General features: G+C 35.6%; 2 protein-coding genes and 1 long non-coding RNA gene across 4 annotated transcripts; 2 read left to right on the forward strand and 1 right to left on the reverse strand.

The window, feature by feature from the left end:
• The first annotated feature begins 84,834 nt into the window (after window positions 1-84,834).
• Window positions 84,835-87,708, forward strand: FIBIN (fin bud initiation factor homolog). The gene has a single exon (XM_074275535.1). It carries the CDS (start codon window positions 85,823-85,825, stop codon window positions 86,450-86,452), a length of 630 nt encoding a protein of 209 aa, XP_074131636.1. The 5' UTR covers window positions 84,835-85,822; the 3' UTR covers window positions 86,453-87,708.
• A 16,868-nt stretch (window positions 87,709-104,576) lies between these two features.
• Window positions 104,577-211,658, forward strand: BBOX1 (gamma-butyrobetaine hydroxylase 1). Of its 2 annotated transcripts, XM_074275536.1 has the most exons (9): window positions 104,577-105,078; window positions 132,863-133,108; window positions 147,770-148,014; window positions 149,604-149,718; window positions 178,015-178,213; window positions 192,867-192,972; window positions 202,226-202,422; window positions 209,439-209,605; window positions 211,071-211,658. In XM_074275536.1, the coding sequence occupies exons 3-9, from the start codon at window positions 147,793-147,795 to the stop codon at window positions 211,229-211,231; spliced, it is 1,167 nt and encodes a 388-aa protein (XP_074131637.1). In that variant the 5' UTR covers window positions 104,577-105,078; window positions 132,863-133,108; window positions 147,770-147,792; the 3' UTR covers window positions 211,232-211,658. The 2 variants fall into 2 exon arrangements, with proteins under 2 accessions (XP_074131637.1, XP_074131638.1); XM_074275537.1 differs by lacking the exon at window positions 132,863-133,108.
• LOC141547139 (uncharacterized) lies at window positions 135,718-243,302 on the reverse strand. The gene is made up of 3 exons (XR_012483520.1): window positions 242,863-243,302; window positions 155,011-155,071; window positions 135,718-136,367 (listed from the first exon to the last, which is right to left on the reverse strand). It is a non-coding gene; the product is annotated as an uncharacterized LOC141547139 (long non-coding RNA).
• Between the last annotated feature and the right edge of the window lie 15,276 nt (window positions 243,303-258,578).

Consider the following 258,578-nt stretch of genomic DNA (forward strand, 5'->3'; position numbering starts at 1 on the left):
GAGTCCATGTCCAAGGAATGGATTATGCTTATCTGTTGATGTGTTGCTTCCTCCACGAGAATGCAAACTTCTTGAAGGCAGAAGTGACTAATTTTTATTTGCATCCACATATGTGGGCTTAGAATAAGCATGTAATAAATGTTTGGTGAATTGAATTAGTAAATAAATCATAGGAAGTAGCCTGAGGCTTAACACAGAAGTTAAATTAATTGCCATGGGACATTTAATTTAAGGCAAAGTGGGGAAAAATTAAAAGCAGATCCAGTGAAGAGCAGCTAAGTACAATCATAGAAAAGAAAAAAAGAAATGAGAATGAATCTTCAAACTAAGAATCCTGGCCGAGACTTAGAGGAAATAACTCAAAAATTGTTTTGACTTTTAACTATTGCATTTGGCTTATTTACATATAAATAGCATCAGACAAATTTAATTTATGGCGTTCAACAGCTGAGATGCTATTTGTCCAAATGATAAATTGGTGGCTAAACTTGGTAGCCCAAAATGATGGTAAAATAACCATTTAGATCAAATTCAAGGGCTTTTAAAAATGTTTGCCTCTACTACTTGATACAATTCACTGCAGCACTGATTGAAATTCCCCATTTGGAATGGCAGTGGTATTACAGGATAAACGGAGAAAACAAATAGCTTGGATTCAAGTCCTGCCTAGTATAGTGGAAAGATACCAAAGGTTTGGGTTCAAGTCTTGACTCTAATACTTAGCACCATATCCTTAACTTATCTCAGCCTGCTTTCATTATATCTATAAAAGGGGCATAATAAGAATATTTATGTTGACGTTGTTGGGAAGAAAGTATATAATAAATTGTAACTATCTGTAGAAATTGTATTATTAATATAGCTTCACACATGAATTAAACTGTATTATTTAGCCTGAGCTAAATAATATCTATTATTTATTTAGATTTATAGATATGTGATATCTATAATTTTCTATCCAGTAATAAAACAAATTCCTAGAAACCATAACTGAGGACTCAAAGTGAGAAAAAAAAGTTTATGATGACTCATATCTATCATCTTTATATTGGAAGAGATCACAAAAACCAACCTTAGTTTTCCAATGAAATTCAATGGCTTTCTATTATCTCCAGAATCAAAAAGAAACAAAATGTGAACAAAATAAGCATTTAAAACTTTTCATAGGCCAACCTCTTCCTTTCTTTCTAGGTTTCTTATACTTTATCTTCGGCCATATATTCTATCATCCAGAGACCTTTGTGCTGATCCTCTCATACAACATTCCATTTCCCGTGAAGGAAAAAAATAGATTAACCTACTTTACCTTATGCAAGTGGCATTAAAACTATATTGAAACTTAAATTGCCTCAGGAAACTGAAGGTCCCAACCAATGATACCATTGTTTGGTCAAGGGTAAAGAAAGAGATAAAAGATCTAGCTTCCAACTGATTCTCCTGCTGATGGACCATGATGGGCAACATTAAAAGTAAGAGAGTCACACTTATATGAATGAATGAGCATAGTTCTTAACATATTCTGCTTAAATAGCTTTCCCTAGCTATGACTAAATATATCTCTTTATTAACTTTAGAATGACTGTGAATGTCTAATTTTGCCCATTTTGCTCCAAAATTGGACTTAAAATACAAGTTATAATCACAGAAAACTATGATGGAAATATTTGACTGAAGTGTAAGGTAAATGAAGTAAAGGGAAGATAAGGTTGGATTAGCCTCAGTACTTCTGGTGACTTTTGCAGAGCTGATAGTTGTTTTCTGTGAAGTATCCCTCGGCCCTCGAAAATTATGGCCATTTAGCAAGGAAAATCAAAGGGAGAAATTGTCCATGTGTGTCTTATTCTCTCCTCTCTCTCCAGCAATCTCCCCCAGTCTCTGTCTCTCCCTCAATTCAACATTCAATAGCTCAGCCCCAAACATAGTCCATTCCCCTTGAAGTTGCTATAATTGTTAAAAATGACTGTTTTTACATCAAGCCTCAATGAATGGCTTTCTGACTTCCCATCCTCTACTGCTTCTTCTGCCCTCTAGGACCAAGGAGAACAAACTGATCTATCTGTCAAATGAAAACCTTTCAGAGAACCCTGTCTGTTCCCAGTCTTCACTTCTCACCATAAATCCTCAGGTTTTTTAAAGAATCTTTAGAGTCATGATCTTGAGACCATTTGCCATATTATCTGTCCTTCCCAGAACAATCTTCAGTATCCCAATATCCTTCCCAAAAGGTGGTGCCCAAACCTACATAAAACATATACCTAACATCACTTGAAAAGGGAGAAGCTGGATCCTAGGATCAATTTAGAAGGAACCTTAGAGGCAATCAATTCTAGCTTCCTCATTTTACAGATGAAGAAACCAAGGCAGAGAGTGGTTAAGGAACTCATTCTGGATCCCACCACTATTAAGAGACCGAGACAGAATTTGAATCCAGATCTTTCTGTCCAATGGACTTCACCAGGTTCTACAATTGCATGCCCTGACTTTCTTAAAGGAGCTAAAACCTAGGGATGAATTTAGTTACAGATTATCTCATCTCAGCAAGAAGGATCTTATCCTTTAAATTCAGTGCTATAAAGAGACATTCAGAAAGCTGAAAAGAGGAATTAAAATTCAAAGGCTCCATGTAAATATTAGCCAGCTGGTGTATAGAATGCAACATTCATAAGCGAAGGCCTTCCAGGGAAGAGTGAGGATTCCTTGATGCTGTGCTTTTGACCAGGTGTGCCTGATGGGTCAGTGCCCACAGACAGATGCCAGGCCTTATGTAACACAGTGCTTCTGTAACCTCCTCAGGAAGTCCTGTTTCCAGACGCCTGGTGTGTGACTGTGTGACTACCTCCTTTATGCAGGGTAAATAAAAAAGAAAAAAAAGTCTTAGAGCAAATTTTTTCCTCTAAGCCTGAATTTGTTAAATTTTTTCCCTCACCACACAGCAAAGGACAAATCACCCTTATTCACCAGTATGCTTTAGACCAGCAGAAATAGCAAGACTCATCCAGCGTCGCAAAGGCAGGATCCAATTCTCGTACCTAATAAAATACATGCATTGAATATCCAGAGAGAAAATTGGAAGGAACATCTTAATGATTAGAGCCCTCAGTAGCCACTGTCTGACCGCCAGCACATTCTCCTGGGGCTAGGGTGTAAGGACACTACTGGCTTAGCAGTCAATAGCATGCCCACATGACTTACAGTAATCAGTAAATCCATTGATACAAGGACATGTCCACATCATACCCTAGACACAAGGAGGAATAGTTGTGAGAATGATGGATTCAACCCTCCCCCCCCCCAAAAAAAAAAAAAAACGGATTTGAATCCTTCTTCAGTCACTTCTCAGCTATGGAATCCCTCAGAATCTCTGTTTCCTCCTATGTGAAAGGGGAATAATAACAGCACAGGGTCATACAAAACAGTAAAGTCCTTTGTATACTTTAAAGTGCTATGTTATTCTCATTATGATTATCATTATTCTAGGCAATTACCATGAAGCTTTGAAGAAAGTGACTCCTTGGGGAAAGTCTGGGATTGGGATCGTTTTAGGTCTGGACAATTCCTTTTCGATTGTCTCCTCTCACTAATGCTCAACAGCAGTGTCTATAATTATCTGCTGTCTTTATGCTATTCCTTTTGGCAGTAAACACTTAGCACATCGCTACTGTAACCTGCCAAGACACATGCCCTGCTTGGATTTACTGCCTGGATAAAGCAAGGATAATTTTCCAGTCATGGCTCATTTCCATCTTCCTCCACCAAAGTCCTGCTCTGATGCTTTATCATGGTGTCCAGGTGACTCCAGGTTCACAGTGGCTGTGCCAGCAGAACCTAACTTCTGACAGGTTCTATCTACCAGGCTGGAAAAGCTCTGAGCCCTGGTCTGGCTCTGGATCAGAAGGCTCTCTTGTTGTCCAGGGATAGGCTTGGCTAGCTTGGCTGTGAGAGGCCCCTCAAGAAAAGTCTGGCCCTCAGTGGATGAGTCTTTGCCCATAGCAGTTCATGAAACTGTCTGCTCAGACATGGAGAAGTCGCAATCTGAGACAGCAGAGGTAATAGTGTTGAAATTACAGATCATTAAAAATATTTCCACAAGTGAAAGCAAATGTATCAAAGGCCTTTTCTTCCATCTTCACTGCTGATACCTCTGAGAGTTTTCCATATTCAAATGTGGAAGGTAGATCAAGCCTTTTAAACAGACTAATGGAAATAATAAGCCTTCCCAAGGACAAGGGAGAGAACAAGATGGTGAAAAGTCATTTGACTTTGGAAGTCCATTGCAGAGTTCTCATCACTCATAAAATGCATTTTTCCCCTTTGTTCTGTTTTGAGTAAAAGAAGTTGACATTAACTTAGGGCCAGCTCTGAGCAAAATCATGTGGTTAAATCTAATATTACCCTTTACAATTCCAGAGAGTGTCAGTATGTTACAATAGAAAGAGTAGGCTTGAGAGATCATTGGAGTTGTGGTCCTGACACTTAGTAACTGTTTGACCATAGGGAAATCATTTTAGGTTTCAACTTTTTCATCAGTAAGATGGGGATAATGATAACTGCACCTGACTTCCTCAAAAAAAGAGAAAAAAATATCATGGGCCTTTCCAGCTAGGGGTAAGAGATATATTCTTAACCAAACAATTTTAAAAGATTAAAAAGATAATTTTGATTATATAAAACAAAAAGTTATTATTGTTCAGTTATTTCAATCATATCCAACTTTTGGGACCTCATTTAGCATTCTCTTGGCAAAGATATTGGAGTGGTTTGCCATTTCCTTCTCCAACTTATTTCATAGATGAAGAAATTGAAGTATGTTGGGTTAAATGATTTACCTAATATCACACAGCTATTAAGCATCTGAGACTAGATTTGAACTTGTTCCTGATTCTAGGTCTGATGCTTTACCCACTGTGCCACCTGGCTATGCTATGAAATAGAAAAATTGGTGCCTGAGCAAGAGTAATGGATTTAGGATAAAAAGGGAAGTGATAAAATGGGGCAAGGAGAGAAATGAAGGTCATTTTTGGGGTAAGTATTTGGTGTCCAAGATATGTAGACGACTAAAAGAAAAATATGTCCAAAAACAATTCCCTGTAAATAATAAAAGGGTTGCTATCCTCAAGGAACCTACAGTGTAATAAAAGAAATTAGGCATCTATCAACAGATCCAATGGAGAAATCAATATAATAAAAATTGATTGGCGAGTGAAAAAGAGAAGCACAGGCTAAGAGCTATGAAGTTTTAGAGATGAGGGGGATGACTTCTAAAAGGGGAGCATTAGGAAGCTGCTCCTGCCAAAGGTACTATGTGAACTCTGTCCCATGCTATGAACATTTCCCCAATTACCACCATTATCTCCATATTTACAAGTGTTGAATCTTATTCTACTGAGACTTTATTTTCCCCCTTCTGATAAACCAATTTTTTCATTTAAGCCCTCCCTGTTCTTTCTCTTTTCTGCCTTGTCATTCCTTCTTTTTTCTTCCTTTTCTTCAGGTGTAGTAAAGATATCATCACTGGGGATTCTCTGGGCAAGATTACTTTATCAGGATGTCATAGAGAACATTCTTGATCAGACTCACATTGCACTAAAAGTGTCTAAGGCCTTTCTACTTCTGAAACTTCATGAAATTGTTATTTTATGAGCTATAGTCTTTGTAGAAGAATAAGAGGCCATTTTACTCTACTCTGCATGTGGAGACCAAGACAAAAGTTACAATCCAAAGTTCCCAAAGAAAATTTTGGGTGGGAGCAAAGCAAAAACTTTGATCCAGTTTCACTGATTTTCTTGTTTTTTCTCTCACAATGTTATCTCTACAGGCATTTTCATTGATGGTCCTGTACAGCTGTATATCCCTCTTCAGTTTCATATTCTGACTTCTCTGGCTTCCTTCAAATATTAGCGAAAATGTTATCTTTTGCAAGAAACCTTTTCCAGTCTTCCCAGTCTTAGTACTTTCCTCTGAGATCATGTCCAAGGTATCTTATATATTTCTTGTTTACACATAGTTATTGGCAGATTGTCTCCCTCCACCACCTCCATTTTAGATTATGGGTCTTTTTGTACCTCTTTGTATTCCCTGTGCACACAGGGGGTACTTAATAAGTGCTTGTTGATTTGACTTGATTACGGAACAGCTTCCAAGATTGGATCTGTATTGTCTTGAATTAGCAACAAAATCCAACCACACAAAATCCAACTATATCACCTCTTATCGAGATGATAGCAAAAGGGTGATCTGATATCATCCTTATTGGTACCCCCAAATCAAATTAAAGCAACATTACTAATTAACATTTGAAATGTAATTAATATTTTCTTACAAAAAATGTTTTTCAAGGAATAGGAATCGTAGTTCAAAATATAGTTGTTGGTTTTTAACTGGAAGGAACCTTTGCCATAATTAAATCTAACCAGAAGTTACAGCAAGACCACAGAGGTAAAATGAAGAGCCAAGATTTAAATCCAGCCCTCCAAATCCAAAATCTCGGGCTCTTTCCACTACCCCATGAATCTCCTGTGGTTGAATGACATTTTTTATTGGGCTTCAATTTAGTTTAAAACTATACAAATTCAACAAACAGCATGGAAAGAGGAACAAGTAATAAATTTGGACACTGAATATGGACTCAAATTTTTTTCTATGTAATATTTTTTATCTAAAGGAAATCACAATCTATTTGTCCTTTTATTCTCTACACTGGTAAAATAAGAGAGCTATAATACATCACCTCTGAGGGTGCTTTCAGTTCCAAATCTATGATTCTATTCAATGCCTTGTAGGGCTTTTTCCTTGAAAGTTTAATCATTTCCCTGAATTTGAAGTCAGGGAACTTGAGTTTAAACCCTGTCTCTGCTCCATAGCTGTGTGACTTTAAGTTAATGCCTTTTAAAGGCCCATTTTCTGAACTATGAATGAAGGTGTTTGATGACAGTCTCTCCAAAGTTTCCTCCAGCTCTACACCTGTTATTCTAAATATTAATAGGAGCGAAATTTGAATGAGAATGTGTAGAATCAAGCAAAAATTATCCAAAATGATCTGTTCTACCCATCATGGTTTTTAAAGAATATAAGCTCTAAGGAAATGTGGAGGAAACAACAATAAAGAAATCTTTCATAATCTCCATGTCCTTGTTTTTATTTGGTTAATCATGGCTACTCTTGATCTGCCCAAATATCCTTCAAAACCAATGAGGCATTTTCTATTAAAGTCACTTAAGGTAAAATAGGCTGTTTTCTTCATCAGGAAACCAAGTTTGGGGGGGGGGGGAATAAGCAAGTAGTGGAAATGTTTCTACAACCCAATTTCATGGACTTAGCAATGAAATGCATTCAAGAGAGTTCTTCAGGCAGAAAAAATATCTCAGCCGGGCCAGAGAAACCAAAGAAAATTTCTTTGGCCAAAGATAGCACAATGGGGAAAAAACTATTGGAAGAGAAGGGACTGGGATTTTCAAGCTCAGTAATCAATTTAATATTTTCTTTTTTACTCTAGTATTTTGACAGAAATGGATAAGGCTACAAAACTTACTAAATGCAAAGCCCACCATTATTTCCAATTAAATATTTAAGTGCCTATAAAACAACACCTGTTGGAGGCAATCAGACAATTCTGGTAGCTCTTCCCCATATGCTTAACATTTTATTTCCCATTTTCTTTTCTATTCATACATGGTTCCTCCATATCTGTCAAGTGCTTTCTCTTCATCTTCACCTTTCAGAATCAGTGCTTCTTTCAAAGATTAACTTAGATAACATTTTCTACAAGAGGTTTTTTCAAATTTCCATCCCCATCTGCAATCTTTATCATTCTTTTACTGCTGAAATTGTCTCACATGACTTTGAATTTACTTATATGTATTTATTCCCTATAGTACAATCTAAGTTCTTTGAGAACAGAGATTATTTTCATTTTTATCTTTGCAGTTTCAAGAATCTATTATCTTATCATCTTGTTCATAGTAGGTCCTTAATAAATATTGTATAGCTCATCATCCAAGCAATAATACTCTCCTCTTATATACAAAATGTTTCAAAATCATAATTTTGGTTTCTTGTCAGAATTTCCTCTGGAAATTTCTGAATATAATTCAATTTGGTTTCCATAGATATTGAAAAAACCCCTGTTTCCAAGTAAACACCCACAGATATATGAATACATATAAAACATGTACATATTCATATGTGTCTAGCTACACATATACCAGGAATAAGAATTCTTTTTTTTTTAAATTTTACTTTTATTTTACTCTCTATACTAACAGAAAATTCAAAGGTTCCATAAATCTAACTGTCTCTCCTCTTTGGAGGAAAGACTCCCTTTAATTAGGAACCCACACAAACATGTGTGTTCATACCATCACGCTGTGGTTTAGACATCCCTTGTAAGGCAGACAAATTTCAGGCTCTTCCCTTCATCCTAGCTTTGGACTCTCAAAATAACTCATGGTAACAATAGAATAAAAAGTCAAGAATTGTGCTCTTCTATAATGTGACTAAAACCTTTTACTGATCCAACAGCTTCAGGGCCACATCTGTAATTCTCTTCTATACGTAGCTTCTACCCTCTTCCCTTTGACCTACCCTTGCTCTTCAGCTATCTGTTTTTTTTTTCAGCTGTCTAAAAGTCTGAATGATAATTCTATCACATGTCTGATAGACAAAGAGGTAACCTTAACCCACAACCAATAATAACCTAAGCAAACCAAAACATTACCAAATTCTGAGAATCAACTGCTCATCCTCAAGGATGAAGGTCAAACACCTGCCTTCTGGGGCATTGTGGCCACAACACTACCAAGGGTGGCCCAAACCAGATTAAAATGTAATTAGGAAATATTAAACAAAATAAACTAAAACACAATAAACATGATTTTTTAAGGATAAGTAAATCCTTATGTTTGGTTTAGTATGCTTTGAGTTTGACCCTATTTCCAAAAGAGATGTTTTGAATCTCTTCATGTCATGAGATTCTTAGGGAGATGTACCTCCAAATAATCTCCTCAAGTTCATCAGAGAATTCGTCCACTTAGCCCCTTACATTTGAATTGCGTGTGCTAAATGCATCAAAAAAGGATCTGGGTAGAGATGAGGTCTGTGGTTCTTTCCAACTCATTATATTTTAGTCTATCTGCTAATAATTATCTTCTTGTGCTCTTTTCATCATCATAGAGATATGGTCACAATCAGCTGCTATTCAGTTTTAAATGGTAGAGCAAGTTTTGCCTCAGGGAACAGGCCCAAAATGGGACTTTGAAAACTGAGCAGGAATCTACTTGGTCATGGAGAAAGAGGGCCTCCAAGGTGGCAGATGTCAACTACATAGGGATTCAGAGATCACGTTCATGCGTTGGAGTTGCATTCAAAGGAAAATAGGTAGCCAATGCAGATGGAGGAACAGATGTGTAATATGTTCCATTTGGCCCCGATTCTCAAGTAAATAAGCCATCGAGCACTGTTCCAGATGAAGCTCCTGGGTGGTCTATAAAGGTAGGACCAAATATAGCCTGCTTCACCAGTCCAAGTTGGAAGCCACAAATGTGCAATTGATGTTTGGAGTATCTATAGTAAACACTGTACTCTGCATTTCTTTCCTTGCTGCCCCAACTTATGGCCAAAGGCTTAAATTCTAATTGTTAATAGGAGAAAATAAGCACTGGAAAATATTAGATAATAAATCAGAGTCTAAGCAATACCAAAGCAAGGCTTTTCTCCAACTAGCATGTGCTCTAGTTACCCATCACTGCTTCCTAAGGAGCAATGTGGAATAATGGACAGAGCACAAGACTTGGCATTGAGAAGAATTAAGGTCAAATCTTGCTGAAGTCCTTACTAATATGGAACCATGGCCAACTCTCTGAATTTCAGCTTCTTCTTCTATAAGTGGAGATATAGAACTTTACCTCATAGGGTCCCTGAGAGTATCAAATAGTATACACACACACACACACACACACACACACACACACACACACACACACACACACAGAGAGAGATACGTATATATGTATATATATACATATATATACACATATATGTGTGTGTGCACAATAAAAATCAGCTCTTATTACTTCCCAATAAATCTAGCTCTGACTTTCTTGAGTATTGAAAAGAATAGAACACTAGACTGGGAGTAAGGAGGTAAAAGGTCTAACTCTGATACCTAGTTACAAGACCCTGAAAGAGCAATTTTCATTCTTCAAGCCTCAGTTTCCTTATTAGAGAAAATATTAAATGATATATTAATAGTTTACTTAATAATATAATATATAATGCTATATTATACATACTATGTGCATAATATATATTAGATGCAATATATTGTTATTTATACTAATACACTATAATCTTACTATCTATAATATACCATTTACATATAACACGTAATATTATATTATATAATTACATTATATAATAGGGAATATTATATGATGATGTATTTATTACAATTAACAATATAATATTTATATCATACATTATACATAATATATGGTAATATGTTTTACTGTAATACTATAAAATTATATACTATGCTATATAATATTAGATAATATTACTACATATAATATAATGCATATTATATATAATATATCATATATCATACATATCATATATCATATTATATATAGTGTATCTTATTGTATGTGCTATTATGTGTCATGTTGTCATATAGGTGTTACATTATACATGTTATTGTGTATCATGTTATTTTATAGTATATATAATATTATATTTTATGTATATATAGTATATAGTATAAATAATAGTATATATCATATATACTATATGTTATATGTAATAATATTTATAGTAATATAATATAATATATAACATTATAATATAATATATTTTATATATCTATAGTAATATAAAATTTTATATAATAATAATATAAAGTAAAGCCTAAGTAAAAAAGTAAAGTATAAAGTAAAGTAAAAACTAAGACAACTTTCAGCTTTGTATCTCCTTATCTATCCTTCTGTCTACATATTTCCCTTCACTGGGTATTCCTTTTTTCTGACATACATGATCTTCTCTTCTCTCTTTTCTTTCTTTATTGAAGAGTATTTTTAAACATCTGATCAGGGTTAGACACCAGAAAAAAAAAAAGCCCTGATTTTTCATCCAAAGGTTGTTTTGCTGTAGAGTCATTTCAATCATATCTAATTTTTCATGACTCCATTTGGAGTTTTCTTGGCAAAGATACTGAAGTGGTTGGCTATTTCCTTTTCCAGATCATTTTACAAATGAGGAAATGTAGGAAAACAGAGTTAAGTGACTTGACTAGGGTCACATAACTAGTATGTGTGTAGGGCCAATCAAGTCCTGTTTCCATTATTTCTCAACAATATAGTCTTGAGCAAGTTATATAACTTTTCTGGGTCTTAATTTCCTTATCTGTAAAATGAAGGAACTGATAAAATCCATTCAGCTCAATATTTATGATCCCATGGCATTTCCCTTCTCTGTGCCTTAGTTTCCTCTTCTGTAAAATGATAATATTCAAGCTGATAACCTCTGAAGTGTCTTCCAACAATTCAATAGTCCTAAAACAAAAGGGGCCATGTTAAATGACCCATTGGAAAAGCATTTCAATTCCAAACTAAAATGAGAATAAAGACCACCTCTGGGACATATGGAAAGAGAAATTCCATCCTACTGAAATTACTTGGATGATACAAGCACATTGTGTGGGACAGTATTGCCTAATGACTGTGATCTGACTTGGTGATTCTGTTGAGTTCTTTGAAACAATCACATACTGTCTTTTTTATGGAAAAAATAAAAGCACCATAATTGAATATGCAATGGGGTTTAAGCGAGACACATTAGCAATTCTTTTATGAAGCCAGTCCAGAAATTACTTCATCCTGCTTGTTCATGCATGTGAGTTCAATTTGAATTGACTGGATTTGGACCCCTTGGTCCATCTCCTTCTGAAGGTTTCTTACCAAGAGTCTGGAATAATGGAGCAAAAACCCTTATGAAGTGGTTTTGCAGACTTTGATAAATGTATGGCCTTCCCAGCAATTGCTTAACAATTTATATAAATTCCTTTTGGGGGTTGGTCTGTTTTTCCCCTTGCAAAAAAAACATAATTCTTTTCAAAATTTTTCTGGTTATTATAGACACAAGTTAATAATATTAATAGTGAATGTTGATGCCATGTCTTACAAGGCATTTTGTATACATTCTGGGATTGACCCTTCAAAAGAGATACATCAATACAGCACATAATAGATGAAGAAATACTCAGGCCAAAGGATTCACAGCTACATCTTCTTGATCTAGAGAGCAATCTAGGTCTAGATATAGAGTCCAGAACTCTTCACGGTGCTGTTACCTAATTTGTACCTGGATAAGAATTGTTTCTGGTTTGGGGTACTTTTTTTTTTTTTTTTTGGTTGGTTGATTTGTTTATTTTTTTCCTTTAACTTCTCTGACAAATGATCATTCACCCTTGGGACCTTTAGTCATGGGTAACCATCAGCCCCTGAATTACATAGTTCATTTCACTCTGAGACATCCTTGAAATGGGAACAAATTTTTCTTCATATCCCACCTAAATCTAGCTCTTCAACTTCCTCCAAGAATTCCTATTTCTGCCTTTCATGGAAAGCAGATCAAGTTAATTCCCCTCCATTAAATCTTAGCTAAATTGGAGACTTAGCCATCTGCTAGCAAAGTACAATATACCTCCAGCCCTTTCTTTGCTACCAAAAGGACCCTAGTTCTTGGCCTGAAGCATCCTGGAAAGGGAACAGTGCTTGGCCTGATAGCAGAAGGAATACGGACACCCGGGATTTTGTCTTTGGTTCATAGATTAACTTCAGAATTTTTAGGCTCAAAATGAAGTGATTGTTTTGGCTACGAACCTGAAAAGAAAATGCTAACAATTCAACAAGGCTTTCAAGTTTCTGAGCTTCCTTGTTTCACTTAACAAGTCAGTAAATATGTTCTAGGAAACAAAAACCAAAAACATTTGTTATTATTATTCACCAAGAACTCTACTAGTCACAGGTGTACAACATCAGTGAATATCTTTCAAGGGACTGAATTGTCTTGTGTTCCCATTGGACATCCATCATCTATCATCTATCTCCCCTTCTCAGAAGGGGAACGTGCCAATTTCACAGCTGTGGTGAACTAAGGCTGGACTCCCACCATGATCCCATAACCACTACATGGCTATGAGTCAGGATGTCCCCCAGACCGATAGAACTCCATCCTGTGCAATCAGTTTCCATTAACTTAGTAAGATTTCTAAAGTTAGATAGACTACCAAGGTCTCTAAGCCAACAGAGGCACTTCTGAGAAGTTAAAAGTAAATTTGGGGAACAATTCACAGATTTTTTTCATTGACTTACATTATCATTTTCCAATGAGGGGAAATGGCTTCATTTCAAGAAAATACACCTTTCCTACTAATATTATAATCAAGTTAGCATGCAGTATTTATGACTTTTTAATCTTCATTTTTAGATCAATATCTATCTTTCATCCTCACTTATGATTGCCCCAAAATGTACTTTTCTTTCTCTTCTATTCTTTCTCAAGGATCTCCTGACTTCCTAAGAATTTAATTGTCATCTTTTTGTACATGATTTCCAGATCTATAAATTTAGTTTTAGTCCCTCTCCTGAGCTCGAGATTTATATTACCAACTGTCTCTTAGACATTCCCAAATAGATGTTCCACAAGAATCTCAAAATCAAAACAGAACTCATCATGTTTACCTTCCCAAACCAAATTTATACTTCCACTAAACCTCATTATTTCTATCATGGGGTCACTGAAGGAAGTACCCACCTCAATAAAATAATGGGCAAATTATTATAGTAACTTATGTTTACATAATGTTTAAGCTTTGCAAACTGCAATTATTATTGGATTTAATCCTCATAATCATCCTGTGATATAGGTGTCATTTTTGTCTCTATTTTACAGATAAAGAAACAGACTTAGAGATATTGAGAGACTTGCCTATGATCATACAGCTACTAACCAAAATTTCATGCTATGTCTAGTGCAGATCAAAGTTTGTGTGAAATACTTAGCAATGTAGCAAAGAGCCACGGCACAGTAGCTGTGTGACTTTGGGCGAGAACTTCACCTTCTTTGTGTCTCGATTTCGTCAGCCACAAAACACAGATAATTATATTTACACCCTAAAATAAAATTTACATCCATCCCATTTTGAATTGACCTATACAGATACAGATTTATCTCCTTTTACCCAGAGGGCTCTTCATATTATAGGAACTAATGTACAGGAAAGCATTTTATAATTAATTGTATCATGGGAAGATGATGTTATTACTACAAAAATGCAGAATCTCTATCCCATCAAACAAAAAATCTGCAAGTCTTATTTGCCTAACACAGAGTTAACATTGTAAAAGTACAACTGTGTGTTCTGCCTGTATGTTTCCATAGTCAGTCATTAGGAGCACTTAAACTGACTCTATATTGGAATCCCATCATTACAATGTGACATTAAATTATAATCAAATAAAATTGATAATTATTACATAGATCCAAAAGTTGACACTGATATGTAAATACCATTGGCAATTGCTTTAAGGGATGTCTTATATATGTATATGTATGTATACATGTATATATGTATGCATATGTATATATACATAAATAGAAATATAATGTAAAATATGTATCAATTGTCTCCTCAATAAAAATGTAAATTAAACAGATATTCTCTATCAATATCACTACTACCACACCCCTAAACATTCCTGGTAATCAAAGTGTCATGAGTTTCATACTTTTGAAGATCTGGAGCTTAAAATATTTAATCAAGCTGGGGTCAGCTAGGTGGCACAGTGCATAGAGCCCCAGCCCTGAATTCAGGAGGAGCCGAGTTCAAATCTGGTCTCAGACACTTAACACTTCCTAGCTGTGTGACCCTGGGCAAGTCACTTAACCCCAGCCTCAGGGGAAAAAATTAATCAAGTTGTCTCCCACCACTTCTTAGTACTTAGTGAGTTTAGTATAGCTAGCTGCTAAGTAGCAAAGCAAGATCCAACAAAGTTAACATAGTCTTTTTCTAAGTACATCAGAGGATGAAAGATGTGATCTAGATGGCTATATTCACACTTGTGCTATGCATTAAATTACTGCTTAGCTTTGGAATTCTGAACTTTTCCAACTCTCAAAGCTAATTTGTTTAAATAGAAAATACTTGATATTCCAACATTTTCGATGGAAAGTCTTTCTAAACTATATGAGCAATACACAAATGCAAGTTACTATTTTTATTAAAATTATAATCTATGTCTATGAATCTTTTTATTTGCCTGAGTGTTCCTATAATTATAAAATCATACATTTCTGCTTTTTCCTTAGGATTCTTGGTTCACCACATTTAAATCCTCCAATGTATAGACTCTCCTTCCATGCTGATCTTACTCCTCTCCACTTCCACCAGTTTAAAAGGGATTTAACTATGGTGAATCTATGTTTTAAGGTCAACTAAAACAATAACTTTTGTCTTAGGATATATTGATGAAAAAGATGTGGGGATTTTGACAGCCACATATCTGGGGACCTTGGCAATGAGTTACAGATTATTACCAATTTATTTCTCTCTTTCCTCATGGCTTTCATGTGTATTTTCAATTCATCCCTCACTCTAATGCAACGTTCCTGCTCTCCACTATCACCAGTTAGAGTTAAACTTCTGCTGCTTCACTCCATACTTCACATTGATCCAGCTGATGCCTACCTTCTTTCAGCTTCTTCATCCCCATTCCTTTCCACTCCAAACCCTTTCCACAGGATGCTAACAGAACCATCATGTCATTTTAAGCAGTTCTGTGATGATTTTCAAGTGTGAATCACCATGAAAATGAATACTTGGAAAGAGTAAGAGGAAGTTTGACCCATTTAATAGGCAAACACATTTTATAATATAAATTAAAAAGTTAAGAATGTATTAAAAATCAGTTGTTTGCTCAGTGCAATTACCACTTTATTATGTATTATCTTACCCACTGTCAAAAATATGATCTTGAAAATATTGTCTTAAGTTAATGAATTTCCCATTTGCTAATATAATGAGCAAGGTATTCCTTAAAGCAATTGCCAGAGGTGAATGGACATCACTGTCAACTTCTAGATGGGATTTATGTAATAATTATAGACTTAATATTATTTGATGTTTGATTATTATTTAATGTTCGATTATAATGATAGGATTCCTATAAGGAGCCATTTAGACTAAATAGTTTAACACCTCAAGAAACATGTAAACAAAACAGACAATTGAACTTGTCTACTGCTGATTCTATGAAAAAGCCTTTTTGATGGGATGAACTCAACTGAGTTGCTTTAGTTAAAGTTAAACCCTCCCATCAGTTTGAGTTCCGGACAAAGGGACTCCTCCTACCCCAAATCTGTCCAGTGTAGAGTCAATAAGGAACTCTGAGAACTTTTCCATCACATCTGGCTCTGATTAGAACTGTCCCCCCCTACATCTGGTGCCAATTACCTATTTTCAAACAAACCCATTTTTCAGCTGTATAATCTTGCCACCTGAATTTCAATTTTGAACATGTTACCTTCCCTCAATATCAGCTGAACTTCTTCCATATGAAGACATACCTCCACCTGTTTATATTTCCAGTGTGTATATATGCTTTTGGTTTCCTGCTTGTTGAATCAAATAACAATAAATCTTGTGATCATACTCTTTCTTGAGTACCAATTTTTTCAGATATGGCAAACCCAGGTGTTTGCTTCAACCAGAGCCTGAGAGGTCAAATAAAGCAATGTAATTCAAACTAAAAGTCCGGTGTGTATAGATATAGCTTTTCCTTACAGAAAAAAGATGCCCTGTATAAGCTGAATACTTTTTCTCCAAACTGTGGTTATAACTGTTCCAAAGAGTTGGCTGTTTCTTGTCAGAAATCCAAAACAATTCATCTTGTTCTAAATTTGGAGTTGGATTTTAATTCCACATAACACTTTCCTTCATTATAAATGTTACACCAACAAAGAAGCAATCTGGAGAGGTGGAGTGGTTATCAAAGTGGTTATTTCAAGAAGAAAAAAATAGAATAATAAAGCAAATACTTCTTTATTGCTCTTTTTTCAGATTTTTGTTTTGTTTTGGATGGGATGTATGATTTCATTTGGGTAAGGAATGCCCAGGGAGGAAACTCCTGCCAATGAAGACAAGCAAATGGTCTACATTTTGTGCTCTCTGAGACTTACCTGAGGCACTGAGAGCTTAAATCAATTACCCAGAGTTAAAGGAAGCCTAACCATTTGAACCAGGATTTAAACTCAGCTCATCCTGTCTCTGAGGCTGGTTTTTTTAAATTCCCTCTGCCATGTTGCTCTGCATTTTTTGATATTTAATACTTCAAGAGATGCACAATTTTGTCTAAGTGGTAAACTTCTTTGATTGGCAGAAAGCACCTTCTCAAGACCACACTTTCCTTGTTTGTTTCAGGAACTGCTGTGGCTAAGAAAACCCATAGCACTGTGGCCAGCTTCTGGGTAATGTGCCTTTCTGCTAGCCAGATTGGTCCTGTCTCAATGGTTCACTGTTCATTGCCTTTCTGGGTTGGAAGAGCCACCAGGACAGGAATTCTTCTGGCATAGCTTATGAGTACCCAGAAGACCCTTTGCCATGAAGGGGCAACAGAGAAAAAGCTTTATTAGAAGAGTAGATATTAATCAACAAGTAGATAATAACAAAATCCTTAATATTTTTGTAAAAGAAAAATATTACAAAAAGCTTTATATTTTCAACTATCTTGCTATTTGAAAAGAGCAATTCTGCTGCAAGAATGGACACAGTATCTTAGCTTTAAAAATTTTATTATATTATAAATATATTTAAATATAAAAATGCTTTATCTTAAATTTAAATATAAAATAATTTATTAAGTACCAGGCACCGTGTTAAATACTGGAGATATAAAAACAAAAATGAAGCAGTCCTTGACTTCAAGGAGCTTACAAAGAGAAAAAAAAAACATAACCATGTGGACAACATATAGAAAAAAAAATTAGGAAGAGGAAATAGGAGAGGAGAAGGAAGCATTACCCCATGAAGACTCACTTTAAATGTATCCTTACACAGATGAATATCCATATAGGTCTCCAGCTCCCATTTACAGATGGTAAGCTCCCTGAAGACAAGAACTATGTCATTATGTCCTGAGACGTCAGAACAAAGCCTTACACAAAGTAGATCTTTAGTAGTTGTTTTTGAGAGAATAATTATAAAATATTGCTTTAATTGCTTATTCCTTGAGTGTACCACTAAAAGTGACTCACCAAATTACAAACTTAGAACCAAAAAGAAGAGGAGTAGCTTGGGGAATGTCATAGTTTCCTGGGTCTGGAGTCAAGAAGATCCGAGCTTGAATCCAGTCAAACACTTTCTGTGTGACCTTGGACAAATCACTTGCCTAGATTCTTTGACTGTGAAACTGGGATAATAATAATAATAATAATAATAATAATAATAATAATAATAATAATAATAATAATAATAATAATAATAGAAATTCATAGTGCTAGGGTGAGAATCAAATGAATAATACACATGTAAAGTGCTTTGGAAATCTTAAAAAATCTATAATAGATATTTGTTCTATAGAGGTCAACTATATAGCAACTCACCAGAGCCCTTATTTTTCAAATAAGGAAATTGAAGATTAAGCAGCCAGGGAAGAGTCATTCAAGTGGAAAGGAAAGAGCCAACATTCAAACCCAGATTCTCTAATCCCAAATTTGGTCATATTTCCATTTTTGCTCCCCAGCCATAGACTATTAATGCTATAAAGGACCTCAGAGATCTCCTAGTCTGACTTCTTGTTTTCCAGAGAAGGAAATTGAGGCTTGAGAATCTTAGCCACACTCTGTGTCCACCCGTCATGTTCACATTTTTACCAGTAAGCTCAAAAACAAAACAAAAAAGAAAAAATATTTTTTAAAGAAAGAAAAAGCAGTAATAAAAACCATTATGTTTTCAACAAACTTGAAAAAAAAAGTAATTCTGCTGGAAAAGGGGACACAGGCTCCTAACCTCGAAAATTTTTTATGAAACTATTTTCCACCCAATGATTGATTTCTTAGAATTTTTATGATTCCAAAACAAATACTTCCAGCCATGTCTGCAGAATCACTTTGCTGCTAAAAACCGCTAAGCTCCCATCCAGCAAAAGCCCAATCCTGCTCTTACGAGATCCTGAGGCATCTAAGGGTATCTCAAAAGGGGGCCATGAAACAAAATTAATTTTGACTCACTTTAAAGGAAAACAAGTAACTTTCCAGCCTTATCTTGCATCAACTTCCCTTCAAGTATTTTAACATCTAGCCAAACTAGCTACTCCTCTGAACTTTACATTCCACCTCTGGTCATTCCCCAAAAGACACTCCCTCCTGCCTCTCACCAATAACTGCAATGTTCTCTGACTTCATCTGCATCATTTCAAGGTTTCACATTCTCCATAAAGCCTTCTCTGATTTGATCTCTTTACTCAATTCTTATGTATTTTATTTATCTATCTTAGGTTATCTATGTACATAAGATCTGACAGACTTAAAGCTATAAATTACCTAAGAGTTCAATGAGTCCAGTCCTCTCATGTTCAAAAAAATTTTTAATAATGTTTTATTTTTCCAAATTTACACAAAGATAGTTTTCAGTATTAGCCTTTGCAAAACGTTATGTTCCAAATTGGTCCTTTTCTCCTCCTCTCTTCCCCCTGCCCCTCTTCCCAAGAGATTAGGCAATCTGATATAAGTTAAACATGTGTGATACTTCTAAAGATATTTCCATATTATTATGCTGCACAAAAAAAAAAGAGAATCAGATCACAAGGGGAAAAACACAAGAAAATGAAAAAAAAAACAATCAAATAAACAATAACAACAGAATGGAAATACTATGTTTTGATCCACAGTTAGTCTCCGTAGCTTTTTTTCTGGATGTGGATGATACTCTCCATCACTAATCTATTGGAATTGCCTTGAATTACTGCGTTGTTGAAAAGAGCCAAGTCCATCACAATTCAGTGCCATGTAACCTTGTTACTTTGTACAATGTTCTCTTGGTTCTGCTCACTTTGCTTAGAATCAGTTTATATAAGTTTTTCCAGGCTTTTCTGAAATCAGCCTGCTCATTATTTCTTATAGAACAATAATATTCTTCTATATATTATATTCATAGTATTCAGCCTTTCCCTAACTGATGGGATCCTCTCAATTTCCAGTTCCTTGCCACTACAAAAAGAATGAGAGGTAAAGAACACTAAGTGGAAGACTCAGGAACTTACCTGCACATTTTAGGCTTTAAGACAACTTCTGGAATCCTCGGGCTAACTGTGCAACCTGACTGAGAATTCTTGTCACAAGTGATCATGAAGTCTCCATACTTAAAGACCTTTGATGAAGGGGAGCCTTCCACCTCCCAAGGCAACAAATTTCTCTCTGAAGTAGCTCCAATGATTAGGGAGTTACTCCTTATATCAATCCTTGGTCTTTCCCTCTGGCTTCTGTACCCATTTCTTCTAGCTCTACTCTCAAGGGTGAAGGATAACTACCTGAATCATCAGCAAAATTTCTTTCACCATTATATTTATTACATGTAGAAATTCTATACCTCAGATAAGCAATCAATATCCTGTCACCTGTAAAATCAAGTTAAAACAATCTGCTGGTGGATTGATCTACTTGACACCTAACTGATGTGACCAAGTTTTTGTTTGTTTTGTTTGAAAGAAACTGAGTAAAATCATTGATGGATCACCTTATAACTGTGATTTACTATCTCTGAAATCTTGACCCATTTCACAATTTGGTCTCATAGAGTTATATCATAGAATCCACATTTAAAAAGACACCAGATGGTGCTCCAACCATCATCTAAAATATGAATTCCCACCTTAGCCAAATCAATTTTCTGCTTGAATGCCATTCACAATGGGGAACCAACTACAACCAAGGCTGCCCTTTCAATTAGTTCTTAGGAAGTGAGTTTTTATGTTGAGTAGAAATAGTCTTCCTGTACTTTTCTACACGTTGGTTCCATTTTTTCCCTGCAATGTATCTTCATTTGACTCTCCAGCCCCATCTATTCTCCAGACAGATATCATCACATAAGCAAAATAACTATGGAGATGCTATAGTAATCTGGGTGTATTTTAAAGGCAATGAAGCAAAGTAGATAGAGTTTTGGACTTGGAGCTATGAAGATCTGAGTTCAGATTCTGCTTCTGGCCATGTTGCATAAGCCCAACTTGACAGGCTACTCTCCAGGACTTATCTACTAAATACTAATGAGGCCATGAGCTATTCTTTTGGAGGAGGATCTCCACAAAGGAGAAAAGAGACACTTCCCACATTTGCCTATTTTTATACCAAGAATTTCCAATAGGATTTCTCCCGTGAGAAGAATGAGATTTATAAGGCCTGAAGGGATTCTCTAGAAAGGAACAAAGTGCTGGTGAATAGAATCTTCGGCTCATAAGGCCTTCATCATTCTTAATAAGATGAATCCAAAATCAGCTTGCATTAACAGATTTTCAAAAGTAACCAGTGTTGATCTCATGTTCCCTTTGGTTTCCTGAGACTCTGATTCTTTATAACCTCCCGGGCAGTGAAGCAATCAATCTTAACTCCCTCCAAACTTATTTAGTGCTAGCAAAAATAAGGCACACTGCTGGTAATTTCCAATTGCATTTCCAAGACTTTGGCCATGCTTTGGGGTGCTTGTTCTTTCACAGATGCAGTCATCTACTACTGTAATGAAGAAATTAGTACAAATTCACAATTTCCTTTATATCTAGGAAGTAAGATTCAAAGTTAGATGGTCAATTGGGTTGAATTATTTTTCCTTAAGGGATAAAAAGCCTAAGTTCAAATTTTAAAGATAATGTTCTCTTAATGGAAAGATATAATGACTCAATTATTTTTTCCCCTGGGTGATAGAAGGGAGAATGGGAGTAAAGGGGGAAGTACTGGGAGATGATATTTAAGAGATAAGAGATGAGAAGAAGAAGCTCACTGCAACTGATTTCTATTTTTTCAATAAAGTATGAGGCAAAGTTCTCAGATCAGAGAAGAAGATGAGAACTGAGAAAGAGAAAGATGGTATGGGAGATTAAAGAGAAAATTTTGGTTGGGATTATTTGCTCTGGGGAAAATGACAGGGAATTAGCATTGTTCAGGCATTTCAGGCATTTCCAACTTCTTGTGACCCCATTTGGAGTTTTCTTGGCAGAGACACTGGAGTGGTTTGCAATTTCATTCTCCAGTTCATTTCACAGATGAGGAAACTGAGGCAAACAGGTTTAAGTGACTTGCCTGGGACCACACATCTAATAATAATGAGACCAGATCTAAATTCAGGAAGATTAATCTTCCTGATTTCAATATCTACTGCACCACAAGAATTATCCTCTGAAGAAAGATTATTTGCACATTTTGTCAGTCTTGCACTACTCTGCTGTGCTATAGGAAAGTTATGTGGAAGATTAATCACATGGAAAGAGCAATGGTCTTAGAGTCAGAAAATATTTCTATTCCTGCCTTTGACAATTATTACTCATGTGACCTTGACAATTACTTCCTCCCCTCCAAATCTCGGTTTCCTCATCTGTAAAATTGGGAACAATAATACTTCCACTACCCACATCAACAGAGTTGTTTGAAGGAACTTTAAAAACCATAAAGGATATAAATGTGAGTTATTATCATAATTACTAATTGCAAATATGAGACACATGTATATTTAGTAATCATTTATTTATAATATCGTGTTGTATATATACACTACATATATATATTATTTCTGTAATCTCTGCATGATGATAGATTGATAGCATACTATATATATGTATATATATATAATTTACTGTAATTTCTGCATGGTGATAGATGTTATCTCTTCTACATTATAACTTTCCCCATCATGGTTTCACTATTGCAGATGATCATGAAAAATTAAATGGGAATTTGGGGTAAGTTTTGCAGAAGCCATATATAACACATGAACGTCAACAGATGATACAAGGTTAGAAACTCAGAAAGACATAAAATATATGTAGAGTATGATATAATATCAACATATCTTATCTTTTAATAATATGACAATTCAGACTTCTCTCTGGTGTGAGGGGAGGACCAAAAGTTCTTTGTGGATTTTCCAGACCACAAGGGAACCTTCCCCCAAATCTCTGCAATGTAGAAGGGATAATAATATATGAATATATGCAGCCATGTATATTCCTGTACAAATATATTTGTGTATGTATACACATATATGTGTACTGCACAAGCATATAGATACACACACATATATATATATGCCTATGTACATGTATATATTATACATGTATGTCTATTTTAGACCCAATGAGAAAACTCTTTACCAGTGCAATTGGGTGATCATTTGACAATTTCTGGTCTTAGAACACTTTCTGAGGGCTTTGAAAAACTTGCATATATGACAGAGTCAGTTTATATGAACAGTGAAACCTGAACCCAATGTCTCCATCCACTATGCCATGCTATTAATAACAATAATATTGCTGTTATATATAACAATAATTATATTAATATGATAAAAATAGTAAAATAAATACTAAATAATTTTACTAATTGGTGTTAAAGGCATGTGGTGAATAATTGGATGTGTTACTCATTTCATTGTAATTAGGAACTCAAGAGGACACATATCTTGACCCACAGACATGAATAATGCAGAATTTCAGGTTCCGGGAGAGGTCCAACGAGGATGCTATTTGAGAATAAAAGATTCCTTCCTTGGACCCCTCAAATTTCAAGTCATGATGTGACTCATTGCCTATATAGAAGGTCAACTTTTTATTCAACAGTGATTAAAATCTAATAGGGAGAAGTTCTCTTTCCTTATTATGTCATACAAAAAGATCTGAACTAGGCAGATGATATCATTCTGCCCAGGATACCATCTATTTTGTTGACTGGTCTGGAATAATCCATTCGAAGGCGGCACACCCTCTGCACTGGGAGCAAACCTCAGTTGCAAAAAAGAGACCACTTCCTGGGAAAGCAAATGACCTGAAACAGGACTTTTCTCCAAGGCCTTACATTCTCTTAGTGGAAAAGACATTATCTAACAAATCAGAGCTTGTTTCCTGCTTTGGGGCAAGAAAGGAAGCCAGTGTTAAAAAACCAAGGGGTTGGAGATCAAAGAAAAATGAGTGGAGCAACTCTCTGGCAAAATTTCTTGGGGAACTTGGCTTTGTGACAGTGAAAATACACTACAGATATATAAATTATTCAGGTTGGGAAGGCCTTGGTCTCAGCCCTCCATGCTGGAGTCATGTGGGAAGGATCGTCTAGACATCTGAGATTAACTTCTTGCTTTCAAAACTCCCCGATTTGAAAACAACATCTGCATGGGCCCTCGTGTCAAATTGTGTAAGGTCAGTTAGAGATTCCTAAGCAGCTTCACAAGCCATAGACTTTTCAACCATGGAGCAACAATGAGTTCCTCTTTGGTGACACAGTTTTAAAAGCCTTTTTACAGATTGGAAGCATCCCATTATTGGAAGGCAAGATTAAAAAAAAATTTAAAAACAAACTGTGAAAATAAAATTTGATCAGATCATTTGGATTGATCATATGCAACTTAATCTGTACAGCTCAGTTAGAAAGTACATTCCTCTCTGTGTGCCACAGTTCAGTTTCGGCTCTTTTCCTTTGGCCACAATTTACAATTAATGGACAAAAAAACTAAATTTAATGAACTAGATTACACTTCCATATTATGGCTTTTTTTAATGGAAATATGGCTATTGTGATGAATGGGGCTGAAACCAATAAGATTCAATTTCATTGTCAATCAAAAAATCTTCTACACATGTCCAGGATCAGAAAACTTCCCTAATTACCAAATCATGTGAAAAAGGCCTGAGGAATTTACTTGACCACATGCTCAATGTAAAATAGCCATAGTATGTGGCTGGTGGAAATAAAAAACAAACAAACAAACAAATTAATAAATAAAATAATTTTGATGACAGGATAAGGCTGAACCAAGAGCAAGTGATTCCTATAGTACTTTACCCCGATCAGATTATACTTTAAATAACAAGCCCAATGCTGTTCACTCTTATATAGAAATCACAAAAAAAAAAGATGGTTAAGAAGGCAAGAAACTCACCAGCACCAAGTTTCAGAAGATGCAATTTAGAAAATGAAGGTAGGAGGGCTGAAGCTATGACTTGATCTTCTTATCCTTGTTTAACTATTAAGTTCATAGAGCTGGAAGCAATCATAAAAATCATATGTTCATTTTAAAGATGAAGAAACTGGCCCAGAGAGGTTAAATAAAATATAAACATTGAAAGTGAAAAAACAAACAAACAAACAAACAAAACAAGGCCAATCCTGAGACACATTCTAAAAGGACATTAAAAGAAGCACTATCAAGACCATGAGAAGACCTACCCACATTTCTTAGTGAATTGTTGAAGCAGTATGAATATACTGATGGGAAAAACAGGATTTAACAAAGCAAGGCCAGTTCCTTCATTAGAAGGATATCTAAATATCTATATAATATCTATATTACATAAATTATTAAATAAATAATATCCAAAGTATTGCCAAACCATTAACTCATTTATTGACCTGTAGCATCTCCTTGTCAATAAATGTTATCAGTTTATTTATTAAAATTCAATCATGACAGAAGTTTTTAGGTTAAATTAATAACATGCATTCTTTTGTATTCTAGGGACCAGAATGAGGACTGATAATTGGAAGTTACAGGTAAGCAGATTTTAATATTATATTATAAAGAATTTCTTAGAACTAACCAGAAAATGGTTCACTAATGTGAAGGAAAATGATAATTCTCTTATTCTATCCCTGAAAAAAACTCATGAAGAAAATATGTGACTATCTGCCAGAGCTACCCAAGCTTTTGGCCTGGGGTCTGCAAACTTTTTTTAATTTTGATAACTTCATTTCAATATAATTGGCTTCTTTTGTAACCCTCCTATTTTATTTTATTTATTTAAAAATACTATTCTGAGAAGGACTATATGGATTATCAAAGAGAAAGGTTTAGAAACTCTGAAGTGACAAAAAGGTAAGACTAGACAACTTCAGAAGTCCCTTGCAACTTGACATTTTCAGAACACTTATTAATAAATAGATATTTCTGTTTTAATGATTCAGAAATTTTCTCTCCCCTTTGTCAAGCAGCACATCTCTGATGCTACCTTGGGCAAGACCTCCCTGAACCTTCATGGCCTGTATGGCTCATTCTAGCCTTAAATCTATCTTTGAATGATCTAAATAGAATACCCAACTGTTTAGTGTTATGTAATACAGCCATAGAATGTGAATGTAATGGAAAGCCTCCTGGGAAAAATGACTAACAATTCAGTAGTGACATTATTTGATTTTTCTAATAAAAGATGCATGTTGGAAAGAAAAGTAAAAGTATGTATAAGATAAAATTAAATTAACAGAAAAAGAAATATCAAAGCACTCTAATATCTTTCCCAAGAAAACCCCAAATAGGATCAAGAAGAGTCAGATATAACTGGAAAAAATGAACAAGAAGAAATAGTTCACACTTCAGTTTTAGTTTCTGCTGTACTGCAAACAAGCTGTGTGCTCTTAGATACATTTCTTTCCCGCTCTGAGATGCTATAGTTTCCTCATATAGTAAAATGAGAAGATTGAATAAATGATTTTTATTTCCTTTACAACAAGAAAATTTTATGAATTTTCATAATATTTCATAGCACTGAGCTGACACAGGCTCCTTTGGAAATGTATTTATAGTAAGAGCCATTAATAGAGCTAAGCATATACTGAAAGAAGTAATCAATTGTTCATCCAAAAAAAAATTTAACTCCAGATATATACCTATCTTCTTCCCTCCTCTTTCACCTCTTCCCCTCTTTAAACCTTTTTTTCTTCTTTTCAATTTCTCTTATATTGTATTACTCTCTCTATATATGTATACACAGTATATATACATGTGACATTAGAAAATGTGTATTTATATGCTTTTATTAAGTACCTACTGTGTCCAAACATGTCCAAACAGTTATTTTGCTGTACAAGAGGAATCTGAATTTGAAACAGTGTACAATTAACCTGTGAAGGAAATAAAAAATGCAGGGGAACAGAAATAGAGGCTCATCTCCCCCCCCCCAAATAGTTCTCCTTTCTTGTTTTTACAATTATTTTCTCAATAAAAGCCTCATTTTTCAAATATATAGAGAACTGAATCAAATTATAAGAATACATATCATTCCACATTTGATAATTGGTCAATGGACATGATCAAGCAGTTTTCATGAAGAAATTAAAGTTCTCTATGATCGCATGAAAAAATGTTTTAAATTGCTGATTATAAAAATGCTTGTTGAAATAATCTTACTCCTATTAGAGTGGCAAATATAACAAAAAGAGAAAATGATAAATGTTAGAGGAGGTAGGGGAAAATTTTGATGCTAATTAATTGTTGGCAGAGTTGTGAACTAATCCAACCATTTTGGAGAACAATTTGGAACTATGCCCAAAGAGTAGCAAAACTGGGCATAGATAGCCTTTGAAAATCCAACAATACCAGCATTATTAGGTTGTTATCTTAAAGATATTATAAAAAGGGGAAAAGGACCCAAATATACAAAAATAATAATAGCAGCTCTTTCTGTGGTGGCAAAGAATTGGAAATTAAGAGGATGCCCATCAATTAGAGAATGCTTGAACAAGTTGCTGTTTGTGAATGTAATGGATTGATATTGTTCTATAATAAATGATCAGGCAGGTTTCAGAAAAGCCTGGAAAGACTTGCATGAACTGATGCTCAGTGATGTGAGCAGAACCAGGAGAATAATGTATAGTGTAATCACAACATTATGTAATGATATGTAATGCAAATCTTCTAACTATGAAAGATTGAGTTCTCAGCAATATAATGATCCAATACAATCCCAAAAGCTTTGTAATGGAAAATGCTACTCACATACAGAAAAAGATCTAGGGTGTCTGAAAGCAAGTCAAAATACTATTTTTAATTTTTTTTAAATTCTTGGTGGTTTTTTCCCTTTTCTTGTAGTTTTTCCTTTTTTGTTCTAATTGTTCTTTCACATCATAATTAATATATGGCAACATGTTTAACCTATGACCCATCAGATTGCTTGCTGTCTTGGAAAGGGTTGGGGATGGAGAAAAATTTGGAACTGAAAATCTTATAAAATGAATGTTGAAAATTAACTGTACATATAATTGGGGTAACAATTATTATTTCAAAAATCCTGCGAGGTAAGAAGAAAAATGATTGCCATGTTACAGTTGAGGAAATTGAGGAAAACAGTGTGTATGTATCTAGTCCAAGGTCACTGTTGACATAGTACCTAGGCTAGGAAATATCTGAGGCTGAATTTGAAATTCAGTTTTCCTTACTTCACATTCAGCATTCTATCCACTCAGCCTCCGAACTTCCGCAGCCGAACCAGATGGTTTTTTAAAGTTCTTTCCAACTATGAGATTCTCAATTTTTTTTTGCTTTGTTTTGCTTTTAGTGAAAAGGTCCAGCTTTTTGCTACCAAAAATAAAACTATTTCCATTAGAACCATCTTCAAAAAATGGCCAGACCTTTTAGTTTCAGCGCTCAGTGTCACAGATTACACTGTGGCTAATGAATGCATAGGAGCTCAGACAATTTTTCCTTTGTGAATCTCAGGTGTAATACACTCCAGAGTTTTCCAAAAAACCAAATGATTTCTGACATAAGTAATTTAAATGAAGCTTTCCCATAATTGCCACATGAAAACATCTGGATTTGTTCAAACTTAAAGTGGAAGAATTTGGTTTTATTGCATAGTATATCATCTATATCACAAGACAGCCTGGGGTTTTATTTTCATCCATAAGTCTCTCTTTGGAGACACTTTTAACAACAGCTTTCCTGTCCCAGGAAACGAAAATATGGGGGAAAGTAGATGAAAAAAACAGAATCAGATGTTTAGGATCTCCTCAGATTAAATGATTATCTAAAATTTTCATAGCAAATGGCTATTCCATATTCATGATATTAATTTTGCATAGGCCATTATGCTGCATGTAGTAGAATCTTACCTTGGTTGATTTACTACAAAGCAAAAATAATTATATGACTGAATCTCTACCAAAATGTTTATTGTTAACCTATAGTAATGTGCTTATCATAGTATCTGACACTACTAGGTATTAAATGTTTATTGATTGATTTATAGCATGGATATATGTATTGTTTGTATTGCATGTGTCTGATCTTAATGGAGAATATATTCTTTTGAAGAAGCAATTCAATTTTTCCACTTCCAACATGATTTTTAAAAAATATAAATGTTGGGGAAGCCAGATAGAGCAGTGCAGTTTATAGAGCACCAAGCCTAGAGTCAAGAAGATCTGAATTCAAATCTGGCCTAAGACACTTAACTAGTTCTGAGCAAGGCACTTAATTTCTATTTTCCTTTATTTTTCACCTATAAAATGGGGCCACACTGGAAAAAGAAGTAGAAAATCACACCAGTAAGTTTGCTAAAAAATTCCCTGGATTTTCATGAGGTCATAAAGACCTCATTGCACACAACTTGCCATCTGGGGGAGGGGGTGAAGGGAAGGAAGGGAAAAATTGGAACAAAAGGTTTTGCAATTGTCAATGCTGAAAAATTACCCATGCATAGATCTTGTAAATAAAAAGCTATAATAAAAAAAGGAAAAAAAAGAGTTGGACACAACTGGATGACTGAATAACAATAACATATGAGTAAGAGAGTTATGGAAATTGAAGGAAGAGATTATATCCTTTTTGTGTCATTGACCCCATTGAGAGTTGGGTCGAAACTATCAAAAGACTCCTTCTCAAAATTGAATTATCAGAAATATATTTCATTGCCTAAATTCACAATTGAAACAAAAAACAAACCTATATTTTAGTTAGAAACTAATGAAAGCAAAAATGTAATTTTTCCACCCAAGTTCACAGATCTCCTGAAATCCATCCATCAACCTATTGAAAGACCAGCTTAAGAATTCCTGTCCTGGGACCTTGTGAATAATCTAGTCCAACTCTGTGCCCGGTATAAATGAGGCCCAGCACTAATGGAGACTTTTATCATTAAGCAGAGAACTTCCTCTTTTAAAAGTCTGTTCCCCAAAGGGAAGAAAAAGGAAAGTTTAGGATGAGTTCATGATCATGTTCAAGTCCAGCTTCCCTCCATCACCTTGCACCAGTAAAAAATAGACTAAAAATAAGTCACGCTTCATTGTCAAAAGGGGGGGAAAGGAAAGAAATCATCATAAAGAAAATCTTAAGCAAAAATCAACAGACAGAAATGAGTTTTTTAAAAAAGGACACAAACAGTAGGTACTTAAGGGTGTAGTCAATGGGGAAACAGTGAGATGAAATCTCTGGAAGACAAAAATATACATCAATTAGATCATAGGCCAAGTGATTGGAATAACCAAAAAACATGCACAGTAATATAGAAGCTCTAAAAATAATTAAGGAGAAAAATAGGAAGGGAAGTTAGATCTTTTAATGAAGAATATGGAAAGATATTTTTAAAACATTGGAAGGTTAGACCTAAAAGTCTTTCAAAGTGATGGAGGCATGGGATTGCTAAGGGCAGAAAGAAATTAACCTGGAGGTTCAATAGGAAGGAATAATTAATGCCCCAATATCGCAAATTGTCAACAAGGCCAAGAAATCCAAAGGAGCTTCTGAAAATTACTATCATTTTTAAGGGTGACAAGGTAGTACAGTATTTAGAACACCAAGTCTACAGTTAAGAAGACTCATCTTCTGAATTCAAATATGACTCAGATATTAGCTGGGTGACTTTGGGCAAAACACTTCACCCTGTTTGTCTCCATTTCCTCATCTATAAAATGAATTGGAGAAGGAAATGGCAAACCACTCCAGTATCTTTTTCAAGAAATGGGGTCATAAAGAATCAAGACGTGATAACCAACTGGACAATAAGAACAAAGGAGATGAAACAACAGGATTTGAACACAGGGCCTTGGTTTCCAAGTCTGTATGCCTTTTCTACTACACTATATTCCTTCAGTCACTATCCAAAAAAACATAGTAAGTCCTGAAGATTCTTGTAAGGTTCAAAGTCAAGAGCCACCTTGTTAATATTATATATGTGGATATTCATAATACAAATTGGGCCACTTGCTCGTAGGTCAATCCCTCATCAAAATTATTGATGGGGTAGGCCCTTGTGGAAAAAAACAAACAGCTTTCTTTTAACACGTAAAAAATGTGTCATTTAAAAAATGTTTTTACTGAATTGAAAAATGAATTTTTAAAAACTTAGCTGTTAAAATAAGCTCAATTTTCACTCATTAATGAAAACTTTTTTTCAAAATGCTTTAAAAACAAGTTGGTTTTATAATTTTCATCTGTTAACTAGCTCAACAAAGATAGTTTTGAAAAGTTAAATTTAGTGTCTGAAAACAATCTTTACTTTATAAAATTGTTTTAAAGTAATTCAATTATAGGTTACATTCTAAATCAAACTTTCTCTGGATTGTACAGGTCTTAACCATCAATCTATATAGGAATACTCACAGATGAGCTCATTTCTGCATGTGAGCAGTAACTTGCACACGTACTTACAGGGCTTTCCCATAAAAGATCTATCAAAAGAACAGATGATCCAAATTATTTCTTCCTTTTGGCTCAGTTCTACTTTCCCCTAGCTGTACAGCAATGTGTTGAATATACCTTAAAGGAGCAACTAGTTCCCTGTTCTGCCTGAAGCAACAGCTTTAACCACATCAGTGGATCCCTAGCTGATTATTTCTTTGGCTGTTTAATCCAGAAGAACTACTTTTGAAACATGTCATGTTAGCTATTGGTCTACCTGATCAGTCTTGAGCTCCTATAAGCATGTTTGGGTCTTGCTGGTATTTCCTGATTTCTTTGTGCTTTGTGTATGTATGTGTGTATATGTATATGTGTGTATGTATATGTATATATATACATATACATACACACATGTATGTATATGTATACATATACATACACACATACATATATATACATATACATACACACATACATACACACACATACATATATATATATATACATATACACACTTATCAGGAGGCAATAAAGAACTGATCTGGAATTATAACCAAGACTGACATCATCACCTATGGCAATGTGGGAAAGTGATTTAACTTTCCTGTACTTCAATTTCTTCATTTGTAGAATTGGACTGTTATAGAGCTTCAGATCTAGATGAATATTCCTAAATTTTAATTTTTCTTATTTTCATTTGTATATATGTAAATATTTATGAATATAAGCCTATTTGTAATATCTTAAGTTTATGGGTTTATACCTAAAAGCAGACCAAAGTTTATCAGTCATCATCCCCTTCCCATCCTAGAAATTCTAAAACCCTAGTAGTCATTATTCAAATTCTGTTTTCCATCTCTCACTGAGTGATCTTTTATTTTCAATCCCCTCAACCCAATCCCTGTGGTTCTCACTGGTGCTTTTTTTTAAATCTAACCCCATACCTCAGCATAAAAAGGTTTAAAACATAAGAGGCACTTAAATGTTTATAGGCTATATGAATGCCCCACTTCTCATACAAATGACAACATGCAAGAAAATAAGGACTGAATATAACAACTCTATTACTGAGAAAGAAAAAAAATACTGTTTAGAGGATGTTTTGTTAGTTGTGTCAGTTGTATCATATTTTGAGGCGGTAATGTATGTAATTTAGATTTGGGCTTTACACCATGCCCACAATATGACCAGCCAACCTGATCTATTTTACTGGGCAAAGAATTGAACTAGATTATCCCCAAAGTTCCTTGGAAAAAGAATTCTTAACTTGGATCCCCAGATCCCCAGTGGATCAATAGATAGATTTCAGGAGATCTGTGAACTTGTGTGGGAAAAATTCATCAATTTCTAATTAATATTTATTCCATTTCAACTACTTCTTCCATGAAGCCTTCCCCAATATTTTCTATAAGAAGTGATCTTTCTTACCTGGAAATTACCCAAATATTCTGTCTAATAATTCACATGGTATATTTCCCATTCTCCCATATCCCTACCCTTCTATTACCAATAAGTTCATGAGGATAGACACTGTATTTAAAATTTTTCAGAAAAAAATTCCTAAGTAGAAGATATCCTTTGGTCATACCATGATTTTTACCATACAGAGTAGTTTTAGAGACTGTATAAAATAACTTGGTAGAAAGTTGGTAAAAAGAACTAAAAAAAAGAACTAAAACTAAAAAAGAACTAATTTGTAGGCAAATTATTTTTATATCAAGTTTTAATAGTAAGAGGCAGAGGAATTTTGTCCCATAAAATATTCAAACCTGTGCAATAGTAAATTGTGTTCCATGTAATATATGATAATTAATAGGATTCTCTCCAACACTATCATGGTTAAAAGAATCTTAATATCTAGAATACACTGAAATGCCATCAGGAAGAGCCACACCATTATGCTAGTCTGAATGTTAGCTGATCAGTTGAATCCTTAGGCGTAAAAGCATAGTTGAGATCTTTTACGAGAGCAAACAGTCGAGGAATCAGGCAACTAGAAGTCTCTCCAGTGATTTGGATGCAGTTGATTCTACAGAAAGAACATTAAAGAGGAAGGGACCTCAGAAGAAATGTAGCTAAAGAAAAGGGGAAAGTGAGCTATGGGGGGGGGGGAATAATCTGCCTGAAGTCACACAAATAACAAGCAAAAAAAAAACCCATAAATCAACCCCTAAACTCCTTTCTCCAAATCCACTGTATTTACTGCTATACGGGAAAGCTTCTCACGTCTAATGTACAATTTATCGCCTTCCCACTGGTGAGAATAGCATCAGTCTTTTAAAGGTGGAAATCTTCCAGACAGCTAAACAAAAGTGAAAGTATCTATGAGGGTAGGCGGTGGAAAATGTGAAGAACATCTCATATTTTTTGAATGATGAGAATGATTTTAAGGGGTTTCATTTGAAATAAACTTAACAGATGAAAATCCCACTCAGCATGTAAATATATATTACCCATCCTTGGACACTTCATTCTATTTGATGTCATTCTCTCAGTTCAAAAGTATTTAGCAAAATAAGATTTTTTTTGACAGATGTCTACTTTTCTAATAGGACCTGGCACTAAAAAAGCCATCGTGCTTATGGAATATTCATTATTGGCAATTTGGGGTACGTTTTCTAGCCACAAAAATTCTCCTTTGATTATAGTGTCTCTCAGATTGGTTGTAATGATTGTTCTTGGATCCTCTGAATTTGGTGGAGTTGGAGCCAAGGCATAACAGCATTCTGGTAGAAACACACTAGCAACAAAGTGGTACAGTGAGCAAGTCCAGGATGGAGATGGGCCATGGGATAATGGGCACAAAAAAATACAGTCATATGGATTTTGATTCATCTTATGATAACATTTTCTTTATTTAGTAGTTGTTTTTTTTCTTTTCAAAATATAATATGGATGTCTTTTGTTTTTATATCAGTGCTTAGGTATTCTTGCATATCCCCATTCTAGCTTTGTAACCTGGCTAAGTCACTTACAGAAGGCAGTTTTTCATGTCAATTCTCAAAGAGAATTAAGGCAAACCAGTTGCTGGGATCAATTATAGAGGAGAGAGAAAGAGTGTATATCTGTGTGTTTGTGTTTGTATATCCATTGGGAGCTCCATACATAGAAAAAAATTACATGTCTGGGCCAAGGCTAAGGGAAGAACCTTTAAAGACGAAATCTAGCAAAAATGATTATTAAAACTGCAACCCTTCTAAATTCCATACCTATAATTTTAAAGACATTTATGGAATTGAGAATTAGGGAGAAGTACTGTGCACAGGAAGCCAGGCATACAGTATGTGTAATTCTGATCTTTTGAGACTAAATTTAAGCCTACCTCGGTGGTCGAATCTCTCCAAAATGTGGCTTCATTGGATAGAGATCCCTTCATAACTAATGGTAAAGCAGAATGACCATATACTCATATTACTTCCAGACAGTTAAACGCTTAAATGAGATACTTTCATATGGTTAAAAAATTGCTCTTTTATTGGCTTGCTTCAGAAAAAAACTGAAACAAAAGCTAGCCAAGTTTAATAGAAATACAGCAGCACAGACTTTGTTGAGGCCCAGTTTCTTAAGTTTGTATGGTCTGTCCTGGCACGCAGTTGAAATGTAGCAGAAAAATTGAAGACTTTTAGTCCAGAGTACGATTTGGACTCCATAAAAAGTCCTGTGTAAATAGAGGAAATATCCAACTATGTTAAAATATTCTTGCAATGAGGGAGATGTAACGTGTGAATTTAGTGACAGTAGCAAAGGTCTAACTTCAGGCAACCTCAATCCTAGAGAATAAAGAATATCATTTTATAAATAAGTAAAAATGATGCTATTATAACATTGTTTTAATTATAATTATTATATTTATAGAAAATTTTGACTTTGTAAAATGCTTTCCTCAAAACAACCCTGCAAGATAGATGGTGCAAGCACTTTTAGTCCCATTTTGTAGATAATAGTAACAACTAGAATTTACATAGTGGTTTTTGGGATTGCAAAGTGCTATCGAGACTTGACAAAGTCAAGTGACTAATTTGTGATTTCACAGGTAATGTTAATAGCAAAATTCAAACTCATCATTCTAGATTCAAAATATAGTGCTTTATCTCTTAAAGACACTTTGACCATGATCACCCTGTCTTATTTCCCCAATGACTATAGGAGAAAATTATATATTATCTTACCTCCCTTAGGACCTCAGTCACTCTTATTTATCAAGAAGGTCTATAGAGATTTGTCCATCTGTTCCCAACACATACTACATTAGAAATAGATAACTAGGGCCAGAATGTCTGGAGGAAGACTATTAAAAGCAGGAATAGGGATTACAGAGTTGACAAATTAGACCCAGATCTGAGAGAGCAGGAAGACAAACTAAAAAACTGCACTAATAAGTACAACAATGGCTATTTAGGACAATGACCTTGAGCCATCATAAAAAGCAAGTTCTGCCTTCTTTAGACTTAGCAGTAAGACAAGAATTCCATCCTAATACACAAAAGCATGGGGAAGTATGTTATGGGAGTTAATGAAGTTCTTGGGTAGTGGGAATACAGGGGAATTTACTTCCAGTTGGAAATATCAATTGGTTTTTAACAAGATCCCAGTACCATCTTTGGAAAAAGTTCATAGAGTCATAGAATCCTAGATTTGAAAGATACCTCAGATATTTTCTTCTTAAACATAGATATAAAGAATAACCCTCCCTACTTTTTTTTTTACAAGTGAGTCTGAATTCATCTCCTCAAACTAGTTCCAGAGGCAGTTTCCCTAAAATCAAGCAAAATATATCAAACCTCTCTTCCACAAGACACTGACATAGTGGCCAAAGTATTAGATTTAGGATCAGATAATCCTAGGGTTAAATTCTGCCTAAGACACTTAAAAAGATGATTTACAAGTTACTTAATTTTTCTAATTAAAACTCAATTTCCCTTGGAGTCATTCATCTATAAAATTAAGGTTTATATTGGAGTACAAATTTGGGGTGAATCCACCTCATTAGTCTGGAGTCAATATCAGAAGAGAGAAAGTGCTTTGCCAACTCTAAAATATGATATAACTGTCAGTTATTATTATGTTTCCTAATATTATTATGATTATCATCATTAACCTGGAGAGTATACATAGCACAACTGAGAAAAGAAAAGTCAAGTTGAAGCCACATGGAAATTAGTTCAGGGAACTTAGAAGGTTTCGCTTTACTCTTGGCCTGGAGAATAAAAGACACAATGCCTTTATTCAAAAATCCATGAAATGGAAACTCGCTACACTCCCATCTCATCCAATCAGCAGACTCATAATTAAGTTTTTAAAACAAGGTTGTTTTTACATTATGATCCTAGACACGTCAATAAAGTCAAAAAGGAAGAGCATAAATAGCTCATCAAACAAATTGGAAGCCCTTGGGGGCTGGTGGTGGAATTTGGTGGTGGAAGAACTCCAAGAATCATTTTTTCATTCCTCACACCCTTCATTCACCATGTCAGTGGAGAAAGGGGAATAGCAAGAAATAAGACATCCAACTAGAGAAGAGAGACATACTGAAGACTAGCAGATGGTCACCTACGAAAGGAGATGTTATATCTGATAGCAATAGACATGGATATAAAAGGCTTGACCCCCAACTTTTCTTCAGGAGCAGTTTCAAGGAGTGTGATCCCTTCCACCAGAAAAGATTGTCTATTATGGACTCTGCAAAGACATCCAACAATGAAACCCAGGGGATGTACTCATATGTTGGTACTTCATGGGGGAGAAAAGGGCTTCTAGTAATCAGGAATTGAGTCATCATTTTCTTATATATTGTGTGTATCTTTGATTTAATTTTGAGCCCATTCTCCCAAAGGCCCTTGTGTGTTAGAAGAAAAATATCTTAGAACTGGATAATTATACTTCTTATTCTAAATTTTCAGTAAATAATCTGTTCCAAAAGCTAATTAAGTCTAACGGGGTGATTGTCAAAAGGGATATAGTGGCGAGAGCTTATGAGAAGCAATACAAACAGTGGCCCTTGGTAATGGCAGTTGGAGTTGGAGAACTTAAAGAAATTATATTTGAAAGGTTGGCAGCTAGGTAGCATAGTGGACAGAGCTTTGGACTTGGAATTAAAAAGATTCATCTTCCTGAGTTCAAATCTGGCCTCATGTGCTTACTAGCTGTGTCCCCCTGGGCAAGACAGTTAACTCTGTTTGCCTCAGTTTCTTACATGTAAAAGCTACTGAAGAAGGAAATAACAAACTACTCCAGTACATTTGCCAAGAAAACTCCAAATTCAGTCAGAAAGAATCAGACATTATTGGACTTATTCTCCACGGCCTAGGAAGACAAAATAAAATAAAAAAAAAAGATTGAACAGAGTATAAAAAGGCAGACTTAAACTTCATGTAAAGGAAAACCTTCTAATGATTTGGGCAACATAAAAATACAGTTCAGGAGGCAGTGGTCCTGCCCATCAGTCCCAGCAAAGGTCCAATGATCAGATGTTGGTATGCTCTAGAGGGGATATTTTTATCGAGTAAATGTTGAAATAAAAGGCCATGGAGGTCTGTTCTAAACTATATTTGGTTATTTTCAATCCTATTACTGAGCAGAAGGAAGGGAAAGGCAAATAAATGATGACTTTCATATAGTGATGAATATATGTGATAAATATCAGTTATATATACACTATTCAATCTTGTAAAATCACTTCCCAGATAAGTGATATATGTAGATTTCTAAATGATTGTGCATTTGGTATCTACATTGATGTACAGATATTAATTTCCAAACAATCATAGGGCATACACACTCTCCTATGCACATCACCAGTTGGCTATTCTTATTTCTGTTGGATACTGATAACCATCTTACTTTTCCCTTTTGTTTTGTATGGGCTTTCCTCGTCAAGGAACAGGATGAGTTTATCTTCAGTGACACATTCATTCTACCATACAGCCCACTACAGAGGGAGTGGGAGTTGCCTAACACAAATCCAATATTGTGTAAGTCTCCTGACACTTGAATGGTGATAATAAGACAGGGAGAAAGTAAGCAAGATAAAGTTGTTTGGCTTTACACTTGAGAAAAGATGGGAAAATCAATATTGTATTTACAATATAGAAATGGGCATCTTTCCCAGAAATGGGAAGTCAATGATTTCTGCTTTGTGGATGAAAATACTTGACATTTCTCAGGGATTTCTAAGCAGAGAGGATAAACAAAGTCTATAGCCCTGTCAGGTGAGGATTCTGGGTTGGTGGTATATTGTAAGGCAAGGTGAAACAATCCTCTCTAGCTAATGGGCCTGGGGTGGTACTAAGATTTCACTTGAAAGGGACAAAGGGATATAGGAACCTCTGTCTGTCTGTCTGTCTGTTTCTCCTCTCCCTCATTCCTCTTTCTCTCTTCCTCACCACCTGTCTTTCTCACACACACCCTTAGCTAAAAACATGCAACCTTCTTCTGACCTCTTATTTTCTCTCCTCCCTTATCTCTCCACATCTCATTCTCCCCTCTCTCCTATAATTCCTATAATTCATGTTAATCAAGTATTTTATTTTCCTGCTCTAGCATTTTCTCTTTTCCTCTGTCTTTCCCACACTCCTCCTCATTCATAAGTCTGATTCAATTCATCCTGTTGATGGTCTAGTACATTAAACTCTTTGCTGTTCCTTTAACATAACCTGCGAAAAGTCTGTATGTGAGAGAGAGAGAGAGACCGAGACACAGAGAAATGGACAGGTGGATAGGCAGACAGATGAACAGATAGATGACAAATAGGCAAACAGATGAGTTGATAGGTGAATAGACAAGTAGATGGGTGAATGGGTAGATAAAGGTATGAATAACTAGATTGATTGATAGATTAGAAAGGCAGAATAATGGGCAAGTAGCTGGAAGGATGAATAGATAGATGATTAAATGGATAGACAGATGGATGATGGGTGAGTAGATGGATGGATAGATGGATGGATCAATGGATAGATAGACAGATGGATGGATATGTTGCCTGCCATAGAATATATATTCCTTAAGAGCAGGGACTTTTTTTTTCATTTTTGTCTATATTCTAGGTACATTGCCTGACACACTAAGGTGTTTAAAGAATATTTGTTGATTGAGTTTTCTATCCTCTCCATTCTTCATCCTCTGCCCTCTCTTTCTTTCTCTATCTCTTCTTCCTGTCTCTCTCCCTTCCTTCCCTTCACTACTTCAGATCAGATGAAGACCAACTGAATGACCTTGGACAAGGTCTTTACCACCAGGCTCCTCAATTTCATTTGTTGACAAGACTTCTAGGGTTTCTTCCAGCTAAAATTTTATAATATGTAGATGGAAATCCTGAAGTGAAATAAGATCAGTGTTTGTGGCACACATAAAAAATGTGTACATATACATATATATATATATTTTTTTTTTTTTTGATGGTCAACTGAAAGACTAGCTTAAATGTACTAAAGTATTCCCTTTTACAATGTTTCAAAAATCTATATTTCTAGGTAGGAATGGATCTCATGCATGCTCTGAAAATCCTTATCCCAACTCCAGTATTTATTATAAGTAGAGCTTCCAAAGTGTTATAAGAGATAACCCTGAGGGACCTTTGATGCTATTGTCTCAGCCCTCACTAGTGTGCTCTTAACCTCAAGTGGAAATAGCATTAAGGAAGAGACATTATTACCTGCTTTGCCACTGAGCCATGAGGATCATGGTACCAGCATCTGATTTTTTGAAGAAAACCTTCCTCATGTTTTATCTCCCCCAACTGAATGTGAGCTCCTTGAGAAGAGGGATTAACTGTTCAGCTTTGAACATAGTCCAGTGTGTCATGGATACTTTTTCCATTCATCCAGTATTATCAGTTAGGAGTCAATTTACTCAATCAGCCTTAAGTAACCTTTGAAAAGGGTATTTACTAAGTGAGCACAATAAGAGCAGTCTGGTACAAAACATTCTCTCTCCTTGTGCACATCCTCCTACAAATATATACAGACCTAGGGCAGAGTGGACTCAGATAGAGAGAGTACAAGTGACAAAGACAAAGGTGCTGGAAATCCTTTTCTGTTATGAGCATTTCCACGTGATTGGACACTGATGGGAAGATGGAAAAGTGCACGTTCTGTTCCTTCACAGCTAAAAAGTCCTCCTCTATTCAAATAATAGGACTGTCCTATTCTGCCTAGTGATGTGGATTCTCTTTCACAATATGCTAAAAAGATTACATTTGCTCAAATTTGCAGATTAGGGCAGGGAGAAAGAAGGGAGGAAGGAAAGGAAAGGAAAGGAAAGGAAAAAAAGGAAAGGAAAGGAAGGAAAGGAAAGGAAAGGAAAAGGAAAGGGAAAGGAAAGGAAAGGAAAGGAAAGGAAAGGAAAGGAAAGGAGAAAGGAAAGGAAAGGAAAGGAAAGGAAAGGAAAGGAAAGGAAAGGAAAGGAAAGGAAAGGAAAGGAAAGGAAAGGAAAGGAAAGGAAAGGAAAGAAGGAAAGGAAAGGAAAGGAAAGGAAAGGAAAGGAAAGGAAAGGAAAGGAAAGGAAAGGAAAGGAAAGGAAAGGAAAGGAAAGGAAAGGAAAGGAAGGAAAGGAAAGGAAAGGAAAGAAGGAAAGGAAAGGAAAGGAAAGGAAAGGAAAGGAAAGGAAAGGAAAGGAAAGGAAAGGAAAGGAAAGGAAAGGAAAGGAAAGGAAAGGAAAGGAAAGGAAAGGAAAGGAAAGGAAAGGAAAGGAAAGGAAAGGAAAGGAAAGGAAAGGAAAGGAAAGGAAAGGAAAGGAAAGGAAAGGAAAGGAAAGGAAAGGAAAGGAAAGGAAAGGAAAGGAAAGGAAAGGAAAGGAAAGGAAAGGAAAGGAAAGGAAAGGAAAGGAAGACAGAGGCAAAGGAAAGGAAAGGGAAAGGAAAGGAAAAGGGAAGGGAAGGGGGAAAGGAAAGGGGAGAAAGGAAGGGGAAAGGGAGAGGGAAAGGGGAAAGTGAGAGGGGAAAGAGGGTGGAAGAGAGGGAAGGGGAGAAAAGGAAAGGGAAGAAAGGGAAGGGGGAGAAAGGGAAAAAGGAAAGGAAACAGGAAAGGAAAGGAAGAAGGAGGGGAGGAGGAAGAAGAAGATTTATTAAGCATCTGCTGTCTTCCAGACACTATTCTAAGCACTTTGAACATATAAGGTGTTTGATCTACAACAACCCTGAGAGGGAAATGCTATTATGATCCCCATTTTCACAGCTGAGGAAAATGAGGCAGACCATGGTTAAGTGACTTGCCAAGGTCCTACAACTAGTAAGAGTCCAAGGCCAGATTTTAACTCTCTGAAGGTGAGTCTCTCTAGTTCTGAGAAAACCTTTCTATCCACTAGGGCCTTCTCTCTCTCTCTCTCTCTCTCTCTCTCTCTCTCTCTCTCTCTCTCTCTCTCTCTCTCTCTCTCTCTCTCTCTCTCAATATATTAATTTTCTATTTATATGGAACCTTTTTTTGTCCTGACTTTTGATTTCATTATTGTTAGGAATGACTCAATGAGGAAATGCCCTTCACTAATGCAGGACTTCAACTATTCTGCATCTGAGAATTTGGAAAAAGTCATCTGAGGCAGGGACAAGCTCCATGACTGACTCAAGATCAGGCAGCCAGACTGCATCCCAGGTCAAAGATTGAAATCAAACAACTAGATTCAAAGTTGACCATCCCCTATATACCTTGCTGTCTCTGTGGGGTTTAAAAAATACAACTCTAATTGTATTGAAATGTGGGAAACAAATGTTTGCTGATCCATTTTACAGATGAGGTAACTGAGTCTCAGTGAAGAGAAGGAACTGCCTTTCCATAGGTAGTAAATGGCAGATATAATGCCCAAACATAGATCTTTTGGCCCCTGGCCTAGTTCCCTTTCCAGCACAGCACTAGTTCTGGATATAGGAAACATAAGATCAGATCTATTTTAAGGGCTTCATGGCAACAAAACGTAATTCACTGCAAAGGGCTGTTAAAGAAATACTTATTGTTCCAATCCCCATGGATTGGTCAGATGTCATGTAATCCATGTCATTTTGAACTTATGGAAACTTGGTCTTGTTCACATTGTGCTTCTGGCCTGGAAGCCAAACTCCCTTCTCTTTGGAGAGAAGAATGGACTATTATTTATGACCTAGCAATGTAGCAAATGCCATTAATACTGCAGTGCTGACAGAGAAAGTATTTTCCCAGTGTGTCCCTCCTGCTCACTCTATCTTGGAAGTCTTGTTTCATAAATGGATAAAAGAAGGTCCTGGCTTTTCCCAACAGTGCAGGGCACCTAAGCTAGAGGGACATTAGAAAAATGTATCCCCGAGACTTATCCTTAACTGTTGGAAAGAACTATAAACTGGTTTTCAATGAGCCTCATTTTCTGACCTGGGCTGAAGCTGATGGGAGTACATCAGTCAAAAGGCATGCTTTCAACGCTTACTCAGAGTGCTATACTAATTTACTGAGGCCTGGATTATAAGGGAGAAATGAATGCTGCAATCATATATTTGTGCTGAAGAAAAAATAAGATCATATGCAACTAGAAAAACAAAAGAGCACAGAAAAATAGAAGCCAGGATCAGGGGACAATTTGTGAGGTATAGACATATACTAAAGAAATTAAGAAAAAGGAGGAATCAACAGCAGGATGGAGAAATCTAAGAAGTTCTAAAAGGAGGCAACAGCACATTTTAGGAGACCTTTGAGGTATAACAAAAGTATCAGAGCACTAAATGTGGATCCTTCAGAAGAACAAAAGGAAAAAGGAAAGAAGGGAGAGGCAAAGAAGGCAGGCAGGCAGGCAGGCAAGGAGGGAAGGAGGGAAGGAAGGAGAGAGAGAAGAAAGGAAAGAAGGAAGGAAGGAAGGAAGGAAGGAAGGAAGGAAGGAAGGAAGGAAGGAAGGAAGGAAGGAAGGAAGGAAGGAAGGAAGGAAGGAAGGAAGGAAGGAAGGAAGGAAGGAAGGAAGGAAGGAAGGAAAGGGAAGGAAAGGGAAGGAAAGGGAAGGAGGGGGGAAAGGAAAGAGAAAAGGGGAGGGGAAAGGGGATAAAAGAAAGGAGAGAAAAAAGGAAAAGGGAGAGGGGAAAAAAGGGGAGGAGAAAGGACAGAAAGAAAAAAATGGGAGATAAAGTGAAAGGAAAGAAAGAAAGAACAGGAAGGAAGGGGGAGAAAGGGAGAGGGAAGAAAGAATATTTCTAAATTAACAATAATTAGCTAAAATGGGAAGTTACTGCAATGATAATCCAATTAAAACAAGGTTTAGAAAGTTGACCAAGACTAAGACAGATTAAGTGATTTGCCTTGTATACACTCAATAGAGTCAGAGACAGAATCTGAATCTAAATCTTAACTCCAAGTCTAGCAATCTAGCTACTGCATCATTCTCCTTTTATGCAAATGAAATCATAAAACAACCCCTACTTACAACCTAGTAAGAACATTAAGATGTACACACATCGGAACACAACCTAAGCTAGATAATGACTATACATCTGGGAAATTTCCCCGCAAAGTTGTAGGGGATCTCTTCTAGTTGGGAAAATGGTAATAATTGAACTGGACTTTGAAGAAAAGAAAGGACATCGCTATTGATCCAATTAATTTATTTGGTAAACATTTATTACATACACACAGTGTGATGAGCCTTTCAAAGACCCACATGATGCCTTTTTTTGAAGTTATGATAATATATTTATTTTTTAGGCAACGAGGAGCCACTAAAAACTTTTATATTTTGAAGGCAGCACTAACCACTTGGCAATTAAAAGCTTAAGGGGAAAAGCCAGGAATGAGGGAGGTTTTTGAGACTGAACAACAGGGAGGATGATTGCAACATCAACAGAAATTAATGAGAATAATGGCATTTACCCAGCACTTTACATTCACAAATGCTTTACCATTCTAACTTCATTTGATCTACACAACAATTCTGAGAACTAAGTGCTATTATTTTCCTCATGAGGAAAGTGAGATTGAGAAAGGTTACATGATTTGGCCTGGATCACCCAACTACTAAGTATCTGGGGAAGAATTTGATTAGGTTGGCCTAATTCACTACACTATTTTGCTGCCTAGAAGTGGGTATAGCTCGGATCTCCGTTGAATTCGGAACACGTAAGCAGAGATAAATCCAGCAGGCAGCTAGAGATGTGGGATTGGAGCTTAAGGGAGGGGCTGCAGTTACAAATTGGCAGCTGTCTGAGTACATCTGATAATTGATACAGTATGGTTATAAGACAATTCCCATTGAACTTGAAATTAATAAACCCCGTCCCTAGGATCTATAGTCCTGGTTTCACTGGTTTACTATAAACTTTAGAAAAAGCACTTGGCTCAATTTTGTCATTTATAAAACGAGAAGAAAAATTAGATGATTTGAAAATATCTTTTCAGTTTTTCTTTTTCTATTCTATGAGTGTATTATCTTGAAAATCAAAGAAAAATAGATGAAGTTCCATTTCCATCTCTAACAATTCCAAGTCGCATCTATTTAGAGGGAATGCTAATGTTGCAGTGCCATAATTTTCAAGTGGATTATATGTAGGGGAGCTCAGTCAGAATCTGTAGGGAATTTTTGGTGCAAAAGCATGAAAGGAAATTATTTCTGCTTTCCTTTTTTGTGACACCCAGAATTTCCTTTCCTGACCAAATATTGACAGTACAAGCAGAAAAGAAAACTAAACACAGGAAGCATTTATTAAGCTTTAGATACTATGCTAGCCACTCAGGATGCTAAGATAAAGGCTATAAGTGTCTGTCTTCAAGGAGCTTACATTCTATTAGAAAATTAAAATATTAAAAAGTAACTCAGACAATAAAGCACATTAATATTTTATACAAATCACACTTGGAGATATGGGAGGGGAGGTAAGTACAGATTTCAACATAGAGCATCTCTTTAGGAGAGAAAATAAATAAAAGAAAAGTTAGGTACCTTCTCTCCATCATATGTTATCATCACTTTACCCATCCCAGGTGTTGTTCTATCCCTTCTTTAAACCTCTTCTTTCAGTTTCTTATTATTGCTCAGTCTTTTAAGTCTTATCCCACCTTTCATGAGCTCACAGATGGCACAAGCACATCTTGTATCTCTCACTATCTCCCAAAGTTTATCCAAGCTAATGCTCATTGCTTCCATGACTCTGTCTAAATACCAGATCCTCTGTCATCCCCTTTTCCTTTTGCCTTCAATCTTTCCCAGCATCAAGGTCTTTTCCAATAAGTCCTGTTTTCTCATTATGTGACCAAAGTAATTTACGCTTCAGTTTCATAAAGAGTAGTTAACAAAGCTAACAACCAAAACCAAGGACAGTGAACTGCAATTTTCTGGCCACTTATCTAATTCTGATTCTATTTTTGTATTATTGAAGTTTTTACATTAATGATAACTTCCAAAGAAAATAGTTTTGGGACACAAGAATTATAGAAAGGAAAGTTCCTATCTTCCTCCCTTTCTCCTTCTGTCCTCTGTCTTTCTAATTTCTTTCTCCCTCTCTCTTTTTTTCCGGTTCTTCTCTGCCCCAGCTAAGAGATCAATCCTTTCTGGAATTTGTGATGGCCTTTAGTTGCCTAGCTCTAGCTCTGCTCTGTATTATTGTTAATTTTCCTTAGTGACCTTCACTCATACTGGTTTGCTTTTAATAAGTTGCGTACAAACTCACGGCACAGTTTATATTCATTTTCAGTTACCATTTCTTGCTTCCATATTATATTCACAAGATATTCTTTTTTAATCTGAATCGATTGACATATACATATATATATATATATGTATGTATGTATGAAGAGAGAGAGAGAGAGAGAGAGAGAGAGAGAGAGAGAGAGAGAGAGAGAGAGAGAGAGAGACCCATACCCACATTGATTTTTTTTAGATAACATCCCCTTTCCCTTTTCATTGGAATTTTTTTTTGGCTTCATAATTTCATTCCCAAAAGCTTCTCATTCCTGTGGAGCTTACTTCCTCTATAGGAAGTATATTCAACAGAGTTAGGTCATACAATGAATAGAGTTCTGATCTGGCAGTAGGAAGATCTGAGTTTAAATCTGGCTTTATAATCTTCCAAATTGTGTGACCCTGGACAAGTCACCTGAACTCTGTCTCAGCTTCCCCAACTATAAAATGGAGATCATAATGGCACCTACTTTTGTTTGTTGTGAGAGTCAAATTAGATCATTTTTGTAAAGCACTTAACATTTAGTAGACATTTGATAAATCCTTATTCCTTCCCTCTTTCCCATCCATAAGTATCTATTCCTTCTCAGAATCTTTTGAAAGCTATTTTGCCAAAATTTAGAACCTTTGTTAGACATTCCCAGGTGTTTTCTCTTTTTCCTTCATAAATTTAAGGAAGAGTGATCATTAAAATTGAGAGAGAAAGGGAAAGGAAAGGAAGATGGAGACAAACAGAAAGCAGGAAAGGAGTATAAAGAGAAAGTTGAGAAAAGAAAGGGGGAAGGGGAGGGAGAAGAGACTCTTCCCTTTACACTTTTATATAGTTCTCAAATGTGTTCCATTTGGAAGCCCATTTGTGTAATATCTTCACTGATAGACCTGGATGCCAAAGAGTTGTGAAAACAGATTTTGATATGGAAAGAACTCTAGGTGCCATTAAAGGGAGAATGAAGATTGATTTCATGAAGAAATGTATGGAATGAAGATGGGGCTTCACACTTTTGCCTGTGATCTGACAAGCATATTATCATTTGTATATCTAAGCAAGGAAATCAGGGCAAGAAAAAGGAAAAAAAGACGCAGAATTTTTTTTTTTTTTCACTCAGCATCAGGGCCACCCTTCTTGAAATTACTCAACCCTTTGCTTCCTTTGGGTGTGAAGTCTTAAATTCATAAACACTCAACTTTTCTCTAGCCAGCTTCTTACTTTTCAAACCATTCTGATGCTTTTAAATCAACATTATTTTCTTTCCAGAAACCCCAGTTCCTTTTTTCTATTATATCTTTGGGTGTTTATTTCTTTCTTTCTTTTTTTCTCTTTTCTTATTTTATCTTTTACCCAGGCTAAGCTCTTCAGGATAAATGCAAATTTATCTTCAAATTGACCTCTCTTTGAATTTCTTCCTGCATTATTCTTTAAACATTTCACATTCTTTTGACCATTTACATATAATATACTAAGAAAAACAAAATAAAAATACTGAGTGAATAAGTTATTTTGACTGTTATAAATACCCAAATTAACTTTAAGGGCATATGGGAATCCAGAAAAAAAACTGATAAAGTAACAATTTTATATATATGCACACATATTTGTGTCTAATGGTAGCCATCTAGAACAGAAGATGGGAGGAAAGAAGAAAAGAAATTTACATGATAATTTCTTGTATGTTTGAAAGGAATAATAAGTTGTAGATAGCATATTAGCAATTTCATATCAACCATTTTTTAAAAATTGTACTATATTATAGAAATATTTGTTTTGTTCCATAACTTAAAAAAATAAATTGTTAAAATACTGTAGGGTGTTGTTCCTTCCAGAAGACAAAGAGGATGGATCATTCTACAAACATAGAGTTTCTTAGTAACTGAACATTGAGAATAAAAGTCTTTTTGTTTTAGCTCCTTATAAAGACTCTAGGGTCAGCTAGAAAACATCCGAGCTTATATTTTAACTTCTGCTTTCCTTATTCAGAACACTATTCACTGTGCCACCTAGCTTAAATGCCAAATTAAGAATTTGTGTTTTATAACGAACCCAGTTCCCAGAGTTATGGGCAGACTAGAAGGGCCATGTCAGATATTTTCCCAGCATGGTAGGAATGAGCTCAAAAGAAACAACTTTCATGTGACAATGAGAGTCTGTGGGACAAGAACTGGACTCAGACCCTGGATACCTGGGTTCTGATTCTGGTTCCCCCATTTATTCCATGTAAAAATTTGAGCAAGTCACTTTTTCTCAATCTGTTTCCCCCATGTAAAATGAGATTGGATTTAATGATCTCCAAGTAACTTTATCATTTGAATATTTTTTAAACGTGTATAAAATCTGCTCATTCTCAGAGTCATTTCTATAATCTGGCAAATTAACTTCAATAAACATAAATTATAAACTTGTTCTATGAAAAAAATTGTGTTTTATCCTTTAGACCATAAAGGAAATAATGTAATCAGAAATAAGCATTAAGATCATTTCAAAAGAATGAATGAAATGCCCAAGACTATCTTATTCCCTTTTCTATTTCAGTGGTTATTGAATCTTTGAATAACTGGAATCTTATAGAATCATTATGAATGTGAATATTCATTTCTGTAGATATAGTTATAGACAGTGCAATCACTGAATATATATATATATATATATATACATATATATATAGCTAACTCAAAACATATCCAGGAAGCTGCTTTTTAAACAATTCATTTTATAATTCCATGCTTTTTTCTCATCCTCTTCACCTACCCTTGTCCCTCCAATAAAGAAAAAATAAAACAACAATAACAACCAGCTGCTTAACTGAGTAAGTTGATTCAATGGATTCTGTGTCATGAAGGTTTTTATCTTAACCCATTTAACTTGCTTTAAAAGCAGAAGATCCCAATGTGCTCCTCCCATATACCACCAACCCCACATTAGTAGGGCACTCTGCCTTCACAGAACCACGGTGGGGAAAACTAATTCAACCAAGGATATCCAAGAAATTGAGTATAATTACATCCACTTGAGGATGGAAGAAAGTAGGGCACACGGTGGTTCGGCAACTTACCCATGATTGTCCAGCAAATCCATCTTGTCACCAAGGAGCTGAATTACTGAAATTCATGACCTAAGCCGCTGATTGCATTAAAAACATAAAGCCCAAAAACTCATAGTAGAGAAATGTTCACATTGGAAAATGTGTTTTCACCACAAAATTTCTGAGATTGTATAAACTGAAAAATAGTTAATACTTTTTCCTATGGTCTAGTGTCAAGGGGAAAAATAGTTGGGGGACAGCTCTTATAAATACTTCCTCCCTAACACAATGAAAGTTTTGGGAGCTATCATAAATAAAGACATCAGGTCTTTAAAAGGAGATAACCTCTTTTTAAATTTTTATTAATGCTTTTTATTTTCAAAACATATGCATGGATAATTTTTCAGCATTAATCCTTGCAAAACCTTGTGCTTTAATTTTCTCTCCCCTTCCCCCATTCCTTTTCCTAGATGGCAGTAATCAAATATATGTTAAACATGGTAGAAATATATGCTAAATCCAATATATGCATACATATTTATATAATTTGCTTGCATTTTATTTTCTTAATTATTTTCCTATTTTTTCTGATTTTTCTTGAGCAGCAAGATAACAACAACAACAAAAAAAAAAAAAGAGTGAAAATTCTATGTTGGGATGTTGGGATCCATACTCAGTTCTCACAGTTCTCTCTCTGGGTGCACATGATTCTCATCATCACAAGATCTTTGGAACTGGTCTGAACCATTTCACTGTTGAAAAGAGCCACGTTCACCAGAAGTGATCGTCATACAATATTCTTGTTGCCATGTATGATGATCTCTTTGTTCTGCTCATTTCACTTAGCATCAATTCATGTAAGTAAGTCTCTTCAGGATTCTTTGAAATCATCCTGCTGATCGTTTTTTACAGAACAATAATATTCCATAACATTCATATACCATAACTTATTTAGCCATTCTCCAATTGACGGGCATCCATTCAATTTCCAGTTTCTAACCACTACAAAAAGGGCTGCCACGAACATTTTTGCACATGCAGGTCCCTTTTCCTCCTTTAAGATCTCTTTGGGATATAAGGAGATGACTTATTTTCATCTTCCTGGAAGCAAGAGGAAACTGGGAAGAAAATGATGACTAATGAGAAAAGTTGATCTACAAAAAGCTTTGGTTCTCTGAGATATCGATAATTTATATTTATTATTGTTATCAATATGATTAATATTACTAATTATTATTATGAGCTCTTAATTTTTACATAATACTTTAAATTTGTAAAGCATTTTAAGAATATTATTTTAATTATATTATTTTATTATTATTATATTATTTTATTATAATTATTATTTTAATTATATCATTTTAACTGCAAAAGAACCTTGGGAGGTTGGCACTGTTATTATCCCCATTTTACAGACAAGGAAAGTGAGGCAGATGGGAATGAAACAATTTGCCTAGGATTAAACAGCTAATACATGCACGAGGCCAAATTTCAACTCAGCTCTTCCCACCTCCAGATATAGTACTTTATCCAGTGTACCACCTATATGAACAATGAGCTCTCCTCTTCTCAAAACCATACTCTAATGCTTCTTCATTGTATAAAATTAACCAGATATTCTCAAAGTCTCTGTAAATAGTGTTAAAAGCCTAGTAGGTCCTTCTGAGGCATAAATATAGACCCCACAAAAGTCTTTCTGGCTATTGTCTGAGTACCAAAACAACCAGTAGTGGAGACTGTACCAGATGGCAGACTACTGGTAAATAGCTTCGTCTTGGGATTTTCTTTCTTTTATGGTTTGGGTGTGGGAGGTAAGTCCATAACAACTCAAGAAACTACTAAGAAAAAAACACTGTAGTCGGCAGCCAGCAACAAGTCAGAGATCTGTTTCTATTTGAATCTGACACCATGGCTTCAGGCATCTCTCCTGAGACTATCAATTAGAGAGAAGGTGCCAGATTATGTTGGTAGAAGGAGTTTCATCATGAGAGAGCTCTCTACATCAGTGAAATCACAGGTTGTAATGTGTGTGTCCTGAGAATGGGGCATTTTGTGTCCTAATTACATTCTCTGACTGTCGGGGTATGGGTGGAAAAGGGAAACTGGGCTATTCTCCAGCCCTGAGTGTACTGTCAACATTCAACAAACAGTTTCTAATGACCACTGGAACATGCACTTGGCTGAAGCCTGTAGCTCAGTGGTTGACACTATGACTTCTCCAGGAAAGCAAGGCTTCCAGGAAGGATGGCCTCCTTCAGATTTAAGATAACTCATCCTTTTCAATGTGTCTAGACAAGAGTAATCCCAGTGGGAACGACCATGGTAATGGGACTGAGGATGTGGCCTTTCACATGCCCTCCATATCTGTTTCCCACGTAGACAACAAATGGGTGCTCCACCCAGCTATTCCCACTTAGGAAAGGTGACTATAGGTATAAAGGGAGTCTCTAGGCTGCTGGAGCAAAAAACTTTCCATTTTGATGCAACAGCTGGACACCAGATGGTCATTTGTGTGTAGACCAGGGCTGAGAACCAAAACAAGGCTCTCGATTTGAAAGAGGAGAAGAAACAAAACAAAATTTGATTTCCCATTGGAAAATATTGCTTAACCATAGGGAATGAATTCACTTCATCAATAATCGTGGAAGAAGTAACTGAAAAATTTACAGGAAGATGCATCCTAATCCCAAACAAGAAAAACCTGGATGCTGCTCAACCACAAAACTACTTCTCCTCTTGGACATTGGACAGTTGGTGCTGTATCTTCTGATCTCTCCAAGAAACTGAGGATCATTTTCTTGTGTGTTGAAACACATGGATTCATTATTGTAAGAATTCACAGAATTTTATGGTACACGAAGAACGCACTTTCCAGCAACCCCATTATGTGGATATCAAAAGCACTGGTCCACATTTGGCAGATAAGGACATTGAGGTGCATGGTGATGCAGCTGAAGAGAAGAAATCAGGGCCAAAACAAAGCCTTTGGACCAGTACTCTTTTCTTTGCATATAGAATCAGAAACCACCTCATCCAATCCATCTTGAACAGGCAAGATGACTCCAGATAACACAGCCAACAAATGTTTTCCTCCAAATAAATCTTAACCTCCACTCATAGGAAATGGTTGACTTTCTGAAGCAGCCAATTTCTACTCTTGAACAGATCTGTTAGCACTAATGGCACAGTCGGGAAGACTCATCTTAATGAGTTCAAATCCAGACTCAGATACTTCCTAGCTGTGTAACCCTGGGCAAGTCACTTAAGCCTGTCTGCCTCAGTTTCCTCATTTGTAAAAATGAGCTGAAGAAGAAAATAGGAAAGTAGTAACTTTACCAAAGAAACCCAAAATGGGATCATGAAGAATCAAACATGACTGAAACAACTAAACAATAAAATTGTTAGGACTTTTAAAATATGTTTTTATTTTCTTAAAGTCAAAACCTAACTGCTACTTTTATTCACTCTTCCTAGTTCTGTCCTCTTGCATCAATTAGAATGAATCTAGTCTTTCTTCTATAAGACAGTCCTTTAAATACTTGAGAATAGCTATCTTGGCCCCCTCTAAATTTAGGTGCAGCCAACTGGTAGAGTGGATAAAGCACTGGATATGGAGTCAAGATCTAATTTCAAATCTTTCTTCTTCCTCCTCCTCCTCCTCCTCCTCCTCCTCCTCCTCCTCCTCCTCCTCCTCCTCCTCCTCCTCCTCCTCCTCCTCCTCTCTCTTCTTCTTCTTCTTCTTCTTCTTCTTCTTCTTCTTCTTCTTCTTCTTCTTCTTCTTCTTCTTCTTCTTCTTCTTCTTCTTTTTCTTTTCTTCTTCTTCTTCTTCTTCTTCTTCTTCTTCTTCTTCTTCTTCTTCTTCTTCTTCTTCTTCTTCTTCTTCTTCTTCTTCTTCTTCTTCTTCTTCTTCTTCTTCTTCTTCTTCTTCTTCTTCTTCTCTCTCTCCCTCTCTCTCTCTCCCTCTCTCTCTCTCTTTTTTCCTCTCTCTCTCTTCCTCCCTCTCTCTCTTCCCTTTCCTTCCCCTTCCTTCTCTTCCTCCTCCCCCTCTTCATCCCCCTCTTATTTTCTCTCTCAATCTCTCACAAACACACTCTCTCTCTCTCTCTCTCTCTCTCTCTCTCTCTCTCTCTCTCTCTCTCTCTCTCTCTCTCTCTCTCTGACACACGCATACACTTTCTACAGTTGAGAAAACTGAGGGGTCACAGAAATTATGATTTTATGTGCCAGAATCACTCCCCAAGCTCATGAAAATTATAATCAACCTTTCTGTGTCTTTAACGTATGTAGGTGAAGAATACTGAAAAAGGGAGAGACTTCAGATAGGAAAATCAGTGAGGAAGTTCTTGCTTGTCCATGCAAGAACTGCTAAAGACCTGAATTAGTGAGTACTGAAGTAGAGAGAAGGGGACAAAGGAGGCATGATGGAGGTGCCCATAAATTGATTATGTGAAATATTTTGACAATTATTTCAATATAGTTGGTTTCCCATGTCTTCCTACATATTATGTCCTTAAACATTAAAAAAAACAGCATTCTGAGAAGGGGTGTGTCCATAGGTTGCATCAGATAGCAAAAGGGGTCCAGAACACAGTGGTTAAAGAATCCTTGGACCAAGATGTTCACAGAAGTCCCTCTCAGCTCTGAGTCATCATAGCTCGTAATCATTGCAAATAGAATGAACCCCACTTGATACATGAGAAGGCTGGATGATGAGAACATCTCACCGGAAAAGCCCCCAGTTCAGCTCTTTCCACCAAGCCACACTTGCAAATTGTGATCCTTGGTTCATATTATGATCAAAGAACCATCCTCCTTACATGCTGTTCCTGTGCCACTTCCATTCCAATGCAGCAGAAAGCAAAACATCATCATTATAATCCAAGAATAATAATATTAACAGTCCAAATGATGTGGACAGAACTTTCAGATATGCAAAATACAGGTATGATTTGTTCAGAATGCCAAAAGATTTTGTTTGATGCACGAATTATTTAAAAAACAGAACAAGACATAACCATTTCAGTAACAAATATGGGGTTATTTTTCCATACTTCCCCTGAAAACCTAGCCTTCTTTTTCCTGCTATATTTTTTCTGGGGTTTATTTTCATACCAATCACTTTGGGTAAATTTCTCTGTTACATATACCCTAATAAGGGTGGAAGCATGCTAAAGCTGAACAGAGAAGAAAGATAAACAGCGTGAGCTTGAAGCAACAGCACAAGCCTTACATACTGTTCTTTTGGCAGAAAGCTAACATCCAGATCAGGGGAGGGCTTTGGAGGCTTGCCTCAGCAAGGCACAAAGACCCTTGCCCTCCTCTGCTGCAGGAGATCTAAAGCCAGGGCGTTTCAGTTTGTTCCCAAGTGTACCCCAGGATCCATGGACATGATCATGCACCAGAGAGAGGAAGTTGTTACAGCTTTGGAACACATTCAGACTAGGATGAGTGGGAAGGGAGAGAATAGAAAATCCCTACCTAAATTCCATTCGAAAATACTATCTAAATGGGAGTGGTATAAATGCAATATTGGTCAAAAAAATGTATAGATTTGATGGATGTCCATTCAAAATTTGAAAAGATTTCCTTCCTTTCTTTTGAAAAAATTTCAATACAACTTTATGTTCCTAATTCTAAAAGAATGCAGAGTATAGCTATTAACTATAAACTAGCACAAGGCTGTTTGCCAAGAATCTGGAAATATCAGTCTGATTCCATATCACAATTCAAAATATTTTTGTTTAGGGAGCATTATCACACTCTGTGGAGGACTATTCAGAGGGGTCAAGTGGTTCTGTAATCCAACCAGAAGGAATACTATCACCTAAGAAATACAATCATTCTTTTAAAGTTTCCTGGGCTTGGGTCAGCTTCTTTCTTCCCCCTTTTTTCTTTCCTCTCTTTCCTTCCTTCCATCTTCCTATATCCTTCTTTTTTTGTTTTTGATTTTGTTCTTTTTTGAGAAAATAGCTCTTTCTCAATAGGTGGGAGAGATACAAGAGGGAGAGAGATTTTCAAACTCGAAAGAATTTTTAAAATGAATGTTAAAAAGAGAAAAAAAACAACAACTTTGGAAATTTTGTTGCCTACTTTGCTTCAACATTTCACTTGAAAAGATTAGTAGCCAACTTTTTTATTAATGCTATCCAATTTAAAGTACTTTCACATTCATTATGACTATAGATTACCTAGAGAAGTTAGGCCAGAAATAACCATCCCATTTTATAAAAGAATAAACAATGTCGGAGAGATTAAATATGGTGCCAAAGGTCACATGGCTAGTGACTGGTATTGGGTGTACAGACTCTCAGTCAAGTAACTTTATTTGGACACAGCCTTTGCTCCCTGTTCCTGCCAGCAATTAAAGATTTTTGGATTATACAAATTTTCCATTCGAACCTCATCATCAAACTCACAATTTTCAGATTTTTAGTCATGGTAGTCTGGTTGCCATCTCAAAATCAGTGGATATTTTCCAGATATTTACTAGACAAACACAGAGCACAGAGACATTATATTTCCCTCCTTCAGTTTCCTACCAAGCCTTCCTTGTTCCTCTCATATAGAATTATCACCTTCTTTTCACTACAGTTATTTGTGCATGTTTATTAAATAGATGGTAAACTCTGTGAATATAAAAGCCTATATATATACACTGTTTGATCCCAGAAGAAGAAAGTTGGAACCAGCAGCTTACATGTGATCCACTTATCTACCAGAAAGATGGAACTTACTGAGGGAAGCAAATTGTGTTAATGCTTTGCCTCTTCCCCATCCCACCATATATACCAGCCCCCTTTCCATCTCTTGCTCTGGGAATTATTATCAAACCATTGCTATTAAAGATTACCTAGATCAAAACTCCCTTAGTCAAAATCACAATAGATGATTTGTGTCATGATTATTATGTAAGCATCTTAAAGAAAAGGACTTTTTAAAAATCCATAATCTGAACATGAAAAGATAATGATGAATGTTGGAGGGGATATGGGAAAACTGGAACACTAATACACTGTTGATGGAGTTGTGAACTGATCCAACCACTCTGGAGAGCAATTTGGAATTATGCCCAAAGGGCTATCAAACTGTGCATGCCATCTGATCCAATAGTGTTTTTACTGGGCTTATATCCCAAAGAAATCATAAAAAATGGAAAAGGACCCACATGTGTAAAAGTATTCATGGCAGCTCTTTTTATAGTGGCAAGAAACTGAGTGGATGCCCATCAGTTAGGGAATGGCTGAAAAAGTCATGGTATATGACTGTTATGGAATATTACTGTTCTGTAAGAATGGATCAGCAGGAGGATTTCAGAGAAGTTTAGAGAGACTTACATGAACTGATGCTGAGTGAAGTGAGGAGAACCAGGAGATCATTATACATGGCAACAATAAGACCAAATGATTCTGATAGACATGGCTCTTTTCAATAACAAGGTGATTCAGGCCAGTTCCAATGTCTTATGATTAAGAGAGCTATCTATACCCAGAGAGTATAGTGTGGATCACAACATAGTATTTCCACCTTTTTTCTTGCTGTTTACTTGCATTTTGTTTTCTTTCTCATTTTTTCCCTTTTTGATCTGATTTTTCTTGTGTAGCATGATAATTGTGGAAATATGTATAAAAGAATGCACATGTTAAAATAAAATAAAATAAAATTTATATCTGACATGTCTAACATATTTGCCACATCCCACTTCTCTTTACTAATTTTATTTCTTTCAAATAAGGTAGATCCTTTCTTAGTCATATTTTATCCAGGACTCCCATCTTACCAAATGTTTATGGTCAAGTTTGACTCCCTGGTAATGCAACATAACCACTGGTTCACCTTGCTTATTACCAATACCTTCTTCATTTATGCATGGATATTTGAGATTTCAGCTATGATGTAAGGAAAAGCTTTGTAACCATCAGAGCTGTCCACAATTTGAATGACCTGCCACAGGAGGGAATGAGTAAGCATTCAATCACTAAAGGTCTTCAAGTATAATGCTGGATGACCATTATATCAGGGATATTCTCCCAAAGAAAAATCCTAGTTAAATATGGGTTGACTAAATAGTGCCTTTTAACAGATTCTGAGATTTTGTGATCAAACAAATCACTAGAAGGGATATTAAGTTTTTTCTAAGATATAGACCATGTTGCTAATTATACCAGCATGCTACAAGAGCAACACTCCAAAGTCAAATGATGCCATTTGAGAAAGGGCAAGAAGCTAACCGATTTCATATTGTATTCTTTACTATTTTCTCTTAAACTATCAGAAAATGTATGAACATCTTGCATAACCAAAAAAACTGGGTTAAAAAGAATTCATTTCAAAGCAGACATCCACTAATGGGCAAAAGTTAAGTAAGTTGGGATATAAAAATATAGAGACAATTAGGTGGTACAGGAGATAGAATACCAGCCATGGAATCAGAAGGACCTGAATTCAAATCTGGCTTCAGATACTCACTAGTCATGTGACTGTGGGCAAGTCAATTAACTCTGATTGCCTCAGTTCTCATTCATAACATGGGCTGGAGAAGGAAATGGCAAACCAGTCCAGTGTCTTTGCCAAGAAAACTCTAAATGGGGTCCCAAAGAGTCAGGACTGAAAAATAACTAAAATAATAAATTAATAAAATAACTCAACAACAACAATATAAGGTAATATCACTGATTCATATGAAAAAATGAAATTATAGAAGCATGGGAAGACTTGTAAAAACTGATGCAAGAGCAATGAAACTGAAATTGGATGCTGTGAAATTATAATGACCAACTTGGCCCCCAACGAATAAATTTGAAAATGAATCTCCTACTCTCTTATTTGCCAAGGTTGAACATGAAATAAAACATCATCCTTGGGGCAGCTAGGTGGAGCATTGGAGAGAGCAGAAGCCTTGAATTCAGGAGGACCGGAGTTCAAATCTGGCTCAGACACTTAACACTTCCTAGCTGTGTGACCCTGGGCAAGTCACTTAACCCCAGCCTCAGAAAAAAAGGGAAAAAAAGCCAACAACAAAACATCATCCTTGATAATTAGCTTCACTGAACTATGTTTATTTTGTATTTATTTGGTTTATTCTGTGCTTTATTTTGGATTTTTTTTTATGGGAAGTGAAGGAAGGAATATTTAGAGAAAAATGAGGCTAGTCAGTCAACATGCTTTTATTAGATACTTGCTGGGTGACAGGGGCTGTGATAAACCCTAAGAACTCAGAGTAAGACCAAAAAGTAATGGATTTAGTTGCTGTTTAGAAAATTACACATTCTAATCCAGGGAAACAATATGCCATCAACTATGTAAGTACCAGATGAGTTGTAATCTGAGAGTAGGAACTAACAGCATGTAGGGGGAGAATGGGGCTTGGGAAAGTTTAAACAAAAGACATCAATAAACATTAAATGATTTCAAAGTCTCTTAAGTGCTTCTTTCCAACATGGTAGAATGACAAGAGCATTTGGAGAGAGGACCTAAATTTTAATCCTGGCTAGGTCACTTACTACTGAAGTAACTTCAAGCAAGTTATTCAAACTCCCCTGGCCAGTTGTTCAACTATAAAATGAAGTGGCTGATGTAAGAGATTTCTAAGGTCCCTTCCAGCTTTGAATCCTATAATCCTTCCATGAAACAGATTTTCCTCTATGAATTGTTTTCCTGAAAAGAATTCAATTCACAAATAAAAGTGGATATAAAAGACTTTTCTTGTTTGTGTTTAAAAAATAAAATGCCCTTTACTGAATTGGGATTGTCTTTTTTGTTTGTTTGCAAACTAAAGACATAAAGACACCAGGCCCTTCCTCTGCTAGGAAAACTCAAACAAAGAAAACATCCTGCAAAGGACAACCTAGGTCTTGAATGTTGCAGGATAATTTAGCACTCAGTCTATCCCAATGGAAAATCTCTTTGCTGCCTCCTAGCCTTTATCTTCTCTAGAAAGTAGTTTCAAACCATGGACTCTATCACTCACAGACCAGATTACTTAATTAGATTCAGAAGCAATCTTCTTCAGAATGGCTAGAAGCTGACATTTGATTATTTTGCCTGTTTCTGGATCTGTTTCTATGTCTGTTTGTCTATCTACTTTTCTTTTCATTCTTTTTTTCCTCTCTCCTCTGCCTCTCCCTTCCCTTACTTTTGCTTGGCTTGAGATTGTCAAGCCTATATATCTTCATGGCAGGGTTCACTCCCAAATGGTAACTTAATTCCATCCTTGTTAACAGAAAAAATGTATTAGATTTCTACTATGTTGAACATACAGTGGACTACTTGCTATCTATGGGAAGGAGGTGGGAGAAGGGGGGAAACTGGACACAAGGTTTTGCAAGGATTAATTTTGCAGAATTATCTATGCAGATGTTTGGAAAAATAAAAAGCTTTAATAAAAATAAATGAAGATAAGGAAAAAAAGAAGGTATGCCTTTTAATGTAAGATTACAATCAAAAAGTATATTTTCATATTTTGGCAGTTGTAGATAGAATGGACTGGAGTAGAGAGTGATTTGAAGTAAGAAGACCAATTAGGAAGCCATTGCAATAATTCAGGCTAAGTTATAAGTAAACAGGGCCTGTGTAAGTATAAAGAAAATAAATGTAGCTGGGAAGTGAATGTAAATTGTTAGCACTACTGTCTATCTACCCAGGTTACTTATACCTTCGGAATCTAATACTTAATGTGCAACAAGAAAATGGTATTTACACATATATATTGTATCTAGGCTATATTGTAACATATGTAAAATGTATGGGATTGCCTGTCATCAAGAGGAGGGAGTAGAGAGAGGGGGGGATAATTTGGAAAAATGAATACAAGGGATAATATTATTTTAAAAATTACTCATGCATATATACTATGGAAAATTTTTAAATAAAAAATTTTATAAACTGCAAAAAAATAATTTGGTTAAAGTGAAAAAAAAGAAGATAAATGTAGGATTCAAGAGAAGAAGGTATGTAGAAAGAGCAAGGGAAAAAAGCAGATGAAGAAATATATTCTCAATTTGTAGATGTCACTTTGATACATTTGCGTTCTTGTAATTGATTTAAGAATTTTCCTAAAATTCACCTGGTTCCTAATTCTCATTAAAAACCAACAAAATATCTTAGAGCACAACTATTTGTTAATTCTGTAGGGTTTAGACCATCAAGCATCCATTGAGCTTTATGAGGTACAAAATTATGAAACTGTATATGGAATAAAAATCCATCTTGTTGTTTTTTTTTAACTAAGCTTTGATTTCAATTTAAATCTCAACATTTTATGCATTTAAACATAATATTCTGAGTAGGGGTCTAGAAGCTTCACCAGACTACCAGTGGTAGTGACAGTGAAAAGGTTAAGAACTTCTCCCAGTCTTAAAAGAAGTAGCCTTCCAGAGTTTTCATGGGAGCATTTATTTGCCATAGAGTTTTAAAGACAAATGTCTTTGAGATGTGGTGAAGCAACGTGGGCAGTGCCCTTCCCTGGGCTTACTGGTTCTACCAACTTTCCAAATGAATTACGTATTTCCCAAGTTCTCAAATTTTCTCTTAAATGAGTCTTCTGGAAAACAGATGAAGGTGCAAAATGAGTTATTGCTTACTTTGCATGTGTCCATTGAGAAGAAAACAGATGGATAAAAATTTCTGTAACCACATATGTCATTTATTATAATATTTTTTTCGCTCTGAACCAATTTGGTTGATGAGAATTGACTTAACAAGGACTAGGCAGTTAGCATTTGCCTGAAAAGAAATTGAGAAATTCTATTCCAACTGACAATTATCACATTATTCATTATCATTATTAACAATAAGAGATAACCTGTATATAATGTCCCAATGTGACAGGTTGGCAAGTATTTTCAGCTTTCCAATGAAGATCCCATTGGTATTTATAATTTAATGTAGCTAACAACTTCAATGTCAATATCAAATGAGATCTCATTTGTAAAGGACTATATAAACCTTAAAGTGCTATCTATATTCATATATATGCAATTTTTATCATCATCATAATTATAATCATCTTCTAGAGGCCTTCTGTTCCTGTAAAACACTCCTTAGTCCCATATTATTTGGAACTATTAGAGAATTTGTACTTTGCCTCATGCCATGAATACTCACAGTGTTACTATGGGTCTCAAAGAAGTAGTTTGCTCTGCTTGTCATGTCCCTATACTATATATGACCAAAATGGCAAGGATGCTGGCTCCCTGAGAACCACACATGGGGTCTGTGTATACAGAAGACACTTAATAGATGTTTACTAAAGGAAAACTGATCAGAGAGTGATCAGAGTGGTCAGAGAATGTTTAAATGCCACAGGTGTTTTTATTTTAATGTATAATATTATTAGTAAGTTAAGGAGATCTAGATTAGTGCCACTAAATATTTTTTCTGTTCCTAGTTCAATAAAAAAAGATGCTTGGATTCAGAGTCAAGGATTCTTGATTCAGATCTTTATATGATATAAATCCTTCCCTGGCCACTCGCCACCTGTGTGGTCTGGCACTAGTCACTTTACCCTCTGGACTCCAGTTGTTTCCTTACCTATAAAATGAAGAGTATGAAACAGATGGTCTCTAAAGTCCCTTCGAGTAAATCATGCCCAAAGGATATATCAAATTTCACCACATGGCAATGAATTTTTCAGGCATGTTTTGTCATTGTTTGGTCATTTCATTTTTGTCCAACTCTTCATAACTTCACTAAAGGTTTTCTTGGCAAAGCTATTTGACATTTCCTTCTCCAGCTCCATTTTACAGATGAGGAAACTGAGGCAAACAGGGATAGGTGGGCATGACATCATTTAACGTTGATTTGCCATTTGACAAAGTGATTTGTCATTTCCTTCTTCAGCCCATTTTAAAGATGAGGAAATGGAGACAAATGGGGTTAAGTGACTTGCACAGCATCAGACATATATGGCCAAATTTGAACTCAGATCTTTCCTGAATCCAAGAGTGGTATTCCATCCATTGCACCCCTTGCTGTCCATACACATAGCATATTGTTGTTGTTATTGTTGGTAATTTGCATTAATGGAAAAAATATTGAGGATGACAAAAATCACCATTATATTAAATTTTGAAATTCAACTCAATCTATGAGCACTTAGTGAGTGTTGTGTGTAATAAATTATGTTGGAAATTGGTAAAAAGACAAGCATAGATATGAAAGTGAGGAGGAAAAGAGTAAAAATATAGCTTTCTTTTTTTTCCAGAGGCAATTGGGGTCCAAATTTGAACTCAGGTCCTCCTGATTTCAAGGCTGGTGCTCTATCCACTGCACTACTTACCTTCCCCAAAAGTATAACTTTCAAATCAAATTGTAGTCTTTTGGGGAAGGAAATTCTCTGAGCATTATTCAAATATAGTAGCACTAGGCAAAGAATAAAATTATCTGCAGTTTTTAAACAGAGAACTTCTTTCCATGATCACATTTTCATAGATCTATAGCTACAAAGTGCTTCAGAAGAAATCTGGTCCATTTCCCTCAATTTGCAGATAAAGAAACTAAAGCCCAAGGAGAGTGCTCAAGACCAAGCAGATCTCAAGCATTGGAGACAGGATTTGACTCCTCAGACTCCAAAACCAAGATTCTTTTTTTTCCCCTATACTCCAATGCTTTCTGAAAGTCACTTACCATCTACAAACAGAAGCAACAGCCCAGAACTAGACAACAAATAATTACCATGTCATTTCTCTAAAAGAAACAATCCCTGGGCTTTTTGTATGTTGTATTTCCATGTGTGAAAGTTTTTATTTTCCAATTCACTTACCACATTGATTTTGTCAAAGATAAGGCTCTGAATTATTACTTCAGAGTAATTATTTGTGGTGGGGTGAAGTGTCTGGGAAGGGCTTCCTGCTTCCTTGCTTTTGGGGTATTAATCAGCTGAAGTTCAAGGATGGGGAATGGGAATGAACATTGTGCTTTAGGCCCAGCTGTTTCCCATTTAAAGAAGGCATCAAGGGTAGACATTAAGTCAGTGGGAAAACATCAGGACAGAGATTGTAAAAGGACATGAAATTAAATCATTCTGACCTTCCTTGTCAATCCAAATGAATACCACCATCATGTAGTAAATTTTCCCTGCTCCCCATGGCCCTTCTTGTAATCTACTAGTAGCCAAAAATGTTCTAGTAAAATGTATGCATATATATGTAAATATATGCATATATTTATATAGCAGCCTATGTACCAGGAAATGTGTAAATGCTTTTTAAAAACAGCATTTTCTATTTAATATGGATCAAAACATAGTATTTTCACATATATATGTGAAAATACTATATAAATATAAATACTAGATATACAAAACAGTGTAATACAGGCTAATGACCTCTTCTAGTAGCTTAAAGTCATCCCCCAAGTACAAATCTCTGCCATATAAAGGAGAGAATTAAGAACCCACTACTTTGAGTTACCGTGCTAGGGATTAAGGAGATACATAAAAATGACACATACTGTTAAGGAGTTTATGTTCTATGACTGAATGAGGCATCCTGGTTAAGTAGGTGCCTGGAATACTACTTGGAGAATTCAGGCCAATCAATTATTGCCTAATCATTTCTTTATTTTTACTCAATTAGATGGAAACCAGTCGAATCAATGGTTTAACAATTATTTTTCAGTGAATTGGCTGCTTGCTTGATTGAATTAACTAACTAAATCTATAATTTTATCAATGTGTAGGTATTCATGAGGAGAACATTTAAAAATAGTATTTTCTATTGAATATGGATCAAAACATAGTATTTTCACAATTTTGTTTGTTTTTTTCTTTCTTACATTTTTTCCCTTTTAGTCTGATTTTTCTTTTACAAAATGATAAATATGGAAACATGTTTAAAAGAATTGCACGTATTTAACCTATATCAGATTGCTTGCTATCTTAGGGAAGGGGGAAGAAAGAGAGGGAAAGAAAAAATTTGGAACATTATTTGGAAAATTATCTTTATACATATTTGGAAAAATAAAATACTATTAATATGTTTAAATCTGCTTTTTAAAAGTAATAATAGTTTTTATTTACCAGATATATGCATGGGTAATTTTACAACATTGACAATTGCCAGACCTTTTGTTCTAATTTTTCTCCTCCTCCCCCCCCCAACATGGCAGGTTGACCAATACATGTTAAATATGTTAAAGTATAAATTAAATACAATATATGTATGCATGTCCAAACAGTTATTTTTCTGTACAAAAAGAATCAGACTTTGAAATAGTGTACAATTAACCTGTGAAGGAAATTCAAAATGCAGGCGGACAAAATTAGAGGGATTGGGAATTCTATGTAGTGGTTCATAGTCATTTCCCAGAGTTCTTTCGCTGGGTATAGTTGGTTCAGTTCATTACTGCTCTATTGGAACTGATTTGGTTCATCTCATTGTTGAAAATGGCCACGTCCATCAGAATTGATCCTCATATAGTATATAGACTCACAAGACAGACATCTCTGAACGAACCTAGCATTGGAAAAAAAGATAGGGTCATTTAAATATTGCAAACTTATTTGCAAAATGGAGACAAGATCTGTTCAGACACAAGCTCTTAAACACTGGGGAAATCTGGCAAGGAAGGGGCAAGGAAATCACATTGGCAGAAAATCTTAATAAAGATGGAGGACTCCTCCATTATTTGTCTACTGGCACCAATAAGCTGGCAAGAAGAGAGTCCCAAACAGAGCATGTATGGAAAATTGCATCTGGAAGAAACCGCAGAGTCATTGTTGAAAGAATTCTTCCCCCCCAATCCCCAACCCTTTTGCTTCCAATCAAAGACTGAGAGTTTTTAATCAGTGTTCTTCAAGCCTCTTGGATAAAGATCTGTATGCACTTAAAATGCATTTTAGACTTGAATCTGTTTAAGTATGTCTCCTTACCACCACATCTCCTACATACATATCTACTCATTAACAGAAAATTTTTATTCTGAATTGGAGCCTAATATTTTTACCATCTTAAAACACTGAATAGGTTCCATTTGAATATTCATTTTTAGGTTAATAAATTATGTCAGCTGATTATGAAAGCAAAGGGACTAGTGGGAAAATGTCCAACTAAATCTAAAGCCTATTTAGATGTAGCAAGGGACCACTTTAAGTACTCCCCAATCAGTACAATAGGGCCCCTGTTTCAGGAGCTCCAAACCTAAAAAGATTAAGTCCTTGAGGGTAACTTGGAATAACTCAAGTATCCCACTTTGTTTGGTAGTTGATTCCCAAGACAAACAGCCATTTTTTCTTCCTGGACTAACAGTCCAAAGATGTTCCTGGAATTGGTTTTACCCAAAGCAAAAACAAAATCTCACTTCTGCTGGAAACCAAGGGGGAATTGAGGATGCTTTGCAGCCACTTCATCCTCTCCCATTATTCATTCCCCCCCTTCCAAAAAAAAAGAAGGAAGAATGAGCGATCAATGAATCTGGAACTAATATTAAGAAATGGATCATTCAAAACTGATGAGAATGATCAGAATGGTACCCCTGAAGTAATAAGGGAAGTAGGGAAAGCTACCAACCCATTGGGAGGACATTCATAGATCCTTTGTAATCTGTCTCTGCTCTTCGTGATTTGGAGATTCCTTCATGTGGTTCTTAATAGTTTGCATCTCTTCTTTTGAATACTATTTATTCATATCTTTTGAACACTCATCTATCAGGAAATGGATTTTAATTCCATGTATAAGATGAATGCTTATATGTAAATGTGTGTATGTACACACTTGTGAGTATACAAATACATAGATGTGTGTATTTATAATACATATGTGAATGTATGGATATACATGTAAAAAAGAATGGTCTATTTCTGCTACCCTAATAGAAAACTGCTTTTATTGTCTTCTTTACTTTTAAAAATCACAAAAGAATCAAAGTTCCCAAGATCTTTCAAAGATTTTAGCTTCAGAAAAATCCAGAGATTCCTATGAACATTTATTTCACTTTGTTTTTCTTGACTGAGTATAAAATTGCAGGACCAAAGTTTCATGCAGCACAGCATCAGAGCTGGCAGAGTCCTCAGGGGTTGTTGGGTATAATCTCCTCCTTGCAAGACAGGGGAGTTATTACATCATGCTGCCTCTCTAGAATGGTGAAATAAAACTAGTGGCTGGCACTGTCAGAGATCTGGATAGAGCCTGTCATTCAATGGAATACTGGGATTGAAATTAGAAAACATTACGTGTAAATTCAAAGTGTGACACAGAGTAGCAATGTGACCCAAGCAAATCTTCACAACTATAAGTTAAAGATCAATTGCTAATATGCATCAAAGAAGGGAGTTTCTATGCTAGGAGTTCTTTAACCTATAAATTCATGGGTCTGTCTTCCCCAGAATAAAAATAGCAGTAGTATTCCACATACTTCCCATGAGATTTGAATAAGATGATCATATATAGTATCTTGCAAATTTTAAATTATTACATAAAAGCTATTAATGTTCCATAATACATATATTGTTATTTAAAGTGCTATATAAATATCAATTATAATCCCCTACATAGTAATATCATGTAAAAATGCACATATGAATCATCCACAACTACTCTGAAAAACCCTACCATACTCAGAGAAGGAACTGATCATGTCTGAATACAGATTGAAGCATGCTCTCTTTTTCTATCTCTCTCCTTTTTTAACTTAATTTTTCTTCAGAGTTTTTATTATTATTAGGATGGGTTATCTTTTCATTTTTTCACAATTTGACTTTTATAGAAATATTTTGCATAACTTCACTAGTAGTTTCTCATATATTTGATTACTTGCCATTTAGGGAAGGGGTAGGGGAAGGATGGGAAAATTTTGGAACTCAAGGTTTTGCAAGGATAAATATTGAAAATTATCTATGAATATGTTTTGAAAATAAAAAAGCTTTAATAAAATTAAGTAGTTTCTTAATTATGGATGGTTTAAGGACTCAAAATGTTTAAAAACAAAAGCAAAAAATTGTTTTGAATGTAACTGGGAGAAAATATTTAATAAATAATTTATAAAAATGCATGTATGTATATATAGAGAGAATGTGTGTGTGTGCATATATTTACATATATAGAATGATAGAACATTAGCAATGGAAAAGTTTTTACAATGTAGAACATTCAACGTCACAACAAGATAATAAAAATAATGAGCACAAACTCCTTAGTTTACAGATGAGGGAAATGAATCCTAGAAAGGACATATGACTTGCCCAAAATCACAGAGTGACAATGAGAGTCAAATTTGAATGTGAGTCTTCCAGTGACTCTTTAAGTGGTCTTTCCAGTATTCCATGCTTCCAAAAGGACTTTGCTGAGTTAAGACTTAAGAGAATGAGCAATCTCAGTTACTAGCAGCAATAGAGGAGGAAGAGTCAGTGTAAAATTACAGGATAAGGTGCTGGACTTGGAGTCAGGAAGACAAATTCTGTTAGCTATGTGCACATCCACAAATCACAGAAGGTCTCTGAGGCTCAGGAAGCTTTCAAGGACAGGTTACAATTTGTATCAGATGACCCCAACAGGAGAAAAAATGATAATTTTTTTTTAATTTAAAAAAATTATAGAACTGATTTTTGTTTTTGTTTTTGTGTTTTAATTTTTATAGAACTATTTTCTTTAATTTATAAATGCTACATTTGACATAATGAATTCTGATAGGAAAAGCTTCATGCCTTTATAGTCATGTCATATATGCTTCCCTACTTCATACAAAGAAAAGCAAAAACATAGTTCTTACTTCAAGGAGCTCATATTCTAATGGGTGGAGACAAAAATGTCTAGATTACTAGAGCATTAAGTATCACAAGAGGATCACAAAGATAATTTAATCCAAATTCCTTATTTTACAAATGAGGGAAGTGAGTGCCTACTTTTTTATTCTTCTGAATTTGTTGATTGATTCTTGATGTCTCATAGAGTCATTAGCTTCCACTTGCCCAATTCTAGCTTTTAAGGAGTTGGCCGAGTCCTTCAGACTATTCACGATAAGTCCCAGAGGGAAAGCATTAGTCATAGGGAGAAAAAGTGGGAACTTAAGCTAAGTCTTGAAGGAAATCAGGTGGAAGATTTTAACAGACAACAAAAAGAGAAGAGCAGTGGTCAGGAAGGAGAGAGTTGTCTAGAGAGTGAATGGAGTGACAAGATCATGCCCTTTTCTATAAGATGATAGCATCTGAGTACCATACACAGGCAGAAAGTGGAATTGGGGTAGGAAATATGGATTTCAATTAAACTCATTTTCATCCACTTCAACCTTATTCATTTCCATTTGATTCAACATTCATTCATTAAGTACTTGCTTGGCAACTCACTATCAGGCAAACTTCATCACTACTAAAATGCCTTCCAGAGCCTATCGTACCAGTGTTAGAAAGCAGCATTAGATCAAGAACCAGAGGACCTGGCACCAAAACCTGACTCTGTCACTAACAACCCACAGGTCTCTATATTCAGTAGTACAAACCTCACTTTACCAATTTGTAAATTAGAGGGTTACCATTCTCATCTCCATGTCCACTCAGAAATATTTTACAGACAACTGACAAGCATGAGGATGTATCTCTATGAAGTATTAATAATTCAAGTCGCCATCCACACATTTCTCATGTTTAAAGATCTAAGAAATTCAAATTGATAATTCCTAGATCATCATGAGGTCTGGTTAAAAATAGTAACTTTACAGTAGAAATTTCCTATAATAATTCTCTACAAACAGTGAAAGAAAAAAAAACAAATTAATGAAAGCCCTGTTCTTACACCTCTTGGGAAATCATGAAATGATTAGTTGAAAGAGCAAAAAAAAAATAAATATAATCTCCACACTCTTCTTTCAGTTTTATGCCTCTAGCCTTAGAGAATTTATTGGAATATATTTAACAAGTGAGAGTTCTTTGTGTTTTTTTTTTTAACAAAAAAAAATCAAATAGCTCAACTGAATCATGTATTGGCTTTGCAATTCTTAATTGCACAATGTCAAAACCCAGTTAAAAAAAGGAATGCCCCAAAATTTAGCATGATGAAATACATTTGAACATAGTCATTTTCCAGGTTTTTGGAAAGGAAAGTTTAACTTTGCAATGAATTATCTAGGAAGTAGAGAAGCAATATGACAAAAACAGGGTTATAAAGACGAGTTCTGACTTCTGGGAGTGAAGATGGTGAGATAGGTAGTAAATTATTGTAACTCTTCCATATTCATCTCCAAACAAATCCTGGAACAGCAGAAACAGCAAAAAGATGGGGTGGAGCAATTTGTGTTTGATTGTCTCCTTTGGGTAAAAAGAGAGCATGGCCCAGGACAAGAAGCATTTCAGCAAGTCATCAGCAAACTCCACCTTAGCAAACCAGTAATACATCCTGAATCCCAATGCATGTAGTAGGCAAATGACAACACCAGGACCTGTCACATGGCAGAGAAACTGGCAGACTTCATTTGCTTCAGCAAAGCCCTGGACAAAAAGGCAGCTGGCAGGGGCCAGATTGCCACATCCTTCAGTGGGGAAAACATAGAAGCACTCCATCAGCCTTAGCACATGCTCAGCTTCTCAACTGGGACCCCAGCACAGCACCAGGTAAAATGCCAGACCTCTTAAATCCCCAGAAGCACCAGACACAACCTCCACCCTACTCTCTCATCACAGTACCAGACATGAGAGTCTCCTATGGGCTTCAGGGCAACATCAAGGCAACACCAGATAGTCAGAGCCTACAACCCCTGGCGTAGTACCCCTTCCATTCCAAAAACCCCTCAAAAATGAGCAAAAAAAAGATAAAAAATGAATTTCATCATACAAAGTTATCATAGTGATGGGGAAGATCAAGACATAAACTCAGAAAAGGACAATGTCAAAACACCTTTGTATAAAGACCCAAAGAACAATGGAGAGATTTCAAGCCCGGAAAGAACTCATAGAAGAGCTTTAAAAAGAAGCTTAAAAACTATATGAGGTAGAAGGAAAATTGAAAAAAGAAATGAGAGTGATACAAGAGAATTATGGGGAAAAGGTCAAAGAATACAAGTGGAATTGGCAAATGGAAAAGGAGATACAAAAATCCACTGAAGAAAACAATTCCTTAAAAAAGTATATTTGGTCAATAGAAAAAAAAAAGTACAAAAATTAACTGAGGAAAACAACTCAGCTAGGATTGTGCAAGTAGAAGCTAATGACTCTATGAGATATCAAGAATCAATTCAAAAGAATGAAAAAATAGGGAAAAATGTAAAATATCTCATGGAAAAAGCAACTAACTACAAAATAGATCCAAAAGACATGTCAGAATTATTGGATTACCTGAAAGCCATAATCAAAAAGACAGCCTGGACATCATTTAAAAAAAAAATATTGAGGAAAACTATCTGAATATCTTGGAACCAGAGGGTAAAACAGGTATTAGAAAGAATTCATCAATCACTTCAGGAAAGATCCCAAAATAATAACTCTTAAGAACAGTATAGCCAAATTTCAGAACTTCTGGTCAAGAAAAAAAAATTACTGAAATAGTCAGAAAGAAATAATTAAACCACAAGCAGGGTTACATAGGACTTAGCAGATGTAGCATTAAAAGATCAGAGATCATGAAGCATAACATTCTGGAAAGCAAAGCAGCTAGGACTACAACCAAGAATCACTTACTCAGAGAAATTAAACATAATAAATCAAGGAAGAAAGCGATAATTTAATGAAATTGAACAATTTCAAGCTATCATAAAGAGAAGACCAGAAACCAAAAATCTGGTCTCCATCAAGACCCAAGAGAAGAAGAAACAAGTTCTGAGAGGGGGCAGTTGAAGTCACCCACTAGTATAGTGTTGCTATCTATTTCTTACTATAATTAACTTAATTTTTCCTTTAATAATTTGGATGCTATACCATTTGGTGCTATATATGTTTTATTGATATTACTTCACTGTCAATGGTATCTTTTAGCAAGATGTTGTTTCCTTCCTTAAATCATTTAAAATTAATTGTAATACTAAATAAACTATTTGGAAAAAATAGGCAGAGTCCTATCAAACTTGTTTTATGACACAAACAGAAAAAAGAAACTTACAGACCAATTTCCCTAATGGATATTAAAGCAAAAACTTTAAATAAAATATTAGTAAAGAGATTATAACAATTTATCATGAAAATCACTATCACACTACTATCATGTGGGATTTATACCAACAATGCAGGGCTAGTCCAATATTAGGAAAACTATCGGGATAATTGACCATATAGGTAACAAAGCTAACTAATCATATTAGGAAAGAAATAGTGTACCTGTCAGATCTGTGGAGAAAGGAAAAAAAAACTTGCTCAAAGAAAAGATAGAAAACATTATGAAATATAAATTATATGATTTTGATTATACTAAAACAAAAAGGTTTTGTACAAAATCAATGCAACCAAGATTAGGAGGAAAGCAGAAAGCCAAGAAATAATCTTTACAGCAAAGTGTTTCTGATCAAGGTCTCATTTCTCAAATATACAGAGAACTGAGTCAAGTTTAAAAGAATATAAGCCATTTCCCAATTGATAAATGGTCAAATAATATGAACAGACGGTTTTCAGATGAAGAAATCAAAGCTACCTCTAGGCATAGGAAAAAGTGCTCTGTATTTCTTTTGATCAAAGAAATGCAAATAAAAACAGCTCTGAGGTAACACCTTGACATACATATTGGTTAATATGACACACAAAAATAAAATGATAAATATGGAAAAGAATATGGGAAAATTAGAATACTAATACATCTTTGGTACAATTGTAAACTGATCCAACCATTCTGGCAAGCTATTTAAAACTATGTCCAAAGGGCAACCAAACTCCATATACCATTTGATCCAGCAATACAATTGCTAGGTATATATCCTAAAGAGATTATTAAAAAGGAGGGGAAACGGCATTTACAAAAATATCTATAGTAGCTCTTTTTGTTATGGCAAAGTATTGGAAATTGAGGAGATGATCATCACTAAGGAACTGACTGAACAAATTGTGATATAATAGAATACTGTTGTGCAATAAGAAATGATTATCAGAAAAAATTCAGAAAAATCTGCAAAGATTTGTATGAACAAATAGAAAGTAAAATGAGCAGAACCAAGAAAACATTGTACATAGTATTAGCAACATAGTATGATGACCAAATATGAATGATTCAGTTCTTCTGAGCAACACAGTGACCCAAGAGAAGTACAAAGAATTCATGAAGGAAAATGCTATCCTTATACAGATAAAAAAAACTGGTGGATTCTGAATGCAGATTAAAGTATATTTTTTTCACTTACCTGGTTCTTTTTTGTGACATTTTTTGCTTTTGATCTGTTTCTTAAAGTGTGACCAATCTGGAAATCTATTTTACATGATATCAAATTGCATACTATCTTCAGAAGAGAGAAAGGAGTAAGAAAAAGTGGAAATTCAAAATTTTATGAAAATGAATGCTAAAATTATCTTGACATGTAATGTGAGGAGGAAATCATACTAAAAATAAAGTTTAAAAAAAAGAAGGAAAGAAAGGGGAAAACAAGACCTGAATTCTAATCCAGTTATAGATCCTTACTGATTGTGTGACTCTAACCACTCAGTTTCCTCAATTGCAAAATTAAGAGAAAATGGCTAAAACATCCTTCAATTTGTTTTTCTCATTATCGCTATGTGAAACTCTTTTACAAACCTTCAATCACCAAAAAATATTATAATAACTAACAAGTGAAATTTTTTGTTGTTGTAGTTATTGTTACTACAATTAGTATGTCTCACAGCAAGGCAACACAACTTTTGGGATTGCTTTTTTTTCTTCTTCAATGAAATAAGAATGGAGTATTTTGTTGTAATCCTATCTCACATTCTAGTTACCATTCTCCCAAAAAAGTCTATCTTGTTGTGATTAACAATGTTGCCACAACATAGGCTATATAATTACAGCTATCGTACTCCCACATTCTCAGTCATTTACTCTAAACCATGAAATTTTGCTTGTTTTTTTCCTTCTCCCGCATGTCATATCGATTTTCAAGTCCTAACTACTCTACTTTTATAATTTCTCCTATGGCTAGAGTCCCTGAATATAGAGTCAGGAAACCCTGAATCCTTAGATACATACTAGCTATGAGATGCTGGATCTTAATATCAGTTTCCTCATCTGTAAAATGGAAATAATAAAAACATCTACCTCAAAAGGTTTTTAAGAGACAACTGAGATAAAAATATACATAAAGTGCTTTGCAAATCTTAAAGTACTATATAAGTGTTGGATCTAATTAATAAAATTATTATCCCACATGCTCTTTAGAATTCAAATTTGTTGAGACAAAAAATAGTTTCACTTTTCCCCAATACCTGGTACATAATAAACATATAATAAATGTTATCAAGCCACCATTGAAGGAAAATGAGGGGATGAGGAGCTAAAGATGTCTATTCTGCCTCCTTTTGAACCACACAGCAATACTTCTAAGGTGCAAGTAAGAGATATCCCTTGCTACACATGGGGACTCTCTACATGTAGGGCTCTTTATATTTAGAATCCACTTATTAAAGAAGTAGAGATCATATAGATTATGCTGTAGGGGAAAGAATTGCTGGATTTAAAGCTAAGAGAAAACTGGGTTCAAATCCTGCCTCACACACTAGTTGTATAATCATGAACATTTATCTCTCCAAGTCTCAGTTTCCTCATTTGTAAAATGGAGATAATAATACCTATGGCATCTAAAGAATGATGGATGAGGAAGGAGGGCTAGAAAATAGGGTGACAGCTCTCTAGATAGCCCTTACAATAAGAGTATGAAATTTTGCAATGTGCTTTTATGTATGTTAATTCATCCAATCCACACAGTGCTCTGTGCTGGTGCTTTTATTATCCCATTTTACAGATGAATCTGAGAGACAGAAAGGTGAGGTATAGGGTCACACAGTTAGGGAGTATCTGAGGCAGGAGTGGAATTCATTTCATCTGATTCTATTTCTTAATCTCTATTAACTATACTTTCAGGCTCACTAGGTTCAGATGAGCAAGGAATCAAGTATCTGTGCCAAAGAAGAAGAGTCCAAGAACACAGAAAAAAGAAGAAACTTGGGATTTGTGTAAAGAATGAGGTGGATCAGTATCTTGACCCTGTTGACCTACAATAGCCAGAGGAATACTAAACTCACAGAATCTCAGAACTAGAAAACCCTTAGAAATTATCTGTCCAGCTTGACCCAGAATCTCAATTTCCTTTACAATTTCCTAAACAAATAGCATGTCAAATAATCATCCACAACATAAAAACTATTAGCAATATATTTTATTTCTTTATTTAGAGTTCTCCTATCGATTATAGACCTTTGAGGACAGGCAATATTGGTTTTAAACCAAACTTCATATCCCTAGCTTCCAGTATAGAACTTCACACAAGGAGACTTCTAATAGTTAGATTTTTAATTGAATATAATGTCAACTACTAGCTTTTAGATCCTATTATTTATTTTTCATCCTTCTGTGGTAAAAATGCTTTCTAATTATCATCTGTTTTATGCTTGAATATCTTAGCATTTTTTTCAGATGGATACCTAATAGATCTTTCTCTACTGGTGAATAATATTCTGCTTCCCTAGATTCACTGACTAATAATAAATAATAATAGCTAATAGCTAGCATTTTGAAGGCACAAGAATCCAGAAATGTGCTTCCCCTCACCAGTTTTCTACAATGAGATGCAACATGTGAATAATTTCACATTTTCAGGCTTGATATGAGCACCTTCTGTTTATTGTACATGTTTTCACTAAATATATTCAATATGATGAAGTTTTCAATAACTTATGATATTTTTTCCCTAATGAACATTATAAAATTCAAATTCTCCTTTGAAGCTAGGGGAAAATAGAGCTAGACCAAAAGAAATAAAGAGCTATGTGGGAAGTATATATTCACAGTGCCCTATGTAACCAGTGTTCACTAACTGTTTATTAAGTTAATGATTAATATAATTCAATAAGAATTTATTAAGCATCTCTTCTGTGAAAGTCAATTAAGACATATTCCTTGCCCTTAGGAAACTTGAAAACCACTAAGAGAAAACATATTAAAATTAAGGTAGAAGTTCAGAGGTAAATCTCAACAGAATTGTATGAGAAGATAAAGAAGGAGGTGGCTACTGATAGCTGATAGATGGGAAGAACTTTCATGGAGAAAAGACTACAGATTTTACTAGGCAGTACAAGCATTTGTTAAATACCTGCTTCTTGCGAGACACTATTGGGAGCTGAGGATTTAAAAAAAGCAAAATTAAAACATCCCTACTGTGGGAGTTGGGGACAAGAAGGGAGGATATTATGGAAAATAGAGCATCTTTCGCCTCTTGTTTTTCACATTAGCATTCTTTTTTGGATAGATTTGTGTAACTAACCATTCAACTCTCTAATTTGCCCATATAAACAGAATGCCTATATTTATTAACAGTTCTCAGCAGTGGATCCTAAACTTGCATAAATATATCCTAGAACTGTGTCCTTTTTCTTCCCTTGAATCAGTCCTTAGTTTGGAAAATTCCATCCTACCAAAAAACCCAGGAAATTAATATCAAAACCCACAGTAATCGAACATGCTGATTTTAACTTGACAGTGGAATGTCTGTCTGTTCCAAAGGCTTTTGAACTCTGAGGTTCTTATAGCTGGCCTTCTACCATGTGGCTAATGTAAATGAGAGCCTTTGCAATCATAGCTCCCTGGCTCTCTGGGTAATGTTCTCTCTTTTCAGAATTTTAGAGCTCCAAATACACCCACCAAGAAAATGTTTCCTCTTCCTCCTCCCACTCTATTTGTCTGATCTCTCTCCTAGTTCATGAGTTCAGCAAATAAAGTTTTATCATTAGCATTGTTATTACTTACTAAAATATTGTTTATAATTATTTAGACATAATATTGAGCCATGAAAAATAATCATATTAAAATAAATAACACACAAAACACACCACGTCCATGTTACATGAAATAAAATACTTTTAAAACATTAAGAGCTAGTAAAAGTCAAAATTGAATCAGAATGAGACTAAGGATGCATCATCCCTGTAGTCCTACCTACTCCTACAGTGGTCATAGAGAAGATGAATTTGCATTCTGATACTCAAATTATTACCAAAAGCAGTTATTCTATCCATATTGACACAAGCTTGCCACAAATAAAGCCTAAACAAATAATAGCAGAAGATATGCCTATCTTAGGATTATTTCTATCTGAATTCCATTTTCTTAAATCAAAACAAGATAAAAAGCAGCAATAACAATAATAATAATTGCTCAGAAAAATGTTGAACCATTTATTTAAAAGAATATTTTTGATATATGTCACCAAGTCAAAGACTGTTATCTCCAAGCTAAATGGAATAATAGCAATTACCATTTATATCATACTTAAAGATTTGCAAAACACTTTAACAAATGTTAATTCAGCTTATCTTCACAATAGGTTAAGGGAGTTGCCCAGGGATCATGCAATACATGTTTAAGGCAACATTTAAATTCAGGTCTTCGTGAATCCAAATCTAATATTCCATTCACTCCATCACTTAAGCTGCCTCAGTGAAGAGAAAGCTTTCAAAACATAGAGACTCAGGAGAAGACATTAAAACAATAAAGTGATAGGATAAATGACATGGTATACTTTTTGCCCTGTTTGCCCTGCAGCTATTCCTCAAACGCTTTCAATAAGTCTATAAAATATTAACTTAGTGATTTTATCCACAAAACAGGAGCTCATGCAAAATTCTGCCTGCCATCAGTTTTTTACTTTCCTCAAAAATAAGACTTGCTTTAATGTAGAATTCTGGCCCTCTACACTTTACTTTTGCAAATAAAGTTTTATTGTATTTAAAATTTTTAAAAAATAGCCTGAAAAGATGGTAGTTCAGACCCCTGCATGAAAGAATATCAAGATAATGACTATTCTTCATATATTTGCTATGAAAACCAAAGAGACAGACAGAAAGACAGAGATAGAGACAGAGACAGAGACAGGAGACAGAGAACATTTTGATATAGTAACAACATTACTAAAGCACTGAATAAAAATATTGTCATATAAATTCATCTACATAGTCCTTTTCCTAAAAGGTTTGGTTCAATCTGTTCTGTTCTGTCTTTGTATTTTGAAAGCTGCTCACTTGACAATACTTGACAATTTTGAGTCTGTGGTATGGTGAACAACTAAAAAAAAATGTCCTTAGGTATTTATGAATCAGTTATTTCCAAATGATTGTTATAATTATGTTGTTATTTAATTTGTTCTCATCTAATTATGTGAAATTCAGATAAAAATGCTCTGAGAACAGGCACTTTGCTATTATTTTTCAGATCTACCTTTTTTTCCTATTTTGCTATTAACTATAATGGCTACTCTTTAGAGATCATCTTCTGTAGGCTAAATGAACTCATCAATGTGACAAGTCTGGTAGATAACAAGAAAACATGATATGTGCTTTATTCTATTCTCATGTGATTTTTTCTGCTAGGTCTCTAAAATTATAGATTGTGATTTTTTTATATCTTTTTATTTGTGGGTCTTAACATTTAATAGATTAACATTATGACTAGGCTATTGATGAGAAATGGTTTTGTCTATTTACAAATGAGAAAATTATTTATCATTGTTATTTCTGAAATCTCCCCGGAAAAAGAAGAAAAAAAAAATAATCTAAATGTTGTTTGTTTTATTTTAACCCAATTCTTGCAGGTTTAAAGTATTTCATTTTTGATTTACTAGTATAGTCTCTTAAATGAGGTTACCCTTGGCATTTGGGACCTGAACAACTAGACTTTACCTATAATCAATTATAGTCAGTTCCACTATAACATGACAGACACATCCTCCAAAAGTACCTAACTATGCAAAATGATGCAATAAAAACTACAAGCTCACAGAGGGAAAAATGAGTTAAGAGCACAATACTCAAAAATTTCAGCCACTATAGATTTTAAAAGAAAGATGGAAATTTGATACAAAGAGTAGCACCATTTTGTATGAGCTAAATGTTTAAGAAATCTACAATTCCTACAGTAGTTAAGTCTCAGTTTGTCAGCTAGGTTTTCATGGGCTAGGCTGTGGAGTGGAGTCTCAGTAGGTCACAACTCTGGGGCTGGGGGACAAAATTGGAAGGGGGCAAAGGACTGTGGTAGACTAGCCTTCCCCTATCTTTGAGCTTCTCCTGCAACACGAGCTATATAAGAAATATGGCATTTTATCTTGAAAAGGACTTTGAAGTTTGCTTATGGAAGTAGTCACGGAAAAGGTCACAGCTTTCAAGTTGTTGCAAAGTAGGCACCATTTTTAGCATTTTGTTGTGGAAGAAACCTGTCAAACAAACCCAAAAATTGTATTACACTCAAAATGTTCCCTAATACATTAATCTCATTGGAACACAAACAAAAAGCAGAACTAATTGTACTCTCTTCCTTTCACAAATTGGACTAGTGCTCAATAAATTTCTATTTCTCTGATCTTATGGGAAGATGGATTGTACGTTCCCTATGTCAATTTGTTATAGTTATTGTGAGGAAAAACATCCCAAATTATCTGAGATTTGTTATCTCTAGCTATATTTTAAACTTGAGATCAGAGGATTTCCTGGAAAGGAAAAAGTTAGTCATTCTTCCTATCCTTTTTCTATTATGTTGTTGAAATCTTTACTTCTTGTTCCTTCTTAACTCACACAAGTTTCTCCAAGGATGCCAAAATGTGAGTTATAAACCACAGAGATCCCTTGCTGTTAGCTTGGTATTCTTAACTTTCTCAGTAATGCAGATCAGCCCAACTCCTTTTGGGATCCCAATCCCATTCTTCCTTCACCTTCCTTTTTGCCCTTTGAAATCCTGGTTCTGTTGTTAGCAAAATGCTCTTCATATTAGCCTTCCCATTAAAAATTAAACTTTGTATTTATTAACATTCTTTCTCTTCAATGGAAGGCTTCTTGAGAGTAGGGAAACTGTGATGACTTGGTTTTGTAGGGCTATCACCATCACCTACTGATGCAGTAGATGCTTAAAGAATGATTATTGAATTGCAGACAAAATAAAGAATGCATACCCATCAAAGCAGCAGGAGAAATAATAATAATCTCTGGTTTTCCTGAAAAAGAAGCAGGAGGCTCACACATAATGAAAATATATTTGCAACGAGCAAAAATGATTACATTGAATAATAATAAAAGGTAACAATGAGTACACATCATTGGATTTGTTGACTGTAACCAAAAGCCATGAAAGTCCACATGGAATCTTTAAATACACAGAATGAAAACAAACGTTTTTCCATGAATGACATCCTCATGATTTTGACCAACACTATGTAGACTAAGAAGCAATGATTATATGAGCAAGCCAAGGAGATTTTTTTTATAAACTGAAGGGATTTATAACAGCACTTCAGGACTAGAAAGTACAGATTGATCATTTATATTTAAGAAAACCCACTTTATTGACCAATATTGATTATGCCAAAAGAAATGGTAAAAAGTCAACATCTCAACTACCCATTACCAAAGTTTAGTTTCTGCTGAAGACAAATAATTATAAGCAATTAGCAACCTGCTGATTTTATCAGAAGTTCCAATAGCAAATCCCATCACTATAAATACAGATATCAAAATGGCCTCAGGGAAACTGAGGCAGAGAAATGAAGTGATTTGCTTAAGTCACAGAGATAATAATTTTTTTTTTAATTTTAGAATAGGTAGCCCTCTAATCCAGTATTCTATTTCCCCTAGTCCATTCTCCCTCTTTTTGTCTCCTTTAAACTGGCTTCTTAAAAAGTTTTGCCCTCAATATACCAAGCGCAATGATTACTCTATAAATTTTATTGATTACCTGTTGACTAATATACAGAGAAATTAGGTATAATGAAAAATATATTGGATGCTAAAATAAGAAAGTGTGAGGCCCAATTCTGTCACTGCCTATAGTTTACCCTGTAAACTTGGATAATCGTGTCACTTTTCTGGGTTTTTATTTCCATATTTGAACAATGGGAATTATATATTTTTTCATCCCCCACAATATTTTGCAATTGAATTTTCCTATATGTAAAGTGAAAACATTGTAACAAGTGATTTTTGAAGTCTCTTTTAGGTCAAGGCATCTTAGATTTATCTATTACCCAGGGACTTTTGAGCTCCCTATGATCTTGTGAACCTAGTGAGTCAAGGAAGACTTCATGGAGGGGAAGTCTATGTCCCTAGGTAAAATATATCACAGAAAACTCCTTCCCCCTCCTTGGTTTGTATCATCCATTTTAACAAAGGCCAATTGCTTATACCCTTCCTCATGGTTCCAGAGAAGTAGGATTGAAATTCCTAGATTCCCCACCCAGGTCTATTGGAGGAAAGCATAGTTTGCCTCCCCAAAGCCCTGGGAAAATATGGCAGGCTACTATTATTGATATAAACACATCACAAACTGGCCAAACCTATGTCTTCATCATGCCGAAAATGTGGATTAAAACTGGAAAATTGTCAATCGTTTGGACATTTCCAAACATCCAGATGTTTGGCATCAGAAAGGCAGAATGTCCAAATGATTGTCTGGATTCATCATTTCATCCAAGTGTTTGATATCATGTAGACACCTACTCAATTGGAATAAAAAGAAATTAATGTGAAGAAAAGTTCCTAGAACAATTCATTGATGGGCAGAGCTCAGAAAATATTCCGGTTCGGGAGAAGAAACAAAGGCAAAAATCACTATTTTGGAGGTACAGGAGATTTCTCATGGCACAAGAAATCAGATTGAAAAAGGAAGTGGGACAGGCCATCAGTGACAGAATATTCTGCTTGAATAATATAACCATGTGATAGAAATTAAAAAGTAGAGGGAACTTGCCTCAGAAATGCTCATTTAGGATTTTTGTCAGATGCATAGAGACACACAAAGTTACATAATAGAAATTGCTTTAACCAACACTTACAAACTGCATGACTTCAACCAAAAGACTTGTCTCCTATCTTAGCATTCCCATCTGCACATTATGGATGATCCCAACAGTTCAACTGATTTTATAGAGGTGTTTTAAATATAAGTTGAGCTTAAAAGTAGTATGAAATCACAGTATTTCAGAACTGAAAGGTCCTCTGAGATGACAAGTCTATTCTCTTTCTGAGAAATAATTCCTTTTATAATAATGGATATGAAGTCAATTTAAATTTTAAGCTGGTAGGGAAAAATCATGAAATTCATCTGGAAGAACAAAAGGTCAAGAATTTCAAAGGAATTAAGGAAAAAATGCAAGTGAGTGTGATCTAGATGTACCAGCCCTAAAACTATATTATAAAGCAGCAGTCATCAAAACTATTTGGTACTATCTAAGAAACAGAACAGTGAATCAATGAAATAGGTTAGCTTCACAAGACACAATAATCAAAGACTATAGTAACCTAGTGTTTGATAAACCCAAGGACTCTAGCTTCCAAGATTTAAAACCCACTATTTGACAAAAATTGCTGAGAAAATTGGAAAATAGTATGGCAGAAACTAGGTATTGACTAACATCTAACACTCTATACCAAGATAAGGTCAAAATGAGTTCATGATTTAGACATAAAAGTGATTAAAGGCAAATTAGGAGAACAGGGGATAGTCTACCTCTCAGATTTGTGGTGAAGGAAGGAATTTATGGCCAAAGAACTAGAGAACATTATGAAATTTAAAAAAGGATAATTTTGATATTAAGTTAAAAAGTTTTTACAAACAAAATCAATGCAGAGAAGATTAGAAGGGAAGCAGAAATTTTGACATCTAAGGTTTCTGATAAATGCTTCATTTCTAAAACATATAGAGAATTGACTCAAATTTATAAGGGCCCAAGCCATTCTCTAATTGATAAATGATCAAATGATATGAACAGACACTTTTCAGATGAAGAAATTAAAGCCATTTCTAGATATGTGAAAAAATATTCTGAATCATTATTGATTAGATACATGCAAATTAAGACAGCTCTGAGGTACCACCTCACACCTCTCAGATTCACTAAGATGACAGGAAAAGATAATGATGAATGTTGGACAGGAAGTGAGAAAACTGGGACATTAGTACATTGTTGGGGAAGTTGTGAATTGATTCAACCATTCTAGAGAGCAATTTGGATTTATGCCCAAAGGGCTATCAAACTGTATGTACCCTTTGACCTAGCAGTCTCTCTGTTGGGTATGTATTCCAAAGAGATCATAAAAAAGGAGAAGAACCAACATATGCTAAAATATTTGGTGCAACCCTTTTTAGTAGTTTGGTAGGAACTAGAAACTGAGGAGATTCCCATCAGTTGGGAAATGGTTGAATAAGTTATGGTACATGAATGTTATGGAATATCATTGTTCTGTAAGAAATAATAAGAAGGATGATTTCATAAGGTCTGGAGAGGCTTACATGAACTTATGCTAAGTGAAATAAGTAGTATCAAGAGAATATTGTACATCGCAACAAGACGACTTTGTGATGATCAACTATGATGGACTTGTCTCTTTTCAACAATGAGGTGATTCAGGCCTATTCTAATAGATTTCTGATGGAGAAAGTCATATTCATCCAGAGAGAAGTCAATGAGGACTGAGTGTAGTTCACAACAAAGCATTTTTACCGTTTTGTTGTTATTGTTATTCGTTTTTTCTTTCTTATTTTTCCCCTTATGATTTGATTTTTCTTGTGCAGAATGATAAATGTGTAAATATATTTAGAAGACTTGCACATATTACTAGCTGTCTAGAGAGAAAGGGGCATGGAGAGAGAAAAATTTGGAACACAAAGTTTTGCAAAGCTAAATGTTGAAAATTACCTTTACATGTATTTTGAAAAAATAAAACACTATTATAAATTTTTAAAGCAATTAAGCTGGGTTTGCTTTTGTTCCTTTTACACAAGTAAGACATATTTTTGAAGTTTTGTTTTTAAAGATATATTCTTCTGGAGCAAATTCATCTCAAGTCAACAACCATATCCAATAGAATGGAAGCAAGTTGTTTGAAGGGAAGGACTGTTTCTTTTTTGTTTTGCTCTTTGCTTTCAGGGATGAAGATATGTGTATTTCCATCCTCAGAAACTTTTACAACTCAGCAAATTATAAAATAACAATAATAATGATGGTGATGATGATGATGATGATGATGATGATGATGATGATGATGATATACTAACACATACTAAGGATTACAAAGCATTTTACATATGGTATTTCATTTGATCTTCACAACAACCTTGGGAGGTAGACATTATTTTTATTCTCATTTACAGATGAGGATAGTGGGGTTGAGTTTAAAATGACTTGTCCAGGATCACAAAGCTAGTAGGTTTCTGAAACGGAATTTGAACTCAGGTCTTCCGGATTTCTATCCCCAGCACTTTATACATTAATGAATGAGATCATTTTTAGCACTTATAAAAACAAATCAGAGTTCTGTATCAGATAATGGGAGATATTCTAAAAATTAAAAAATACATAGAACTTCTTGCCATAATGGAGTTTATTTGAGAAAGAGGATATTACACATGGATGAATGTATAATTATTTCAAATTATATTAATATATTATATTTGCTGCTGTTCAGTTGTTTAATCACATCTAACTCTTTGTGACCCCATGGGTTTCTTGACAAAAGTGCTAGATTAGTCTGTCATTTTCTTTTCCAACTTTTTTTTTTCACAGATGAGCAATAAAAGCATAAAAGCATTTCCAGGAGCTGGAATAGTAGCAAACAGCACTAAATGACTTGCCCAAGATCACATAGCTAGTAAGTCTATGCTCAGCACTCTATCCATTGAGCCATCTAGATGCTTCAGACAAACAAAGCTTATGTGACTTGCCCAAGATCATCAAAGACAGGAAGCATTTGAGGCCAAATTTAAACTCAGGTCTTTCTGACTCCAGATGTGTGCCTGTGTGTGCATATGTACACACATATATACATGTATACATTATATATGCATATATACTATAAATATATGTTATATATACACATACTTATATACATAAACATTTTGTATACATATATACACACATATACTATAAATACATATATATCACATTATATTATATAGTGATCATGGTACCAGAATAGAATCTGATTAAAAGAAACACAAAGTACTGTCTATACTGCAGGAAGCTTATTGTATACAGAGGAAGCTAGTTTTGAAGTCTGATGACCTGGAATCCCAAATTGGTTCTTCCATTTCTCCTCATATAACTCTGGGCAAGTAAGTGACAACACTCTGGGTCTCATTTCCTGATCTGTAAAATGAGAAGATTGGACCAAAGGACTTCAAAATTTCTTCTTGTAAATCTGTGGCCTTTTGAGCCATAAATTTGAGCTAAAATCTCAGACTACTTCTGGCCATGTTGATCAAGGAAAACTTCATGGAGGAAGTGGAATTTTAAGGAGGATCTCATTGGATAGGTGATATTTCATCAGGCTACAGAGAGGGGGAAAAAGAGGGAGGGCATTCCAGGTATGAGCAAAAGAACAGCAATGTTGAGACTTGACTTTGGCTGTTTTCTTTAAAAGGAAACACCCCCCCCCCTGTCATCTTCTACAGAAGCCTGGTACAATTCCATTCTCTAATTTCTATTTTTAAGTCAAACAGCATTTAGGGCCAAAGCATGCCCTCTCCTTTCTTGGTGATGTTTCAAAGGATAGCAGAATCCTTTTTCTTTAATCATAAAATCCTCATCCAAGCTGCCATTTCCCCGACTTCTGCTTGAGTCCCAGAGACTCAAATTCAAAGGCAAACATAGACTTATGGAGACGGTTTAGGTTAACTGACAACTAAATGGAGAATCAGCATTTGGGCAGGAAAGGCATCAAGGGAGAGTCTATTTTCTCCACCTCAAGGTTTGGGTTGGAAAATCCTCTAGACTTAGCTGGCTGCCAAGTCCTGCCTTTCCCTAATTTCATGTTAAAACTCACATTCATTTCTTTTCTTTTTTTTTTTTTAATAAAGAAAAAGAGACCCTGTAGCTTTAACAACGGAGACCCAGTGAAAGGCTTCTCTCCAAACTTGTTCCCTGGCTTCTAAGTGACGAAACCCCGCTGTAATTTGAGAGCCTGGAGATCCTAAGGATATCATTAGCCAGAGGAAAAGCTCTGCATTACCAATCCAGGAGTTGGAATAGTAGCAGGCAGCCCAGAGCCCCAGACAGGACTATCTGCTCGCCAGAATCCCTTCCCTTGCCTGCTGCTTTTCCTCCCTTCGGCTCCGCTGCGCTCCATCTCCTAGGAGGAAAGGACCAGTCTTCCAGTGAGGGGGGAAAAAAAAGGGAATCCCCCGAGCAGACACTCCACCTGGATCCTCAGCGGGGGGACGGGGTCCCCTCCTTCCTCGGAAGCCAGAGACGCTGAATTGCTGCCAGGGAGAGGGGGGTCTCGGGAGGAAAGAGCCCAGGCTGAACCCCAAACTGCGAAGGAGATGATGTGCTTTGCGGTGAACCCACATGAAGCCTGCTAAGCGTCTGGGGTCTGGGATTCCGTCTGCTCCAGCAGGGCATTGACTTGGGGTGGGGAGGGGGCTGCTGCTTCTCCCTTGGCTCCATCTTCCCGTGACCTCTAACCTTCCACCCCCGACCTCCATCCTCAGCGTCCAGGATGCTGTGGTACATCTGGATGACCTTCCTCTGCCATCTGTGCCACGGCTATTTCGACGGGCCCCTGTACCCGGAGATGTCCAACGGGACCCTGCACCACTACTTCGTGCCGGACGGGGACTACGAAGAGAACGACGATCCGGAGAAGTGTCAGCTGCTCTTCCGAGTGAGTGACCACCGGCGCTGTGCCCAGGGGGAGCCGGGCCCGGCCGGCGGCCTGCTGAGCCTCACCCTGAGGGAGGAGTTCACCGTGCTGGGGCGCCAGGTGGAAGACGCGGGCAGGGTGCTGGAGGGCATCAGCAAGAGCATCTCCTACGACCTGGACGGCGAGGAGAGCTACGGCAAGTACCTGCGCCGGGAGTCCAATCAGATCGGGGACGCTTACTCCAACTCGGACAAGTCCCTCACCGAGCTGGAGAGCAAGTTCAAGCAGGGCCGCGAACAGGAGGGCCGGCACGACGGCAGGCTCAACGATGACTTTCTGGGGATGCTCATTCACACCCGCTCCCTGCTTAAGGAAACCCTGGACGTCTCCGCGGGGCTCAGGGATAAGTACGAGCTGCTCCACTTAACCATCCGGAGCCACGGCACCCGATTAGGGAGGCTCAAAAACGATTATCTCAAAGTGTAGAAGGGGCGAAGAGACTCTCCACACTCTAACTGCTCTTCCCAGCTTGTTTCCCCCTCCCCGATTGATACTTTGGATTTCCCTTGAAAAAGTAAGTCTGGGGCACTATTAAAAGCACAGCTCTATCACCCTGTTTGGTTTCTGTGGTGGATGTTGCTACAGAGTATTTTCTGCTTAAAAAAAAGCACGCCAGCAACTTCCCGAAGTGCTTTGGGATCATTCCTGATCATCTTCCCCTAACCCGTCCAGTTATTCCCATGTTTCGGAACTCACCTGGAAGCTGGGAAGTCAGCAGACTGCCCCCCCCCCCCTCCCCAAGGACTCTGAGCTCATGATCATTTGTTCCTCTTGGGAGAGTCATCAAACCTCAAACCTTAACCCAAGGGTTCATTTAGCAGTAAATCTCCGGGTCTATTCTTCGCTGCCTCCTTTTTCTCTTATTTATTAGCTGTGGTTTCCATCATTTTAGGGAAGGAATCGGCACTTGTACTCCCCTTCCAATGAGTGGGGAAATCTCTTCCCTGCCTTTCGAGATTAAAAAGGCTGTGAGACATGTGTCCCAGCTGTTGGGCTTACAAATCCCACTAAGCCAATGAGGGTCTTGCTGCCCCCGTGCTCCTCGGCTGGATTGTGTCCAGTTGAGTGCCTTTCGCACCTAAAAATGGCCAACTTTAAAAGGAAGAGCTGTTTGGGGTCCAACTTTAGATGCTCAACCTATGGGCTCTCAGTGTATCCTTTCAATATAGGGTTTCCAATATCTTTTGCTAAGTCCTGAGAACCTAATAACTCTTTAGTTGTCTTAAGTTTATTATTCAGACAATAAATGTATTCTCATGTTATCTCTCTCCTTCTTTTGTAACTTAAGGCTGTGATTGCCACTCATGTTTTAAAGAGTTGGCCAGTGATGGATGTCAAGCACATTTCTTAGACTAAGTATTAAATAAAGCAGGGAGAAGGATTTCTCATGTTGTTTCTTCGATCTTGACCAGCTCCTATTGTTTAAAAAAATACCAACAATCTCCTAGCCTGTGCCGGGACACTCATGGGTAAACTTCACAATTTTATGCACTGAGCTGGACTACTTAAAAGTATCTTGTGGAGACAGACAGGAAAAGTACACAGTTCTCCAGCAAGCTCCAGCAGCTTCACTGAGGAGCTGAGTGATTTCCAGAGCTGTTGGATTCCAGGAATTGCAGGGCCAGTAAGGACAGTACTAACCCTTTATATGTCATTTCAATAAATATTTAAAGAAGTGGAAATGAATTTTGCACTGTGTTTTATTCCTAAGCTCACTTCCCCCTTTCATCTCCTAGAGCCTTTACCATGGGGGTGGAGAGGTATACAGTAGAAGACCATTTTACACGCTCTAATTTTAATCATTGCATCTTTTTTGTTTGTCTTCATTTTTGCCCATGGAAAGAAGCCAGGGTGCTCCCTTGAAAAAGGGAAGAGGAGATGATCAGAACCAACTGCTGTGGAACTGAGTGATTTGAAAGTTTTCAGAACTACGCAGTTGCGATTTCAAATGGCAAACCCTAGAATAGTCAATGTCAGCTCGGAAATCTTACCCCTTAATTTTTCCACTTTTTTTATTTATTTGGAAGAAGAGTGTTACTTCCAATGTTCCTTTGTTTTTCATCCTTAAATCTTTCTTTTCTTTTGGGATTTCAGATGGAACTATAGATTCCAAGAACAATGAGATTTTTAAAAGTCATAGAAGGGTGCTTATTTCAGGGCTTCATTCACAAGTAACCTATTTTTCCCATAAGAATATATAAGAAAGTGGATCCCACACCACCCGTATCCTCATCTTCCTTCATGCAGGTTACCAAGAATCCCAGCAAAGTTATTGTTGCCTTTGGTGGAGTGAGAGCTGAATTCTCTGATCCTGAATCATTTCTCAAAGCTGGGTGAAGAGCCAGCAATCCCTCAGAATGGGGGTCAAACTACTCCAGAGAGCAAGTAGACATTTCCAGGTGGCAGCAGCTGTGGCCTGCTAGACATAAAGACTCGCATTAAGGGAATGTAGCTAGTGTCGTTTATGGAAGGGGTCCAATCCTTCCCAGATCTCCATTTCCCCAGCTCCTTGTTCTAATTGGAATTCCTTTGCTACTGGTGGGACAAATCCCATTAGCAGAGTTTTCTCTGGAAGAAAATGCACTTGACTAAAATTATGTGTAACTGTTCCAAATTAGAAAAATGTGTGGAAGGGAAGAGCTTGTAGAAATCTTCAGCTCCCATCCGAGGACTGGCCATGGCCAGTCACCTTACCTTTACCCTGGGAAATCTCTAAAACCAGCAATGTAGCATCCAGTCCATGGTGCTTCCCAGGCATCTTGGACTAAAAATGTAACTAACATCTACACAGTATGTAAATGTCCACAAAAATTCTTTATGTTTACATATATTATCTCATTAGAAATTCATACAATCACGGGAGGTAAATGGTATTATTATCCCCATTTTATAGATGAGGAAACTGAGGCAGACAAAAGTTAAGGGATTTGCTCAATCATACAGCTAATAAATCCCTGAGGCCAGATTTAAACTCAGGTTATATTGATTCCAAGTCTAGCTTTCTCTCCACTAAATTCCCCATTTCTCTCCTCAAAACTTTCCCCCCAATTTCTCCAAATTTAGCTGTAGGATCAAAAAAACTGAGTCCAAACTTCATTTTTGGGATGCTAACTATCAATGTGGCCTTCAGCAATCAGCTTCAGTATCTTTAACAAGAGAAGATCAAAGTAAATGGCCTCTGACGTCCCTTCCATTGTAGACCTATATAAGCCACCCCCAATATACTGGACCTTTGCTTCCAAAGCCACTATCCAGAACTCCATCTTCAGAAGTTATTTTTAGGGTGTCTATGAACCTATCCATATTATAGCTTTTTTATCTACATATACACATGCCCAAGACTCCAGTCTAGACCATCTGTAAGCTTCCATCTTATTTAAGAAGGGCTGGCAACCAGGTGCTGCTCATGGTCATTGAGAACAACCCTGTCCTCCAGTCTCCCTGGGCAGTTGCAGGTGTAGGTTTAGGGAGGCTACTGAAGTGAATATATACTTTCACAAACTTTTTAGCCTTCCATTTACACTCTACTAATGACATAAGGATAGGTCTGTGTAAGTGGGGCCTCAAATCTTAGCATGTTAAACATATTTAATAACTCACTTAAAAATTTCCCTGAAGCACATGGAAGATATATAATAATCATGACAGGAAATTCAACAAATGAGGCTTTCTTAGGATCTGGACTCCTGAAAAGTGAGGCCATGGGTCACCACGCTAAAAAGGACCTTGGGGATCTCATCTAACTCACCTCTCTTTCTCATTGTACAGGAAAGCCCCAGAGAACAGCAGCCACTCACAAAGCCACACAGTGAGTTCTTGGCAGAGCCTCTTAAACAGAAAAGCATCTTGGGTGGGAAATGAAAAATACTAAATTTAGAACAGAAAAGTCTGAATGGATTAGTGAAACATTGTAAGTTAGAAGTTTTCCAGAGGGATCAGTCATAAATAGGAGTGAGTTGTAATAATTAACATAGTATCATGGATTTAAAGCTGGTGTGAATCACAAAAGTCATCCAGGCTTTTATTTACAAATGAGGGAAACTGAGGTGCAGGGAAGTTAATTACCTTGACTAGGGTCATACATCCTGTAGTTGAGCTAAAATATTCCAATTCTAAATCCAGTACTCTTTCTCGGGTAGCTCCCATGCTTCCTTGTCATTTAGTAGGTTGGTAAGGAAGGAACATTATCTTCATCCAAAATTAAAGTAAATGAAAAGAATCACTAATATATTTTCCAGAAATACTAGTTGAGCAGCTTTGACTTAAAATGAAGTCATAAAATAAGGGGCCATAAAGTCTTGAAGAAGAGATAAGGAAACATGTTTCTTCCCAGAGAAAGGAGATAGGGGATTACTGGTATTCTACTTTGACAGGCAAACTATTTATGATAGAGTTTTGTTTTGTTTTGTTTTTTCTTTTATTCTTTTCTTTTGTTACACAAGAAGGCTCAATTTTTGATGGGGACTGGGAGGAATAGATGGTTGATATAAAGACAAAAGCATTAACAAAATATTTTTGAAGAATGGACACTTTTGGCAGTCTATTCCCTTTTTTAACCCTTCTATAATCCTATTCACATTATCATTGGAGTTGAGATGAAAAATAGAATGTGATGGTTGAGGAACACAGTCCCCTACTGGGTATTTAAATAATTTGCATAATCTCCTCAGGAATCACAACCCTTCCACATACCTTAGGAGATACTCTTTTGAGTTACTATGGTCAAAATATGAAACAAGTAGTGATAACCTCTCCCCATTTATCAGCTGACCCACAGATGAAAGCCACATGGCCCTGGACGGTTTATATTCAAAAGTTTTCCAGTAGGAGAAAAGCCTGTGTTCTTCTGATATAGATCTCTGGAATCCAGGGCCACCTCTGGGTCAGTGAGACAACAAAGAAAGACCTAAGTAAAGGGCCATAATTTTCAATCTGACTTCAAGAGTGTGGGGAAATCAGTCTCTTGGTACAACTTTGGAAAGAGATAGAATATGGCTTGAAAATCAATTTGGAATCCTCTCCTTTGACATATTGCCAAGGTCCATTACTTCTAGATGTCAGAGTTATAACCAGAATTTTATCTTCTGTCATTACAATTTTGTGTTAGCGTTATCAAGAGATAATAGAGTACAACTGAGACCTAGAAAGGTTAAGTCACTGACTCTAAATCAAATAGGTGGTAGGACCTACTGTGCTAAGTTTAAGGGAGTTGAAAACTTTAGATTAATTCATTTAACATGCATTTATTATGCATCTACTATATATTACAGAATCTTACTTTTCTAGATACTAGAGATACAGAAATAGAATGCCCCTACCCTCAAGGAAATAACATTTTATGGGAGGAAAGAACACAAACATAGGAACATAAGACTTATCTCCTCCAAGTGCTTCATTTTCCTGATAAGAACAATGAAACTGAAAAAATTAAAATGATTCCTCAGGATAATGCAGACTTGTAAATATCTGGGTTTGTTCTTTTGCTCTTGAATCCAAACTTAGAATTCTCTCCACTGCATCATGCAAATATATGTCAGTAAATAAAATATAATTTGAAATATAAAATACAGAGCAAATACAAAACATTTTCAGTAATGATTGTCCTCATGGAGCTTCCAGTCTTAAATGGAATAAAATGTAATCATAGATACTCTATCGTTCAACATAATATAGAGAATGTGATGGAAAAGTAAAGAAGCAAGTTACTATCAATCAAGGACATAAATAACATCAGTCCCATTATATAATGCTGTACTCAGGGCAAATCTCAGAGGAAATTCTACAATAATTATCCCCACTTTACAGATGAGAAAGTTAGGACAAGACAGATTGGGTAATGTGTTCCATATCACACATCCGATAAGTGCCAGAGGCAAGACACAAATCCAAGATTTTTCAACTCAAAGATTATTCTTATGTTGCATATGCAATGCTTACTTGTGTAGATTTATTCTTTATGACATCCCTATTAAGCAGTAATCCAGAGTCCACTTGAAAGCCTCCAATGACTATTTCTTCCTTCCCTCCTAAGGCAGACAATTCTACTTTTGGACCAGATTTTTTAATTAGTCCAGATAATTATAGAAGCTTGCACTCAAAGGATCACGGGATCATTAGTTTAAAGCTCCAAAGAACCTGAGCAATCATCAAGTCCAAATCTTTCTCTTGTAGATGAGAAGACAAATTGAGAAAACTTATATGACTGGTCTAAGATCAAACAGCTACATAAATGTAGGAAGTGAGATTCACTACCAAGTCTCTCTATTTTCCCTCCCAAACAGGATGAAAACCTGTCTCTCATTTTTAACATATTCTAAAGGATGTAAACCACTTTCCTCAAAATAGCATTATAACATAGATAATAAAAATATTATTTTCTCCATTTTATAGATGATAAAACTGGTGATCTGAAAGGTCAAGGGACTTGCCCCAACGTCAAGTCAATAAGAATTTATTAAGTGTTTACCACATACCCAACATGGACAACTAGGTGTAGAGAGCATGGACCTGGAGTCAGAAGAACCTGAGTTCAAATTCCAAGTTAGACATTTATTAGCTGTGTGACTCTGAGCAAGTAACATAATGCAAATTTGTAAAAACATTCCAATATTTTTTCCAAGAAAAGCCCATGGACACCATTGGCACATTATGGTTTCATGGAATGGGTCATAAAGAGTCAGGCACAATTGAATAACTGAATGACAATTTCCTCAGTACTGCTAAACAAGGGAAATGAAAAAAAAATGCAGAAATATGGTCCCTACTTCTCAAGAGCTCACTTGATGATAGAGAAGTCAAGGTGTTAATATCTGTCTATATAAAGCAAATTGAAAATAATCTAAAGGGAAGGTATTAACAAAAGGCTTGAATTAAGTGCATAAGTACCTTGCAAGAATCCTATCAGAAAACTGGGAAAAGGCCTTTTGTAGAAGGTAGTATTTGAGCTAAGCCTTGAAGGAAACCAGAGAATTAAGGAAACAGATGATGATGGAGCGCAGTACAGGTGATGAGAATATTCAGTTAAAAAAATCCTATGTGAGGGACAGCAAAGCTATCAATGTTGCTGAATCACAGAGTACTGAGTATCAGGCAAGGCATAAAATCTAAGAATATTAAAAAGACAGGAAATAGAACCAGTAATGAAGAGAGGGTTTTATATTTGATCCTAGCAGTAACAGGGCAACACTTGGAGTTTATTAAGTTGAAACAGTGTGTTAACAATCGGATCTGTTCTTCAGGAAGATCTATCACTCACTCAGGTGAGTGGAGGATTTTCTAGAGAAGAGAAAGACTTGGGGCAAGGATACTAACTTCAATATTATTATAATAATCCAGGTATGAAGTGATGGGGGTCTGCATTGTGATAGTGTCAGAGGAGGTAAAGGGTTATATACAAGAGTTGTCACAAAAGTAAAATCAATAAGTCAGCAAAAGATTGAATACAGAAGAAGAATGATGAGATAAGGAGAAAGTAAGGATGAACATAGGATAAGATCCTGAGTGGGAGGCTAATGGTACTTTGAGCAGTAACAGGGAAATTAGGAAGAAAGTAAGATTTCAGGGAGGCATCAGGGGGAGAAGGGGCAAAGATAATGAGTTCAGTTCGCACAGGATGAGTTTAAGATGTCTATTTGACATCCTATTCTAGATATCCAGTAGGTAGTTAGAAATGGGGAGTAAACATTAGGAGAAAAGTTAAGAGTTGGATAAATAAACCTGAAAATTATTTGTGTAGAGATGATTGTTGAATCTTCAGGAGCTAATGAGACAGTAGGTGAATGGAATAGACTAAAGGGAAAAGAGAAGAGAACCCAAGAGACAATTTTGCATTATATCCAGTATTAGCAGAAATGATTCAGCAAAGGAGACTGAAAAAGAGGAGTAAATAGGTGAGAGGAAAAAGATCATCAAAGAGTAGAGGGTGATTAATGTTGAAAAATGCAGGGATGTCAAAAATTATGAGGATTGAGACAAGGCTATTAGATTTGACAGTAAAAAGTTATTGGTTACTTTGGAAAAAGAAGTTTCAGCTGAATGATGAGATCAGAAGCTAAAATAAAGTTTAACATAGAGTGAGGAAAAAGAGAAATTCCAATTGTAAATGGCCTTCTCCAGTTATTGAACTATGAAAGGAAGGAGAGACATAGGATTATAGCTAGTGAGGATGGACAGAACAAGTGAAGATTTTTTTAAAATGGAGACAAGGATATGTTTATAGATAATAATGAAGCATAGGAAACAGGGAGAGATTGAAGTGACAGAGAAATAGCAAGGTATAATCTACTGGAGAGAACAAAATAGAATCATGTAGAGGGATTTGGTTTGGCAAGGAAGACTACTTACTTCTTCATATGAATTAGAGTGAAGGAGGAGATAGTGGAAGGAGGCATCTGACTGATATGAAATGAGATGGGAAGGAAGAATTCTCAGCAAATAGCCTCAGTTTTTTTTTCTTTAAAGTGTAAGACAAAGGGTCTTTTTCAAATGTCAGTTTGGGGGCAAGAGGAATCATGGGAAGTTGAATAAGAATAAAAAGTTTGGAAAAGCCATTGTGAATGATTGAATCAATTGGAAGCACTGCAAAAGGATTGTCTTTGAAGCAGTGGCGTTATAGAACACAAATTTGTAGATGACTCAGTAAGTAGTTTCATGATGTACCAGCAAGGAAACAAGAGCGAAGTCAATGGATGGTTGGAATAACATATGGTTGAGCTTGGCAAGGCATGATACACAATAGGATAAGGATTTCCTTATAAGGGATTCAAGAGAAGACAGTACACAGTTGAAATAGTTCAACAAGGTGTCAAAATGGGGAAAAGGGAGAGAGCATATAGCTAGCTAGTGCTTCGCTGATAGCCTGAGAGAGTGCCAAAGTGTTGAAAGATTGCAGGTCACTGTGAAGATAGTGCAGAGGGAGCAATGGAATGCCAACTATGATTAGATAAAGAAAGTCAGGATCCCATAACCAGCAAGAATCAGAATTGTGATTTCAGATCTCTTGCAGCTCCAAATCCAAGACACCTTCCCCTGAAGATTTATTTACATGGAACCAAGTTACACATTTTTGCAACTTCCATCATTTAATAAATTCTGCTTCCCCCTGAGCCCATCTATGATGAATCAAGGCTTGCTTTCCTTTGGTCACTTTGAAAACAGATTTGAAGGAAGCTATATACAAAACTACTGATCTAAAACCTTTCATTTCAAATCCAAGCATCTCCAATTGCTTCAAACAATCCCCAAACATCTTTTCCCCCATTTAAATGTTATATTAAGGATTGCAGGGAATAGATAGAGTGGTTCAGAGCAAGAACAAGGAGAAGGTAATATAGACAGGTGCAGATATATATATATATATATATATGTATATATGTATATATATGTATATATTTATATATATATGTATATGTTCTTTTAAGTCTCACATGTTCCTCAATTCCCGAGTCCTCTGTGAACTTTTCTTCACTATTTTATTTTTCCCCCAAGAAAAGACAGTGTATATGTCAATAGATTGCAGTTTACTAAAAGAAATTTGACAGCTATGATTAATTACATAAACTTTAAAGTTTCAAGTTTGGCAGAGATCACTGGCTTTTTCCATCAATAAAAAGTTTCCTCCTGAAGGCAGTTAAGGAAATGTGCAGCCCAAATCTCTTCTCTTGCTTTGATCTCTGCCCAAATATCATCCCAATACCAATCAAACTGTGGTCCTCTGTTCAGTTTTCAAAATATATGCTTTGCAGGCAATCTGAGTAAGTCAACCACTAACATTTTCCACATGATAGCATTGTACACATCTAATTACAAAGAATAAGAAGCTAGTGGGATTTCTTTGCGTTGTCTTTTGTCCACACTGAAAGGCTTGATTTTCTCTTTCCAAGCTTTCTACCTTTCCATCCTCTTGTCTATCCTTTGCTTCTCTGCTTTATTTTCCTCTAAAAGAACTCACTGGTTTTTCAGTTCTTAGGATTATAGAGAACAGAGCTGGAAACAACCTTAGAGACTTTCTCATTCCAATTTCTTCATTTTTCATAAGAGGATATTGACACTCAAGGGATATCAATCCAAGCCTCCTGACTCCCATAACCAACGTATTTTCTCCCTACATTGTTCAAACATATCCCATCCTGGACCAGTTTGGGAAGTCAGCCTTAAAAGTAGCATCACACTTAAACTTGAGTTTGTTTAAGAAAGCATCGTTTATCCTGTGAATTCAGGAATTAAAAATTTTTTTTGACCTTTTACTATTCCATGACTATGTTTCTATTTTAGAAGAAATCCAATTCAATTCCAGTACCTCTAAAGAACCTAGTAGGAATGGTTCTGTGTTTGTTGTGAGGATATAACCCTTGCCTTGGGAAAGCTTATTGGTTAGATACAACACATACACAAATAAGTAAATGTAAAGCATATATCGAATAATTAAGAAGAATATAATTAATTAAGAAGAAGAAAATATCACAACAGAAACAACATCAACTTTTCAGAATTAGAAGGACTATCTTGGAGAAAAAAATCAAAGACTGAACCAAAATGTTTTGTTATAGAGGGATGAGAGAGTAGGGAGAGGAGAGGGATTTGGATCTTTATAAATAGAGAGAGAGGAGGTATTTTAGTAAAGTATATCTATATTATTTGCACAAACTATTACCTGTGACTGAAAGACATTCTCATCTTTCACCTTTTTCCTTATAAAATACTGAATTTCTTTCAGACCTCAACTTAAGTAATATCTCTAAATGAAGTTTTCTCTAATTCCCCCATAAACTGTTAGACCTTTCCCAAAATTATCTCTATTTGGCATATATATTTGGTATATATTTTGTATAAACTTACACACATACATTGAGAATAAGCTCCCTGAGGGCAGAGATGTTTTCCATCCACATTTATATTCCCAGTGGCTAGCAGAGCATCTGGCACAGAGGAGTTGCTTAACTCTTTTTGAATAGTTAACTCATTCCTTCATCAAATAAGATAGCATGATGTAATGGAGAGACTGGTCAACCTCAGTTCTGTTATTTACTCTATGTGTGCTCCTTGAGCAGGTCATTTGCCACTTCCCTCCTCACCAAAATGGTTTGGAGAGGTGGATCTTCAAGGTCCCTTTCAGGGCAAAATCTGTGTTTCTGAATACAAGGACTTCAAGCTCATATCACAAAAAGATTAAGGGTTAGAACTGGGGATGTTCAGCTTGGAGAAGAGAATCCCGAGTATGGAACTAAAAATTGTCTTCCACTAATGAAAATATTAATTTACAGAAATGGGATTAGACATGTTCTACCTGGGCCCAGAAGGAAGAAGCTGCAAATTTAATAAATATATAGGGCTTGACTGAGGATATATTCATCATCCTAAGTTCAAATCTGCTCTCAGACACTTACTAGCTTTGTTATCTTGGACAAGTCACTTAACAATGTTGACCTCAGTTTCCTTATCTGTATAAAGTAAGCTGGAGAAGAAAATGGCAATCCACTTCAGTATTTCTGCCAATAAATCCCCAAATGGAATTATGAAGAGTCAGACATGACTGAAACAACTGAACAACAATGAGATCACTCTCAGCTCTGAAGTCCTATGATTCTTCAGAAAATTCAGTTTAACAATATATGAACTTGGGGGGAAAATGCACTCAAGCTGAAAAATATTGGCTAGAGTAGCTCTGCAGATAAAAAATTATATCCTGTAATACATTTTTCCATAGCCTATTTTCCAAGAATATGGGATGACAAATATTATTTGCATTATATAAACAGAATGTTTGGAGTTAGAGATGGCTTCTAGTTTCCTCAGAAAAATATCTTTATTTAAAGTAAAATCTGAGCTGGTTTTTCATTTGTATTCACTGGAAACTTTAATAAATTAAACTTTTAAATATTATTGCTACTGTGATTTTTTTTTTATATATAGGCCTATGCCATCACTATAAGTAGACCTCAAAGATTAAGTGCCTTCTACAAATACAGATGAATATGTATTCTGTCCTAGCTTAGTTTTCTGGGGCATTGAGAAACTTAAAGGACTTATCCAAGGTTACTCAGCCAGAATGTGTCAGAGGTGGCCCTTAAATTCATATCTTTATGACATATCTTTCTGGCACTCTATGTTGTCTTTTGCAACTTCTAATAAAAATAATAAAGAAATGTATTTTTCTTCATAATTCAATATTTAAAGTACCTGTGACTCAGTAAATATAGACATTTCTTTTCATGATACAACACTAACCTCTCCATGCCTGGGAGCTCCAGGCCAAATCTAAGGCCTAGTTTTGTACAGACTATTTTTACATTTAAAAATGTAAAACTATTCTTAGCTGGTTTGGCCATATAAAAACAGAGTGGTAGTTTGCCAACCTCTGGCTTAGTTGAAGGTCTTTATGAATTACAATCAATGAGAAATTAATTTCTCTGTATTTTCCCAGAAGCGTCCTCAACCAGCACCCATTTCGGAGTATAACACCCAAAGATAAAAACCCTGAAGCCTTACCCATGTGGTAGAAGTTTCCAAAACTTGTACTCTCCTATGTCTTTTGTGAACCCCGGGAACGTCAACAGCACAATGTCACCCTTCAGTGGAGACTTATATTCCAGTTCTCTAACAGACCTATAATATCATCTATTCCTTTTATTTTTTATTTATGATTTATTAATCATCTCCTATATGCTAAGAATTCTGCTAAAAGTGGGGATACAAACACAAAAAAAATTAAATTCTACTCTCAACATTCTAACACAGGAGTCAGTGACATAAAAGGGTATACAAACATAGACAATATAAAGAGAATCATATAAATAAATATGAAGAGTTAAGTACTAAGTAACTTCAGAAGGAAACAACAGTAATTGTAGAAAAGACATTAGCCAAAAAAAGCTTTATGTAGAAGGTGATGCTTGATTTGAGTCTTGAAGATAGAGATTTTATGAAGAAAGGATGAGGAAACTATGCTTTGGGCATGTGAGACAGCCCATGCACAGAAAGGAAGTACCTATACTATGTGCTGGGGGCTGTGCTATAAAATTTATAATTACACTGGCAACTCTGTGGAAGATGGACTAGAGAAGGAAGAGATTTGAGGGAGACTAATTAGGAAATGATTGCAAAAATGTAGGCAAGAAGTAAGAAAGCCTTGACTATGGCAGTGGTCATTTGAGTAGAAGGAAGGGGACATAGGAATAATTAAGAAGAATATAATTAATTAAGAAGAAGAAAATATCACAACAGAAACAACATCAACTTTTCAGAATTAGAAGGACTATCTTGGAGAAAAAAAATCAAAGATTGAACCAAAATGTTTTGTTATAGAGGGATGAGAGAGTAGGGAGAGGAGAGGGATTTGGATCTTTATAAATATATAGAGAGGAGGGATTTTAGTGAAGTATATCTATATTATTTGCACAAACTATTACCTGTGACTGAAAGACATTCTCATCTTTCACCTTTTTCCTTATAAAATACTGAATTTCTTTCAGACCTCAACTTAAGTAATATCTCTAAATGAAGTTTTAGAGATAGAAATGACAAGATTTGGCAACCATTTAGAAATGTGAAATAGGGAGGGAGACAGTGAATAGATGTGAAGATGGGCTTCGGAGGTTGTCAGTGTAGGAGACCAGAATAGTGTTATCTCTAATAGTAATAGAGATATTTGAAAGAAAAACAAGTGATGAGGAGAGAGAATTAGTTTAATTTTTAGACACACAATCTCTGGAAATTCAAATTTGAAATGTACTTTAGTATGAGGAACTGAAGATAAGTGAGAGATTGTGACTCATTACTTGGATCTGAACTTCATCCTTCTAGAGATGATAATTAATTAGACTAATGAGAGTTGATGAGGTCACCAAGAAAGAGTTTAAAGAGAGAAGAAATAGGATCCAGGACAGATCCTTAGGGAATACCCAAAGTTAGAAGAAATAGATGCAAAGGAGAATGAGATAGGGTGGTTGGACAAATAGGAAAGCCAGGAAAAAATGTCCCAAAATCCATTAAGGAATTTTGAGAAAGAAGTGATCAAGCGTGTCAAATACAGCAAATTGATCAACAACGAAGATAATCTGAGAACAATATATCCAATTTGGCATTTAAGAGATCATTGGAAACTTTGGAGAAAACAGTTGTAACTGAGTGATGAGGTTAAAGGCTAGATTACAAAGGTTCAATAATGAGAGAAAGTTACAAGAAGAGACTATTAAATGGCGACCATATAGTTGGAGTAAAGCAAACCAATGGCAATCCAAATGCTCAATTATCACCCAACACAAAGACATGAGAACCAAAGAATGCCCAAATATGATGCATTGACCACCTATAGTGGAGATCGAGGACAAATATCGCAAGGAACGGGTTGCCAAAGGTAGGTATAATGTACAATTTTGGTGGGAATATTGGCATTTTTGTGATCACAGCTCCAATGATATATTGGAATACATTTTGAAGGATGAGGGAGGAGAGGAGATGATATATATCATATTTGCCTTATTAATAGTACTCTGATTAAATTAAATCTGAAATATAATTGTGTTTCTGTTCAGTAAAAGAAGCCTGGAGAGGGACATGGCATGGCCCTATGCTCTTGGGTGAAGATCACAGGAAAAATACACCAGGAACTGCGAGACAGTCTTCTCTTTGAAGTCTGCCCTGAGCCAAGTTTTTCACAGTTCTTTGTCAAGATTTTGTCATTTGTGTTCCATCTGTCTCATGCTTTGCTTCCCATAATGACTCTACTCTATACACATACATATATAGACTGTTTACCAAAATATAACCTCTTTTCATCTGCATTCAAACTCTTTCATAAAGACCTGACCACAAGCTCATTTGGAAGAATAAACTCAGCTATTTTGGGCTTGGGATGAAAAGAAGGTACTTTATATCAACTTTTTTCCCTACAAAAACAGTTGAACAGATTTTCCTAAACCTTTCCCAAAAGTTGCATGTTTGGGTTGAGATCAGCTATGGAAAGACTCACCCTAAAGACAGAATTTGGAGACGGTTATTAATGGCAAAAAATAAAAAAATAAACTGCAAATTGGAATAGAAATACATAGGGAAATTTGAATTATGGTTTGCATTCTCTCCCATTTCCTTTAAAAAATAGCAAGATTGACTACAAGTCCAAGCTCCTAATAGAAGGCATCCCTTAGTGTAGTATAAATATTTCTTTTTTTTTTTCCTTTAGCAGATTGCTGAAGTTGGAAGTCACCTCATCTCCCTGTGCCTTAATTTCTTCATTTGGTAAAATGAAAGGGTTGGACATTACCTTTAAGGTCCCTTCCAAATATGACCTTGGAACACAAGATAGAACACAGAATGTTTAAACTGGAAAGACACCAGGCAGCATCCTGTCTAGCGCCTTCATTCTACAGGCAGGAAAAATAAGGACAGAAAAGGGGAAATCACTTTCTCTATGTCATGTTGAGTCTGTAGCAGAGCCAGGACTGTAACAGAGGCCTCCTGATTTCCAAGCCAGTTCATTCCCCATCGTAGTGTGAAGTCAGGTTACAAAGAAAATTAGTAATGGGCGTTAGTCATCAAGAGATCCCTCATAAAATTCCTCATAGAATTTTCATAAAATTCTTCCTAGAATACTTGACTCTAACATAGTGATGTCATTTCAGTTCTCTTGGAGAATGAAGGACATCCACCATAGAATTTTACAGAATAAAAGTGCCTCAAGTGCCTCAACAATTTTTATTTTGTTTTGTTCAGGAGTCATTCTTTTGAGGCAATTTTCATCACAAACTCCTAATTAGTCTCCTGTTCTCTATTCTCCCATCCATCCTCCAAATAATTGACCAATACAACGACATCCATTACACATTACAACAGTTCTTCTAATGCATGATAATGGTCAGCTCTTTTTCCTGTTCAAAAATTCTCAATGGTTCCCCATTGACTACAAGATAAAATACTAGTTTCTTAATTAAGTATTCAAGGCCCTCCACAAATGGATGAACATGTACCTTCCCTACCTTATTTAATATTGCTCTCATTTATGCACTTTCTAGTTAAACTAATAGTTATTCTGTGATTTTCCCCCTACCCTTCCATGCATTGTGGCTGGGACACAATCTCTCTGTATCTCCATTTGTTGAGATCTACTTCCTATAAGACCCATCTCAAATCCTACCTACTATATAACTGTTTTCCTAAATCTCCCCAACTTAAATTGCTTTCTTCCTCCTCAAATTTTAATTGTGCTTTTTTTCTGAACTTCTTTGTATTCATAAATCATCTCTTGGATCCTACTTATTTTTGTAATTTTCTTTTTGCTCCTGCTCCTGTGAACATGGAAATGCAGGGGAACCCGAGTGTCATTTGTTATCTTGGTACCTCCAGTATCTAACTCAAAGTCTTGCATATATACTATGCTTAATGTTTGTTGAACTGAATTTAATTAAATTGATTTGCACGTGAAGTGGGACTGCTGGGTTAAGTATGAGTTCACTCTCTTCAGAAACAAAGGTAATATAGGAAGAATATTGGAGGGGGAAATATCTGTTCTTCTGTCTGATGTATTCTTTTTTTTTTTTTTTTTTTTTGGCCAAGGCAATTGGGACTTGCCCAGGGACATAATAGTTAGCAAGTTTTAAATGTCTGAGATCAGATTTGAACTTAGGTCTTTTCCCGAAAACTATGACCAAAAAAAGAGCCTAGATTCTATTTTACAGGAAATCATCAAAGAGAACTGTCCAGAGATAATAGAAACAGAAGAGAAAGTAGATGTCGAAAGAATTCATTGAACTCCTTCTGAAAAAGACCCTAAAAAAAGAACACCACAGAATATTGTGGCTAAGCTGCAGAACTACCACACAAAGGAGAAAATCTTGCAAGAAGCTAGGAAAAAAACAATTTAAATACCAAGGTGCCACAATAAGGGTCACTCAAGATCTGGCTGCCTCCACATTAAAAGATAGAAGGGCCTGGAACCTGATATTCCGAAAGGCAAAAGATCAAGGACTGCAACCAAGAATGAACTACCCAGCTAAGTTTAGCATCTTTTTCCATGGAAGAAGATGGTCATTCAATGAAATCGAGGAATTCCATTTGTTTCTAAGAAAAAAACCAGACTTAAACAAAAAAAAATTTGATCTACATCCACAAGACTGAAGAGAAATAGAAAAAGGTATACAGAACCCCTGAGAACTGTATCTCTGTTGTGCATATATAGAAAGTCCGCATGGATAATGTGATTTTACTGATATGAACTTAGGTCTTCCTGATTTCAGGGCTGGCGCTCTATCCGCTGCACCACCTAACTGCTCCCCTGTTATATTCTTTTTTTTATTATAGCTTTATATTTACAAGATATATGCATGGGTAATTTTAAAGCACTTACAATTGCCAAGCCTTTTGTTCCAATTTTTCCCCTCCTTCCCCCAATCCCCCCCCCAGATGGCAGATTGACCAATACATGTTACATATGTTAAAGTATAAATTAAATACAATATATGTATACATGTCCAAGTAGTTATTTTGCTGTTCAAAAGAATCTGACTTTGACATAGTGTACCATTAGCCTGTGAAGGAAATCCAAAATGCAGGCGGACAAAAATAGGGGTTTGGGGAATTCTGTGTAGTGGTTCATATTCAACTGCCAGAGTTCTTTTGCTGCCCTCTGTTACATTCTTGAAAAAAAATATCCCTTTATAGGAACTAATTGATTAAATGGTTTTTAAAAACGGGTTGCTGGTTGCTGTGTTGTTCAGTCGTTTCAACTGTATATGACAATGTGTGAGCACATTTGGAGTTTTGGCCAAGATCCTCAAGTGTTTCATCAATTCCTTCTCCAAGGCTGCTTTCTTACAACTAATAATGAAGGCCTGGAGCTTATAGCAATTCAAAAAGGACACTCACCTCTTCAGATACATCCCTCTTGAAGGGTTGAAGGAATGTATTTCTCCAGAATTTGACTCAGTAACAATGGTGAGAATAAACAGTTTTCTCACCATTCAGCCTGGCTCTTGGAGAATGAGCTCTTAGACTACTGGGTACATAAGCATTACATACTGTAATAGATTCAAAATTAGATTCACCTCTTCTCTCTCATTTTATACGTGAAGTCATTAAGAGTTGGGGAAGTTATTGTCCAAGTCACACAGATGATAAGTAACAGTTGAACCCAAGTTTTCTGTCTCTGAAGCTGCTCTCCATCCACTATAGCTGGCTTCCATAGTTTATATAGAATTTTAAAGCTGCAAAACTCCTTAAGGCATCTATTCCAATAGCCTCTTTTTGTGGATAAGGATGCCAAATCTCAGACAAATTATTACTGGTCCAAAGTCACACAGATAGTAAATGGCAAAGCTGGGATCCAAATTCAGTTCCTTTGATTCCAAATCCATACCCCACTTCTCTATTACCGCCCTGTCTCTCTTTCATGCCCCAAAACATCACAGGCTCCTTAAAAACAGATCCTGTCTCTCACACTTGCTTCCATTGCGTTCCCTGGACAACACTGGGTAGAGATTATGGAAGCATTCCACACATTCTTGTCAAATGGGATCAAGCAGAATTCTTCAGCATTTGACTTCGTGACAATGGTGAGAATAAACAGTTTTCTCACCATTCAGAAACTTGTGAATCCGAGGTCATGTTCCCAAACCACAGGCAGATAAGCTTTCAGTAACTCTTTCTTTAAACATCTCATGGACAAAGTGTGGATAACAACCATGTTATTAGAACTCTTGGCAAGTAGCTCCCAGTAGCACTCTGTGTCAGCACAGCAAGTTGGGCTATCAAGACATTCCCATCCCCAAGAGCACTGAAAATAAATACAAACTCAGGCACCTCATGAAACCAGGACTACAAATCCACAGCAGGATTTGCTCTTCATCATCCAGTAATGGCTCTGATTGAAGGGATGTTCCTTTCATGGATGCTCTCCTGATTTCTGGACTTTCCTCTACCAACCACAGCAACCCTTTCATCACAGAAATTCAATCGACCCTTGGGCCCCTTCCTCTAATCCTGGCCAGCCAAATTGACTCCTTCAAATCTCTCCCGGCTTTCCTCCTGAGTCTCTGGACTTCTTCCTTCACCATAGCTCCATGGTAAGTCCATTCCCTCCCTTCCTTTTTTTCAATTTCCATCCAGCTATCATGAGAAAATAAGCTCCTTAAAGGGAAGAACTTTAATGTTTTTTCTCCTTTTTTCCCCTAGCACTTCAAAGAATGCCTAGGATATATTTTTTTGTTTTCTAATCATTTCTTCAGTCATATTTGATTCTTCATGACCCCATTTGGGGTTTTCATGGCAACAACACTAGGTTTGCCATTTCCTCCAGTTTATTTTACAGATAAGGAAACTGAGGCAAACAAGATTAAGTTCCTGTCTATGTAATAATAATATAATATAATATAATGTAATGTAATGTAATGTAATGTAATATAATATAATATAATATAATATAATATAATATATATAGATATATATAAAATATGATAACTATCTAAGGCCAGATTTGAACTCACAAGAAACTCCCTGATTCCAGGGCCAGCACTCTATCCAGTGCACTACCTAATTGCCTAGTGTATAATAATTGCTTAATAAATGATTATTGATGACAACAAAGAATGCTATGGATTGCTGTCCTGTTCCCAAATCTGTACTGCCTTGTCTGATAATACTGTACATCTTTTATCTTTATTTAAGGATGACAAGATAATATATTTGGAAATAAAAGGGACCTAACAAGGATAGTTGAGTGTCACAGTGGTTAGAATATTGAACTTAGAGCCAGGAAGATGAGAGTTCAAATCTTTTTAGTCACTTGGTAATTGCGTGACTCTGGCCAACCACTTTTAGACTCATCTATAAAATAATAGCACCTACCTTCAAGAGTTTCAAATTAGATAGTATATATATATATATATATGTATATACTATATATGTATATATATATGTATGTATATATATATATATATATATATATATATTTAGCAAACTATAAAACATTGAAAAATAAAATTTAATATTTATAGAGTGTTTACTATATGCCAAGCACTGTGCTAAGGACTTTGATCTCCACAATCTTGGAAGGTAGATGGTACTATCATTCCAATTTTATAAATGAGGAGACTGAGGCAGGCAGAGGTAACATCATTTGCCAGAAGTCACTCAGTCAATAAGTGTGGAAGGTCAAATTTTAACTCCGGTTTCCCACTCCACGTCTGGTATTCTATAAATAGACATGAAAATTTATTTATAAATTCATGTGTGTTTTACATATATATTTCTTCATATAATGTCATATCTACATATGGGTTTGTTCAAAACTTTTCCCAACTATGTATATCAAAATATTTGAAGATCACTGATCTAATCCACTTTATATTTGAGAAAACAGGCCAGCTATATTTGGCTATTGATCAGAAGTCTATTCATACATCATAGTTTTTTACACAGAATAATTCCTCTTAACCAGCTTATTGTTGTTAAGATATTTTCTTTTTGCTTTTCTTCTTGTTGTTTATTGTCCTTCATACTGAAAGAGTGACTTTGGAAAAGTGATACAAGTGAGTTAGATTTCAGTGAGGGAGGCTGGGCAAGGTCACCTGCTTCACTTTCCCCTCCAGAGCCATGTGGGTGCAGTGGCCAGATGTAGATCAGACCACTGGAGATGGTCCTGGATATATTGAGAGAACCTGGCTTTCTTTTAAGCTAAAGTTTTCACCAAGTCTTAGTATGATTGAGGCAACACCCATTCAGTGATTAAGGGTAGGTAAGAGATAAGGCAAAGAATCTCTACTTTCACCTAGTCAAAAAACAAAAACCCCTAAATAAATAAATAAGTCTTTGAAGGAGAGACCTATCTTCAAGGAAAGAAGCAAAAGAAAATAAACCTCAAATTACAAAAACAAAAATGTCAAAATATTGCTTTGGATGGAATCTTGGAATCAGTATCCACAAGTACTGGAGGGAAGCCTGGCCAGAATGGCCTATCCTTGTCTTGCAGATAAGAAAATATCTGAGAGCAGTTGTAGTCCAGGGCCACATATCTTCTTATATGAGGATCAACTCTGATGGACTTGGCTCTTCTCAACAATGAGGTGATTTAGGCCAGTTCCCATAGCTTTGTAATGGAGAGAGCCATCTGCATCCAGAGGGAGGATGATGGGGACTGAGTATGGATCACAACATAGTATTTTCACCTTTTTGTTGTTTTCTTATTTTTTTCCTACTCATTTTTCCCTTTAATCCAATTTTCTTATGCAGTGAGATAAATGTGGAAATATGTATTGTAGAATTGTACATGTTTACCATATATTGGATTATTTGCTGCCTAGGGGAGAAGATGAGGGAAAGAAGGGGAAAATTTGGAACACAAGATTTTGCAAGGGTAAAAACTATCTTTGCATGTATTTTGAAAATAAAAAGCTAGTATTAAAAAAATTTAGAAGTCATACTTCTTGGAGATGATTAAGGTTTTCTTACTCTTCGACCAGAGAGATGTTAATTTTTTCTTTTTTTTTTTATTTTATTATAGCTTTTTTTAATTTACAAGATATATGCATGGGTAATTTTTCAGCATTGACCCTTGAAAAACCTTCTGTTAAAATTTTCCCCTCTTTCCCCCCACCTCCTCCCCAGTAGACCAATATATGTTAAATATGTTAAAATACATGTTAAATATAATATATGTATACATATCCATAGAGTTATTTTGCTGCATAAGAAAAAATGGACTTAGAAATAAGGTAAAAATAACCTGAGAAGGAAATAAAAATGCAAGCAGACAAAATAGAAGGATTGGGAATTCTATGTAGTGTTTCATAATCATCTCCCAGAGTTCTTTCGCTGTTGCAGTTCATTGCTGCTCTATTGGAACTGATTTTGTTCATCTCATTGTTGAATATGGCCACATCCGTCAGAATTGATCATCGTATAGTATTGTTGTTGCAGTATATAATAATCTCCTGGTCCTTCTCATTTCATTCAGCAGAAGATGCTAATTTTGATTAATCATCAATTCCTGAACTCAATTCCCCCAATTACATATAGCGCAATGAAAAATGTCTTATCTTGAGCCCACTTCTCCTTCTAATGTTTGATACCTATGAAACTTTGGGCATCATTTAATTCCACTGATCCCAAGGTTTTTTTTATCTGTAAAATGAAAGGGAAGGATGGGATAGATTTTGGGTCCCTTTCAACTGAAAATCAAGGATCTCATGGTATTCTTTGTTTTTCAGTTTTCTATCTTCATATATTTTATAACTTCTCTCACTTTTTAATTAATTACTAATCACCAATCAGGATCTATTATGAACCAAGCATGGATGAAGAAAGGGAAGAGGGAAGAAAGAGAGAAAAGGGAAGAATAGATGGACAGATGCATGTACCCATGCAGAAGGTCTTGTTTTGAAGATCAGAAAGTCTAGAAAAGGGCTAGAGGCTAGAGATAATTAAAGGAAGAGTCTCCAAGACTTTATTTTCAATGTTTCACACATGTCTTTCATACATGTCTCCTTTTTCATCTATCACAGCTGTGTTAGAATTAGGATTTGAAATCAGAAACACCTGAATTCAAACCAGTCTCAGACAGTAGCTATGTGATCTTGAGCAAGTTACTTAACCCTATCTACCTCAATGTCCTCCGCTTTAAAATGGAGAAAGTAATAGCCCCTAATTCTGAGCATGGTTAGGAGAATAAAATGAGATTTATATATGTGCATTAAATAATATATACGTAATATATATACATATATATATGTATATGCTTTGAAAACCTTAAAACACTAGTGTTATAGTAACAGTAATAATTATTTTTAGAACTATATATAACAAAAATTAAAAGGCTTCCCAGAGTAGGTGTATTGAGTTTTAGTTCAGACATCACTTCAGCTGTTCAAAAGTCTGTTTTCCTTTCTTTTCTGATTTTCATCTGTGTTCCATATAAGTGAAGTTATTGCCTGTGTGATATTTGGATAAATGAGGCAAAATATGGATAAAGTTTCAGGATTATCTCTGACATCTATCTCTCTTAATAGGGAAATTTTGGGAACTACCTTTTATTGTTTATGAATATAGAGAAGAAAATGACAATTCCAGTGAAAATTTTACCAGAACTGCATTTTCTTTTGTAAAATCTTTCAATAAAAATTGGAGTTACACTGCTGCTATATAAAAGACAGGATTTTATTGTAAACAAAAGGCTCCAGGTTTTTTTGTGAATTGGGGCTAACTCGGTTCCTTTTAGACCTCATTCTTGGCAGTCATTTAGTTTTTACTGTATCAAGAGACCTGACTATGAAGAAATCAGTTTTAGAAAAAAAGAGAGATAGGTGGGCACTGGACAGGTGACAGCCAATTAAGCCTTTCCATGTTACATCAGGTCTCCCATTCAGACACTGAGCAAAATATAGCTATAATAAGACAGATATAATAATATAAAATAAAAAGAACTACAAACTGGGCAGCTAGGTGGTACAGTGGCTAGAGTACCAGTCCTGAAGTCAGAAGGATCTGAGTCAGGAGGATCTGAGTTCAAATTTGATCTCAGACACTTAACATTTCCTGTCTGTGTGACCCTGGGCAAGTCACTTATGCCCAATTGCCTCAGGGGAAAAATCCTACTACCAATCTATTTTTGCAAATCTCCATAACAGACTCATTTCAAAATCACATTAAAATACTAGAAAAGTATTCTGACTGATTTGTTACAATGGAGGTACAGGCTTCCAGGCTCATATTCTCACAGTCAAATCAAGCCAAACTAAACACCTAATTTAAAGGTAACAAAACACAGATGCAATATGGTAACCCTATCTTTAACAACAACAAACATCATTAATGTACATTTTCCAGCCCACTTGCAAATACCACTATATTATTAGTACTCCATATCAAAAGATTTAAGTTAATCTATTAAATGTTTTCACCCCACAAGATAAAGAAGTTCAAAAGGTCAGAAATTATATTTTTCTTCATTGTGTTTCTCGCCCTGTGTTTCAAGTAGCATTCTGCACGTAGTAAGCTTTTCACGGATATTTGTCAAAACTGACATTTTAAATATTTCAAATCTTCAGGGTTAAGATTGTTTGGTTAACTTAATCTTTAAGGCATGCTCTTTGAACATCTCTTTTCTCTCCCCATCCATTCTCCCACACATATACATTTTTGTATAATACAAACCTCAAAAAAGTAATCAAAACGAGCCATTTTGAAGAATAGGATTTTTAAAGGGGGGGGTAAATATGGGCAGGAGAAGGGATAGTTATTCCAGAACAGAGAGATACTGTGATGTCCTGTGATGTCATCAGTGTATAATGAGTTCTGTTTGGGCACAGGAGATGTAACCAGAGGAATATAGTAGGGGACAGATGGTTATGAAGGATCAGAACTCAGGGGGAGAGTTTGGGACTGGAAACATAGATGTAAGAATTACCAGCTTGGGGATGACCATTAGATTTTTGAAAACTGGAGAGATGACTAAAAGAAAGTAGAAATGAGAGCCCAAGATGCAGCATTGGAGTATATGTTGCTTAGCTTTTAGGAAATAGATTATTATCTAACAAAGTGGAGCTAAAAAGGGTATCATATAAGAAAAAGCAGATAAAGGGAAGCTGAATGGTTCAGTGGATAGAACACTAAGCCTGGAGTCAGAAAGATTCCATCTTTCTGAGTTTAAATCCAGTCTCACGCATTTACCACCTGTATTACCCTGGACACATCACTTCACCAAATTTGTCTCAGTTTCCTCATTTATAAAATAAGCTGTAGAAATAAGTACCAAAACACTACAATAAACTGCAAACAGGGTCAAAAAGAGTCAGACACTACTGAAAAATGATTGAATGACAGCCCAAAACAGTGATGAAAAATCAGGAAGTAAAGAGTAATCAGGAGTAAATGTAGTCAACAAAAGCAAATGCTATAAAAGGCATTTTAAAATAAAAATGGCATAACACTGAAGGTCAAGAAAGAAACTAGGAGCAGATACATATACCATTTTAAGTCATAATTATGCAAAATAGGGCCTTTGGTTTTATATTCCCAATGAAGAAATATAATGTGAATCTGAATAATGAGATCACATCATGGGATTCATTATTTGCATTAGAAAATGAATAACTTTTGTCCAGAAGGCAATTTTCCTAGATCATAATTGCTCATATTTATATAACACATTATTGTTTTCAAAACATTTTCTTCATGATGTTTGTGAGGTAGAGAATGATCATCATTTCCATTTTACAGATGGTGAAACTGAGACGCAGAGTGACAAGGTCATTCTTTCAGTTTTATATCACCTGTAATTATCAGGCAGAAGTCAGATCCAGATCTTCTAAGACCTTTAGGGCTTTCCACTATAACACACTTGTCACATGTCACCCTCACCATCATTTATGGAGCATCTATTATTTTCCAATTACAAAGGATAAAAAATAAGATATGGTTCCTGATCAGAAGAAAGTTACAATATACTCTGGTCTCCTCTAGCTCTGAGGGGGGTCATACTGCCCAAGACTAATAGTGGAATCAGACTATCCTGGAGGAAAAAATGTGTTCTAATTCAAAGTTGTTATTGTTCATTCCATTCAGAGCCAGACCATTAAAAGGCAATGTAGTATGGGAAACAACACTGGATTTAAAATCAAAGGATATAGATTCAAATTCTGGGTTGCCTCTGTGATGATAAAGAACAAGTTAATCCCATTCTCTAGGTTTCAATACTTCACTGGTAAAAAAAAAATAAAGGATTTGGTGCTATTGACTGAGATTAAAATTTAATACTCTATTAAGTCATTTGAAAGTTAGAGGTAAAATGCCAAGTGCTGATAACACTTAAAAAAAAAAAAAAAAAAAAAAAAAAAAAAAAAAAAACTTTGTGGAAAGAGGGTTGAACCTGCATTCAATAAGATTTGAGTTCAGATCATAATGGAAAGCAATTAACAAATGATTTCTCTGACAGAGCAAACATACTCATTTCCCCAGAACAAATAATCCTTGAAAATATTTTGCTCCTGGCCAACAACTCTTAATTATATGTGAGTGGGTCCATTTCACAAACCATCTTGTCTTCAGCACTTTCTCCACTACGAAGAAAACTAATAACGAAGAGACTAATAACTAAGACTAAATAGCCAAAAGAAATAACAAGACAACTCGAGCCAAACTAGGAAAGAAAAATTATATGAAATCCCTGAACTAATAAACCAACAAGCATTTATAAAGTATCTACTATGTGCCAGGCACTGAGGAACCCAGCACAAAGAATGGAACATCCCCTGTTATAGAAATTTATATTAATATATATTTGTGAAAAGAAACAGAACACTAAAACATGGCCCATGGTGGAGGTGGCACCTGATTTAAATTTTCAAGGAAGCATAATGACCATTCTGAAATACATTCTGATACACATTCTGAATACTTCCCCAATTCCCCCTCAAATGATCAGATTAGGTCCCCAGAGGGCAACTGCTACTATTTCTTCAGGATTCTAAGAGTAACACTAAGAATTTGTGTGATTGTCTCATATCGTTGCTTGAGTCCCCACTTCTGTGCTGCCCATTTAAGTATCAATTGGATTTAATAAACTTTTTTAAAACTTTGTTATACTAAGAAACTATACTAAAACAATTCGTATTAAAACATCCCCCTCAAACTGGAGGGAGGGGTTGAATACTCTCTCCCCTTGGAGAAAGGTTTAAATCTAAGGGAGTCCATGTGGCTAAGGAATAAAGTGACAATGAACCATTACATAGAATTCCCAATCCCTCTATTTTTTCATTTTTTATTTCTTTTACAGGCTAATTGTATACTATTTCAAAGTCCAATTCTTTTTGTTCAGCAAAAGAACTGTTTGGAAATGTATACATATATTGTATTTAATTTATACTCTAACATATTTAACATGTATTGGTCAATTTGCCATCTGCAGAGGGGGAAGGAGAGGAAAAATTAGAACAAAAGGTTTTGCAATTATCAATGCTGAAAAATTACCCATGCAAATATCTTGTAAATAAAAATCTATAATTAAAAAAAGAAAAACTATAGAGCTTCTAAAAAAAGGAATAAAGTAACAACTCTTAGTTATTAGAAGTCTTTTTTTCTCTCTTTCCTGGAACCCTCATGAAGTTCCCTTTAACTATTGTTTTATGTCAGGCTCAGACAGTCCAAGAATAAGCATCCTTGTAGAATTCTGATGATACCTTTCCTTGGTATAAGATACTTAACCTTGCTCTGACTCTCAGCTCCCAGTGTAGACAATTGAGTCAGCCATTGACGTTCTGAGGACATCACAATTGTTGCTGATGGATACTGCTACTGTTGCTGATTGGGAATCTTCTGGCTTTTTTAAATTAAGGGAGGAAGAAGAGAGAGAAAATTCTCCCTTCACTTTCCTTTTGTTGCACAAAAAGTAATTCCTCCAGGATTCTCTGACTACTGGATTAGATATTCACTCTACTGGTCTGCTCCTCAAATGCAAAAATGTACACCTAGCTTACTTTTGATTGATTGATTCAATTGAGATGTTTGGGTCTTTGGTGACTACAACAATTCTGGGTAAGGGCAGGAACCTCCCATCCTTCCAGAAGAAAAATCTCTTGAGCAGTGTTAAGGAGGAAGGTTATTTTTTAACTCAATAATATTCTATTAAACTCCATTTTTGCAACATGTGCTGTATTTATTGAATGGTTTTATCTGCTACGTTCTTAACTTTTAAATTGTTGAAACTTTTATCCCTTCTAAAACATAAAACTATCACAAAAAATTGCTTTATATTTCTATCTGACACTTGATTTTTTTCCTAGATTGGTGATTCCTAGCTCTGTAATCTTAGCCAATCCCATCCAGCATCTACTTGAAGCCTTTTAAAAATGTTTAAGTGATGCTTTTTAAGCAGCATTCACATTTTTCTTTAAGGATCATTTTTTTTCTCCTAACTACATTAAGCTCAGTTTATAAATTTGTGAATATTTGTTGAATTTAGCACCTTACACCCACAGTAAATAGAGTATTGCTTTGATGAAATCAAATCAACTACAGGATACCCAATAAAAGGAAACCTTATTAGTTGGTTAAGCATCAGCAAAAATATATTTTTTATTATTAATTTTTTAAAAATTTTATAATTATAAATTTTTTGACAGTATATATGCATGAGTATTTTTTATAACATTATCCCTTGTATTCATTTTTTCCAAATTTTTCCCCTCCCTCCTTCTACTCCCTCCCCTAGATGACAGGCAATCTCATACATTTTACATGTGTTACAATATAACCTAGATACAATATATGTGTGTAAATACCATTTTCTTGTTGCACATTAAGTATTGGATTCTGAAGGTATCAGTAACCTGGGTAGATAGACAGTAGTGCTAACAATTTGCATTCACTCCCCAGTGTTCCTTCTCTGGATGTAGTTGTGTCTGTCCATCATTGATCAGCTGGAAGTGAGTTGGATCTTCTTTATGTTGAAGATTTCCACTTCCATCAGAATACATCCCCATACAGTATTGTTGTTGAAGTGTACAGCGATCTTCTGGTTCTGCTCATTTCACTTAGCATCAGTTGATGTAAGTCTCTCCAAGCCTCTCTGTATTCCTCCTGCTGGTCATTTCTTACAGAGCAATTATATTCCATAACCTTCATATACCATAATTTACCCAACCATTCTCCAACTGATGGACATCCATTCATCTTCCAGTTTCTAGCCACTACAAAAAGAGCTGCCACAAACATTTTGGCACATACAGGTCCCTTTCCCTTCTTTAGTATTTCTTTGGGATATAAGCCCAATAGCAGCACTGCTGGATCAAAGGGTATGCACAGTTTGATAACTTTTTGGGCATAATTCCAGATCAGCAAAAATATATTATCTCCTAACTAATTACAGAAGATTCATAGAAAATAACTTTCTCTTACAAGAACCTCTAAGTAAGGTTGTAAAAGTTACCAAGCAATGTTAATGCACTATAAAATAAATCAGTTCCAGATTTCTTGTCTGTAACTTGGCAGAGTGTTCATTTCTGAATTCTATGTTTATCAGGATTTTTTTAAGTCTTAATGGATCATACTAAGACCTTTCAAGTAATTTATTGGGAAAAGAACAGAACTTTTCCATTTAGATGTTTTTATGTTTGCAACTTATCTAGCTAAAAGCTTCTCAAAATTAAAGATGCCTCATGCACTCAGAAATAAACCATATATGTCAACATGAAACCTTTTTGGAGTTGGTTGGAAACTCTCAAATTTCTGACATTTTTCCAAATTGTTGGGTTTTTTTCCTAAGTGATAATATATGAGATAATTGAAATTTGATTTGGTTTCTCACAGATGAAAACCGCTAACATTATCTATAGAAAAGAAACATAATACAAAGAAAGAGAAATATATTTGTAGCCAGACAAGTTAACATTTGTTTTTCTCCTGCTATTTGTATGACCACGGGCAGACATGATTCAACTTCATTGAGCCTCAATTTCTTTATGTGCAAAGTGATGACAAAGGTGTTCACAGAAGGGGAAGGGGAAAGATCAATGGTAATGTAACTCACTTTGCCCATAGCTATGATATGGGATAGTAACTTCCAAACCATTTGACTAATGAGGTAGCAATGACAACATGAGCTATTGTGCTATGATTTACATGAGGTGTATACTGGTTTCTTAGCTCCCTTCCTCTGTTATTCAAAGTTTATATGTGTATATGTGCTTTAAGAAATTCACTATAACAAGATCACAAGTTCAACATCTTAGAATCTCAGATTCAGAAGAAATTTCTGCAGCCATAGAAAAATCAGGAGTTAAAGAAGAGTACCTTCTACAACATCCCAATGGTCCAATAGAATCTTCTGTAAGACCTAGAATGAGGGAGAAATCAATTCCCTGCCAAAGTATTCTAATCCCTTTTTAAAAATACCTCTGATTTGTTATTGTCTTTTTTTTTTCATTGTGTCTAAGACTTCATGACCCTTTAGGGGATTTTCTTGGCAAAGATACTGGAGTGGTTTGCCATTTCCTTCTCCAGCTCATTTTATAGATGAGAAAACTGAGGCAAATAGGGTTAAGTGACTTGTCCAGAGTCACAATAGTAGTAAGTTTCTAAGGCCAGTTTTGAATTCAGAAAGATGAGTCTTCCTGATTCTAATTCTAATGATTTTTAACACTGTCTAAATATGTCTCCCTAAAACTTTAACTCACTGCTTCCAGTTCTGATTTCTGGGATGATGTATTGCTCTCCATATGGTAGTCTCTCCTCTCTCTAATCCATATTCCCCATAGCTGTCAAATTAATATTTCCCCTAATACTTCCCCTAGAATCTTCAGGGACTTCAAACATTTGAAGCCTATAGAAATGACCCCTGTCTCTGTTCTTCTACTGTGAAAATATTTCTAGTTTGCCAAATGATCCTCTTCAAGTGATATGACATCCAGGGGTTTTTCCCTTTCCTTTTTATTCTCTAATGAATTTTTAGAACTTAGAAATATCCATTAAAATGTGAAACCCAGAATGCTACATAATTTTGTAAATGTTCTGTAAGGAAGCAGACCATATATCTACTAGTCCTGGATATTATTCCTCTCTCAATTACAGTTTCATGCTTTGGATACATATTATAGGATCATTGAAGCTTCTGAGTGGGAATTATAACATGGTATGAAATGTGTTTTAGAAATATCACTGGCATCTGTGTTGAGAATACATTGGAGAGAAGGGAGAGACTTGAGTCAAGGAAATAATCAGGAGGTTTATTTATTACAGGAGAGAGATGATAAAAGCTTAAATTAGGGTGATGGATGAAGTGAGTAGAAAGAATCACCTACATAAGGTATTCTGTGTCCCTGAAAGGAGTATTCAGAATTTCCTGTGAATTAATCATAAGCTGAAGGATCTTTCAGTCCTTTTGTGAGTCAAACCCTTACACCAACAAAGAATAGCTCAGGTCAAGGCTGTCTTTTTGGGAGCTTTACTTTCCTCTTGGCAGGAAGCCCCCACCAGGTCTGTTTAATAATTGGGCTAAGGGGGGTGACTAAATCTTTTTTTAACTCTCATCTTTTTTAAAGCTAGTATTAAAACCATGAAGATTACCCTGGAAATTTAGTTAGTAATAAATACTGAGCAGGCACCTTTAAGTCTGCATTTACCAGCTATTGTGTTTATGGAAGGTAATCAGGATAAACAATTTTTGATAAAGATATCAGGAAAAATTAGGCAGTTCATATTTGTATTTTGGTCACATGCCATTAGAGTGTTTTAGCTTTAAAATTATATCACTTTTTCTTAAATAAGTATCACACCATAAAGAATACTTCCTTATAGCCCACCTAATGCTTTGAAATTATTACACCATTATAAATCAAAAGACTAGTTTAGTTTCATGATTCATTCAAGATTTTCCCTTAAGACAATGGTGACACTAATTAATTCCAACATGGAAATATGGGAATAAGACACAATATCCCCTTAAGGTACCACTTAACTATCATGAGAAGCCAATACTTAATGAATCCCAACCCCATGCTGAAGTATAATTGACCCTCTCTCATCTCCAGTTTCTCAATTTAGTATTTTCAACAAACATTACTTTTTGGTAAACACTTGTTTCTTTAAAGTAAACAGCAAGACATTTAGAGTTCCAGGGATGAGGATAGAAATAGAAGAAAACAGCTGACTATGATTAGTGCAAGTTTTAAGTGACTTGGGTCCTCAGACTCAAAAGATTGCCTTGAAAAGCAGATGCCTTGAGTTCACCAGTTGCCAGGGATGGTTTGACAGCTCCTGTAACATAGAAGAAAGGCAAAGGAAGGAAAGGAGATTAAGAGGAACCTTCCATATTTCCTTTTTGGTGACTTTTAAACCCGAGTCTCAGATACCCATTGCCCTCTGGTATCACTTTATTTGCATAAAGATAATAGTGCTTTAATATTGAATGTTTCCTAGCTCACTTCATAATTTGAAAAATGACCCCTCCTAGGAAAACTCAACTATTAACACAAAATCCCAATTTTCTAACCCTATAAAATTAAATACTATGTTGCTCTATGCTTTCTTATAGCGTGGTAGTTAGGCATCCCTCAAATGTTATACCAACAAAATATGGTAAGGTAAAGTCAGGAAGGCTGAAAATACAGGCCAGTGATGGATAACTTCTGTCCAAGGAGCATCCAAGGTAAGGTTAGAGAAAATCAATTTCATCACAACATAGCCAATAGGTTAGTTATAATTCTCAAAGAGTTTCTTCTAAATTATAGAGGAGTTGGAATACACATTTGGTGGAGAAAGTATCCCCCATGAAGTAGGGTCATTGAAGTATCTTCAGACAACAATTACTATGCAGCTGTAGAAGTATTTTTCAGATGGAGCTACTTATAAAACCACAATGGAGATACCCAGATGTCTTTGCTTAGAAAAGATGTTCAAATAATCCAAAGAAGAAAAAGAAAAAGAAATCATGGGATTATAAGTATAGAGAAAGTACCAATTAATCAATAGACAATTATTAAATACCTACTGTAAATCAGGCACTGTACTAAATAAAGCACCAAGAAGAACAGATTTTTTTTTTATAAGGCAAAAAAAAAAACAATCACTTCTCCTAAAGCACTTAAAATATAATGAAATTCATATAGTCATTTTCCATGTTTTAAAGAAGAAGAACCAGAAGGTAAGAAAAGTTAAATGATTCATCCTTGTTGAATGATTGATAGTTTGAAAGGTAGCCTGTCATATTGGAAAATATAGAAATATTAAGTCAGAAGACTAGGTTATAGCTGAGGATCCAACATAAAAAATTTATCATTTTGACCCCTTTATTCCACAAATGGAAAAAAAATTAGACCTGAAGTGGCAAAGTTATGTCCCCAAAGTCACAAAGGAGTAGTTGATGTAACTGGGACCAAAGCATCAGAAGTAGCACTTTAAGAGTCACAGAGTCCTCAATATAAGAGTCCTCATAACTCTATGAGATAGCATAAATATTATCATATTGCCCACTTTTCAGCTGATGAAAATGATACTTTCTGAGATATTATGGATTTTCTGAATATATAAATAATAAGCATCAGAGCCGGAATTTGAACCTATTTTTAATTGTAAGTCCAGTATGACCTCTATTATAGCTGGACTGATAATTTTAAGATACTAATAATACATTGTTAAAGGACAGGTCAATTCTCCAAGGGCCTCCACAGCTGTGGATCATAACATCTGAAGGAATTGTGGGGCAGCTTTTGCTAACACATGTGTTGCAGATTGGGAATGAGATAAATTGGAACAGAGGGAAGAGGAGAGAGGTCAGACAACGCAACGGCCTCTCAGTCTCCTTGTATCATAATCTCACAAGAGGAGATCCATTCTGATTGGATCTCCAGCAGCCACTGTCAGGTGTCTCTCATGCATTCCAACATATGGCGCTTGAATGTGGAATAAGAATTACAAGAAGAACTAGAGCTGTTCATAAGAAGGATTCTTCCAGAGTTAAGGAAGAGCCCCGGTAAGACTTTTTTAGTGGGAGTAATTAAATGGGCCAACACATCAAAGGGCCAATCCAAGGGACTGATAAGAGACTTAAATGCCTGTTTTGACTACAATCTTTTTTTCCATTTGAAAGTTTGCCTCCATGATAAGATCAACACCTGCTACAACCATCCAGTTTCTTGTATTCTGCTTGTATTCCTCAGTGTCTAAACCGTGCTGTAGAGGGAAAATAACAGCAAAAAACAAAAAACGGGAATCATTAAGGGAGAGGTCAGTTCTCCCAGAACCTCCACAGCTGTGGATCATAACAATACATCTTGGTAAAATCTTGAAATCAACAGTGGACTTGCAGTCAGGAACAGTTTGAAGAGTTGAAAGAGATTGGAGGAGGTAGAATATTTCTTTTGATACTTCCTAGTTGAATGAACATGGAGCGAGTAACTTAAAAGTCTATGAGTCTCAATTTCCTCATCTGGATCCAAGAACTTCTCTGACCTATTATTGCTACATAAAAATACCATGACATTTTTGTCACTTTTTACACTTCAGCATTTATCACTGGATTTCATATATCATAAGGCATATAATCAGTGCTTTTTGACTTGATCGTTGCTGATTACGCAGTCTTTTATTAAGTTCCCCAATCCTTGACTAGTCATAAAATTTAGATACATAAGATAGCTCCAAGCATAGTGAGATCATTAGGGTATTAGATATCCATGTGGAAAATGTTTTTTTCTTTAAAACCTGTTGCCAACATAATACTGTCATGTTTAATATATATAAAATGTGATTCTTCCCTAGCAGACAGTTTAAGCCCTCTGTGGTTTTCCATAACCTTAAGTACTTTAGCATCACTTTTGAATAGAATTGAATATAGTTTTCAAGTTAAATGATCAATTATAATTCATATTAATAATATAATTTATTACAAGTGATGACATCAGGTTATAGGGACTGAATGAATGGAACATTAAGGAATTAAGCCGACAATTCATCTTGAAAAAGTTTCTCCAGTGATATCAAAATGTCTTTTGGACTAGATAAGTATAATATTTTAATATGTATCTAGGAAGAATCTAGACTGAAGGCCTTGGGATTGAACCAGCAGATGAAAACAAAAATACCTTATTTTTGGCTAGGCAAAGCTTACTGAGCAAAAACTAAAGGATGAAGTTCTCTGTATCATAAAGAGACTTAATGGAGCCAAAGCCTAAAGGGAAGAACACAGAGCAATTAAACACCTACACAAAACCAGTCTTAACATATACTTCAGCACAGTAAAAGGAACACAGTGGACCTAGATGTTCAAAAAAAAAAAACACTCATACAATTTTGATTCAATAGAGGGCTTATTTCAAGGAAAGTATAGGAAGATAAATACTTCCTTGTCAAAGATTAAGATATGTTCTCAAAGTACATGATAAGCTTTTTGTTTAATTACAGAAATGCTTATGTCAATCACACTTAACTTTACAAAAATAAAGGTTAACAATAGCTCAGTACTACTTGGTTTGTTAAATGGTTGAGTCAAGTGGATTTTTGTTCTAGAAATGGAGAAATTTATAATAGTGATTCATAATCAGATGAGTGGCATGAGAAATTACGGTATAGCTATCCTTTAGCAACCCAAATTTATTGATCAATGTAGATTATGCAATGAAATGTCAGAATATAATATTGTGTTGAAAATTAGTATTTATTTAGCACCACTTTATTTTTCTACTACCTAGAAAGATATGATCATATATCTACAATTATCCACCAAACTATACTAAATTATCATCTTACACAATCAAATCACATAAAAGGAAATAGGATTAGCTATGAAGAAATTACCAAAAGGAAAGAACTGCTGGTCCTGATATATTTACAAAGAATTAGATCAAATTTTAATCATTAAAGCCTGTAACTACATAAATTATTCACAAAAATGGAAATAAAACATTCCATTAAATTCTATTATATGGATATACTTCCAAACTAAACAATAAAAAGATGACACAAAGGAGAATCATAGACCAATATATCAGTGAATAACAATTTAAATGTTTTAAATAAAATCCTGTAAACATACAGCTATTATCCCAAAAAAATTATGATCAAGTTATAAAAATAATTTATTAGGAAAATAATAAAAATAATTAATCATATTAAAATTAAAAATCTCATCATCATCTCAAAAGATTCAGAAAAAGTCTTTGACAAAGTAACACAATCATTTTTGCTGAAAAAATCTTCAAAGTAAAAAAGTGAACATTATATGGGAATACAATGGAAATTCCCAAAATTCAGGATCAAAGCAAAGGTGCCTATTTCCCCCATTATCATTTCATATTATTCTAAACAGGCCAGTAATAAGACAAGAGAAGGAAACTAAAATTGCAAAGAGGGCAAATATGAATTTTTTAAAAAATCTATATTTGTGGATGACATAACAGTTTGCTTAGAGAATCCTGGGGAATAAGCAAAGGAACTAACTGGAAAAATATTAATTTAGTGATGTTGTAGGATACAAGATAAACCCAAAAAACAGCAAGTTGTTATATAACTTAATTAAATCCACAAAGCAATAATAGAAAGTAAGATAATATCCAAACTAATTTGGAGGCAATCCACTAAAATATGTTCAATATTTTAGACATTCAATTATATCTTCCTTAAAGAAATAAAGAAAAAATAGACAGCTGGAAATTATTCAATACTCATGGTTAGTCTAATAATAACAAGTTAAAACACTATTTCTATAAGAAAAATGTCAAAACTACCAAAGTTAATTTAGAGACTTAATGATATGCCAAAGTGATACTTTCCAAGGCAAACTAAAATAATTTTACAATTCATGTAGAGAAATAAAAGATCAGAAAATCAAGATAATTTTTAATGTAGGAATAAAGGGAGAATACTTCCAGACTAAACCCATATTATAAGACAGCCATCAGTGAAACCACTTGATACTGGTTAAAGAATTAAAATGTAAATCAGTTGAACAGACTAGATTAGTGAGAATTAGAAATAAAGGAACTCAATAACTGAAGGACAGATAAATCCAAGAACATATATTACCTAGGAAAGAACTCAACATATAAGAACTGATGCAAAAATTGCAAACCAATCTAAAAATAATTAGGCTAAGACCCATACATTATTTCATATTTCTAAATCAATTTAAAGTGTATGCATAGCCTGGATATTAAAGATAACATAAAAAAATAAGAAGAGGAGCAGACCAATACCCAAGCTATGGTAAGGAAATGAATTCTTAAAGAAAATAGGGGATAAAAAAATTACAAAAGATAAAATGGGAAGTTTTGCTTCCTTGAAAATGAAAAGATTTTGCTCCAAAAAATTAATGCACATGGGATAGGGGAAGTGATCAATGTGGGTGAAAAGAGAACTATAAAATATGTCTGAGAGAGATTTGCTAAACAAAATATATAGACAACTAATGGAAACAAATTTTTTTCCAATAGAGAAATTAAACCCTTCTCAAAAGAAACCTTGTCAATTATTCACAACCACATGAAAGAATGCTCAGAATCATAAGAGAAATGCAAACAAAAGGACTCCTGAGATTTCACCTCATACTCAGAGAATTGGCAGAGATAGCAAAAATCAGAATAGCTAACATTAGAGAAATTGTAAAAAGATTATTTTTGTGGAACTATGAATTAATACAACTGTTATGGAAAGCAATGTGGAATTGTACCTAAAAATGGCTAAAATATATCCTTTAGGAGCTTTTTCTCTTGGAAAAGTTCAGTGGACAAGGAACTCACTGATAAAAAAATTAAAAAGTTTCATATACCCCAAAGTATTTGTAGCAACACCTTTTTGTGATAGCAAAGAACTTAAATGAGATTCCTATCAATTGGTGAATAGCTAAATAAACAATAGCATATAATTATAATAGAATATTATTACAATGCTGTAAGCAACAATGAATATGATCATGAAATAATGAGATATTGGATATAAACACTTGGCAAACTTTTTAGTGCTATAGAAATACTTATTATTATTAATATTATTATTACCCTACAGTAACTAGGTCTGCAGTCTGGTGACAACTTCATTCCCTGAGGCTCATAATGCACTTCTACCTCCCTCAAGTAACATTATAGAATAACAGAGTCCCAGGGATACATTCTTAACAAAAGTGAAAATATACACTTTGAAATTTAATCTGCATTATTAACATTTTTCATGTGTAGACAATTAAAACAATGAATCAAAATCTGCTTTGTAAACTAGATATACTAAAAATTTAATAACTGGTTAAGCTGATTAGAGATGGCTCTAGTACACCCCTGAATATGGATTAATACAGAAAAGCATAGAAAGGTTTACATAAACCTTACATAAACTTATGCATACTCAAGTAAGCAGAGCCAGAAAATATACCCAATGGATAAAGCAATGGAAAGAACATAAACCACAAAACAATAAAAAACAGAATTTTATAAAATTATTTTAAAAACTACAAGTATGAAATATTTTATATAACATGAGAATTTTTTATGTATTGATCACTTTTGCTGATTTTTTCTATTTTTTTTTTTGTAAGAAATGGCTCTCCGGAGTGGGGGAAGAAAAGCATTGCATTCAGGGAAAATCTAGGAGAAGGAAAGTAAAAAGAAAAAAAAAAAAATTCAACAAATAAAATTTACCAGAATTGAAACATCTTTAACTTTTCCCCAAAACCATTCATATATAACTGTGATCCATAAAAATCTAAGAACAAAATATTTAACAGATGTTACTAAACCAAACATTCATCATTTCCAAATCTCATGGAATGAAAAGCTTTCAAAATATAGAGACCTAGCAGAAGAAATTAAAGCCAAGTGGCAAGAAGATGAGTTATATTATCATCTTGTTATTAAAATAATACTCAGAATGCATGTAGGGAGTCCAGAGAAGATGAACTTATTTCATAATATTTAATCGACTACAAAAAGCAGTTATTGTATTTACTGGTCCAAAGGATACTAAATATAAACAAATAATAGTAAATGATTTGTTCTAGAACTGTTTCTATCCAAATTCCATTAAATGACTTGAGAAGAATAAGATAACATTAATGATCTCATCATGCAGAAGATACTTGACATCAATAGCTTCAGTGTTGGTTTAAGAAAAACACAAAATTTGAAAATGTTTCCCAAGTGCTTTGAAGACAGCAATTCCTCTTCACAGAAGCAAAGTTCTTATTCTTGGGAATCGTTATAAAAACAATGTTCACCCTGTGTGCACTGCGTCATAGGAACAATTAACAGTCAGGGAGACAATTATTTCATATGGAAAAGTCTGCTTACTAGCTTGGATTCTTGGTCCAGGAATACTTGGTTCACTTGCTGTGCCCCTCCTCCTCTGGGTCTTACCTAGATTGGCCACTGGGGGACTCCCAGAGTTAACTGGTGATTATTTCCTTATTTCTCAGCTGCTCAATTTGAAACCCTTAGTCATTTTTTGCTGAGGGCAGAAGTAAGCTAAATTTAAAGCATTTCAAAAAATCCATTTTCTCTTACTTATTCCAATACACAGAATACTTTGTGGGGGGGGGGGGTTGAGGTTGGGTGGGGGGGAGTTGAATGCCTGGAAAACAACTCTTCATCCCTCAGGCTCAGATAACTGACAGTCAGCCAAGTGGAACTGGACCAAACTCTCTAAAAGGAATAAACTGTGTGAGCTTGGTTCCCTTGGGAACCTCCTGAAAGAAAATAAGATGTCTATCGCACAGATTCTCCCACAGAGCAATGAAAGAAAGAAGAGTTTGCTTTGGGATTAGCGGATTTTGCAGGAACACCTAAGACTGGCTTTTCTTTCTTTCTCTCTTTATTCTTTTTTTTTTTTTTTTTTTTTTTAGCAAGGAAGATGAGCCAATCCTGAGTACAGCTCTGAATCATCACAGCAACAGTCCTTCCATATGCTTCCATCACCAGCAAAAACAACTTGCAATTCTTTCCTCCCATCCTCTCCCACTTGTTCCCAGAGGGACAGAGCAAAGTTCAGGTCTTCTCTAAATGGTGATATGGGGCAAAGGAAAGAACTTGAGATTTAGAGTGAGAAGACTCAGGTTTAAGCTGATAGAAACTGTTGTAAGGATGTGTGAGAAATGCTGAAAAGTTGGGTTTCTCTACCTTCTAGGTAGAGAGGGAGAGTGGGTACCACTGACCAAGAGGTTTTCAGAATGTGAGAGGTTAAGGAAGGTTAAACAGACCAATTGAGTGATCAGTAGAAGCTTTGAGCTAACAAGGAATCAGAGGGCTAGGAAGGCACAGGTGGATTCAGCCAATCAGAAAGAAAACCACAAACTTAAGATAATGGCTAATCCAGCCAAAATTAGTTGGGGTTAGTGACCTGACTTGACCAAATCACTACTGCACCTGCTTAATAGGCTAATTAATTATTAAACAACACACACACTGTAGAAAGAGTTGTCCACCATTTTTTTTAACATGGGATGCATGACGAGGGAGGGGGAACGTGTTTATATATATTAAGAGGAAACCTGTCTGAGTGTATCAGAAAGATTGTAACCCAGAAGAAATGGACCAATCCATTCTCTGAAGAGAGGGGATGCACCAAACTAGCAAGTATAAAGCTTCTCCCACTTCTGCACTCAATGCTCTTTCTTTGCCAAGAGGAAAGGAGCCTGCTTCTGGCCAGAAGGGTTGATGATTCCTTAAGGTTCTTCTTCAATAAATTCCTCTCGATATCTGATTTTCAGTGTCAAGAGCATATTTCCAACAGATGGAATGAGATTCTATTGGTAAATTACTCAGTACTATATGAGGGGATTTTTATACTACCATGTGCTAAGCACCTCAAAATGCCTGAACACACAGTAGGTGCTTTGTAAAAGAAAAGGAAAGTTAACTGCAACTAGAAACTACACAATTCTCCTCACTTGGTATTCATACCAGTAACTTTGATTTTTGTGTGTGAATTTATATGTACATAGTTACATAGGCTTATATATGTGTGAATTGAATAAGCATATATATTTGTGTATGCATACATATTTTAGTGTATGCGCTTGTACATATATTATGTTTATAATGTATGCATATATAACTAAACTATGCATTTGCATGCACAGATATATTGTATGTGTTGCTAGATACACATTCATATATATACATTATATATCTTTATATATGTATGTATATATATGTGTGTATGTATATATGTATATATGTGTGTATATACACACACACACACACACACACATATATATATATATATATATATATATATATATATATATATATATATATATATATATATATATATATATATATATATACATATATATATACATACATACACTAGATAATAGGGAGCTATTTATAATTCAATTGGCCCTATAGTGTAGCAGGAACATCTTATCCAGTGATGGATTCCAAGAACAAGACAAATTTGACGTATCTCAAGAAAATATGTGTTCTGTTCATTTGCCATACAGTCAGCAATTTAGCTCTTCCATTTTTCCTCCAGACTAATTCATATGCCAGAGGTTGGAAACCATTAACTAATTTGATTTTTTAAAAACTGAATAAAATTAAATTGCCAAAATAAAGAATGAATAAGACATATTCATTCATAAAAATAGCAAATAAAGAGAATACCAGAAAATGTTATTCATATTTATATACAAATTAATAGAGAAAATGGATGGATTTTTAATAAAATACAATAAAAATAGACAAGTTAGCAAAAGAGGACATAGTGATTTCAAACTCAATTTCAGAAAAAAGAAATCAATGACTACCAAAAGCAAAAATTTCTGGCTTATATGTATGTATTTACAAATAAATTCTACAAAGAGCCTATGCAACTCTATAATTATTTTCAATATTAAAGAACAAAAACCCTGTTAAACTCTTCTTGAGAAAAATATGATCTTAATAAACCATGAAGAAATAAAATAATGATTTTTTACTAGGAAACACTGATAACTTTAAAATAACATTTTATTAGAGAGATTACAGTAGCACATCCAAAAAAAAAAAAAAAAGAACTATTCATTATGATCAAGCTGGATTTTTACCAAGGAAATGAAGACAGTTCTTAGGAAACAGTGTAGTAAAGTTGATGGTGTCCTGGAACTTGAGTCAGGAAAATATGAGTGCAAATGGGAAATTGATTTAACTGAGAGCCCCAGTTTTACCATGTGTAAAATGAAGAAAAAGGTCATTCTAACATTTACCTCATAGGATTATTATATCTTTTAAATCAGATCATATGCGTAAAGCATTTTGGAGACCTCGAAATATTATATAAATGTGAATTCTTACTACCTAATATTAGAAAAACAATCGATGACTCATTAAGCATAATATAGCACATCAAATTTAGTCATATGTGATTCATATATGTGTTTGTAACATATGTATCATACATTTTTGGTATTATTCTTGTATCCTATATTATCTGATACATGCATGTACATATGTCTCTGTGTCATATTTGCATCTTATTGTTTGTTATCTTTGTGTATATGGTATGTTTGTATCTATATTGTATACATGTGGAAACTCAATCCTTTAGAAATATTTAACTCAAAAAGAGGGAAAAGACCCCACAGGTGCAAAAATATTTGTAGCAACTCTTTTCTTTTTGGTTGCAAGGTGGATACCCATCAAATGAAGAATGACTGAATAAATTATGTATGAATGTAACAGAATACTACTCAATAAGAAATGATGCAGGCTGATTTCAGAAAAGCCTGGAAAGACTTACATGAACTGATGCTGAGTGAAGTGAGCAGGACCAATACAACATTGTACACAGTAACAGCAACACTGTACAATGATCAATTATGATAAATTCAGCTCTTCTCAGCAGAACAGTGATCCAAGATAACTCCAATAGTCTTGGGATAGAAAACGCCATCCCCATACAGAGAAAGAACTATAAAGATTGAATGCAGATCAAAGCATACCATTTTACCTTTTTGTTGTTTTTTTTTTCTTTCTCATGCCTTTTGCTCTTATTTTTCTTTCTCAACATGACTAATATGGAAATAAATTTTAAATGACTGTATATATGTAACCTATATCAGATTGCTTGCTGTCTTGGGAAGGAGGGAAGAAAAGGAGGGAGGGAGAAAGTCTGGAATTCAAAATCTTACAAAAATGGATGTTCAAGATGATCTTTACAAGTAATTGCAGAAAGTAAAATACTATTAAGTATAAAAAAGATTTAAAGCAAAGTTTTCTCAATGGGATATATGTGTGCATGCATATATATGAATATATATATATATACATACAAATATTTCCATATGTATTGAATATCAACATCATCAGAGATATTGACTGCAAAGATATTGTTCCTGCTTGGCCCCTTCTTTATATATATTCTTTTTGTTCATGCACAAACTTTTAAATTATTATGGGTTATATTATTTATGATAATCCCTCTCCCTTATTTGGCTAAGAATTAATTTCACCATGAAAGTGCTTCTCTTCTAATATTTTAAAGCACATATACATTATTATTAAGTTCATGTATTCATTTTGAGTCTATTGTGGCAGACGAAGGAAAATGTTGGTGGAATCAAGGGGAGGCTATTTTAGGGATGGAGATCTAAGCATATTTATATGTGAAAGGAAACAGCAGATAAGAAAAAACTGAAAATGAAAGAGAGATTCCAGAAAGAGAGAGGGGAAGAATATTTCTTAGGAGTAGAACCTGTTTCACTTTTGCCTTTATACTTCCATGAATTAATAAAACTCTTGGCTTGGAGAAAGCATCCAATAAATGTTAATTTATAGATTGAGTGCTGATGGATTAATGACAGGACCAAGGACAAGGTGGAAGAATCAGTGTTTGTAAGAAGAAAGGTTATCTCTTGGATATTGGAGCAGGGGAGGAAAGAGTAAATGGAAATATTGATTAGGTAAAAGATATAAATTTGTAGAAAAGAGGGAACACCTGATGTATAGCCTCTGTTTTCTGGAAAGTATATAATAAGTACATCTGCTTTAAAGAGAATGAAAAGGAGAAAATAGGTATCCCAGAAAGAGAAGATGTGTTTATTAACAGATTTTCAATATGATAGACATTCAGATAAAAACATTGGAGTACAGAAATGAATACCTAATAGAGATGAGACAACGTGAATCTGTGGTAGACCTATTCAGCATAGTTCTGTGACTCCTCCTTTTAAATATGGGAGAAGCTAAGAAATCAAAGTAGAAGCAACCCAGGCTAGTGGCAAAGAAAGTGATTAGACTAGAAATCCACCATGGTAGAAGTAAGGAGAGAGACCACAAAACAAAACTAGCACTCACTTCCTAGTCAAGTCATAAGTCAACAGAACAAAGTACTCAAGGATAAAGGATGGTATGAGATTGAACTAGTTAATTGCCAGGTCAATATTTTGAAGGGAAGAAAGTCAGAAAAAGTTGGGGGGCACTGGGAAAGTAGGGAGACAGCTAGCTAAAACAATGGATAACATTGGACTTTAAGGAGGGAAGAGGCAAAAGGAGAGTTCATATCCTGCCTCAATATTTGCTATGTGACACTTAACCTCTCTGTCTCAACTTCCTCATCTGTAATATGGGGACAATAATAGTACCTCCCTCCCAAGGTTTTTGTGACAATCAACTCAGATATCATATTATGAAAGCATTTTAAATAATTGTTACTATTTACTGTGGTTAGGGTAGAAAACAGGATGAAATAGAGAGAAAGAAATGAGTGTCAGATAGGAAGGAAGGAGAGAATAAGGGAAGGAGAGAAGAAAGGAGGAATAGAAGGAAAAGAGGGAAAAGAGAAAGGAAGAGGAAAGGAAGGGATGTGGTAGACGGGAAAAGGAAAAGGCAAGGAAGGGAAGGGAGGAGGAAAAAGGTAAAGAAAGGGAAGAAGAAAAAAGTGAAGAGGAAAAGGAGAAAAAGAGAAGAGAAAAAGGAACGGGAAGAGTGAAGGGGAAAAAAAGGAGGGAAGAGGGAAGGGAAAAGAAGGGGAAGAAAAGAGAAAGGAAGGAAGAGAGGGAGACAGACAAGTAGGAGGGAAGGGGCAATGGGAGAAAGAAAAGAAACATGGAAAGAGAAGAGGAGAAAAGGTGAGAAGAAAAAGGAAGGGAGTAGGAGAAAAGAAAAGAAAGGGAAAAAGAAAAAAGTGAAGAGGAAAAGGAGAAAAGGAGAGAAGAGAAAAAGGAAGGGGAAGGGAGAAAAGGAGGAGGGAAGAAGGAAGGGAAGGGAAGGGGAAGAAAAGAGAAAGGAAGGAAGGTAAGGAAATAGAAAAGTAGGAGGAAAGGGGCAATGGAAGAAAGAAAAGAAACATGGAAAGAAAAGAGGAGAAAAGGCAAGAAAGAAGGGAAGAAAGGAAGAAAGGGAAGGGAAGTAAAAGGGAAAAAGGAAAAGAAAGGAAGAGGGAAAGACAGAAAGGGAAGGACCAGAGGGAGGGAGGAAAGGAGGGAAGGAAAAAGAAGAGAGGGAGGGAAAAGAGAAAGGAGGAGGTAAAAGAGAAAGAGAAGAAGGAGGGGAGGGAGGAAAAAAGAGGGAGGAGAGCCAGCTTGTCAGAGGCACCATGATGCATCATCCATTCTGTTCCAAAAAAGAGGCCGAACTCCAGAGGGTGCATCTTTGTGAGATCTGGCCAGCACACCAGTCTGGGAGCACCGGGCTTCCCAGACGAGCAGCCACCACCTACGGGACAGGGCAGAGAGTTGGCCAATCTGCCAGGCTCGTTGCTTCTTTCTATGCTCTCTCCTTGATTTTCTACCTGTCAGCAGCTGGGAAAAGCAACAAGACAAGAAGCAACAGGCTGCGGGCTGCGGTGACTGCTGGTATTTTCCCAGAGAGGAGACTGGTGGAGCAGGGGAGGGTGTGCATTAGGACTCTTGTCCCCTACAATCATTCCCTTCTTCTCCCCCTCTCCTACGTGGGAAGCCCTCTAGCCCCAGGCTGCCAAAGGCCTAATTAGACTACTTCCTTTTCCCAGATTTCTTTCTAATGCCTTCCTCCCTTCTTTCTCCTGATCCAATAACCTCCTTCTGCTGCTTCTCCCAGAATCACAAGGCTCCATTATTCTTCCTCCTCCTGATATTCCTCCCTCTTCTTCCTTTTCTTCCTCTTCATCCCTACCACACAGGCTAACGAGAAGTTATAAGGATCAAGAAAATTACACATAATCCATCCTTCTTGGTTATCTTCCTCCACCTTCTCTCCCCAGATATTCTTTCTTACATCTACTCTTACCTTATTACTCCTCCTCTTTTCCCCTCCAACTCTTCCCTCCTCCTAATGTTTCTACTTTGGATCTGAAGTCAGGAAGTTCTCAGTTCAAATTTAGCCTCAGACACTTAACTATCTCTATGTCCCTCTTTGCCTCACTTTCTTCATCTGGAATATGGGGAGAAATCAGTGAGGATAAAATGAAATCATATTTGTAAAGAGCTTTTCAAACTTCAAAATGTTAAGTAAATAATGACTATTATTAATATTATTCTCTTTATTTCTCCTAATTCTCTTCTCTGCTTTTCCTCTTCCATCCTCTTGATCTTATTTCCCCCCTTCTCCTTACACCCCTCCTCTTCCCTGTTCTTTTCTCCTTCCTACTTACTCTTCCCTTCTCTCTTCATCATGTCTTCTGCTCTCTTCTCTCCACCTTTTTTCCATTGTCCTAAATCTCTCTCTACCCTTTTCCTCTTCTTCAACTTCCTTCCCTTTGCCCTTACTCTCCCTTTATGCCCTTCTTTTTTCCCTCCAGTGTCTTTTTTTCCCTCCTTTTTGTCTTCTCTTAGATCTTTCTCCCTCCCCCTCTTCACCCTTCTGCTCTTTATCCTTTTCTCTCTCCTTCTTCCTTTTTTCTAAGAAGTCTTGTAGCTGATCAACTAATCCATTAGGCGGTGCTTGGGTGATAAGGAAGCCCTGTGCCAACCCTAGGAGCTGCCAACTTTTGGGCTAGAGTTTGGAAGGAAGAAGGCAGGCAGGTACTGGGCTTGGCTCTTTGGGGATCAGTGTCCAAGAGAGCTGGATACTATTCAGGCCTGGGACTTTGCCCCTCTCTTTGACCTTCCCAAGGTCACTGTTCTGGGAAACAGAAACTGGGCATCCTGGGAGACCAAGGAGTTTCTGGTCACAAGGGTAACTTAGAAACTGTTTGTCTTTTGATCTGTTAAATAGTTATAGCTCCAAGTCCTGCTATTTTACCAGGAAGAAGTAGGAACTAGGGACAGATGGAGGGGGGGTGGGGGGGAAATGAAGCTGACTGGGAGCTGCTGCTATCCCGGGGCCAGGGAAGGGACTCAGCAGCCTCAGACAAGAGGGGCAGGATCCTCCTAAAGACCATGGCTCTATAAGTGTCTCTGGCAGCCACAATTTTCCCTGCTTGGATTCTTCACTCTGAGACTTGGAAGCCTTTAACTTCTCTTTATTTGTTCACTCTCAGGATCCCTCCAGAGTTTGGCTATGCCTTCTGATTGGGCCATCCCCCTTCATTTGCAAGTAGCTTTGTGTCATGTACCCGCTGGGGGCAGGGCAGCAGGGCCACTGGCAGAAGCAGGAAACACCAGCTTCTTAGAAAGAGTGCCACCAAAGGTAGGACGAGGTTGCAAGGAAGATTGGGGCCAGTGTTTGATGTGACTGACCTCCACTCATTGGCAAAGGGAGCTCTGGAGGAGATTCAGAATAGGAGGTAATTTTTTAAAATTATTTTCTTTGTTTACCAAAAACTTTGCATGACTTAATATCTGAAGTGTCACTTGGTCCCTGTGGATTGGGTATTTATTTTCCCTCACTCATAATGGAAATTCATTGTGAGGGAGAGCACTGTCATTCTCAATAATGCAATCGAGGTAAGGATGGGAAAGGAAAATATGGATGAGCTAACACTGCCTTTGTACAATTAGTTTGCAGCAGATCCCCAAATATATTTGGCTTAATATTCAAATGACTGGATTTTCTGGTCTGTCACAGGCTGGCCAAAAAGGGGAGGTAGACTGAGGCTAGTAGGTGGTAAAGAAAACCTGTCTTGATGATTAGAAAGGGGTCCTATTTAATATCCAGGGTAGATCTTAGTCTTGTTCCTGGTTATCCCAAAGGACTGAATATAGATGCAAGTCTAAAGGAATCGATTATCGAAGTTTTTTCTTTTGAACAGTGGGTGAGATAGGGAAAATATATTTAACTAGTAATATAAAATGTTCAATAATGAATGAGATTTTTAGTTTATTAATTTCATTTTCCTTTCTGAACTTTATCAGTAATAGAAAGAGCTTTATTTTGGTTCTGACCTGCCATTTCAACCAATGTAGGGAAATTCCTATGTGGAGACTCCCTTCATCTAAGCAGATAGTTTTTTAAATCTTCCTAGAGAACTAGGATATTAAATGATTTGCTTAAGGTCAGAGGCAGAATCTGAAAGTAGGTATTTCTGGCTCCAAGGCAAGACCACCATCCACTATACTAAATGGCTTCTCTCTATTTAAAATAAATGCAGAAAAATCTTATCTCTAAAAGCTCTATAAATTCTGAAAAGGAATCCCACTGTGGGTAAGAGCAAAGTTTATCTTAAAGCTTTCTGCAAAGATACAGTTTTCCAAGCTAACTATGGAAAGAGATGTTTGATTGCTCAATAGAACAAACTAATTCCAAGGATATTTACAGTCTTAAGAGACAAGACATCTCTACTATGAAGCTTTTTTCTTTTAGCAAATACTATCAGTTCTATACTGGAAAGTTATAAAATTACATTTTTAAAAATTAAATATTAAATTTTCATTCATTATTATCTCTCATAGCTAAATCAATAAGTTAAATTCTACTATCTGCCTAAAAGGACAAGATCTAAAGAGCTGAAAATATCGAAATAGATGTATGCATACCCCCTATATACATATACATAAATGAATATATATATATGTATATAATATTATAATTATAATGTTCAAGATGCTACATATGGAGAAAAACATTATTCCAGATATTTGATGGTGATAGATGGTATAGTGGTTAAAACACTGATTTTCCAGTTTTGAGCTGGAACTAGAACCCAGTGTTTTAGTTTAGATCAGTGTTTTAATCTGGGTTCTAGTTCCAGCTCAAAACTAACTCAATGTATGACTGAGTTTCCTCATCTGTAAAGTGGCAATCAAAAGTTCCTAGTGTCCCTGATACCTTTGGATGTCTGATGAAGTCTAGGACCCCTTCTCTGACTAATGATGTTAAAATAGATGACACAGGAATTCATTTTTATTGAAATAAAGATGAAATTTTTCTTATACATCTTCACTAACCCCTTAAAATCTATCCACAGACCCATTGGAAGTCAGTAGACCTCAGGTTAAAAACTCAGGATGATTCCCAAAGTCTCTCCTAGCTCTAACTGCACAAAAGCTCTATATAATCAGTGCTTTGCACAATTCACTGATTCTGAATCTTGAGTGTTTGTGAGTGCTACAGCATATTTTTAAGTGAATGTGTCAGTAATTTAAAAAATATTCTATCTTCCTTTGATTGGATATTATGTATTAGTGTCTTAATTATTCAGAATTTATCAAATTCACTGCTCTCATCCTAAAACTGCCTCTTGACCCTCACATGGCCACCAGCCATGTACACACCTTGTCTTTACTTTCCCTTAATGTTAAATTTCAATCAATCATGTATAGTCTTCTTGCTCACAGCACTTCCTTGCCAATTTACTCATCAATCTATAATCTGCTTTCCTTCCATACAATTCTACTGATACTGTTTCCTTTAAGGTCACCCATGCTTTAAACTGCAAAAACATTGACCTCTTCTTCGTCCTCTCTTCCTTGACCTTTTTCTACAGCTTTGGACACTGATGACCACCCCACCCTAGAGTTCTCTTCCTTGATATTTTCTGACTATTATCTTCCCTTGACTTCCAGAATCCTGATGCCTTCTAGCACTCTTAATTGAACGTTTCACCTTGAGCTTTCCCAAGAATTTTTTTTTCTTTCTCCTCCTAACCTTAAGTATTTGGGGCAGATAAGTAGGTTGCCAGATCTCCAGCCTAAAGTTAGGAAGATCTGAGTTAAATCCAGGCCCAAAGACTTGCTAACTTTGTAACCCTGAGCATGGCACAACTTTGCCTCAGTTTCCTCATCTGTAAAATGACCTGGAGAAGGAAATGCTAAACTACTCCTGTATTCTTCCCAAGAAAATCCCAAATGGGGCTGTGAAGAATCAAGCATAATTCAAGTGGCTGAATAACAATCCTTAAATGTGGACATCCACTAACAAGTAGTAAATGTGAATGAGAGATCTGGATAAGAGGCAATCTACATTAATAGAGGAGAGGAGGGAGCAAATCTGTGGTTGAGATCACAAGTTTATTATAATATTATTTGCTATTGTATATGCAGATTTTAATTTAAATTCTTAATTTTTTCTAATCATTTTAATTTTAATTCAAGTATTATGAAGAAAGGCAAAGTACTAAGTGGAAAATTTTAATGGAAAAAATTAAAAAGAAATTTTCACTCTTGTGGAGAGACAATTACATTTTCACTGTGAGCATTTATACCTCAAATCAGAAAGTTACAAATCAGGGCTTGATTGTTTTGTCAATTGTCTAGACTTAAGAAAGTGTTAATAATGCAAATTAAACTTGAAATTGTGTGCATCCATTTTTTTCTCCTGGAGACCCTGATTGCAAATATATGTCAGCACACCACTTTATGGCTTCATGAACATTACTTGAGCTCAGCAGAAATGTATTGGAAGGCTCAAACAACAAAGCCATCACCTAATTCTGTCTAATAATAATAACAATAATAGCAATACTAATAACTGGCATATATAAAGTTCTTCAAAGTTTATAAAATTCTTTATGTCCATTATCTCGTATCTTCTGATATCTAGAATCTTCTCTCTTGTTTGTGACCATGTCATTTTGGCTGCTTCTTTCTGGGATTCATTTTCTTCATCTGTAAAAGAAAGGGGGTAGATTGACTATTAAGATCACTATTAGTTATAATTAATGATGATTTACTGTCTGCAGAATCTTAGAATAGTGTCATTTAAGGTCTCCATGTCTCATTTCGGGGGAGGGATTCTATATCTGTATAATGAGGGGTCCTTCTAATAGCCATCACTGTTGTTCAGTCATTTCCTGACTCCATTTGGGATTTTCTTGGCAAAAATACTGGAAAGATTTGCCATTTCCTTTTCTAGTTCACTTTTTATAGATGAGGAACTGAGCTAAAGTTAAGTGACTTATCCAGGGTACCATAGCTATTAAGTGTCTAAGGCCAGATTTGAACATCCTGACTTCAAGCTTGACGCTCTATTCACTGTTCTACCTAGTTGCCTTCTAATGGTCATAGAATTTTACTTTTTGCATATTTCTATGATCAGTTTGCAAAATTATTTTCTGGATCCTCTTTGATTTTGCAAGTTAGGCTGAAGAAATCAATTATTTCAATAACAAACAACTAAAAGAGAAAGCAACTCTGCTATAATTTTGTCTTTTAGCAAAAGAGTAAATAGTCATAAATTTAGCATTGGTAGCTACTAGAAGGCATATATAGTGATTGAATGGAATATAATTGTGCTTTAAGAAATAACGAGCACCATGATCTCAGAAAAACTTGGAAAGACTTATATGCACTGATAAAGTGAAGTGAGCAAATCAGGAGAACATTATACAATATTGCTGTCACTTTGTGCAATGGACAACTGTGAGAATGTCTTTCAGCAATAGCAATCTAAGACAATCCCAAAAGACTCATCATGAAAAACATTATGCCTCTAGAGAAAGAAGTGATGATGTCTGAATACAAATCAAAGCATACTATTTTTCACTTTCTTCACTTTTTTTTTAGTTCAGATTTTCTCGTACAAAATGACTAATGTGGACATGTGTTTTACATGCTTGCACTTGTATATCAGTTTGGTAACCATCTTAGAGAAAGAGAAGAAATAGGGAAGAATAGAATTTGAAACTCAAATGTTTTTAATGTTAAAAATTGCTTTTATATGTAATTGAGGAAAAAATAAAATATTATTTTTAAAAAGAAGCCATCTCAGGCCAAATGCCTTATTTTATGGAATGAGAAACTGAGGCTGAGATTGGAACTTGGCCATGACCCTAAGGGACAATACCCATCTGAGGCAGGATTTGAACCTTTATCCTGACTCCGAAGCCAGTATTTTTTATTGTAGCACTTCTTAATATGATTCCCCATAATGAAGCAGGCTGATGTGGAAATTTGTTCCCATGTGTCCTGCAGGAGCTTACCAAGCTCAGGGAGGAGAACTAATGTGGTGGGTGGAGAGGAACAAAAAATGAAATGAGTATAGAAATACAGAGAAATAGGTCCCATCAGATAAAGGCAAAACCCGAAACCCAAGTGCTCTGTTTTCAGGGAGCAGCAGGGAATCATTTCCATAGCAGCCAAACCTGATATTTCACAAACTCTTGGGTTGGGAAATCAACAGAAGTACTAGATGAACTTAGCAGAAGATAAAACTTTCCTGTAATGGGCATTCCTTGAGAAAGGTCAAGGGACCCAACTAAGTGGTGGCCTGAGAAGCTGATAGGTCCCCTGAAGGGTGTGCATTGTTGACCTTCTTGACTCCCTCATTTCCCTGAATAGAAATGTGGCATTTTCTTTTGGTCTCTTTCCTCCTAGAGAATCAGTTTCTCATCAACTCAGCCCAGAGTTATTCCACTAAGACATAGGTCAACTTCTTTTTTTCCCCTTCTTCAATAGTATTTTATTTTTCCAAATACATGAAAAGATAGTTTTCAACATTCATTTTTGTAAAATTTTGTTTTCCAAATTTTCCCCTCCCTCTCTTAATTTCTTCAACCCCAAGATAGCAAGCACTCTGATAAAGGTTAAACATGCGCAATCAATAGGTCAATTTTTCAAGAATCTGTCTGAGATCAGATGTTTTAATAATTCCTTCAATTTAAATCTACAGATTTTTCAAAGCAGAATTTGAATATGGATTTTCCTTTGTGATCTTGATTTTTCCCTGCTACTTTACTGAACAATAGATTTCCATGGAGCCAGTAAAAGTTAGAAATGGAAATTTTCTTGATTTTTACTCATTTTCATATTACCATACATACTTGTCACAAACACACATACACAAAGTGGATGATAGAAAGATTCTTTCACGATTTCTCAAATAAATTCAGCTGCACAGATCTAGAAATCATATCTTTCAAGGGAAAGAAAAAGGAACAGCACCATTGCGATTCTTCTTTCACTTTGACCCATCTGCCTGAAAATTTCACAAAAGTCAAACTCCTTTTCTCTCCACCCTTTATTTAATATCTTCTTTGGCATACTCTTTTGGCTAGGTGAGTTTGGGAAAGATTCTAATTTTCCTTAACATCTGGCTAACATTTCCCCTTGCCTGTGATATCTAGTTCAAATATGTCAAAAGAGAATAAGAAAAACAGAAAAGTACAAAGCCAAAACTTCACAATAGCAGATCCAAAAGTGATGAATCTTTATCTGGACAATGTTGGTATCTTTTAGTACAGAAACTCCATCATGTCTTATGGCAAGTTGGCTTTGTTTTGTTTTCACTCAAATGTTTATTAATATCTCACTATGTGCCAAGTATTGTGTTAGGAAGTTATAAAGATAAGTAAGATGTATCAGTACTCTCCTCCAGTAGAGGAGGTGATATTATTTTCACCTGGGAAGACTAGAGAAAACTTGGCAAAGAAGGTTTAGCCTTGAAGGGTAGGTAGGACTCCAACAGGTGCAAGGAGGATGGCATTCCAGAGAGAGGGAATAACAAAGTCAAGAAAGACCTGTTTTAGGGAGAGTGAAATCAGTTTCACTTCTTTGGAAATGCTCCATAAATAAGAATGCTATTTATTCAAATCATTGAAATGTCCATGAGACCAACAAAGGTTGAAAGCCATTAATGGATTTGAATTAGAAATTGAGTTGGCAACCATTTTAAAAATTAAATTTGTTTTGAAGATTAAAAACAAAGGAGATTATCTATCTATCTATCACTTCAAAATTGATGGTTTCCAAATCTATATCCCTAGTTCTTTGACCCTACCCTGAACTCTGGTCCTGTTTTCTCTAGTGCCCTTGAAATATCCACAAATCTAATCCCATCTTCTCTCTTAAAATGTTTTGGCTGGATCCAGATCTGGTCAGAGAACTTGGTTTCAAGTCCTATCTCTATTTATGGATTTTAAACAAATCACTGTTACCTTAAAATCAATCTGGTCAAACTCCAACTTACTTAGTACTTCTAACTTATTAATAAGTTACTTAATTACAAGTATGCTTCTTACTCTGAGCATACTTGGAGATGCTGCATGGGGAAATTATTTGGCATTGGGAAGACCAGAGTTTAAATTCTACTTTTAACATTTACAACTTTTGTGATTCTGAAGAAGTCACTTAATCTTCTTGAGCCTCACTTTCCTGATCTGTAAAACAAGGGTCTCTGAGGACCAATCCAGTTTTCAGCCTGGATCCCATGATCCCAATGTCCAACCACACCTACTCCCCCAAATAAAATGGCTTCCCTTTCCCATAAGCCCATTCCCATCAGTTTTTCTACTACTAAAATAAACCACCTCTGTCAGACCAATAAACTTGGAGTCTTTCATGTAAAATAGCCAATTCTACTATGGTCTGTACTGATCAAACCATTTCCAGAGAAGTGAGGAGGGAAGAAGAGAGAAAAAGGAGGGAGAGACACAGAGAGATAGTGAGAGATAGACAAGGACAAAGTGATAGAGAGGGAAAGGGAGGGACAGAATACATACATACATATATATATATATATGTATATATATATATATAGATATATATATATATATACATATATATATATTTATTTATATACACATGCATGCACACATTCATATATGTGCATCCCTATATATACATAAACTTTTTGGAACACTTTATATATGTAGGTATCTTTTTTTTTAAAATATCTTCACTTCTGAATCAATTCTTCCTTGCTAACCCAGTAAGTCATCCATTTTAATTAAAAAAAAAAAGAGAGAGAAATTGAAAAAGTCTAGCAAAAGTAACTCATCAACTATATCTGATATCTCTGATATTCAAAGATCTTCATAATATGACCCCTCCCCCACCTTTCTAGTCTTCTCTTACCTTAAACCACCCCTGCCTTCTACCTATGACCTAGTGACATTTTTCTCCTTTCTGTTTTTCATACAAGAAATTTCCTCTCCTGATTAGGAATTTTTAGGGGCTGTTCTCCATGTCTAGAATTCTCTCAACTCATCTTTCTCTCTTGTTCTTCTGATGATTAGCTCCAATTTATTATACGTGGCTTGTTTGTACTTAGTGATTTGCCTGTTGTCTCTCCCATTGGATTGTAGGGTCCTTGAGAGTAGGTCTTTTGTCTTTTTCTGTGTCCTCAACACTTAGCATAATGCCTGGCTCATAGTAGCTTTCATAACATAAACATCAACATTTATTGACAGATAATGATATTTCCCATTTATAGTCTCCTGCAAATATGCAGCAGAGACATTCCAATCTAGAACGGGAAAAAACCTGTCCAGTCCAAGACTCTATAATTTTACAGACATGGAAACTCAGTTCTAGGGAGGTTAAGTGATTGGCACAAAATTACACAAGTAGTAAATATCAGAGATGGAATCTGAAATTAAGTATTCTGACAACAAGGGAGGGAGATGTATTTTTTTTTTCTCAGTTTTTTTTCTGGAGTATAAGCATCACATTTTAAGAGGGACACTGACAGATTAGCATCCAAAGGAGGATAGTGAATAGGTCTAACAAATCTTTTCACTTATAGCAACCCCAATATTTTATTTTTTTATTCATTTTGAATTTAAATATAGAAGACCCAAAACATTTCCATGCATACAGTACAACTCAAGAAGATAAGATATAAAACCATGTTTCCATTTCACAATGTTTAAAAAAACAAACAAACCTGTGATGAATACTATACATTATTTTCAAAGCTACCCTGCTTTTCTGTGCTTCTTTCTAACTTTTCTTTTATTCTCTGCTATGCACTTTTTTTCTCCCTCCCTTCCCAAAGTCTTGAAAACCAGAGAAAATTTAGCCAATAGGAGAGAGAAAAACTAAATAGAAGCAAGCATTGTGTTCAAAGGATTGGCAAGCTGTAAGGAAATAGACCACTTCTATGGTATTCCAGAAGCTAAAACTCTATGCAATGGGTCAAAATAACAAAGGCCCACTTTGGATCAAAATAAGGAAGTTCTTTCTAATTAACAGAACAGTACAATATGTACAATAGGCTACCATGGGAGGAAATCTAATAACTTATATTTATGTAGCCTTGTGTGGTTTACTCAAATCTTTTCACACATGTTTTTATCTAACACTGACAATAACCCTGGGGGGGTAGACAGGTAGTTAATCCCTTCATTTGACTGATCAGATGGCTGGCTCAGGAATATGTGGTGGGACAGGACTTGAAATCAACCTTCAGTTTCTTAGTTCAGGATTCTCTTTCCTGCTATACACATTCCTTTTCCCTCAAGATACCTAATCAAGGGCTTAGATGATCTTGTATTTGGCGATACAACAGATAGGTTTCCTCGCTGCTTAGATTGTTGGATTGTAGAATCTTTACTATCTTTTTTTTTTTTTTTTTTAAGTTTTCTGATTTCCTTTTAACTCCAGTGAGCTAAGGATTCGCTAAACCTTGCCACCTCTTTCACCTCTCTTTTCATTTCAATGCCTTTTGATACAGTTTTAGGCCAGGTTCTCGTTATCTTAAACTGGATTTTTTCTTAATCTGATCAAAATAACAATGTCTGGTCCATTTTTGGATCAGACCTTTACTATCTGTGTGAACCTGGGCAAGTCATTTATCCCTGTTTGTCTCAATTGCCTTATATATATGAAATGAGCTGGAGAAGGAAATGGCAAAGCAGTCCTGTATTTTTGCCAAGAACATCCCAAAAAGGATCACAAAGAGTGGACATGACTGACAATGACTAAGCAACAAACAACAAATTAAGCTCCTTAAGGGCAGCTGATGTCTCATTTTTGTATTCCCTTGTATAGGTCTGGCATACAACAGGTGCTTAATAAATGCTTATTTTCTTGCCTAATCGCTACAGTATCTTTATTTTCACTCTTCTCTTGCTCAATTGTTTTCCCTCCTCCTCCTCTCTATTTAACCAAATCCTATTTATTCTTTGCACTTTCATATACTTAGTCAAAGTTTCTCTGACCGCTCAAGTGGTCACTCATCTATTCCATTCTTTTTCTGTACCATTGCAAAAAGTCATTTCTATTCACTTAACTATTTAACATTTCTTAGCCTTGTATCTCTCCCTGTAAGATTATAGGCTCTTTGTGGTCAGGAACCAAATTTATTATTTTGTTTCCTTTTAGGCTTCTAGCTAAGTATATAGAAGACACAAATGTCTATTCATCAGGTCTATATTTGCCTATGATTTAATTGGTCTGGATACACCCTGCAATAAACCAAGCATAGTTTCTTATATATAAATATTTGTTTTTCAAGTAAATCAAATCACTCCTTGTCTTAATAGATAATCTTCATGAGTTTCTGTGGTCAAAAATAAGTTTTTACCAACTGTGAATGACGTGGCTCTTCTCAACAATACAATGATCCAAGACAATCCCAAAGTACTCATAATGAAAAATAGTATCTGTAATGTCTGAATACAGATCAAAGCATACTATCTTTCTTTTTTTTTTCTGTTGGAGTTTTCTTCCACAAAATGACTAATATAGAAATGTTTTACAAAATTATTAATGTATAAACTATACAGTCCTTCCCCCTCACTCAGTAAAGCTCTTCACCAGTCTGTTGCCTTGTTGCTGTTATTGTTATTCAGTATATCAGTTGTATCTGACTCTTTGTGACATTGTGGACCAACTAACCATGGGGTTTTCTTGGCAAAGCTGACGGAGTCGTTTGTCATTTCCTTCTATAGTTTTAATCAGCATGAGTGCCAAAGATTTCCTGGCAGGTGACAAATTATTTCTTGGCCACAAAAACACATGAGGACTATTGACTATAGCAAGGAGATATTTCATCTCCCTCAAAAGAAGGTAGCTTTCAATTTTAAAAATTAACTGCATAAATAATAATAGGTAATATTTGCTTTACATTTTGTAAAGAATTTACATATTATAATAGAGGCAATATAGTCTTAAAAATCAATTAGTAAGCATGTATTAACTATCTGCTTGTATCAGGCATTATAAATATATATGGGGTGCTGGCCAACAAAAGAGCACAGAATTTGGAGCCAGAGAGCCTGGATTTGACTCCCAAATCTATTTATTATTCAAATGGTTTGATCTTCCCAGGCCTTTGTTTTCTTGTAAATGAATCCCTGCCTACTGTGAAATTCTGTGAATCACTTGATTCTAAAATGAAAAGCATAGATATGGAGCATTTTATATGTAATACACTATGAGCTCAATATTAATCAACTTTGTACATGCAGCTACAACAATTTGAACTTCTGTAAGCTTCATTATGGCAGATATGGTGCTCAATAATTTTTTATTTATTTTATTAAGTTATATATATTTTATTTATTAAGTGCTTATCAAGCATCTTGTTAAGTTTTGGGGATGCAAAGAGGCAAATATGTAATAAAAATACTTCATACATTACATAATAAAAATACTTCATATCTTATATTCTAATGGAAGAAACTAAGTAGGAACAACTATTTTCATGTAAGCTAGATCCACTGTAAATGGCAGAATTTCAGCCTAGTCTCAAGTCAAGAAAAACAATAGATAAAGGTGAGGAAGGACATCATTCCAGGCATAGAGGACACCGAACAGGAAGATGGATTGCCAAATAAATGGAACAAAATAAAGTATAAGAATATTTCAAAGTTAGAAAGTGGCCAAATTATGAAGGGTTTTCAAAGCCAATCACTAGCTATCTTTACTAGTTATTATTGTCCAGCGAGAAAATGGAATAGATAGTGGTCTCTGAGGTCCAATCCCAGTATTCTCTAATACTAATTACTTAAAAGAGTTTCATTTTATGAGGCTTTAATTTATTAGAACTAACTCTGTGATTTGGATATAAAGAAGCATTTTAATAAGCTTAGATATTTTTGTAGTGATATTAAATGCTGGGGATGAGAATAATGAGGTACAAATGATGAGGTTTGTGGTAGTGAAGAGGTGTAAGAATTGGGGTGGGGAATCCCCTCTGGTGGGCACAGGTCCAATGCAAAAGAATTTGCAAACCCGAAAATCTGTGTGTGACAAAAAAGGGAATTTTATTGTTCACTAAAAAGGAAGCTTTCTTAGCTGTGACAAAAAAAAAAAAAAAAAAAAAAAAAAAAAAGACATTTTATTGTTCAATAAGAAGGAAGCTTTCTTAGCAGGCAAAACTCTTCATTAGGAGTTTGGCAATGAGAAGTCAGTTTTGCTAAGAAGACAGTCTTCTTAGTGACAAGGTCCTGTCAGGAAGGCAACAAAAGTTAACACTGAGAAGAGAATATCCTTACAGTGGGCAAAAGTCCTGCCAGGCAGCTTTGCCAAGAAGAGAGCTTCATTGGTAAAGCATACTCCTGCTTAGAACTTCTGTAAAGATTCAGGGTTCAGAGTTGTCTTTTATTAGCCATCTAAGGCTTGGACTTCAATGCCCCAGGCCTAGATTTCCAGATGAAAAGAGATTACTTATCTGGGAGTTTCCAGCCACTAAATAGGACTGTCAGGCAGAGATCTCCAACTAAATGAGACCATTTGTCTAGGAAAGGTATAATTTTCCCCAGGGGGAAAGCTCGAGACTCCGAATCATCCTTCTTTTACAGATTAAAGGGGACACAGTTTCAGGGTTCATCCCCATTAAAGAGGGAAAGAAATGTGCTTTTGTTTGGTTTGATTTAGTTCAGTTTGGTTATTTCACTGATCAGAAGGAAATTTCTACCTTCTTTACCAATGCAGATCAACAATTTATAATCTGGAAGAGATGACTAGACTATTTGAAAGATCAAATAATTTTTTCATATATAACTCACTGGCTAGATCAGTTGAATGAAGCTATAAGCAAATCCCAGTAATCCAAAAAGTCTTGTGGAAAACACTTTATTATATTGTTTAAATATGACTTTATGCAACTTGAGATTGTTTGAACCCAGAACGTTGCCCTGACCTCTTAGAATACTGGAGATGTCTACAGGGAATTTTGGGGTCCTCCATTTGTGGATCCATTTTCTTGTGGGACAATAATAACTAGTAAAGATAGCTAATAATTGGCTTTGAAAGCCCTTCATAATTTGGCCACTTTCTAACTTTGAAAACATTATGTTTTGGATTCACTTGCTTAGGATATGTTTAGGGCCCAATTAAGCTTGTGTTTTGGGTTTGTCTTTATTTTACTGAATGTTTATATTTACTGATATCCACCTCAATTTACTTTGTTTTCAAGTTGTCCTATTAGGAAACTTACTTAACTATAATTATATTCATGTGTGGGTACACTTGTCTAAAATCCTATATAATATAAACCTTCCAAAACCTGGAAGAAATGGAGCCACTTCAACTTTTTAGAGCTTGAACTTGTGTGCTCTCACATTCACTCTCTCCTTTACTACTTCTTTTCCGCCCTCTATTCTTCCCTTCCTTCCTTCTCTCTGCTCCAAGAAACCTATTAAATTTCATTCTAAAACTATTTCACATTTTGGAGTTTGTTCTCAAGAATGACAGTGTTCAGATATGGGTTAAAGGCAAATTCTTCCCAAATGTCAACATAGTAAAATCAGAAACTCACAAAGCCACCATCCTCATGGTGATAATAACCTGACATATGGACCATCGTCATAATTTTTAGTATGACAATCTTTGTCTCTCCTTGACTCATTTCTCCCTTCTCTGAAGGTTATCCTCCACAACTGACAAAATGATCTTTCTAAAAACAAAGATCTGACCACATCAGTCCCCTCTCTACTTGAACTCAATAAATTCCAGTTGTAACTTATCACCTCCAGGATCACATATAAAATCATCTGTTAAGCATGTAAATCACTTTACAACTCAGTCCATTACTACCTTTCCAGTCTTTCTTCCTTTCCACCTCATTCTAAGATTCAGCTAGAATGGCCTCCGTGTTATTCCACACACACAACACTCTCTCCCAATTCTGAACCTTTGCACTTGTTGACTTTCATGCTCATCACTTCTCTCCTTTGCCTCCTATATTTCTGACTTCCTTTGAGATTCAGTTTTTTTTTTTCTTTTTTAGTTCTTTTTTTTTTTATTGTCTTCTATTTTAGTTTACTATTCCCAATTTCTCTCTCCCTTTCCCTTTTCCTCTCTCTCGTTTTCACACAAACACATACACACTAGTACCTTCTCCGAGAGTAACTTTTCCTTATATTTTATAGATGTATGTGTATATATAAAAATTTTATTTATTTATATCTTGTTTCTGTCTAGTTGTTTAGATATTGTTTTTCCCATTGGAATCTGAACTTCTTGGAGGAAAGGACTACATTTTGGCCATTCTTTGCCCCAGCATTTGGCATAGTGTCTAGCATATGATAATACTTAATTCATGTTTGATCAATTAATGCAGGCTAAATTCAAATTAGAGTTTTGTAGATGCCAAATATAATGTTAATTTACTCAGTGTAAATTAACTGAGTTTATGGTCTATCATCTATGAGCTTCTGTCTTGTCATTCTTCCCCATATTGTCCTCAAAAGGAGCACAAACCCCCAGCACTGGAACAATTTCACTTATTTTATAAATGAGCAAACAAGACAAAGAAGTTAAATAACTAGCTCATGTTCATGTATCTAGTACATTTTGTATACAAGCGTGAATTTAGCTCTTACTGTTTGACGCCATCTCCTTCTTCATTTTCTTTTAGGTAATTGACCTGTTAAAGTGACTAGGGTGACAGTCAATATATGTCAAAGGCAAGATTTCTCCCTAGGTCTTCCTAAGATGATCTTTCTATTTTTCATAGGCATTTGTTATTAAATAATAAATAGCTTTGCTTTATTTTTATTTGTGAAGAATGTTGCTTCCTAAAATGTTTATAGAGCTAATATCCAGATATAATGATGAAAATGCATTTTTCATTGTTTCAAAACTCAGTATATATGATTTTATAAAATCACAGTGAAACAACTGGAGGATTGTTTTTTTTTCCTCAATCCTATACAATATAATTATTTTGTTTATTTTCCATCACTTGCTTCTGTCACCAGCGTGTAAAAGTAATCTAACAGGAACAAAGGTCTCTTCAAAATGTGAACTGTGGTAGCTAAGGGAAGAACAAACAGACCATGCACTTTGCTTAGAGGACAAAAGAACAAATACGTCCTTTTAAACCTGGTCTATCATCACAGGTGGACTGCTGAAAGCTGGCAGTATGAGTTCAGCTATCCTGAAAGTGGAGGCTCTAGATTCTGAGCGTTTGGTCCAGATCCATTGGGATGATGGGGAAGAGTCTCTCTACCCTGCCGTGTGGCTGAGAGACAATTGCCAGTGTCCTTGTTGCTACCTGGATTCTGCAAAAGCTCGTAAACTTCTCATCGAAGCCCTCGATGTTAACACATGGGTCAAGCACATGACTTTGATCAACCAAAGAAAGGTATTTTTCTCTTTAAGTCTTTAATCTTGCTTTAAAAGAGTAAAGCGAATTTTGAAGCAGTTGCATTAGTAGGCTTTCCTTTAAACTAAATAATCAAATAATCAACTTGTATCCTTAGTACCCAATGTCTGATACATAATAGGTTCTCAATTGACTTGATTGAGTCCAAAGCTCAGTGAGATCTCCAACCAGAAGGTTGGGATCTACCAATAGGTCTTAGAATTGAATTTTATACTCAGAGATCTTAGGGAACAGTTAGAATAGGCATTGGGGATCATTTTTTTGCCTGGACCAAATGGTAAAACCCATGGAACCTTTTTCAAAATCATGTTTTTAAATAAATGAAGGAAATGCTCATTTTACTTAGAGGTGAGTGAAAAGGAGATTGATTTATTTTTCTATGCAAGTTCACAGAGCCCTTGAAATCTATCAATTGGCCAAGAGAACCCAGGCTAAGAATCTCTGAGCTGATCCAACCTTTTCATTTTTTGTTTGAGGAAACTAATACTCAGAAAGGTTGTTCTATTCCAGATGTGGGTTAGACCAGATGGCTGTTTAAATCCTTTTCAAGTCTAAATTATGTGCTTCTGAGTAAGGCTGTACTTACAATCAAGACTATAGCTGGGACTAAAATCCAAGTATCCTGACTCTTGAACTTAATTTTTACATGATTTTGGCTACCAGTCTGGTTGGCACAGTCACACACACACACACACACACACACACACACACACACACACACACACACACACTTTTTCTTTGTCGTATCCTACTTCTCTAATGTTAAAGTGGACTCCTGGCGAGGAGAGGAAGTTAATGGCAACCTGTGCTGTCCATCCCTCAGACTTCTTGACTCAACAATTTAGCTGCTAGCATTCATGAGTTCCCTGACACCATTCATTTCCTTCTCTTACCTCAACCCTGATCTCACAATGAATCAACAAGAGATCTCATCCAAAGGTTCAAATCTTGTGTTTTCATAGATATGGACAGTGAGAGAAGAGAAAGGAAATCATGTCCCTTTGGGATACATCCTTAACTCGATCTAGAATCCTAACAGGTTTATATCCCAGACACACTGGTTTCTTAACTATACCTATCCTCAAAAGCAGGGTGACATAGCAAAAAGGGTAATGAACAGGGAACCAGGAGAACAGAGTTTTTGTTTGGATCCTTGCCACTAACAAATCATGTGATCTAGGGCAAGAGATAGCTCTTTCCTTGGCTTCAATTCCCACATCTACAAAATGAAAGGTTGGGACTAAAGAGACTCAAAACCTGAAAATTCTTGGCTTGCATACTAAAGAATAATTTGTTTCATTTTCTAAGTCTGTAGATGTTTGCTCAATTTTCCAGTTCTCCAAAGTTTTTTAAGTCACGATAGAGCAGAGGTAACAAGCTCAAAACTCCAGAAAGGTTTAAACCAGATTAAAACGTAATTGGAAAATGTTTAACAAAATAAATAAAACAAACATAATGCTAATTTGTGATTTTCTAAATGGGCATGATTCATTTCTGTTTGAGTTTGACACTTCTACCAAAAAAAAATATATCTAACAGCATATACATATTTGTTTATTGTGTTAAAGGTACATATCATATGGCCTGATGAGCACATTAGTGATTTCGAAGCAGATTGGTTAAAGAAAAGATGTTTTTCCCCAAAATCCAGAGCAAAAGTACAAAAAGAATTGTTTTTGCCAGGTAGGTGTATTTTAAAAATATATTATAATCATTAAAATCATGTTAAAATTCCCTAAGATTCATTTCCCAATCCATAATTTTTTTAAAAAGTGATTTTCTAAAGAGGGTTTGCCAAAAGATCATTATATTTGATGTTGGTGTGTAGGCAAGAACTGGTTACTCAAGAAACTCAGACAAGAAAGAAAGGCACCAAAACCTAATGGATCAGTCTCATCTACAGGTATTCCTTTAGTTAGGGCAGTACAACGAACATGAAAAGGCTAGAAACGGAACAGCAAACACTGTTCCTGCTTCCAAGGTGATTAGTAATTAGAAGATGAAACTACAGAGGCCGTTTGGCCCCAGCTGACCTTTCTAGCCTTATTACTGCCTGCAAGATAACCCTCCATTCCTCAGATATTCCTTCTTTTCTGTCCATCTTCTACTTGTTCATAACCATTCCTTCTACTTAGTTCATCCTTAACCTTCACTTCCTTCCCTGTTTTTACCACTCAAAGGTCCAATATGAGCAACATGCAAACCTAAAGTTATCTTCAAAATGCCTTCACTTTTCATCCCTTTATTGCAGAACTGTCTTCCCAGATTATTGTCTACTGATAATCCAATCTTAATTTCCAATACAATCCTTTTCATAAGCAGAAAAAAACAGATTAAGATTAGAGGGCTTTGATGTACAAAAATTAAGTTTTCACTATTACTACAGATTACTACTAGATCAAAAGTCAAGAAAACCTGACACTAATTACCTGGGTGACTTTGGGCAAGCCACTTAACTTCTATCATCATCAGTTTCTCTATCTATAAAATGGAAGTAATAATCATACTGAGTTCTCAGGGTAGCTATGAGATAACATAAACCATGTGAAAACAGCTTTGCAAATCACAAACTAGTATATAAATACTGAGCATTTAGAGAGTGAGTGATCTTTAATGGTGCAAGAGCCACCTTCCTATATAGAGTGTGATTCTCATGAAGGAAATAATTCTTTCTTAATTTTTTTTGGCTTCCCCAAAGGACGATGTTTTGGACTTTCTAGACATTTAGGAATGTTGAGTGACCAAAAAGATGAGTTGGAAAATCAAAGCCACTGATCTTTTTAGGGATAAAGGTAAGTTTAGAACTCAGTCACTGGATAGTACAGCACAAATCAGGAGAGAAGTAGCTTGTAATCCTACATTTGATTCTTAGTAGTTGTATAGCTATGAGCCCATCCTTTAACTCCCAGTATGCCAGAGATGGGACTTGAACTCAGGGTTCCCTAGCTTTAGAGCTGTTTTTTCTATACACTAGGTCACTGCTATCTCTTCATTGGTTGTTGCTGTGTATTCATTTTTAGTCAATCTGACTTTTCATCAACCCTTTTGGGGTTGATATTAGATTGGTTTGTCATTTCCTTATCCAGTTCATTTTGTACATAAGGAAACTGAGGCAAACAGGGTAAAATGACTTGCCCAAGGTTACACAGCTAAGGTCTGAGATCAGATTTAAACTCAAAAACATAAATTCACCTATAGTGCCGCCTAGATGCCCAGATTCTTCATTTATTAAATCCTTAATAAATGTTTGTTGAATTGAATTGAATCCTAGCTATAAAAATTGTATGACTTCTGTGAATGTTTTGATGGCTTTTTATCTCCAAGAGAATAGGTATTAGACTTATTCATGATTGGATTAATCAAGATCATTATTACCTCTGTGAAAAATTTTGCATCCATATTTAAAACTAGCAAAAGAAAGATGGGGGATCAGGGTGTGGAGAGAGAAACAAATATGGAGGAAAAGATGCAGAGTAATAAGGTCATCTTGAGGACTTAAGAGTGGAGGTTTTTCAAAATCCACATTGTGCCTTTTTGATTCAGACTGGTAGGAATTTTAGCATCTACTTTGTAATAGGATGTTCCCAGTGATTTTGTATCTTACAAGTTTTATGTATCCAAAGAAATACATCTTCTTAGATCCTTTTCCCCAAAGGTGAACTAAAAATATGAATTATAATAGCCAACTTTGGCAGAGCAGAGAATTTTGTGACATTCTCCCATTTGATCCTACAATAGCCTTCTGTATTATAATCTTCCCTGTTCAGATGAGGAGACCTATTTTCTGTCTGATCCCAGGAAAGTCATTTAACCTGTTAGTACTATAAGCAACACTGGGATACAAAAGTTGTAGAGAAGGTACAAAATAACAACAGCACAGGGATTTTCCTGGGCTGGAAGTTTCTTATACAATGAAATCACTAGATCTGCCCTTAGTCTTACCACAGACATAATTCTGTAGTATATCTTGGGAATACAAAAACAAACTAAGAAAATTCTTGCCTTCAAAGAATTTAAGTTCTATTGGGAAGATACAACCCATGAGTCACTAAGGACATACAAAGTCTTTTAAAGCTAATTTTAAAAGGCTGAGGACACTAAGAACCATGAGGATCAAAAAAACCTATGTGTCAAAATTAGCAAAAGGACTGTTACTAGAAGGAAGTAATGCATTATATTATAAGCAGTCGAAGCGAAAAAATTGTACATTCCAGATATAGATAACAGGCTGTACATAAACATGAAGGTGGAAAATGAATTGCCACCTTCTGGGAGCTATGAAGTCAGTCAACAAACACTCATTAAGTGCTACTATGTGTTGAGCACTGTATTATGCATTAAAAATCCTTCTTGTTAGCAGTTTTGAGAATGTACTCTACTGTAAGATGCTAGACAAAATTCCCTGAATCCATTCTATCCTTTATACAATTTAGCCAAATGAGACAATCTGGATGAGATGCTATCAAAAGATATTCTTCCTTCCAGTGTGAAGGAAAATAATGGTTATGTTAGGTATATGTACATATGAGACATAACCAAAATATATCCAAAATAGGCCACTGGGGACCAGGAAGGATCAAACAGTTAATACACATTGATCAAATACTACTGTGTGCCAGGCAGGCCAGTTTAAATGTAAAATGTATAAAGGGAGAAAGATGGTAAGATTGGGGAGAAAAAAGTGGAAACCATATTAGGAGGCAAGTAGATGATTAAATCCAACCTTCGATATTTACTCAGTTTTGTAATCCTGAGCAGGTTATTTACCTCTACTTGCCTCAATTTACTAGAGAAGAAAATGTCAAATCACTTCAGTCTCTTTGCTAAGTAAACCCCATGAATTACATTGATTTACAATGGCCCACAGAGACATGAAGAGTTAGACACAAGAGAACAATTTTAAGAAGGATTTTACATGTCCAGGTGATGGATTTTTTAAATTTTATTTTATTGGCAATAGGGAGTCATTGATTTTTTTCAGTAAAAACAGTAAAAGCCATATTTGTATTTCAAGCATAATATTTTAACAGCCTTGTGATTGATGCATTGGCGATGAAAGAGTTTCATCTCAAGAAATAATTAGGGAGCTATCAGAAATTGTCTCAATAAGAGAATGAGAATCCTGTGTAGGTAGAGAGAAAGGAATCTTGCAAAGAAATACTGTGGAGGCAAGCCATCACGTTTTAGAAAGTGACTAGATATGGGAGATCAATTAATACAATCATAGAAGAGGAAATGACTTGTTTAGAAGGTGGCACCCATGTGCTGTTTTGAATTAAAGTAGAATTTTAATCCAGATATTTTCCTGAATCCAAGGCTAATAACATTCTGGAAAAATTCAAATATAAGCCTACAAAAGTTCAGTGAGTCTCTGAGTTTATAAAAGTCATAAGTAGACCAAGTATCCTCACTTGGCCCCTAGAATCAAGTCATTAGAACTCTGTTTGCTATAACAACTGCTTCCACCTTTCCTGGACTATCAGCACAGCATATAAATTGGCTTCTTTCCTATTTTGAAGTAAGATCAAAGCTTGAAAAATCCTTCTTGTTAGCAGTTTAAAGGTAGCATTGTATTGCAATGAACAGTACAAAATTCCCTGGATCTATTCTATCCTTAATACAATTTAGCCAAAATGAGAATCTGGATGAGATGCTAGCAAAATATGTTCTTCCCTCCCATGTACAGGAAAATGAAATGTATGCATTTTCCTTAGAAAAAGGAAATATAACCTGTTTTCTTTCCCAATTATTTTTTCCATAAATAATCTGATTAACAACAAGGTAAACATGAGTGTCAAGAAAGCATGTCATAGTAAAAACACACACACACACACACACACACACACACACACACACATACACAAAGGAAAGCAGAAGACATTAACTAGCTCATACAACTCCCTCACTTTCTCTCAGGAACCCTTCCCCATTTGTTGAATTTAATGATCTCTAAGCACCTTCCCAACTAACATTCTGAATCTATAATTGCATCAAATATTAACTCACTTTTTTGAAAACAAAAATATTTCCATGGAGAGATCATGACAGAATATTTGGTGTCAATATATTTTTATTTTTGTTGCTTCTATCATTACTAAGAACCATCATCTTAAGGCTTAATCATGTCTTTAAGTATTTTGTCTCCTAATTTGACATTAATTAAAATAATAAAAAGCATTCTCTTGATTTTATTTCCTTAAAAATAGTATGCTATCAGTTTTAACCATTTGAACAAAAAGAAATTTGTCTTTTTTGTTACCACAGCTTAAAGCTTTTAAACATTGCTTTTAAAAACCAGGCATGACATATTACTGTTTCTTGGTCATTATGATTTTATTTCTTTGAGTCGTTATTTCTCATATGATCAGAAAGATTAATTGCTCACATACTGATAGCCAGAGGTAACCGACAGTGAGTCCTGGTCCACAGCTATCCTTTAAAGTTCAAGGGAGCCTGAGGAAGGCACCTGGCTCATTGAGTAAGCAAATCAAGTGACAGTATGATGTAAAATCTTTGAAAACTCAGTAGAGAAAAGGTTAGACCTGTAGTCAGGAAGACCTGAGTTCAAATCCTGATACAGATATTTACTAGCTGGGAAAATCACTTAACCTCTAAGTGCCTCAATCTCATTTGTTGTTCAGTCATTTAATGATATCTGACTCTTTGCGATCTCATGAACCATACTGTTCTTGGGGTTTTCTTGGCAAATATTGGAGTGTTTCACCGTTTCCTTCTCTACTAAAGTAAAGGGAAATGACCTACCCAAAACCCTACAGCTAGTATCTGAGGCTCATAGCTTCCCGATTCCCACACTGAACACTGGAGTAGACAAGATCAATGGATAACTCAATCTTAATGAAGTATGATGCCTAGGAATAGTCAAATTATCAAATGATTGTACTCATTTCACATATCAACAATGTTATGGTTAAGAGTCTGCAAGCTAGATTCAGCAACACATGAACCAAGAATTACCTGAAAAACAAGCTGGTTTTCAAAGAGGCAGAAGAACTGGAGACCAAATTGCCAACAATAGCTGTATTGTGGAGAAAGCAAAGGAGTTAAAAAAAAACAATTATTTTTGCTTCAAGGATTATCCTAAAACCTTTTACTATGTAGATCACAACAAAAAAGTGGCAAGTCCTCAAAAAGCTGGAGTACCAGATCATCTCGCTTGTCTCCTGAGGAGCCCTCCACCTGCAAGCCAAGAAGTAAAATCTAGAATCAAATATTGAACAATTGATTGGTTTAAGATTGGGATAGGAATATGATAAGGCTGCATATTGTTACTTTACTCATTTAACTTATATGTACAATATGTCATGTGAAATTGCAGGTTGGATGAATGAAAAAGTAGAATTAAGGTTGCTAGGAGAAATAATCTGACACACGGATAATATTACTGTGATACTATTCAGAAGCATTCAATCTCATTTTAAAAATCTCCCTATCTGAATATGGGTCAAATTTCTTTTACTACTTCCTTATCTACAAGGATCAGATCTGCCATCTGAAAAAAAAGAAAAAAAAAGTTCTTTCTTTTGTGTTTTGATAAACACTGAAGAAGTGGGAGCAGTTTAATTTTATCTTAGGAAAAATTCAGAATTGGCTTGTTTGGTATAACAGAAACTCTTGTCATTTTTAATACACGATTAGTAATCAATTTTTGTTTACTTGTTTTCAATTTTCATTTCAGCAAACACTGTAATCAAAGCTATTAGAATAAAGTCTTCGAACTATTTTTAAAATAATGGCATATTCAACAGTGACAGGATCCAAATTAGTTCCAATTGATTAGTAATGAACAGAACCAGCTGCACCCAGCAAAAGAACATTTAGGAAATGAGTGTGGACCACAACATAGCATTTATACTCTGTTATTAGTTGCTTACATTTTTGGTTTTTTTTTCCCCAGGTTATTTTTACCTTCTTTCTAAATCTGATTTTTCTTGTGTAGCAAAACAACTATATAAATATGAATACATATATTGTATTTAACATATACTTTAACATATTTAACATGTATGGGACTACATGTCATCTAGGGGAGAGGGGAGAGGGAAGGAGGGGAAAAGCTGGAACAGAAATTTTTGCAAGGATCAGTGGTTTTTCCAGTATTGATGCATGGCTACTAAATGATGCTTTTGAGTCTCTTGATCAGCAAGAAGATCAAATCAGCCAATACTTAAATTAATTCAGGTTATTCAGTGGAAATTCAAATACTAAAGCTGAAAATTAAAGACCTCGGCCACATAATTAGAAGACAGGACTCATTGGGAAAGTTCCTGAAGTTAGGAAAAATGAAGGCAAAAAAAGAAGCGGATGGCAGAGGATGAAATGGATATATAGTGTTATGCAAACAATAAACATGAACTTGGACAAACTAGAAAAAGATTGTGGAGGATAGAAAAGTTTGGAGTGCCATAGACCAGAGGGTCACAAAGAATAAGACATCCCTGAACAACCACAACTTCCTTACTCCAAGCCCATGCTCTATCTTCTGAGTCACCTCACTGTCCCAAACCTTAAAACACTTTATAAATACCAGCTATTATCACAATCATTATTGGTTGTAGCATATTTGTTATTGTTATTGCTATTGCAGGCAGATTAAAGCATTAAGTGTACAATACTTCCACCAGGAAAATGAACAGCTCTGTCTTCTTGTTTTCTCCCCTACCCCAACACCTCTAGTTCTTCAGACGCAATGTAATAGAACAGCAAATAAGACCCCCCTCAAAAAAAATCTGAAGTTTAAACCACAACAAAAACCAGGCTGAAGGATTGAGATTTTTCCATCTTTCTGTGCTACCTACAGGCACACTAGCATAAGAGAGAGGCTGATGCCTTCATGGATATTATTAGCTACAGATTATACCTCTCAACCCCAAAATGAATTGCCCAGCTTCCCTGCTTGTGGTCCCAGAGGGGTCACTTTTAGCTTCAGTAGAGGGCATGCTCACACATTAAATATGGAGAATAATGTAGATGAGATTTAGTAAATATCTGCCAGTCTTGCAGAATGGAGCAAAATACAAGTGATGTGATTTCCATTTAAATAGTGGGGAAATGGAATTATACTGAGAGAATACAGACTAGAACAATATGAAAACAGCTAGTTGATGCAATCAGGACATACTGGAAAACTTCTTCATGGTTGCAAATGGACTCCAAATTTTAAAATATATTTCTAAGCCGTAGAATGTATAGGTTAAAGAAGAAACAATACTATCTATATGGATATGGATATATCCATATGGGGATATCGGCTTTTATTTTTCTAACTTGTTACATTTTTTATTATTACTCTCTTCCCTCAACATTTGTACTCCATAGTTAGTATACAAATTAGGTATATTTATAATAAAAAAAACCTATCCAGTAAAATTCTACTCTGATGCCTCATGTTGATAAGAAGATAACCATGGGTTCTCAGGGACAACGGTAGCAGTATACAGATTCTGAGAGCAGGAAAATGCTTAGCCTGGTGATCCTGGGATGGACTATGTCTATGGGCTGAGGAGCAGCCTGGCAAAGTACAGAAAGGTTCATCAGCAGGATGAGTTCAACATTTATTAAATGGCTACTATATACAGAGCATGGAAAATATAATACCAAAATGCAATGGCTCCCTGCTCTTCCCCATCCCCTTGGACTTATATTGTAAGAGGAGCCGAGAACACACATACAGAGAAATAGATCAGCTTATCTGAGGGTAAGAGAAAGACCAGGCACCCATAGCAATGGTGATTAAGGGGAGCTTCACAGAAACAGTGAATGATAATAAAAATCTCACAAGACAAAGATGAGGTGTGATTGCACTGAAGGCATGGGAGAAATCTGGTAAGAATAAATGGAGGTAGGAAACAATGTTCAATTCAAAAAACAGCTCGTGGTCCACTTTGGCTACAGTGTATAGCATATAATAAAGGAGAAGTATGAAATAAAACTAGCAAAGTCAGTTGAAGCTCGATTATGGAGGCTTTTAAAAGCTGAACTGGGGAAGATTTATTTTGTTCTAGTGGCAATTAGGAACCACAAAACATTTTTGAAGTGGAGTAGTGATATGGTCAGGTTTGTGTGTTAAAAAGGTAATAGTGGAGCCTCATGAAGTACAGATTGAAGAAGGAAGAAATTGGGAGTCCTATTAGGATTATTACAATAGTCCAGGTAAGAAAAGCTAGGAGCCTAACAGAGTGCAATGGGAGATGAGAGTTTTTATTTATAAATGGTTTTGTGCTGATAGAATGAACACAATTTGGCTACTGATCAGGGATGGGAGAGGGGTAGAGAGAGAAGAGTGAAGCATGATTCTATCATTATGAATCCAAGAAATGCAAAGTGACAAAAATATGAATGTTTATAGGAGAGGCAGAGTTAAAGGGGAAGGTAAACAATTCCTCTTGGGTCATGGAGGTAGATGGGTATCACCCAGTTGATAGATACTTAGAAACAGAAAGATCTTCATCCAAATCTGGCTTCAAACACTTACCAGCTGTGTGATTCTGGGCAAATCACTTCCTCAATTGTAAAAGGAGCAAATTAAATGCAAAAGCTTTTAAGGTAATTTTCAGCTCTAAAACTATGAACCTCTAAGATTGTAATATCTACAGGTCTCATCCAAAAGGAAATGTCCAATAAACATGAGATAAGCTCAATGAGGGATAATTTTTTTCTGCCCTAGCAATGCACAATCTACTAATTGATAAATAGCTTTGGGAATGCCCTTTCTGGGGAAATACAGTGAAATTCTAGATGGTGAAGTTAGTACTGTGATATCATAAGCATTTGTTTTTCCTTATTCTCCTTCTTTGTCTTTTCATGGCTATAAAAATGACTTGGCAAAAAGGAGTGTGGCAGGGGGTTCCCCCAGCTTTCCATAGTGAAGCTCCTTCATGTTGGTTGCTGGCTCTTAGACAAGAAGGCATTCATGTTCCAGCCAATAATTCTCGTAGCCAGAAGTAGTTTTTGCCACAAGGAAAGTGTTGTGGGTTGTAAAAGAATATATTTCTGCTGAAAAAAAAAAATCAGTTTTTGTGCCAAAGGTATGCTTGATCCTTGACTTAATATAGGAAGTTCATTTTGATTAAATTTAAACTAGCTTTATCTAAATTCAGTACTTAGTCAAAATATGGGATTCATTACTGTGGGTACTTTCTCCAGCAATGCTGTTTCTCAATCCATTTCTTGATTAAACCCTCCTTAGGTGATCTCCCCATTGTGCTAAAGGTTTTCTTCTAGTCCAAGTATTCTTAGCCAAGAGGCCATATTTACCCAGGAGGTCCATCAATAAACTGTGCAAGAGGTTATGGATGTGAGTGGGAAAAAATACATTTTTATTTTCACTAACTTTTATAAAACTTTAGTCGTTTCTCTAGTTAGAGGCACAGGCAACAAATATGATTTTGAGTAGTCTGTAGACTCTACCAGAGAAACCAAAGGGAACCATGATACGAACACATTTAAGAACTCCTGCTCTAAGCTCTTGATATCACAAGGTACCAATGAAACCCACAGAATGTTAAGAAGTTACTGCCTTTTCTTCTTATGAATTAAACAGTCTAACAATATAATAGTTTACAGTTTAGAGTTAGGACTGCATGATATCAGATCTCTGACCCCAAACTCAAAATGTTATTCAAAGATTTTGAAACAAAGATTTTTTTTTACTGAATTTTGCCACTGTTGTGTAGATGGATAGAAGGGCCAAAGATTCATTTCTATTTAGAAATGCACATTTTCCATCATACAGTGAAAATGATCAGTGCTTAATGCATTTCACAGAACAAGGGAAAAAATCCGTATAGTGTGCGATCTTCCATATGTGACCCTAAGTCATATACTTGATTCTCTTTTCCCTAATTGCCAGAAAACTAACATGTTTTTCCTATTTCTTTGAAAAGGCACTGAAATATTTCAAGTTAAACCCTGACTTTGAATAGTACATTTTATTATAAAGTGAAATTTGTAAGGCTGTTCCAGGTTCTTTTCAAAAGACTATCTACATAGAAGCCTGGAAAAAATATAATGGGGAGGGGAAAGAAAGGGGGGAGAAAGGGAGGAAAAAAGGGAGAAAAGTGGAGGGAAGAGAGACAGATGAAGACAGAGGGGGGAGAGAGGGAGGGAAAGAGAGGGAGGGAAAGAGAGGGAGGGAAAGAGAGCAAGGGTATAATGGAAGAAACACTGCAAAGGGAGTTTAAAAATTCCAAAGACCCAAGTTTGAATCCCTGTTCTGTCCCTTAAAATCTATGCATCCTTACACACAATATATTTATAAAGGAGATTCTTGGATAGGTATAGATCAGACTAAAATGGTGGCTTCTGAGTTCTCTTTATTTTAGTTGAAAATCACTTCTGTGCCTTTCCTCCTTTTTAATCAGAAAATATCTACAATATTGAATCTCTTTTAAATATTCAAGTGAGGGGGAGGCCTGCTGCAGTATTCTCCAGCAATCCTCTTTCATTAAAGGAACATCATTATGCAATGACCTTTATTTTTCATTAACACTGTTTTAGAACTAATTTCACCCATGCCATTTTGAGATAGGTCTAGTTGCTAGTTTGTGTTTTTTTTTTTTCTTATGTGAACGAGCCTCCCTGTACATTCTATCACCCCCTGCTCTTTTCTCTGGAGATAAGCGGAATGTCTAATTTATTTGTTATAAGGTCAGGTAATTTTGTCAAAAATAATGAGACACAGTCATTCCTTTCCCTTTTATCTTTTTTCCAATCTGATAATTACCTGAAAAATTATATTTTTGTCCAGTCATGTTCCATTTTCTGTGACCCCATTTAGGGTTTTCTTGGCAAAGAGACTGTATTAGTTTATCATTTACTTCTCCAGTTCATCTTATAGATGTGGAAACTAAGGAAAAAGAGGTTAAGTGACTTGGCCAGAATGACGCAGCTAGTAAATATCTGAGGCCAGATTTAAATCTTCCAAAATGAGTCTGACTCCAAGCCCAGCACTCTATATGCTGCACTATCTAGCTACCCCAACAAATATTTTAATTATTTTATAAAATCAGAATAATTTTTATAAAAATTTTTAAATTTATAAAAAGTTTTATAAAGGAGCACTTTCCTACCCTCTTGTTTTCTTCTACAAGTGCCCTGTGAAGAATGAGCATTTAATGAACATTTGTTGGATCAAAGTAAATAATCATTTCATAAGAACGAGTTAACATTTTCGAGTAGGAGAGAAACAGAGAGGATTTTCTTCCAAGGGTGAACAGCATTCAGAGTTCTCATGAGCAAAGCTGCCTCCCTAGTCCATGCCCTATTTTCCTTTCCGTTCCACTTTATAGTCAGGGAATGTTTTTATAACACTGGCACTTGAACAGCAAACCTCCAATTCAGAAACGTTATATGGTATGACACTTTCGTGAAGTGGAGTTGGATGATTTTATGCATTGGCTTCCACTTTATCAGAAGCTGTACACCCAAGGGACAGATTTTGGCTTGCCGCTTATACCAGTGCTCACGCTGGGAAACTACCTGCCAAAAAAGAAGCCCAGAGTCAAAACTTGTTACTCCTGGACTTCTATTCTACCCCAGTCCCTCATATAGCAAATCCATGTGGTAGGCTTACACTCAGTAACCAGGGACAACATTCAAATGTGGAGCCCAGAAAGATACGTGGATTATTCTTAATTTCTCATTTGATATTCCAGATCGAGATCCTCCAATGCTCCCATCTGCAATTGGCATGAATCAAGTTTGGACTGCCATTTTTAATTTTCCATTTGTATAGTAATGAAGTCATTCATTGTTTTTTCAAACCAAAATCCAAATGAAATAACTAGGAAGATAGTATTTAAACTTCTTTGGCTTTACTGGACCTTCTTTTTTCTTGTTTTTTTACAAATAATAAATATCACAACAACCATTTGTCAGTAGCTTGTCATATTCTTGCAAAATGTTTTTGATGATGATAGAAAAGATCAATATTCCCTTCCTCTTACCACAGAATACATATATATATATATGTATATATGTATATATACATATATACATATATGTGTGTGTGTGTATACGTATATATACAATATATATGTATATATACATATATATTATAGTAAAAACAAAATTTATACTGAAATTTATAACTTATCCTTAGTACACATTTTTTTTTATTTTCCTGGTCATTATTCATCAACAAATTTAAACATTTATTAGCCATTTACTTAATAAGAGAAATACTGTGAAATAAGGACAAGATAGATAGCCTTGGCGTCAGGAAAATTTGTGCTCAGGACTCCCCTGACATTTACTGTCTATTGGGCAACTCTCTTTAACAGATCAATCTTCCTATTCAGTGTCTCTTGTGGACCATCCATAAATAAACTAATTATTTATTATTAGTTATTAATTATATATAGATAATTGATATATAATAAATTAATTATATGTGATCACAATTAATAATTATATTATTACTAATAAATTATAAAGCTAGCATTTATATAATATTTAAGCTTTGCAAAATGCTTTATTAATATTGTTTCATCTGATCTTTAAAAAAACAACCCTGGGATATGAATGGTATTATCCCCTTTTACAGATGAAGAAATTGAGGCAGACAGAAAGTTACTTTCCCAGGGAAATACAGTTAGTAAATAATAAATTAGTTAAACTAAAATAGTAAATAATTGGTTCTTGCTGAAAGGATCCAGAGCACTTAAAAAAGAAAGAATTTGAATCAGTCTTTGAAGGATGAGTAGGAATAGGTTTGATGGGCCTTGGATGATGAGGAACAATAACCTGAACAGAGACACAAACAGAAACAAATTCACTGCCCATGTTTGGCGTACAGCTTGGGATACAAATTTTCCAGGACGTAGATTGTATGAAGGGAAGAAGCAGAAAATAAGACTGGAAAAATAGATTGAGACAGGATTGGGAAGTTTTTGAATGCCAGGTGGAGGAATTTGGAATGTGACTTCTGAATTGTGCATTAAATCATTTTCATGTTTGGGGGCCCTGTAAAATAGCTTTAGTCTCTATATTTCTGTGCATAGCTGAGATTTCTTTCACGTTACTTCCCTTTGTGTCACGGGACTCATGATGTAGTAGACATTTGTTGAGGGCACCTAAGCGGTATGATGGATAGAATTTTGGGCTTGGAATCATCTTCATGAATTCACGTACAGCCTCAAATTCTAGTTCTGTGATCCTAGGCAAGCCGCTTAGTCCTGTTGCCTCAGTTTCCTCATGTATAAAATGAGCTAGAGAAGGAAATGGCAAATCACCCCAGCATTGCCAAGAAAACCCCAAAGAGTGTATCAAAGAATCAGACATAACTGAAACAACTAAACAAAAAGATGTCAGGAATACTTTTTGATTATTTGATTTATACATGTAGTATCTTAGAAGTAGAATAGATCAGTGGTTCTCAAATTTTTATTTTCAGTATCTTTATGCTATTAAAAATTGATGATTTGTCCAAAGAGGTTTTATGTGGGTTATGACTAATTTACTATACTAAAATTAAAAACTAATTTTAAATTTGCAGATTCTTTGAAAGGGTTTCAGAAACCCCTAGGATTCTTTGGACTACACTTTAAGACCCAGATGATCATTGCTTCCAGGGATTCTTAAACCTGAAGTCAATGGACTTTTATTTTTTAAATTGAAAATTGTATTTCCATATAGTATCCTTTGTAATCCTATATGTTTTGTTTTATGCATTTAAAAACATTATTCTGAGGTGTCCCTAAGTTTTAGCAGACCAAAAACATTAAGAACCCCTGGAACAATCATTTTATCAGTAAAGAAACTGAGTCTCAGAAAAGCAAAGTTCAAGGTGACAGTGATAAGTGGCAATTTTTCCCAGTGAAATACTTTAATTCCATGGAAAGGGGGAGGAAGAGAGAAGAGGGAGAAGAGAGAAATGGGGGGGGGGGAGAATAGAGAAAGGGGGGAAGGGGATGGGAAGGAGAGGGGAGATCAAAATTGGTAAAAGCATATTTAATACAGAAAAATTTTAGATTTGCTTTTTTTTTTCCTCCTTAAAATATAAAATTAAGCTAAAAGTCAGGACATCTATCAGAAGAATAGTCATTGAGAAATTGTCAAAGATTGAGGGAGGGGAATCAAGTCCATTCTTAACTAGATAATCATGCCAGAGTCCTCTGTTCCTAGTGAAGGCTCTTTTACTCTGGAAGGAATTGCTGTTCATTCTTATTTTACTTTTCTTGTTTCCCGAGCATTCCTATTTGCCTTTGTTCCTCTTTTTTTTGCTTCCTGGGCATAGCCCAGGGAAGTTATTTACAGGAAATGATACAGAACAATTGGCTCCTCTTCTGCACAGTAGATGAGCTGGTCTCAGAGCCAAAGGAACAGTTCATAGTAGGTAGGCAGAAGTTCCTACGTTTCTGAAATAATACATTTCAGCCCAATGTTCTGGACTTCCAAATCCTTCTCTAAAGAAAATTTTGGGGTCCTTCCCTTTTGTAATGAAACTTAAGATTTAGGATTCTGACAATGAACCTTTAGATAGGATCCTAACAAATGGCCCCTTGAAAGCCAGCATACAACATGTGAATAAATTTTATTCTGTGAGAAGCATACTCCAAAGAAACATTTATATTAGTATATTTATATTAATATATTTACATTTGTGAGGTCACAAGTTAAATTGGAAAGAATGGATCATATCTTAAATATTCTGTAATTAGCTACACAATTTATATTCCCATGCTCGTGTCAAACAAATTTGTTTTGAATGCATTCCACTGGCACACGATTTATTATAGTCAAATGTGTTTTTATTCAAGTCCCTGGCTATTTGCTTTCCATTTGGGAAGGGGTAAAAAGGAAAATTCTCTTAATTTTTTTTAGTTTCTAAGTTTTTTTGGAGAGAATGATATTGAATAGCTTCAGTCAGCATCGTTTTTTGTTTTTTTGTTTTTGTTTTTTGGGTTTTTTTTTTTGGCAAGGACAAATGAAGTGTGATTTTGCTTCTTCCCAACCATTGGGTTGTTTTTTGCATTCTTTGAAAATATCAATGAATTTGTCAACTGGTTTGTCCCAGAGGTATTCTTTGAAATAAAGTAGCTAAAAGATGGCATGAATGATGTCCAGTAGGATACATAGGCCTGGATCCTTATTTCTGTAGAACTTATGCATGTCAGAAGACTCCAATAAGGCAATGGTGATTGGGAATTTGCAGAATTTCAAGATAATTGTAACCATTCTCTCATAAGTCTGGTAAGTCAGGAAAATATTATCCAAATAATGTATCTGTTTATAATAATGGTGGTGGTGTGGTGCCATGCTGTTCCCAATGATCAAGGCAGCAGGGTTGTGCAGCACTGTTTTTCACCACTACCTTTCTGTAGACCAGGACATTGGTTCCCTGTTGGTGGTAATCATTTTTTATGATTTTTTTATGCCTTGTGTAAGTGCTGCAGTATATATAATTATTAACATAATAGTTCTATGTATATATAACTTATAATTAATAGTGGTATATATACTCAATTTTTACTGATAGGGTAGTTTAAAAAGTTTGAACAAATAACTGGAATCAATTGGGTGGTATATTAATATAATGGAATACTATTTTTCTATAAGAAATGATGAACAGATTTCAGAAAAACCTGGAAAGACTTGTATGAACTGATGTTGAAGTGATCAGAACCATTGTACACAATAACAATATACTTTTCAACTTTGAGAGACTTGACTCTTCTCAATAATATAATGATTTGAGACAAGTACAAAGGGCTCACAAAGGAAAATGCTATCCATTATCAGATAAAAAACTATCGAGTATCAATGCATATTGAAACATTATTTTCACTTTTTTGGTATTTTTCCCTCCTTTCTCATGGTTTTTCTATTTTTTCTGATTCCTCCATTACAACATGACTAATATGGAAATATATCCAACATGATTTTACATGTATAACCCATAGCAGATTGCCTGCCATCTTGGGGAGAGGAGAAAAAATGGAAATCAAAATCTTATGAAAATAAACAATGAAAACAATCTTTACATGTAATTGGAAAAAAAATTAAATATTTTAAGGGGGAAAGTTTGAACAGAGAGAACTATGGAGACTGCATGTAGATTGAATCATGCTATTATGTTCACAGGGTTTATTGTTGCTTGTTTGATTTTTCTTTCTTACTTTTTTTTTCCTTTTTGATCTAATTTTTCTTGAACAATATGAAATGTATGGAAATATGTTGAAAAGGATTGTATACATATAACTTATGTAAGGGAAGAAAGAGAAAAAATTGGAACACAAAATCTTACAAAAATGAATGTTGGAAACTATTACATATATTTGAAAAAATAAAATTTTTATTGAGGGGAAAAAAAAGTTTGAACATCACTCATCTGAAGAGGGACATTAAGAAAGGTAGCCTTGTCTACGAAAAGTATTGGACTCAGATTCTCAAAGATCTGAGTTTGAATCCTACCTTAGACATTTATATATCTGTGTGACCCAAGACATTTCAATTTCTCTGAAACTACCTCCTCTTCTAAAAAAATAACAAATACAATACATTTTTCAAACTTAAGACACCATATAAATGTGAGCTATAGCTATTCCTTTAGTCCAACTTTTTCTTTCTACTCATGAAAAATATCCAATCCAGAGGCGTTAACTCTCAATTACATAACATACCAAATGGCAGATCTGTTGTTCAGATCTAGTATTCTTTCCCCATGCTATGCTTGGAAAATCTGATTTAGTCTATATTTTAAAAGTTATTTCTTTTGTGTGGTCTTAAAAGAAAAAAAGTGAACAAAAATAAAATAGCAATTGTAGCCAATCATGAATAGTTTTGTGCTCTGTGCATATCTTCTTTTGGATTGTCAAAGTATTTTGACTAGCTTTAGGCATGTTAAAATATTTACATTCCTATGAATGTGTTTCTTTTTTTAATTTTATTTTAAAATTGCATGAGATTTAAGTCAATGAAACTTCCTATAAAACTGGAGCAGTCTTAAGCAAAAACAAATGGTTCAAATAAATGGACTACCAAAAACACAGGCCCCATGCTAACAAAGGGAAAAGCTGGTTGATTGTTAACTGTGCTGGAGCATTATTCATTTTAGAAATGACATGCCTCAGTGTTATGTATCATCTTTGGCAGTGAAACCTGCTTTTTTGGAAAAATCTGGGTTTTTCTGCATTAAAATCCCAGATTCAAGCTTGGTGAAATTAAAGTTCTCCCAATTCCAACATCAAATTCAACAAATATTTGCCAAACACTAAGCACTGTATTAAACTCAAAACCCAAAGACAAGCATGAAATGGGTTCTCTGTATAATTTACTCCACTTCTGCGAGATTAAATTTTTTCAAGTGTAAAGTGAATGGGATGAATTAAAATAATCTCCAAAGTCCCTTCTAGCTGATAACATAAATCTATAAGAAACTTCTCATCTTACTTTTACTACATAATAGATAGATTTAGAGCCCTACTCTTTGGAGTCTAGAAGACCTAGTTTTAAATGCCTCCTGATACTAACTGCATGATCCTAGGCAAAAATCTAAGTTTTTTCCTCAGTTCCCACAATGTTAAAATACTATACTTCATGGCCTGTAATGTTTCTTGTAGCTCTAAACTTGGAAATCTCATTTCCTAATAAAGAATATAAACAAAACAAATATGGGAAAATAAAGGAAGAATCAGATAATGATAACCAGGAATATTTGGGAAGGGACACCAAAAGTTCTGAGACCAGGTAAAGTTACTGGGGAAAAGATGTATCTGAGAAGGAAGATAAGGATTCTGGGAAGCATTACTGAGGGTAGAGGTCTGTAGGAATGAAGAACAGATTATACAAATGCATGGAACCTGAAAATAATGTTGTCTTAGCAAAGAGGCAGTGTACAGAAGATTTTGGCTCGATTGTAAGCCATTCAAAATAAGAATGGAAGGTTGTATTGGAAATAAACTTCAGGGAACCTGAAAATGGTACCCTGAATCAGTTTGGGCTTCATTTGCGGGGCAATAAGAAAGAACTAAAGATTTATGATTAGGATCGTGATATGATCAGACTTACACTTTGAAATTATTTGGTAATTGTGGGAAGGAAAAATATAGCAAGGAAAGACTAAAAGGAGGAAAACCAATTAAGAGATATGAGTTATGGCAAGGCCATGGGAATGAATGGAAGGGGGGAAAAGGATACTAGAAGTAATATAGATGTATCAGAGATAATCTTGAGTTCATAAACCTAGATAACTTGATAGTGATGAGGGTAAGGTGACTTTAAGAGAGATCAGATAGTGTAGAGGAGGAGGTAGACTGAAATTTTTAATATGCTGAATCAAAAGTACACAGAATAGACTCAGGTGGCTAACAAAGCAGGATTAAAATTGGAGAGAAATTAAAACCGGGTATACAAAAGAAGGGTCATGTGTCAAGAGATGATGATAATACCATCAATGGGAGTAGATGAGATTAGGAAGAGGAAGAAGAGAGAAAAGAAACTTGGGGTTCACCCATGTTTAGGATGCTAAAGATGACGCTGTTAAAGAGATTGAGATTATTGGAGAGGAACCAAGTGATAAAACTCAAAAGGGAAGTAGTCAATCATTGGTCACAAACTTCCAAAAGTCTGATGAAGATTGAAAAAGGGGAAATGAAATTAAGAAGTCAATGATAACTTTTTGAGGAATAGGTTTTAGTATCTTTCTGGTCTCCCAGAAACCTCTATTAAAAAAAACATCAGAATTCTAGGAATTTAAATAGGGAATCAAAGAAAGCAGCCAAAAGCATCTTAATATTCACATTCAGGAAGTAAGTTCTGATTTTTATTTAGCATATTGGCTAGAATTCTCAATTCAGAGTCATAAAGATCAGAGTTCAAAATCTGCCTAATACTTTAGCTGTGTGACCCTGGACAACTCACCTAAACCTTCTACGCCTCAGGTAAAATGAGGATGATAATAGTATTACCTCCCAGGCTTGTAATATGGATCAAATAAAATATTATAGGTAAAGTATTTTACAAATATCAAAGCCCTCTATAAGTGCTAGCTATTATTAGTATATTACATATTCAACTATAAAAATAACAATTCATATATACATAGTACTTAAATGCGTACAACGTATCTTATATTCTTCATTTCATGTGGTTCTCCAATACTCCTACATTGCAGATGTTATATTACAATCCCATTTTACAAATAAGGAAAACTGAGATTGAGTTTTAACACCAACCTAGTGTTCTACATCGAGAATATGATCTATATCTTTCCAAAACAAAATCCATTGTAACATGCCAAACATCAGGTTTCATTTATTTGTTATTCATCAGTTAATCAGGAAGTATAGCAGACATATAAATAGTTAGCATGTATATAATGCTTTAAAGTTTACAGGCACTTGATATCTTATAACATTTGATCCACACAATGGAAACATTATATACATATACATATATATATATATATATATATATATACACATATATATATACACACATATATATATACATATATATATGTATATATATACATATATATGTATATATATATATACACACATATGCTCTCTCTGTGGGATTCTCAACTAAAATAGGGGTTCTTGCCTCAGGACCCATTTATAAAATTACTAAACACCCCTTAATTCACATCTTTTGTTTATATGGTTTTATCTGTGCATATTTACTATATTAGACATTAAAGCGTCGTAATATTGTGAAAAAAATTTTCATCTTATGGATCTCTGAAGAGTCCTGAAGATCCCAGACTCTACTTTTGAGAATCTCTGAACTAAGAGATACATTTGCAAGATGCCTGTTTTATACTATTAAAAGAACAGAGTAGAATAAGAATTTTAAGTAGACATAGAGTATTATCTGAATATTTAGTTATATAACTCAAAATAAATTAAAAGTATTATTTGAGGGGGGAAGAGAGAACAGAATAACACTAAACAGCCCATACTTATTAATATATGTTTCCCACTAGCTACATGGAATAGGGGGTAGAATTCTGGGTTTGGATTTAGGAAGACCCAAGTTAGAAATTATAAGCTGTATGATGATGCAAACTACTTCCTTTTTCTATGCCTCAGTTTCCTTATTTGTAAAATAAGGGAATTGGACTTCATGGCCTCTTTGGTCTCTTCCAGTTCTAAATCTTGTGATTCTCTGATCCATTAATAGATTACATTTACAAAGTCAATCATAGAAATGTCACTGATTCTCACTAGATCCCCATGGAATAGGTAATTATAAATATTACTATCCCCCTTTTCACAGATGAGAAATTAGGTGATTGTTCAAAGCCATACAGCATCAGAGCTAGGACATCCAAATCTTTCTATTCAAAGTCCACCATTATTTCTATATCACCTCTTGTCCCTGACCTCATTGCTTTGCTAACCAGACAAAAGAAATCAATTGGTTTGTTGACTATACAGAATGTGGAAAGTCCTAGGGAACCCAACAGACTAAAATGGATGACAAATTAATCATTTGATCTCTAAGTATCATGTCAGCTCTAAAATTCTAGGAATCTATTATTAAGTTTCAGTCTTGATGAAATTTAAATCATTATCTGTATTCAATCTAAGCTGAAATTATATTTCATTTATTTATAACATTAGATAAAAGTAAATGGTACTTTCTTTTTTGCTGATGCTGAAATTCTCTTCCAACTTGGAGTTGTAGAATTTTATTGCCTAGAGATCAGCCAATATCTGATCATAAATACGCCAAGGTATTTATGACTATCTGGTCCTTTTCCATTGATAACAGATTATATAGCCTGATAAGTGATTTAAAATCCCAGGAGTGGCTAGAAAAATGTTGGAATGATATGAACTTCCCCACTAAGTGGAGATATCTTCTGGAGAAATCTGGCTGGTTTCATGGTTCTGAAGCTCATTTGGAATAGAAAAAGCAATTGCAACAATAAGGGCCATCAAAAAGATGAACTGATCTTGAGGAATATAGACACATCAACAACTAAATCCTGATTTCTCACAATTTAAGGTGTGCCAAATATTGGGCTCCATCAATTTTTAGAAGAAATTGGTTAGGGCTAGCCAAAGTTACCACGGACTGTGTGCCTTTTCAAGTTTACAGAGAAAAAAATCATGGCCCCTTCCAGTTCTAAATTTTGTGATTCTATGATGCATTAATAGATGACATTTACAAAGTCAGTCATAGAAATGTCACCGGTTCTCACTAGATTCCCATGGAATAGGTACCTATAAATATGACTACCCTCCCTAAAGTATTTGGTCGTGGTTCTGTGTCTTTAAATAATGTTTTGTAATTGAAGATATGAAGGTTTTAAAATAGTCTCAATCCTCCCTTGTCCTTTAAAGACAAGTCAGCATAGTTCCTGTCTTTACAGCAAGCCTTATAAAACTCACAGGTTTGAATAGATTTACAGAACTGCAATGTTTGCTCTTCATCAGCTTGTTCAAATATTGTCAAAACTGCTGATAGTTCTACTCAGATGGCTTTAGACCAAAATGTACTGGGTGGAATCTGCAAAAAATTGTTGCTTATGGTACCATGGGTGCTTGTTACATCACCATCCTGACTCCTGATCTGGGAGGGCTTTTCCCCCCACCTATTTATCCTCACCTTTAGGGAAACGGGGAAAACTTTGCAAAAACTGTCTTACTAGATCCTAATTCCATTTTTATAACAATGATCAGTATACCGACATGAAAATTTTACTTTAAGAAAAGGTTAACCATTTTTTCCTCCATTTCTTGTCAATCAACAGATTCTACAGACCTGTTACTCACTAGACCAGATCCTCTACACCTAGATATGCCAGAGAAGTAGAAGAGAGACAGTATGATATAGTAAAAAAGAAGGGAATATATATTCTAGAGTATCTACTATGTAACAGGCACTGTCCTAAGCATTTTATTTCATTTGAAAATATCATTTGATCCTCACAACAACTCTGGGAGGTAAATATTTGTATACCTATTTTATAATTGGAGAAACTAAGGCAAACCAAAATTAAGTGATTTGCACTGAGTCATACAACTAGCAAGTGGTCTGAGGCTAGAAAGAACATTGGATTTGGAATCATAGGATTTGTTTACTACTTGAATGATCTAAGGCACGTCATTTCATTTTGGGCCTCAATCTTTTTCCAGGTCAGTTGTTTTTCCAATGGAATATTTCACATTTCTTCTATTTTTGATACTTTTGACTTTACTGTTTCTTGGTAGCTTCCACTTGCCTCTTTCTAATTTTTACAGAATTATTTTATTCAGTGAACTTTTTTATCTCCTTTTCCATTTGGCCTACTCTTTTGAAGGAGTTTTGTTTTTTTTAAGTGATTTTTGTATCTCTTATCTAGCTGTTAATTCTCTTGCATTGCTCTCATTCATTTTTCTAAGTTTTCCTCTATCACTTTTATTTCTTTCTTTAACTCTTCCAGAAATTCTCATGGGCTTATGTCCTGTTAGCTTTGAGGTTTTATTTGTATCTGTTATCCACATCATTATCTTCTTCTGAATTTATGTTTTGGACTTTTCTGCCACTATAATTTTTTTTTTTTATGGCCAAGTTCTTTTTTGTTTTGTTTTGATTTTTTGCTCATTTTTCCAGCCTATTTTTTGACTTTGAACTTTATTTTAAAATTGGACTCTACTCACTTAAAGGTAAGGAAGCATTGTTCCAAGCTTCAGGATTTTTCATGCTGCTATTTTCAGAGCTACATCTGGCCTTCATTAGTTTTTGATGTTTCCAAGGTAGTATGATAAGGGAAGATGTGTGAGGGAGATGATTTTTGTCTTTTCCCAGGAAAGGCCCCTGGTCCCCAATAAGTATAAGCATAAGAGTTCCTGCTGGTTCTGGAACTGTGACCAGGTTCCTGTCTCCTACAACTCAAAGTAAAAGTCTTCTTCTACCACCATCCTAAGTTTTCTTAGTTTTATCCTAAAATTTGTTTGAAAGGGAATGTTAAAAGAGCTCAGCAAGGTTGCTACCTCTAATCCATCATGTAGACTCTACTCAGAGCTTAAAAATATTATGAAATTTAGACAGTGTTGAACTCCACTTTGTTTCCAGGTTCTGATTTAGCTAGTTCCTACTGCTATAATGCTATCTCTTTCTAATGAGAAGAGTAGATTCTGATATTTTTTAGGTCCAAACTTTTTATTGCTTTTTTCAGATCATCAGTAGATTCTATTAGTCTTAGAACTTGCCACCTAAGGGAAAACCTTTTTGATTGTGTTCTGGCTCATATTAGATCACCTTAGATCAAAGATTTGAACACATCATCTAATCCAACCCTCACAATTTAGAAATGAGAAAACAGAGATCCATTCCTTGTAGTGTTGTTGTTGTTGTTTTTTAACTTCAGTTAGAGATTCCCTGTGCCAGGTATCAAGCTATTTAATTATCAGTTTAGTCATTTTTCAATCACGTCCAACTCTTCACAATCCCATTGGGGGTTTTCATGGCAAAGATATTGGAGAGGTTTGACATTTCTTTCTCCCAGTCATTTTACAGTTGAGGAAATAGAGGCAACCATAGTTAAGTGATCTGCTCAATATCATGATGGGAAGGGTACAAATAGAAATATTCAATAAATATTTGGGATACAGAAATCAAGAAAATCAGTAGTACAGAAACAAATTTGAAATTTGGCTCATGACAAGTGATAGTTGAACATTTAAGATTAGATTGAGTCACCCAGAAATTTAATAGTACCATTTCCCTGTTTGAGAAGCTTAAATGATTCCCTGTTATTTCTATGATAAATCTTCCATCTGGCAATTAAAGTTCTTTACAATCTTTCAAAGTTACTTAACATTATTCCTCACACGCTACACATTATGTTACTTTACTTTTATTGTTCTCCAAATTCAACATCGTATCTTCCAGTTTCATTGCTTTGCACAAGCTGACCTTTTCCACCCCTAAGTGTGAAATATTTTCTTTCTTTACTTCGATATCTTAGAATTCCTTGTCTCTTGTCTAACATAAGGCTTTTCATATTTCCTTCCCCATCATCTGTGCCCCTCCATCCCACTCCCCAATAAATCACTTCCTTCTTTCCCATTTTTTTTCCCCTAGCTCTGGAACTATGATCTTAGATTCCTATTCCAGAGTTTTTCCATATATCCCCATAAATATTTCATAGAAGGGACATCTAAAATTCTTGAGACGTTTCTCTTATTTTTTAAAATAAACCTGAGCAAAACCTATCTGCTGATAATTTGCTCTGTAGCACAACATGAGACTGGAGTTAAGGGAAAGGGGGAAAGGGAGAGGAAAGGACTCTAAAAATTACAATAAGGAAGGGGATGAAGAAAAACTGATTATTATTCTTTTCCATTGCTGGTTGATCCATCAGTCACTTAGATGATGCCATTAGAAATAATTCAGTAGGAAAAAGAAAAGATTTGGACTCCGCAGACCTGATTCCAAATCCTGATGTTAGACAATCTTATTAACTTCTCTTGGCCTCCAATTTTTATTCAATCTATAAAACGGTGCAATTGGATTAGATAAACTTTGATATCTCTCAACTCCAGTACTGTAAAGATAATCAGATTCCTCCTAAAGAACAAGGGTTCTTAACATTTTTAGTGATCCAGTGAAGCACATTATGGATTTCTTTTCAAAATACTGTTTTTATATGCACATGATAAAATGCAAAAGATTCACAAAGGAAACCAATTGATAATAAAATACTACTAATATTATTTTTTAAACAATCTTATGAATCTTACGTTGAAAACCCCCATGACAGAATAAGCTATCAACTGTTTCCTCAAATAAGAGGGTTGATCTGATTACATTCATTCTTTTAGCAAGTCTTGGTTTCTTCCACTATAAAACAGGATGTCTATTATAGAATCTGTATCATCCTTTTAATTCTGATATTCTAATTTTCATTGTTTATTGATTCTCTACTTTCCCCCGCATATCCTTATTCAATATGCTAGGGTTGAATCAAAGAATATCAGAAATAACAAGGGACCTTAGTGGTCATTTAATTTATCTTCTAACTTGAATGAAGAATCTTATCTATATTATCCCCAATAGGAAACTCACCTTTGGTGGTTATCAAAAAAGGGAGTGGAAAGAACAAAGAACAAGTTTCAGGTTACAGATCTGAATGAAATAGTAGTGAAATCAGCAGGAAAAGGGAAAAATGAGCAAAAAACACTTAGGAGAAGATTCGAAGGATTCCATCTGAGCTATATTGAGGCTGATTTGTTGACAAGACACGTCACTGGGCATGGCCAGACAGCAATTGTGATATGTGCTTGATATTCAGAATGGATATTGACCGTAAATGTATATACGTGTATATATATGTACATATGTGTGTAGGTATATATGTATGTACATATCTGTCTAGGTATGTTATCTACATAGATGTGCTAATTGATCCCATGGTATCTAATGGCACGAAGAAAGAATGTAGAGTAAAAAGAGGGCCGAGAACAGAACCTTGCTTAAGTTAGAAGATGGGTAATGATCCAAGAGAGGGGACTGAGAAGCTTTCACACACTTCTATAGGAGAATTCATTGAATGGGAATGGCCCCAATCCAACTGAGACCTGTTAAAGACATTAGCTTAAAAAAGGTCAAGGTCATTCCCAGTCATCCTGATCCATAGTTTACTTGACCCAGATGATTCTGAAGGGGAAAGTGAGATAGCCCTCCCTCACTTAAATCCTATTACTTGCATGTCATAACATTATCCCTCCCCCTTGATGCCATGGTCCTCTTTGAGGACAAAAGAAAAACAATAACAATAGGAGGACACAGAATATAGTAGAGTCACAAAAATCAGAGAAGAAAGAAACCAAGAGGATAGAGTGGTCACATATAACACACAAAAACTTGGCACATAGAATTGAATACCAATATAGATATGTTTAGTCTGACTGGCTCAACTATGATTCAATAAAGGGAATCATAGTAATCTGAGTTAAAATAGTTTCTAAAGGAGCCAATCCATCAATCAATAAGCACTTATTAAATGCTTAATATGTACATTGTCACATGTTATGGACATAAAGAAATAAAAATGGAAGAATCCTGTCTCACATTTTCATTCTATTAAGGTAATACCAAAACAAACAAGAAAAAAAAAAAAAAGGCTATCTATGACAAGTATATAGTTTTGATCTGGCAAAAACTTAGCATGTGGTATAAGCTGTTGCACCTAATAACCTAAAAACTATGATAAATAGATATAGATGATGGATGGATAGATGATAGAGAGATGATGGATGGATAAACAGATGGATGGATAAACAGATGGATGGATAGATGATGGATGAATAGATGGATAGATATTAAGCCTTTCATGATGATAGGAGCATATGTGTACATATACATATACATCTCACAGATACATATGCATGTGTGCTTCTGCAAGCAGAGTATGCTGTTGAATATTCAACAACCAGTTTGGGAGGGGGGAGAGGGGAAGATGTACACACAATAGGTTTTTAAGTCTTATCAGCATTATAAACACTTTGTCCAATCAACAAAATCAAATCCTATTTTGTAGCATTTGCTGACTTCAGGGGTGAAAATCCTCACACTGAAAATGTTATGATCAGTTCTTCAGCTGGTTACATTCAAGCTAACTCCAGTATCCCCGTCTGTAGGTGTCCTTATATAATATGACAGAAGAAAGACCCCCTAGGACTGGTGGCCTTTGAACTTTCCATTTTTATACAAGGAGGATTCCTTTCCAAATAAAATAGTTATTTCCCTTTCTCCAGCAAATCTACGAAAAGTGAAAATCTCTGGTAGGATGTCACTGGCCTATTATTTATCCTAAATTGTAAATCTTGTCCCTAAAGTTGGAAAAATAAAAAGGTTTCAATGACACAAACTAATTCCAAGATGTTGAACACAGCCTCCACTTAAAGTGGGTTTTAGCTTCATAACAAGACGTGAATGAGCACTAGAAACCAAAGTGAATAATGCAGATATCCTTCTTAAATATAGTAGTTAATATCCGAATTATTTCCCCTGGCAAAGTTTGATTTTTTTTTCTGTTTTGCCTTCTCTTGAAGACACTAGTTTGCAATTCAGAGGGCCTAAAAAAAAAAAAAAACATTGATTTTACTTTCATCTTTCTGCAGTGAATAATTCTACTGAATAATTTACATATTCAGTATTGTTCTTTTAAAAGGAACAGCTCAGCATCCATGCCTCCTATTATTTATTCTTTTAATCAAGAACCTGCTTCACTGGTTTAAAGCCCAAGATGCAATATTAATGTCCCAAGATCAAATTCTCATTCTGCCCTCACTCTGGACAGCTTCCACTGAGCCCAGGGAAGTCCTATCTCAGAAGAGGGAAGCTGTAGAAAGATTTATCCTTTTTCTGATGAAAAGCATGAATTCTTCCTTTTCCATTCTCATTTTTCAAATAGCATCTCCCATTGATTTTATCATACCCTTTGCAATAAAACAACTAAATGATAAATAAAATAGAAATACCCATAAACATTTCTGAACAGATTCCAGGCACAATGAGGGACACAGAAGTAAAGGATATATCTCACCAATTCCATAGGTAACTGCAAATAACTCTCATAATGGATATCACCTGCAAATTTTATTTAGTTTCGGTTGGTATCCATCTATACACTGAGGAAGAACGAGATCTGAGTTTCATAATAATGTATTTTTATATCCAATTATAATTTTGCACTCTACCTCGTGGATAACTTACCTCCGCACATCTTACCTCCCCTACTTAGCAGAAAGAGCAGAAAACTTAAGGTCCAAAGATATGAGTCTTGAACTCCCTACTCTGTCCCTTACTAGTTGGGAATCTTTATGATTAATCTTAATTAATTAATCCTAATTAATTAATAAATCTTGATTAATCTGGGCCTCAGTTTCCCCATTGGTGAAATAGGGATAGTAATGACTACCCTATTTCACAGGATTACTGTATCATGATGGCCTTTCTGTTATTAACATGAAGGAATAGCAATATTCAAATAATTATATTTTGCCTTTTCTCAATCTTCAGAATGTCAATATTGGGGCTCAAATCTCCAGCTTCCTACTCTGGATTTTGAAGATGTTTTAACAAGTGATGAACATACCTATAATTGGCTGTCTACTCTTAAGAAAATTGGTATCGTACGGCTGACTGGAGCAGCTGCACAGAGAGGAGAAGTCGCTAAACTTGGCAAGAAGATCGGCTTCCTGTATCTCACATTTTATGGGTGAGTTACCCAATGTTCCAGTTCAGCCAACATACATAACATTTGCACCACTTTGTATTAAAGGTGAATCCTTACACTGGAATTATTTCAGCTGTCAATACTAACTCAGAAATTTCCATAATCAACAGGAAGCCAGATAAGAGAAAAGCAATAAAAGAGAAGGCTTTGCAACAACTGGGGAAATTTTTTAAATTGGCTTGAAAGTCATAAGCTGCCAGGAGCAATCGGTAGCTCGGTCTTGAGTGTGGAAGAAGATCAAGTCTTCCCAGTTTTATTTCAAAATATTCTGAATTCACCAGCATTGATATTCTCTCTCCACAGAACTGTAATATAACAAAACAAAATCTTTTTTTTTTTTTTTTTTTTTTCCCCCTGAGGCTGGGGTTAAGTGACTTGCCCAGGGTCACACAGGTAGGAAGTGTTAAGTGTCTGAGACCAGATTTGAACTCAAGTCTTCCTGAATTCAAGGCTGGTGCTCTATCCACTGAGCCACCTAGCTGCCCCCAACAAAACAAAATCTTGAAACCAATTGCTACACATGCAGGGAAGGGGAAGCGAAAGATGGTGGCTGCCATTTATATAGTATTTTGAAGATTGAAAAGTGCTTTAGGAACTGTATCTCTTTTGATCTCCAACTACCACAATGCCCATTTTACAGATGAGGAAAGCTATCAGGATCATTTCCTTTTTATGAGCCTTCATCATAGAATGAGGTTAGGTTGATTACTTCCAAGGTTCCTTTCTGCTTTATTTTATACATGTTATAAGTAGGATTTGAATCCAGATCTATCTGAGTCAAAAAAATCACATATGTAGAGATGAAAGAGACTTCCAGAAATCATTTAGTCCAATCTTCTCATTTGATAATTAAGGAATTGGAAGCCAAAAGCTGGACTTACTTACTAATGGCTATATAAATAGCAACTCAAGCATCCTGCTTCTGAATTGCATGTGCTCCTTCCAAAGTCCAACATTCCATCCACTTGGTTATACCAACACTGCCTCTCTTATAAGAAAAGCAGGATTAAGTTATTTTTATGTGAACGGAAACATCTTTGTGCCCCATAGCAAACAGCCAGAGATAATAGTGCATTTCCATTTTGAATCAAGAGATTGTTTAAAAGGAGGGTCTACGAGGTTCGTCAATAAAGTATGACATCTCCAAAGCAAGAACTGATGAAGTCTCAATGCAGATCAAAGCATACTTTTTTTTTAATTCTCCATTTTTCGTGGATTTTTTTGGTCTGTGTTTTCTTTCACAACATGACTAACATAAAAATATGTCTTGCATGTCTGCACATGCATAACCTAGATCAAATAGCTTGCCTTCTCAATAAGGGAGGAAGAAAGGGAGAGAATTTGGAACTCAAATTTTTCAAATGTTAGAAATGTTTTTTACATGTAACTAGGGAAAATAAAATGTTAAGTAAATAATTAAAAAATAAAGAAGGATCACAAATAGCAGTTGGACGTTCTGATCAGCACAGAGATAGTATATTTATAGTCTTCCACATTAAACCTCCTATGAATTTGAGACTTTTAAATCAAGGATTATTTTTCTTTCAGTCATTTCATATTATCTAAGTTTTATACCTTAATCTATTTCCAAAAAGGCTTGAGGCAACTTAGTGGCTCAAATACTCCTAACAGATTAGACATAACAATTCAATAATATTTTATCCAGGCTTTTTTTTTTCTTTTGGCTTAGTAACATTCTGTTCTTATGTTATGTCATATAATATAATTTGTTTTTCCATTCAAAAAAGTTAAGCATGCCCCTTAACTTCCAATTTTGAATTACCATAAAAAGCTATATGCATACACATATATACACATTTATGTATGTATATGTAAAATGCATGTGTATATATACATATTGTATATATGTGTGCATGTATATTTGTATGCCTATATAAATTCATATATGTGTCTATATACATACACATGTGTATATACATAATCTACATATGCACACATGTGTATATTTACTTACACATATTTTCTTTGATCTTTTAAAAATATAGTTCTAGTCATGGTTTCACTATTTCCAAGAGTAGGTATAGTTTAGTGACTTTAATCTGCTGTACATTTAAAAAATAATTTTAAGGTATAAATAATAGATCTAAATAGCACTAGCTCAGAGGCCAAAAACACATGCCGTTTTAAACAGCTTTATTTTCTCAGATGATGGTATCATATTGTCAATTTATTATCTGGACAACTAGATGAGATGGTCATTAAGTCCCTATTTTAAGAAGGATGAATGCTTACTAGTAGGATAGAAACAAAAGCCAAGAGAAATCCATACTTTCACATCAGTCAATAAAGATTTATTAATTGTCTGTCATGTGCCAGGCACTTCATGTATATGCACAGAGAGTAGTGCCAAAGATTGAGGGCTAGAATCTAATATAAATACTGATTTTACAATTTACCCAGAGAAATTAAGATATAGAGCATCATGGTGAGGGAAAGGGACTTGTACAGTTTTGTTTTGTTTTTTTCCCCCTTTGGAAGTGGTATAATTCAGTGGAAAGAATACCACTTCCTGGGTTAAGATCACACACCTCCAGTATATACTACCTGAATAAGTTTACATTTGTCATTTCATTTCTCTTTTCCTCAGTTTCCTCATTTGTGAAAATAGAATATTAGCTGAAGTGACCTCAGAGCTTCCTTCTAGCTATAAAATTATGATCCTGTAACTCCAGGGAATGTTAACTGATGAAAAGCAATTCAATAATTGGGTTGAATAAATAAGCTAATAATGATGATGGTGCTGTTGATGATGATGAAAATAATAGCAACAGATCCCTGGAGTCATTTAGAACTGATATGGGGCATGGAGTGAAGGTGGAGGGGAGAGGGAGCGAAGGGAGGAGGAGAAGAAATTATTTGCTGTCTTTTTGTAGGATTAGATTAAAACAAGACCTGAGATTTGAGAAAGTCTTAAAAGGAGACATGACATAATCAGAAGTGGAATGTTCCTAGGACATGATACTTCTTTATACTCAACCATCTTCAATGAATATTCCAAAATTTTGAATGATGCATCCCGGAATAAATTCCAAAGGAACCACATCCTCTGGCAGTTAATAGGAAATTTTCCTACTCTATAATCAGTCATTTAGTGGAAAACAATCACCAGACCAGGAATTAAAAGGATGCCTGAGTTCCAGCCTTGTGGCTTGGCCCAAACATTTGTTGCCAGGCTGTTTAGAATCCATCTCTTCACCTGCGGGTCTCATTTTTATCATCTGTAAAAATGAGAGATCCGGACTTGTTATTCCCAAGGTCCCTTTCTTCCAGCTCTTAAATTCTTATGTCTTGATCTTTTCCCAGACCTTTTCCTCACCAAAAAAAAATTGTTTTTCATGGATATTATATTTTATTTTTAAAATTTTTGGATGCATTTTGTTTTGCTATTACAGATATTTCTTAATACCCAAACCACTTTTCAACTTAAGTTGTCGAAGAAAAATGATTTTTTTTAATTAACAGAAAAGATAGATGTGTTCTTGAACTTTGGCAGTATAAAGATGACCATGTCAATGATGAGAGCTTGTTGCCTCTCCACTATAACTTTTAATGGATATTGTTTTAGTCACTGTATATGCTATTCTTTTGGTTGTTTTCTTTACTCTGTATCACCTCATCTAGATACTAGATATTCCCATATTTCTCTAAATTTTTCATATTTGTCATTTCTTATGGTCCAGTAATGTTCAGTCACATCCACATGCCATAATTCATTCAGCCATTCCCCAATTGTTGAACACAGATTTTGCTCTACCAGCAATGGAATAGTATGTTTATCTGCCTTCAGCCAATCAAATATGACTTTTCCCATCCAGTCTGATAGGGGTAAAGTCATATCTCAAGATTGTTTTAATGTTATTAGAGATTTGAAATATTTTAGAGTTGTGAATGATAGTTTGTATTTATTTAAGATTATAATAAGTTCTGGAAAAGACTTCACAGACTATCTAGTTATACCCTGTCATTTTGCAGATCAGAAACTGAGGCAGTTAAGTAGTTTCATCATTTGAAAGTATTTGTCTGACATCATGTATTTAGAAAGGAAAGGATAATTTTTAATGTTTAAAATTTTTATATCAAATATTCTAGGCTAATGACAAAGCTACTGTAATGAGAGGAGATAGGATGCCTTAGCAGTACCATGGAAGAAACAATGTAATAGATAAATCTCAGGTTAGAAATATACAGAAAGTTTTGCAAAAAAATCAGTAGGGCAAGAAACAAATCAGAAACTGAGCAATAATCTTATAAATAAAAACACTGGAGACAAAAACTGTGTGGAATTCAAACCCCATTACCAGTTGTTACAAAGAATATATATTGGTTATTTCATAACAAAGCTACTCATTTTCTGACAAATAAAATATGCCATCACATAAAGTGAAAGTTGGGATTGGGAGGGGCCACAGAAATTATTTAATCCAATTCCATTATGTTATAGACGATCAAAGATACAGAGTTCCAATCCATTCAACTCTCAGAAATTTCCTAAATCATCATCTCTGCACTAGCTATATCTGTTCTTCCCTGTCTTGATCCCTCTATTAATTAATTCAATTCAACTCTACCCTCTTCTCAAGCTCCTTCCCCCCCTTATCCTATTGAAAATCTTGCCCTTCCAAGTCTCCGCCTTATATGACTCTATTCATCCGCTGCCTTAACTCCCAATTATAAGCTGGAGAGGGGCAGCTAGATGGTACAGTGGATAAAGCACCGGCCCTGGAGTCGAGGACCATGGTTCAAATCTGATACCATATACTTAATACTTACTAATCATTGGGATTCTGGATAAGTCACTTAACCTCAAATGCCTTGCAAAAATAAAGAAAAACAAACTGGAGAGAATCAGTCAACAATGCCAACTGAATCCATATAAATTAATGCTACATAATCTCAACTGAGCCCTCATTATAACAAAGCAAGATCTTTTTATCCCTCTAATCAATTCAGTCCCCCTCTTACTATAGCAGATTTTCCTGCTCAAACTTCTTAGATTCCCTCTGATTGCAGAGATTCTCCAGATTTGAGTTCTATCCTTAGAATCTATACAATGTGTGATTAACTAATTGACAGAATATGACACCACCTTTCTGCTTTAACTACTTCAGGTGGAGTTCTTCATCTCTCAGAATCCGAAGCAATGTTAAGACCAAGCTGGCAGCAGACAGGCAGAGTGTATGCATTCTCAACGTCCTTTGCCCAGTACAAAGTTTCTTACTTTATCAACACATTTCATAGATACATTAACTAAGCATGAGGCTCCCACACTAAGTAGTCATTACCTTTCTGACAGAGACAGCAGAGATTCTATCTCTCTACCCCTTTTTTAATCTCAGGATCTTTGTTTTAAAATCTCTACGGACATCTTAGAGAAATTTCTCCTTCACCTGAAAAGCTGTTAAAAAAAAAAAGGGGGGGGAGGAAACAGTTTCAACTTTGGCTAGCAAGTTGTTTTCTTTCAGATGAAGGCTCAGAAGTTAAGATTTATTTCCCTCCTAAAATGTTTAGTAGGTAGTTGAATATCTTGACAAACCAGTAAGTGATTGTTTTAGCAAGCACTTTGTGTAGATAATAAAAATGTGTTCATATGAAATATTGATTTGTACTGCTAGAGATAAGGAAGGATGAAGGTGGAATTTGTACTGCCTTACTCATCAAATTTGGTTCCAGTTCAACATGACACAATTCAACATGGCTCCCATTTTCCTTTGCAGAGTTGTTTCAAGAGTGCAATCCAGTCCAACTGGCTTGCTAGTTGTTCACAGTACATAAAGTTCCATCTCCTTCCATGAATGTTTACATGCTGTTCCTAAAGTACCTTTCCCCTCACCCTTTAGCATCACTAGCCAGTTGAAAACATGCATTGATTATGTAACCCTGGACAGTTCCTTCAGGTATGCAATGGGGATACTAATACCATTTATCTCTAGATATTGAGATCAAAGTATATAATATGAAGTGCTTTGCCAACCTTAAAGCACTAAACAATGGAGAAGAAAGGAAATAAGTAGTTACTCTATTCAGGGAACTGTTAAATGTTTGTGTTTTTTTTTTAAAACAAATTTATCTTATTTGATCTTCACAATAATCCTGTTGGTGTTGTTTACTGATTCATTCCTGATACATTCCCAAGTCCAACTAATAATGCTAGCTCTCTTTGGAAATTACTTTGTATAACAGTATTTATTTATCTATGCACAGATGATATCTCCCATATATGATGCAAGTTCCTAGATGGAGGGTACTTCTTATCTCTCAAATGCCCACCTTGGACATAGTAAGTGCTACATAAGTGTTTAGAGAATTGAAAAGGAAAAAAATATATCAAGAGCCTATATGTATGACATCTATGCATAGAGATATAGTGTCAGAATTTATTGCCACATTTATTGTGTCTATGGCATATAAAGCTCTGTGCAAAGCATCAGTTCTATGATGGGAATCTAAGGGAAAAATACTTAGAAAGATCAGGGGGCAGCTAGGTAGTATAATGCATAGAGAATCAAACCTGGAGCCAGCAGGACCAAAGTTCAAATCCAGCCTCATTCACTTGACACTAATTTTGTGAACTTAGTCACCTAACTCAGATTACCTCAACAACAACAACAAAAAAAATCACAAGACATAATAAAGGAATAATTGACTCTTTATGTATTCTTTAAAGCTCTAGTAGAGAGCCCTACATATGGTAGGCACTCAATTCATATTTGTTGGTTACCTGAGCACCACTGCCTTTGAAGTGAGAAAGGACAACTACTCGGACTTAATAAATATGTAACCTTGGACATATCATTTGACCTTTGTCTCAGTTTCCTTAACCATCAAGTAGAGATAATAACAACACCTACCTCTCTATTCATCCACTGCCTTAACTCACTTATAAACTGGAACAGCTAGATGGTACAATGGATAGAGCACGGGCCCTGGAATCAGGAGGATCCAGGTTCAAATATGATACCAGATACTTAACACTTACTAATTGAAAGACCGTGGACAAGTCACTTAACCCTAATTACCTTGCAAAAATAAATAAAGAAAGAAAAATAAACTGGAGAGAATCAGTAAACAATGCCAACAGTATTATTGTGAGGATCAAATAAGATAATCTTTGTTTAAAAAAAAAAAAAATTTTACCACAGTTCCGTGAATAGAGTAACTACTTATTTCCTTTCTTCTCCATTGTTTAGTGCTTTAAGGTTGGCAAAGCACTTTATATTATATACTCTGGTCTTCTCAATATCTAGAGATAAATGACATTAGTATCCCCATTGTGTACATGAAGGAACTGTCCAGGGTTATATAACTAGTAAGTTTCTGAACCTGGATTTGGATCCTGTGTATCTGTATTCTAAGTCTGACACGCTATCAGCCAAGGAAGAAAAGTCATTATAGGGAACACAAAAGTAAATGTGATCCATCAAATAGCAAAAACATAAATGGAAATAAAAGGAAGAGAAACTGAGTCTGAGCATGATCCTATCACTAGTTCTTTGCTGGGAAGAAATTGGTCTCACCTTGCCATATAATTTTCCCTATGCCTATGACCCACAGAGTACTCAGTTGACACATAAATTATAGGAGTTCATTATTATCTTGGCCGAACGCTCTCGGATCCTTGCACGGAAGCTATTTGACAATGATAAAATAATAAAATGCTACTGCCCCAGCTCGTCATCAACATGGATGATTTTTCTGTAAGCCTCATTCATTGATAAAGTAAAAGCAAAATGTGCCCTTAACATATTCCTGGTGGGATCTTTGTCAAAGAAACCATTCCAGACCCTATTAATGGTATAGGAAATAGCCTCTGTGGACAGGGGGTAGGGAAAGGTGGATAGATCTATATTGCCTTTCCAACACTCACAATATTCCTGCAAGCATTTCTGAGAATTGTCTCTAAGCCAGCCCAGTGGCATTTCACACATTTGCTAATGTTATGGATCCGGATTGTATGTGAGAAAATATGATTATTTCTTGGCATCTGGCTCAGGAAGCACAGGAGTGACTGAGTATTACCATTGATGTGCAAGTTTTAGCCAAATAAATCAAAGAATGGTTACTGGTTGGCTGCATGTAACACACCCTTTTGGTTAAGTAGAAAATACTATTGACTTTGAAAGAACCACCAACTTAAAAATCCAAAGAACAGACTAAATTACAGGGATTAATTGTAAAAGCTAGCAGTCATATGTCACTTTAAGGTTTGCAAAACCTACATTGTCTGCACTAATGCTACTAACAACTCTGTGAAGGTTATTATTATCTTCATTTTACAGATAAAGAAATTGAGAAAGTGGGAGATTACATGATCTGCACAAGGCCATTCAGTGATAGTTATTGAATTCATATCTTTGTGCTCCATATCTACTATTCTATCCATTATACCATCTACCTAAAGAAAAAGATAAGTTTATTCACTTTACCGTAGCTTCTAACAAAACTATGCAGCCTGTCCTTGATGATAATGATTTCTCTCCTACAAATCAGTTAGATTTGCAATAAAAACAAAAAAGTCCTCTTTAAATTTTGAAGCTTGTTGGAAAAGCACTTTTCATATCTATGTTGGGGTATTTTAAAAGCCTATTTTAGATAAATTTGTTATTATAGTAAATTGGGGAAGGGAATATCTTGAAAAATGTATACCCCAAGGAATTGCAGTTTTTCCTCCCTCAGTCAAGTCAAGCTAAGTTCTTTCAGGCTGTTGTGAGCCCTGGTTCAGGTTATCAGCCAATAGTTCATCCCTTGGGGTCCCTTTGCAGCATTAGGTTTCTTTGTAATGAACATGGATGCCAACAAAACCATTCGAGTATGAGGTCACCTCGTAAATGAAAGGAAAAATAATTTGTGAGTCTCATGCTCTTCCAGAAATCATCTGTGGAAATTCATGAGAGACTCTGAGAAAAACACAGTATTTTTTCACTACAGTTCTCAGGACTTCATTGCCTTTCCTTCTTAAATTCAGTTAACTGGCATCCTTGCCAACTCCACTACAATCAGATGGCATAGTCCTTGTTTCTGACATGATTTTCCCTTTATTCTCTGATAATGAATTCATCATCGGATTCATCTTTTGCCAAGTGACTGACTCTGAAGTTCAAGGAAACAAGCTAAATGGCCTGTCTAGAAAATCCAAAACTCAAGGAAGTATAAAATACAAATGCAGCAAGTATTGACTTGTTATAGGAATAAAAATTATTCCTATAAATTTAATGAAGTATTTTTAAAATGCCTAGTAGGCAAAATTATAATAGTCTTCTATTTAGGTTTCTCTGTTTTTAATCTTTAAAAAATTAAAAATTAAAAAAGCTCAGTAGCCAATCTTTGTTCTTCTCAGCTAAAATATGCACATAGGTCTATAAACATTACTCAACATATATCATGTCCCTCCTCCCCATTAAAAACAATCTTCTTCAATTGAATTTATCCCACTTGTTATACTCCTCTCATGCCTTTTATGCATTTATTTCTACATGAAAACATAAACCGATCTTCCACTAAATTATAAATTCTGAATGTGAAAACTAAGTCTCATTTACCTTTTTATCACCCAAATACCTAGCAAGATGAAATGTCTATAGTAGTTGTATTAATTATCATTTGGTAAGTAAATCAGTGAATTCATACTGAATTCTCACCAATGAGTTCACTTTGTAATGTTTGACCTTATACTTATAATTATATATATATATATATAATATATATATATATATATATATATATATATATATATATATATATATATATATATATAATTTAACTAGTTGGACATTTAATAAGAACATTTGTTCTTTCAATGAAAAGATCTTGAATGCAAGGGCTGGACTATTTCAGTTTTGCTTACTAGGGATTTTAAAAATATTTTACTAAATTTGTAGAATCAAAGGTCAGAGGGTGGTAGAAGCAGAAATCAAAGGGATCGCAGCAAACATCTAGTTCACCTACCTCATTTTTACAGATAAAGAACTTTAGTACAAGGGCACTTAAATAAGTTGGGCCTGATCACAATAATAGTAAGATTCAGAAGGAGAATTTTGAATCCAGATTCTCTAAATTCTCCAAAGGCATCATACTAAATGAACTGAATTTTTAGGTTTGAAATGATTCTTTAGTTTTTATAAGTTTGGTCAAGATCTGTGATTTTAGTATGATTCACTCCACCAATGGAGGTGATAGCTGCACCTTCTTTGCAATTCCTTATATTAGAGAGATCTTTGAGAAACTCACAAATTAAGAAATTTGCTCAAAATCAGATGTTTATTTTTAGCTTGTTTTCCATATTGAGAATGCCATAATTTTTTTAAATTTAAGAATGAAATGTCCAAAAAGTGGAAAGTTATCCTTGCTTTGTTCATAATTCATTTTAGATCTTAAGATAGCCACACATACCCCCCAAAATAATTTTCATCTACATAAAATTACTTTCATAGATCCTCATTTAATAAAAATGGGAACTGATTATTTTTAAAAATACAACTGCCAAAAATCACTCTATAAATTATTATCAATATCAAGTCAACTTGACAAATATTTAGTGGCTTGAAAACAGATTTTTGTGATGGTTAGTTGTGTTCAGTTCTCTTTGACCCCATGTTGGTTTACTTGACAGCAATATTGAAGCAGTTTGCCATGTCTTTCTCCAGCTGAGAGTAGGTGTGTGTTAGTAAATATTTAACAACAAGCTCTCCAAAAAAAAGTATGCCCCCCACACTTGTAAGTTTGATCTTCATTATTGCCATTTTCCCCATCACTTTCTTAAATTTAAACAATTAACTTTTGGTAGCTTGCCTATTTTGGATGTCAATGATCAATTTTTGTGAGTAGGTTTGAGCCATTTCTAATACATCTCTTCATGAGAAGCAATCAACTGTGGAAAGTATTCTAGATTTTGAATAAGAAGACTTAGATCCAGACTAGATTTCTCATGTATTAGTTGTGAGACATGTAACAAACTTTCCAGATATTATTTTTCTCATATAAACTAAGGAGATGGAATGCTTTCCATAGAATCAATTCAAGGTAGTTCAATTAAAGAATCAGTTTTTAAATTTTCTTTTAAAAAATAATTTAAAGCATATAAAAATAGGGGGGAAATTGCCATGTCCACAGCAGAAAATAAAAGATTCAAAATCAAAAGCAACAAATTTCCATTTCAAAAAAAAAACCTATGTAATAAATGCTGCACTTTGTCTTTTGCTTCCTTTTAAGTTTTCTTTTGTTCTCAGCTATGTACTTTTTACTTTATTCTTTTTTTCCCTCTACTCCCTAAAGGATATAATTAAGCGCACACACACACACATATATATATCTATCTATATATATATATGTGTGTGTGTGTTTATACATACATATATGTGTGTTTACATACACACATGTATATGTATATACACACACAGAGAAACAGATACCTAGAAACATATGTAGATATGATATGACACATGCACCTAGCTGTAGATGTGTGCAATAGTCATAGAATTATACATGTAAGTTTGTATGTGTGTGTTATGTATGCATATATACCTGTGTTTATGCAGGTATACAGTATGCATGTGTGAGCCCCGACAGATATGGCAATATGGGTGTTTGCATTCTATAAAAATCAAGATTGAAGAGTACACAGATTCATTGCATTTATTCCTGCTGTTTTCTTGAAGATTTAATATTTGGAAGAAAATAATGGATGTCAAAAAACAAATTGCCATTTCCCTGGAATGGTTCAATTCTATCTAAGAGAAAAAAGACATCACAGGATCCTTTTCAGACCAGCTGTGTAATCATTACCAGAATATGTTGTGAACAGAACTTATTCATCCCATATTCAGTTCTGTATCCAGTCTGGCTGATCCTATATCATGCCTAAGTTAATAAAGAGCATGAGAAATATTTACTCATCACCTGCCAGTTAATTACAAGAAACACTGACAAAACCTGGGTCACTGCACAGATATGATCCCCATGAGATCTAGTTAACTTCAAAAAGAGAAAAGTTCTGGGCTTATTTTTTTGGAAACAGATGGCACCCAGTCTAGCCAGCTGTCTCTGAAATAATTCCCCTTAATCAGAAAGGGAACCAGGTAAAAAAAAAAAATTAACAAAAGATGATCAAGGCAAAACCATCACTACTTGAGGGCAGGGGGTAAAAATCAATTCAAAACACATGTCTCACAAACAAATCGGGAATGTTATCTTCATGTAGAGAAGACAATATATTCCACATCTTGGTGGAATAAATCTTTTTTCCCCCTTTCATTTGATCCTTTTAAAATTGCACAAGTCTTGATGATGCATAGATTATGTATATTGACAATAGTGTAGACCTGAATTCTGTATTAGCTCTGTATGGAGTGCATCCAATTACACGAACACCATAAAGAATATATAGTTTTGGCTCTAGTTGCTATAATATAATGGATTGTCAGACTTGAAATGTGTTGCAATAATTTATAAATACCTCTGCTTCTTTCACTCAGTTTTCAATTCATGACTCTACACTGCCTGATACAGCTCAGAAAGTTTTGTTAGCTGTTCCATCTTAAATTTAGATGAGAAAAACAGAGAAATAAAGAAATTTATTCTTAGCCCTCAGGATTGGGAAGAAATTGTACTTGTATTCAATAAGGAAGATAGTCTCAGATAATGGAAAAGATTATGATTTTGCTATATTTTAAAGAAAAGACAGTGTTAAAATTTATTCTCCTCATAAGTATTTTTTAAAATTCCTTAACATAGATAATAGATTTTCCCCCTGCTCCCAGAGAATTCAAGGAAACAAGCAATATTTATTGACTATAATATATTTTATAACATGTAATAATACAACATAATGTAATAGGCAATTTAACGTGTTTTGGCCAATGATATAAACAAGATTTAAATAATATATGATGTTACATAATAACATGTTTGATGTGGTTTATGGGATAGTGCCTAGCTTCACAGAATTTACAATTTAATGGGAAAGTAGATCATATATGCTCATAGTAGGCATTTAATATAAGATCCTTGAAAGTAGAGCTTGTTTCATTTTTTCTACTTGGATCCTCAGTGGTGAGTGCAGTGACTAGCACATAGTAGTTTCTTGCTAAGCATGTGCTTCATAAATATCTGCCTGGTGTATTTTAATAAATAATAATAATGCCTATCAAAATGAGTAAAATGATAGTGCAATCAGAAATTGATCTTGAATTCAGTTGTAGCAGAAAACATTGTAAGTTGAAATGCTCAAAGAAGCTAGGTGGTGCAGTGGATAAAGTGGAGGATGTGGAGTCAGGAGGAAGTCAGACCCTTGGCAAGCCATTGTTCCCTATTTATCTCAGTTTCCTCATTTGTTAAATGAGTTGAAGAAGGAAATGGCAAACCACTACAGCATCTTTGACAAACCCAAATGAGGTCACAGTCAGACACAACTGAAAATACTTCAACAACAAGAAGATGTGATTAGATTTTTGTAAAATGACTAAAATTTTGCACAGGTAAAATAGAAGGGAAAGAATTTCAGACCTATGGATGGATCTAGTTTGTTAAGAGACAATTTAATGGTGTGAAATATAGAATTTTACACTTAAGTTAAAAACAAAAAGAAAAAACAATATATATATAAAAGGCAAAGTATACATGGTTGAATAATAATTTATTCAATGAGGATCTGGGGGTATTAGTGGACTGCAAGCTCAATGTGCATCATCTGTGTGACATACTGTATTTAGTAGCCCAAGAAAATAAATGAAAGCTATAGGACAAAGATTCTATAGAGTGCCCTGTATTCTGCCATGGTCAGGCACCCTCTAGACTTAGCTTGGGATTAGCATTTTAGGGAGGATGTCAATCAGCTGGAAAGAAAGCAAAGGAGATTCATCTGGAAAGTGAAGAACATGGAGATCATGTCTTATAAAGAGCAGTTAAAAGGAATGGAAAGATTTAGCCTGTAGTCTAGAGTAATCCAAGCAAGAACATGGTGGTTGTCGAACTCTGAGAAAAGCTGTCATGTAGAAAAGGGATTCCACCAGTGTTTGGCTCCCTTGTCCTTGTGTGCCTATTGCTTTACATAGAGAATATGTGCATATTGACGAGGATTAGAAACCAGTTTTTCCAGATTTCAGGAGTTGGGCAACTCCAAAACCAGAGGTCAGTTTCCATGTGCATATCCATACATATGTGCATAAAATCAAGAAATAACATCAAAATGTTCATAGAACAGCTGGAGTGAATTATGGGATAGGAGTGCTCATGAACATCAAAATGTCACAAAGAAATACACCTCACATCAGTCAAATTAAAAGCTAAATACCAGCAAGAAAAGGGACCTTTCCTCTGGAACACAGTGGCTATGGGTGCATCCCACCTAGACTATGTTATCAGCCCTGAAGAAAGTTTGTTGGATACAAAGAATTTGTGCAATGCCCCTTTACAGGAGGTATGAATAGGAGAAGCCTCTTTGCCAGTGATTGATTGGGACAAGACCACAGGGATTCCTGTTCTAGTCATCAACATCATCCACCACCCCATGTTCTGTTCTGAAAAGACCCAGCAGCCTCTGGGTAGCGAGTTCATACTTTCACGTTTTGTCTGTCTGACTTGGCAGCAGCCTGTGCAAACATGTGTTTCTCTTATTTTACAGACATACTTGGCAAGTACAAGACAAAATCGATGCGAATAATGTGGCTTACACAACTGGAAAGCTAAGTTTTCACACAGATTATCCAGCACTACATCATCCACCTGGGGTAAGGTGAGCCTGATCACTTTTTCCACAAGGCAGGCCAGGGAACTGGATTTTTTTCAATCATTTTGCAGCCAACAGATTATGGGTTCCGTGTGTGTGTAAATATATGCATGTGGACACACACACACACAAATATATATACACTATATATACATATATATATGTACTATATATACATATATATATATACACACACACATACACACACATCTAAATTATATGCAATATACATGAGCATGAAACATGAACATGTATACATTTATATATGATAGCTCATCACTTGTCAAGGAAAGCTATTGAGGTTGTTAGAGAAACAGGTTGGACTATATGCTATATATTTTTCAAGGTCCCTTATAATTCTGAAATTTTAAATCTGTGATATGAATATTTTTGAATTATGTGTATTTAGATATATATAGGTAATAAATATAAACATTAGATAAATATGTATATATGTTTACACATGTGCATGAATTCCCTTTGAAGATCTTAAATTAAATGCTAAATTCCCACTTGTAATTGAAATAAATGAATGTTAAGATGTGTTGAACTATATAATATCTTTAGGGTTCCATTTCAATCCTGAAGTTTTAATTTTGTGTGTGCACGTGTGTGTGCTACATATAGGTCAAGGATGCTTAACCCAGAGCTATGAACCTTTTCTGTATATATTTAGATAATTGCATTTGAATATAATTGATAAACTTTTCAATGTGTATATTTGATGGTTTTTGCATTTTAAAATATTATTCTGAGGAGGGAGGAGTCTATAATGCCAGAGAGGCCCTTGACACAAAAAAGGTTTAAAAGTCTAAGATCATTCTTACAGACAAGCAGGACAGCTCTGACATATGATGGATTTATTCTATTTCTTTGGATTTGTATACACACACACACATATATGAGAAATTTATAGTTTTGTAAACAATCTTCTTTATCATGTATAGAAATGTTTATATCTGTGGCAGAGTGAGGGAGACAGATACGGAGATGGGGATGGGGGAGGGAGAGAGACAGATGGAGAGAGGAGGAGAAATAGAAGGAGTGAGGAAGGGACTCAACACTGGGGAAATCTATCCAGGTAACATCACCTAGCTGATCAGATTTTTAACATTGTTTCTATGGAATTAATGAGCCCCCTGTAATATAGTTTCATCTATATTCATATTTTTGTAGAACCAGTAAATTATGTAAAATCTACCTATAGACTAGTATTAAAGCCTTTTCCAACAGTCAATAATGAAGTTCAGCATTTGTTAGGCATATGAATGGACAAGACACTATGTTCGATATTATTATACAAAGATATTTATGAGGCAGGTCCAGCTCATAAGAAACTGACAATTTAATGGAAGAAAGAGCAAGTCCACAAACCATTGGGACAAAAGAGAATGAAAGCATTATGCAAAGTGAAGCAAGAAAACTCCTTGCCTATATCATAGAGGAAATGATAACTTAGTTGACATTGAAGGAAAAATCACCAGATGGAATTGCGAGTTGATGATAATTCCATTCCAAGCGTGAGGGACTACATGGGCACAGAAACAAAAGTGGAAGCTGGAAGGATAAATAGAACAGACTACAGAACAAACTACAAGGTGCTATTGGACATCCTGGTGACTAAAGAGTGGGAGTAAGAATCAATAGAACTGTGTCTAAATCCAGCTCCAGACACTTACAAGCTATCTAACCCTTCTCATTCTGAGATGATAATAGTACCTATTTCCTAAGATTATTGTGAACATCAAATGAGATCAAATAATATATGTAAAGCCTTTTGCAAATCTTAATAATAATGATGATGATATTAACTAGCATTGAGATATTATATTAAGAGAAAAGTTTGTCTGCAAATCAGAGTATGTGGAATCCTAGGACATAGCTTTAGAACGGGAAGGATGCTTAAGAGTCTATGAGTCCATCTCCATCCCCCTTTTTACAGCTGTCTAGTTATTTGAGTTTAGAGCCCTACAATTCTTAAGTGCTTGAAGTGGGATTAAAAGGAAGCAATTCCTGATTCCCAGTCCATTATTTGAGTTTAGAGCCCTACAATTCTTAAGTGCTTGAAGTGGGATTAAAAGGAAGCAATTCCTGATTCCCAGTCCAGCATTCTAACCATTATATCACAATGAATGGAAGAAGTATAAAGTAAGTCTGGATAGGTAGGTTAGAATCATTCTGGAGTATATGTAATATCGAGATCATAAGGTTATTCAATGGAAAATTGAAACATCAAAAGGCACCTCCTGGAAAGATTATTCAGATGTGGACATGAAGATCAGAGATTTAGAACTAAAAGACACCATATAGGCCTTCTGGTCCCATCTCTCCATCCCTCCTCCCTCCCTAATTTTATAGATGAGGAAACTAGGGACCAGGAAAATTGATTAGTTCATGGTCACACAGGAAATCATCACTACAGTAGGATTTGAACCTAAGTGCCTCATCCCAGAACCAATGTTCTTTCCCATGTAGAAGATGAAGGGTCCAATCTCTTCAGACTTAGATGATACACATTGGGGCAGCTAGGTGGCGCAGTGAATAAAGCCTTGAATTCAGAAGGACCGGAGTTCAAATGTGATCTCAGACACTTAAAACTTCCTAGCTGTGTGACCTTGGGCAAGTCACTTAACTCCAGCCTCAGAAAAAAGAAAAAAAAAATGATACACATTATATCTTTGGTTCTCAAAATTCACTAAATTCTTGGTAGACCCAAGAGTTAACATAGGGATAGAGGCCTGGCTTCAGAACCAAAAAGTGTTGGATTTGTGTCCCATTTCTAACACAGGTTGCCTTTGTGAACGTTTCAGTTTCCCAGAAACCTCTCAAAGAATATGGGATGTAAAAGAGATGGACACACATATTAGGAGAGTGAATTCCTTTATCAGGAACTCCCTACATGATGAAATCACAGATGTAGTTAAAGCATCATTCCTCAATTGAAAAAAACAAAAAACTTATATATAAATTTTCCTAGATATGGTTTCTATATTTCACGTGGCTGATGAATATCAGAGATGACTATCTATGCAATAAAGAAAAAAGAATAATGTTGCCAGGATGTGCTAATAGATTTTAGGCATGAGACAATATTTTTGTAGTATGAAGTGGTGAGGAGATTTTAAAGAAGATAGGACTAGAATTAGGTCTTTGAGGGAATTAGACAAACAGAAATGAAACATAACATCTCTCCATTTAACACATAACATATCATAATAATTCTATAACTTAGTCAGTAATCTCATGAGTTATCGTGGCCAAAAATATATTATCACTACCGATCTCAACATATACATTTATATATCACTAGGGGCCCAGTTTCTAGGCATAAGGAAGTTTTGTCCTTAGATGACAGTCAAAATGTCATTGCCAGATCCAGACTCAAGTCCTTTCCACGTTGGCAAGTCCTCTTAAAGCCTGTACCCTATTGGTATGGCCTTTGAGAATCTCAGGGTCACCTCTGTGACCTAGTGAGCCATTAGAGAGGGCTTTTCATGGAAGGCATGCTATCATTATTACAAATAATCTTGGCAATCTAATGTTTGACTTCACATGTTTTAAATTACTGTGTTGCTTCAAAAATACCATATGTGTTCTTTGAACTAAATGATGACAGAGAAGTGACCCTCCAGAGGCACCTTTGGGGGTTGGGGGGGGGAGAGAAACACAATGTGATTTGTTCTTAAGTCGAGGGGTTAAATGCCAGACTGATCAGCTCAGTCCTTTCTCTGCCAAAGTCCAGTTGAGAAAGAAGGGAAATTCAAAGTTTTTTGAGGATGACACTCTCAATCCAAAGGCACTTCTTGATTTTCAAAAGTAGTACTTTTCACAAAATTACATATTGTTTCTGGGACATAATCTAAACTTACATAAAACTGATTAAATGACCCCAAGCATTTCCCTGCTGTATAATAATGACGCCTAACATTTGAACAGTACTTTATACTTTTTTTTTAAAAAAAATGTTTTTTTACATGCCTCTTATTGGAGCTTCCCAAGTACTATAAGCTTTTAGAATAAAAATTTAATTAAAAGTAAATTTAAAAAATTAAAATTTATTTACATGTTCATGTGCTATTTCTACCCAATAGAACAGAAGTGCTTTTTTCCCCCTATAATTCCCCAAATACTGGCCAACACACAGTAGGTGCTTTGTGGATTCTTATTTTCAACTGAAATTCACAAATAATCACCTACTTTGTACAGGGCACAGTACTAGGCTCTGCAGGTGACAGTAGTCTCTGACCTTACAGAGTTTATACTTTAAAGTTTAACTAATTTTATGCTGAGAAAATTGAAATTTAGCAAAGTTACTGAGACAATGGCTAACTATAAACTATTTGTTGTCCAATTTATCGCTGCCAGGATGAACCAGAACTCTTTCTATCCAATCTTCCAAATTTTGAGTAACAGGTCTTCACTGTTTTGAGTCACTGTTATCATTTATAAACAATAATTTTTATAGAATCATTTAGATCTTGATCTCAAGTACTATGATTCAGACACCTTTTTTTTTTTCACAGCACTTCACTTTTTCATATCACTTGGCATGGTGTCTTGCACCACATATGTGCTCAACAAATACCTCTTTTTGATTTAAAAAGCTTGTCAGTTTCCCAAGTTTTCTTCTTCTTTTGGCTAATACATTATAGCAAAGTAGTGACTTCTCTCAGATTCCAGACAAAATGATAAATAAAAAAAACATAAAAATACATGGGAGAGAATAGATACTCCAAGGGATTTTTAGTGGAACTTAATTCTTGACATCATTAGCTCTTAATGGAATAGTGGTTAACCTAGGCCTAGTTAAAGTTTCCATTTAAAAAAAATTTGCCTATTACATAAAATTATTTCAATCCAGTGGACTGTAATTTTAATGGAACAAGCAGCTCAAACAGTTGAGGTTGATTTTTTTTTTTCCTTCCTAAAGGGATACCAAGTGGCCCAGGTGACAAGCTAGTTACCTGTTGTGAATTCATTTTGATCAAAATCACTAACACAGGACAGGAAGAGTAGGTTCACTCCATTAATTCAAAACACATGTGGCTTAGCTCATTGTCTTTATCTGCGCCAAAAATCACATGCTGCTACAAAGTAACATAAAAAGGCTTTTCAGCTCAGAACCATTTGCATGGAATAAAATTTGGTTTTATGTATGTCAGACACATATTAACCATTTGGATTAATACAAGTGCTAACTTGTCTGGCTCCTGCATTTAAATTCTTTCACAAAATTATATTAAAAAATCTAGATGGCCAAGACGTCCGTGGTTCTTACCATACGTAAAAGAAATCACCTGGATTTTTAAGAGTTTTTGTCCTCAAATGTGCAGTTCTCCCATGTTAAAATCTAAAATGTGATTTTTAAGACTACTTTTCTACTTCCCTGAAGGAAACTTTTATATCATATTATCATCAGGGAATTTGGTTATTTTTGACATTGATTTTTCTGTTAACACATTTTTTTCTAATCACTTAATTCTCCATCATTCTGAATAAAATAGTTTGGTTTCAGGGTTTTTTTTTCTTTAATTTTTATTCTGAACTTAAGCACCAAATAAAATGAGCATTTCCACACACAAAGAAGAGCAAAAAAAAAAAAAAAAGATTATATATTTAACTGCAGGTCTCTATTATGTTTGTTTTACATTTTTTTGGCAAATATGATTAACTGAACATGCAACTTTCAAAGTTGTCCTGCTTGTCTATTATTCCCTCTGGCCTTCCTTGTGTTTTCATCTCATTTGGGGCAAGGGAGGAAGGAGCATGCTATTCCTAGTCTCCCTTTTTTTCCACACCTACCCCCAGTAGGAAGAGAACAAGGGAGGGAAGGAGGGAGGGAGGGAAGTAAGGAGGGAAAAAGGAAGAGAAGGAGGGAGGGAGAAAAAAATAGAGGGAGGAAGGGAGGATCTTGTAACTAAGATGCACAATCTATTCAAATAAATTTCCACATTTGGCCATGTCCAAAAATGTGTCTAATTATGAATCTTGGATCCATCACCTCTTTTAGGAAGTAAGTAGCATATTTCATCCTTAGTTCTTATTAAAATATGAGTTCCTCCCCCTCCCTCAATGTCTCTGGCATATAATAAGCACTAAATAAATGCTTATTGAATGATTAACTAATTAGAATCACGATTGGTCATTGATTAGAGTTCTTAAGTCTTTAAAAATTGTCTTTCCAACAATGTCGCTGTAAAAATTGTTTTCCTGGCTCACTTCAATTCTACATCAATTCATGCTGATCTCTCCAGGTTTCTTTGCAATCATTCCTCTCATCTTCAAGTACAATCATATTTCATTTCATTCAAATATCACAATTTATTCTGCCATTACTCAACTGATGAATGCCCCCTTAGTTCTGATCCTTTGCCACTACAAATAACAACAACATTATAAATATTTTAGAGAGCTAGGTTCTTCTCATTTTTTAGGTCCTAAAGTGTAGGTTATAAGCCTGGTGACAATATCACTGGGTCAAAGGGTATGTTCAACTTTGTGTTATTTGGGGGGTATAATTCTAAATAGCTTTCCAGAATGGCAGGACTAATTTCCAGCTCTACCAAGAGTCTGTTAATATACCTGTTTGGACACATCCCCAACCATATTTGTATTTTCTCTGTCATCTTAGCCAATTTGATGTGGGCATGAGGTGGTTAACTGGCTTTGTAGGACTGGGGTTGGGGTATTGCATCCCTGAAAATCTTAAGAAATTACCGCTATTTTCTTCTTTATTTCTTGAGTTACCAAAATTTAAGGGATAAACCCAGTAGTGTTATCACCACATCAAATGGTATGCACAATTTAGTGACTTTAGGGTCATAGTTCCATATTTCTTTCCAGGATGGCTAATTCATCACTCTACCAGTAATAGAGTGTATCTGTTTTTGGATACCCCTTCAATATTTGCCATTTTCTTTTTTTTTTTACTCCTCTTTCTCAATCTGACAGGGTATGAGATGGAAAACTTGTTTTATTTCCAGGAAGATCATAACAATATATGATTGTTACCTTCATAGTTTTGGTTTTTTTAATCACTTTAATCTTTTGGCTTACATTATTATTTTTAATACATTTTAGCCCATAACAATAATTTATGGCATATAATATTTTTATTTGTCTATAAAAGCACTTTATATAATCTAAGTTCTTTGAGGACAGAGAATCTTCATCTTTGTCTATATGTCTCCAGGTACTAATATATGATAGGCATTTTATAAATGTTTCATGATTGATCAATTGATAGATTTATATTTATATTATAAAGCATAAAAGCAGCTACTTTGAAGTGGTAGCATTAACTAATTCCAATTTTGTATTTCTACTAGTCTGGAAGGAGTTACTATTAATTTTATATAATTATAACTCTCAATGGTACAAATCTGAATTCCATAATTTGAATTACATACATTCTCTATTGAACCTTGTAACAATTCTGTGAAGTTAAGTACTATAATTACTAACTCCATTTTAAGGATGAGCAAAGTAAGGCTCAGAAAAATGAAATTAATTTTTTCTTTGTCACATAGAGTGCTGGGGGACAATAGGAGACATTATACAGAGTTCTTCCCATTTTGACATAGTCAACTGCCACAATTACTCAGAAAGCCAAAGAGGAGCATCTTTCATGAATTAATGCTGCTCTTTCCTCCTAAGCTTTGTACACTCAATGAGGCTTTTTTCCCCTCATTTTCAAGTCAGGGTAGAAGTTAGGGGATTGTTATATTTGGCCTGTTGATGGAGGGAGGCAGGGAAACCAAGCAAACTAATTTTAAAATTCCTTTTCACTGGACCTGCTACCTTCTAATATCTGAATTTGGTCATGTTTGGCTCTCCCATTCAGAGATCCTTCCACCAGACATTGGCTTTTGTTTTTATTTTACTTTGGCATGTACAGTTTTCACAGCTGAATGATGTTAAATGGCTTCTTCCTGACTAAAATAATTCTCTATATTTAGTTAAAAAAAAAAAAACATCCACAGTGATAATAAAAAGAAGTCACATATTCAACTAATTCAAAAGGACTCCTCCCAGAAGATTATGAAGAAACAAAGGATTTTTCAATTTTCCTAAGAAGTCAACCTAATATTCTCATCCCTAATATCCTTTTAGTATAAAATTGATAAGTACTTTATCTCCCTTCCATTTCTTTGTCCAACACCCTAGTTGACTGAGGTCATGATCACCCTCTCAATATCTTTTCAATGGTATACCTTTCTTATCTCTCTCTCTGCTGGAATCTATCCCAGTGTAATGATCTCCCTAGAGATCATACCTTTATTATATCACTCTCCCCTTCAGGAGAACATTCTATAGCTCCCTTCTTCCTATAAAATGAATCCAATTTTTTTGGTCCAACATTTGACACCCTCTGCAACTTGGCTACTACCTACTTTTTTAATCTCCAATCTCTGCCAAAGTCAGAATGATTTGCTCACCACCCCTAAAACATACCTTGAACTTTTCTCCTTTTTGTTTTGGAATGAATGGGTGAAAAAGCATTAAGTTTTTACCATGTACCAAGCACAGGGATACAAATAAAAAAAAATAATAGCAGCTTAAGCCCTCAAGGAGCTTGGGTTGTAATAGTCAACATATATCAAGGCTGTTATGTCTGGGGAAATATCAATTTGCTAAAATGCTAGGATGGTAAATGAATCCACAGAGGAGTACTTTAGCATGTATCATTTCCAGGAAGAATGGCAATATCATTGGGATTATGGTTCCTAAACTTTTGTCCTTATTATTCTCCACCCAACAATCCCCATCCTCCTGCTAATCTCTTTCCATTATCTGAAACTACCCACCCACCTACTTTTTCCATGCAGCTATCTCTCTTAGTCCAACATAAAGTCATCTCCCTCTTTGGTCTAAGAATACGTTAATTGGATCATGCATCATATTATTAGTTCTATACTACTCACCATTTAATATTTCTTCAGTGTTCTCTTCAATTATCATTAAAATCTCATATCGTTATTTAACTTACTAGTCAATCAATTGTATTAAGCGCTTGTTATGTGTCAGGAACTATGTTAAGTATTGGACACACTTTACATCTAAGAAGTAGAAGAACAGATTGAGTCTCATACTCCTATGAATCCCCTATGATAACTTGAACACAAAATCTTGCTATATATGTTTGACTATATTTTTAATACTGATTTTGAGGAGGCAAAAAAAAATTACGCTTAATCATGGAACATTTTTAATTAAGTATCTTCTAAAAACTATTTCTCCATTTGTAATTACAGGTTCAATTCCTTCACTGTATAAAGCAAACAGCCACTGGTGGGGAAACCGAAATTGTAGACGGATTCAACGTATGCCGACAGCTCAAGGAACAAAATCCCAAGGCATTCCAGATCCTCTCCTCAACTTTTGTGGATTTTACAGATATTGGAGTTGACTTCTGTGACTTCTCAGTGCAATCCAAGCACAAAATTATAGAGTGAGTAGTCCCTTTTAAAATCACATGGATTATTAAGTGGATAGTGTGAAAACATAAACAACAATGTGAGATTATGAGCTGGGTTCACCGAAAACAAATTACTAACAAACTAACTTTATTTTCTGTTGTGATTGTTGTGCCAAATTAGGAAGTGCCATAGGTATAGAGTAGTAGATTTCATCAAGGTGTCTTTATAAGTTTCTCATAGATTTAGCGCTACAAGGAACCTGCCTTAAGATTTCCAATATCCCTATTAAGAATAAACTGAACTATAATAAATAGATGAACTCAGTCGCTCAATCCCTGCCTCAGTTTCCTCATCTTTAAAATGGAGATAAAAATAGCATTCATCTTCTAAGAATTGTTATAAGATGAGCTACTATTTATAAAGCATTTTTCAAACTTTAAAGTGCTATATAAATAATAGATACTGTTATTAGCTAATTGATTATATACAGAATGGACATGAAAGGATCAGTATCCGTCTAAACCAAATTTCTAGTGACATGCCACAATATTTTATGCTCAATCATGTTCTGCTCAATGATTTAAAGATATCAAAAGTATCTTTTATACTATTTGTGGGTAATACAAAGCTGAAAGGGATACCAAATACACTGGTTGAGAAAAATTAATATTCATAGAAATTTCAACAGGCTAGAACAAATAGAAAGATATGTTATTCACTTAATATGAATAAATAGAAAGTTATCCATTTGAATAAAAAAATAAGTTGCTTAAATTAAGAATGGGGAGAGGATACAGCTCTTTGAGTAACAAAGGCCAAGGAGATATCTGTATACTACAAGTTTAAGTCAGCAGAGTGATGAAGGCCCTGATATACCTTTGCAATCAATCCCAGGCCCAAAATACATCAAAGGTATCAATTATTCCATTATTTTCTAAACTGGTTAGACAACATATAAAGCATTATGTTCAATTCTGGAAACTACTTTAACCAATAAACTCATATCCAAAGGAGAGAAATTAGGATGAGGAGAAAACTAAGAAAGAAGAGAAAAAGCTCATTAGATGAGCTTGAAGGGCTCTCTCTTTATTGATATTTATTGCCCTCGTGGTTTAAGCCTCTGGCACTATATATAACACTGTTGCCCCCAACACTGTTCCACCAGCCTGGCACAGGAAACCAAAAAAGTGTTCTATCCTAAGCATAATTTGCAGATTGTAAATCACTAATATCCCATGCCCTATCAGTAATGTATGTTGACAGCAATCATCTCTATCATGTTAAAGAACCACCCTGAAAACCATCCATACGATTGTAGGTAGGTCACTTTGCTTCTTAGAAACTATTTATTAGGGCAGCTAGGCTGTGCAGTGCATAGAGCGCTGGCCTTGGAATCAGGAGAACCCAGGTTTAAATTTGGCCTCAGGATACTTGACACTTCTGGACAAGTCACTTAATCCCCATTGCCTTCAGAGGAAAAAAAAACTATTCATTCATATAACAACAACAAGAAAAATATAATAATAAGTAATATGTCTTAGTGGATAGTGTCAGGAAGAGTCAGGAAGTCCTGGGTTTCATTCTCACTTCTAATATATACTCTGGGCAAATTACTTAATCTTTCAGTTCCTCAGACAAGTCTTTAAGAGTTGTTTTTATTGTTATTGTTTTTCCTTCTTTTTCAAAAGGACCAATGACATTAGACATGATGTCTTGATCTGCATTTCAATGGATTCAAGGTAGAAGTGCACTAAGTTGTCAATCTTGCACTCTCTTCCCAAGTTGTCATTTGCCCAATGGAGAGACAAAGATCAGGATTGGTGATGGCTCAGAATTCGGTGGATGACCTTTGCATTTGTGTGTGTGTGTGTGTGTGTGTGTGTGTGTGTGTGTGTCAATTGGGGTTAAATGATTTGCCTAGTTAGGAAGTGTTAAATGTCTGAGGCAAGATTTGAACTCAGATCCTCTTGACTTCAGGACTGGTATTCTATCCACTGTGCTACTTCAACCTTGGCATTTTTGATGCCTGACCAAACCACCTTCATGGTTCCATATACCCAGTACTGTAAGTTGTAGTCAATCTGAAAGTAAACATTTATAAAGCACCTAGTTTGTGTCAGGCACTGTCTAAGCACTTGGAATACCAAGAAAGCAAAAACAGCTCCAACACTCAAGAAAATCTCAGTCTACCTGGGGGAAACAACATGGAAACAGCAATATACAAACAAATTTTATATAGGGTAAATCAGAGATGATTAGCAGAGTTAAGGCACTAGAATTAAGGGAGATGTGAAAAGATATGAAAAAGGCAAAAAATATGCTTTTAAGGAGCTCATAGTCTAATGAGATAGACACTATGCAAACAACCATGTACAGACAAGGTATTTTTAAGAAAAATTAAAAATGATCACTAGACCATAGAAGTTAAGGGAAAGGGGATAGTCTTCTGGTAGAAGAGGGGAATTGTATCTGGGTCTTGAAGGAATTCAAGAAGCAGGGATGAAGAAAGAGAGCTTTCCACTCAGAGACAGGAAAAAAATCAGAAGCTGGAGATAGAGGAAGAAGAGAAACAGCAAGGAGGCCAGTATCACTGGGATCACTCAGGATCACCAGAAACATATTCCTGGTGCTTAGCACACAGTAAGTGCCTAATAAATGCTTATGGAATTGTTTATTGACTTAAGAAGACTAGAAAGATGGAGCAGTAGGGTGAGGGTAGAGTAAAAGGGGCAACTTATAAAGAGCTTTGAATGGCAAATATCAAAGAAAATTTTAGATTTGTTCCTAAGATGACAGGAAGCCACTGGAGTTCTCTCTCACCTCCAAGATCAAATACAAAAAACTCTACTTCATATTTGAAGCTCTTTGTAACCTTTCCCCCTCCACCTTTCCAGTTTTTGTGCACCAACATCCCTCTGCCATGTATACAATGATCCAATGACACCGGACTTCTTGCTGCTTCTAGGAAAAATCACTCCATCTTCCAACGCCAGGCATTTTCACTTGACTGTCCGCCAGGGCTGGAATACTCTCACTCCTCATCTCTGCCTCCCAGCTTCCCTTGCTTCCTTCAAGTGTCAATTAAAATTCCATCTACAAGAAGCCTGTCTTCTTTCTCCTAGCTGTTAGAGGGCCTACCCTCTAGCATTTATTCTAATTTTTTTACATATAACTTCTCAGTATATAGTTGGTTACATGTTGTCTGTCCCATTTTACTCTGAGCTCCTTGAGAACAAGGACTGTCTTTTCCCATTCTTTACATCCACAGTGCTTAGCACAGCTTACATAAACTTATATAAATAAGCTTATATAAGAGATAGAGCAATGTAACATCTGCAGAATTAGTGATGATCTAAGTTGGTAGAGGGAATTTCCTTGCTGGAAGTTCCCTATTCCTTCTAAAATAAAAATGATTATAATAATATTTATTATTTGATACATCTGATATCTGAAATATAATATTTATTATCTGATACTTCAAAAGTTAACAATGAAACACATATACATCATTTCAGACAAGAAGTTGGACTAGGTGATCTCTCAGATTCCTTCAACCGTTAAATCCCATCTCTAATGGAAAGAAGCATCTAGCAGTAAATGAGCCTTTATTATGGGCACAGTGAAATGCACTGGGTATGTAAGTGCAAAAGTGAGATGGTTGTTGCCCATAAGGAACTTGTATTTCTTCAGCGGATAAAAATTTGCAGATAAGTCAATTCAGGATACAGGCAAAATAACTACATGGTGGTTTGTTTGAGATAATTATGGTGGAGATCTGTATCAGGCAGCTGGAGACGTGAACATGGAGCTCAGGTGAGGGGTGCGAGCTGGATATGTAGGCTTGAGAGTCATCTGCCTAGATATGATAGATTAAGGAGGGGAATAAAATCATCAAGAGAGAGAAAGAAGGAGAGAAAGAAGAGAACTAAGACAAAACATTAGATTAAAAATCAGGAAATCCATGTTCTCATTCTGGAGCTAATGCAAAGTAGATCCTTTGCCTTGACATGGTGTAATAGATGGGGCACTGGGAATATGGACTTGAAGTTAGAAAGTTGTTGTCCAGACATTTCAAGTTGTGTCCAACTCTCCATGACACCATTTGGGGTTTTCTTGGCTAAGACACTGAAGTGGTTGGTCATTTCCTTCTCCAGCTCATTTTACAGATGAGGAAACTGAGTCCAACAGGAGGAAGTGACTACTAAGTGTCTAAGGATAGATTTGAACTCAGGAGGATGAGTCTTCCTGCCTCTAGGTTCAATCCTCTAAAACCTATCTGGAATCAAGAAAGTTTCAGTTAAAATCCAGTCTCAGTGAACCAAGATAAGTCATTTACTTTTCTGAGTGTCACTTTCTATAAAATAAGGGGTTTAGACTCCATGGCCTCTAATCTCCCTTCTAACTCTAGATTTATGACCCTGAGAGGACCCCATGATTTCATCTCTCTGGCTCTAAATTCTTTTTGCTGAGTTTGTTCTCTTGAAATTGTCTATTATTCCTAAAAATACAGTATAATTTTTAATCCAGTTAACATATAATTTAATTACTATACTTCAGATTAATTGAGGGTTTACAGTACAGATTTATTCATCCATAAAATTATGGGGTTAGATTAGTTGATCCTTAAGGTCCCATCTGCCTCCCAGATTCTGCAATTCTACAGTGCTGTAAGAGACAAGTAGAGTCAAAGAAGCTGAAACCAATGTCAATTATTTCATGATGATGTAATTTTTGTAATATAACAACATGATATTTTTTTTCAAATGAGAGTAATTAAAAAATTAATCTTAGAATACATCAGTATGGGGTCAGCTAGATGGCACAGTGAATAGAATCAGTCCTAAATTCAGGAGGACTAGAGTTCAAATCTAGCCTCAGACACTTCTGAGCTGTGTGACCATAGGCAAGTCATTTAATCCCAATTGCTAGGGAAAGGGAAAGGGAAAGGGAAAGGGAAAGGGAAAGGGAAAGGGAAAGGGAAAGGGAAAGGGAAAGGGAAAGGGAAAGGGAAAGGGAAAGGGAAAGGGAAAGGGAAAGGGAAAGGGAAAGGGAAAGGGAAAGGGAAAGGGAAAGGGAAAGGGAAAGGGAAAGGGAAAGGGAAAGGGAAAGGGAAAGGGAAAGGGAAAGGGAAAGGATATAAATATAGAAGTATTTCTATATTTCACTCAAATTAAGGGTCTACATTATATTAAATACAGTTAAAATAACCCATTTGGCTAGCAATGCGATATTCAAATTATAACTTGTAATGGCCAACTGAAAAAGATCAACATATTTAAAAACTTTGTGAATCCTGGATGTTGATACTAACCGCCCTTTGGGATCTTTCACTATTGTCTCTCGTGTCCAATAGAGGTAAAAACTTATGTTTAATCTGGAGGAGAAAAGTCTTTGACATAGGCAGGACTGCTGCCTTGGCATTTCTGAAAAGCTATTGTGTGTAGGAAAGTGACTGAGGACAAAATGGTTTATTGGAATCGATGCCCAGTGTTGGCAGATCAATGAGTCCAAGACAAGTTACAATAGACCTTAACTATAACTCATTATTTAGTTTGGCAAATGCCTTTGCTCAAAAACTTGGAATCTTGGCTCTTAGAACAACTAGCCTTAAAAAGGGTGGAGGAAAGGCTTGGGGGGTAGAAAAAGAAATGCATTAATCTCTGCTTCATGGCTTCCAGTTTTATAGGCTGTTCTCTATTCCCTCTCTTCATCTTCTTTCTTCCTTCTCTCTTATTCCTGGTCCAGAAAGTTTCAATCAATTTGTTTCTTCTGTTCCAAAAGAATTAGATTCTGTCCTTGAGGTTTGGAACAGACTTTGAAATAGTGGTAGTGACCAAGCTTGAATCTATAATTTGGAGTCAGTGTCTACTCAAGAAGGAAGCCCTGTAAACAGCATCCAAACAACAAAAAAGAAGTCACAGAAACAGAGAAGAGAGAGAAAGAGAAAATGGAAGGGAAGCCACCCATGGTACAGTGGAAAAAACATTTGCTTTGGGAGCATGGGACTTGAATTAAAATCTCATTTCTTATGCATACTACTAGCCATGTGATATTGAACAAGCCATTTAATTTCCTTGGGCCTCAGTTTGCTCATCTGTAAATTGGGAAGGAGTGGTAAACTAGCTACTTTCTAAGATATCTTCCAGCTTTATCTCTAGGATTCTATACAAACCACTGCAAGGTGGAAGAATGATTCAGCTTGTTCTGCCCTGTCAAAAAGAGCAGGGGTTCTATATTTCTGTATGTCAGAAATTCCTTTATCAAAGGTAAAACTTCTGGACTTCTCAGAATAACATTTTAAAATGCAAAATAAACTGATTACAAAAGAAGAAACTAAACTGTATTGAAAATTAATTATTTTTCAAATGTTTGTTTATAGATCTCAGGCTGAGATCTTCTAGTAGTAGAGGACAGACCGGGAATAAAGGGTGAAAGATAAAGGGGACAGATTTGACAGGAAGAGCTATCAAAAAAATTTAATAGGCTGCCATAGTTATTGAAAACTTCCATACCAAGGCTTGATATCTTCTCCTGAGAAGTTTCTTTATCCTCTCAATGACAAAGGGAAGAGGTCAAAATGTACAAATTCTAAGCAGTGAACTTGATATTGATGACCTGGTAAGATTCTAAAACACATGCTTAAAGGAGAGGATTTCTAAGCACTTGAGAAAAGAAACAAAGATCACTAAACTTCAACATGGCTTCCTCAAGAAAAGGATAAGGTCAGACTAACCTGATTTCCTTTTCTGACATGGTAACTCAACTGGTTAATTAAGAAATGTCATTAGTACACTTTCCCTTTATTTTAGCAGAACATTTCATTACAACATGCTATGATTGTTGATATTAGCCAACTTTACAACTGCCTGTGATATAGTAGGAGGGATTCATGCTATAGCTATCTGTTGAACTGGATGACCTGTCAGGTCCTCTGAGAGGGTCTCTGAGATATTATGATCCTAAGAAAAAGGATGGTTTGTTTAAAAAGGATATAGCTATGGCTTGGACTATTTAAAATTAAAATAGCTTTCAAATATTTTTTTTATAGAGTAGACAACAGAGGTCAAGTGATTCGCATCAACTTTAATAACTCAACCAGAGATACAATATTTGACATCGCTGTTGAAAAAGTACGGCCATTTTATGCTGCCCTGAAAGAGTTTGTTGACTTGATGAATCACAAAGAAAACAAGTTTACCTTCAAGATGCATCCAGGTCAGTATATGAGCTTTTATCAATATAGAAAAAGAGAGGCTTTTTTATTTATTAATTAACTAAAGCATGATGTAGAGTGGAAGTTTTAAAACCAAAGGTCCATGAACTTTTAAAAATATATACTTCAATATGTTTGGACTTCAGTTGTTTTGGTGGGGTTCTGGTAATCACACACACATTATTTGTTACCTTTAATAATACATTCTGAGAAGGGATCAATAAATTTCGCCAACTTGTGAAAGGAGTTCAGTACATAAGATAGCTGAGGGATTTCTGATTTCACAGTTTAAATTTGTTAAATTATTGAAGAATGCTATTCCTATATGATAGACATAAAATGCTGATACTCATTTACCAAAAAAAAAAGGGGGGGAAGGGGCTAATTATTAATTCATAAGTTTTGAAAAATTAGAAAGATTCACTGTTCATCTCATTTAAAACTACATTTAGCAAGGAAATACTATTTGCAATAATCAAGTATCATTTGTATCGGGGAACTTCTAATCCCCTTATTTCCAAAACTACAGACTATAAGAGACATGAATCACAGTCTTTCTTTTTTGCATGCAGTTGTATCCCTGGTTCTTAGTACAATATCCAGCACATAGTAAAAACTTAAGAAATATTTATTGACAGATTGATAACTTACATATTAAACTTACAAAACAAGAAGCTGTTTTAAACAAATGAAAAGAAAAAAACCTTCTAATTTCTTTCAGAGTATTTCTATAGAAATGAACCCTCCCACTGTCCTTAGCTTTATAACATGTTAAGTGGAAAGAACTCTAGAAAAGGGATAATTATTTTATGTCTCTAGACCTTGACTGACATAAAAAAAAAAAAAAAACACTGATTAGAAATGAAGAGATCTGGAATTTTATCAGTCCATCCATAAACATTTATTAAGAGCTGATTTATATTCCAGGTGCCAATGATACAAAGGCAAAAAACAAAAAAACAATACTTGACCTCAAGGAAGTTGTATTCTGTCATCCCAGCTCTATGTATTGCATTGTGATCTTTGGGCAAATCATTTTCCCATTAAAGGCCCTCAGTCTCCTCATCTATAATGGGTAGACTAGTTGAAGTCAAAGGTCCCTCCCAACTCTTTGATTCTATGAATCTTGCTGATAAATATGTCATATTAGTTTCTAGTTTTTGTGCTTTCTTCCTGTCTAAAGATCAGAAATTGTATCTCTCCATGTCTTAGTAACATGAAAGATTCCCCCGATTTGTGTTTCACTGTGAAAATAGCCTATTGCTATATTATAACAAAACCAGAATCTTCAAGAAAGCTACTATCTTTAATTTCAGTATCATAAGTCCTAAAGTAACTTACACCGTGGTTAAACTCAAATAACAAAAGATATGATAAGTGATGACTCTGATTCTTAAAGTATTTGCATTTTTCTAAGGAAGCCAAATATTAGACATCTGATTGATGTTTCACAATGATTGGTTCTAGGTGATGTCATTACATTCGATAATTGGCGTTTACTTCATGGCCGACGGAGTTACGAAGCAGGAAAAGAAATCTCTCGCCATCTTGAAGGTGCTTATGCAGACTGGGATGTGGTTATGTCAAGGCTCCGGATCTTAAAGAAGGTTGTCAAAAGTGAAAATTGAATTTACTGGCTGCACTTTTGACTTTAGTGGAACTAAGGATGATTTTGTAAGATACGAGGTACTTAATCTCCACTTGCCACAAACACTAGTATTACATAGATGGCCCTATCACATAGACATTAATTTTTTTAATGTTAATAATGCAGCCAAATTTGCAAGATTACTTTTTTCTCTGTTTCTGTAAATGTTACTTGATCTAGAAAAGAGATGAATAAATACATCTCTCTTCTTTCCTTGGAAGGCAAGGGCTGTGGGTAAATAATATTATTTATGTCATCAGATGTCATTGCAGGGTCAATTAGTTTTACTCAACCATTTTTCTTTTGCATTAGAGGAAACAGTAATAGGGAGTAAGAGGGGAGCTATATCTAGAAATGACTGTAATATAAAAATAAAAGTTACCAATAAAACTTTTTTTAAATGCTATGGCAATACCTGAGATTTTGTTGTCTTCTTTTCAATTTTATTCTTTGTAGGTAATTTGTTCCTTGATTATTAGCTTGATAAGTAATTAGCATATCCATAAAAATGAACTTTTTAATTATTATGTTTCAATTATCTAATGAATCCTCTTTGTATACTAACAGAAAGAAAAAAAAAACAGATACCAGAAGGAGGTCCTAGTTATATAATTAGAGAGGATATCTTTGTACAACTGTAGCTTATACTTAAGGAGGACATGATACCCTTTTAAAAACTCTCATAGAAATTACAAGAATTTTTGCAAGTAAAATAAATATCTAAACAATTAGATATTCATTGTTCATGGTTGGGCTATAACCAAATTAATGATACAGCTCCAATTAAATTAATAAAGCATTTACTAAGCTTTCTATGTGCTAAACTCTGGGAATGCAAAAATAAAATAGACTATATTTTTAGGAAACTTACATTCTTTCAGGAAAACAAGTACCCATAAGATTATAAACATCTAACATAACACATGCAATTTTTCTCTCCAGTCCCTCCCAGCTCAATTGCTAAAATCAGCACATGTTCATATACCATGATCCATTTACCAAGATTTAACACTTTATGATTCTTCCATAAGGTAGGAATTCTCTGATTTGAAAAGGGAGCAAATAATTTGGCTAATTGAGTAAACAAATTAGCCATGTCTTTAGAGGTATAATATAGCTAATTTCTAGATAAGTTTCAGGAATTTGAAAGTTTGAGAGTTTGAAACCAGTATTCTGAAGTATAGAAAGAAGCAGACACATGAGAGAGTAAAGGCGAGAGTTTTTTCTCTCCTCCCTTGACTTAACCCTTGGTCATATTGCTTTGAGGTGGAGCACTGAATCTATCTTATAACAGTCACAATCTCTAAACGTTTGGATATAGAGAAGGAGCCACTTGAAGGAGTAAGAAGCTTAAAGGGACAGAATGCTTTGCCAGCAGAGAACTAGCTATGGAGAAGAACAGGAACTTGGAACCTACCCAGGAAGCACAGTTCCCAAGATAAGCAGTCAGGGTGAGGGCTATGTATGATGATACAGAAGACAGGTGGGAAGAAAACCAAGAATGGGTGAACCCCTTGCCCCCACCATGGGAAGGAAGCCCTCTCCCAAATGCTGACATCCTGAGATAAAATCTTAGTCACTAGCTATAGACAAGCCCAGAATAGTATCCTTGTAGATAGAATGCACAACATAAATGAACTAGATTTTGTTCCTCATTTTCAAGACCTGAGAGGCAGTTTGGTGTAATAGATAATGTTACTACAAGATCTGAGGTTGATTCCCAGATCTGTCACTTGCTACACCTGCATGATGTTGGGTAAGTCACTTGTTCACTTTCCCATGAAACCAATCTGTGGTCTTTAAGTTTCCTCATTGGTAATATAAAACTAGATAACTACTAAATCTCTTGTAGTCTCTGTATGTTATGAAATCCATCAAGTTCTTAAGCCTTTCATTAGATTGCTCTAATGACTTCATCTCCGTCCCTTCCAACCTGACACCTTTTATTCATCATGTTCTTCTCCATCAGACTCCTCAAGAAGATGGTGTTTTCTGCCACTAACCTTCCATATTTATTGCATTAAAAATCTGCAAGGAAATGAGGACTGTCGAATTGAATGTAATCTCTACAATTTCCAAAGTGTTAGCGATAACATGACATATTATGGGCTACAGCAATTGTTACAGTTTAAGGATTTCCTGGATACAATACCCTACAGATTTGACTTTCCACCAAACTCATAATATATTTGATGTTACTTGGATTAGAACCCAGGCCTGGATTGTCAAAATGAGATTGTCTGCCAGCATTAGTTGTCTGATTTGCTCTTGGAAAGGGCTTTTATTGTGATTATTGTTTTGCTGCATTGAATACTATCTTTAGTTCATCTGAATAACTTGAAAAGTCACCAAAGATCAAACCCCGAGGTTCTCTTCAGCGCTTTCAATGGCAAATGGTACATCTTCCAAATGATAGAGGGGGAAAATGGCTGAGAATAAAGTAAGGTTCTTCTCTAGAGGAATTGCAAGGAACAAGTCAAACTTAAGCTATAAAACAACATGAGATTTTCCAGTTGAACTGTACTGTTTTCATCAAGCTCTCTCTCCACACAACACAAACTCTCTATAGGTGAGTCTTTGCTTCTGGAGCTATGTCTTGATAGCCACTCTGTGCTGCTGACTACTGGGGGCCTTGCATACAATGCATGAAACATCACATCATGAAATAAACATCCACCTATGTGTACCATAAGCAATAGGATTTTCTGACATTAAAAAATGCACAATTTTAAAGTCATCAAGTATCCTATTTTTTTGGACCCTAGTGAATTTCCTACCCTAAATCATGATTCTGATTTTCTTTTTCTTTCTTTCTTTTTTTTTTTGACATTGTTTTGACCACCACTCTTCTTTCAGTCTTAATTATTTTCCCATTGTCACAGTCAAGCCCTTTGTTCAGGTCAATACTGCCTTAATCATGGCATTTCTCTAGTGTATTAAGTACAATATCTCCTTTGTCTAATCACAATTATGACTGTAGCACCTTCATTCTTCCCAAAGCAAGGGACTGTCCCATGATGCATGAAGGGGAAGGAAATCTGACCCTGACCTCATAAGTCAAGCCTCATGTCTTAATTTGTTAAGGGTCAGAGCAGTGGCCCACTGAAAGGGCCAGGGTCAGGGCCATCTCCATGCATGTTCCATGAATGTTCCCACCACAATGATTCCAAGTTGTAAACTCTGTTTGACATGTTCTTATCTCTCCCTTCTATCTGATAGAATTCCAACCTTCCATCAAAGCACAGTTCAAAGGCAACCACTTACATACCTTTCCAGATTCTTTTACCATTTTTAATTTTTGCTTTTCCCCCCCAAAATGATTTATGCATTTACTTTGCATATGTTTTGTTTGTAATTATGCATGGGCATGTTTTCCCCATCTTAAAATGTAGGCATCTTGAGAGCAGGATCTAGTTCTTTTCTTTTTCTTTATCCCCTTAACCATTCATTACATTTCTGCAATAAATGCTTGCTAAATTTAATTGAATTCCAGTTCCAGTTGATCAATGATGGACAGAATCAGCTATACCCAGAGAAGGAACATTGGAACTGAGTGTAAACTGCACTATTGTCTTTCTACCAGGTTACTTTTACCTTCTGAATCCAATTCTTACTGTGCAACAAGAAATTTGGTTTTACACACATAAATTGTATCTAGGATATACTGTAACACATGTAACATGTATGAGACTGCCTGTCATCGGGGGGAGGGAGTAAAGGGAGGGAGGGGAAAATTTGGAAAAGAAGTGAGTACAAGGGATAATGCTGTAAAAAATTGCCCATGCATATGTAATGTTTAAAAAAATTATAATTATAAAATTAATTTAAAAATTAAAAAATTAATTTAATTGAATTCCTGTGTTTATACAGTGCCTTTCAATGTATTTGTTGCATTTTTCTTGTTTTGTTTTTATTTTAAAATGCTGGCTTTGCCCAAGGTCTGGGGTCCTGGCAGATAAATATTCCATGGTTCTGGTGTATGTAGAATGAGGCCCAGGTGGATATACTGTCACCAACACAACCAATTAAAAATATTATATAATGTCAATCAACTTCAATGACCTTTTTTTTTTACTCCCAGTCACTGATGGATCATGAAGATTCAAAAATAAGCCAAAATGTTACTCTGGGTAAAAAATTCACCTAGGATAATTTTAACCTGATCACTGGCTTGAGGAATGGAAAAAGTGAAGATATAATACTTTTATATATATATATATATATATATATATATATATATATATATATATGTTTCCTGACATTAGAGTTAGACTCTAAGGCCAGAAACTGTTTGGAAATTTCCAGAGGTATCATAGAAAAGATTCCTCTTCAGAATCCTAGTTCAGCTGTGAACTAAGTGACTTCTTGGGTCCCTTACAATGCTGAAGTTCTCTGAAATATCTTATGGTATTATGGAGTATGAGGGCTGAGAAAATACTGATGGAAAAGATGACAGACTTAAGTCAGTTCTACAGCTAGCTGACAATGTGAACTTTGATCAGACATAGATCCCAAATCTCAAGACTTAGACTCTGGATGGCATTTAATCTAACTTGGGCCTTTTCCCCAACAATTTATCCAACAAATGATCACCTAGCTTTTGTTTGAAGACTTAGTAATGGGGTTGAGTATTTGGATATCTCTAATTGTTAAGAAGTTTTCCCTTCTTGTGAGATTTTAAAGGTCTCTGATTTGTGGACCTAGATAATTAACATCATGCTCCCTCTACTCTTCACATCTCTATACTAATACTCCAATTGCTCTTATCCAGAAACTTCCCAACCAAACCAGAGATGCCCAGGCTCCATATTGTGGCTTTGCCAGTCATTCCGCAGAATTTCCTTAGAGGTAGATTAGCAGAAAATGCCAACTTTGGCATCAGAAATGAAAAATCAGGAAGCTAGGTTTGCCAAATTTGAGAGTGACTTCTTACAAAGATATCACACACACACACACACACACACACACACACACACACAAAATCCTTTCCTTCTCTTGTGGTGGCCAGAAAATCATACTTTGTGTTTATATTTCTGATTGTCCTAATCCCTTTCAATCTAGCAGCATCCACATTAAAGGATCGAAGGGCCTGGAATATGATATTCCGAAAGGCTAAGGAACTTGGTATGCAGCCAAGAATAACTTACCCAGCCAAAATGAGCATCTTTTTCCAGGGAAGAAGATGGACATTTAACGAAATATGTGAATTGATCTTTTTCTAAAGGAAATTAATATAAAGACTTATTGCCTCATGTATCATTGGCAAATGAACTGGACTACTTTTCATTGACCTTTGCTAAGCCATATTTTATTCTTTTCTCAAAAAAAAAAAAAAAAGACTTCTGTGAGTAAAATACTTTATAAACATATTTTAAAGCACCATATACTATCCATATGAGTTATACTGCTGAATATTTGTGTGACATCAGGTGCTATTTATAACTGTTTCTTCTTATTTTCTCCAAGATAACAATAGGAGAAGTAACAGCAGTAGCAATAGCAGAAGCAGTAGTAGTAGTAGTAGCAATAGCAGAAGCAGCGGTAGTAGTAGTAGCAGCAATAGAAGCAGTAGTAGTAGTAGTAATAGAAGAAGTAATAGTTAATAGCAGTTAGTAGTAACAGTACTTGTACTTATATAGTTCTCTAAGGTTTGCAAAGATCTTTTGCTATGTTATCTCATTTGAAATAAAAACTGCAAAATAATATAACATACTTACTATGACCTTTTACAGAAGGTCTTTGACCTAATAAAAATTTTGAAAAGGCTTCTTTTACCAGCTACATGGAATTTTTTCCTCTAAAGACCCATGGAATGCATAATGGCTATACTGTGAATTAGCTCAGAACCTTATTTCAGCAGGAAATTAATTATTTTTCTTACTACAGCTAAATATTAACAATGTAAGAGGAATGCAGATGGGGTTAGCAGATGTTATTAAAGGAAATATTTTCTGCCTTATGACTATAGCATTGATGTAAGCACTTAATCATATATTTGGGCAACATAAAAACAAGTTTGCAACAGATTTGTTTATGGGATTGGAGCCCACTGTCAGTCTACATTGATTCCTGCAGTAATGTGCTTTAATGAAACATTGGAGTGGTTTTAGAAGGAGTGAAATTTTTTGCCTCCAAAGTCATTTCCTATGTGGCTGGGCCATTTTGTTAGCTCAGAGACTGGAAAGGGTTTTAGTGCCACTGTCTAATGAATGTCATTCGATTCAGTCTAGCAATAAGTGACTAGCCTAGCATAAAACCTAAAAAATAATTGAAATAGTCTGAAAGAGAAGTTTCTAAGATCCTGGGTAAAATCTCCAAGGAAAAACATGGAAACACTAGGAAAAAATTTACATACATATATACATATATATATGTATATACGTATGTATATATATACACACACATATATGTGTGTGTGTGAATTCATCCTTTCTGAGAGAATATTTGTGAATTTGTCTAACAGTACCAAGTACATAGTAGGATCTTAATAAATGCCTAGACATAATGAAAGCATATACATGCACATGTGCACACGCAATTAATCCAACCCATACCTAAAAGGAGGAAAAATTTCCTTTCTTCCTGTTTTCTTTCCTTCCATTAGAATATCTTTACACAGAAGAACAACATAGCATTTACACTCTTATTTGCTTGCTTTTTGTTTTTCTTCTCAGGTTATTTTTAGCTTCTTTCTAAATCTGATTTTTCTTATGCAACAAGATAAATGTATAAACAAGTATACATATATTGTATTCAACATATACTTTAACATATTTAACATGTATGAGACTACCTGCTACCATCTAGGGGAGGGGGTGGAGGAAAGGAAGGGAAAAGTTGGAACAGAAGTTTTTGCAAGGGTCAATGTTGAAAAATTACCCATGCATATGTTTTGTAAATTAAAAGGTTTAATAAAAAAGAATATCCTTACATATAAGGATTTCTCCAGTAACCACATTTGTATCTTTAGTACTTCATGCATAGAAAGCTTGTGGATTGATGGTCCAAGGTCACACAACCTAGTACACAAAACAAAACCCAGACCCAATCTTCTTCCAATTCAATGCATGTGTGTGTGTGTTCATGCATAAGTGCACATGCCCATGCATATAAGCACACATATGGAAGGTCTGACAAGTTAATTCTGTCAAAAGAGAAGTATCGATGATCTGCTCCTATTGCATTGTCTTAAATCATTTCAGAATATTGAATAATACATGCAGTCATCACTTCCAACTTCAATATTTCAAATCAAAGATACTTTCCTTTTCATTGGACTTAAGCTATGGTGTTAGCTCAAACACAGATATGTGTTTGAATGGTTGCTGTCCAGATGTATTCAATTTAATTAAGCCAACATTGATTGGGATATGGCAATCTCAGAGCTGGAGTGACCTAAGAAGCAATCAAACCTAACCCTAAAATAAAACAATCCATCTAAAACACCTGACATGCAATTTGGCCTTGACTAGAGATCCTCTAACAAAAAAGAACCACACTACTCCCTGAATGAACACATTTCACTCATAGAAAACTCCAACCGTTTCTATATTCTTCAGAACATCAAACTTAAATTTCCATATCTTCTACCCAATGTTTCTACTTCTGTTTTCTGAAAACAAGCAAAAAAAATTGATTCATGTGAAATAAAACCAGGCTAATTATCACAAGTCTTGATTTCATATTATTAGTTCTCTGTGGTATTGGAAAAAGCTCATGCTTGCACACACACAGAAGCAGACATGCGCACATATATGCACACACACACATGAAATTAGAAGGAACCTAAATAGTAATTAATCCAATCCATATCCCCCCAAAAAGGAAAGCCTGTATAACATATCCAATAAGTGGACATCCAACCATTAAGACCTATAAAGTGGGGACCTATCACCTCTCAAGGGAACCTATTTCACTTTGGGATAGTTCTGATGATCAGGCAATTTTTCCTTATGTTGTCCTGAAATCTGCCTTTCTAAAACCCTCTATCTGTTGTTCTTAATTCGGTCCTCTGGAATAAAGCAAAACTATTCCAATCCCTCTTTTGCTAGAGAATTTTTCAAATACTTGACAACAGCTATCACACACCCCTAACTCTTATCCAGGCTAAACATATTCATTTCCTTATGCCTGTCTTTAAATGGGATAGTTTCAAGGTACTTTATCATCTTGGTTGCCATTTGGGGGGGGGGGTCTTTATATATAGTATATATATATATATATATATATATATATATATATATATATATATATATATATATATATATATATATATATATATATATATGAAGTTATAGTAAATATAATATATAGTGAACTATATCTATATAGTGAATTGCTAGAAATAATGAGAGTGCAAGGCTCTTGGAACCATGAGGTAAGACCTTAAATTCAGACCTCTAACCACTGATAGGTTATCTGTCTCCTCAAAGACCCTCCTAAAATGTGATGTCTGCAATGGAAAGCAACATTTCCTTCATGATCCAAGCAGAGAGGAATACAATAGAGATATCAATCATTACATCCAAGGTCCTAAACTACAACCAGAGGGACATAAATCTCTCCTGGATTTGGTATTTGTAAAAAAAAAAAAAAAAAAAAAAAAAAGGTTGGAGTAACAAGGGACCTTTTTTTTTCCCTTTCCATATTAAATGGTGTTTCTGATAGTTCTCTGACCCATTGAGTAATACATTTATTCCTCAAAGGCTGAATTTAATTTCATGACAAATATTTTTGCTGACTATGAAACTTGGTTTCAGGGCTATTTATGTGCAAACTATAGTACCTGATTCCTATTTTCAGTCTCAGAAAGTCATATGGAAGCAATCACTGTCAGTAATGGCTGATGAACCCCCAAAATCACCATGCTCTCTGTCCAAGAGGTATCTGGAAGCTGTCCTGGGTGGCTTGGGTTCACTCATTCTTAAACATGTAAATCCCAAGGTTGCTTTTTAGTGCCCATGGACAAAATAAATAAAGAGCATTGCCATCTAAGAGGCACTAAGGGACTGTGTGGTCTAGCAAAAAGAGTCCTGGCCTCAGCTGGCTCAAGACTTTCCTTCAATATGACCTTGGACAACTTCTCATGAACATTTCATTGTCCCCCATCCCCAAATCCCACAATTCTCTAAATTATAGAAAATTAGTCCAGTCAAGGAAGTGAGAAAGGAGGCAGCAAGGAATCTAATTTGACTGGATATCAACATGTGGTTTACATCCAATGGACAGATTTTTTTCTCTAATACAATCCTATTCTTCCTTCCCTTTAACCCCCTCGCCACTCTCCTCCTCCACCACCACCACCCCAAAAAAGTACCCGACTCTCCTGGCTTAAGTAACATATAGGAAGACCTAATTCTTGATTTTAGACAAAAGAGGGGATGACCCACAGATAGGAATATATTCTGACAAAGGTTATTTTAAAAGAAAACTTCTTAGAAGGTCCAGTTTGTTTTTGTAAATGTCCATACAACATATTTCCTAATTGGTATATATATATAGATAGAAAGCATTAGAGTCTTCCAAAAAGAAATGACGTCTTTTAGTGATTTGACATTTACTAGCTCTCGAAAACCTTTCACTTGGTTTTGGGTTACCAAGCCAAGACCGGTGCAGGCTGGATTGAAAAATGAGTGTGGCTAGAATAATGTGCTATTCATAGTTAGTGAGAATATAACACTGTTCCCTGAGAAATGCACTAAGTGCTATGTGTGGTATGGGAGGATGTTGTTGCTGACCAAGATGATCAAGAAAGGCTTCATATAGGAGGCATTTCGGGGTATCCAACAAGCAATAGGAGAAGCAGCAGAGGAATCTAGTCACAGGAAAGATAGTGTCAAGAAAGTGGGAAGGCACAAGCTATTCGGGGGCAGCAAGATGTCCAAGAGAAGCTGAAGCAATTAAGGAGGACTTTCCCTTCCACAGGAAAAATCTGTCCATTTGATGTATACCACAAGTTGATATCCAGTCAAATTAAAGATCAGAGTACAAGAAAGGGAAGAAGCATGAGATAGAACTGGAATACCAGTGGGCTCCAGAACATGGAAGGTTTTGAATGCCAGGCTGAATGAAGAATGTTCTCTTGACTTGCTGGGCAATAGGGAACTGCCAGTCAAGAATTTTGAGGAAGAAATGATGATGTAAATAGAGCAACACAAACTGGTTATTCTTTTCTTTCCTAGGATCCTAGGTCGATAGCTAGAAGGGACCTTAGAGATCAGGTAGTCCAACTTCTTGTTACAGATAGGGAAACTGAGATCCAGAGATCTTACCTCAGGAGTTCTAAGAGTTTTCTGTGTCATGGACCATTGATGAATCCTATTTATTAAAGAAAATGGTAAATTTCAGTAAGAAATTAGTGAAACTAAAGATGTGGGGTTTTCCAACCCCATCCAAATTCATAAGATTCCTAACACCGATTCATAGGATACAAGGGGAAATCGCTCTGGTTGTTGATCAGATGTAAATCTGGAAGAGCTTTCAAGAGCCATCTTGTCCAATCCCCTCAGGTTACAAGTGAAGAAGCTGAGGTCCAGAAATGTCATAGATCATAGACTCAAACCCAAGATGTAAGTGTCAAAGACATCAACATTCCTAATAGGGTCACATTTGAAAGGAGTCAGGGAAGCTCTGAGACTGAGGTAAGGAGGGAGATCATTTCAAGTACTGATATTTGAACCCAGATCCTCTGACTTGAAAGTTAATTTTCTTAATAAGGGCAATGATTTTTTCCTTTTTTTTTTTTTTTCATCTCCACTGTCCCAAAATTTTATACTATGTTTGATGTTAGGAGCAGCAGCATGCTAATAAATATTTAACAACCAGCTTTTCTTTTTTAAATACTTTTAAGTATCCATAAGACACTTAAGTTGAATTCACATTAACACTTCTCATCATTTTCATAAGACTAAACATTCAACAAACAATACATCAAACCCCAATTTGAAGCCTTTACTGATTTCTAGGGTGCAAATGCTTACACTAAAAATTTAACAATCAGGTTGACTCTAAGACATCCTAGTATATAAGGGATTTATTAAATGCTGATTGAATAAATGGCCTTCAGTTAAGGTGAGCTCCTCCTCAGTCTAGTTCTAACCCCATATAAAAAGAATCATAGACAGAATTTGAACTCAGCTTTTCTCACTCCAAGCCCAGAGTTCCTTGGCCCTATCAGTCACAGACTAAGACAAGATTCAAACTCTTGGAAAAGCTAAAGCAATTAAGGAAGACTTTTCCTTCCACTGGGAGATTTCTTCCTAGATACAGTTGCACTTAACCTCCATCAGGGAGCTGAAGTTTTTTTTTTTTTTTCAATTTTGAAAGAAATTATTATTTCTCTGTTACAGTAATAATCAATTATTTAGTTAGGACCAGGATTTTTTTTTCAAAGTCTTCAATTGTTAAGTCTCTGAAGGACAATGATGATGGATAGGATTACTTAAATCTTAAGAATATTTGTCTTTTGGGCAGCTAGGTGGTTCAGTGGATAGAGCATCAGCCCTGAATTCAGGAGGACCTGAGTTCAAATCTGATCTCAGACACTTAACACTTCCTAGCTGTGTGACCCTGGGCAAGTCACTTAACCCCAGCCTCAGGGAAAAAAAAAAAAAAAAAAAAAAGAATATTTGTCTTTCAGTCTTGAATGGGAAATCTCAACTAGAGAACCTTACCCCCCAAAAACTGATCTAATTTGGGTAAAATCCAGTCAAGACATGTTCTAGTCAAGACAGATCTGAGTAATTAAAGTCACATCTCCCAGCTCCTTATTAGAAAGGATCTGCCTCTCATCAGAATATTCATTTTCTCTCATTACATGTTAACCAATAAGATTTGATTGCCACCCTCAGAACAGCCACTCAAACAAGGGCTTATTGGCATTGCATGAATTCCATGAAGGGTCAAGAATGCCACTGACCTCACTTTTTAATTATTTACTAGCAATAATAAATAATTATCTAGAAGCTATGTCTTTCAAACTTTTTATATATCACACTTTACATCCACATAGTGGGATTGAGCCATTTTTTTTAGAAGACAAGTACGCGTTTGCAATAGATGAGATATGTTCACAATATCATCAAGTGGTTTTTATGTTTTTTCTAAAACATATTTTAGAAGTCAAAATACCCTCCAATACATTTAATCAAGGATTTCAGCATAATTAGCTTTGGTCTTTGAGCAATGGGATCCTCTTGAACTGGGGCCAACTTTGCATATCACCAGGGTTTGATTGGAGGTAGAAAGCATTTCTTCATTATAAAAAGATGTCCATAAAAACATATCCACATGTTCTGCACATCTGTCTGTCTTTGGCTTTAGTTCTAAGCATAAGAAACTCTAATATTTTATTACTTTGAAATACCAAAAGGATTTGACTTTTTTTTTTTTAAGTTTTTAACTTTCTTCACTGAAGAGCCTAAAGGAATGGCTAGATTAAAGTCAAATGCTTGAAGAGACATAGATATTATAAAGAGATCAGAAATGAAATTACATTTGCATATTTCTCGTACACCTTCCACCACCAGATTTTTTTCCCCACTAAGCTCTCTCCTAGTTTCTATTTGAAGTATTCCCATGCAAAGAATGATGTGGAAGTTAGTATTTTTAAGTATTGGCGGATCATGACGATTTGAATTTGTCAGCCCCCAAGGGATCATTTTTATTTTGTCAAATGTCTAGCCCATGTGGACAAGACTTCACCTGAGGTCTGGAAGAAACTTCTCCATTTCCATGCCTGGTCAAAGAGGACAAATTTCTAGATTAGTTTCCCTTATGCACAATTCTGCACGCACGTGTGACCCCATTCCCTCCAAATCCTTTTATTGCCTAAGAACTAAAAGCTAAACTTCTTAATTTTATGACTTTCAAGGCCTGCCATAAACTCACACCCACCAACTTTTCAATTCTTGTCACACATGTCAAGGAGAATCCTTATACATACAAAATCTTTTATCTATTCCTTTTTTTTTTTTTAATTATTATTGCTGTCCTCTCCTGTCTTTGGGAGAACTGAGATCTGATACTAAATGCAATCTTAACTAAGTCATTTATGCTCTCTAAGACTCAGTTTACTTATTTTGTAAAAACAAAGTCTCTACTACTCAGAACTGATATGAGGAAAGAACTCTAAATTGCCCTTTTTAAAAAATAGCTCTCAATTTATAAAATCAGATATTCAGTATGAGAAAAGACCTTAAATGTTATCTAAGCAAACTCCCCCATTTGACAAGTAAGGAAACCAAGGACCAGAAAAAAAAATTGCCCTAGATTCCACAGGTAGACAGTGACAGAGGCAGAATTCAAACTCTCTCCAGATGCAGAGTTCTCTCCATTACTTGTGGCTCCTCTCTAACATTAGTTAAGAGAAATGTCACAATGGCTCCCGAAAGGCTCTCTGCTTTACATTCTCCTCTTATTCCTCCCAAGCTGATTGGAGAAAGAGTCAGAATGCTGAGGGATCAAACTAGCTTGGATTCAGGACTAGCTTTCCTAATCCCTTCTCTCTTCCCTCACATCACAACTCTTCCAGCATCTAGGAAATAAAGAAACAGGTTTAGCCCCAGAGCTCCAAGCATTCCCAAGTGAATCAGAACCAGAGTCACAGAACAACCAGAGGTTAAATCCATGGGCTGAGAGGCAAAATCCCCAAGATGATTCCTTTATTTCAATTCTGTAGTTAGGCGTTAAGTCATAAAACATGGATGGGGCTCAATATATATTCCTGTCTCCTGATTCTGGGTTTTCAGTTTCTGTGGGTGGTACCTTCTGTTGCCAGTGGCATCTAGAATATTATACCAGGTGTTGAAATGGGCAGACACCCAGAATGCAAGATACTCTCTCTGGTCAGCCCAGAACCACACCCTCTTCTCTACCTCCCCCATGGCAAAGGAACAGCTCCTTCAGTCAGATATCACAATGAGGTTCTTTTCATGGATCCAGATTACCTTCTCTTTGTGTATACGTCTAAACCTCCTGTTATATCATAAGATTCATGATGGCAAGAACCATTAAGCTCTCTGAGACTCAGTTTACTTATTTAACCATCTTGGTCTCTTCCCCTATCCCAATAGTTTATTACAGTGCTTTGTATACAGTAGGTATTTAATAAATGTTTGCCTAAAGGAACATAACCATTTTAAAATATTTTAAAGCAATGCTGCCCGTGCAATACAGCAAACTAAAAACCTTCTCGGCTGTTGCATCAGAGTAAATGGGACCGGCATGAATAGGGCTTTGTGTAGTTTATAAAACTATTAGTTTGAAAGTAACTGTCTGGACATAAAATGGGAAAGAAAGATTAAACTAGAGAGCTCCAAATTTAATAAAAAATATAATCTCCCCATAGAAATTCTGGCAGGCTGGCAGAGAATGACTTAGTCACTTCTTAAGCCTTGGGACTCAACATGCATCCACGTCTTCTGAGTCTGGTTTACAGTTTCTGTGGGTGGCACCTCCTGTTACCAGTAGAGTCCAAAATATTTCACCAGGTGTAGAAATGGGCAGACATCCAGAATGCAAGGTACTCTCTCGGGTCAGCCCAGCACCACACCCTTCTCCCTGCCTCCTCAAGGGCCAAGGAGCAGCCCCTTCAGCCAGATGTCACCCTGAGGACGTGAAAAGGGCAGACCTCCGGAAGCCAGGGGAAGCTGCTGCCCTCAATTAAACCTGGGCTCCTTCCCATAGCTTGTAAAATTCAGATCAGCTTCAAAGGGCAGTAGCTCCTGCAGAGGGTGGCTAACACTCAAATGTCTTTAAACCATTCAGTGGAAACACTCTGCCATCTACTGTAACAACAAGGGGATGTGTAACTTAGTCCAGAACTGCCTCACACACTCTTCAGTCCATTTCCCAATTTACACTCAGTTTCCCAGAGTTCCAGTAACAGAAATTAATTACTCAGTCTCAAATCTTCCATCATTTATCCAGAAGAACATAAATCATGACTTTAGAGTCCATCAAATCAATTCATCCACAATTTAATATGCATTAATTAAGCACCTACTGTGTTCAACAATAGGAACTGGAGAGATACAAAGGAAAACAAGAATCTGTCTGCCTTAGAAACAGCAGATGGTTCAATGGGTAGAGGCTGGGATCTGGAGACACTATGTGAGCTTGAGCAAGTCACTGAACCTATGTGCTTTAACTTAATGAAGGAAATGGCAAACCACTTCAGGGTCTTGCTGAGAAAACCCCATGGACAGTCTGGTCCCTGTATAGCAAGTATATCAAGAAGCAGAGGTCTAAGGAAAAAGGGAATCCCAGGCTTGAGGAACACAGCGAAGGAAGAAAGAAGAGAAATAGAAGCTGATGTGCCAGGACCAGGAAGTAGGCATTTGGATTGAAACACAAAGTGCATGAAAGAGACTAAAGTTGACAATATAACACTGAAGGTCCAGACACAGTCTGCCACTTTATACTATACGGTCCCTTCCAGCTCTAACTAGCATGGCCTAAGTATGCAAAATCAAAATGAATTAATGGCTACCATTCACTTAATGCTTTAAAGGTGGCAAAACATGTTACACCCATTATCTGTTGAACTTCTCAACAACCTTTCAAGGCAAATAGCACAAATGTTATTGTATTCTCATTTTACAAATGAGGAAACTGAGGCCTAAGGAAGGTAAATGATGTTCCAATAATCATACAATGAGAAAGTATCAGAAACATACTACAAACCCACCAATGTTCTTTCCATTCAAACTAGCTACCATCATATCTAAATCTGCCATTCATCTGGAAGGCAATGGCAACCTGTGACTTAGGGAACCAATTTGTTTGAGCTGGTTTTTAGAACCAAGAAGTTCTGGATCACCAGAACTGTATTGTGTGGGACCCTTGCTAGAAACTAGGGACATTAAGAAAGCATAGTCCGCTTGTGAGTTTTGAATTCCTCTGTTACAATTGCACAAAGTCAAAAATCCCTTTTCCCACATGGCATGGTCCAGTTTATCATGTTATAGATTATTCAGACATCCTAGTATTGAGCCAGTTGAGCCTATTTTCATTTGTTTAAATCAGAAATTGGGAAAAGAGGTTGATTTAGTAGGAGTAATTAAACCACTCATCAGAAGGATACAAGCTAAATGAAGAATAGTCAAGACCAATGGAAAAAAAAAGAATTCCTGGGGACAGTGTAGGATCCCAACAAGTAGATATCAAGTAGAATAAGTCTTTAGAAGGTTGTACATGTAGCAGATCAGTGTTGCTCTCATTCCTTTGTCATAGACTTTCTACAGGGATTCTTTTCAGAATTAGCCTTCAGGTCCAAGGCAAGCCTTTGGATATCCTGAGCAGAAGAAAATCTCTGTCTTTTGAGGATGAACTTGACATCTAGACAGGACAAAACTCATCAAATGTCAAACGTGGTCAATAAATTAATCTGGGAAATACTTCCTGAAGTCACAAAGATCAGAAAACTCAACCAAGAGAAAAACATTTCTGAGTCTCATTACCAGAACTCATGATCACTGATCTTGAACAGTATTCTCCAGTATAGTTTCCCACCTGACTCTCCAAACATCAGAAAGGGGGTTTTCCTTCTGTGGCCTGTTAACCAACTGTGAAAGCTACTCTCAAAAACATCTTCCTTCTTGTTCTGAAGAAATGACGATTTCAATGAAAAACATCTTTAAAATCTACTCTTTTCTCAACTCATAAAATCTCTTCCCTAACGAAGGTACTGATAATGTTTCATTGGACTTGATTAAAAAGTGGAGTTGATGATGCTGAGTGAAATGAGCAGGACCAGGAGATCATTATATACTTCAACACAATACTATGTGATTATCAATTCTATGGGCGTGGCCATCTTCCACAACGAGATGAACCAAATCAGTTCCAACAGAGCACTAATGAACTGAACCAGCTACACCCAGCAAAAGAACTCTGGGAGATGAATATGAACCACTAATAGAATTCCCAGTCCCTCTATTTTTGTCCACCTGCATTTTGGATTTCCTTCACAGGCTAATTGTACACTGTTTCAAAGTCAGCAAAATAACTATATGAACATGTATACATATATCGTATTTAACTTATACTTGAACATATTTAACATGGTCGACCTGCCATCTGGGGGAGGGGATGGGGGGGAGGAGAGGAAAAATTGGAACAAAAGGCTTGGCAATTGTCAATGCTGAAAAATTACCCATGCATATATCTGGTAAATAAAAAGCTAAAATTAAAAAAAGTGGAGTTGAGATAAAGAAGACCTGAGTTTGAATTCTTCCACAGATAATTACTAGACATACTACACATATATGTATATGTCTAAATATATGTGTGTATGCACAGTATATATATATACACATATATATATACACATATACACACCCACATACATATATCTTTGCAAACCTTAAATCACTATATAAATCTTAGACATTTATAGTCTTTTGATTGGCATCCTTGCTTGCAGACTCCCTCTCCAGTTGAAATCCACAGAGCTACCAAAATTATATTCCTTAAAGGCAGATTAAACCATGTCACTCTCTTATTCACAAAGCTTCCATGGCTCACAACTACCTCTAGGATTAAAATACAAAATCCTCAGCCTTGCATTTAAAGCCCTCTCCAATCTGGATCTCTCATTTCTTTCCAGGTTTATTTCCCTGAATATGATATTAAATATTTAAAATTATCTATAATGTCATTAATTTGGCTATTCCTTCCACAACCTAACCATCTTTGCTTTTCCCTTTCCATAAATTCTCTACAGCTGGAACAATCATGGCAGAGATCTTCACTTACTTTTATCAGTGGGGCATTCAGATTCTCCATGCCTCATTCTCCCCACCACCACTACCACACAACCAACCAATCTTGTCTTCTGATTGCTTTTATAGCAAAAAAAAGTCGAGAGTATTATGATTCTTCCAGCAGTGTTTCTTCTTGCTGATCACCTAATTACAATCTCACATAAAGAATACCAGTGACCAAGTTAAAATTTACCAGCTCTAACAATTATGTTATTCTTGGCATCCTCCAACAATGTCACTGTAGAAGGAAAGGCAACTATATAGCATTTGAGCTATTTACATTTTATTTTTTTGTTTTGAGGGTTTCCATGAACAAAGAACTCTTCACCAAGTGATCAACCCACTAGTTATATTACCTTCTCTACTAAATTGGGATTTCTTTGAAGGCAGGGACATATTTTGCAATTTTTTGTATCCCCAGTGTTTAACACAGAACTGGGAACATACTAGGACTTAATTCAGTGAGTATTTATAAAGTGATCACTACATGCCAGACCCTGTATTAATGATTGAACGGTGATGTCTGTCTGTGTCTTCCTTCCCCATTCCTCCCCCCCCCCTCTATATTTCATACCTATCCTATCCAAAGTAGACCATCTTCATAAATAGTAGTAGCTTTACATTTTTTAAAAATAAAATTAATAGGCACAGAAGTTAAGAGGACTTGAGTTCAAATCAAATCAGACCCTTAATACTTCCTAGCTGCATGATCCCTGGAAAGTCACTTAACCCCAATTGCCTCAGCAAAAAAATAAATTAATTTTAAACACATTCTTCTAGTGATAATCCTTTGTTAAGTCTCTCTGCACTTAGCTAGAAGAAAACATCTACAGCATCTGAAGATATAAAATTTAAATTGCCTCAAATATCTACTATATTGATTTCTATTGTACTGATTCTAGAATTTATTTTGTACTGTATTAATTTTATAATTAAGTCAACATTTATATAAAGACATGTTGCCATTTCCTTGAGCTGAGCTCAGAAATTTAGCTTTCCTTTTGAATTTGTTCAATAATATAATTAAAAGAAAAGCTGTTCTCTCTCATGCCAGTAATTCTTGGTTAAAATTTTCAAGCCCCATAAGTTACCATCCCAAAAGATATTTCATCAGTCCTTGTGAAATTAGGAGAGATTTTATCTCTTTCAAGGAGAAAACACATCTGGTAATTTTGATCCCCCCCTAGCAAAAATAACAAAATGCAAATAGATCCCATAAAATAATGCCAGAGAGGGCAGATTCACTTCAATGCCAGTTCATTTTTCTTAATATAGCCAGTTACGTTCCATGATTACCAAGACTCCCTTCTTTCTTGTGCATTAATAAAGAGGGTCCCTCTCCTCATTGGGGGTTGATGACTTTATTGAGTCTGACCCATTTTATTAACAATTTTATAACTGTTAATAAACTGAATTTGCTAAGATATAATTCAGTTTACCTTTATCAAATTTATTTAAGACACATCCAATCATTTCCTCATTTTTAAAACTTTCTACTTTAGTTGAACCTCCTAGAATCTGTACGCCATTGACAGACTCGTAGACCAGAATCACCTCAATACCATAAAGAAGAAAATAATCCCTTAAATTCAGGCCATTCCTTAGATTTCAACAATGAAAAAGCTGACAATTCTATCACTCTCAAGGATTGTAAATCTCTTTAATATACTTTATTTGTTTGTGCTTCTCAACAACCCTGGGAGCTGGGGACCCCACTCTTCCTTGAACACTATTACCACCATCAGTGAATATATCCACTTGGTAAACTCCCAGTAGGAAATTCATTTTACCAATTCAAATTAATAATTCCTTTGTAATTTATAATCTTAAGATTAGATCAAAACATTTATTAAATGGTTACTATGGGCCAAGTATTCTTGAGAGAATTGCTTGGAACACTCAAAGGATAAAGATCAGATGAGCTACTATTTGTAAAATGTTCAGAATAGCACCTGGCACCTAGTAGGTGCTTAAGAAATGCTTCTTTCCTTTGTCTTTAATTATCTGGAGTGCATCAGAGCTTGAAACTAGATTTCCCTGACTAGTATAGTAGATTATATCTGTCTACTATACTAAACTGCCTCAAAGATAGTCCTTCTGGGTATTTTCTTTATTTCCTAGATGAAGTCACTTGTCCACGCCGAGACAGGATCCAAATCCAGATCTGAGTCCTTTGCTGTCTTTCCAGATGCTAATGTCTCTCCCTCCAATTACTTCCTAGTTATTTATATATTGTCTCCCCTAGTAGAATATAAGTTCCTTGAGGGCAAGGACCGTTTCATTTCAGTAACTCATTATCTAGCACAGTCCCTGACATGACATATTGTAGGTGTTTAATAATGTTTGCTGCCCAGTGGTTATCACAGTGGTTGGTACCTACTCGATGGTTAATAAACACTTCTTGATTCACTTCTGACTCCCGACTCCCAAGTCAGTACAAGTCCAGGATTTATCCACTGCCGCTCCTTAGCCAACCCTGTGAGCCTTCTAAGAGTGTTTGTTCTGCTACAAGTCTCCATGATGAAATATTAAAAAAAAAAATCACCACTAAGTTAGAAAGGCATATTGAATATTTATAGCTCACTAAGTCAGACTATATATGTTTAAATTAATGCTGTTTTATATGCAGCATAAATAGTTACTCCTGGTGTTACTTGCAAGGAAAATAAAGTCTGGCCCCCAAAGGCTAAGCTTCTGCTATGGGTAATTGATAGCAGTCAGAAAAGCCAACTCCATTGCCAAAAATATCAGTTGCTTATCCCTAGAGCTAGCCGAGTATCCCGTATTAAAAGCCCCAGTATTCCATGTGGAAGCCTGCAAGAAACAAGATTCTCTACATTTCCCAGATTTCCCTTCAGAGGACAAAGAACTCTTCTTAGGAATAAACAGTGTATAAAGTTCATGGAATATCCCATAAAAGCAACAAGGTATATGCTAAAAATGCCAAAAAGGGGAAAGTCCTCATTTGTGGCCCACTGCCAATGTGTACATTAGGGCAGCAGTCTCAGAAATGGGTTCCTTTCCCCATCGTGGGCCCTTGCATTAATCCAAAGGGTTACCAAACCTAAAAATAGGAAGAGGGATCAAATCTGTACAACATACAACATACCACCTCTTTCCCCATTAACAAGAAATACTACTCCATTATTCTCCCTTCTCATAGCTGGCCTCCTGTGGTTGGCCATGCTTTCAGCCTCTCTCCTTCTGTTCTGAGACATTGTGCCCTCAAGGCAGTTAGCTGTTACAGGGCACCTATAATGGAAACTGCAAAGCAAACCTTCCCCCCCCCCATACATACATCCTTGCCCAGACCACATCATTACGGTTTTAGGGACCTCAGACTCATATTTCCAATCTATCTTGAGTAAGAGCCACAAGTCCAACCTTTGTTCTCCTTCAGATAGAATCCTCTACACAGAATGAGCAGATGTGGATAGCTTACAATCTACACTGCAGATTTCATTATATCATTTTTCTTGCCCTTCTGCCAGACTTCCATTTCTATCAAGGATCCCATCATCCTTCCAAGTTTCTGGTTTCTCACTGTCCTTGATCTTTCATTCAACTGAAACCTCTCTCTTTAAAGCTACAATGACTTCCTAATTGTCAGATCTGGTGGTCCTTTCTCAAACTTTATTCTTCCTGCCCTCCCTGAAGTATCTGATGACACTGATCACCATTCCTAGGTTAATGAAAAATCATAGATGTCATTTCTTAAAAACAAACAAAAAAAAAAAAAAACAACTTTTTTAAGTATGCACACTTTACAAATATAGAAGCAGGGTTTTCTCAGCCATTTGAAAACTTCCCAAACCAAGATTTGTATTGGATTTTGAACCCATTGGTTTAAAAAAATATATGTAAAACACAGCACCTTACAATAGATTACAAAAACAACTGATTATCCTCAGGAAACATAGAAATTTACAAGCCAAATTTCTATAAAAATCTTTGTATAATTGATATATTAGATTGAAAAATGAGTATCAAGATTTAGTTAGCCCAGTCAATACTATACTTCTTTTTTTTTAAATCAATGCAACTTCATGGAATATTTTTTTACACTATTACAATTAATCCCAAGTGTCAAAATAAGCTGAACTTAAAACCACACCTTGGAATTTTGGTATCACAAAGTACTAAAATATTTCTTTTAAAATAATACTATACAAAAATAATGAATTATATTCATATGAATATCATTCAAAATACTACTATGAATTATGATAATATAAACAACGATTTTACTATTAATTTAGCAGAAAAAGTTATATATTAATAAAACATTTTCAAAATATTATTTTATCTGGATCTCTTTTAAATTTCTATTTATGTATAGCTGTATAATAAATCAGTATTAGTATAGTATAGGATTAAAATTTATATATACATATAATATATATATTATATATATAAATATAAATATATATACACACACATATATATAATGAGATACATTCTCAAAATTTTTTCACCGATGGGATATGGGATCAAAAAAAAAAAAAAAATTTGCAGATTGCTCGAGGCCCAAAAACAGCCAAGAGAGAGGAAACGGGAGTTTTTATTGTCCCAGCTCAGTCATAAAGCCAATATGATGCTCCTCAGCTTTCCCTACTCCACTTTTTCCCCATAGTAGAAAAGCCCAGAAAAAACTGAGCTCTTGCCTTCCCAAGCAAGTAAATTCTTTAGGCAGTACTTCCACCTAGTGGTTTGCATTGGAAATAAACCCATGAGCTTTGGTTTAGAAAAATAATCAAACTCCTTGTGCTATCCAAAGAACTATCACTTGGTTGGTTACACCATCACATACATCTGTCCCAAACCAAGCTCTTTCCCTTTCCCCTTAACTCTTCTTCTGACTAAACCATTTCTGTGTGGTACTTCTCTTTGCCCAGCTTCTTCTCATATACAAAACCTGGTAGTCTATTTGAACCTGGTAGTCTATTTGAATGTTCTGTTTCCAGAATATTTCAGGTGCTAACCAGGACCTATCAGTTTACCTCTCAATTCTTTTTTTTAAATCTATTACTTTCTATATTCCCACTGTCACCACCCCACTATAAGTCCTCATTACCCTTTGACCAATTTGATTGGAATCAACTTTCGGGATTTCTGGTTGCTGCCTTGTTCATTCTACAACATATATATATACATGTATATATATATACATACACATATATACCACACATATATATACACATATATATACATATATACACATACACATACATACACATATATATACATATATACATACACATACATATACATACATATATATATATATATATATATATATATATATATATATATATATATATATATATATATATTTTTTTTTTTTAATGTGAAGAGTCGAGTCATGTCATTTCTCTGCTCAGAATCTTCATGATATCCTATTATTTAATGAATAATACACAAACTTCTTTGGCATTTTGACCTAGATAACTTCTTGGTCAAATTGGACAGCTCTCTATACTTCCCCACCTTAAATACACTTTATTCTCATTTGTCTGTATGTAAACCTGGAATTCCCTACCTTCCTTTCTTTGCTTGTTGAAATATTATTCTTTCCTTAAGACTCATTTCAATGTCATCTTCTTCATAAAGCCTTCTGTGATCAACAATGACTTCCTCCTTAGATTTTTTTCCCCTGAGGCAGTTGGGTTTAAGTGACTTGCCCAGGGTCACACAGCTAGGAAGTTTTAAGTGTCTGAGGCTGGATTTGAACTCAGATTCTCCTGACTTCAAGGCTGGTGCTCTATCCACCATGCTATCTAGCTGCCCTCCCCACTAAGATTTTAAAAAGGCCTTTATCATATAACACATTTATCACATGATAAACCACCAATGCAGTATACACCTGTCTTATCCTCTTAACAAACTTTGAAAGGACAGAGACTAAGTCTTATCTAAACTTATCTACAGAACTTAGCACAGCACTCTGAGTACAATAGGTACTTAATAATTGTACCAGCCTTGAGCAGAAGATTTTTTCTAACATGGAAGATCTGATTATACTTCTCTGGATCATTGAACTGTGAAATTGAGTATCTAATATTATGCCCTCCTCATATGGGTAATCACAAGCTCACCTTAGATGCATGTGGGCTCACAATGCTCAAAACATGAACAGTTTTATTAACAATGAATGAAAACAGAGAACTCATATCCCATAAAAAGTGGTGATAGGATATCTCCACACACCTGTCCAGGAAGCAACTCAGCAATTAGAAATGTTCTCCATGGCTTATAGTATTGTTTTAGTTCATGCTTTCAAGTAGTCAGCAAATGTTCCTCCATGTAAATGCTTCCCCTCTACAATCCTTTTGTCTCCACTACGATGGTTGCATCTGACTACCTCAATTTCCTTCCAGTCTCAGTACACATCACTAGTTATAGATCTCCATTGCTAACTCTCTAGTGTAGTCTTTCACAGCTTCATTGCAAACATACTCAACTCTCAGATTGTCCTTTGTTTACCAGTCCAATTAACTATCCCCCACTCTTCTACCCTATCTCCTCAGGTACTAGGAAGTGATAGATCCCTCATGACCTTCATCAAGGAACCAATAGTCTTAACTGGTTCATATAAGAAAAAAGATAAGATTCTCCATGCATTTTTACAATCATTATTTTTAAGTCTTCTTTTGTTAGTGGTCCCTACAGTTCCACACAAATTGTGTGTTAGAGCATAAAGAGAAATATTCTCTCCATGTGTCCAACATCATGTGAGCTCATGGCAACCCACTACTATTTTCCTTGTCTCTTCCAGAATTTAGGCAGTGTATCTCCCATTCTCTTCAACAAATCCTACTAGATATAGGGTTTCAAGAGGAGTCCTCAAATTGATTTCCCACAATCCCCTGAGAACAATTCTTATAGTTTATTCAAATGGACTAGGATTGCTTTCCAGAACATTTAGAAAACAAGATAGATTGTCGCCATCTCTCACCAGTGTAAATACCCATTCCCTGGGGAGAGACTGATTTGTTCTCACTGCCACAAATGTTTGCTTTGTTGTCACTGTTAATATGGCATCAAGCTCATTAAGGAGATAGATACCTGAATGCAAGTCCTGGGATGTCTTATATCATACCAAGTATAATTCTTTGGCTCAGCCAGTTTCTTCATCTACAAAATGAAGTTTGAATTAAATGATTTTTAAGTTGCTTAGCTAGGTGACACAGTAATTAGCACAGAGTAGGTGGAACAGTAGATAGAATGCCTGGCCTGAACTCAGAAAGATCCGAGTTCAAATCCAGACTCAAACTCTTACTTAGCTATGTGACCCTGGGCAAGTCATTTAACCCTTATTTGTTTCAGTTTCTCACCTGTGAAATGGGAACACAATAGAGAAGGAAATAGCAAACGATTCTAGTATCTTTGAAAAAATTACAAAAACTCATTCATGTAGCTCATGGGATCACAAAGTATTGGATACAACTGAACAACAAAGTTCCTGCCAGCCCTAATGTTCTCTGGGATTATAAGAACCATGATACCCTAACTGTATAGACACATACAACAAGTATTTATCTTAATAAAGGAAGAGATGATTATAAAGCATATTGGCTTCTTGAACCTTTGACTCTTAGGGCAACAGCTATAGTAATAAAGATAAAAAATATATCACTATATCCAGAGGAAAATGGTATCTCTGTACCCCTAGAAAGGATGAAAATCACAGCATATCCCCCTAAAATTGAGGTGAAAACAATTATCAAATGGGAGAACAGAAAAGGATAAAGATGGAAGTATAGAACAAGTGATAACACGCTGCTGAGATAAAATATAAGCTTATCCTAGATTTAAAACACCTCCTTCAGAATAATAAAATTTTCTTTCTAGTCTTCCTTTCCTATAGGTCCCTTTACACTTCCTATACACCCCCTTCCCAAACTCCCAAATTCATTCCATTTTCAGTATTCATGGGTTCCATCTTCCTATGAACTGCTCAGGCTTCTTATCTCTCTTCAAAGATCAGTTCAAGCTGTCACCTACTCCATTAAGCCTTTTCTGATACTGTTCTTCCTTCAAAGTAGCTTAAATATTAAGGTTAAGTTTCACCAAGTAGAGGTTTCCAAGGAAAAAGTAGGAAAGGGGATAAAGCAGAGAGCCAGTGCCAGCAGAAATCAAACTTTCTGAGAGTAAGGGCATCTCACTTTTGTATACATATTGCAAATACCTGACACATAGTAGGGATTTAATGTTTGTGTTGATTGAAACAAATGGACTAGAGATGAGAAATAAGATATTTTTAGATGTAGTAAATATTTGAATTTTGTTTCCCTCACTCTACTTATATTCTCTTTCCAAGATTGACAGAGAAACATAAACAGGTCCTACTGGATGACAAGTTGTAAATAGGACAAAAGGCAGATCAGAGCTAGTCACAAAAAACTGAATAAATTTGTTGATGATATAATAGGAGAGAGAAAATTAGAGTCACTGAGAGCCTGAATCCGAAGGACAGCATTTGGGAGGGGGGTAGTAAATAGCAGATAATAGTAGACCTGGCTCTGTTCCTTACTCATTATATATTGGATAAGACATTTAATTTCTCTGGACTTCAGATTCTTTATCTGTTACAGAGAATGTTGAGCTTAGATGAGTAGTTCTCAAAATTTGGTCAGAATACTCTTAGCGACTCCAAGACTATTTCAAGGGAGCTGTGAACTATTTTCATAATAACAATAATAAGTTTCTATTCAAATCTCCTCAATTTTCTTCACATACTTCAAGCAAAACAATATATTACAACAAATAGAATGCAGAAACAGAGATGAGAATCCAGCATCTTTTATTAAGTCAACCATAAAAAAGAATTTGCAAAAATTGTAAAATAATGCCATTTCTCAATGACTGCTTTTTGCTTTGGAAAACAGTTATTAAAATTTTATACTAACATTTGTTTTTAATTTTAAAATTTAAATTAGAAAATTTATATTTTATTAAGGTTGTTTTATTAACATGTAATTAATTTATTTTAACGATGTTGATAAATATTTTAAATGTATTAGTTTTAATTTCTAATATTATAGGTATTGATAAATATAATCCACATAAATAAAAGTTCTTTGGGGGGAAGGTCCTCAATTTTTAAAAAGATGTAGAGATTACAAGGCCAAAAAATTTAAGGTTCTAATATCTGTATACATAGCATATGTCCTCAGTAGACTATAAATAAAGACTTGCTATTTTTAATCACTGTATTCCTATCGCCCCCAAAAATATTTTGAATATATTAGTCACTAGAGAAATGTTTATTGATTGAATAGGAAAAATTGAAGGAAAATACAGAATGAATGTAAATACAAAAACAAAAGCTGGACACTAATTAGCCTTAACTCCAATTGAAAACTGTATTCTTAATTGATTCCATCACATGGCTGTGGGCAAACTAATTTCTGGGCCTCAGTTTGCACATCTGTAAAATGATTTGGACTTATTTATATGATCATATGAAAATGAATCATTTTACAAAAAGAAGGCATATAAGCAGAGGGCAGAACTAAGATACCTATGTAACCTCAGCTAATATCTATAATGAGAGGGACAGTTATACAATCACAAGCTCTACTTGGAGCTAGAATCACAAGATCTACTTGGAGCTAGAAGGAACCTTAGAAGTCGCATGCTGGGGAAAAAAAAAAAAAAAAAAGACAAAAGAGATGGATTCAGAGAAACTTAGGAAAACGTGTGAACTAATGCAGAGTGAAATCAACAGAACCAGGAGAACAATTTGTACCAATGACTATGATTACATAAATGATAACAATGCTTGAATAACTGACTACTATTCGAATCAAGGTTCTTCAATCATGATTTGAGATGATGGAAGAATGCCTTTCAACTCTTGACAGAGAATTAATGGACTAGAGATACAAAATAAAACATTTTCAGATGTAGCCAACATTATGCTCTTTCCAACATTTACAGAGAAACACAAACATGTCCCACAGGATGAGAAGTTATAGATAGGTTTACACTCTTTAAAATTGAAAAGAGATCATGTGGATAAAATTCTGGATAAAGTAGACTCCAGTAAGTTTTGTATAAGCTAGAATAATGGTCCAGATAATCATAAATCAAAAGATAACTGGGACCTCAGAATCTATTTAAACTTTCTCATTTTATAAATAAGTAGGCGACATAGTGAACAGAGCATTGGACATGGAATCAAGAAAACCCGAGTTCAAATATATCCTCAGACATTTACAAGCTGCGACACCTTGGGTAAATCGTTCAGGGTTTGTCTCAGTTTACTCATCTGTAAATGAGAGTTATAACAGTATCTACCTCTAAGTGTTCTTGTAAAGATCAAATGAGATAATAATTGTAAAGCACTGATCACAGTGCCTGGCCCATATTAGATTCTACATATAAATGTTCCAATCTCATTGTCAAGAAACAGATTCAAAAAGTGTCCATGATTTTCTCATGATCACAAAGTAGTATTGTTTAAGAAGTGTTTGAAGTCCAATCCTCCTGATACCAAGTTTAGTTTTCTGTCTCCTATACCACCTATTAAGCCATCATTTAATGGAATATTAAACTAGGGATGAACTGATGATTTTATTAACATAGGCAAGACTTCTTTCAGGGCAGCCCCCAAGTCATTCTACATACAATTCCTATAAGTATTTATCCACAAACCATCTAGAGAAGATCTGAGAAGATTGGAATTATCTCAATATTTTGCAGACATTAAACAATGTTTAACATACAGGTTGGCTTTTAGCTATACATTAATTTCACTAGATGATAGCCATGACCTTCTTTTCTATCCATCCATGTCCCTGATGATTAATATCTTTTAAGCCAGAGGCAAACAAAGACATTATGTACAGAACAAAGCAAGTAATAGTCCCTTTGTCCTCTGGACTGTTTATACTGTTCTTAAAACACTGCCTTCCACATTTCAAGAGGGGCAATGGAAAGCTCTGAGAAAAACAACAGTGAAATGACTGGATCCTTACCAGGATCTCTTGGGGGAAATGTAGATATATAAGTTGAAGAAGGTCGGGAGAAATGTGATTGTTGTTGTTCAGCCATATTTAACAATGCATTAGGGGTTTCTTAGCAACAATATAAGAGAGGTTTTCCATTTCCTTCTCCAGCTCATTTTACAGATGAGGAAATTGAGGCAAACAGGATGAAGTTACTTGCCCAGGATCACATAGCTAATAAGTGTCCGAGGTCAGATTTGAACCCAGGAAGATGACAGTCTTTTTTACCTCAGGCCCAGCATTTTATCCACTGTGCCACTATTGTGTGCTTGAATCCAGGAGACAGTGGGATTAGAGACAAAATTTGGAGGCAGGCACTTTTCTGCATTATAAAAGAAAAAGCTTCCTAACAGTGCTATCCAAAAATAAAATGGGAGGAAACAATAATAAAAAAAAAAATAATTCATATTTATATAGTACCTACTATGTACTAGAAACTATGCTAAGCAGATATTTACAGTTATATTTACATTTTAATCTCATTTGATCCTCACAACAAATCCAAGAAATGAATGCTATTATTTTCCTAATTTTATAGATAAGGAAACTGAGGCAGACAGTGGTTAAGTGATATTCCCAAAGTCACACAATAAATGTCTGAGGCTGATCTTGAACTCAGATCTTCCCAACTTCAGGTCCAGTATTCTATCCAGTACATGATCTAGTAATGGATTTCCCATCACTGTGGGTCTTCTAGTAGAAGACTAGAATTATGAAGGACATTGCACAGAGCATTTCTGCTTAAAAATAAATGGAACTAAATAAGGCATTAAATTCAAATAGAAATGGGGGCCACTCAAGGAACTAGAAATTGAATAGATGCTCATCAGTTAGAGAATGGCTGAATAAGTTACAGTACATGAATATAATAGAATATTATTATTCTATAAGAAATGATCAGCAGGGTGATTTCAGAAAAGCTTAGAAAAATGTATAGCAATTAATGCTGAGGGAAGTGAGCAGCCCAGGAGAACACTGTATACAGAAACAAGATTATGAGATGATCAACTGTGACCAACTTCAACAATGAAGTGGTTCAAGGCAATAAATTTGTGATGGAAAATATCATCTGCATCCACAAAGAGAACTATGGAGAATGAATGTGGATCAAAGCATAGTATTCTCACCTGTGTTATTGTCTTTTGCTTGTTTTCCCCTTATGTTTTTTTTCCCTTTTTCTGATTTTTTTTTTTTTTTGGTACAGCATGACAAATATGGAAATACGTTTAGAAAGAATCACACATGTTTAACCAATATCAGATTGCTTGCTGTCTTAGGGAGGGGGAAGGAGGGAAGAGAAGGAGAAAAATTTGGAACACAAGGTTTTGCAAAAGTGAATGATGAAAACTATATTTACATATATTTGGAAAAATTAAAAAGTTATTAAAATAAAAAAGAAATACTCCAAAAAAAAGAAACCACTAAATCACATACAAACTTCTTTGTGACCCATACACTGAATTAGAAAAAACATTTTAATATTATCTCTGCATATTTTCTTTACATCTATTATATTTTACTTACTTTTAAAAAATATTTTCCATTTACATTTTAATGTGGTTATCATATCCATTGTTATATTTGACACCTCTGAACTAAAGGATTTCTGAAATTCAACTCAGATTCCACAAATATTTAATAAACACATACTTTTCTTCCAGCACTGGGGATATAAAGAAAGGCAAAGACAGTGTTCCTGAAATTCATGATATAATAAAACAGACACTATGCACTTCTCTATAAATATAAGATATGAGTAGAATAAATGGAAAGAAATCTCAGAAGGAAGGCACCTGGGGAGTGGAAAGGGAACCAGGAAAATCTCCAGAAGAAGGTAGATTTTTGAGGTCACTCGAAGGCAGCCAGGAAAGCTGAATCATTATATATTGATGGAAAGACTCTCCCACCTGATGCCATCCTTTGAACGTTTCAAAGGAATTGCTGGAGTCCTAGAGCTTTGCTGTAATGAGATGTCTCTAAGAGAAGTGAGGGCCCTGGAGCGAGCAATAAGCCAAAAAAAATTAAGTACATAGAAACCCAAGGACCAGCATGAATAGCCCCTACCCTCCTCAAGAAGCTTAAATTTCTTTCAGGAGAAACAATGAATACTAGTCGGATACAAAATATATACACAATAAAGAAAGTTATCTGGGATAGAAACAATTACTGACACATTTAGCCAGACCCCTTCTGTTTACTATTAAGGGTTTAAAACTTCTCCAGATGGTAGGAGCCCTGAAGGTCATTTTCTCATCAGGATAGAGTAAGAAGCTGAATAAGGGACTTTCTCTTGGCCAGTTTCTCCACAATTTAAACAGGCACGTTTAGAGTATAGGGAAGGAGGAAGAAAGGAAAGAAAAGAAAGACTTAGTAAATGAAGGAAACGTTGTCATTTTCATCACCAAGAAGGGCTATACACTCTTTTATGCAGCTTATTTCAGAAGTTCAGTGGATAGAAGGCAGGACCTGGAGTCAGGAAGACTCATCTTCCCAAGTTCAAATCTGACTTCAGACATTTAATATCTGTGGGACCCTATTTTTCCTCATTTATAAAACAAATTAGACAAGGAATTGACAAGCCACTCCAGTATCTCTGCCTAGAAAAAACAGCGGAACAACAATAACCATCTGCTGACATGTGTGACCTTCAGCTTCCTAAATAACTACTTTTTCTCTTCTTAAAGGGGAAAAGTCCTACCATGAAAATCATTTGTTGAGATAGAAACTGCCTAAAGTTCCAGGTGAAGAATATAAGCAGCATGAGATTATGGGCTTCTCTCCTAGAAAAGAGAAGATTTTTGTGCAGCTTTAAAGAGAAAAGTAGACTTACTTACCTTTAGCTGCTTCTTTAGTCTATCATTGAGTTCTCCAGAGGAATTGGGGAACACTTTTGGCCTTGAACTGATGTAGGTCCCTTTGGAAGCAGTAATGACACTCTCTCTAAACAGTTAGCAACTCAGGCTGAAACTTGTATTAAGACACAGCTCGACTGATGTTTTGCAAAAAAACCCACAATCCATGGAACTTCCAGCTACCCACTGCTTTCTATCTAACTCCAGTCACTTTCTTTGTCCTTATTGCTCCCTAGGTCAAAAGAGTACAAGGACTGGTTGAGGTCAGCCTTTTTCAGCTTCTGCCCATGCTGCCCAGGTGTCTCTAGGACACAAAGACTGAGGCCCTAAGATCCGTCTTGGGGTGGATCTCACTCTGCAGGAAGCTGGTTGGACAAGGACTCAGAGAAGCAATTTGCAGGAGAGACTTATGGGATTTTCCATCTAGGACCTGGGGGGGGGGGGAGGTTGAAAGGACATGTTAAAGGTCAGGTGTGGACAGTTAAATTATCATCCTCCACTATCCCTACTGCTACCCCCTCACAGAGCAGGTGTGACTGTTTGGCCCCTTCCTCCAATAGTAGGTTAATTCCATGGAGATGAGAGACCTCCTCCAAGCTTTAGATTCTGGGAATTTGTGACTTTTCCACTTCAAAGTTAGATTTATCTTGATATCACTAGAATATGAATTTTAGTGAGATAAAAGGGCTTTTAATAAATGATAAGGAAGCCCACTGTACTCTTTCAACCTGTTCTATTGCTTTTCTCTACCAACAAAAAAGGTATTGGTTAGTGGTTGTCCTTTATGGAAAGGATTTGAAAGAAAAGTCAGAGAATAAAATTCGGATTTTAATTTGTCAAATACATGGATAATAGCCCAAACACACAGGCTCAAGTGTGTGTGTATGCTCAGATGCGTGCTTGCACATACACACACAAACATATACACAATCATATTGAAGTATTTCCTCAAAGCAATTTTCTTATAACCACTCTATGAAAGAAGGCATTCTTATACTTTTAGCCCCATAATACAGATAAGAAAATTGAGGTTCAGAGAATTTCAGAAAACAAAAATCAGTGAAAGGAGTCAGTCATAAAATCTCAGCTTATGAAAGCAAGATAGCATGGTGAATAGAGTGCTGGACTTTACCGTCAGGAAGACCTGAATTCTAAGCTCATTTTAGACACTTATTAGCTATGTGACCCTTAACAAGTCATGTAAACTCAACTCCCTAACTTGTAAAAATGGGGATCATAACTTTGCCACAAGATGGTTGTTGTTCATGAGATAACATATGAAAATCATTTTGTAAACCTCAAAGCACTATTTAAATGTTAGCTATTTTGTCCTTAATAATAATGATAAATAAAAGTAAATGCAGAAAGTATAAGTGACCAGCAAAATGAAGTTGACCCAGCAAACGCCACTATAGCCACCTGGAGAAGCTAATGTCGTCAACCAACCTCTAGTCAGAGGATTCAGTCTTAACCATTTTTTCTTCCCATATTTCCAGACCAAAAGTGAACATTTCTCAGAAAACATTCCAAAGAATTTTAGAGTGGGGAAGAGCTTTGAATATCATTTAGTTCAAACTCCTAATTTTGCATTATAGTAAACTGAGGCCCAGAGAGGGATAAATATTTTTCCAAAGTCACACAGCTATTAGCCGCAAAAGCACTGGTTTTGTTTCTTTGGACTGTTACGTGGGAGCTGCCTTTGTTGAAAATGGATCTTTCATTCTAGGATGCCTCCACCATCCCCACTCAGAGTGTTTCTGGAGCTCAGAAAGATTCCCCCTGATCACACAGCTGGCAAGAAATGGAGGTAGATTTGAGCCCTGGGTCTTTCTGTTGCTACACCCAGCACCCTATCTACTATGTCAAATGACCTCCCTAGAGAAGACACCCTAAAATCCCAGAAACCCTTTTAGAAGGGATTCTAAAGATCATCTAGCTCAGACATCCTTAACCTAGAGTCTAGGGCCTTTTAAAAATAATGTTTTTGTAATCCTATTTTGGTTTCTTTTTAATCCTATGCATTTTATTTGAAGAACATTCTGAGAAGGGACCTATTTGCCCTAAAAATCTATGCCACAGAATATAAGGCCTGAGAAATCATTTGCTAAGGTGATGATGAATTGAAAGCTAAATATAACCTCTCACTGCTTGAATTCTATAAGATGATAATGTTGTATGACCCACAAATAATGTTATTAATATCCAAATGACCCTTGACAGAAAAAAAGTTCCCTACCCTTGTTATACCATTTATTATGTTTCAGGTACTCTGCTAAGCACTTTATGATAATTTTTTCATTTAATCCTCACAACAACCCTTTTATCTCCATTTTACAGATGAGGAAACTAAGGCATTTGGTTATATGACTTATGACATACCTATTATATGCCAGGCACTCTATTAATGTTTTGCCCACAGTGGAAGCTTCCTGCATTGCTCCAGTGTGACTAATATAAAGGCGAGTGGGCTTTGCTGGAGATGGTATACTTGCCAACAATGAAGGGAAGTCAAAGATCTCTGTGATTTGTACCAAGATGCTTGGGGATCCAATTGAGGGTATGGATTCAGAGTGAAGAAAAATGATGAAGAATAGGAGGAGAGATGCATGGAGAAAATATGGACCCTTGTCATGGTAGTGACCTTCGCCCACATCATGCTTTCTGGCCTCTGATATTCCTCTAAAGAAGGTAACAGCTAAAACAAGAAGCCAGAGGCAGGGTCCAAGGTGTGAGAAACATCAGCAACATAGCAACACTCTATATGTTCAGATTCTAGCAAGGGTTATCAAACTACGGCCCGCAGGCCAGATGTGGCCCACTGAGGACATTTATGCGGCCTGCCAGGTTGTGGCAAATGGGCTGAGGGGCGGAGACAGAGTGAGGTTTTCTTTTTACTATAGTCCGGCCCTCCCACAGTCTGAGGGACAGTGAACTGGCCCCCTGTTTAAAAAGTTTGAGGACCACTGCAAGGACTGGGAGGAGGAGTTCTAGGTTCATTGACCTTATGAGGGGCTAGTTGGCAGTCTAGAGATAGAACAAAGGCAACTCTAGCCCTGAGGGATCACAGAGATTCACTGAAAGCCCAGCTTGGATTACTAGCCTCATAAGTTTTCATGTGGAGGTGGTTATTTCTCCACTATCTTAAGAGATGTGGATTTTGAGGGGAGCCTTGAAAATTATTCTATTGCCTGTTTGTTTTTCTTATGCGTGCTACCCCAAATATTTTGTTGTAATCAAATACTTTCTATTTGATTCATTGTTTCTGTCTCGTGTGGGAATAGAAATTGTACTGTCATGATCACGCTAAGATTTATACAAATATGATTACCCAAAATCAATCTGAAATCATAATTTTCAGGGAGATTTAATTTAGAGGAAATCTGGAAAATTCACTTACATGGCACACCTCATCCCCTCCCAAATTGAAGATAAATAAAGTGTCATTTCATATAAGCCTCTTTTCCTCAACCATAATATCTCTTAGAAACCTGAGAGCTGTGTTATACTTAAGGGCAGAGCTCTACATATGGATTTGTTCTGGATCTAGGAACCAGCCCTCCAATTTAGGAGCCAGATGGATTTGGTCAGCTGTTAGGCAAAATCAAAACAATCCCTCTTATTGAGAGGGTTGAGAGTAAGCAGCAAGTCAGACAAAAAGAAAACAATTCCTCTTATTGAGAGGATTGAAGTAAGCAGCAAGTCACAGAATCAGTTCTCTCCGTTGATATCCAAATTAAGGTCACTAAAGAGCTGCAGAAAATCTTCAGGTGATCCCTGATGATCTTCCTCAAAAGTTCAAAGTGAAAACTCAGTGAATCTTGCCAGGGTATTTCTTTGGCTAAGGGCTTGTAGAGAAGCGAGGATGACGTGGAACTAGATGAGACAGGGTCCATCATTTCTGTCACTGAAATCACCGAAATAATCATAATAATTCACATCTATATAATGTGTTAATGCCATGAGAAAAAAAATTATCATTTCTCTCTCCTGTTAATAGCCAATCATTAAAACTGAGGAGAAAACAGCTTTCTTTCCCCCACCCTATTTCCCCTTTCCAATCTCTCAAGGACAGGGCTGGTGGAAGATACGATTAACATTTTCCTCTTTTTGGTATTCCTATTTCATCCAACTAATTCAAGCTTGGGTGGGGGATATAGATTCTTTCTCTAGATTATCCAAGGCTGGGTATAGGAACAGTCTCTCTCACCAAGAGTGACAACATGTCACTCTCAGCCCCTCACTGGAGTAAGCTCACTTCTCTTTGTAAAGTTCATATCTCATTAATTGTTAACCAATTGGAATTGATTACCGTCCTCAGGAACATAACTCTTCCAAGAGCAGATAAAGCCGTGAACCTAATGAATCTGTGCTGTGAGAATAATCAAGAATGCTACTGACCTTTTATTTAAAATGCTTGCATTATTAATAAAATAACTAATTACCCAGAAATTATGTCTCCTGAACTTTTTTAATGCCCTACCTAAAAGGATAGAAGGATCTCCTTGGTCTCACAGCAGCTGAAAAAGCTCATGGAACAGCAGAAAGAGTCACCAAAAGACCCGAGTACTAGACTTAGCTGTATCACTGACTGTATGTACTGAAGAAAACCATTTATTTCCCCTCTTTGAGTTTCAGTTTATATCTCTGTAAGATGAGGAGGAAATAAAACCAGCTGATCAAGATCCCCTCCATCTCTAACCATCTAATAGTCTGTCCATTATATCTCTAATTAACAAGAATGTCTAGTGGAATAATGGCTGGTTGTTCCAATATACTAAATATTGACTCTGGGGATCTATTTTACATGCCTGTGTTTGTACTATGAAGGTCAAATAATGTTAGGAGACATGAATGACTATTGACCTTCCAAATGAAAACTTATGTTTTCTAACTCCAAGAGTCAACTTAAAAAAAAAACAAAAACAAAAAAAAAACCTAGTATTGACATAGTGTTTACCTTAACAAGGAAAGGGGGAAGCCAAGACTTGTGTTGACAGAGTTTGACTGTTAGAGAAAAATACATACCTGCAGGGGGAACCATGTTTAACAAGAAACATTCTATCAGGCCCTGTTACTCAACCAGGCCCTCCATCCAAACACAAGATCAGAAGGCTCATGTGAAGACTTGCTGGAGTCAAACTCTATCAAAAGTCATACATCCTGGCCAAGATAAAAAGGGGAAAAAAGCAACTAACCAGGAACTGAGAGAATAAGTGCTCCCATGAAGTGCCAGGAATGCCCATGGGCCCTCCAAAGGCCCCAATTTCCAGAAGCAATCGATTTTGCCCCCCTTCTCTTTCCCAACCTCCAGCCTTAAAATTTGCTTCTTTTCCTTAATCCTACTCCACCCTCCATTTTTTTTTCTCTCAACCACAAAATGCTTTGCTCAGGGTTTAGCTTTGGGGAAAGACTGACTTTTCAGTAGAGGAAATGAACTTCCCAGTTATCACCTTCCTTGATTTATCATGCCAAATGGCTTCCTGGAAAAAAAGTTGCTAGTTAAAGATTTCCTTGACAGAAAAAGGAAATGGGATAACAGAGATTTTTTTTTTAATGGTATTCATTGTACAAATCTAAATTTGGTATTGAACGAGTTTATTCTCACTCAGAAGAGGGAATATTAAACATAAAAGTATCATAGTGTACTTTACAGAATGATTAGGACAGAATACAGAAATTCATAAATATGAATAAAATCTATTAGAAAGCTAATAATCAAGCCTTATTGGAACATAAATATTTTTTACAATGCCACTAATTAACCTTTTTCTACTTCATTTTCCCTTGCCACAGTTCATTTAAAGAGTAATTGATTTTCTAGTTGTTCCTTTCTCCAATGTTGATTTTTCCTTAGTTCTAGCCTGCTATTATTACCAGCACTATCATTTTAATTGCTTTGAGAGATGTTGGAGCTTCTCACTATCAATCACAAAATATTCAAGATTAGTAGATGCTCTCAAAGTCAGTGCTAAAAGAGAACAAAAGCACTTAAGAAATTCAAAGGGCAGCTGGGAGTCTAGTACAAGCCCAGGTATTGTCTTTATTCCATATGGGAAATAACTACTTCAGTTATGTTAGGAAAGAAATGAGCCATCCTTCTCTACCCCTCACTTAATATCTTATCAGCAGATGACAAGCTACATTCTAAAAAATGGCCACCAGATGGAAACCTCTTCTTTTGTGATATATAACAACCTACTCATACAGATCAACACAGGGCTAAGAGTTAACTAAGGGACCAATTAGGGTCTAGCACATCCTTCTAAAGCATCAAAAAGTTCTTTCAATGCTGAATCACCACATGGCCGGAGCAGTCAAGAAATCCATCACCCCCAAATTCCCCAACAATGAATCACTTTGTTCTTGGAGTTCTTGGAAGTTTCCAGTGGCACTCTGACTACGTACTCCCTGGGATGGCCTCTGTAGGATCCTTCAGCCTTGAGACATGTACATGCTGAGCCGTTTCTACCTTGACACATTAATAAAGTGAACTATCACTCTACAGAGATGAAAAAATAACACAGGCAGTCAATCAACATGCACCCACCAACGATAAGAAGTATTTCTTATCATCCAGTCTCAGACCACTCAGCAGATTAGACATCTGGGGCTAAAGACATGCTCTGAGAGCATTCTACTTACTACAGGCTTGCTTTCTAAACTAGTCTTGGAACATTCAACAGACAAGATACTTGTGGCTGGAGACGCCGTCTCTGAGGACATTCGAATTACTATAGGCTTGTTTTCTGGGGAAGTCCATCTAGCCCCTGAACACTCATCAGAATTATTTATTATATGCCAGGCACTGTCCTAATGATATAAATGCATTGAATGGAATAATCCCTACTCACAAAGAACTTGCATTCTAACATATACACATGCTAATATATAATGCCAAATGATTGAAATGCATTGGAGAAAGCAACCAGACACGCATGGATGATCCAGCGCGATAAAGTGGAAAGAGTCCCAGATTTCAGAGTCAACAGACCTACATTTAAAATCCTAGTCTTACCACTTACAGCCTATGCAATCTTGACTAAATTTTTTGGCCACTCTGACTCTCGTTTCCTCATTTGTGAAATAAAGATGACCAGACTAAGGTCTCTTCATGCTCTAAATCTGTATTGTTATGAGGATTCTATGATCATATGTGGTACATAAAAAAAAATACCCTAGATTTGCAAAACATTTTACAAATGTGAAAATATTTTCACATTTAAAACCACAAAACCCTCTAAGATTATATATCTATCTATCTATAGATAGATAGATATGTATGTATAGATAGATAGATAGATAGATAGATATAGATATAGATAGATATAGATAGATAGATATAGATAGATAGATATAGATATAGATATTAACAGTTGAGGAAACTGAGTGTGAGGGGTTAAATGACTTGCCTCTATAGTAAGTACACACCTGAGACAGAATTTGAACTCAAATTGTCTTGATCCAAGTCTAGAGTTCTTTCTATTCATTATGCTATCTAGCTGCCTCAATATTGCCTTTAAATGTGTTATCTTATTGAATTCTCAGAGTAATTAAAAACCCATTTTAGAGATCAGGACATTAAGGCTAGAAGAAAGTAAATAACTTGCCTTAAGGTCACACAACTAGGAAGTACCTGAGACAGGATTTGAAATCAGGTCTTCCAGACTCCAAGTCTAGCACTGTACTACAGCCACCTAGCTAAAACACAGACAAGAATTACACAGAATACAAGCCCATCAGAAGAGTGCCAGTTTGTAGCAACGGAAGAAGTTTGGATGATATTATGGATCAAAAGAATGGATTAAATTTAACTGAACAAAGCTAGTTAAATAGCTGCCATGTGCAAGTTCCTTTGTTAGGTCCCAGGGAAACAAATACCAAAAATAAATTATCCCTGCCTTCTGGGGCTTTAGAGTCTACCATTTGAAGAATATCTGCTGTGATAACTTCTAGGCTGGGGATCAAATGATATGGTGGATGCAAGGCATTCTTGAAAATTGCTTCCTGGAGATATAATTCAACTCTTCTACACAATACTTGTTCCTCTCTTGAGGAACAAACCCCAAAGCAAACTTTATTTCATTTGCAGGAAGTAGAAAGTGGGTTTGGCTGCTTATTTCTGTTCAAAACAATCCCTCACCATCAGGAATAAAGGAAACCGAGGGAGTCAAGTCCCACCCTCATTCTTCTTTTGTTCCACTAAGGCCAGGTGAGTACTGTTGGTCCCTCACCTCTATGGCCTGCCCTTCCCCAGATCAATCTTCCTATTGGCACTGGCCCTGCCAAGAGGGAAAGGATGGCAGCTGAGAAAGAGATAACAAATTGCCTCCATTACTAAAGTCTGCCCCTCCCTTTGACCATCCTTGTTGCTCTGGCTTGAAATTCTGGCCTCCTTCTTTGGCCTGGACCTCAGAATTCCTCTTGTTTGAACACCCAGCCTCTGACCTATTTGCTCTCTTGAACTCCGTGTGTGTGTGTGTGTGTGTGTGTGTGTGTGTGTGTGTGTGTGTGTGTGTGTGTGTCTCAGAAACACAGAATCATTGAACTTTAGAGTTGAAAGGTGCTTTAGAAGTCATTCAGTCCAATTCAAATATGGGATCTTATCTGTAACATCCTTGATGAGTGGTCCTCCAACCTCCAGTGATGGGGAGCTTACTACTTACCCGGGCAGACCATTCCACTTGAGAATAATTTTCACTGTTAAAAAATTATACCTCCCATTGAGTTCCTTCCTCTGCTTTCCTCCCATTACTCTTAGGAGACTAATTCCTTTTCCATGAGCAAAATCCTTCCAGTTGTTGAAGATCTCAAACACATTCCCTCCCTAAAACCTTTTTCTGGCTAAATATGCCTGATTCCCACCCCCTGCTGGAGGTACTCCAATTTATCTCTTTTTCTGCCTAAAATATAACCCCATACAAGAGAATAAGATCCTCCAGATGTGGCCTGACCAGGTGTGAGGAATAATAAGCATCCCTCCCCTTAAATGTTCCTTGACTTAAAAGTTTGTTTATTGATTGACTGACAACGTACCCATTTATTTGCATATTGCCTCTCTTCCCCACCCCACCCCATTAAAATGTGAACTCTCCAAGGCAGGGATCATATTTTTGCTGTTTCTTTGTATCTTTGGGTATTCTGACATCTACTAAGTGCTTAATAAATGCTTGTTGACTGAATGACATTTCAGTTCTAGATCTATGATCCTAAGGACAATTTACATATCTCTAGAACTCTAAGGTTTACCTACTACATTTCTCACAATCACCTCGGGACATAGCAGTATGTGGGCTTTATTAGACCCATTTTGCAGATGAAGAAACTGAGGCTCAGAGAAAGTAAGCAACTTACCTAGAGTCACAATTAATAAGAGGCAAAGCCACTCTCCTGCTGCTGAGTCTCATAGTAGGTCTTTTGAGCCACCATGCTCTAATGTTGAGAGTCACAGACGTTTGGCCAGCAACTGAAAGGAGACGGTCAAAGCAGCTTCCCATCCAGATTGGCGGCTCCACTCCCTTTTGCTTTTCTGTTTGCCTCCTGCTCTCAATTATAAACAAGCTGCCTCTTGCATGTTGTTTGCCTGCTACTGTAATGTCTTCCCAATGGGCCTCCAGGGCTGTTTGTCCTAAGATGGGGGGCAAGAAGCTCCAGGTTGGAAGGCTCCGACTCCATTCCAGAAGGATGCCAGCACCTCAGGCCAGCCAGAGGATTGAAAAAGGGGCTCGTCCCAGCCCCATTTCGATAGGCCTTGTCTTGTCTGCCCAGTGGATGAAAGGTTCTTCCCGGGAAAGGGGAAAAAAAATCTCAGAGCAAATCTGAAATAAATCAGAAAGCCAAATGATTAGTATCAACGTATAGAGCGACGTGTTAGGAAGTCGCACCTCCAAGTCTCACTGAAATAGGAGGAAACAAAAGCTATATCATAATAATATTGTCTCTATTATCATTGTTATTGCCATCATGTTATTATCATAATCTGGCATCCTTCAACAACGCAGATTGCATCTGCTCCCTCAGTTAGCCTTGGAGAACTCTCCGGAAGGAACCAAGAGGGTCAATGTCTTGCCCAGAATCATCGATCCCATCTGGGTCAGGATCAGAACTTAAACTGAAGTGTTCTTGACTCCAAGGATGGCCCTCCGCTGCATTTCACTGCCAGAGGGCACCTTATGGTAGCAGTGATTCTCCCAAGCACTTTACCAGGTTAGCAAAGTAGGGCTTCTCTGCCCCATTCTCCGGGCTCAAGACAAGGCCTGGACAGGTTAAGTCTCCTGCTCATGAAGTGGCGAACTCAGGCCTCCTGATTCCCAATCTGACATTCTATTTATCACACTAGCCTTCTTTTTTTTTTAAAACACATCTCGGTATCGGCCGCCAAGAGAACAAAAGATAAATGGCCTTGAGTCCGTGGGCATCCTTCCCCGACTTCTTCATCTCGGCTCTTGTGTTAATATTTGTTCCAGATATTTAAACTCTGGGCCAGAAGCATCTCGAAGGCCTTGCCTCTCAGTTTCCAGGCAGCTAATACTTTGTTGATGTTGGCTCTCGAGCCCGATGATTCTCTGGACCGTTCAATTAGAGAGACAGCACAATGAAGCAGTGTCTCCCCACCACCATCACCTCACCATTGGCTTGTTTGCTTTTGTTTTCCACTCACTGATTACCCGGGGATCCTTTGAGGCAGGAGTGGAGCAGCTGTGTTTACAAGCTCAAATTCCCCCTATTAATTAATGAGTCTGTTAATTAATTACTGGCTTGTACATGAACTGCATAGTTGGCCTGGCCACGGGGATTGCTGTGATATTGAATGGTAGTTTCCCGATGGGATCTGGAATCTCTGGACAGTGTAGACCTGAGGATAGTGTCCTGGGCCATCCACAGCATCGGGGTCAAACCAACAAGTCAGTAAGAAGAACTCCATCCAGAGAAACTTGTCAAGGACTAATACTTGCATCGCCCTCCCAGCAGACTTCCCTAGGCCTCCTGATCTCTGTTTCTCCATATACTGAGTCAGACTCAGCTTCCTTGCAACTAATCCCTTGATCCAATATCTATTCCCTGGGATCAAAAAACAGGAGCTATTTATAGTCTGTCTCCCCTAAATCTTTTTTCCAGAGTAAACATCCCCACTTCCTTCAAATCCAGGAGGATGACCTGGCTCCAAATGCCCTTCTTAGACTGTTAGTTCTTGTCTGGAAATGCTCATATTTATCAAATGTGGCACCCAAAACTTTGTATAAATCTCAAGAGGTAGTCTTAACAAGGAAGAGTCAGCGTGGTTTACTCCACTCAAAATTGTATTAGCTTTTTTTGTGCATTCAAATGTCTACAGTTTTTTGTTTGTTTGTTTTGTTTTGTTTTGTTTTGTTTGTTTTTCAGTGAATGGTTTGTTTAGGTACATTTCTCCCATCCTATCCAACTGTTTTGGGTTTGTTTGGGGGATTTTTTATTGTTCTTTTTACATATTTTTCTATTAAGTTTCATTTTAGGATTATAGATAGAGAGCCAAAGGAGACCTTGGAGATCATCAGGGATAGTCACTTCATTTTACAGATGGGGGAGTAGGAACAACTTCATACAGAACACACAGGGAATAATCATTGGGTCAGAATTTGAAAGCAAATCCTCTCCCTCCATCATCAAGCCACTTTCCACATTTATGTATACATTTATGTATATTGAGGGAGGGAGTAAGCATCTATTTACATAGCATCTTCTATCCACCAAGAGTAATTAGGTGATGCAGTGGATAGAGTGCCAGGCCTAGAGTCAGAAAGACTCATCTTCTGAGTTCAAATGTAGCCTCAGACACTTACAAGCTGTGTGACCCTATGTGAGTCACTTCACCCCATTTGCCTCAGCTTCCCCATCTATAAAATGAGCTGGAGGAGGAAACGGCAAAGCACTCTAGTATCTTTGTCAAGAAAACTCCACGTGGGGTCACAAAGAGTTGGACATGACTGAAACAAATGAACAATACCAGCTTTGTGCCAGTCACTGTGCTAGGCATTTTTGGAAATATTATCTCATTTGCTCCTCCCTATAACTCTGAGAGATAGAGACTATTATTTATCCTCACACCATTTTACAGTTGAGGACAGAGTCAAACAGAAATTAAACACCTTGTCTGGGATCACACAATATATAAGTAACCGAAGTCACATTTGTCCTCAAGATGACTTTCTCCTGTTAGATCTCAACCACTCTTCTAGCCAAGCTAGATCTTTGTGAATCCCAATTTTAGAACCAAATATCTTAGTCCTCTCTCCCAGCTTTATGATAGATAAAACTTTAGGCTTTCATCTAAGGAAACATCTAAGCTTTTATCCCAGACATAATAAAAATGGCCCCAAGACATGTCCAGGAAGCCATAAGCCACTCAAGATCCTCCTTCAGGCTAATCTCACTCCAATGATAACCACACTTTGGGTTGGGGGTTCAATCAGTTCTGAAAGTATGCTTTTCCAGTCCATAGCTCACTCCCTTTTCCACAAAGCTAGCAAGAGAACTTTCATGAAATGTCCTGTTAGAATCTATATAAACAGAGTCTGTACAAACTGCCTTGTTGTCTAGATTAGAAACCCTCAGACTCTGGATTGTTTGGGTTGGTTTTTGGGGAGTTAATGGACAGAGTTTCAAGAATCAATAAACAAACATTTAATAATTATTATTTAATTTAACAACTTAATATCATATTGTGCATATAAGATGTAATATATATTCTAGCATGAAGGGATCAGACAAGGATTTTGTTTTCTTATTCATTTTCTTTCTTTTTTTTAATCTGATCTTTCTTGTGCAGCAAGAAAATGGCACAAATATATTTACATATATTGGATTTAACATGTATTTTAGCATGTATAACATTGGATTACTTGCCATCTGGGGGGGTGGAAGGAAGGAGAGGAAAATTAGGAACACAAGGCTGTGCAGGGATCAATGTAGAAAAATTATCCATGCATATGTTTTGAAAATAAAAAGCTTTTATTAAAAAAATAAATTATAACATCCCCCCAAACAAAGGGATGCGGCAAAGAAACTGCATAGATTATATCCTTGATACTATTTTTCTTCATATTATTTTCCAAGCCCAAATTCATCTTTCTCATGTTCACATCATTGCATCTTGCTATTCCATGTCTTTCCTTTAATTCTACTTGGAATACATTTTTGCTGTGAAGGCATATGAAGGGGGGGCGGTGTATATGTGTGTATATATATATATATATGTATATATATTTATATATATATATATATATATTTATATATGTATATATACATGTATATATGTATATTCTACATACATACAGTACTTAGTATGTATGTATAAATGCATATATGTATATATAATTAACATTAATAATGTAATATTCATTTAATATTGATTAATAATTATTAAGTACACCAGGTATATGACAACAAGGGATATAGATAAGGATTGAAGATAAAAGTAAGCTAATGTTCTAATCAAGGGAATCAACACTTATGTATATTGAGGGAGGGAATAAGCATCTATTTAAACAGCATCTTCTATGCACCAAGAGTAATTAAGTGATGCACAGGCCTAGAGTCAGAAAAACTCATCTTCTGAGTTCAAATGTAGCCTCAGACACTTACAAGCTGTGTGACCTTGTGCGAGTCACTTCACCCTGTTTGCCTCAGCTTCCCCATCTATAAAATGAGCTGGAGGAGGAAACAGCAAAGCACTCTAGTATCTTTGTCAAGAAAACTCCACGTGGGGTCACAAAGAATTGAACATGACTGAAACAAATGAACAATACCAGCTTTGTGCCAGTCACTGTGCTAGGCACTTTTGGAAATATTATCTCATTTGCTCCTCCCTATAATCCAGAGAGACAGACACTATTATTTATCCTCACACCATTTTACAGTTGAGGACAGAGTCAAACAGAAATTAAACACCTTGTCTGGAATCACACAGTATATAAGTAACCGAAGTCCCATTTGTCCTCAAGATTTCCTGACTTCAGGCTTGATGCTCCATCTGCCGCATCCCAACTAGCTGCCTCTACACAGGTAAGTAGTCGTAACAGATACAAGGTCATTTGGAGAATGAGGAATCATCAGCTAGGGAAAGAAGAGAAGCCTTGTGGAAAAGCTAAGGGCTTGAAGGAAATTAGGCAGAGAAGGGGAAGGGGAGAAGAGTGTCTAGTCTAACCAGGGCAGAGACATAACTGTAGGAGATATTGGATTTCCCACAGAAGGAGGAAGAAAAAAGGTTGTGTTTACCCATGCACAGTGGGCATGGAAGGGATTGAGGTATAATCAGGAAAGAAAGGCAGGTGGAGACTTCTAAATGTCAGAGGTTTATATACTCTGATATTGCAAGACGTCAGTTCCTATCACAAACTATCCTACCCATTTCTTCTTCTTCTCCAGAATGTGAAACAGTTTTCTTTTAGCGGGAAAAATATCTAATTATAGATGTATAGTGCATTCTGACTCATTCATTCATTCATTCATTCATTCATTCATTCAAAGATGGGTTCTAGTGGCCAGGGATGCTTCCTAGCTAAGTGACTCTGGACAAGTCATTTTTTTCATGTATAAAATAATAGCACGTGCCTCACAGGATTGTTGTAAGGATTAAATGAGATAACATGTAAAGTGTTTTGCAAACATTATTTTTAAAATATAATTGTTATAAATATTAATAATATTATATATGTATAATAATATAATAATTAAAAATAAAAATAATGTTATTATTGTTGTTAGCATCATTATGTAGAAAGGGCAGCAAACAAGAACTTTGGACTTCTCAGACAAATTCTGTCCCTTCTCTGTCACTTGTTTTTAAGCCTCAGTTTCCTTACCTGTAAAATGAGGTGGGATCAAATATTCTCTGAGGTCCCTTCCATCTGAGCGCCTAAAGATATGTTCATTTCTCTTTTCTGCCGCTAGAGGGCAGGCAGTCCCCGGGTTGAAATCTAGCCTTAGCCCCTTAGTTCTTAGCCATCCCTCAAAGCTTTCTGGACATCCGGGATGCAGGACTGCCAGGGATCTAAGAGGCTCCCTCTCACCAAAGGTGGAAGGGGATCTGCCCCATCTCTTCTTTTAGGGTGATTGGATTTTTAGGGATTAATAAAGAAAGAAGCAGTGCAGTAGAAAGAGGGCCAGCATGAGCATCAGGAGAATCATGGGATCTTTCAACTACAGTGGGAAGTGGCTCAGAGGTCTTCTGGCCCATTTTACAGATTAGGAAACTGAAGTCTGCAGAGAGAGAAGGACTTGCCTGAGAATACAACAGTAGTGTCAACAATGGAGATCTGACTCCCTGTCTTATGAATCCAGTGTCAGATATACCCCGCCGTACCCCTCTCAATCCCCCCAGCTATACCGGCCACAGGACAGTGGGCCAGTCACTTGATTTCTAAATACCTCAAGTCACTCTCTTATGACTATAGCAAAAGACATGTAAGGATTGAGAGAAAAGAATTTCGATAATGATGAAATCTCAGGTCCCAATAACAGCTAAATGTGACAGAGAGAAAACAATGCTTACTCCAACAGAATGAATCTCTAATGGTGAAATTGGCTGTACAGATGAGGAGCATTGAATTAGCGCCTGCCTCTTTGGCTGTCTTAGGATACATTACCATCAACCCCCACTTTCTTTCAACTAATTCTGCCTCTCAGTGCCCCCTAAAAGGTACAGCTTGTGCATCATGGATGCT

This window comes from Sminthopsis crassicaudata, chromosome 6, assembly GCF_048593235.1.
Source record: "Sminthopsis crassicaudata isolate SCR6 chromosome 6, ASM4859323v1, whole genome shotgun sequence".
Taxonomy (NCBI): Eukaryota; Metazoa; Chordata; class Mammalia; order Dasyuromorphia; family Dasyuridae; genus Sminthopsis; species Sminthopsis crassicaudata.

Bases quoted from the DNA above. Each gene is read 5' to 3' on its own strand.
- FIBIN (XM_074275535.1), top strand. From the start codon at position 85,823: ATGCTGTGGTACATCTGGATGACCTTCCTCTGCCATCTGTGCCACGGC.
- BBOX1 (XM_074275536.1), top strand. From the start codon at position 147,793: ATGAGTTCAGCTATCCTGAAAGTGGAGGCTCTAGATTCTGAGCGTTTG. The intron at 148,015-149,603 runs GTATTTTTCTCT...ATTGTGTTAAAG, and splicing joins CTTTGATCAACCAAAGAAAG to GTACATATCATATGGCCTGA. The intron at 178,214-192,866 runs GTGAGTTACCCA...CTTATTTTACAG, and splicing joins CTGTATCTCACATTTTATGG to ACATACTTGGCAAGTACAAG.